At 41.5% G+C, this 231,899-nt stretch overlaps 8 protein-coding genes across 28 annotated transcripts; 3 read left to right on the forward strand and 5 right to left on the reverse strand.

Moving 5' to 3' along the window:
* Nucleotides 1–7,083: 7,083 nt before the first annotated feature.
* On the reverse strand, nt 7,084–13,492 carry gcdhb (glutaryl-CoA dehydrogenase b). The gene is made up of 12 exons (XM_071474559.1): nt 13,355–13,492; nt 12,617–12,732; nt 12,088–12,120; nt 11,827–11,967; nt 11,537–11,599; nt 11,148–11,318; nt 10,714–10,843; nt 9,383–9,599; nt 9,065–9,168; nt 8,697–8,822; nt 8,102–8,262; nt 7,084–7,813 (listed from the first exon to the last, which is right to left on the reverse strand). Exons 2-12 carry the CDS (start codon nt 12,717–12,719, stop codon nt 7,740–7,742), a joined length of 1,323 nt encoding a protein of 440 aa, XP_071330660.1. The 5' UTR covers nt 12,720–12,732; nt 13,355–13,492; the 3' UTR covers nt 7,084–7,739.
* A 3,090-nt stretch (nt 13,493–16,582) lies between these two features.
* Nucleotides 16,583–36,290, forward strand: LOC139618556 (choline transporter-like protein 2). 4 transcript variants are annotated; one of them, XM_071474563.1, is made up of 22 exons: nt 16,583–16,756; nt 23,977–24,025; nt 24,120–24,193; nt 24,321–24,405; nt 25,171–25,255; nt 25,768–25,881; nt 26,011–26,071; nt 26,231–26,354; nt 26,513–26,596; nt 26,705–26,817; nt 28,198–28,329; nt 28,432–28,531; nt 28,783–28,875; nt 29,359–29,443; nt 29,602–29,864; nt 30,022–30,116; nt 30,488–30,591; nt 30,696–30,769; nt 30,871–30,941; nt 31,939–32,027; nt 32,141–32,225; nt 35,400–36,290. In XM_071474563.1, exons 1-22 carry the CDS (start codon nt 16,729–16,731, stop codon nt 35,504–35,506), a joined length of 2,115 nt encoding a protein of 704 aa, XP_071330664.1. In that variant the 5' UTR covers nt 16,583–16,728; the 3' UTR covers nt 35,507–36,290. The 4 variants fall into 4 exon arrangements, with proteins under 4 accessions (XP_071330664.1, XP_071330662.1, XP_071330663.1 ...); XM_071474561.1 differs by lacking the exon at nt 35,400–36,290 and adding an exon at nt 32,748–35,180; XM_071474562.1 differs by lacking the exon at nt 16,583–16,756 and adding an exon at nt 22,178–22,334.
* Nucleotides 36,291–45,024: 8,734 nt separating this feature from the next.
* On the forward strand, nt 45,025–60,939 carry LOC139618557 (ral guanine nucleotide dissociation stimulator-like 1). Of its 2 annotated transcripts, none has more exons than XM_071474565.1 (17): nt 45,025–45,401; nt 48,258–48,547; nt 49,484–49,528; nt 49,666–49,865; nt 50,001–50,155; nt 50,251–50,499; nt 50,635–50,738; nt 51,131–51,215; nt 52,855–52,926; nt 53,597–53,683; nt 54,692–54,724; nt 55,056–55,177; nt 56,599–56,688; nt 56,959–57,088; nt 57,657–57,953; nt 58,841–58,955; nt 59,051–60,939. In XM_071474565.1, the coding sequence occupies exons 1-17, from the start codon at nt 45,378–45,380 to the stop codon at nt 59,188–59,190; spliced, it is 2,238 nt and encodes a 745-aa protein (XP_071330666.1). In that variant the 5' UTR covers nt 45,025–45,377; the 3' UTR covers nt 59,191–60,939. The 2 variants fall into 2 exon arrangements, with proteins under 2 accessions (XP_071330666.1, XP_071330667.1); XM_071474566.1 differs by having other exon boundaries at nt 45,027–45,401; nt 50,034–50,155.
* A 1,214-nt stretch (nt 60,940–62,153) lies between these two features.
* plppr2a (phospholipid phosphatase related 2a) lies at nt 62,154–229,661 on the forward strand. 13 transcript variants are annotated; one of them, XR_011689743.1, is made up of 11 exons: nt 62,155–62,513; nt 70,195–70,305; nt 144,923–145,068; nt 182,731–182,852; nt 208,427–208,615; nt 224,468–224,588; nt 225,186–225,436; nt 226,506–226,682; nt 226,852–226,979; nt 228,019–228,210; nt 229,075–229,661. XR_011689743.1 is itself a non-coding variant. In XM_071474585.1 (10 exons), the coding sequence occupies exons 4-10, from the start codon at nt 182,784–182,786 to the stop codon at nt 229,120–229,122; spliced, it is 999 nt and encodes a 332-aa protein (XP_071330686.1). In that variant the 5' UTR covers nt 62,154–62,513; nt 70,195–70,305; nt 144,923–145,068; nt 182,731–182,783; the 3' UTR covers nt 229,123–229,661. The 13 variants fall into 13 exon arrangements, 12 of the variants coding, with proteins under 12 accessions (XP_071330686.1, XP_071330677.1, XP_071330685.1 ...); XM_071474585.1 differs by lacking the exon at nt 228,019–228,210 and having other exon boundaries at nt 62,154–62,513; nt 226,852–226,995; XM_071474576.1 differs by having other exon boundaries at nt 228,019–229,661.
* On the reverse strand, nt 85,937–97,404 carry nfil3-2 (nuclear factor, interleukin 3 regulated, member 2). The gene is made up of 2 exons (XM_071474567.1): nt 97,044–97,404; nt 85,937–90,449 (listed from the first exon to the last, which is right to left on the reverse strand). The coding sequence occupies exon 2, from the start codon at nt 89,913–89,915 to the stop codon at nt 88,044–88,046; it is 1,872 nt and encodes a 623-aa protein (XP_071330668.1). The 5' UTR covers nt 89,916–90,449; nt 97,044–97,404; the 3' UTR covers nt 85,937–88,043.
* On the reverse strand, nt 101,484–104,883 carry nfil3-6 (nuclear factor, interleukin 3 regulated, member 6). Its single transcript, XM_071474568.1, has 2 exons — nt 104,615–104,883; nt 101,484–103,670 (listed from the first exon to the last, which is right to left on the reverse strand). The coding sequence occupies exon 2, from the start codon at nt 103,543–103,545 to the stop codon at nt 102,316–102,318; it is 1,230 nt and encodes a 409-aa protein (XP_071330669.1). The 5' UTR covers nt 103,546–103,670; nt 104,615–104,883; the 3' UTR covers nt 101,484–102,315.
* On the reverse strand, nt 125,502–133,095 carry LOC139618560 (uncharacterized). Of its 4 annotated transcripts, XM_071474572.1 has the most exons (6): nt 132,913–133,095; nt 129,787–131,079; nt 128,551–129,498; nt 127,121–127,203; nt 126,498–126,557; nt 125,502–125,841 (listed from the first exon to the last, which is right to left on the reverse strand). In XM_071474572.1, exons 2-6 carry the CDS (start codon nt 131,018–131,020, stop codon nt 125,740–125,742), a joined length of 2,427 nt encoding a protein of 808 aa, XP_071330673.1. In that variant the 5' UTR covers nt 131,021–131,079; nt 132,913–133,095; the 3' UTR covers nt 125,502–125,739. The 4 variants fall into 4 exon arrangements, with proteins under 4 accessions (XP_071330673.1, XP_071330670.1, XP_071330672.1 ...); XM_071474569.1 differs by having other exon boundaries at nt 128,551–131,079; nt 132,913–133,091; XM_071474571.1 differs by lacking the exon at nt 126,498–126,557 and having other exon boundaries at nt 125,502–125,838; nt 128,551–131,079; nt 132,913–133,090.
* Nucleotides 134,529–169,227, reverse strand: LOC139618561 (paralemmin-1-like). Of its 2 annotated transcripts, XM_071474574.1 has the most exons (8): nt 169,085–169,227; nt 146,205–146,256; nt 144,875–144,955; nt 141,204–141,322; nt 140,217–140,358; nt 139,219–139,243; nt 137,960–138,040; nt 134,529–137,240 (listed from the first exon to the last, which is right to left on the reverse strand). In XM_071474574.1, the coding sequence occupies exons 2-8, from the start codon at nt 146,247–146,249 to the stop codon at nt 136,363–136,365; spliced, it is 1,371 nt and encodes a 456-aa protein (XP_071330675.1). In that variant the 5' UTR covers nt 146,250–146,256; nt 169,085–169,227; the 3' UTR covers nt 134,529–136,362. The 2 variants fall into 2 exon arrangements, with proteins under 2 accessions (XP_071330675.1, XP_071330676.1); XM_071474575.1 differs by lacking the exon at nt 169,085–169,227 and having other exon boundaries at nt 146,205–146,714.
* Nucleotides 229,662–231,899: the final 2,238 nt, after the last annotated feature.

Here is a 231,899-nt window from a genome sequence, read left to right on the forward strand (position 1 = left end):
TTGTGATCTGTTGCCGCTCGGCTCCTGTTGCACAGGTGGATTATATTGGTACAACAGATGGACAATCTTTCATTCTCATCCTGCCGGCACTAACATAAGTCACTCACACTGAACACACAGTAGCTCCAGCTCCACTCTTACAGTGCGTCATGCTTTGTTTAGAAAAACCTTTATTTCATCCACACAGAAGTAAGACAGTGGGTTTGCTGTACTGAACCCAGGACACATGTAGTAGCTGCTAAACTTCATCTAACATGTCTAACAGCTTCTCAGTGAAGCGCAGGCACACAGAGACAATGTCCAGTGATCTTCAGTAATCCTTTTTGTCTTTGGGATGTCCTTCAGGGTGTTTGCTCTGACTTTTCTATTGATATGACAGGTGTGAGACACTTTCTCATTTACAGCGTGGACACAGTGTAGTTATTGCATTTGATTTCCCAGAGTTACTGTATGTCTGCTGGCAGAGGAGGGGAACATGAGAGGGGTTTCTACACACTGCATATATGACAACGACCTCCTCACAGCCACATATCTCAAGTATTTACTCTCACTGATCGTATCTCACAGTCATATCAGCATGGGTTTTACATGTGCTGGGGTTCCCGCACTTTGATACTAGGGGTCAAAGGCTGTTCATGATCATAGTCCTTGTTAAGATCAGATCTCCCTCGGGATGCTGGTCTCTGTGGTTGGTCCTGGGCTGCCAGAGAAAGCCAGAGGGCTGTGACCGGTCGGGCTGTGGGAGTGTGGGAAGAAAGAGGGGATGTAGGGAATGGCAGCCAGCAGCAGTGGGCTGTTCTGGGGGCTTTCGTCATGGGTCAGGGGGATGACGACGTCATCCTGGTCCCACACGTGGAAGGCATTGTGGGCAAATGGATGTGCAGAGGGAGGATGACTGGAGGCCATGCGGTGCGGGTTGTTGTCTTTGTCCACATCTTCATCGCCAGGAGGACCCAACATGCAATCTAAACACGGGAGGCATGGATCAGAGATTTAATCCAATAAAACCCCCAATAACAAAAGGATGTGAGGTAAGTGGCTACTGAGGTGTGGTAAGACAACGCTCGAGATCAGTGATCTCCTACCACAGGTACATGTACCTCTGTCTGCAGTAACTCATGAAAAAAGTCTGCAGTAATGAAAAATGAAAAAAAAAAAAAAAAATTATGATCTTAATAAAACACATGAACTCGACATGTTGAGAGAAAATGATTAGCAGTTACCTAAACGAATGGATAAAGGGTAAAAAAAAATAGACGACATCAGTTAAAAGTCATCAATGATTGGTTTAAAAGTGGATAAATGGTGAGATAACGTCAGCTAAAATTAATGGGTGAACAAAGTTAAATAGCCAAAAGCCATGAAACTCAGCTAAAGGTGACGGATAAATGGCTGAACCCATTTTACAGTGTTAGATAACATCCAGTTTAAAATCTGAACACAGCTGGAACCTGTTGATGAAGGGATACAGAGCTGTGGGGACACATCTGACAAACAAAGGCTAAACACTGCTAATGTGCAACTACTGCATGTGACCACACTTAACCTGAAATAGAGCATGACTACTCCTTTGGCATTATTAACATGCAGCCAGATGTGCTATGTCTCATATGGGCACCAACAGCCCTGTGTGAGAAATGAGAATGATGTCATATAAAAGTGTAAATGTGTCTGAAATTTTAATTTTACCTGCTATGTCAATGGCCAGGTCCTTGATGAGATGTCCAATTATAGCGTAGGCAACTCCAACTACCACCAGGGCAGCCATGAGCAGGTACAGCACTGCCTTTGGCAAAGGGATGAGGTCCTTCACTGGGGGCTTGTATTGCCTGTACAGGGGGTCTTCTATTGACGCTGAGTACGGGTAGGCTTGTGCTTCACCCGTGAAGTTCAGACCGGTGAAATTATAGCCATTCATGTTTAGGGATGTTTATTATTCCAAATGAGAAGAACCCCTGTGGACTCAGAACCGGACCATCCTCCAAAGACCACAGTGATGTTCCTCACATGGAGCAAAAATAAAGTAGATCAATTCTGCAAAGGAAACGAGAGAAACGTGTCAAAAATGAAATGAAACCAACAGGAGTAAAAGCATTTTGATTACTTTGCATTTCACCTCCAAGCTTGTTTATCAGCTCCAAGCCCATCCAAGTGTTGAGGTGGATGATTGCTCCCGGCTCAGTGAGTCCCACAGGTGTAGCAGCTGCAGGGTGGAGGGCGCTCGGAGCTGCTCCCTCCGGCTCTGTCCTCGGTGCTGAAGTGAGGCTCTGCTGTCTGCCTGCAGGTTGTCGTGTGCCGGGTCCGCCCCCTGACCGCTGCGCCGCGGCTCCCTCCACATGCCTCTGACACAGGAGCAGCTTATATGCCGCTGCCGCGCTGCCCTTAATTCCCCCGAGTTACCGATAAGTCTCCTCGTAGGAAACAAACCAAGACCTTTCCGATGGGCAGGGAGCTATTTGCGCTGATCCGAGAGTTTCCCTGATGTAAGGTGTGCCGGGGTGTGGAGGAGGAGGAGGAGGGCAGAAGACCTGGAACCAACACAGTTGCTCCATGTTGCAGCCCATTACGCCCTCCCCGCAGGGTGGCCTCACTGCAGCAGCTACAACACAGAAATACAGCCAGAGTCACTGCTTCCACAGGCACCACTTTACCTGAGAATGACACATGTTGTTTTAAAGGTGCGGGGTTTAAAAAGTTAAAGGTAGGCCTACACTATTCTGTACATAAACAAAAGTGAGGATTAGATTCAGACTTATTCACCAATACACATGGTGCCTATCCTTGAGGCCCTTCATCTATCTGTCTATCTATCTATCTATCTATCTATCTATCTATCTGTCTGTCTATATCCAGAAAGAAGTTAAAACAGCAAACTGCTGCTTACACACTGATGCATCAGTATTAATCTTATGTCACATATAATAATATATCAAACATTTAAATGCAGAACAGTCTTTACTTTTCCTTTTGGTGGCTTGAGTATATTTTGCTTATAACACTTGTGTATTTTCACTGAAGTAGGTTTTTGAGAGCAGTACTCATACAGTATCCATAGCCTTTTCTAAATCCTGCACTGTTTACATCTAGCAGACACGGTCTTCTTCCTTGTCTGTTGGAACAGCATGAGGCTAACAGCAGGAGGTGCAGCAGCTCGCTTTTAAAAACATCTCTATAGTGCCACTGGTGGTCAAAGACTCCGCAGGGCACCTTTAAGTTTCCAGCTCGAAGCAGTGATGTCACAGTGTACTCCATTGTGTGATGAGTACATCGTGACATCACTGTTGGGGGTGATTATAGAGGTGCAACAGACCTTGCATCTGACCACACTCAAATAGTCGTGATGTGATGGACTTGAAACTTTAAACCAAAGAGGGCAGTGTAACAGTTTCTCGTACACCCCAGCCCCTGGTCAGGAGCTTTGTTGATGAGCATGATGTGAGATGTGCTAAACATCTTTCCAGATGAGGACATATTAGTCAAAAACCTTCATAATCGATACATATCACATATCACATATCACATAGAATATATCCCACTAAAGACAGGTTTCCCAATGTTTTCTAAAATATCAAATTCCAGGCCCAATTCCCTCAAATTCAAGGACCCAACACTGCATATTTTGAGACACAGATCCAGGTTAATTACTGTTACATTAAGTATCTGGTGATACTCTTATAACCTAGCTAACCTGCACATTTTCAGACTGTAGCATCATCTGAGTCATATCTCATTTAAAATCAAAGATGTGCATTTAATCTATCCCACAAAGGTTGCACCACAAATCCCAAATAAATCATAATCTTGTTTTTAGGCGCAGTCGGAGGATCAGCTTCAAAGGTTTATCATTTGACAGCGCTTCTAACTCACTGAGGTTATAATCCAGATGATTATTCTAAATGAAAAAGCATCCTAATTATCTGAGTATTAGACTGTCATGGCTGCTGCTAATGTGTGGATGAGAGGATATGAGAGAGCGAGAGCGAATCCAGGGGACAGCAGCCCTCTTTCTTTCAACAGTTCATTTCATCTCATATCACAAGTGAACCTCCACGCCAGCCTCCATCATCCCTGACAGAAAGGACACAGAGCACACAGACCATTTGGGGTGCAATTTGTCACAGTGAGTCACATCTACACATGCCCAATAGATGAAAGGCCATTGGTCAAAAAAAAAATGGAAAAGCAATTTCCTTATGTAAGCACCATGTAGAACACGCCTGGGCATCATGTACGGCCAGGGATTTGCCGGTTCTTTAATTCCCTCCACTTCAAAGTGGCAGCGGCAGACATGCAATGAAGCTGGAGAGGATGGAGGTCTTTATCTGTCCCGCAGCACTGCCCACCCCCACATCCCTCAGGCCCTGATGGATTTAAAGAGAGAGAGAGAGAAAAAAAAACAGAGATTATCTGCTCAGCACTGAGAACATTTTGTGGGGTTCACGTCTCCTTAACTGTCCTGGACATGAAGTGAGGTGAAGACGGAGAGAGAAAGTCTTTAAGTGAGGGATGAAAGGAAAGAGTGTGTCTGGATATCTGTGAGGGAACATTTATTCCTGGGTTTTGTTGCATCACAACTTAACTTGGAACCAGTTTCATAATAAACATCACTGATGGAGGAGATATTTCTTAAAGGAACAGCTTAACATTTTGAGAATTAGGCTTTTCAGCTCCCTGGTGGAGACTTAGATGACCTTCCCTGAAACCAAACTTTTTCTACAGCTTAAACAATGTGTATGATGTGGTATCATATGAGCGTTAAAGGACCAGTGCGTAGGATTTAGTGGCATCTAGTGGAGAGGTTGCAGAGTGCAACAAGGTGGGCTCCATGAAGGAGATATGTGTATATGTAGATATGAAGGGCTCAACCTAAGCTAATGAAAAAACTCTCCTTATACACTAAAACTTCTGCCAATAGATCCCTCTAAATCCTGCACACCGGCTCTTTAAGGGTGCTAGTTGGTGCACTTTGTTTCTTTGGACAGAACCATGGTGGCCATGGAGGGCGATAGCCTCATATTTACCATACAGAATCTTGAATAGTACGTAAAGCAAACATGCACGTTTCCCAAAATGTCGAACTTTTCCTTTAAGTAAAACTATCAATATCACAGTGTAAAATGCCCCATCACAAGTAAAAGTCCTGAGAAATGTTACTCAAGAAAAAATAGACATATCAATTGTAAAATGCCCTTAAAGTGTCAGAGGTGCTGTTACTTTTTATTCCTGTCCCATTTCCTGTGATCTTTCCCAACACATTTCTTACTTTACTACTTTACAACTTTTTGCTACATTTCTTTGACAGATATATTTACTACTCACTTTATAGATTAAGATTATATCTTAAAAAACATGATAATCTTATAAAATAAATCACCAAGTAAAGCAGTGGTTTCCAGCCTTCTGGGCTTGTGCCTCTTGGTCATGATGATTCAGATTTCTGAATCAGAGTTGTCGACAGTTCAACCAAAGAGAGATTTCATCTCCTAACCTCGTAAAGAGCTTCATTTGAATAACAGAGGTAAATTAGGTAAAAGTGCTTAAAAATTGAAACAGTTTATGTAGCACAACTTTGGTTTTTTTTCTTTCATACAACATTAATCATCTCATGAACCTTCAGATTTATCTTTGTCCTTGGGATGGATGGGGTGGAAACCACTGGACTGCTATCACAGAGAAGTTAAAAATAGCTTCACCTTGAGCGGCTAAAACAGGAAAATGCTGCTTACACACTGATGCATCAGTATTAGTCTAATGTCATATATAATATCAGTCAAACATTGAAAAATGCAGACGTCTTTATTTTTCCTTTTGATACCCTAAGTATATTATGCTAATAATACTTATGGATTTTCACTGAAGTAGATTTTTGAGAGCAGCACTTTTACTTGTGATGGATTATTTTATATTGTTGTATTCCACTTTTACTAAAAGAATCTGAATACTTCTTCCACCACTGTTCGTTTAACACTTCTGACTCTTTGCTTTTAGATTCCTTCAGCTTGAGGGAAAATTGAGCTCTGTGACAGTTTTGTTCAAAATCCCTAAATCCAGTGCTTTTCTCCACAGCAGCACCTGTGTTAAGACATTCAGGCTCCACATGTTTATTGTAGTAAGAGAGAACAGGGGGCCCCCGAGCTCCTGCAGATGACTCTGTCCTCACTGTTTCTGATGGTTATTATAACACATCATCACTGTCACACAGGTGTGACCCTGACACTGCGACAAAGTCACTGAAGATGATAACTGCAGTGACACGTAGCTCAAACGATGGATAATGTGGTTTTGCAGACTGTTTCTGTCCAAACACTCTTCAATCAAATCACAGCAAAAGCTGCTGATTCAAAGAAGCTACAAATCTCCCTTTAGTTCAGAGTTGATCTCATTTTGCACCGAAGCTGTGTTGCGTCACTGCCCTCTGCATCCTGCTGAAGGGCAGGATGCTATGAACCTGAGCATCCCGGGGGAGGACACTTTGACACTTGTGACCCCTGATGGCAGCACAGGTGCAAAGTTACGTGATGTCAAAGTAAAGTGCAGCCATCTGCTCTATACGCTCCTCACATCAACCCCATGTGTTGTGCTGCTTCTGCCCAAGTGGGATGATTTTGCCAGTTTTGTACAATTCATACTGCAGGTTTCTTACCAAATACTTTATTTATATAAATCCCTCAACTAGCTGAACTTTCTTCACCACTAGCAACATTATTGTGTCAAATACTCTACATACTATGTATCTTAGCCTGATTATTACCCACTGACATCTCATCTGCTCACTCCTGGTTTGACAGTTTGCAGATCTTCAAACCTTGTTCACAAATGTTTCTCCCTCTCTTTTCTCATCAACAACAAAATGCCTCGTCAACATCATCTTTTGTGCTTTTTCAGTAACTAAAGCCTTGATTCTAGTCTTCTCTCTGACCTCATGATAATTACATGAGTTCAAAGACATGCATTTTGATGAAGGAGAAGAAATGTTGACACCTCAACAGTCATGATTTCTTTCACTGTGATGTGCAACAGCTGGCTAGAAATGTGTGACTCACCTTATCTAACTTGCTTTTCATTCTTCATTCAGACAGTTGAAACACTTCAATTACTTTTATTTATTTAAATCTTTGACCTCTGGAAAACCATGCAAACTTATGACATCTTAGTGTTCGAGCTAGTAAAGTGCTACAAGTAATCACCAAACAATAGTAACTGTAGAATTCACCAATTACACGGTGACAGCAGCTGCATAATTGGATCAAATTAAAAACACAAAAGCTTCACAGGTGGTTCCAAATCATTTGTGGGAATTTATGCTTTGTTGCTTTATAATTACAGGATTGACTTTGCGTACATCTGTGACCGGCAGCAAATCTGGATCGTGACCTCGTTCAATCTGTTCATTCTTTGCTACAGTGAATGACAATGAAAGTCTATACAAGTAATTTGACTTTTTCTATACAAGTGGGAATAGGGAGCTGAAAAAGAAACGGCTGCCACACTGCTGTGACTGAGAGTAGAAAAATAGCCCTCTTTAATTTGAAAATCAACGTCTGAATTAATTATACTTCACAAGTTTGGGGACAGACTTGACTTGTTCTTTCTCTCAAAATAAAACACTCTATATATATATTCTACAAACCTGAGAGAAAACAAACATTGCCATAATGCAGATGACACTTCATCCAAACTATATGAAAACTACTTCTTGACCGAGTCCTGTTGGCCGGGTATCTGCTGAGAGGTCGGATCTATTTGCCCACAGTGAAGGACTGCAGTCCTGTGATGGCCCTGCCCAGGATCAGGGCGTGGATGTCATGAGTACCTGGTAGAGGAGACAGCAGATATCAAACAGGCTGAACAGCTGGAACACATGTGCAGCTGGACGGCTATTAATAGTTGGTATATTCCCCATCATAAATGTGTGTTGTTACATGATCTGTTCAGTCCTCGTCTAACTTCATAATGCATTCAAACCTTCTGGCATCATTCCACCTAATGTGTACTACTGTATATGCATTCAAGCCTCTTGTGGAACTAAAGCAAATGTTAAACTCAAACAGGCCTACAGGACAGGTTACTGCTCCCTCCTCCTCCTCCGACTCCTCCTCACCTTCATATGTGTTGACAGCTTCCAGGTTCATGACGTGGCGGATGATGTGGTACTCGTCGGCGATGCCGTTTCCTCCCAGCATGTCTCTGGCCTGCCTGGCGATGTCTAGGGCTTTACCGCAGCTGTTCCTCTTGAGCATGGATATCATCTCTGGGGCAGCTCTGTTGAGGAAACACTACATTTGTTTCTGCAACTGTTTTTAATTAGAGAGTGTACAGGGCCTTCTGTGTGAGATGTGGTAGATTGTTGGCTGTTGGTTTTCATATTTTAGACAGTAGAGCTGACCATAATAGATAAATCTCACAGTTCTTTAAACACATTAAAATCTCTGATCATACAGTGTTGGTTCAGTGTCAGTTTTATCTTTGTATTTAATTCAATGCACTCAGTGGCCACTCTCTAATGTCACATTCTTAAATACTGTGTCTGATACTGTTCTTTCTGACTGTCTGCAACAATCAGTAATTATAACCCTGCTCTGGTCTGGTTCAGCCCAATCACACGACAGCTTGATTTTGTAAGAGTGACCACGGGGTTTGATGCATGAGCCCTAGTACCATGTGACATCCCATCTCTAGTTTGAGGATTAAGTTACTTTTTCTCATCGATGAGTCGTCCCAGCTGCACACACGACTGTAGGCCGATGGTGATCTCCGTCAGCATGTCGGCCATTTTCTTCTGCATCAGCTGATTCCTTGCCAGTGGCACGCCGAACTGGATTCTGGTTTAGAGAACAACAACACTGTGTTATCCTCAGGGTTATCAATAAATAATTAAATCCACTAAGTGTCATGAAGATATCTGTTCTAATTAAATAAGTCAATTCAACAACAGACATTGTTTAGTGGTTTATTCGGTAACATATTGCAACAAGTAAATATTTTAAATTAACTGACTCTTCAAATTTTTTTAATGGCGCTCAAGACACTTGTGTAAAGAGAACTGTCATCTGTGACATCTGACCTGTCGAGTGTGTACTGACGAGCTGCATGGAAACAGAACTCTGCAGCACCCAGAGCTCCCCATGCGATACCATAACGGGCGTTGTTCAAGCAGCCAAAAGGACCCTGGAAGCAGCAAAGGAGAGTGACAAGTGATCACTTCTGTATGTAGTGAACGATTTTAACTGAGTGTAATGTGTAATTTCACATTAAGCTAAAACACCCATTAGTAACTGTGCAACTGTATTTCACAGGTATCTTCTGAATGTAATAGAACAAAGATGAATCATCCATAAACAGGATGCTGCATCAATATTATTCATCGTTTCACTCCACTCACCCCAAGGCCGGAGACTTTGGGCAACAGGTTCTCCTCTGGAACCTCCACATCGTCCATGAGGATCATACCGGTGGCGGAGGCTCTCAGGGAGAACTTCCCCTCGATCTTGGGCGTGGACAGGCCCTTCATGCCGCGCTCCAGGATGAAGCCACGCACCTTCCCATCATCACACTTGGCCCAGACTACAGCGATGTCTGCCACTGGAGAGTTGGTGATCCTGAAGGTGGAAGTAAAGAGAGACGGCTTATTGTGTGCACAGTGAAGAACATTGATACTGAAAGGCTGCAGTATGATGGTGGGTACTTGCTAACGTGTTGACAGAAAACCAAACAGAATCAGTCAGACCTGGATTAGAAAGTGTACTGTAATCTGTTTTCATATTTCCTCACTTACAAAAACATTTTAAAGTCATTATAGGGCAACTTTTGTCTTCGATGTACAGCATATGAAGACTCATTTATTTTCATGAAGTTATGAAACTGATCAAAAATAGAATAAATATGCTCCTAACATCATCGAATGTGACCTTAGTAAGCCCTGGTATGTGTGTGAGTTTTACACAGTAGTTTATCTGTGAAGATCTCCACCTTGTGGACAAGTGATGACATATCGGGTCCTGTACGACAATATAAACCTTGAATTTGTGAAACAGGAAATGTTATACAAAATTCTTAAAGAATAAATTAGGTGAAAGAAAGAAACACAACATATAACTGAGCTAAAAATGGTTGTGGTGTTGCATGCAGTTCAGATCATTTATTCTTTGTGACCAGATACAGTCAAAACAGTTGAAAACTGACCTTAGAATCAGACACTTTATGTAACCATGTTATTACTTTTAAGGTGATTACAGACGTGCTGGTACTTGATTTGACTGAATTATGATTAAAATGGACTCTCACTGTTAATCTTCCCCCTGTGCTCTCTATTGTTGATGCTCTGAATCTGCACTCGTTCACACATCTCTGCTCTTGCAGTGATGTGTAATAAAAAACCTAATTTATAATCCTATGTGCCTTTTTTAAAAAAAAGAAAAAGCTTTTTGTGCAGAGTGAGTTAACAGACAAACCACAAATATCACATTAGCATAATATATACACAGTTGCTAGTTTATGAAGTACACCTAGCTTAAACTAATGCAGTTCAATAATAATTCCTGCCTTCATCAAGGTTTTAATGGTCCATTTTTGTGAAACTGCAGAGAGGTGTTTTTTTTTTTAATGGGTGAAATTTGAATTCCACATCAGTTCCTCTTCCAATGAGAATCTACTGACAGACATTTTCTCAAAAAGCCTCTCTGACATTTTCCACATATACAGCAAACTACTCACCATGTCTTTGAGCCAGTGAGAGTGTAGGTGCGACTGGACGGATTGTATTTGGCTCTGGTTTCCATGCCGCTGGGGTCACTACCGTGGTTTGGCTCCGTCAAGCCGAAGCAACCCAGGATCTCTCCACGAGCTGGGAGTGGCAGAGAGACAGAGGGGTGATTACAGACCAATAGTTAACCAAGACCTCAAGTCACAGTCAGCTTTATTGTCAGTTATGCTACACATACAGGACATACAGCACAATTGAAAATACTGTCCTCTCTGACCCACGGTGCAAATAAAAATATAAAATATAAAAATATAAAATATAATGTAAAGTGACTCATCAGAACAGAATCAAAAATGTTATTACCATGAACCATTTCAGTTTTCTTCAATCTATTGTTGACTGATAATAAACTGTTGAAAGATTAATGTTGTTGTTCTCATCTTACCCAGCTTGGGGAGGTACTTCTCCTTCTGCTCCTCTGTGCCATAGGCATTAATGGGGTGCATGACCAGTGACGACTGCACACTCATAACTGAGCGATAGCCGCTGTCCACTCTCTCTACTTCTCTGGCAATCAAACCATAGGCCACATAGCTTGTCCCTGCACAGCCGTAACCTGTAAACGCAGGAAGAGGAGTTACACACTTCTCAAAAACAAACAACAAACACAGATGACAAGTGCACAGATGATCAGAGTCCATTTATGAGAGAGAAATCTGGCATATGTATTATTTATTATCTATATGTATATTATTGCCACTGTAACATGCATGCAGTGAGTAGTGAACAGTGTGAATGGTGTGTGTCAAATCACGTGGACTCGTTCAGACTCACCTTTAATGGTTGGGCCCAACACACCCATCTCTCCCATCTCTGACACAATTTCTCTGTGAAACACTGAAAGAAAATGACACACAGACGTCACATGTGGGCAAGTTACAGGAGCTGCATGTCTTTATTTCAACAAACAGGATGTTAACAAACTGACAAAGTCATGATATTGTTGCACTAATATCAGGATTTCATTAAGAAACTGTAATTACAATAAACACTCAGACTCACAGACATAATGCATGAGCAAAGCAAATTAAGAAATAAATGAAGGACTGCATTTAATTTGTCACCTTCATTCCTGTTTGCCATCAGGATGCGAGGCATGAGTTTCTCTTGGCAGTAGGTCCGGAAGGAATCCCTGATCATAATCTCGTCCTCAGTCAGCTGGCCCTCCAGGTCCAGGGCATCACGCCAGTCAAACTGGACCTTAGCTATCAGACATTTAGTAAAGAAACAATTCAAAACCCTTAAAACCAGAGTTGGAAATATGTTCTGGATAAAGCTTCAATTTCAAAATGTTATCTAGAATTAACTATTTTATCAAGACCTACGCGCTTTAGACTTCTGCTCAGTCTTCTCTGCATCTGTGAAAATATAAACCAAAAAAAATCAAAAATATTATGTTATATATAATATATTATAAAAGACATGTAAGTAGTATTTCATTTGTTACTAAGTTTTCTAGTAATAAATGTGATAGAATGTGTGTATTTGTGATAAAAAAAAAAAGCAGGAAGATAAAACACTGTTTAAAAATCTAAATTATAAAGGACATACAGATGGTACTTTGAGTTAAAATACTTTAGTGTCAATAGCATCAGATATAAAACAGCTGGTGGACATAATTCAGCCAAAAACAGCAGTCACATCTGTGCACTGCAATGATGAACTTCCTCATTATATTTAAGACTGCTTTTAAATGTAAGTTTTTTTTGTATGATCTGACCACCAAATACCAATGTTAACAACTGTATTCCTTGAGGCTGCAGCTCAATGGTCCCAACCTGAAATTATGTGGATGGTGAACTCGCCCTTTAAACAACGTTATCTCTGTGGGTGGCGTAGTGTCACTGTACTCACCCCATCTGGCAGGTGCCGCAGTTCCCTGTGCTCGGGAAGCTGAGATGATGGCACATCTCTGAGGGTTGACCAAGAGACGGCACACAGCGCTTCTCAATGCCATGGTGAAAATGAGTCTGTAAAATAAAGACACTGTTACTGATTAAAGTGGTGTCTTACAATTAATAAACACAGCCAGTCAAGTAGCAGCTTGCAGTGGACAATAACACAACTCAATCCCTAAACTGGAAAGAGCTTCAAGAATGAAACTGGTGATACCATCGGCAGGATGTGGGCCATTAATGTTGAACCAGTGCCCGGTCCCTTGACCAACAGACTTTGAGTGACTTTTTCATGTATGAATGTAGGGCTTAAGAATGAGAAAATGTTATTGCTACCTGCAGTGGCTGTCAGAAACAACAGTATAATGCTGTTAACTGCTGATAGGTCGGTTTCATTCTCACTGACTCATGCCAAATACTGTAATATCTAATGAGGCAATGTGTCACAGCAAACAGATCTTACCCCACACAGAGGCAACCAGGTTTGGTATGTAGCCAAGCTAGGCTAGCTGAGCTAACCTTTGTGGCGTTAAGTAACTTCACTGTAGCTACAAGCTAATAGCGCTAGCCCACGATAGTTAGCAGTTGTGTTAACAACATAATTTCCAGATAATTATAATAGAAATGTGCTATATGAGTAATATGTGTTGAGAAAAGCAATTAAAACCACGGTGGCAGATAACGAAGGAGCATTTACCCGTGTTAAGTGGGACAGCAACCCTTGTCCTGATTTCCCTTTTCTGCCTCTCAGGTTGACGGTGCAGCGACACACAACGTCAAAACACAAGCTGACGTCATCACGTAAAGCACGCAACGCTGCATGCAGAGCCATGCTGAGTGAGGCGTTATCATTAAACAATTTCCCATTGATTAAATGGTGGTCATCTAATGTTGTGATAAATGAAACCTTTTATTCATGTGAAGGTAGTATATGTAAGATCTGAGACGAAGACATAAAAATAGGGATAAACTCTTTGTTTGCGGCCAGTCATCATCACTGAAGATGGCTGCCTTTTGGGGATACTTCAGCTGCTACGAGGGATCCTGATTGGCTCATGAAAAGGGGAGTGAATGATGGAGGAGTGGCCACCTTCAAGTCTGAGTTCCCAGAATGACAGCACTCCACATTTATGGAAGGATAACAGTACGTGCCAAGTTCCTACTAGGTCATCCTCTTAAATCCAGATAGTAGAATACTATAATATACTATATACTATAAGGATTGAGCACTCCAGTTGTTTGTTTTTTTTAAGTTGATCTTTCCACTGAATATTGCTTGGAGGAGGCTTCAAAGATTTTCTATCTTATTGTAACTAGTTGTGCCACTGGGTTTTTGAATGAAGTTGCTTTCAAATGGATGTTAAATTAATCATAGGCCTATAATTAAAAACTGGTAAATAAAAGAGACCTGAGACTTGTTTGTATCAGTGGTGGAAAGTAGAAGTACATATTTACTCATATTCTGCACAATATATTCTGAGGCACTTGTAGAGTGCTTTGATGCAATTTCTACTGCACTACACTTCAGAGGGAAATATTGTACCTTTTACTCTGCTTCATTTATCTGACACAGTTCCTATGAACTACAATTTAAAAACCTAGAATGAGCAAATAAAATAGGATGCACTGCTACACAGTGAATTAAACCACCCAACAACTCTTTGTCTGGATGCTACATTAAATTATTAATATTATAACTATTTACCTGCAAAATAGGTGCTTTTATTTTTATACTTTATTTCTTTTTAGAATACATTTATAAGATACATTTCTCTCAGATGTGCTGGGATGCATCCTCAGTGATATTCCTAAGGTCATGGGGGGTTTCAGGTGTTTGAACATCAGACCCCCTCGCCCAGGTGACCCAGCTGGAGTTAATCAGGTCTGGACTTGCATCCCAGCAGCAAGAAGCCATGGGCTTGCCCTCTTTATCCAGAGCCACCTGGTGGCCCTCTTTGCAGCTTCAGTGATGGCTCATATGGCCCCCTTCTTTGCTGCTGCAGAGATCTCTTACCCAGTCAGAGCTTTGCAGAGTGAGCGCCCCGCGAAGCCTCGGCAGCCCGGGGTGCAGCGAGCCCACCAGCCTTATTCTCTGCACTGCTCCACCTGCTGCTTGTATTTTGCAAGTTTCCTCTCTTGGGCCTCCTCCATGCACTCCCCCCAGGGCACTATCAGCTCCCACCTGATCACCTGTTTGTTGGCATCTGAAAAAAATGACCGGGTCTAGCCTGCTGTTGTTAAAGCAATGTGGCCAGGCAACTTCAGTTGTCTCCCCAGGTCCACTCTCTGCTGCCAGTCCGGGGCTGTAGACAGTGATCCTGCTGATCCTGTTGTTGGGTGTGAGTGGGGCTTCTCTCCAGCTTCGAGGAATGTGATGGACCTCTTCCTCTTGCAGTGTTTGCTGGACTGAATTGCTTTGGTGACTGCTTCTTCGACTACCTTGAGCACCTGGTCATGGCGCCAGCGGTAGTGTCCATCTGCTAGGGCTTTGGGGCAGCTGCTGAAGAGGCGTTGAAGGGATCCTCTCCCAGTGCACCGGGGGCAGGAAGGTGTCTCAGCCTTGCCCCATGTGTGGAGATTTGTTGGGCTTGGCAGGATGTCATAGAATGTCTGGATCAGGAAAAATGCTTTAACTGAAGAAAGATTTTGAATTTGAAACCTTTAGTAGTAATGGAGTGGTATTGGTACTTATTCTTAAGTAAAAGATCTAAATACTTCCACCACTGGTTTGTATTATGTAGCCTGTTTTTCTTGTCTAAACATTCACAACTGATGTCATGGAAATTTCTTTTTGATCATGTCTGGACCTTTTTTTTTTTTTTAAATATTATGAATCATGTTATGAAAGAGCATCCTAACAGCCTATTTAAGCTGACAAATTCAGATGCAGCTACAGGACACATTTCACAGAGATAATAAAATACATTTGATTCTACTACATTTATTAGATTTACTTATTTATTAGATTTATTAGCTACATCTCCAAGGGGCACTGCAGCGATTTAGTGATTTTGTATTGCACTTCCATGAAGTTGGTATACACCAACAAGAGACAGAATCGTTAAAATCAAAGCAGAGGAGCCTGCATCTAGTGTGCAAGCCCAAGCCGAGAACTCCCTCCAGAGCCATGGAGTACAATTTACAGCTGCTTTTTACATGTTGATTATTACTCTCTGTGCTAACACAAATAGATGTTTAATTTTGGAGGAATGTTTTATTGCTAGTTAAAGAAAACAATTCATACACTACAATGGTATAGTAATAATACTGTGAAAGCACCATTCTGCATACTGGCTGATTTTACTTTAAAAAAACGTATGTACAATTTGCTGATAATATTTATGTATTTTTACCCGAGCACAGTTATGAACGCAGTTTTTTTTTAATCAGCACTGGAGCATTTTTAAATCGTGGTTGGTATTTTTATTTTTACTGGAGTGAGATGAGACGTTACACCTCCTCTCTAGCCCACAAGCGGCTGTCGTGACTCACAGAGTGCAGAGTCAGATCAGGCAATGTTTAGTCTCTAAGTTGAATTATGAATGAATAGATTGCGTTTATAATTAATGTTGTCTTGCATTTCATCAGGGTGATAAAAGATTTGCCATTCCTTTGCTTTGCGGCACTCTTGGCTGATGAAGACAAATTTTCACTGCAAATGACTAATGATGGACACCCTCAAATAATCTAGATCGCGTTATATTTCACTAATTACTGAGATTATTCATATTAGGTCCATTGTCGTGAGAGGGTCATAACTTACATGTAGAGTAACGCTGTCAGTTAACGGTACTTGAAACGAACCCAGTCGCCTGGAATATAAACTCCCGCCTTCTCTCAATGATTCGTTGAGCGACTTGTCAATCATCGCGTCCTGCGTTTTGATTGGTCCGCTCTCTCCTCTAAGGAGTCTCCCTTTAAACGTTAGCTGGGCAGTCAAGATTTTGGAGGGGACTTACACGAAGTGTTCAAACTGTCAGAGGCTCCGCACGGTAACGTCCGCCGAGGCTGAAAATATGCTGTAGTCGTCGCTTGTGAGCAGCTTTGGTCCAGAAGAAACAGCCCGTTATCATGGAACTGGAGGAGAACACGAAATATGGTAATTATTTAAAGCCCAAAACGGGCATGCTTCACTTTATTAGTCCCGGGATCACCACTCAACGACCGTAAGTTAACGTTAGCTTGTTTTGTTTTGGTGCAAATCGAAAACGTTACTAACTGATATCGCAGATAGTTCTGAGATGAGTCGTTAATGACTTAACCACCCTTGTTGTTGCTGTTGTTGTTTTATTTTGTCTCACGTTAGCTGGTACCGGTGAACCACTTTCTCTCTGACTTGTACTCATGCTTTTAATTATTAACCATGTACTTAAAATAGCGAGTTTACTTCTTCTCACGCAGTTACAGTGAAGACATGGGAAGTTTTTTTTTTGTTGTTTTTTTTTGGCATGTTTTTGTTTTGTTTTAAAAAAATGACCGTGCTTGTAAGTAAGGCTGCTGGTCCTCACTGCCTCGTATATTGTCAGAGTGTATAATGTCCCTGTTTGCCTGCTGCTTGACCAGTTGCTGCCACATTCCTCAGACTGGTATGGCAGGCAACAGGAGCTTAGCGGACTCCCAGCTATGTATAGAGCTTAGCTTATTAGAAAATACCTCAAACATGTGAAGAGGGTCTTCATTTGTCTCTTGGTAGTGTCTCATTAGACATGTGTTCAGTTTCATATACAGTCTGCATTTTGTTTACAGTCTAATCTCAGTGGATTGTATCTGTATCTTTCAGTACAGTATCTCTGGTTCCTTTGATTGTGGCTCTGGAGTTCCTTGTTTGTGGTTGCCCTCCTCACGTCCAGTGCCCCTTATAAATGTGTTATATAGTGACACACCCTGTTGTATGCAGGTTCAGCTCTTTCTTAAGCAGGCCTTTTACATGAGAAGTGCAATAAATGATTCACAGTAAAGACGTGGCCTGTTTAAGGAGCATGCTCACTCCTGGAAAGCTTAGTTTAGAGTTAATAACATCATCTTTTGTATACAAAAATGAAGTGTTTTCTGCAGCAATGTGCTGAACATATTTAGCTTTTTGTAGGTTTTTCACATTAGCTATACTGCTTATCCTTTCGAGGATCATGGGGGGTCTGGAGGGGCTGGAGTCCAGCCCAACTGACATTGGTCAAAAGGTGTGGTATACCCTGGACAGGTTGCCAGTTTATCACTGGTTTAGGATGTTTTTCCACAAGTAGAAATGGAAAACAATACAAGGCACGTCCTCTGTCTGCTGGCTTTCATGATGGGGCTTTAACACAGTGTTTTCCTCCTCTTTTTTGCACACACCCTTTTCCACTCTGCCTGCCACATGATGGCTAATTGACTACCATTACCAACCCTTCACGAAAGGCAGGATTCAGACAGTTTGACACTGAGTAAGACGACAAATAGGTAGCATCAGAAGAGAAAGATAATTGCTTTAGACTCATGGGAGGTGATGGTAGTGAACGGCTGCACATTCACTTAAGAAATCACAGTGGTATGAGGTAAGAGGCCCTGGAAACATTAGTGCAGCAAACACATTAATATATCTCAGTGCATGTCAAGACTCTTGACAAACCAGCTAAAAGGGGACAAGGACAAAAGTCTTATTATGCCACAGGGAGAGTATTTCAGAGTAAAGTGTAGGATTGGCCACAGTTTCACATGTTGGAGTAATTTCAGGTTGAGCTATATGAAGAAACCTCAATGACAGGATCTGCAGCAGCCATGCAGCCATGCAGCCATGCCCTGGTGGAGATTAGGTGTAATTATAAGACAAATTTAGGAGGGCAGTTTGAAACCTGATCCTGAGCCTGTCTGACCGTTCTTTCATGTTTGTTAAAGCTTGTTTCAGTTACATGTACAGATTTACTTCTTGGCCTTTCAGTTCAGTCACTGCACTTTACAGTTTTTCCTACTTACTACTAACAAAGAGCCAAAAACATGTCTCTCATTACAGCCATCCGTTTCCACTTAAATGTGCTTCATCATACCCTAAAAACCCAAGCAGGATCATGTGACTCTGCTAACTGTCTACTGGTCCTGCCAACTTGCCTACAGTCTGAAATACAAAGGCATGTTCAGAGCGGTGCGAGACTGATTGGTTATTAAGGTCAGGGAAAATGAGTTTGGGCAGAGAAAGAGATACAAATACAGAGTAATTTAGATGTGGAAGCAGGACCATCCCAGAGATCTATCCTCTGTATTTATCTGCTGTGTTAGTCACTGTCCTCTACCAGTCAGCAGCTGCGTCTGTTGATCTTGGCTAATCCCACTGACTCTTCACTGATGAGGAACATTTCTCTACAGGAAAACAGCACATTATTTTGAAACTTTTAACTGCTACTGTTACTTTTCTAAATGTCCATTGAAATGTCTCTTGGAACATTTAGCATTGTTGTCATTTATGTCTGTTTACCGAGGTCATATAAAGAGAATATCAGAATATCTAATCTAGAAAATCTCACTGTGCGTGCGTCCTGTTTGCCATTGTCAGTGAATAGGCTTTGCAAATTCTTTCTAATTCATGTAGTTTCCATGTTTGAATTAGATCGAGAGAGAGATATGTGGTGAGTTTGTCAGAAGTGGAAGCAGTAGTAGAGGTCACTGTTGTGAGGTCACTAGTTTATCAAGAGATCACACATTTAAAAGGTTAAATTTGTAACAGGATTATGTGGGAGAGACAGTTTAGATAAACTTCCTTTATCCTGGAGAAAATATGGTTCAATATTCCTGCTGTTGTGTGAAATTATTGCATGTCCAAATTTTTTAGAAACTGCCAGACATTATGGGATAGATGTCCCAAGTTTTGTAACCAAATTTCTGTGGATTCTGAAGATAACTGGTCTGTTTTCTCATAGGCTTCCTTTGTGATGCCGTAAATAGATCTGAACGCTCCACACCCTCTTACTGTAATGAAAGACATGGGGAGACAGGCAGGGGGGCAGCAGCTGTAACTTCTAGATGATATTAAAGTGGCTATGAAATCACAGTACCTTTAGTTATAGTCTTGTATTTCTAAAAGTTTGGGATTTTTTTTACTTACCATACTGCACTTTCTTACTTAAGTTTTTTTTGTTTTTGTTTCTTTTACTTTTCAGGACCTGTGAGAAAAACTTTGGGTCATGATCTTTCTTAACATGATGCATAACAGGATGTCAAAACCCCCAAAACAGCCAGAGATTTTTTCCCTTCACATAGTGGGCCAACAATCCATGATTAAAAAATGCATTTCAAAGGTTTTTACAGTACATGACAGTAACAGCTGGTTGGCAAAGTGCTCCACACCCAGGCCAGTTTGTGAAGACCAGAAACGTGATGTAAAACTTTAAGTTAGTGTTTTTCACAGCAGAAGTTTTGACCTGTCAAACACGGTGTCACAAATGAATCCATGACTGCTGTGACACTGTGCTCGATGGCAAACATTTGCGCTGCTGGATTTGAACAGTCCTTTTTCACAGCAGATGTTTTGACTTGTCACAGATGGAAAAGCACTGATGTTACTAATTAAATTAACAATAGCTACGGTGTATTCAGGAGTCCCAGTAAGCCATGATAGTGTGACAGTGAGCCAGCATGAACAATACCAGGATCCTGAAACAGAGACAGCTCATTGGAATTCAGCCATCATGCATTTTATTATTTACACCTGTACTGTTTAGTTTTACCATTACATGCCAAAATGTCTTCTGTGAAAAGGGTCAACCAGGTTTCTTTTAGATCAGGGATAGGAAGGGTGGTGGTTGGAAAATAAAGCAGGGAAACTCAGGAATGTCTGGACACAAGAGACAATGTACTAAGTTAATGCTGTCCCTAAAGAAGAAACACTGGTGGGAAACAACGCAAGACATCAACTTTGGTCTCACTTTCAATTTAGACTTTATTTCGCTGAAACCAGAAACTTCAACACAACATTTACTGATGATAATAGTCTCAGGTATTATTTGACAGTTTCTGTGTTTCCATTTACCATCTCTCCCTTTCTAGCAGTTGTTTATTCAATGATAACACAATAAATAAATGCATCAATACTGTACTTACAATCAAAACACACACAGACGCACATATGGATGCAGATATTAGATGTAACTTGTACCCTTATAAGCCCTCATTAGAAAAATTTCATAATTAAATCAAAGTACTTTCACATGTAGCAAATGTCATTTGTATTGCTAATGATTTCAGTGAATGCTCAGTGGCTGTCTGGTTACACAGTGGTGGTTCATTTAAATTAGATTAAATCACATGGGGAGCTTTTAACAGATTAAAACTGTTGCTCACTGCCACCAAAGAAAAGAAATGATTGAATGATTCATTTAGTCTGTTTAAAAATCGGAGCTGTAGGTTTTACTTCACCTGGGGTCGCTAGCTGTTCAGCCAGTCCAGGAAAACCAAATTAAAGGTTAATTGCACATGATTGTTTTTAACGTTCAGCATCAGTGAAAAGACAATAGATGGAAGTTAAGAGCTATTGTTGTTGTCACATGTTGTTGTTGTTGTTGTTGTGTGTCATGTCATGCTCATCCAACAAATCTAATTCCCCAGAAACGTCCAGTCTGTTTCACTGTGTCACTTGGTGAAAAAGCTTCTTGTTTAGGACATTCACAGCAACAGCAGGGCTCTTAACGGGAATCCCTGTGTGCAGTAACATTGGCCATGAGACAAGACTAAAATGAATGGAAACGTTCAGTCATTCCAGATGAATTTTCTGTCTCTGTCAGCATCTGTATAACACATTTTTGGCATTTAGTCCTTCTGAGGACTCTTTGTTGAAACTGTGAACACACTCTGATTGCCTTTGGCCGTTGAGTACTGAACAGTCTGATCAACAAACGGGAGCTAGAAGGATTTTTGGTTTTATCGTTTTCCGTTTCAGTGCAATACTGCCATGTCCCCACAAGATGGGAGAAAACACTCTGAGACTGGATCTTATTTGCTGCAGCAGTCGGTTTAACTTTATTCAACATCATGAAATTCTTGACTTTTTTTTTAACTCAATATGTTGAGATTTCACTTCAAGCAGGTGATGGTATTTGTAGCCAAAGATATCCTGCACACCTGAATATTATCATCCCTCCTCCACAGCAGTGACACAAAACTCCACTGGAGGCAGAATTCCTCCTTGTTTTCTCCAAACACATGTTTTTGATAACATCTTCATTGCTTTTCCTCCTCATCCGCAACAGCAGTCCCCACCCTCTTTTTCCGATGCTCACGCCGCTTCTCTTTCCCTTCTTGCAGATGAGTTCTTGGTTGTTTGGATAGATGGCTGGTTTGATACAGAAACAAAGTGGAATCCCAGATAGAAAGTGGTCTTTTGGAGGTGGGAGGGGATAGAGGGAAATGCACAGGTGGAGCACAGATTGGAAAAGAGGGAGTTGTTTCAGGATAAACACAGGGGGGAAGTGTGAGGTGGAGCGTTTGCTGGCTGCCCAGCGCTCACAGCTATTCAGGGACAGGTTGGACTGGTTTCTCCTCCACAATACCTGTGTCTCCGCCGCTCTCGCTCATTGAAACCAGCAGAGAGAGGGAGGAAGAAGTGAACAGATAGGTGCTGTGAAAAGGCTAAAAGGGTTCTCTGTACATTTCAACATTTGACCCAGAAAGGAAATTCAAGATGGCTGAGGATGAGGAATATTATGGAAAGCATGGTAACTGCTCTTTTTGCTTTAGTTTTACATTAATTTGCATCATTTTTCATCCGCTATTCATCCAAGGAATTTCAAATGACTTGAGGGTTACTGGTTAATCTTGAATGTCTCTTTTTTACTGCTTAAAAATGAATCAGCGTGTAAATAGTTTTGAGTGAAACTGGAGCGGCAGTATCAGCATGTCAGCACTCTGAAGAGTGAAAGGGTGTGTGTGTTTGTGCGGAACCTGCTGCTGCTGGTAGTGTTTGATTGAACAGGTGCGTGAGAGCGGGGATCTTTTTTTTTTTTTTTTTTATCAGCGTACAAATGTTACTGCGCTTTGTATAGATAATCACTTAGCAAGTTATTTCTTTTAACGGATTAAATCCTACATTAAGCCTGTCACTGGTTGGTACAGCTACACTGAAGTGAACTCACTTTACTTTGTTGAGTCTTGTCAAAAGTAGCACCTCAGACTGACAATACTGACATCACACCATGTATTTGAAATACAACGCCCATGCTCTAACAGGAAGTTGTGACCTCTCTCAGAGCTCTTCTGGTAAATGCCTGCTGCAGCATTATCCCCTCTGACCACATACATAATTAATATGCAAAGACGCCACAGAGAATATCATGCACTTGTCTAGACTTGAAGGTGTCAGGATCCAATGCTAAATGGTACACGTGCACATGTGGATGCTGCAGTAGTAGTGTGAAGACTGATGTTAATGATTTGAGAGACTTAAAGCCCCAACAAGGCAGCACTAGTGTCAAAATGTTGGTTATTTTGAATATAAAAACTTGGAATTAATTATTTCTGTGTTGAAGCAGTGGGTGTGTAGCCTGTTAATCTTTGACTTTTAATCAGGGTGTTTTTGTTTGCTCCTGAACTATACTTTATGTGGCATGTTGCTTTTAGAGCTGCAAGATGAATTTGCTTAGATAACACGCGGCCTCCTGCTTCTGACCTCAGATAACCTGCAGCAAACTTAACTGTACACCTGAGCCTGCAATAATGATCAGGACTCAGAGAACTTCAGGTAACAGACCAGACACTGATTTTAATTTCTCAGAAAAGTCACACTGGCATTAAGGAGCGTCAGTCCTGATACTGCCAGCTTACAGCAATGCTGTATGAATTTTAAAGAAATCTTATCACAACCAAAATAATTCTTTACAGACAAGCAAACAATAAAAAAAGACATTTTACCTCTCTAAACATATGCACATTTAACACTTCTTGGTTTTGGCATGAATCAGCATCAACAGGACATTGGCTTGTCAAATTAAATCTACTGCAGCAAATTTATAGATTTACACCCCCTCTAGTGGCTGTGCAAGTTAAGTTGGCTTTGTCTTTGAAATAGGTTTTCTTTTCTTAGTCACTAGGGAGGAATTTGTTGGATTGCCAGGCGTGTCCGTCTGCTGGGAAAAGTCATCTGACAGAAGAATGGGAGGAAAAGAGTCCAGGGGCTTATTGTTTCTTTACCTTAAATCCACTCTCCCTTTTAAAAGCTGAGTCTGGGTTCAAGGTGCATCTCTGCTTTTAACATGTTATGTTTTATGTACAGTTCATAGGACCTCTCACCAAGCTGTGTTTTCAGTTGTCATAATGCTAAGAGCTCACTGAGTGATAAATGCACTTCTTTATTTAACGTAGGTGAGCCAAGGAAGTATGACCCAACCTTCAAGGGCCCGATCCAGAACAGGTGAGACAGAGATGTGATTTCTAACCCTGGCTTTTACAGCGTGTAAATGACTATAAAGAGTTTCTTTCAACCTTCCATGCTCTCTCCATTCTAGGGGCTGCACTGACATTGTGTGCTGCATCCTCTTCGCTCTTGCCTTACTGGGTTATATTGCAGTGGGAATACTCGGTAAAGAAACAACACAGCTGTTCGGTTTACCTTTTTAAAAACTCAAACTGAAACCTACCTGTAAAAAAAAAAAAAAAAATACAAAAATACAAAAAAAGCTTTTAACCCTCCGCTTTTGTTCCCCCAGCCTGGTCCCAGGGTGACCCCAGAAAGGTGATCTATCCCACAGACAGTCGAGGCCAGTTCTGTGGGCAGGCAGGCACCCCACTTGAGTGAGTTGCTTTCCAAGTACAGATGTAATTATTCCTGTTGCTCTGATGGACATTTTCTTTGAGACCTTGAGAGTGAACACACAGAGTTATAGTACAACTCCAGGTCACCATGTTTTAGTCACCTCATGTTTTCAACCATCTCGGCTTCATCAGGGAAGTACAAAACATTATCATCACCTTTCTCCTAGAAAATACCAGTTTTCTTAGTTGATAGAAAAAGTCAGAGGAAAAACAAATTACCATGAAGAAAAAACATTTTTTACAACCATCTTTTTTGAATATTCACTACCAAATGCAATCTTTCATCTCTGAACTAATTTCATCAGTCTGTGGTTCACCTCAACACATCCATTAACTAAACTTATTGCTGTTCTCTTTACAAATCCAGATTACTCAAAATCTCTCCCTGTCTTTGACAAATGTACCATCTCAGTTCTCATTTATTTAATAGAAGAGACTGGATCAATCATTTCCTTTAAATGTGCTGCAGCTGGATGGATCTTGATGTCTGTAAGGTTTTTCCTACAAGCCTGTTTCCACATGGACATGTGAACAAGATAATGATAAAAGTCCTTTGTGTTTAATGAAACCACTGTGCTCACTTTTATTATAAGAATCTAGATCTTTAAATATCTAAATATCTAGAAACCAGAAATGGCCACAAACACCACCCTGATGAAGGCAAGATAGTAAAAATAGATATTGTTTAAAGCTTGTATGTTTTTTTGTTTTTCCTCTGACTGTTTTGTATGTGTGTTTTCACAGGAAGAAGCCCCTGCTGTTCTACTTCAACATCATGAAGTGTGCCAGCCCCATGGTGCTGCTGGAGTTCCAGTGTCCAACCACACAGGTGTGAACTCCACCCATCTGTCATCATGCATTCTTCCTGCTGATGCAAAACTGTGTCCCACTTCCATGCAAAACTGTACACACACACTCACACGCACACACACTAAACACACTAACATGAAATGATACAATATGTATACCAGGCTAAAACGCAAACAGACATCAATCATCATTTTTGTGACCACGGCCCACCAGTAGCTGTAATGTTTGGTAGCTGTGAATGGCTCCATTTCCTGTGTACATTGCACTGTGGGAAAATGGTGTCCATCAACAGCAGAAACAGGACCGTTGTTTACTTTTCCAGTTTGAATACACTACATGCTCATACTGCAGTATGGAGTCGGGACATAGCTATTGCTTTTGTTTTCTTCTTCTTTGACCATGACCAGATTGTTGGTGATGGCATTCGCTGTCTTTTCTGTGCTGTGTTTTGTATCTAAAATTAGGACCACTGAGTTCTTCTCCTGCACTTGATGTAACTGTATCCTGCTGTTAATGTTGCGCCCTCTTTAGATGTGTGTGGAGAAGTGCCCTGAAAAGTTCATGACATTGGTCAAAGCCTACACCAACAAAAAGGACTTTGACTACTACAAGAACTTCTGCAAGGAAGGTGTGACTAATACAATGGTGAGTTTAAAGCCATGTTGTTGAGACGCCTGCTTGGATGCTTCTGTCCAATGTCAATGTGCATTACCTCAAAAATTTTGATTGTCCAAAGCTTTTTACTCACCTTATATTGGACATGCTGTGTTTCAGGGTATACCAGAAATCCTTAAATTAGGTCTGTGCCCTGCCATGCTGACGCCCAGCAAGCCCTGTGAGTTGGATCTCCCAAAATAGATCATCCAAGACATTATTAATACATTATATATCACATCTTGTATACATCCAGAGTACCTGAACAGATCTGGTATATTCTGGTATATAAAAATAGAATGAACCAGTCTCTTTAAGTTGTTGGGATTTTCTTCTCCAGTCACACGCAGGTGTTTCCCAGCTTTGGGCCTGAAAGGAGGGATGATAACTGTGGGAAACACCTCTCACTTTGATGATGGGACAGGAAACATGAGAGATGCTAAGGATCTCATTGATGGAGTCAAGTGAGTACATTGCTGGAATTATTGTGACAGGAATACTAGTGTCACAGCTTGAAATGAGCTTTGGCCTGTCTCAACCTGCCACATTGGATTTTACAAATACTATCTAAGAGGAATTCAGTGGTGCTAAGACAGATAAACACACAGACGTCTCTCCACAGGAATGCCACTGTGGTTATTGAGGCTCGTCAGGTGGTCATGAAAATCTTTGAGGATTACACACAGTCCTGGTACTGGATTCTCATGTAAGACACTAACTTTTCATTTGTAAATCTGCTTCCTGTTCACTTTGATCCAGTTTGTCTGTGCAGGATGAGCATCAACTGGTTTCTCTGTCTGTGCTCTCTCTGCAGAGGGTTGGTTATTGCCATGCTCACCAGCCTGCTCTTCATCGTCCTCCTGCGCTTCCTGGCTGGGATCATGGTGTGGATCATGATTGTCCTGGTGATACTGGTCATAGGATACGGTAAGGGGTGAAAGCACCCAAGACTTCTTTGTGTTTGTCACCTCAAAATAGTTCAGCAGTAGAGAGGCCTGTTCCAGAAAGCAGGTTTAACAAACCTTGAACTCTGAGTTGAGTGACGGTTGACCCTTGAGCCTGAGTTTCCAGTTACAGAAAAGGTGATCACAGTTAGTTTGATCAAATCTGAGGACATTAACTCTGGTGCTGTGCCCCACCACCATACTAAATACTAATTCTGTACTATACTACTGTATACTAAACTTTTGTAGGGGCATCCCCATAGTTTAGAGCTTAAGATGCCGATGATGAACAGGAGAGTCACAGTTTTGAATCCCTCACTTCATGTCATCTTTCCACTGTCAGTATAGTTTTTATTCAACTGTACTTGCTGCCAAAACAGTTGGTGTAGTTGAGTGATATCAACATTCTGATACAGTACTTTCACCATCAGGCTAAAGGCAAACTGTGACTTTATAATGCCATTGCTAACTAAACTACAAACAGATAGTGGAATGTTTTTCTAAAGATTTAGTTGCTATTTTCTGATTCCTGAGATGTTCCTGAAGCTGCTTTTTTTTTTTTTTTTTTTTTTTTTTTTTTTTTTTTTACAACCACACAATAAATTTGTTTTTTTGTGTTGCATTGTTGGAGAAAAGTGTGACTGTACTTTATTTTGTCACATTTCCAGAGTGAACACACTACATACTTAAAACCTGCTTAGTTTGGTCAGTATGAATTTAGGACACAGCTTAAGTGCATGGTGAAATAAGAAGGGCCATCATCAATGGAGCTTAGATTCACATTAGGAACAGCTAAATAAAGGATAGAGCCTTCATTATAATCTAGTGGAGCTAGAGATATTAATGCATGTATATGTGGACTATTGGCATCTATTATTAAAATAACAACACAGCAGCAGCTGCTGAAGAACCTTTTCCATCAGAGACAATAAAGTAGTGGAATCTCAAAAGTTAAGTGCAGGGGAACTGTTTTGACAACAATACAACCTGACAGTTGCTTTATCAGTGTTTTGTAAAGAGAACTTCCGTTTGCAAAAATCCACCATCTGATGCTATCATGTTATCAATAAGTAAATGAGACTTCCTGCAGCAGCCTGCAGAGAGAAACTGTTTGTTGTAGAAAACCTGCCAGCGAGCAGGTTATTGTTCATGGGTTAAGTTGCAGCAGTAACTTAACCAGAGGTGAAGTGATCCCCTTTTCTAAAATGGAAAATCCACAACTTTTCCTCATCTCACCATTAACTGAGTAGAGTTTCCTGCCTTTTTATTATCAAACTTTGTTTTTGCTTTGTTGCACACTGATTCAGTTTTTCTTTAAAAATACATTTGTTTCCATTTGCCATTTTCTTTTGTGATGTGTCAGGTATCTTCCACTGCTACATGGAGTATGCTTCCCTGAAGGGAGAGCCAGGATCTAATGTGACTCTACAGCAGCTGGGCTTCCAGACAGACTTCTCAGTCTACCTGCAGATCAGACAGACCTGGCTGGCCTTCAGTCAGTACACAGCACATCGTCCACATGCTCATAGACTGTAACATGTTGCTGTAAAACGAGGACACCCATATGATCTCTCCCTCTGTCACCCTTCTCCTTTAGTGATTATCCTGGCCATTGTGGATGTCATCATCATCCTGCTGCTCATCTTCCTCAGGAAAAGAATTCTCATTGCCGTTGCTCTCATCAAAGAAGCCAGCAGGTCAGACTTCTCATTATAGCTGGAGACACTTTTAGAGGAGAGGATGGGGAGAGTGAAAAACAGATCAATGAAAGTTGAGGTGTTGAATTGTTCTGACTCTTAAATTGTTTTAGTAATGGATCAAAGTGTCAGATTAATGGCGCAGACACAGATGAAGTAATCGAAATTTAACCTAAAGTGAAGATAGATTGTTTTTCTCTTTTTGCCTTGGATGTGTGTAACCACCAGTGATGCTCTTGTTGTGTTTACAGAGCCATTGGACACGTGATGTGCTCCCTTTTCTTCCCACTGTTCACCTTCCTCCTCCTGGCTGTAGTTATTGCCTTCTGGGCAGTTACTGCTGTGTATCCTTTCAAGTTACAGTCAGTCATTGTTATTATTTTAGGTGGACTGTAGTCAGAAACCCAACAACAACAGGTAGAGAAAATGAGAACTCAGCAACAGTTGTGGAACTGCCCATGAGCCATTTAACCACCACCTGGTAAAATGAAGAGATTGGATACTGTTGTATTTCTCTGGAAGTAATGAGAGGCAAGTGACGAAAAAAATTCTGGTGATCCATTTTCTAAGTCTGATCTAAATTATATTGTCTCCTGATTATGAAGAAGAAAAAAAGAAAAAGATTATTCCAGGATAATCTTTATACATTTTGAAATGGATGGAAATTTCTTTTTAATAATTTTTGTAAACAGCTTTTTTTTTTTTTTTTTTTTTTTTTTTAAACAATGGAAACTTCTTGTGGCCAAAATGAGTATTACAGCAACAAACAAACATCCTGACAAATTATTGAAGTCCTAATGATTCTAATCCTTGACAGAGCTGATCAGTTTCTTGTCTACCTCGAATGAGCCTGTCTACAAAGTTTTCAATGAGACGGTGTGTGAACACTCAAGGAAAGTTTGTGACCCAGCCGTAAGTTTTCTCATTTCTCAGGAGTTAATGTTGGAACATCCAGGCAACTTTTTAAAAAATCTTACTACATCTTACTGACTCATCCCTTAGGCCTATGTTTACACCATCATATTAAATCTTCTGGATTTCTCTCCATTTCACCTGTATTCTGTGCTCAGAACTACACGACCAGTCCTATGAAAACGCAGTGCCCTGACTCCGATTGCCTTTTTGCCTTCTACGGAGGAGAGACGGTGTACCACAAATACCTGATCGGCCTGCAGTTCTACAACGTCTTCCTCTTCTTCTGGTGTGCCAACTTTGTCATTGGTCTGGGACAGATGACTCTGGCCGGGGCCTTTGCCTCATACTACTGGGCCTTTGTCAAGCCAGATGACATGCCTGCCTTCCCAGTGTTTTCTTCCCTAGGGAGATCTCTCAGGTGCGTGGGGACAAAGTTTTAGTATATTTAACATTTATTGATTTTCATCTGTCCTGTCTCCCTGGCAATTGTCTTGTGATTTTTTTTTTTTTTTTTTTTTTTTTTTTTTTTTAACAACGTAAAATTATATTTTGACCTCTTTTGTGTCTTGGTTCAGGTATCACACAGGAAGTCTGGCGTTTGGCTCCCTCATTCTCTCCATAGTTCAGATCATCAGGGTTCTGCTGGAGTATCTAGATCACAAGCTGAAAGGTTTGTTACTTCACAATATTATGCAGATGTCTATTCAAGACCACAATCCATAGTTTGTATAACATACAGACCAGAATCAAGCAATAACCTTTCATCCAGCCGGCCTGCAGTACACATAGGTGTGGTTTACTCTTATCTGGACATTTCAAATAGTAGCGATAAAGGTGTTGGTGATAGAGGAGAACATAAGTTTGATGGAACAGTATTTCCCTCTGTTTAATCATTGAAGTGCAACAATAACAAAGGTGAAACATAAATTTGTGTTATTTTTTTAAAATTTATTTCTAACGCATATTTGGGATAATCTGGAAAACTTGTCTCCACTGTTTGTTAAATGTTAATTTATCTGTCAATCCTGGACTCATTCACAGGAGCCCAAAATAAGTTTGCAAAGTTCCTGCTGTGCTGTCTGAAGTGCTGCTTCTGGTGTCTGGAGAAATTCATCAAGTTCCTAAACAGAAACGCCTACATTATGGTTTGTGATTTATTCATTTGTTTCACTGAACTCAGCTCTGGCATCAATAACACTGAGGCGCACTGTGGGAGTATTTGAATGTAATGAGTCAATTTGGCCTCTAGGTGGCGATTTATGGCAAAAACTTTTGCACCTCAGCCAGAGATGCCTTCTTCCTCCTCATGAGGAACATGATCAGGTGAGTTTAAATATTGTGTAACTTTGCACAAAATAATTCAAATTACTTTTTTGTGTGTTGTATTTTTTGCAAAAGGTAAATGATAGTTTTTAATCCCACAGGGTGGCTGTCTTGGACAAAGTGACAGATTTCCTCTTGTTTTTGGGCAAACTGCTCATCGTTGGGCTTGTGGGTGAGTCTGTTTATTTCACGCTTGTTCTTCAGGCTGAGTGTGTGAAGCTAATTGGCATGATTTTTGGGTAATATTATATTGAAAGCTCATTAATCTTAATACATTTAGTTAGTGATGCAATGGGTTTGCAGTCTTTAAAGGAGCTATTTGTAAGTTAACTTTAGCTAACGTTAGCATTAACAGCTGTTTACTTACCAGTCTAGAAGAAATGTTGCGAGTTCTGTATCAAATTTAATTCCTTTACTCACCAAGAGCTGTATCCAGAGGTGAAGAGCAACGCCAATGTTAACTCTTGTCTCTATCTTGTCACATCTTTTCTTCTACTGAAGTTAGCATGCTAACCAGCTAGCCCTGGCCCATCTTGTAGCGCTGCTTATAACCTCTTGTATTATAAAGACAAAGATGACTGAAGCTGCTCCCGACAAAAAAAACACGCTCAGCAGCAGAGAAAACTCACTAACAGCCCTTTTAAAGCACATCAAGCATTAGAGTATCTCATAATCTGTAGAGATCACCATAATTAAGTTATTCATTGTCAGTGTGTATCGTCATAGAGCCTTTTCTACAATATATAGATGCTGTTTCATAAATACAAAATGATTGAATAGGTCTCCACAGGTTTTAATGTACTTTGTTTACTTGTGTATGGTTGACCAGTGCACAAAGGGGCACTAAATACGTCTCCATAGACCTATAATGTATTTTATAACTCAAACCTGAAAGACATCAGTACTCAATACTGACCATTTGATTTAAATAACATTTGTACTGTATATAGTTGCTGTTTGTTTTTTGTTTTTTTTAAACAACATTGCTGAATGGGGATCCATAGACATTTATTGCAATATATAACTCATAATCATTCAATATAATGGGCTGGTATACATATGGATATCTGTTGGGATGGTATTTACGTAAGAGTTGCAGATAAAAAAGTCATAGCAGCTGTCTAAGAATTATACACATTTATAAGTTTTCTTTGGTCTTGCTTCTACAGGCGTCTTTGCCTTCTTCTTCTTCTCTGGGAGAGTGAAGGCCTTTGAGAATACAGCTCCCAATCTCCACTACTACTGGGTACCCATCCTGGTGAGTCCAATGATCCGATGGTAATTCTGTTTTCCCTGCTTTATTTGGTTTTGATTATTGAGTGAAATATACAGTATATATCTGCTTTATATGCGTCTGGTTTTCCTCACCAGACTGTGGTGATCGGCTCGTACCTCATCGCCCATGGATTCTTCAGTGTGTACGCCATGTGTGTGGACACATTGTTCCTCTGTTTCTGTAAGTGGCACCTCCTCAGCTTTTTTCACATCCATATAAGACTTGCAGATTGTCTACTTGAGTGTCAGATGGACTTTACACATAAGAAACAAGCATTAAAAACATGTTGCATTGAAGAAAGGACTTTGGCAAAGATTAATCATTCACAGCTTGATGTAAAATGTGAAGCCTGATAATGAAAACTTTTCTCACCTTGTGAATTCTTACCATGCTTCTGGTGCTGGGCTGTCACTAATTCTAAATTGCATGAAGATGGTGTGCTAAACTTTCACCACTATTTTGAAATAACAGTCTGTGGCTTACAGTATGTTAACCTAAAAGTTGCTGCTGCTTGGTGTTAAACTATAACAAAATCTGAAATGCTTGTGGGTGCCTTTGCTTGCTTGCTATTTGACTTTCTTTCTCTTTTTTTTGTCTTCCTTTTCTCACTTCCCACAATTCACCACCTCCCCTTTCTCTTCTATACTAATTTTCTGTTCCATCCATTACCCAATACAAATATACACACACAAACACACAAAGGTGAAGACCTGGAGCGCAATGATGGTTCAGCTGCAAGGCCTTATTACATGTCGTCAGCTCTTCATGAGATTCTGTTGAAGAACAAGGCTGAGGATCCGTCTTCGCCTTCTGCTCAGCAACAAGACGATGAAGACCTCCAGTCAAAACAACAGCAGACTAAAGAGGAGGATGCATCTTAGAGAGGAGGCGTTTTGTAGGAAGGACACTCAAGATTTTTCACTGAATTGTGGGCAGTTGCCTGCTATAGTTGAAGATTGTCTTAAAATATGAGACTAACGAGCTGGTACTTTGTTGTTGCACACTGGGAAATTCTCTTTTGCACTTGACCTGCTCTTCTCAGAGGCAGATTGTGGTGCAACTTTAATACACAATGCCTTAAAGTGGCAGGGGTTCTGTGTTTTGCTTCACTACACTTAGATGATACAACCTACTGGGTTGCAGACTGAATGAGAGACTGTCTCCTTTATTCACAGCTGACTAGTGCATAATATTTCCTTTAACTTAACCTTCAACACAAGGAAACATAGGAAATAAGATGTTAAGGATTTGTTTTTTTTAATTTACCATTTAATAAGTCCCTCCTCCTGACAGTGATTATCCAAGCATAGTTAAACAACCATAAAAAGACACTGCAGGCCTGTCACGCTTTGGGTTTCCACACATGTTGAAATGCTGTGTGGCTGCAGTAGAAGCCAAAGTGGGCTTTTAAAGAATTTGGACTGTGCTGTCTTTTGTATGAGCTTTCAAAATTTAAAAACATAAGAGCAAAGCTTTAAGAAATGGACGAAGCAGTGTGTTTATCTGCTCTAACAAGATGCAGTCATTAGCATGTCCAGCTAACTAGCTTACTGCCTTCAGTAGTAACCCACTTTTAAGGCCAAGGGGTAGCATATCATTATCAAACTCCATTTTGTGGACTAACAGGTTACATAGAAGAAAAAGGTAATTCATGACCAGCACATTCACTGTGTGGTATTTCCTCCCTGTGTGGAAGCTGAGCCTTGAAGCTATCAGAGGTTAGGCTAACGTTAGCAGCTCTGTCCTCCTCTTTATTAGAGTTAGGAGAGTTGTCAATCCAGCAACACCCACCACATTCGTTATCAGAGGTAGGGTTCTGGTCGTCAAACAAATTCATTTTGGTCCCCTTTCTTTTCTCAGCCTTTTCTCCTGTAATGTTAAAAGTAAAACATACTGCTTTAATCCAAATTGTATTATTGCTAGTAATGAAGCATAAATGTAACATTTGAATCGTAGAAGTATGTTAGCCAAGCCGCCATCAGGGATATGTTGAATGAAATAAGTCTGATCCATAAAATGCATATTTAAGATTCCTTTACAGGGTTTTCATTTTGAAAATAAGACCCAACAGGAAGCTAATTTTTAACAACTGAAGGTGCTAACATTAGCTTAATCAGTTAGGTACCTACTGCTAAAAAAAACAAAAAAAAAACCATTTTGGGACTTCTGTCATTTCAGCTGGAAAACTCAACGATTGCCAGCTACAAATGAGAAATTGCTTTTGTCTTCCTTTTTCTGAAGTGAAAGACTTGTCGTTTCAAAACTGACAGCTAATTTTTTAGAGATATCTCCCATCGTTTGTCACTGCACGCTGCTAATGTGCTGTGCTAGAATGGAAAGCCTGTAGCAACAGGAGGCCTGGGGCTTTGCGAATGATCAATTGAAAATCAAGCATGTTTTTAGGAATGAGCGCTTTAAAATGTGCACAGGAATGTTACATGTTCATAATTTGCTGCATGATTAATATGTTGGAGGTGATAAGATTTAATTAGTTTAGAAACCTTTTGTTGACAGCCAGGTCTTTGTTAATCTTTTAATGACATGGTGCTTGGATTGACTAGTTGATTTATACAAGGAGATTGAAAAACTGCTTCACTCAATATCTTGATTATTTTATTGGATTAATCTGAGGTATACCGACATTTCTTTTTAATAGTTCTCCCACTGCCACTGGCCAGTTGAAACTTGAAGCCGTTCATGTGCCTCATTTACAGTGTTAATGTTGGTCTGTTTGCACCTTAGGGTTCCTAATTGTTTACAGTTTATGCAATCAGAACCACATGATCATCAGTGCTACTTCTTTACTATGTTGTACTATTGATGCACTTTAATTTCTGTTCACACAAAGCCATAGCAGATTTGTATCTGTGTGAATGAATACTGAGGATTTTCTTGATGCTAGTGGTTTTGTAGTTTCTTGTGTTGAAGTTTTTACTGTAAAGCAGTGTTAAGTTTGCATTCACTACCCTTTTTACAAAGGATTGTGTTCCTGGCAGCGCAGCTGCTTAAATAAACAGTATTTGAAGTGACAAGTTTTCACTGTGTAAAACAACAGGATGTAAACTCTTTAAATTGATGCATGTTGTTGGCGATTGAACTACTGATTAAAGCTATTTGCTTTTTTTTCCTACAAAACTGGAAACAAGCCAAATTTATTTTGTCTGTCAGATTTATTGCTATATTGAATATTGATTATGAAGCTTGAGCCTCATTTAAAAGTCCTTGGCTCTGTTTAGGCGCAGAATGTCTGTGCTGTAGATTTAAAAAAGTAAAAACTCTGCTTCAGGGTTTGACATAAATACTGTAGCTCCAATGACTTTAGTTTAATCCCATTTTTATTTAATCTCATTCCAGTGGAGGATCTTGAGAGGAACGATGGCAGCCCAGAGAGGCCATACCTGATGCCTGAGAGCCTCCGCAAAATCCTGAATAAGAAGAACAAGAACCAGCCGGCTCAGTAGAGCACGTCCTCTGACAGTGTAAGCCTTAGTGAGGCGGGACTGTGGGTTAAAACTGACTGTGGTTTGATTCAGAGGGAACTGGTCCGGACCAGAGCCTAATGCCATCAGTCACCAGGAGCCTACAGGTGACAATCAGAAGTGTCATCGATTGTATTTTGTTTCTACCAAATGTGTCAAAACTTAAGTCCAACGTGTCGTCCCATCAGGGTCTAAAAGGGGTTCACATTCCCTCCCCTTGTCTCCATTTCTTACGAGAGAGACACTTAGGTAGGTAGGTATTAGGTAGTCAGTGCAGATCATTGAGGATTGTAATATCCAAAAATATTTTTTAATAAGTTGTAAGTTATTTTTAATCAAATGAACAGCCTCATTTGAGCATGTTTTTATTTTTTAATATTTGAGTGTTACATGAAGGTACACATAAAAGTAAGGTAAGCATAGTCTATTAAAGTTCTTTTACATGTTCTTTAATCACAGGTTTTGTTTGTTTTTTTTTCTTTGTTTGTTATGTGTAATCTTACATAATATTTGAATAAATAATTAACCTTATTGTTACCAAAGCCATTACACTGCCAGTCAGGCATATTGTAATCAAGGCCTTTTTGACTTTCATACTCTTATATAAAAGTATCTGATGCTGCGGTGCAATATTTATCAGCAGCCCTGTGGAAAGATATATAAATAGGAACAAAGGCAAAGTTTATATTGTTATTGATGTATAGGGTTATACTTATGTTTGTGGAGTTGAATTTGAGTTTTTTGAAATAAAACATAGTTTTGTACATATTTGTGTGACCGTTTCTCTTTTAACTCCTTAGTCATTTCCTTGCTCTCGGAGTTGTCCCTGCCTGTTTCTAGTGTTGATGTTACTCTGTGCACCATAAGCTTTGCAGATGAGGCTGCACAAATATGCAAAGTCATCTACATCCTCCACTGGTTCAGCACGTGATTGGTTGCTCTGTGGTGGCGTGATGTGCATAACTTCAGTCTTTCAAGTGTAGAAGATGAAAGACTTGTTACCTCTGATAACATCTCTGAACATAGTATTTTTTTGCATCATAAGTGTCTCAAGCCCTCCAGTATAAAGCCCTGGTCTACAGGTATCTGGTGGTAGGAATTTGTCCTGTAATACTGACCCCCTCTGAGTTATACTTCTATTTACTTACCTGGACAATAACTGAAAATAGCTGTGTAAATCTCTGGCCTTGTCCAAACCTTTACAACTATATGATAAGTGTTTTATTTTTAAAGAGACTGAGAAACATCTTAAAAGTCTTTGCAAATCCACAACTGCCATGTCTGACAGTTTGAAAACGAAGCTGATATTGTCAAAATTAATTTTGGCTGTACATTCAGTAAAATGTCTTCCTACCTGATTCAGCTGACTGCACTTTTCCAACAAATAGTATGGTTCATTTCCAAGAGTTTGGTGGATGGATGCATCTATTTTTCAGGAGCAAGTTTTCCTAAAAGGAATAATTTCAACAATAAAATATGATAAAAATGAAAATGTATATTCTTATGATATATTTGGTGGTTTTGTGCTGTTTGTTCAGAGTTTAGATAAAATGAATGACAGGCCCACATGAGAACAAAGGCTTGAAACTGCTGTAAAAACAAACTACCTGTATGTCATTCTTGTATGAGAGAAGGGCAGAGAATCGGTGCTGAATAGTGATGATTGTGTGCTGTAAGAGGTTGGGATTCGCCATGCTTAGAGTTGTTAAGATTGTCGTCCTTGAGAGAGTGGATCAGTTTTTTCAACCTCAATTGAACCTACCTACAAAGTTTTCAATGAGAAAACAGAAAAAAAAAACTTCCACAGACTCAAGTTGAAGTTGAAGTCATCCCCCACAGGGGGCACCAGTGGTTTGGGGAAACCTCCTTCCTACAGAGAGCACAGACGCCTGGTCAGTGTTTGCATGATGGAGTTCATGTCTTCTCCAGGTAAATCATCATAAATGGTATCGTGTGTCATGAAGTCAGATGACATGCCTGCCCTCTCGGCCGAGAACTGAGGCTTTTTTGTGGTTTTCCAAGTTCAACAGACAGTTGTGCACGTTCATTTGTTGCCTTTCACCTGACGGACATGATATAAAACACATGCTGCTTTAATGCTTGCTTGAACATGTGCAGTATTTGTTCTTGCTCAGAGTTAAAGCACCTCACTGGAAACCAGCACAATACTGTTTACAGATACATTTGCATGTTGAACTGTTGAACACGTTCATCTTCACATTTCTAAAACTTTTTTTTCCCACAAGCTCCACCTTGATCGACACTGTCGGCTCTGGCTGTAGCTGAACATGACCATAGATTTCCAGTAATAACGATCATCCAGACTAAACAAGTTTGCTCTTGCAGGTAATGACCCAAACTGGGTCAATGAGCAGTCTGGGTTAAAAGAAGCCCACCTTCAGCTGAGTACAGTTAGCTTTAAAAAAAAAAAAAAAAAAGCAAAGTTAGCATGAAATTAGTAGTTGATCACTGAGTCTCTAACTCTACTCTTTGCAGTCAATAAGTAGTTATAATAATTGTATAATAATGTTAGCCACACATGACTTTATTTTAATTATTTCAACAAATGTTTTACTATTAATTTGAAGGATGGGGTCTCAACTGCACACCACTGTCACAGACTAACTGTTCCAACTCTACTTTTTGATGTTTACACTGAGTGAAACATTCAACCAAAATGCTGTTTTCATGACAGTTATAAATATAACTGTGATGTGTAAGGTCTTTATACAGTCTCTCCATGTGACCTGTATCTGTGCAGTGCAGTCAATTCCAGTTCATAACGTACACAGGGACACACACACGTACCTGTGACCCAGTCTCAACCATAATTTCACACCTGCTGTTCTACCTTTGACCATGAGGTGGAGTCAGTGCAGCAGAGGAGCCTCTTATCTCTGCTGCGGCTGACTCACCTGACAGGAGTGTTTTGTCACGCTTAGATTATAATCATCTTTCTGAAAAGCGTATCAGAACAGTACATGACCTGTGATGGTTCAGTGAAGCTGCTGTCACTTTGGCTCTGTGCCAGTAAATCAGGTGTACTGGACACTCTGCTTGAATTGGACACCAGATTAATCAAATTAATTGAACAGTGTTTATTCTGTATTCAGTGTCCAATAAGATCTGGATTGTAGCGAGACTCATGAAGCTGAGTCAGTGGCGAGGTTGCTACTGAGACACATATCAAGAAATAGACTGTAAATGTGTAAATGTTGTCTGATGAGGTCGTTTTGTAAAATTCCCAGCATCTTGTGGTTTAAATTGTAGTGTTAAAAAAAAAGCACTTATTGAAAAAACAATATCATTTACCATGGTGGACACGCGATGTGGCTCATCTCCCAGAAGAAGAGCAGCAGCACACCAAAGTCCTGCAGTGACACACTCCCCACTCTGAACCAACATTTGCCACCAGAAGAAGACTCGCATACGATCAGCTGCTTTTATGAGCTGATGGGGAACGCCATGATTGACATGCAGACCCTTTGTGGTCATGCTGTCGTCTCTGACTCCACTCATGCAATCAAAACTTGTGTAACCTCACTTTTACTGTTTTCCTTGTGTTTTGTTTTTTTGTTTGTTTTTTTTTGCCTGGAACTAGTTAGTTTCTGGTTTTCTTAGAGGTTGCTTCAACATGAATGGGTTGATTTTTGCTTATCACATTATACTACACTGAAAGGTTACATTCATTACATTTTTAACCTTCCCACAATAAACTCCATCAACACAATAACTTCATTAGCATCGTTACGGTTCCCAGGGAATATGATTTCATCATGTTTGCAGTCAAACAGTGAGCGGGGAGTGGAATAACAAAAGATACTGTTTTCTTAGCAGTTTTGCGTCAGAGGTCTGGGGTGGTTAACAAGGCTTGTCCCACGAGGGGTTTCTTTTATTCCAGTCTCTATGGACAAAACCTGAATAGCCTGAGTGGTCGAGTCATCAGCTGCAGAGGTGCAGTCCTTGAGAGTGACTGGTATGTACTTGATATGTGTCACTGTGGCCCTGGCAACTCCTAAAAAAATGCCAGACAGCCTTTTTGGTAATACCTCAGTATGTTTCCATTTTAAGCATTTTTGTGTTGGATAAAAGGTGATAAGGAAGGTAATGAGGTCTGAGATGTGTTCACCACTTTTCTTTCATCTGGAGACGTTTGGAGAAATCTAAAGGAGGCCCTCAACCTACAACAGCTGCTGGCCTCTGTTTTAGGTTGTATAATACAATACAATACAATACAATTTAAACAGGACAGAAATTGTTATGAATGCAAAGGCTGGCCCTGTTCTTTCTAAGGATTTTTCTATTATTTTGGTCCAATTTTTGTCCTATATATGGGATGCGAGCTAAGATACAATAGGATGTTATTCTCAACTTAGGTGCATCACTGAGGCTGGGTTGTAATATCAGTTCCTGGATACTGATCAGTGACCAAAAGTGTTTCCATAAAGGCTGATAAGGTGAACATGTTAGTCAACAAGTTGCTTATTTACACATCCAGCAGACAAGGAGCAAAATTACTTCATTCAAAGTTTTGTTTCTGTGAATGTAGGTCCTGTCTCCTTTTAGCTCTGGTTTTGGTCTCTTGAGACTCACACTATCTGGCTGTTTGCAGCAAATCCAGATATGCTGAAGTGGTGAATACACTGTCAATGACACACCTTTATGTTTATGGTTTGCCATAAAGTCCAGCCACAGTCATGAGGCTCATGAACGCTGTGAGCTTTTAAAGGTATGTGGCTGTGGTGCTGTGCTGATAAAGAACCGTCTGTCTGCATTCCTCACCACCGCTGCTGTGCGTCAGCCTTTCTCTGAAGTCTTTGAATTCCTGAATCCAGAAACCAAATGAATTCCATGAATTGTGTTTCATTTTTAGTTTGTAATTCTCTCTGATGGGAGCAGGGACTCCTTAGCCAACACTTTTGTTCATTGCCAATATGTGATATTAAATACCACAAACCTGTTCGCCTGTATTGTGGTTCAAACTGGGGCTGCCAGAGTAATAAGTTCTTCTCTGTGGCTCAATCACTTCAAACATCATAAGAGGAGATTGTAATCCCTGACAAGCACAAAGCAGACTTGAAAATATTCAGTGCTCAGCTGCTCGAGAGCCTTACACGATTTAAAGAGCTCTCAGAGGTGGACTGAGTGTGTTCAGCAGTGACATACTGTACCTGCTCATTGTGTGGTATGTAGCCTGTTCTGTCGTCATGCTAGTGTTCTGAGTTCAGTCCACTAGTTTGGTCCAGACTGAAATATCTGAAGAACTATTTTATGTATTACCATAGATCTGCAACAGACATTCATGTTCCTCTCAGAATGAATTATGAATATATATATATATATATATATATATATATATATATATATATATATATATATATACACACATACATACATACATACATGCATAGTATATATGAAGCGTATGGACATATAAAATAAAACCTATTAAAAAATGAAACAATTTCCAAATCTTGACATATATGTCTAGCTCATACAAAATGTATGTTAATATATGTTGTTTTAATACACTTGTATGTACATTATACAGTAAAATATATATTGTATTATATGAATATTTTTTATTATATGTAGATTTTACTATTTGTATTTCATATTTGTTATGAACTTCTATCTTCATGTATTCAGAGGATGTATATATGTGATAACAATATATCCCCCTTATAATATATCCCCATAAGTCATATGTTACATTTCTGGGTGGGTCAACACGTTAGCATGCTGGTGTTAGCATTTACATACAGAGCTGCTAGCATGGCTATAGACTCTTAGGCTTGTGCATATGAAGCCAAAGTTGCTCCTGGACTCAACTGAAAAATGTTTAACATCACAGGAAAATCTGAGCTGACAGCTTCTTAAAAACTAGAATCAGAACGGGCAGTATCTGCTCAAACCGTCATAAAATGCCCTTCAATTGAACTTATGCAATATATAAAAACAGATAACATATTGAAAGCAGGTGTAGGTGGGGCTCATACTGCTTGGTGTCACATTTGCCTTTACGGGCCAGGATAAAATATGATGCCATCACTATCAACAATGAGAGGCACTCAGGGGAAGAACCACACCTAAAGGCGTCAGAGGGTTCAGCGCAGTGGTGGAACTGTTCTGATAAAAAATGGAAAATAAACCTGGCAAAGAGGAAATGTGAACGTCACTTGTGTCGGCTGTTTCAGTGCTGTTGTGACAACAAAAGATTTATATATGATATTTATGGTGTATGATGCATGAATATTTAATACATTACTTGTAACCCGAGGTCCAAACACTTGGTGTTATCTATATATATGTCTTGAATAAATAGGAGCATGTAATGTTTTTGTTATCTGTTACAGTTGGAGGGAAGAGGAGGACAATACATCAGCTGTGAGGATGACGCAGAGCAAAATGTCAGACACAGGAAAGGACAGCAATGTTTCATAGAAAAGCAGGTTTGAACATTTCTGGAAAAGTCAGCACCATGTAGGTCAGATTGTGAAGTTGTTGCCTGAAACATAAACGAACACAAACACTTGGCCACGCACAGGTGACCTGGTGTTACGGCACCATGTTATTCCTGGTGCCTTTTTGTCTCTTCTTTGTCCTGTCTCTCCTTTAGCTCCGCCCAGGCTGTTCACAGGTCAGCCCTGAGATGCACCTGGCCAGTGGATGAAGGTTTAAAAGCTCTGGGGCCAGCATCAGGAGCCGGGGGTCTTGCGTGGAGTCTGCTGTTTCTGCTGCCTCTCAGCCTGAGCTTCATTTGTTTTTGGTTGATGTGTCTTTACTTTGTTTTCTGTAGTCTTGATTTTGGTATTCTGGTTATTTTTATATATTTGTGTTAAATAAACTCTGTAGTTTTTGTTTTAGAAGTGTTTTGTTGGTCTGATGTGGGTCACTAGTGGTATGTTGTGCACCCCTTAGGGCCACCCAAGGGTGGGGCATAACACCTGGGTCAGGATCTTATCGAACTGTAATTTTTTATTAGTTTGAGTAAAGATAAAATAATAAAATAGGACTATAAGCGAGGACCACAAGTCATCATAAAGTTTAATAAAAAAACAACTGTGTGGTCAAATTACAGACACACAGACAGGCATGCCATTAAAATCCATAATATTGATCAGTTGGTGGAACATTGTGGCTTTTGTGGTGTATCTCTCTTTGAGGTTGTGCTAAGGACAAAAATGTTGTGTTCTGCCTCCATGCCAGTAACATCATCATGTTTTCACCTTGCCCGTCCACATGTATCCGTCCCATTCTCATGAATGCTATATATCAGTAACATCTTGAGGGAACTTCTTCAAATTTCGACGAAAACATTAAAACATTAATATTTGCACTCAAGGACGAAATGAGTAGTTTTTGGTGGTCAAAGGTCAAAGTTCAAGGTCACTGTGACCTCACAAATGTAATGTAATATCTCAAGTTTGGATTTGGCACAAAAATCATTTGGACTCAAAAAGGAACTGATTAGGTTTGGTGGTGAAAGGTCAAAGGTCAAAGATCAAGTTCACTGTCACATCATAATTTTCTGCAAAAACACCTCTGGCCATTATTCAATGCTGTAACTCAGGAGGGGGAGATTTTGACCATATCTCCTACATCTTGGGTGATTGGTGGGGGAATACAACCACAAGGCCATAAGTCAAGTTTATCTGATGTCATTCAGAAATATCCTAAATATATTTTAGGACACTCTAAATGTATTATCAATGTATTATGTATTATGAAATAATCTACAAGGCTAAAACACTTTGGTACTTTTTGTTCTTTTGGAAATATTTGAAACATTTGAACATTGAGATGTTTACCAAAATACAAATAGAATATCAGTAATAATATTTATTTATGCAACCTACCTTCCATAAAAAAGCATGAGTGAGAGATAGAAATCTGCAGTTCCCATGATCTCACTCATAAGCCACTGTCATCTTATCAGTGTCACAGATCAGTAGAGGGGAGCGCCATGTGATCCTGGTGACAGATGATTCTTGGCTTGTGTTCTTGTATTTTAAGAAACTGTACAACCGACCCAAGGGACAACTGGTGAAAAAGGGTTAGGGTTTAAACTGAAGCCTTCACCTAAAACAGCTTGAAACAAGCAGACATGTTCTCCAGGAAAGATGCATAAACACTGGACCCAGTCCCCCTCCACTCAAAGGTCGTTTATTATTGCTACTTCATTTATTTGTTTGAGCGTCACTGCACAGAATGGTGCTTGTGTTACAGAGGTTGACACTAGAAGGAGGAAAGTTTCTCTGTGCTCGTCTTAATTCTGAATTTAAGATGTGTCAGAGTGTGAGTTTGAGTCATAAATTTGTGACATCAGATTTCAGCTTACTTGTACTGAGATTCAGTCCAGTGAAGTAGAGGACGTCTTGTTTTTTTGACAATGGTGAACAAAGTACTCAGATAATTTACTAGGGTAAAAAAATCAATACTATACTATAAAATACTCCATGAAATTCATTCATTTCATTCAGATGTTTACGTAAGAGAAGTTACATAAGTACTGGCAACGATTACTTAAATCATTAAAAGTCCTCATGCAGATCGCTCCCTGTCATTGTTGGATCATCATTACTGACTATTAATGTAGTTGGCTCAGACTGAGTCAATTTAACGGGTTTATAAAGGCTACTTCTGGGTACTTTAATCAAAATGAGAGCTGGAAGATTTTCTGCGTGCGCGCCAGAATTGGTCCAGATATGGAAATCATCATGTTGTGTACGGGCCAGATTCGGGCCATGGAGCCAGACATGAACTGGGCCAGGAGAAAACAAGCAAGTGGCCCAAGTAAGGCCCAGATTTATTTTGCTTTCTTAAATGATATAATATGAAATATTACCTCGCAGGTATCACACAGCAAGCTACTCCCTGTTAGAGGAAAATCTGACTGTTAACTAATTAAGGGAAAAATCAAGGAATTTCAAACTGACAGTTAAAATCTTGAAGACAATAAATCTTGAAGATAATGTTCGACATTTTGAGAAATACTTGTTTGCTTTCTAACTGAGAGTTACATGAGAAGATTAATATCACTCTCGAGTTCCAACAGTAAATATGAATCAACAGCTAGCAGCTTGTTAGCTTCTAGTTTAGCAGGAAGTTTATCTCCAGCAAGTCATTGGTTGCTTGTAAAACCACAAAGTGTTGTTTTTACACTTTCTACAGATGAAACAAACACATTGTTAAGTTATCCAGTGAGCTTCTTAGGTGCTGGTTGCAGATTTCGCTTTGAAACCGAAAGGCTAGCAGTTCCCCCTGTTGCCAGTCTTTATGCTAAGCTAAGCTAAGCTAGCTGCTGCTGCTTTCATATACAGAGGTGACAGAATAAACTCCCAGGTGGGTTACAGGTATTCTTCCCAAAAGGCCGAGCTACTCCTTTAAAGTGTGAGACAGGCATTGTGCAGACACACCTCCTCTCACTCCTCCTGCAGTCAGCACCTCCAGCAGAGAGCCTCCTCCCACTATTAAGCCCAGGGAGTTTCAGCCGGGCCGGACACTGTGGGAGGAGAGCCAGCGGCGGGCACCGGCGGGTCGGAGTCGCTTCCCCGCTCACAGAGAGGAGACAGGCCGCAGCAGCTCGGGTCCTGTCCCTGCTCGCCCCGACAGGGACCGACGCATCTGTATGAGGGCGTGAAAAATGTAGCGAAGAGTCTGCGGGGAAAATCGTCTTTGTGTAATTATAATGCAGGCGCGTTAATGTAGTTCTCAGTAAGATCAGTAAAATCCCGTTTTTATTATACCAAGATGCAGCCTTAGGCTTTCTGCTCCTCAGGGTGGAAGTTGAATTTCAGTCCAACATTTCCCGTCCAGATGGAAAGCAGCACTCCTTAGCCGAGCAGACGAGATGGGAAAATGGGAGTTAACAATGGTAAGTCTGCTATGATCCATGATCAATAACTCAACAAACCTTAGTTTGCAGTGTAATTTATGTCCCCAGGACTATTCAGTCCTCTCTGTAATGTGGCAGATGCAAATGATTTGTGCTTTTATTGTGAAGACATCCCTGTCCTACTTAGCTGGCTGCTGCAGTTTACCCTGTGTACATAAATAAACACCCCTCTTAATAATCTGTGTGAACTAAAATCTACCCCACAGCAAATCTGTAGTTACCTGTGGGAGTCTGCAGTCCACAGGCTGTTTGTGCTGAAGCTGCAGGAGGTCTGGCACCAGTTTGTGCCTCTCATTTATTACCATCACATTCAAGTCACACGGCTAAGCATCATATTTTCTCAAAAATAAATACCAGGCAGTCCATGAAAAAGTCAGAGGGTCAATGCCTTATACTTAAACCATCTCAGTTAATTTGATTTTAAACTCAAACAGGAAAATACATTATGTCCTTGCTCTTTTTGTAAAACCCAATCAAATGATTGATGTGCCGTTTTCCAATATCACTGACAGGGAATGTTTAAATTTAGTTTCCTTATTTTATTTGTATTATGTAAGACCTTTTCTTAGTGTGCAAGTGACAGAATATTGTGAGAAGACGTCCTGCTGGATTCTGGAAATTCCTTCAGACCAGTGGTAAGAGTTGTGAAATGACGATAGATTGGTATTTGTTTTTCAGAAAACATGCTGCTTAACCCTGTGACTCGACTGTAATGTTAAAACTTGAGAGGCACGAACTGATGTTGCGGAAGGTCAAGACTGTGACTGTGTTTACATCCCTCTGTTAATGAGTCTCTCTTGCTGCTCCATCATCTGCTTCTTCAGTCATATGTATTATTGTAGAGACCAACTAACCCTGTGGCTAACAGTTAATGCAACAACAATGTTTTGTTTTTTTGTTTTTTTTTAATGTGGATTAGAGTCAGTTGTGCTTTGCACCACCGCCACATCACTGACACAGAGTAGGACACAATGCACAGGTTCCCATCTGTGTAGTTACCAAACGATTCTAGTTTCTGTTGGGGACAATGGGGTTTGTGTGATACTGGTGAACACTAGGGGACGTCTTCAGATAAAGACATTTTAATAATCATTTGCATAAGGAGATGCAAGCCCGCTCATGAAGATAGTTGATTTTAAACAGTTTCTTTCATCCCCTCTGCAGTATGGAGCTGCCTGCTGTGTGCCCCCTACGCTGTGTGTCCAGACATGATTCAGACGCAAAATACTTATTTTTAAGATGGAGGATCATGTGTTGTTGTACAGAATGACTCAGCACTAAAAGCTTATGAGACACATTATTCTCTGTGCTGAATAGAGCTTAGAGAAAGATATTGAATATCTGCTTGTTTGACTCCAGGGAGGCTGTGTAGATTTGTAAAAACATTTGCATAAAAACCAGATGGATTAGACATTAGTCACGCAAGAGCTGTTATTGACGCCCAGGGTTATGTAACACATAAGGCAATTAAAGGGGGCACTGAAATGATTTTGCACATGGAGTTTAGTTTATTTGTCTTGAGCTCCACTCCGTGTGTGAAAGCAGATGTCTTCTGTTGCTCTGAAGGAGCTTTGTCAAGTCTGAGAGTGATGTCATTGTGACGTTATCAGGGTTATCACAGCTGGGGCTTTTAGAATAAAAAAAAACGACGGCCTGTATTACAAACTGGGGCACTGAGTTTGAAAGTTACTTAAGGAAAGTCCAATAAAAGAGGCATTATGGGAAATACAGGATCCAGCATTTCTGAGGTTTCACTCATTCTAGGAACGAATATCTTGACCCTAATTTTTTTGATTTGTAAATGTGTCTCTCACAAGATTCCCAACTTCCAGGCATTAAAATACCAAAACACTGGAGAGCTGCTTTAATGGAGGGTAAATCAAATGGCTGTCCTCAGGCTTCCTGCATGCTGTTAAAAACACAGACAACATATTGTTCAGTGGTTCCCTTTGACCAGCCTTTTTAAATTGTGTGGTGAAGCTGCTGTCTCATTATGCTACTATAATAATCTTGATCTGAAACAGCAAATGCTGAACAAGGAGCTCAGTATTCACATTGGATAAACCCTGTTCCTCTGTGTATCTTGCATTGAGTGCTGTTGAGCTTTCTGGAGGAGCTGTTGCTAAAACACTGACCGAACGCTCTCACTGAGATCAAACGAGGTCTTGTCTGAATATGTAAAGGAGCCCGCATGTTTTAAATCACGACACTTGGTGCCGAGCTTGCCTACAGTCCTCCAAGGCTCTTTTCATTGGTTATTGGAGGATGAGTGATAGTGAAGGAAACAGCTGACATTTTGCATTTGTTCTGGTATTCTGCTTTGATGCTCTAACCTTTTGATAATCCTGTATTTATCCATAAACATTCTTGTGTATGTCCAAAATTCTTGGAAATTTCAGCTCACAGGGTTGCAGGGAAATTGTGAAAATGAAAACTAAGCACAGGCTATAAACCAGCATGTAAAGTCTGATAATTACTATCATTACACGCGAACATGTTGGTGCAGTCAATGATGGTTATGAGTATCATCCAATATTACGTAGTTGTTGTGGTTCAGATGGGATCATTGTGTGATGGTGGTGGTGGTGTTGTGTCACTTGTTTGTGTGTGGGTACAGCTGACAGTTTGACCATGGAGGCTTGCAGCTATTTTTACCTCCTCTTGGCTCAACCTCTGACCCTAATGTTTTGAGCAGTAACACTACTATATATTTGTGTATCTGACCCGTATCTTTATATTTTCAAGACACAAGCAGGGCACTGGGTGGTATCCGCTCTCTCTGTCTGAGTGCTTATGTAAAACTCTAATAACTTTATCCACTTCTACCATCACCAGAACCCAGTGCAGGAGTGGGGCGAGGAGTTTGAGGATGGTGCAGTTTACGGGGTCACGCTGCGTCGGGAGCCCGTCCCTTCTGCCCCGAACCCCAGTGAGACAAATCCATGCTGCGCTTTTGTCCAGTACCGGACCTGCAAGGTGCGGCGTCTGAAGGCCGCTACCCTGGACCTGCTCGTGAATCATCTCCTCGACCCCGGCTGCCAGGAGCAGGATTACGGCAAGATCCTGCTTTCCACATACAGAACCTTTACCAGTTCCTCAAAGCTCATAGAGCTGCTCTTTCAGAGGTACTTTTCTGTGCCACTGTTTGTCCGGTTTTGTCTGTTTTTTTTTTTTTTCTTAAAGGAACTTATTTGTGTTATTCACTTCCTTTTGATACCACTCTCACGTCTGTACGGTAAATATGAAGCTACAGCCAGCAGGCAGTTAGCTAAGATCAACATACAGACCAGAAACAGGTGGAAACGGCTAGCCTGGCTCTGTCCAAAGGTAAAAAAAAATCTGCCTGCTAGCACCTCTAAAGTTTGCTTAATACCTTATATCTCATTTATTTATCAGTGCAAAGGTGTGAAAGGCTGGCAGCCATGATAGCTGTAACCAGTATTTCCAGTATTTGTGCCAAGTTAAGTTAACAAGCCTACTGGAAGTAGCCATGTCAAAATGAAATGTGGTTTTATCACCGTGTCTGGCCGAGAAATCGCCTGGCACAGAAGCCCCTGTAAAAACACAATGTTTTTTTTTAGCATAAAGACATGACAGTGGTAACTCTTGACAGAAGAGCAAATAAGCATAATTCATCATATTGACCTGTTCCTATATTTGATAGCTGAGTAAGATATTTCATTTCGTCCTAACCTTAATAAGAAAGGACAGTGTCCTTTAAACATCATGAAGAGCAACAGGTGTAAAACTCTTTTCTGCTGGATTCTGGGAAAATGACTTGTACATGCAAAGTCACCATGTTGTGTCAGGGTGTTTTTATACTTTGTTTCCCTGACAAAGCAATGCTTTCCTCTCAGCTTTGATGTAATAATAAGTACCTAGCAGGTGCTCATTATCTAGAGGCCAGCGACAACAACAATTGTGCACAGAGCGGTTTTAGGCTGTGGCTAGCATGACTTGAGGTCAGGGTAAGGACGGCTGCAGGGCAGGGACAATTAATAATTAAAAAAGTGCACTGTGACTTTTTTTATTCTGTCTTGACCCTGTTTTCATTCTTATAGAGACAGCGCCGCCTCAGATCTGGACAACGGTGACTGCTACAGGAGGTTGGTAGATGACTTTTGCCTTGGACTTCATTTAAAACACCTTTTTAGACTTTTCCGGTTAATTTCTGCCGTGCTGCCCTGGTTTACACTGTTGTTCAGATAGTTAAAATGTAATGACTCCTCCACTGCCTCCTCAGCCCTCTGTTGGCCTTTGTCCAGACGTGGTTGGATGAGTACAGCGAGGACTTCAGGGATCCTCCAGTGCACCTGGCACTCAGGCTGTTGTTGGATCACCTGAGGATCAGCTCTGCGGTGCATGACAATATGCGCAGCCAACCCAACTTCTGCTCATTGGCTGGGCAAGCTGAGGCGCTGCTCAAGAGGTTCCAGAGAGAAGGTGATCCTCCCACACATAGCATGATCCAAAGTGATAAGGCCTTTGTTGACATGCCATCATAGCTGTCAACAATGTGAAAATCATCCTGCAAAAAGCCATGCTCACTTTTTCTTGATGCTCTGTGTGTTTGTTCAGAAGCTGAGACAAATGTCGGTTCTGCCCCGACAGGTCTGGAACAAGAGGAGGGATCTGGTGATGAGGATTCAGGATGTGAAAACTCCGTGGATCAAGCTGGTATCATGGATTTCTCCGCCTCAGCCGTCGCTGAACAGCTCACCCGAATGGATTCTGTACGTGAGAGGATATTTTATGTTCCACATTTACCCGTGTCAGTTGTTTTACATGTTTGATTTAAATACTGATCATTGGTTTCCATTGCTTTCAGGCTCTATTTGTCAAAGTGGTGCCATACCAGTGTCTGGGCTGTGTGTGGTCTCAAAGAGACAAGAAGGAAAACATGTCACCCACCATCCGGGCCACCATTGCGCAGTTCAATACCATCACCAACCAGGTCATCATGTCCCTGCTCTGCCAGCCTACAGACCCCACCTCCAGTCCCACTTCCTCCTGCCGGCCTCCCACTACTCCAGTGCAAAGGGCCCGCATCATAGAGAAGTGGATTAGAGTAGCACAGGTCAGTCAAAAAGCCAGAGTGGCTGAATATAAGGCCGCATTCAGAGGCTGACTCTGTTGTCAACGCAAAACATAATTACTGGAGTGTTTGATTTGGAATTAAGTGAATCCTGAGTGCAAATTGTTTCTTCTACAGGAGTGTCGTCAGTTGAAGAACTTCTCCTCTCTCAGGGCGATCCTTTCGGCCCTTCAGTCTAATGCAGTTTACAGGCTGAGAAAGACCTGGGCTGCCGTTAGCAGGTAAAGTTGGGTCACAGCCGTTTCTATGGTCCATCTCTATGGTTGCGTTTATATCGTGTTTTACATAATTGTTTTTTAACGAGGGCATTGAACCCTCATCCAGTGCAATTCAGTGTCTTTGAAAAAGCAAGTCAGCAAATGTCTTGTTTTTGTGTGACCCATATTCTGTGTCAAGTCATGAACATTGAAGTAAGTTATTATAATGTCAAGGACAAGTGAAGCATAACTTCATGTTTGTCTTCTTTTATGGTTTAAACATCTAGTCATCAACCAAGAAGTGGAATGTAAAATTTTAACACCAGTTATTGTGAATTATGGTTAATTATTAATGTATCTGATATTGGATTAAATAGCTGTGTATTTACTAACTATGGTTTCTGTTCTTTTTGTAGAGATAGCATGGCTACGTTTAATAATCTCTGTGAAACCTTCCCTGATGAGAACTGTGTTCTAACCAGCAGAGAGCTCCTGGGGGAGGTGAGAACAAAACACAGACAACACAAAAAACAGCCTACATTTACTTCATTGTTTACAGCGTTATCCCTGAGATGCATAGGCTGTGAACCTACACGCTTATGTAAGTGAGTCAAAACCAGCTGGATTAGAATCAGTGTTTTTGGTTCATAACAAATATACTGTATGCTGTCTTCATAATTTAGCTAAAAATACTTATGTTTGTTCCACACTAGCACAAATAATAGTGTATTTATAATTTTAATCATCAAATTGTCAAATTTGCAAATGTTAGTCTAAGTTATGCTATTATGAGCTAAGCTGCTAAGTTACAACAATAGTCCATCCACAAATGCAGTATTGTTAGTTAGCAAGCTAATGTTTGTTAGCTATAAAGTACTTTGATTTCTATAGCAAAACATATTTGTCATTATGTTATGCTACTTAGCTACTAAGCTAGCCAAGCTATTAAGCTACTTGGTTATGGGAACAGTTCATACAGAACTACAGTTATGTTAGCTAGTAAGTTATTGTTAGCAGCTCTAAACAGTTGTTAGTTTAATGATATAAATCTGTGAATTGTCAGTGTAAAATAATGTTAAGTGGTGATGCCAGTCACAGTTTAGGTAAATATTTAAATACTGTGTACCTGACAAAAGTGACTGATAGGAGGAAAGATTTCTATAAATTTCCATAAGAAAGTCACACGGTTCATGTTTGACACATCTATGCATGTAAGAGTTCATGTTTACCTGTTTCATCTGCTACAGACTTTTAAGTCCCAGCATAAAAACAAAAAACAAACAAAAAAAAATAATTACAATAAATAATAATAATATATTATTATATATTAGTGAACAGAACAGGGTATGAACTGCAGAGAACATAGTACATGTTTGGAAATGATTATCTTTCCGTTCATGGATTTTCTCCTTTAATTATTGAAAAGATTCATTTTTCAGTTAATATTTACAGTGTGTTAATGGGAAACTAGATGCCTCAAGCACATTGTGTTCTCTTTTTTCTTGTATGTAGCCTCCTTCAGGCATCTGCGTCAGAGGCGTCTTGTGTCTAGTTACCGTGAAAGGACTCTAAAGTCAATAGATTACTCTCTGTACACAACAACCAAGCAGGTGGCACTAGAATTTGCTGCTTTACAAAAAAAGTTTAAAGAGATTCTTTACTTGGAAATAATTTTAATCTTGTTGTTCTCTTCCTTTTCACTTTCCATTGTAGCTTAGTTCAGGCTCTGCCTTTTATGAAGGAAACTTTTATCTATGTAAACACAATCAGTCATACAAATGCTATTTGCTGTTTCCAAAGACAGATAATTACATAATAATAATACAAAGACTTAAGAGGGTTGGAGTTGCCTCCCTCCCTTTCACAAGAAAACTATTAAACAGGATGTTCAAGTTAATGTGTAATAAAACCTATTCATGCATTAAAGAATTTGTTCATAAGCCACTTTAAATGTTGCTCATATGCGCATGTACATGATGTGCATTCATATAATTGACTTAAAAATAAATGCACATGCATGCAGATGTAAAAACAAAACAAACATGTTAGATTATTTTAATCACCTATTTTTAAATAATGGGTCAATGTATGTGCCTCTAACCTTAAACTGAATATAGCTCTGTCTGACCCTCTCTGCCAGGACGGAGGCCAAGCGACGGTGGATAACATTTCTCCAAAGATAACCAAGCGGTGTCGGGTCCTCAGACAGATGGTAAGCCATACCTCCAGATGAGAAAAACGCTGAGATGTTTTGAAGACAGGACATTAGGCCCAGTCCCACATATCACTAAGGTCTAGTTCAACCGAAACACTGTCAGCAGCAAACTTTCTTTTCGTGCCACAGAAAATGTGCTATTTTAGACTTATAATGTTTCAAAATATCATCCTTTTATCATGTGCTATTGTCTCGGGGTCATTTTACCCAAAGCAGGGTTAATTTCAGATTTTTAAAAAGAAACATGCAAAATCCCTCCCATATTATACAACTCTAAAAGCCACAAGAGAGCCAATTTCCCACAGTGTGGGTGGAGTATCTCTGGCATGGCAGAGGCCCAAACCTATCTTTAGCTGTGGTCGGTGCTGAACAAGTTTCAAATGGCTTCAGATCACCAGGATTATAGGATAGTAATAATAGACTTAACTGGGGTCTTTTATAAGTCATATGCACATTCTCCAGGGCTGTAACATGACCCCACAGTGCTGCTAAATGGGACATGCCCTGGGTGAATGTCGTCCAGTCTCAACCCATTCAAAACAGTTAAAAAGAAAAAAAAAACAAAAAACTAATGACTGGATTTGAGAGACACAATTGAACAGATACAGCAGCGCTGGAAACTACCACTGTAAGCCTAGTGAGCAGTGTGCTTCATGTTTCTTTGCAGAGTACCTCCAGCGGGGTGGTTCCTTACCTGGGTACCTATCTGACTGTCCTCACCATGCTGGACACTGCTCTGCCGGACACTTTGGAGGTACATAATGTAGCTTGAACAATTCCTCTGTATAATACTTGTCTTTCAATGGTTAAGTATATACTGTGCAGTAAAACGCCTTTTTACTGCAGTACGTAGTAGTGGGTAGTGGTGTAACGATTCTGAAACTGAGACTGAAACCACGATACAAACATCCATGATACCATCTTCTGGTATCACAGTATGTGATAGCAATACATGAAATAAACAAATTTATTTTAAATCCATCATTGCTTAGTTCCATTTACAGAAGGAAAAATCCATGAATAAATAGAGTTTTAGCTTGAGCGAAGGCTAGCTGTGGCTATCTCATCAGCTAATCAGTTACTTAGTTTTTTTGTTGTTGTTGTTGTTGTTGTTGTTGTTGTTGTTGTTGTTGTTGTTGTTTTTTTTTTGTTTTTTTTTTGTTTTTTTTTTTAATCTTTATATCTTCATTTTTCATTTTAGTTTTGATGGTACTGCAAGTTTTAAAAGCAGTTTTCACTGAAATAACAGGTTTATAAAACAGATGTTAAAAAGTCTGATTCAGATTCTCACCTAATTTGATCAAATATATAGCTTTGCCTTTGTAGAGCTGTATAACCTCTCCATCAGCATCCGTAACTGGTGGATGAATAGTTAATGATTGATAACACAGTACAACATAGAAGTTATCATATTTTATAACACGATGACATGTACAGTATGTACACATGTTCCAAAGACTCAGGTTTAAAACTGATACCAGATGTGTTTGAGGAAGGTTTATTCTTGACCTAGTAGTTTTCACTAGTATTGTGAATTTATTATTCATGAATAAATAGACACTTTAAGAATTCTACATATATAATAGAATAAAAAATACATAAATAAATACTCTATTTCATGTTTATGTAAAATATAAAAGTCGTGAAAAAACATTTTTTTGTTAAATAAACACTCATGTTTTTGTTCATTTTTTTTTGCAGTTAATCTTGCAGTTAATCACTGATAAATGCAATAAATACTGTATAATCTATCTTTTGACAGGGTGGGCTCATAAACCTTGAGAAGAGGAGGAGGGTAAGTGGTTCCTCTTTGTCATCTTTTATGCATTTCCTTTTATTTATTCTTTTTTTTCACAATAGTCAAAAACAAAGTACAAAGGTGTCCACATAACACAGAGGTAAACAGAGCGGGTTGGACATTTTCAGACACTTTTTAACATATTTTTGGTGATGCTTTTTAAACATTTATCTTCACCACAGCTTTGTAAAGCTTAAAAGTCAAAGGTATTGTGCTGTATCACCCTGTCGCTCCAAGCGGCTTATGAAACCACATAGATGACAGGAAGCAGAGCACCTTGCAGCATCTGTCACTCTGTTTATCGACTGACATTTATCTCTCCCTACAGGAGTTTGAGGTTCTGTCACAGATCCGTGTGCTGCAGGCGTCCTGTTCTCAGTACAACCTGCCCCATCACCCCAGAATTGCTGCCTGGCTGCAGGGTTACAAGCTGCTCACTGACCAGGAGAGGTGAGAGGGAAACTGTGTTTCATTTCCTCAGTCAAGGAAAGCTTGATAAAAGCCCCATAAAAATTTGGTAGTTACATAATCTTTATTACACAGTAAGAATGTCATGTTCAACTGTTATATGGCATCTGAACAATTAATCAGCTCTTGTTATCAGTTGAATCATGGAAGTAATGCTGCCACAGTTTGAGCGTTGTCGTAAAGAAACCACTGGTTTGACATTTATAATGCAAACATTCACATGACTAAACTCTGGTAGTGCTGCAACTTACAGTCCAAACAGTTCATGAAGTCTTTGTCTTATGTTTTAAACCTGAGATGGTGGGAAGTATGGAGCCTCCTAAGGGTCCAATATTAACTGTATGGCATAAATAATCAAATAAATATTTTTTGCATTTCTGAAATGATTTAAGAAATGAATAGATTGTAGTGTATTATTATCGAATGTTATTCCTCTTTTCTTATTTTCATGTTAAATAAGTTGTTTATTATTAGACATATTAGACATAGTATTAGACATCATTTTTATTTTTTATTGTGTACATTTTTAGTTCAAAAGTCTGTTTAAAGGAGACAATTGTAAATGTTCCTATTGCTACATAGCCAACCTTACCATTAACAGTTTTTTACTTAGCAGTCTAGAAGAAACATTGCAAGTTCAGCTTCAAACTTTATTACTTACTCACCAAGAGCTGTATCCAGATGTGGAAAATGTCAATTTTAACTCTTTTCTCTATCACATCTTTCCTTCGACTGAAGTTAGCACGCTAACCAGGTAGCCCCCACCCATCAGCCTGAAACCTGCCCTGAAGATGTAGCGCTGCTCAGAGGGTTTATTATAACCTCTTGTATTGTAAATGCAACGCTGGCAGAAGCTCTTGCTCAGCGACGATCACCACCACCCACTACTAGCAAGAAACCACGATCAGCGGCGGATAGCAGTTTTAATTTACATGTAATAAATTACATAATGGTATTTTCCTCACGACACTTAATGTCACTATTTATTTCACAATGTCATAAGAGTGGTGGGTTCACTCTCATCTTTCAATCACACATCTCTTAAGATAGTTAAGCTCTTAAGCTAGCTTCAGATAGCACAACAAGATTCAAAGTTATTTTGAATCAACCTACTATTGACCATCTATTTAATATTACTAATATAACTGTTTGGGGCGTCATATTGGAGATGTCAGTAAAATAAAAAAATAAAAAACATGCACAAAACTGTTGTAATAAATTTGAATTGACTGAAGAAAAAATTAGTAGCTAGCATGAACACTGTTGGCTAGTTGATGCTAAGATGGCAGTTACTGTTAGTTAGCTAGTTAAAATATGATAAAAGACATATGTCCATTAGCTCTTTAGGTACCTCTAGACGGGACAGTTTTTGATTGTTAGTGTTCATGTTTGATATGTTTCAGCTATGAACTGTCGAGACAGCTGGAGCCTCCAGTCGACCTCTGTTCACCAACTCTCTGGAGCCACCGCACACTTACAAAGAAACTCTCCAGGTGAGTGTTGTGCTCTGGTCTGATTTGAATATTCAAACACACAGAACATGCACATTTCACTATGCACACAGACCTGCACACAACACTTAACACTGAAGTCGCAGTTGGTACAAACAGTATTTGCTGATCACTTGTGCCACAATATATATTGTGTTGTATGCACAAAATAGATTCTACAGTCTTATAAAATTATAATAACAGCTTTATTATCACAGAAAGAGTTTTGTCTGGTTTTTTTGGTACAAGCTCAAGTTAGATGTCTGTCCTCAGTCTCCTGACAGCGAGCGATGGCTCTAAGAAACTCCCTGCTGACCAGATCAGCGTTTCATCTTCTGGATCCAGTGGATCTGAGATGGAGGATCTCTCCTCCCCAAACTCAGCCTGCTCCATCAGACTGCAGGTAAACAGCTGTGTGTGTGTGTGTGTGTGTGTGTGTGTGTGTGTGTGTGTGTGTGTGTGTGTCTGCTGCATTGTCTCATAACCTTGTTTTCTGTCCATCCTTTGTCCTTTATTGTGCGAACAGTGGTGTCTTTGTGGAAAGCTTTGTCATGCTCTGCCTTCATCAAATGGGTCCCTGTGTTCAGCACAACATCCACTATTTACACTGTACAAACAATCGTCCTGTTTTAAGTGGCCAAACCAACCCTCAAGCATTTCTAATGAGAAGTAAAAGGCTTTTAAAACTGGGAAACTTACATAAGCTCCCTTCACAAAAGATCCTCTTTTAAGGGTTGTAGAAACTAGCGTGAGCCCTCAACAAGTGGAATTTCAATTGAGCAGCTCCTTGGCTGAGCTGGAGTCGGGTGTGTTTAATGGTGCTCAGTTCTCACTGCTGCACAGTGGCTCAGTAGCTTAGTTGTTCCTTGTACAACAATTTCTAAAACACTACAGATGCTTTGACAATATTCCCTGTAGCACTCATTAATATTCCTTCTCTTCTTTCGTTCTCCCTCTCTTCTTCTCTTCAGTCCTTTCACAGCTCATGCAACAATGTGTCTGAGGCCTTCTCTTCCTCGTTGCCCTTCTCTTCCTCACCCTCTCCCTGCTCCTCCACGACTTCCTCTCCAGACTCCCCTACTCCCTGCAGCTCCCCATCCTCGTCATGCGGCGGTGCACGGCCGAAGCCTGCTCAGGCCTCTCACCACAAACGCTCCGTGTCCATGACCTCCCTGCCTGTGTACAACCGTCAGGTGGCTGACTCCTGCATAGTCAGGGTGAGCGTGGACCTGGCCCAGAACAATGGCAACATGTACAAAAGCATCATGGTGAGTTTATTCTCAAGTCCTGATTTCAAAATAATAGGTCTTAACCACAAATTATTTGAGTGTTGCAAACATTTGGCTGCCCAAGTGCATTACTACTTAATTTTAAGTTTGAGGAAGGCTACTGGGAGTATTTCCATTTCCGTCTATTAAAACTTCCGTCTATAGTGCTTACTACTTACATACAAACATATGATGAGCTTATAAAATGTAATGCATCGTTTTAGATTAAACCTCATAATAAAGTAGTTAAAATAAGCTTCAACTCAACCAACTTCTATATTTACTGAAGGTTTATGCTTTTTTCAGTAGCATTCCTGCTTTTATTTAAAGACAAGAAATGTTTTAAGGCCTCCTCTGCTTGGAATAATAATTTGTTTCTAATATTTTTTTTTTACAAAAAAGTTCAATTACCTCATTAAAAAAGGATAAAAAATTGCATGTTCTGCTTCTCTCGTGTTGAAAAGAACAGAACATACTGTATCAACATGCAAATATTTTTCGTCTAAAATGTTCTGGACAAAAAAAATCTACTTCACTCAAATTCCTGCATCACAGTCCTGTAACTTGTTATATTGACTTTTAAACTAGTTGTGCTGTCACAAAATCATGCTCGCACATGCACGTGCACAGTGAAACTTTCCTCTTCCAGCAGATGAATGTGAAAACAAACTTTGCATAAACATCATTCTTAACAGTGAAGGTAAAAAGATCAATAAGCAGAATGCATTCCTACGTGGCAGCAGACTGTAATATAAGAATATAAACACTTCCTCCACTACTGAGCTACTTTTTCAACATTTGAATGAAGCAGCTGGTTAATGCACCTTAGTTAAGCACAATGTTGTAGCTGATTTTCTCAAACAAAAACTTCCTTCTGTCTTTTATAGTTAACCAGCCAGGACAAAACTGCTCAGGTGATTCAGAGGGCACTGGAAAAGCATCACCTTGAGCACATGGACTGGCAGGAGTTCACCCTGACGCAGGTCATCTCTCAGGAGAGAGGTCAGAACAGAATGACTTCAAAAGAGTCCTTGTTAAAGTGCAGAAAAAAAATCAAACACCTCTTATGACCCTTTCTCTTGTTTTTCTGTTTTCAGAGTTGCTCATACCAGACAAAGCAAACGTCTTCTACGCCATGTCCACAATGGCAAACTTTGACTTTGTTCTGCGGCAATTCCCCAAAGGCCAGAAGAAACCACTGAGGGCCACATCCAGCCTCGGACGATACACAAAGTAGCACCTCTAGTCTCCTGGGACGTTTCTGGAAAGTGGGCTTTATTTTTCTTAATAGTTGTTTTACGAGAAAAGTACCCTCTAAGAGATCAGCTCTCCTTTTACATATTCACCAACGAGGTGAAAATGTGACTTTTTTAATGTGACTGACAAAATGATGCAGAAGCACTTTATGAAGAAGACGCAGCAGAAACTGATGAAGCTTAAAAAACACCAGGATGGGACATTTATTGCCTTTATTTCCTGTTGAAATAAACTGCATATGAATCCAACCATTAAACCAAAAAAGAAAAAAAAACAACCCATTCCTTGACATTGTCATGAGGTGTGTTGGGAAAAGATTTTCTCTCTGAGTCTGTTGCTGATGTCACTGCCACTATGAGGATGGACACAGAAACACGCTCCCCCAGAGAGCAACACGTGCCAACATCAGTGACCTATTAATGCATGTACATTGAGAAAGGACAGGCCGTGTCCCCACACAGCTGGGTGCCATTAATAACCTGTGTGTCATCAAGGGAATGTGGGTCAGATGCTGCATGAAGGGAAATGAACTCCTGGGGCCCCGCGGCATGTTGTCAGCCACTTGAGATGAGATAGCCCAGCGTCCTTATGTGTCGCTGTGCCTGTGCCATCTGAGGAGTGGGTGGGGACATTCTCACCAGGGATCGCTGTGTTCCCTTGGAGTTTCAGCACGGCTTCTGTGATACTTATCGTGTGCGGCTGGCAGCCCCGACTGGAAGGATGACATTCCTGAACTGGCGTAACCATGGCAGCAGAGACTTTGATGGATGGGGATGTAAATGGCAAATGGCTGCTGTATCTAGATTAGACAACAATAAGGGTGAAATGTTAATGTTTGTGCTATGACTAAGCAAGTTGACTTCTAGATTTTAGATTTTGTATTGTTTTCATATTTATTTTCACCTTGTTCCACTGTGGTTCACTTTGAATGCACCTTTACTTGATTGACACGTGATGACTCACTTGGAGACTTTAACTTGTCACCTGATTGGCTGGAAAATGCTTTTCAAAATTGAATTTTCAGATATTTTTATTTTGCAACATGTTTGATTAGTGTGGTTGAAATTTAAAAATGTCTTATTTTCTGATGAATACTGAGAATATCTAAAATATTAATGTTTTATTTTTTACTTAATTGTGTTTAACAAGTTGGTTCAGACATGTGAAGCCTGGATGTATCTGGTGCTTAAATGGCTTCACCTAAAGCCTAATGAGGAGTCTTGATGTGATCATTTCACTGACATCAACTGACGCCAACACTGTAACGAGATAGTTGATAATGCTCATATTTTCTTACAGTTAAAGTTTCAGGGTGTATTTGCAAAGAAGAGTTATACAAAGAACAGACAAAAAAAGTTTTGACTCCCGGATGCGGCAGAGGAACTTGGAGCATCTGGGAATCCAGAGCTTTGCTCAGGGGCGTACATTGCTGTCGAAGAAAGAAACGGGCGTCTCATTGAACTCTTCAACCCACATTTTTCCTCTTCACTTTCTCAACAGCTTCCTTCTCCTGACACTGTGCAATATCCCTTCTCTTATCAACTGAAACTTGAATAGATAGTATTTCTTGGTTTTTTAAAAAAACTGCATTGTTCAGTCTTTTTTTAATGAAGATAATGTCACAGTAGTAAAACAAAAAGGAATAAACTGTTTAAAAAGAAAATCCAAGATTGGAAAGGCTTTTCCACCCTGTACTGACATCTTTCTAATAAAGGAATTTTTCAATTTCCTATTTGTCTGCTTTCTAGTATTAAACCTGATGTAGCCAATCATGAACAAAGTGTTAACTTAATGAATTTGTTTATGTTTCCGAGCTTAAAAAGTTTAAATGAATGTCAATGTTATCTTGGGAAATTTGGGGGCAAAAACATGTTTTTTTTTTTCTTCCTCCATCTGTTTTTTTTGTTTACTCATTGTCAAGTGGATTTGTTTCAGTCAGAAGAGCTTAAGACATTTTTGTCTTCCAAATTAAAGCCAACATCCTGTAAATTGTAACAGCGCTTATACCCAAATAGAGGGTTTTCTTTATTGAACCTCAAATACAATGCATTATAGGCAATATAGAACATGATATGAATTCATTATACATCAAAGGTAGGTTCCAATAAATATAAAATTTAAGTAAAAGTAAAAATAAATAAATAGAAATATAACATATATCATAAAAATGAAATAAATTGATAATTGGTGCAGGGTACATGGTTTACATACAGAGAACTCTGGGTTTATATACATAGGCAATTATTAATGCATTAAAAATGCATGTTTTGTAGTAAAATATATATATATTATATTATATATACAATATTATATATTATATTAAAGAACAGCAGCTTTGAGAATTTAAAAAGGCCACTAAGGGACAACAGTGTTCTCTACCTTAAATAACACACTATATCACAAGTTGAAAATTATATTCAAACTACCATACATTTTGTCAAAATGGCTTAATTAATTCCACAAAAGATAGCCAATGCTGTGTTTAAAAAAGGTTTCTTAAGTAGTGCTAAATTTAGTAAATTTAATCTAGTAAATTTAATGGGCATGAGAATTGAAAGTGAATTGTTTAACCTTGTTCCAATATCAACTACAACTTTCCCCAGGCCACATGAGAAACTGCAAAAGAAAAAAATGTTTTTTTTCCCTGAATGGTCTATTCAGTGAAGAATCTATTTTGAGAGTGAAGTGCCTCTTTTGTGTTTATTCTTATTTACAAAACAGACTTACACTTGCCAAGGATAACTCTCATGAAGTTTTTTCCCACTTCTACAAATGACATTTTTACTTTATTAACTGAATAATTCCACTAGGATTAAAAAAAAAAAAAATTCTTTTTTCTGGCAAGTCAACTAGACAAATAAAAACAAGGCATATCTGTCAAATTAAAAGAGAAAAATAGATTAAAAGATAGATTAAAAACAAATAAATAAAAAGTCAATGAATATTCTGAGAGGAAAAGACAGTTTGTTACTTAAGAACTGGAAGAGGTGCTCTTTCAATCTCTGTAATGCATCATTTAAATTTTAAAACAATAAACAAATGTTTTTTTTACTTTATTTTTTTTATTTGTTAATAAAACTTTGTCGCCGTGCGTGACGTCACTGACCTCTGCCGGCACTGCTGCGCCACAGTCCAGTAGCTGCTGAGCTCCTCACGGTTTCACACAGACTAAACTACAACAAAGCCTGTTTTATTCCGGTTTGTTACATTTCCCTCAGAAAATAAACGTAGGTACAATTTGTTGCTGAGCATTAACGACCAACTCCGTGAGCCGGACACGGAAGAAAGACTACAAAACCACAGGTAAGACGAGGAGTAAGCACCTCTGAAAGGCTAGAAATGGTTCGCCTCATGTTTGCAGGACCCACCACAGTGAAAGACGACTTGTCGCCGGTAGATAGCGGCAGAGGGCTGCGTGCTCAGCCGCAGGTGAGCTCCTCACCAGCGGCCTGTACAGACCCGGAGGCGCCACTCGGGTGCGCTCGGGTCTCAGCGGTAACAGGCTCCGAGCACATTTCTGTTCCACATGAAAGTGTCGGAGCGGCTTTAAACAGTGCAGAGTATTTTGTGTATGGATGTTTTGATAGGGGACCGCATAATATTGTCACATAACTTAAAACCCACATTTTCTCCACCTCTGGATCCATTACCCTGAATGTGAAGGTGACATTGAATGGAGGTGACCTTAGAGAAAACATAACGTTGCAGCTGCTCAGTGGTTCACCTGATCAGGGGATCAGAGCAGAACAGGATTTCTGTCAGGACCAACCTAAAAAGAGTCTGTCCTCTTATTGAGTGCTGCTGGCCCATCTACCCACTCAATGCTCTTGGCTGCAGAAGACGCACACTCAGCAGAGGTGCAGGGGTTTGGATTCATTAGATGAGGCTTTGCCTGACGATGTGTGTGTGTGTGTGTGTGTGTGTGCTGGCAGAGATGCGTAGATCAGCAGTTCTGGAGGAGAAACAGGACACTGCCTCTCATCTTATACTTTCTCATGTATTATGTATACTTATGATGTCCGGCCATGAGCTTGGCTGTCTTGTGTGTGTGTGTGTTTGAGAGCTGCATGTCGCCACGGAAGTACAGATTGTATCAATGCTGCCCGTAGCCCTGCAAGAACCAAAATGCTATTTATCTGCATCGCTGCCAGTGCTCTGCAGGCCAGAGGAGACATTCAAGGTCTAATGTGGATTTGTCCAGGAAATCAGTATAGCAGGTCTCTAATGAGGATTGATGAGACACGGAGTTAAGTTGTCAATAAAATTGATGATTTTCACCTCTGTTGACCCAAGAGTGTTTGAGGAAGTCAGGGACATTTCGGTTCATGGCTGCTTGCAATCTTCAAGTCAGGTGTGTAACTTGTGGTGAAGCCAGAGGTCATTTCCACACAGGCTCAGGCCTGTTGAGCTGTTGTTTTCCTCCTAAATGTAATATTAAGATCTTTATATGATCATGAAATGTGATGTCATCAGTTTGCCTTGTCTTGATCTTAAGGCTAAGTCTGTTCCCTTTAGCTTTTACACCCAGCTGTAACATCCAAGGCTTCTGCATTGCTTACACAAGGCACGATGACATCAGATAATGTGTATTGAGTAAGAAGGAAGTGTAGCATATACATAGTAAAAAGAAGCTTCTAACATTGTAAGCTCTACTTACATTGTTAGTAGCTTTTCTGTTCGAGCTCCTGAAGCTCAGTTTTTACTTACACCAGGATAAAGTTCAGTATGTGAAAGCTGACGAATTGTCCTCACCTTTTGAAAACGTCCCTGTTGTTTTGGTTGTTTCATAACCACAGAAACTGGGGCTACATGTGACAGTGTGGAACCTATAAAAATGTTTGGCAACACTTTGCTCTGATCTCTGCTGATGACAGACAGCTGCCCCCTGCATCACCTGAATGACCCACCCCCCCTGTGGAGGAGAAAGACATTCAGCTGTTTTTACAGCTTACAGTCAGAGGAAAAGAGGCATGTGTTGACAGTTTGTGTGTGTGTGTCTGCGTGCGTGTGTGTGTGTGCATGTGTGAGATATTGCAGAGCTCAGAGAGTGACTGCCATCTTTTCACCCTTTACATAGAAGTTACGTGTCTGCCTGTGACTGTAAAAGCTGTGACAAAGTCAGCTTGAAGCCCTGCCAGCTCTGCACACTTTGGATAAACACAACCTTCTTCCCCATTCTCATAAGAGGAAGCTGGGGGTATGTATATATACATATATACATACATGCTCAGAAAGAAAAAAATTCACAGAGACCCGCCTTATATACAAACATTGACTCACTGTGAGTGACAGTCGAGCCTGTTTGCACTAATGCACCCTGAGATATTCTTGGCAGGGTGCAGATTGGTTGTGCCATATGTGCGCACGCTCATGCATATGCATGAAGGGCTAAATATGACTCCATACTTTAATGCAGACATTTATGCGATTGCATGCACATTTAAACTCACATACAGATGCTTTACACCCACATGAGTTATTCATGGCTCTCCACCTTCACCTCTGAAATGAGTGTAGGATGGTGATCAGGATTGTTAACCTTTTCCTTGCTGTGGCTCGTGCTGCCACAAGGAAACACACACACATGCACACTGTTAGACACTGGAATCTCACGTGTGGAGCTGGCACAGCTATATTGCTCTATTTTGAGAAGAGTTAATCACATGATTTATATCACTCTAACAAGCTTCTGGCACCGTTTTTATGACGTCTTTGAATTCTAAGCTTCACCCATGTAAAACATGATCATCAAAGCCTCAAGCTATTGGATTTTTGTGTTGATGGGAAATTTTATAAAGCTCTCTATCGAGTCCTAGTTGTATGTGTGTTAATTAACATAACTAATTCTGTCGATGTAGATTTTGTTGTTGTGCTAGCAGAGGCTGAATATGATCTTCAGAGTGGGTTGAATATTGTACATTGATGGTGCAGTAAATGTCGACTGAAAATAGAAACAGATAAAATCCAGATCATGCATTTTAGAAAAGAGAATACCCAAAGTAAGTTTGTTCATAATGCTTCAGTTCTCTTGTTATGTCACACTCTGAGAGCTACAAATAATGAGCCTTTACCTTGGATGATGATCTTACTTTTAAAACAGGAGAAAAATTCCCATCAGAATTGTCCGCAGGGCTCTGGGAGCTGCTCTGAATAACGTTAAGCTTTGTAAAACACCTTCATTACAGTATTGAGACACAACAGTTTAAATTCTGGATCATGCCTCAGCGACCTGCTGTTGTTATAGACAAGCAAAAGTTATAAAGTACCTTGTAGTGACAGTTACTTCAAGTCTCTTCTTTATGACAGTAAATGGTCAGAAGAAATATGAAGCAAACCAAAACTGAGAACATGTTTTGTTATTCAGTGCACTTACCATCCCGAGCCATACATCACCTTTCACCTGACCAGAGCTCAGACGTCTGTTTGTGCTCAGTTAAGATCTGGTGTCCTGCCCTTTGCTGTGGGAACTGGACACTTCCATCCTGTCCCAGAGGAGGAGAGAAATGAAAATGAAGCCTGTAAAATACATTTTCTATTTCACCTGAAAATGTCTGCCGTACATCTCATCCTGTTTGGTATGACAAATCAGTGTAGATTATAGTAAATGTTTACATCTATATATGTTTACATAAATGACATGGCTCAGTTATTGTTATACATAACAATTAGTTGAAATATTATTGAAATTACAATATGGCAAAGTGCAATATCCGAATTTCAGGAGCTGCAATATGTTTGATAAAGGTAAAATGTGTCACAACACACCATAAATGAAGCATTGTGGTGCTACAGAGATGCCCTGGCCCCCAAATCATATTCTCCAGAGGTAAGGCAACATGCTTGTTTGGAACCAGACCCAACAAACATCATCATTTTTATATATTTTTTTTCCAGTGAATATGAAATGCAAAAATTGCCATTCCCACTTTTTATCATTCAGTCCTTCTATCAAAGTATAAGAGCTTTGCATGTTTAATTTATTACATTTACACATATTAAATGATTTATTTTCTCTTGTCCCTGTAGATAAGGTAAGCTGTATTTCTCTTGTAAGCCCATGTAGGATAGGCATCTTTAGGGCGATGACACTTAAAAAAAAAAAATACATCCATTCATGTACCACGTGGCACTGTATATTGCTGCTGTAAAACCCACATTGATCCTTTTTGAGTCATCCTATGACTTATGAGCAAAGGAACTTTCAGTTCCGGGTAGAAGAGCGTCAGGAGCGAAGGAGTGCCAGTTTTCAGCTCAGGAAACTCTGTGTTGACCTGTTTTACTTGTCTCTGACATGTGTCTTCATACTTATTCATATTCTGGCCAATCAGAATGGACTTCATCACGCTTCCTACCGTTATTTCCTCATTCACTTGTCTCTCCCCTACTTTCCTGGTTTGTGGTATCGAGTGGTTAAGTGTTTGAAAGTGCTTCTTGTGCGTATTGTATGTTTTGCACCTGTGCGAGCGTCTCTATTTTTAGACAGTAACTATATGTGTACATTTACATGTGTGTTTGTGTGTGTATGAAGGGAGATGTGTGGAGCGTTAGCCCCCTTCAGTGTGAGTCATACGGTGACGTAAATGCCCTCAGTCACTCACACGCCTGGCCCAAGCACATGGCTCTCAGACAACACACTCCCTGCCTTCACGTGCTGTCCTTCCCCCTTCCTCTGCCTCTCTCTCACTCTTTCTATGAGCCTTGCTTTTTTATGGTTTTACCAAGAACCCACCCATTTCCTCAGCTCTGCCTGTTGCTTCACAGACAATGGCAACCATTATTATTCTCTGATTTAAGTACATGTCAGTAACCTAGTTACTGTTGAAAAACAACAAGCTGAACAAGAAAGAGAGCTTTTCTTCCCATGTTTACATTTCACATTATTCATCCCCCCACCCCCACCCCCTTTATTAAAAAAAAAAAAAAATCATATTTTCCATTCATGCAGTTTTATTCTTTGCTTCTTTCTGTCCTGATGAAGTATAGTTTACCCTGTTGCTGGAGCATGTTTCATCGCCTCTGTTGCAACTCATGGCAGAGTCCTGCTTGAGCTGAATGTAAACATGCCCCAGCTGCTCACGCTGTAGCTGCCAGTAAGAAAAAGCTGTCTGTGCAGGAGTTGCTTAAGAGCTGGAAAAAAAAAACCTTTGCCACGAATCCCAGTGGGTTATTTGGAAGCAGGAGGGCTTCTCAGAAAGTGGGTGTGTGAGAATGGGATCGGAGGTCACATCAAATTTGGGGAGCGTATCACCCAGCTCACATGTCATTAGTGGCTATTTTCCCAATGTAAAACACTAAATGTTGAACAGCTACTGAGTTCCCAGGCTGTAACAAAGACTCCTCTGGTTTTGCTTTTGTATCGTTTATTTGCTCATGGCTGAGATCGAAGGTCACTCTGCAGTGGAGTGTTTGAACTAACACGGCTGTATTGTTAATTGTCATCACCAGCGTTATGAGACGGTCTGAAAAACCTGGTGTTACAGGTTCAGTGACCCACATACTCTGAGTGAAATCCCAGCTTAACCTGTGTTTCTAACTTGCAGAAGCCTTATAGAAACACAGCCTGTCGTCTGGTCTCTTTCCTCTCTGAAATAAAATCCTCACAAAAGTTATTTTCTAAAATTACATCTCAGTCCTTGTGCGCTCCGCTAAATTTATATTTGTGTTAGATTCTTGTGATCATACTCTATGATTTGTCACATCCTTTGCTCACCTCACACTTCCACTAAATCTGTTGAATGTAATCTACTCACACATTATGTTACCTTGGCAGCGTACTTGGTGTGTTAACAATGATGGAGCTTATGGGGGCACACTTGAACGCAGCATGTAAGCAGTGAAACGGCAAACACAAACAACAGCTGATACTGTAAATCCCCCTCCTTCCAATTCTCTGCCATACCCACCTGCTAACCCCACAACCCAATCTCATTCCATGCCCTTGGCACAGTGCGGTTGTATATGTGTGTGTGTGTGTGTGTGTGTCTCTCTCTGTGTGTGGCTGGCTTTACGTAACCGCCCGCCTTGGCCCCAGTAAAGGTGTTACTGTAACACGTTGCGAGCCGACTGCATGTGAGCAACCACTCACATGGGACCTGCTGTTCGCCCTGCTCCCTCCCCCCTCCAGGTGTTTGGATTAGAGGAGGAAGCATTGAGTGGCGGGGAGGAGCAGGGAGGCCCTTAGTGTAAACTGACTCCCTCGCTGTCACTGTGTACACTTGTGACCCACTTCTGCCTCTGTACCTCCTTCTTCCCCTCAGTGTATCAGTCTCAAGGCGCAGTGGCTTTTACGTGCACTTGTTGCGAGATTGCGGTGACTTTATTTTTTCTGCTATCTGGTGCCTTATCTCATATTATCATATTTTGCTCAGAGAGCATTCTCAAGGTTTTTCCTGGCAACCAGTGAGACCCAGTGCTGCTTAATGCAACATTGCATAAACATCTTCACAGCAGCTCACAGTGCCTTAGCAATCGATTCTGAACATGAGGTTACATCTGTTCATTAGAAACCTGAATCTTTTATGCAAGTTATGTAATCGCTGGGGTGTGTTTCTGTTATTAAAGCATCAAGACAACGAACTCACTATTTAGAATTATACATTTTAGCTTATTAACTTTGTGAATGATTAATATTTCATGAAATGTCGTGAAGGTCTAAGGATCAGTTCAAGCACAGATTTAGGATTATCTTTTTTAATTTGTCAATAATAATGTATATTAATAAATATTAATAATAATATTAAAGATTTTAATAGATAGATTTTGATGTTTTGGTTTGTGATTAGTTAACCAAAGAAATTCTTCACCACCTGGTAACCAAAAAATGCTTATAACAGCTTATAACTGATTTATAAAGCTTTAATAAATCATTTCTTAACTTTTTTTTCAATTAAAGAAAAATGAATTTGACAAGGGGAATGTTGTTAACATATTTTTTAGTATAGTTTCATGATATAGATGTCTTGAGCAAGGCCTCAAGAGGGTGTTGGGACTTTTCACAGCAAAGCAATGAAGTTTTCAAATTTCTCAAATCCATCACACTTCCTCTTAGCTTTACTGAGTTTTAGAGCATTTAACTCGTTGTCTTGGTTTTCTAGCCAAACTGTTTTGGTTCATTCTTACGGCTTCATCCGTGTTTTCAGCTGCAGCAGGAGAAATCTCCTCTAACCCACCACACGCTACCTGTACAGACACACATAGCAACTAGCTGGTGAACACAGTGGCGCATTTAGCAGATACAGAGCCAGATATTTCCCTTCAGGCGTTGATAGAGACCAAAAATGGAGCTAAAAGAGAGTGAATATTCAACTTCACCTGTGTGTCATCAGGTGGACAGAAACACAAGGTTATGGTTATTCTGTTCTGTATGTGCCTAATGTGTAAACACAACTTTATCATATAAACTTCAAAGGTAAATATTTGCTGGTGCTGTGTTAATAGCTCATTTGTTATGCTCTTAAGTGGTCAAAAATAGGTTTAAATAGTACAGTTATCTGACGATTATCCAGGTGTAGTGAAACCTGAACGGTGGTGTCTTTCCGCCAATCAATTTTGAAGTTATGAAAATGAAGGTAGACCCATTTAAACTAGAGCGGTTCCTCATTGCAACTTTTATCATTTTAATGGCTTAATCTGAGAAGCTGCAATTAGACACTCCCTGTGTATTTATCTGCAGTTGGCCCACTCCTGAAGGGTTGTTTACAAGGTTATTGCACCAGGCAGCCCCCCTTCTTCTCTTTTTTTGTTGCCTCTCAGTTAAATTTGTCCTTTGACACCTTATACAACAAACAGGAAGTGCTCCTTTTGTCACGCTGGCTGTTCACACTAATTCAGCATTAATGGCTACAGGTGTAACCTTACTGGCCTGATTCAGTGTGCTGTATAACCTACATTCTGTGTGTGTGTGTGTGTATTCTTGTAAATGCGTAGGTGCACAGTTGTATGTGTGTGTTGTTTACAGGTTATGTGTGGTTGTGGGACTTTACAGGGCAAACAGAAGAGCAGGAACACGAGTCCCCGCTGCTCTCCTTACAGTCACTTGAACCAAGACGGCTCTAGACAGATGGATGGGCCTGTTGACACTAATCCACTGTATGAGGTAATGGAGTTAGCTTTTGTTTGTGCACTCCTTCCTTGCCACTCCTGACTTACTGACTGACCTACTTAACCAACAACTCACGTGGCACCAAAGCAAGCACACACAGATTTGGTGTTTCTTTTCCCAGAAGCTTAGACGACCATAAGACACACTGTGTGTGTGTGTGTGTGTGTGTGTGTGTGTGTGTCTGTCTGTGTGTCTGTGTGTGTGTACACCCATGCGTGTCTTCTGGTCACACCAGCACTTCTGCTGTTAGTATACATGTTTTTTGGTTTGTTGAGATAAGACCCTGATTTGATCGTTTATGCATTCTGTGTGTGCGTGTGTGTGGGGGGGGGGGGGGGGGGGGGTGGATGGGTGGATGGGTGGGTGAGTTTGTGCAGTGATTCATTTGTTCATAATTAACGAAACTCACAGAGAGCAGAAGTTAATCTCACAAATAAATAAACACATATATTTATTGAAAATCATGGGATGCTCTGATGAAACACAAATACACTTTATGTTGTTACATATTGATATGAGGAAAATAAAGTGATGATTAATCTGATAGGTTGTCCATATTGCTAAACCCAGGTTTGTAAGAGTACATCATAAATAATAATAATTATATAAGTAATTATATAAGACAGAGTCTGTGTTAGCAACTATTGTGGTCAGAGGTAACTCATAAGCAGTGCTAGTAAAATGAAACTGATAGTAAAGAGAAATGCATCAGAAAAATGTAGCAAGGTCATTGCAACATAAAGGTTGGGTGTGTGTGTGTGTGTGTGTGTGTGTGCGCTGACTCCATGGACGACTTAAAGGAATGGTTTTACAGAGACTGACGTGCACTGTTCAGGTTGTTTCGTAATGCCACGTTGTTAATGGTTGATTATAGGTCTTATCTATATTCATTTATGTTCATCACTATGGTTCAAAATGTACTGCCAGTCCAGTCGAAAGGAGTCTTCATTGTAAGTGCTGCGACTAGACAAGCTAAATACACATTAAGGAAAAGAAAAATAATAAACAACATAGATCAGAAGTTTGAAGATGAAGATATAAGAAGATGAAGGTCTTCACGTTTGTCTACACGACTTAGCGGCTTTGTGAAGCTGTACTTACGCACCAGTGCCTTTGCTAACACGCTCACAAAGACAATGCTAACATGCTGATGTTCAGCAGATATAATGATGTCATTTACACCATCTTAGTTCAGCTGTTAGCATGCTAACGTTTGCTGATGCTAACGTCATTAGTTTTGCAGGTATTTGGTCATTAACCAAAGTATTGAACAATTTATAATGTTGACCAATATTTGTGGAGACATTTCATTAAAACCCACAGACGTGCTGCCTCATGGTGGCACTAGATGTTGGGATATTTTGGAATAGTTGGGATAGTCAGGGTAGCACCATAGTCAGTAGGAGTCATCGTCTAGACACCCCCTCCAGGTGTGTTTTAGCTTATGCATTTTAATTTCAGTTTTGGATTTCTCCATGTACTGTGGCAACTTCTGTGTTGCTTGTCCAAGTAGGTTCTTACATTTTTTCTAGGTCTAACTTGCTCTACACTGCAGTATGATGGACATTACTCCAAGTCTTTTGCATTGCCTAGCACATGAAGCTTTAAATGTGGACTTTTAGCATGATTTTTGATTTGGAACTTGATGGAGCCAATCCCAGCTGACATTGGGCGAGGGCGGGGCACACCCTGGACAGGGCTGACATATAGAGACAAACAACCACACACATTCACATTCACACTTAGGGACAATTTAGAGTCACCAATTAACCCAACGTTCATGTCTTTGGACTGTGGGAGGAAGCTGGAGAACCCGGAGGGAACCCACGCAGACACAGGGAGAACATGCAAAGTCCACACAGAAAGGCCCCAGGGAGTCGCACCCAGGACCTTCTTGCTGTGAGGCGACAGTGCTAAGCACGGCACCACCGTGCTGCCCGTGTGTTAGATGTGGATGTGATTATACTTTAGTTGGTTGTCAGACAGAAAAAACTATGATAACGATGATAAGTGTTGGTTATTTAATATTGTTTTACTGTGTACTACAAATACAAAATTTTAGACACATATGACCTTTCCCCCATCACTTATGTACTTACGTAAGCTGTGAAAGCCATTTGCATAATAGATCTACTGAAAACAAAATTTCCAAAGAAGGCATTACAGGATATTTGCTTATTTCTCAAGAAGTCCTCACTCCCTCGCTCCCCTTAGTCTTTTTTTTCTCTTGCCAAAGAGTGACTTGCATCTATGCTGCAAGGTCTTGGGAATGTCTTAGAGCGTGTATCTGACAGCATGTATCTTTTTTTCAGTAGATCCCTGCAGCACACGCTTTTAAAACATACAGAACCAAATACACACAGTACACGAACCATATAAAGTAGGGACATCCCCATTTCCAATGTTTATATTTTAATCATATAAACAGCTTGATGTAATTGGAAAACACTGACATGAGATACTGTGTTGCTCAACATAGTGCCTGGAGTGTGAATGGATCTGTGAAACAGTGAAGATGACCCCCCCCCCCCCCCCCCCCCCCCACCGCCCCACTTCTGCTCGGCTGTTGGCCCTGATGACTGCAGTTACAGCTCTACTGAGTAAACTGACTGCTCTTAGAAGTGTTATTAATGTACTCCAGCTATTATTCCAATTAATTCTCCTTTAATTTCCTCTGCGAGTTTCCTCAATGGATGCCTCATTCATCATCACTGATTCACACGCTGCTGCTCCTCAGATGTGCTGCAGTGTGCGAGGGAAGGCAGGTGAGAGGGGGGAGAAGGCGAAGAAGAGCATGTGATTTAGAACGATGGTGAGCTACGGAGACATGGACTGAGACACAAGGCCTGGCATTGTCTGAGTGCTGGTGTCTGGCTGGCACAATAAACCAGATCCACATGGAGGCCTATGAGGAATCCAGGCTCATGGCCCAGCCCTTTGTCCATGGCAGGAAGCCAGCGCCACTGTGGGGAGGGATAACATATCCTGAGACATGTCAGTCAGCAGGACACTCTCTTTGCACCTGCATCCACTACTCACTTACATGGATCCCACTGTAGTTAAGGACAGAGGCCAACATCCCTGCTAGTTTACTGCTGCTGTTCTTCAACAAAAATCTCTCTGATTTCACTGTAACCCAAAAACAAAATGGATGAATGTGATGCAAACTGTAACAGGGGCTGTAAGTAGACACTGTTGTAAGTTCAGACAGCTCCTGATCTTCTCAAGTTTTATCTAATTACAATACTGAAATGCCAAATGTACGTTGAGAGACTTCTTGGTAGCTGCAGTGATTTCTCTGGTTGACACTGGCCATGGGGAAGTTCGGCTAAGGTGAAAATGAGGCTTCAGCAGTCTGAGTTAGGGAGATTAATCTTTCAAAACTATGACCTTTTTTAGGTTGAAATTCCTTATTTGTGTTTCCTTGCTGAGCCACGGTCAATAAATCTATACACTACTAACAAGTATGAAAATACTGACGTGATTTGTGTAGTGCAGACTGCTGAATCCTCATGTTCAGAAACAGTATCTCCCATTTCTTACAGTGTACTTGCAATGTAGAGAGAAGGAGCGACCACTAACTCTTTACACATACATATGCCATGTGAGCAGCATATTTAAGGAATATTTCAGCATTTTGGGAAATGCATTCTTTCTTTTTCTTTTCTTTCTTATTTTCTTTCTTTTCCAGAATTAGAAGGGAAGATTAATACCATTGTCATTCATACCTGTCCTGTGGAGCTAGCAGCTGGTTAGCTTAGCTTGACACACAGACTGGAAACAGGGGAAAACTGTTAGCCTGTCTATAACCAATGACTGTATATAAAGATGGATGACATGTCTCCACTTCCTCCCACTCAACAAAAATGAAGCCAAAATATCCTGGATACGCACGCTGCCATCTTTTGCTGGTGATGTCATTTGGAGCCAGAGTCTGCACAGTAGCGATTGGCTGGTGGAGCCACAGTATCGAGATCCCACCCGACCCAATTGTGAGTCAGTCACAGCTGTCAATCATGATGTCACACTCCCGTTTTATAGTATCAAATAACAAATACAAACTAATGAATCATACATCAGCGTGATAAAAACGACCTAAAATGACAGAAACTTTATTTGATGGGTGGGGTTTATGACCAACACTGCAGCCAACCACTAGTGGGCAATTGAGATGTTTTGACTTCACTTTTGGGGAGCTGTAATGTCACCCGTCTTTATATACAGTCATTAGATATAACATGTTAATTAAAGAGCTTCATAGTTGTTGGTAGGCGGCTCATGATTCCTTCAGACGGAACTGTGCTTCTGTTTGTTCTAAGCCAAAAAAAGTGAGTTGGGTAGTTTCACAAAATGTCGAACTACTCCTTTACGATAGACCCTCCAATATGGCTGATTAATCACAGTGTATCTGCTCACAAGCACAGACCGTGATCTCCAGATAAAAGTTATTCCATTGCAACAGAAAGTGTCTGTTTGCATTAATTTATTCCTTTTAAAAACATTTTGTGTGTAGATTGTGTTAATATTGCGTAAGACTGTGTATTTTTTGTTCATTTGGGAAAGTATTTGGCTGCGATGTCTCCCTGTGTGGCTGGAGCAGTGTTTGTCCAGTGTAGCTCTGACCTCTGACCCTGTTAGGAAATGGCAGCGTCTGTTTTTTCTTTTTTCTGACACCTGATCCCAGAAATAATCTTACACAAAGCTCTGTGGAATTTCTGCTCACGCACCTCTCAGGTCTCACTCACCTGAGGTCTGTTTGCCGCTTTGTGACAAACTGGATAGAACTGGATGAGAAACTAGGTTCACTGGCTTTGTATGTATGAGAAGAAGCATCGGTTACACCGTGACACACTCTGGAGCTGTGGGTGTCTGATTGACAACAGCGTGAGAGAAAGAAACAGACAACGTGAGCAAAAGATGAATGTCAACAGGGCTGCGGTGTCTGTGTGTGTGTCACTCGATGGTGGTCACAGTGGCATCTATGCATGATAATTGAATAAGACATTGTGAGAAACATGATGTCTGCCTGTTTGCCAAGAAATATAACCACTGTACAACCTATCGCACATAATGTAAACAACCCTCTTCAGTTCTTGTTTGTGTGCCTCATGTCTCTTTTCAATGCAAAGGCCACTGTGGATTAGATAGCACTGTTCTGTGCAGTCAGTCTAATACAAAAGGTTCTTTATGTCCTGTGTTGTGTAACAGGCCACTGAATGCAGTTAAGCTTCTCAGCTTTCAGATCATATTTTGGTTATCTCACTGGGAGACCCTTCATGGAGGTTTATCTCCTTTCCCCACCGGCCGTATCTCCTTTCCTGTATAAACTGCGGTGATGCTGACGTCCTGCTGCTGTGTGCAACACTTCTGTCACTGCTCCCGGAATGTGATTCATGCACTGGTCTGGTTTCAAGTTGCAACTGTGTTTTAAATCTTTCTGGGACAGTGCTATGCCTTATTATTAACTTGGCTCTGTTTACAAACATCTGCCTCTGTAGCGTACTGTATGTAAGAGAGGATACACGTCAAATCATGGGCCAGGAAAAACAGACTGCACCTAGATTTACCCTCACTTCCATTCTCCTCAAATATTGTTAGAGGTATTGGTTTTAAAGACCGTCAGTATCTTAGAGAATGACTCATCACTGTGACCTCAACTACTTTTACCCCCCCCCGTAATATTTTCATACTGAGCAGCTGTTGATGCATAACCTATGATTTAACTTCCCTGTTATGCTGAATTCTCAGTCATCCCGTTTATTATGGATGCAGCACTATCTGCCAGTGCCGAGATGGAGAGACCCTCTGCTTCCCTCAGTATGTGACACACTGCCCTAAACAGCAGACTCATAACGGAAGGCTGTTGTCACCCACCCACACCCGCCCAGACAGCTGCTCTTGGGGGCCCCCAAAGTGAGTCAATGCTCACATTCCTGTCCGAGGAGAAAATAAAAATGACCCATCATCCCCTCCCTCTCTCTCTCCATTTTTCTGACTCCATCCCACTCCTGTAGCAGACACCAATTGTTTTTAACTCCTTAAAAGGTGTCCTTGTGTCTGCCCCAACGACAAACAGTCGTGGCACTGTATTAACACTGGGGAAAACCAGCTGAACCTGCTGATAGATAACGGTCGCTGCGAAGAGGGGTCGCCACAGAGACACGACATTCCTGCAGTCAGCCGTTGAGGCAGAATCAAAGGCAGCTGAGACACGTGACTGCAGTTTAGTCTGCTGGTCTGTGCTGTATATGGTCAGTTTTCTTGGAGCAGAGAGGAGATTTCCTCAGAAGCCTGAGAGGAAAAAAGGGAGGAGGGGGGTCGCCAAGAGACAGAGCCATGTTAGGAGGGCCAAAACTGAATTTTTAGCTTGCCCTCCTTTGCTGGAACTTCTCTTTGCCCCTGATCGACCACTCCCACTGCACCACTGTACCCCTCTGTTACTCCACGTGCTCAGCTGCTTTGCCGTGGTGCGTGGGTTCACTCAAGGCTCCACTGTTTGAAAACTTTGGCAGGGTGAGGGCAAGGCGGGTCCGTGTTGAAGAAAGTGGGAGGGGCTGACCTACATTTTGCCCGCTGTTTCCAGAGTGCAGGCTTTGGCGCTATGTGGATATCCACAAAGGTCTGATTGACTAAAAGCTATTTTTGGTTCAAATTATGGCTTTCAGACACCGGGCGATTTCAGATCACACCAGATGGCAGCTTGTGAAAGCCTTGTAGCATTTAACAGGTTTCAGTGAAGATTCAGAGTTTCATACATTCACCTTTCACAAGCTTTTTTTTTCAGTCAGTAAGAAATGAGAGGTAGAATTCACTGGAGATGTCATGGATCATGAATCTCTTGCTATGTTTCTCACTACAGTAGCATGTTGTGATATATATTCTGACTGTTATAATGTCTCCAGAACTATGTTTCCACCACTTGTTGTCCACTGATATCAGGCAATGATTCATACCACACCAACTGAGACTTAAAGTCAAATGTCAGTTATTTGATATTAATGCATATGAAGTTTTGATTATGTTTTAGATTTAAACTGTGCATGCTGGCCCCACACCAAAAGCCGACTGCTTCATTATAGCCTGGTTCCAGACCTCTACACCGCTGCCCACATCTCAGATTTGTTTTGTAACCCATGACTGCATGTGTCTGATGAGACATTTATCCAAACCATTCATTTGATCATGGAGGTGCACTCAATGTCCTGCGCACTCTTTTGCTGCCGTGCCTGCAACCACACAGCTGTGCTGTCACTTTCCATTATGGCTTCCCATAGCATTTCAAAAACCCCAGCAACCTGAATCTACATTCCCCCGGAGGTATTATCGTCACTAACTACTTCCTGCTGTGCTGAACTTGGTGTTTCCTTATTGGGAGTAACAAGGTCAAAGATGAGATGCCAAATATCAACAGCAGACACATGCTACATTCAGATTATAATCCATTCCACCATAGTTTGCTGACTGACATTAAAGTTATAATGATGAGGCCTCTTTTATATATTTTTTGAGTAAGTGTACTTACATTATCACAAATATTTCCAGCATCTCTCAAACCTAGAGAAATACGTGATTGTAATCATGGTAGCGCTTTGTTTCATTTGATCGTCTGTCAACAATGTCATATGTCCTATGTGCATGTGTTGGTGTTGCCAGCCAGAAGCTCAAAATTGAGGTTGAAAGATGCACTTTTTACACCTTGGTCAATTTAAACAAGGTATTGTTGTCATTGGATATCTCAGTCTTTAATTATCAGAGTAAAAAGCCTGGCAATTGTTAAGCAGCTCAGCTCCCATACACTCCGAAACGTTCTGAGTCCACCGAAGAGTGTCGGCAAGTCACTGATTTTTAAATTGAAACTGCTTTATTCATTGTGTCTACCAGTTTAAATCTCTAGGTCTGTTATGGAGAGGTGGACACCAATATGGATAATTCAGCTGCTGGTAAAAACCTCCTGAAGAACTGACACCGAGGGAATCTAAACCGGGAGAAGCTGATGGCAATAGTGGTGAAGACAACAATTCCCATGATCCCACGTGATTTCATGGGATCATGTCACCCACCACTGTCTTTTGTTCTGTTTTGATTGAGAGACCCATAGCAGCAGAAGTTATATACTGTGAGTTTAAAGAAATGTGAATAGGGGATGTCTGGTGGGCTAATGCTTCAGGTGCCACATAACCGCAACATCACAGTTCTGTTCCTGGTCAGGGAACCTTTGTTGTACGTCATATCCCTCTCTCTCTTCCTTCTTTCCTGTACATTTCTAGACTGTAAACTCTCAAATAAAGGGGAAAAAGGAAAGTATTGTGAACTAGAGTGGCTCTCAGTGAAGTGCATACCTCAACCAGGGCCAAATAGTGAAATATTCAAAATGCCCTATCTCGCAATGTTGACAAAAGTGATAAAACATTACTGGATCTGCCTCCTTATTAGATCTGCACCTAAATGTAATGGGCTTGTTCCCGACCCATGCCCTTTTTGTGTAATCAATCAAACAAATAGATGTTAACATTTGGATTACTGTTATTTTGTTGGTCACTCCCCAGTCTGTGCTGTGCTGAACTTGGTGTTTTCTTGTAGGGAATGATGGTGAGAGACTTGATGCTCATTCTGTGAATATTCTACATGTACACAATGATTTGTTCCTCTTGTCATTTAGAAACAACACTGTCAAAATATTGTCAGTTGTTGGTTATTCTAATTTTATTTTTAATTTGGCTGTTATGATAGCCACCCAGTGCCACATGGTTTTAATTGTTGCTATTGTTATTAATGGGGCTATTTGTCAGTTTTCTTTGCAGCTGAATGTGGTTTCTTGCTGGGAACTGGTGCTGGTGATCGTTGCTTGACAAGAGCTTCAGCCATTGCTGTCATTATAATACAAGCTGTTATGATACGACCTCTGAGCAGTGCTGTGTCTTCAGGGCAGATTGGAGGCTACCGTGAGTCACTATATGGAAGTGGCAAGAGGGCCTGGGGCTAGCTGGTTAGCATGCTGACTTTAGTAGAAGAAAAGACATGATAGAGACAAGAGTTAACATTGATGTTGCTTTCCACCTCTGGAGACAGCTGTTGGTGAGTAAAGGAATAAAGTTTGATGCAGAACTCACAACATTTCCTCAAGATGTGAAAGTAAACAGCTGTTAATGCTAACACAGGCTATGTAGTAACAGCAAAACTTACAGATCCACTCCTTTAAATACAACACGTATTGGCTGCATTAATCAATAATAACGGTAAATTACTGTAAATGATAATTTCTTACCATGATCTTAACCATGACCTTAATAACCAGATATATTCCAAATAAGTACATAATAGTCACCTGCAGTTTGAAACCAAAATAACTATGATATAAACAATAAGCATCTGATTGAGCTTTCATGTTTTTTTTTTTTTTTTTGTGAACCTCATCCTCCAGCCAGACTGTCATCCAGCCTTCACTTTTATTTAACAAACTCTCAGTGAACTGTGACACTTACAAACAACAAACACTGTAAATATATAAATGTGTTTCTGGGGCTCCCTCCAGGAAAGGTGTCTGTTGGCAATGATCTCAAATATGCATCATTTATAAACAGTTAACCCAGCGAGTTCAGATTTTATATCCCCTCACTTAATGTTTTGCTCTTTGTTTCCTCATTCCTGCCACTCCCATTGCCTGTGCACATGCACCCAACACCTGTGATTGTGACTTTCCCCAAGGTCACTGAGACTGGAGCCCTTCCAGAGTCAACAGTAAACAACACATGGCCAACTGCCATTTCCGTGGGGGTCGGCGAAAAGAAAAGAAAAAAATGTTTTTGTTTTTGTGGAATGTCTGGCCTCAAAAAGTCCTGAAATAGCTGATGAGTTTAAACGTTACTTATAGACTCTCATCTGTTAAAGAGGTTAAGAATGTCTGCTTTCTTTTTTTCTGTCTCTTGTTGCTGCTCTGGCTGAAGCATGTCACGTGACTGCTGACCTAATTTTCAGCCATGGATGAGGATTTAAAAACAAAAACAGAGGCAAGGCAAGAGAGGGTAATTTGCCGTGAATGAACCCTCCTCTTACTTATATGCACACACACACACACACACACACACACACACACACACATACACATACACACTTCCTATGCACATTCACACTGCACCGTCCAGGGGCCCCTGACTGAGCCCTCCAAAATCAAAACAAACATTCCTCTAACTCTGCCTGGATCCCACAGTAACACAAGCAGCCGTATGTTACTCAACTATAACTACAGGGAGCAGGTTGCCTGGTATTGTGTAATACCTTCTCCAGTCCTTCCCAGCCTACACCACAACACTGATGGTTTGAGATATGCCCTCTGTGAATGCCAGAGTAAAAAAAACACAGTTTTTTCATAGTAGACAAAACACAAAACAACTAAAAATACCACAACTTAACCTGTGTCGAGGTGTTGTTTTTGATCAGTGTCACGTGTTGGAGGAAAGGCTTTGGCTCTGGCTCTTTTACTCTTGATAACACACAAACATTGTCTTATCTCTTAAACACGTAGCTCCGTGCACTTCCATGGTATTATAATATTTATTACACATTACCAGTAAAGGTTCATTGTGGTGTGTGTCGTAAAACCTTTGATAGGCATCAAGTCAATATTTAGATGAGATTAAACAGTTTCACTGACGGCTGTTGCTTTATACGTCCGGTCTCCTCTGGCAGCAACACACTCACTTCAGGCTTCATGTCAACAATGACAGTGTTTTCTTCAGCTGTTTTGCAATGATTGTATTATGGCTTTATTGTCACACTCTATAAACACATTTCTTTTCTCTTTGGACCTTATGGAAAACCATTACAACAAGATGACGGCACAATAATAAATTCCCTGTAAACATCCTCTCAGATTTAGCTGGAATCAGTGGATGTAAACTTACAATCAATTCAGTATAAGGTAAATATTAGGTCAAAAAGTTGACAGGAAACAACTCAATCTTTATCTTTATCATCACTAGAAGTCAGACTAATATATATTGCACAGTGTTGGTGCTCAGAGTTATTGCAGCTGTGTAATCTTGGTGAAACCACTGACAGGCACCATGTTTTTCATGCTTTGACTTATTGTCCTGGCCTTTGAAATGACATTTCGTAATAGCTGGTTTAGTGATGTAATTGGATTATAAATAATTTTTAAAAAATATTTCTTAAGCATAACTCTTGCACAACAGACCCATTTCAAAACATCTGACAAACTAGCAGCTTTTGCCTGTATCCCGCCATCCCTCCCTGCTGTATGAGTCCGGGCATTTCCACCTGAGAAAGTGACTTGTTGGATGTTGGCACCTGGTGTTGCAGTGTGTGTGTGAGTGTGAGTGTTTGTGTGTTTGTGTGTGTGGACGGCTCTGGAGGGCTCGGGAAGAGCTGCGGTGGGGATGTGCAGCAAAGCTGCGATGATGCACAAACAACAGAATTTGTGGTATTTGTGTCACCCCCACCTCTTACATCACTTCTGTGAGTTAACCCACTGTTTGGGCAGGGAGGTGCAGGTGGGGCTGCTGTTTGTGTGTGTGTGTGTGTGTGTGTGTGTTTGGGTGGGGCTACAGTGGGGTGGTATGCTGATTTTTCTGTTTTTTTTTCCCCTCTGGCTGCAGTTAGTCGATGGCCTTGTGGTCCTACAGGAAGGAAGCCCATGAGGCGAATGACACAGCCAACTCTTTGTTTTTTGCTCCCTGCAATGTTTTCTCACTCCCCCTCTGTGCCCTCTGGGCCTCCATCATTATTCATTCTCTGTTTCCTCGCTGACTCCACCTCGGACTGTTTCTCTCTGGTTACTGCAGGATCATGGTCATACACCTGTCTTTCTTTCTCTCTCTCTCTCATTGGACTGTTTTCTCTGACACGCTAATATGAGCTGGCAGAACCTGGTGCTGCAGATAAACCCTCGCCCCGTTCAGCAGCTGCAGGTTCACTGCTGCATTTGCATTCTGCTTTGTGACGAGGAGGACTAGTGGTGGGGATCCTGCTGCACTGCAGGTGTGGGTTGTGAGAGGTAGTTGAGTAGTTGTAGGATTTTTTTTCCCCCATCAGACATCAGGACTGGACAGGAAATGGGTCACATAGTTATAAGTGGATCACAGGTTGAGGACTAACTTACTCGTTAGATGAGTCAGGTTTAGTTCTTTTCTTTTCTCTGGCTGCTCCCATTTCTTATCACGTGGTCTCACACACACTGACTCACCTTTGGAAATAATCTGTCAACTTGTGAAGCAGCAGTAAACGTACAGATAACAAAGTCTGTGGTATTTTCATATGACATGCCTGTACTGCTTGCATCTCTTTGTAAGTCACACTTTAGAGATGATGCAGTTGAGATGGCAGCAGACCAACAAGGTCTTTTGTGTGTGTGCATGAATGACCCAGAGAGTTTGATGAAGACAGTGAAGGGGGGGGGGGGGTAAACGGGTCCAAAGCTAAATCGGGGCCAGGCCACTCCCTGTCCCAGCTCTATTCACTCCACCAGCCGCCTCAGACCAGTTTGACTGCGGCTGAGCAACTGTTCAGAGCATGTGTCATCCACCTCATTTCCACTGTTACTCTTTGATAGAACAAAAGATGCTTTTTACCATTAGAGTGTATTTCAAACCTAAGCCGCACTTCCCCTTTTCATTGTACTGTATTTACACAGCTCTAACCTTGTTTCTCACTGCATAGCTTTACCTCTGTACTGTTGCCGTCTCTCATCAGACTGACTCTGCCTGTAACCTCTTCATAACATGGCTGAGGTGTGTGCTCAGCCTCAAGCTATAGGGAAGTTATGTAAGCAGAGAATATTTTTGATCTCTTTCATTGCTTTGTTTTTGCTGGTTTCAAGTGCTCTCATACCTTTCCAGGCACACACACTTTTTTAAAGGAACCTTTCTGTTACGTTCTGTTAAATGAATGAATGATCACACTGCACCCTGTTTAGCAGACCGTGTGATAAGAACTTCCAGTGTCAGATGCTGAACTGTCGGGAACTGTGCCTGTGAACAATAGACAAGTGGGTTATGTCAACAGCAGTGTAGTGAAACTGTGCATCGTCACTTCATATACTGCACATATGTACTCTGCACTACAGCTCGTGTATGCACAGGTGTGTTTGCTTAGATGCTGTAGAATATTGTGCTCAGTTCTGCTTCCGGATGTGATTGCTGCAGGTCACTGGTTACAGCTGTACTTCACGTTACACAGGCAGGGGAATTCTTCAGCTGTGTTACCTGAGTCTGACCTGGCTCCCTGGAACCTGCCCCAGAAATGTGTTAGACGCTTCTAGGGTGTCATTTTGGAAACAAAGCAGATCTCCGCAGTCCTGGGGTCCCCCCCTGCTCCCCTCTGCTCTGCTTTCTCATCCTTCCATGACACCCCCCCCCCAATAATTCTTGCTCCACTAACCCTTTTCCTCAGGCTGTGAAGGGAGACCAGGTAATACGAGAGCCCTGTTTCTGCTCTGTTTGCCAAGACTATCTCTGCTGCCAGAGACAAACAAGAGTGACACGGATGGAGCCATAACCTTCATCGATCCATCCATCAGCACTCTCTCTCTCTCTCTCTCTCTCTCTCTCTCTCTCTCTCTCTCTCTCTCTCTCTCTCTCTCTCTCTCTCTCTCTCTCTTTTTAGTTCTCCTTTACCTCTCCTCTCTCTTCCTGCGCGCACACTGACCTACTTTCCCCCTGACCTGTTTATGCAGGCAGCAGCCGTTCAAGTCAAATCAGGAAAATAGGGGACGCAGCAAAATGCTGCTGGAGCTTTGCCGTTGCTCGCAGGGAGTGTCACCTTGGCATGATCCCATGGGTGTTAAGTAAGGTGGCTATTGTGAGGAATTCCATGTTTACAGAACAACTCCCAAAATCCTATGGGGACAGCAATCAAAGTTGTTGTTTTTTTTTTATGGCGGTGTGTGTGTGTGTGTGAGGGAATGTGCATGTGTCTGTGTGCATGCATGTATTTGCTTGTGTGTGTGTGACTGGGAGCATTGTGAAGGGCATTGATGCGTCAGCCTCAAAGAGCTGCTTTGTTTGCAAGCTTAGATCAAGTTAGAGCAGTGGGTTAACTTCCCTTCCCTCCCGTATCCTCCACCCTCTGCCTCCCCCCTTCACTGCTCCTCCCTTTGCCCTTTATGTTGTTATGAACATGACCCCATTTTGCTTTATAAGCAGGAGGGAGACTGAGGGAAACGGATATTTTAGGATTATTTTAGAGACACCGTATGTGATTACTGGATAATCAATCCCTCTCTAGGAGGAACCAGTTGTGTAATAAATTCATTACAATCATTCTGAAGCATCCTGAAATGCTCATGTACTGTCTCTCTCTAAACTCTACATCTTGCATTTAAATAAATTATTCAAAATTTAATAAAGATATTTGTTGATTATTGAATACTGACTCCATCCATCCATCCATCCATCCACCTTTCCTAAACTGTTGTACTTTATGGCCTGTGAGTCTGGGCTTGGATGTCATAACACAGCAGCCTTTTCTTTGTCAGTATAAAGAATGTGATGGGACTTGGCCAGGAGCTTGGCAGGACAGTTGAGCTGGCAGCAGCAGTCCGGGGCTCAGACTGGCTCTGCCCCGGCTTTGTCCTGCACACCACACAGCCGCTGACTCTCTCAGTTCAGATACACGCTGTTTAGTCCGGTTTGCGTTGCTCCTCTGCTATAAATATTCTGGATTTCGGTGGGGCACACCTGTTCAGGCTGATCCTCTGGCTTCGTGGGCCAGTGTGTCTCTCTGCTGAACGAGGTCGTGTTTGAGCAGAGTGGTATTTTACAGTCTCAGAGCTTTTTATTCGTTTTCAGCCTGAGTCATTTTTATGTTTACTCGAGATCATGGGAAGTGTGTCAAAATTAATGAGGTTTAAACGTGGCTCTCCAGTGCAGAGGCTGTTATCAGAAGAGTGTATACCTAAGTGAGGAGTGCGGCCTAACGTGAGCACAATGTTCGATGACATTTTCATGCATAAAGCTCGTGTCTATTAGTAGAAGTAGGCCAGTGTTACATCAGACAAGCTTGCCAGGGAGTTTGCTGGCCCCATTGGGCAAAGTGTGTCAGTGTGTCAGTGCGGAGCCCCTCTCACTGCAGATTAGCCTCCGATGCCAAATAGAAAGAGTTGCCCATGGGGAATGGAAAGCTCTATACAAGGCTGTCTCTGCACAGTGGAAACAGGGTGTGACTGTCAAGCTTCGCTGTCATCTAAATCTCAAGTTAGTGAGAAAAGTCAGAAAGGTCGACAGCGTGTCTTTATATAACAGGACATTGAGTATAAAGAAACTAAAAGAGACTAAAACCGAGAATGATTATAATTCTGCATTCTGTATCTGGATGTATAATTTATTCTGCTTGGTTGCTGACGGTGATTCATTCTCTTATGTCAATCAGTGAGTAATGTATTACCTAACTGGTGGTTCTGGAATAAGGTTTATAGATCACCACCGCAGCTGCCAGCTTTTATGTGCTGCCTTCAGGCTCATTGCTGTGACAGTCACTGCTGCTTAAAGGCAAAGAGACTTAGACAGATTGAAATGACTGCTCAGTTCAATGTCAAGTGCGTGTGCTTGTGTGTAACTTTCATTGTGCTAAACCACACAAACAGTGGCATAAGAACAGAGAAAAACAGCTCTTTTCATGATATGTTGATAGGTCAACATTCTTTTTATTTTGTTTTTCGATCTTGAAATGCTCCCATCTTCCACAATGAAAATTAGTGTCTTTACATACATATTCATGTCAAAAGGAAGTGATGGTAATGACCAACCAGACCAACCACCATCTCTAAACACCCCTCTATCTTTGCCTGTTTCTTTTTTCTTTTTATCCTCTTGTCTTTTTCATAAAACCATCAGCAAAACCACAAACATTACTGATTAATACACACTGAAAAAAGGGGGGGGGGGGAGGAGGAATGAGGCAAATACATGTCATCACAGTCAATAGGAGAAAAGACACAGTATAGAAGAAAACAGAACAACACCTTGACAAAAAAAGAGGATATAAAACCAATGAAATAAACATTACAGTGTTGTTCAAGGGTGAGGGGAACTTTACATTTATACACAAGCACCAAAAAGCCAAACATGGTACATAGACTTTTTAAAACTAGAATCCAGTGATGGCGATTCATCACTGCCCAGTAGCAGGACTGCATAACCCCTGAAATGAATAATGTAGGCACATGGGAAACAAGGGGAGTCCATTAATCCAAGCTGTGTGTATTTTTTAAATAATTTTAACAATGGCACTATTGGGGGGTTAGAAAAATTTGGTATTGCCTTAGCTTTGATTTCACAATAACTCAATTATCTGGGATACAGTGTAAACCTCAAGGGTCACACTACAAAACCTCATTTCTTGTCAGTAAATGTACAGTATCTGTGGAGGTCTTTCACACAAGAGGAACTTGTTCAGAACTCAGTGCACTGTAAAGTGATTACATGAACGTGACTTGATTCCTCCTGCTTTTGCCCCCAAGCATCCCATGCCTACATTACAGTTGAAACTCAAGGCTGCAGTATGTATCTAAAAAGGTCTGTACACATTCTCCGTCTATGTTCCTGTGGGCTTTTCTACAGTGATGGGCATGTGGAGAAGAGGGAAATAAATACATTGGGCCAGTAAATGGTAACAACAACAAGATATGGTTGATAAAGCTCAAATAAACTAAAGGCTTATAGCCTGCAGCTGGTGAATTCCACCGATTATTTAAAGGCTGGTTAAAGGTTAAGAAATCCAAACTTTTTAATGAGGCCCTTGCCTCAGGAAACAACATGTTCTCCATTCAGTGCTGTTGGCGCTCCAAACTGGACGGCCATTTCTGTGTAAACAGGGCATTAACAAATGATTAATGCTAAAGCTTAACAATCAAGAGAGAGGCATTTTACTTTGAATGGGTCCTGGAGCAACAGAAGACAATGTGGCTATACAGTGATTGTGATTCATATTAGGATGGTCACTTTCAAAATCCTCTTTTACCGTTGCAGGTTTGTCGCATTTTTGTTGAATTTGTATTCAAATTTCTTTGTAAAATATATATTTATAATAGATACATATATTCATATATCACAGTAATATACAAACCAAGTGCTTAAAAAATAAAGGTGATGGCGATCTGTTGTGAAATAATGGAGATGGTTGGGGAGAGCATGGGTTGGTAGAGGTAGGGTCTGGGAAGAGGTATGGAACTTAATATTTGTAGTGTTGGTGGTGTTGGTGCTTCTTTGGTCGAGGGAATGTCCCCAGTGTACGTTTGCATTTGATTTTAATTAAGGCAGATAAGCCATACATGTGTATGTTCGTCTACAGTCAGATATGTACCAAATCCATAGTACTGATAAAGCTTGGAACTTTTTGTTTTTCCCACATTCTTGTTTGTACGTGATCATAATGTGCTTTTGCTGATGTACTCGGCTGTGTATTGTTGGATGACAAAAGTAGAAAAGCAGGCAGTTCCATTCCTCCTCTCATCGCATAAACAAAAGTGCTTTGTAAGTATGGAGAGGGTGTAAGAAATGACAAATCTGTACAATATATACAAATATAATACAGCCCTAAAAGATGTCCAGCCTTTTTGGTGACGTTCGTGGTAGGGGAATAGAAAAGCCCAGATTTCTGTCCCATGGGCTTGAGGAGGGGATTTGATTATAGGGCAAAGGCATGATGGCAGGGTAGTTCTTAGAGGAGAAATTGTGTCTCTTGTTTAAGTTGTGACAAGTTCTAAAAGTGAATGTCACCTAATCTCGCCTCTTGTTTCGGCGTCCACCAGTCTCCTTTTTCCCACTCTCCTTCCTGGCCCCCTGCCCTGAGGCCGCCTGCTTGCAGACTCCACCCGGCCTCTCTTGCTTAATGTTCGGTGGTGGAGTGAGGGAAAAGTAGGGATGCTGGGGCAGGGGAGGTGGTGTGGCAGAGGGAGGCGTGGTTGGGGACTCCTGGCCGGAACTGTTGCTGCCACTGCTCCCGGTGCTCATGGCCCGGTGTTTGAGCCTGAGTTTGTGGGGCAAGGCTGTGCCCTTCACCTCCCCTTGGGGATCCCGGCCCTGGGCCTGAGAGCAGCCCTGGGAGGACGGCAGAGGTGAGGCAGGCTGGTGGAGGCTGGTAAGATGTTGGTTGTGGTAGCTGCCCATGTCTGAGCAGGACGAGGAGGGGGACTCATCATCATCTGTGGAGGCCTCTTTGTCGGAGCTGCGGGGATCTCCATCACTGGATGAGGTGTCCTTGCTGGAGGAGCTCGATTGGCCTCGGCAGTAAGCCTCACTCCTGGGCCCACCCTCGTAGGTAAGCACAGGTGGCTCCTCTTCTTGGGCACTGAGGTATGAATGATGAGGCTGCTGGAGATGGTGGTACAGGTGGGAGTGGCTGACCCCCTCCACTTGTTTGTGGAGGAGCTCTGCAGATGAATCACTCTCTTGCTGGTGCTGCTGGGGAAGTTGGCAAACTCTGTACATCTGTCTCTCTCCCGCCTCGTTACGGCTGTCTGAGAGCTCATACGAAGGGGAGTCTAATGTCTTCCTCTCCAGCTGTTCTGTCACCTCAGCCAGCGTCTCTGTGGAGCTCTCTGTCATGGACTGGGGCAGTCGACTGACACACGTCTGGCTGCCGCCGCCGCTCTGCTTCTGAGCCGCCTGCAGATCGATGTCCTGGGGCCTGGTCAGGGTGTCCACAGGATAGGAGGCACTACTGGAGCCGTACAGAATGACGCTCCTCTGGGCAGCAGGTGGGTGAGGGGCAGGCTGGCTGATGGTGCTGATGGTGGTAACAGGCTCCTGATGGGGTTGTTGTTGGTGGTTAAGGTGGTGTTGCTGCTGCTGTTGCTGTTGGCTGTGATATGCAGCTTCCAGGTCCTGAGAATGCTGCTGGATCTGGTGGTGAGTGGGTATGGAGGCCAGACCGCGGTGGATGTTGAACATGATCTGGGTTGTGGTGCCATTGGCAATGTCCATCTCAAGCCTGTCACCTTCCTGTTTGATCTCAAACTGCATTGGCTCAGGACTGTCCCTGGAGGAGCCGTCAGACATGTCTGAGAGGGAACCACGTGGAGAGTATTTCACCAGCTGCCTGTGGCTCTCACTGCGTCCTGACTGCTCTGTTTCTGAGGAGTCTGAGTTCATCATCACCTGAGAACCACTAGAGTAACCGCTGGAGTAGTACGGTGTGGCGGAGGATGATGATGAGCCTCCGTTTCCTGTGTTGTTGCCCCCACCGATCTGCTGGCTCTTTTCAATATATGAAGCAGTGCTTATAAGGCCAAAGCGCAGCTTCAGCTGGAGCAGCTCAGTCTTGAGCCTCACATTCTCATCATTCAGTGCAATGACACGGTTCTCCAAAACCATATCATTGAGACGTCGCTTCTCCCGGGAGCGCTTGGCAGCCTCGTTGTTCTTGCGACGTTTCTCCCAGTAGGAGGCATCCTTCTTCTCATCAGAAATGAACTCACGCTTTCGCCTGCAGGTCATATTGGGTTTGGGTTTGATGAGGCGCCCTATGCGTGCTGGACTCCCTTGGACTGAGGGAAGAGACTCTTCATAACTGCTGAAAGTGTCAAGACAGTTGAGGTTATTCCCTGAGTTCTTGTTTAATGTTTTGAGAGCTGAAGTCAGATTTTCCATTCTTGTCTTGTGGCAGCCAGTTTGAAATGTTGCTAGGGCGACTGAGGAAAGAACCAGGTCAGAGGTCAAGGGGAGGCAGCGGTGGTGATTAAACACCTTTGAAAGTTTTCTTGAAAAGTCAGTTTATTGTAGGCTCAGTCTAGTTAAGACTGGAGGGGAGTCAAGTGTCCAAGTTAGTCAAAAAAATAAAGACCAACTGGAGTTCAGCATTAGCAACCCTCATTTATCCACTTGAAGGGTTTTTAAGTGGATCAGATCAGTCTTGGAAAAAGCACAAATTTCCTTTAAAGTTGAGTGGATGAGGCCAATCTCTTTTTTCTCCTCAAGCTGTTCTGCTGTTGGCGGTTAAAGATTTAGCGTGAGAGCGGCACACTGAGCTAAGCTGGCGGAGAAGTGTCCTAGATCTCCACACAAACAGCAGGATGTAGGTCGGCCCGTCTACCTCAGCGTGTCAGTCTCTTGGGGAGCCTCGCTCTCGTTCTCCCTTTTTCTGCCTGTCTCTCTTCTCTCTGCAGTTGACTGCAAGATGAAAGGCTGCAGAGATAAAAACAGAAAGAAAGAACATGTTAATCCATGTGGACTGCTCGTGCTCCATTATGCATCTTCATATCAGACTTACTGTTTAAAAAAAAAAAAAAACGAATTTCTCCTAATGCTGTTTCTCCTTTCGCGTGGATAGTGATCAAAGACACGTCTACATCTGTGCAGCTTTCCTCTCCCGGTTTGACATGTCTGGCTTTTACTGACTGCATCGCTCCTGGCAACCAATGACCTCATTGTCTGACCTTTTGACCCCGCTATTGATCTGCTCTGTCTGCTTGCTGTGACCTCTGACCTATAGCCTGGCATGTTGATGTTGACTTTTGTGACGTAATATGGGCACTGAGTTCATTGCAAGGCTGATGACCCTGTTTCATTTTGTCACCAAGTGATTGAAAAAGGGTTTGTATAATGTTTGAAAAAATAAAAGTCTGGTAATTACAACTGGCATATATGGCAATTGAGGCGAGTGCACACATGAAATAAACAGTAACACACCACAGAAATTGCATTAGTCCGATACTTGCTGAGAGCACAAAACTAGTGTGTCTAAGGATTAGCTCTTTTGGTTTGGCTGATGAGTATTTGGAGCAGACAGAGCAAAGGGTGAGTCAGATGCAGGACTGATGGGGTTCCCTAAGTCCGTTTTAGAGCATTTCACAAAAAAAAGCCTCTATTAGGGACAGCCCGACACTTTCCTGCTGAGAAACCTCAGCTTAAACAGCGCTACCCCCACCCTCCACCCCATGCGTTCATCCGCAGAGGAATGTGGCAGCATTCCTCGCCAAAATAACTCAATGCCAAATCAATGATGCAGAGTGAGCAGATAAGGCAGACAAAGGCAGCAGCCAGTGCAGGTCAGGGATAAAGAGGCTGAGACTGGAGCGAGAGAGATTTGGAGGTGTGGGGGCAGCTGGGAGGCGGGGCATTGATAAATATAGGTCAAGGGCCCCTGGAAAGAAAGGAGGCAGGAGGCGGGACAAGGGCAGGAATAACACGGCCTGATAACATTTGGGTAAAACACAAGGGTGGTCGGACAGTCTCATAACTATGGAGATGGGTGGCTCAGAGCTGAAAAGCAGCAGGGAACGCTGTGTAATGAGCTGAACAGGTGTGCTTCCAGACAAGATGTTTGCTGTTATTAGAGCATAACACCAATGACTCAAACAAAAAAGCAGCATGGCTCTAGAGATGGCATTGTCAGTCAGACTGCCGGCTGGTGCACCACTTTGCTGAAGAGTAAAATATCTCAGCAGCTGTAGGTTGGATGAATTCTGTACAGACATTCATGGACCCAATCACAATGACTGTGGTGATGCCCAAACTTTGTCCTCTCACATTTGTAGTTGTGAGTGAAATATCTTGACAACTGCTGGATGGATCAGTACCCACAAAACTAATGACATCCCCATCAGCCGCAGTTGATTTTTTGTGTTTAGCAAATGCTAGCATGCTAACAAGCTGAACAGTTAACATTACAACATCAGCATGTTAGTATGGATGGTACCGCCATGCCTTAGTACAGCCTCACACAGCCTCAGGCATGGCTGTAGGCTCTTAGTCTTATTTAATGTAGAAATAATTAAAAGTCTGGAATGAGTTATATGTGATATTATGATGACCAGATGTTTTTATTTAAAATCTTACTTGCTTCTCATTAATATCATTGGATAGACTCTTCGTGGAAAAGTATGTAGGTCATGTGGAGTTATCGCGCTTCTACATCACATGCATTTTAAAAAAGACAACAACAAACAAATGACCCTTTCTGCACTTTGATGACCATGGACCTACACATGGTTTTAAGTATGTAAGGTCAAACATATGACAAGTTGTGACAACAGTATCCCCCCACATCTACATATCTTTGAAGAAACTGTAGATTCCATTCATTTAACCAGCATCAGTAAATGTATGTTACTCAACATCTGCACTCCAAGGTTAAACTGCACAAGCAGTATTACACTGTCTGAACCTGTAATCTCTTAATCTAGAAAGGTGTTTACACTGGTCCTACTCTGCTCTTCCCCAGGATCTGACACCATTACGTAACTACCGGCGTATCCTCACAATGTATATGGATTTCTGCCCATGAGAATGACTTCTCTTAGCTCTAAAATGCAGACAAAAGCAGGCAAAATAGGCAGGACCATCAGCTTTTGATTTATTTTTAATTACATTTGAAAGATGCAAATCTAATCTAAGAATCTGTTACACTGCCAACGTTTTTGTTAGGAAATAAAGACGCTGCTGTCTGGATTTTTTCCCTTTGTTTGGCTGAATGGTTTAAGGTTATCCCCGTGAGCCTTTGACATGTGGCTGCTGGGCACGAGAGAGAAAGAATTAGGGGAAAGACTTTTTCTTGCCGTGCCCCACTGACCCAGAAACTGGGGACCGACCGCACTCTGTAAACACAAGTCTAGCTGCCTCCACTCTACGGCTCAATGGAATATAGGTCAGCCGAGCTGTGAAGAGGTGAAGCAGCGAGAGAAAAGGGAGGGAGATATCGGAAAGAAAGACAAAAAGAGATGTGAGGACATAAAAGAAGAAGGAGGCGTGGAAAATTAGAGCACTGTCTAAATATAGATGGAGGTGAGAGCAAGTGGAGCGGAGACAAAGAAACGGAGGGACTCAATGAGGGAGAGTTAAAACAAAGAAAGGGATGATATGAGATTATAGTGTGGGGGGAACCCATGTGGCAATTGCGACAATGTTGGTGTTGCATCAATAGAAGGAATGTGTCACCCATAGCAACAAAAAAGGGGGAAACAGAAGGGGCAGCCAGTCATATCAGACTTTCTCTCTCTGCCTTCTCTGAAGCAGCGGCTTGACATGACCAAAGGCAGATGGTGAAAAAACAAGGTTCTGTAACAAAAGCAGGGGGATTGACGTCAGAGTGCGCATATTGCATATCTCTGCTATAGCCAGGATGAGCCAGACACATGAATGAACTCTTGTGTTTAATTAACTCACAGTGGTGGCTCTCGCTTTTTTTTTTACTGTGCATTTGTCTGTCTTCTCCCTCTGTTGCCCCCCCCCCCCTCCGATGTTCAACCACGTGAACGAACCAGAGCTCAGGCTGTAATCCATTTCATTCACCCTCTTTGTCATCAGATTTACATTTCCCCAGATGCTTAAAACCACAACAACAGAAACATGGCGAATCAATCACTGCTGACAAAAGCAGAGTTAAATTGCAGCCGTTCTATTTGCATGGATGAATTAAATTTTCCGGCTCAAGTATACAAATAGATCCCAGCCAACCTGCAGTGTGTTACAGCCCCACTCCTCTGCGCACATTCCACTGACCTCGATTACTCTTTGCAATTTATCATATATTCTTCACGTGTCATCGCCAGGTCTCTGTGGCACTTGTGGAATGATAGCAACGTAAAAGAATCCAAGTTGCACTCGCTCACACAACCACAGGGCCCACACCACAGGAGTCTAAATGTGGCAATGAGCTTTGGAAACAGTGGACTGAGTTCAAACCCCTGCACGTGTTTCTGTGGAGCGTTTCAGGAAACGGGAGCAGGTCGAAAATAAAAGGAGAGGGGGGCACATGCTTCAGAGCAAAAGGCAATGATGAAACTGTTGCGCGCCCCCCCCCCCCCTGGGAAGAATGTAATATATGGCACGTGGTGCAGGGTTGGGGGTCATGGGTGGGGTCTGCTTCAATTCCAAGTCTGGGGGCTGACTTTATCTTCCCAAGAAAAAGAGGTAAAGGGGGTGGGGGCCTAAAGAATTGGGCAGCATGCCAACAAGGCGGAGTCCTATCCATGCTAGATCCTTGTTCCACGAACACACAGCCATATCACCCCCCTCTCTGGAAAAGGGAAAAAAGCAGAGTGACTCAGTCCATGTGTTGCACCAGTCACATGTGCTCCCTTGGCCTACTAAATGCTGTAATTCGCCTCTGTGCTGCCTCCAAACCACTGCGCAATAACAAAGCACGGCCCTCATCTTTTATCATCTCACATGTGCCAGGAAACCCCGAGAAAGTCAAGAGGCCACAAAGTGGGACAGGATGGAAACAGCTCCATGCTTCTGCCCATGAACTCCCCTCCCAGGTTTTTATTTAGCAAAGCTGGACGCAGACAGGGCTTCAATCAGACCTAAATAACCACAGAGCAGTTGTCTCAGCAGTTCAGAGCAGTGATGCAATATGTTTGAAATTACTTTGAAAAAAAAAGGTTATGTCTTTTTTTTCCCTCCAAAAAATGTGTAAGTTTTGAGAAGTGATATTTATTTGGGTCATGCGGAGCTGCTGTCGCTGTGTAGCCGAGCTCCCTTTTCTGCATGCCTGCCTCGCTTCTTTGTTATGGCGGGGCGACCATTTGTTTTGGTGGGGTTTTGATTCTGCCTTTCTAGTCAGCGGCGGTTGTGCGCCTCACCCCCCCCCCCCCCCCCCCCCCCTCCCACAGGGCTTATGTGACCTACATTCAGCTGGCATAGAGACCCACTGTGCGCGCCAACCAATTGGCAGCGGCCGCTCCGCAGCGGTAAAGCGCAGCGCTGCATAGCCACAGACTATGGGTTTCCGCCTATTGCATAATCTGCCCCATTCTTTAATCCATTTTAATTATTTAATTCATTTATTATGCAACCTTCATAACCTCTTCAGTGATTCCTGCGCGCCAGGCTGTGTACAATGCGCCATGCAAAATTCACGATGCGTAAAAAGCTCAGAGTCATGCTCCACTGTGGAGAGACAGGCTGTCCGGGCACTCTCACAGCATTATTGCAATAAATATTAGTTTTAAATCTAGAGAATCGCCTGTTCGCACTGGCCTTTATGTGTGAATATAAACTGTTATTGCATGTGCTGCCTTCAGGCTGAGAGGAGAGCCGCAAGGGGGGTGGCGGGGGGGCGACCATGCCCACGTGTAGCGGAGAAACCACAAAGCCGGTGTGTAAAATAAAGGCAGCAGGAGTTTCCTATTTCAAAAATAAAATTAAAAACCTCACAAAGAAGTCATAAAGTTGCAGTGAGTCTTTGTAATGTGTGAGTTGTGACAACATTTCCACCGCTGCTGGCCTGCAGCCATGCAGGCGGAGTTGTTTCAGCCGCTTAAGTTCAATTAAAGGCCATAATGCGCGCTATTGTTTGATTCCGTCCTCGGACCATTTAAGCACAAAGCGGGAAAAAAGGCAATTAGTTAAAATTCACGAAGCAGCACATTGTGAGAAACGTGTTTCCCCACATGCCTCCTTTGTTGCGCTGTCTGACAAATCGTCTTCATGCATATTTAATCGGACCCCCAGTCATCCGAGGCGACTGTATGAATCCGACTGTGCTACCAAATTCTCCCACTGTCTCAAAAACTAGAGCCACCCCGTCAAACAACACGTTTACACGTCTACGCGCTTTCCCCTGCTGCGATAACAGACCAGTTGTGTTGTAGCTGAGAACAGAGCCGATCGGGAATCTACAGTAAAACATCTGACCCACATCTGATCCAGATGTTCAGATCCACACCTCACCTCGCAGCGGCCGCCCTCAGCAGCAGAGCCCGTGAACTTCACCGTTCTCCATCCTTTTCTATTTCCGGCTCCCAGCGGTCGGAGCCCAGGGGGTAAACAGAGCTGACGGTCCACATGTGTCCGAGCACGCAGGGATCATGCCTCGATCATGCCTGCCGCTGCGCCCCGCTCCGTGCTGCGCTCCCGCAGACTGCCGCCCACTGAAGGGTTAACCCGGAGGGCTGCACAGCCGCGTTAACCTTTACAAAGAGCTGCTACACGTGACACGGAGAAGCGTGTGCTCGGAGTTTGCGTGGGATTTTTCCAGTTGTCTGCACGGACTAGCCTACTAACCCAAAAGAAGCAGAGTATAAATAAGTCGCTGTTCACAGACTCTGCAACACACATAGGTATAAACCTGACACTGAACTTTAGGCTAGCATGGAAACACAGACTGAATAATACTAATACTAATATTATTAATAATAATTAATAATATGAATTAATGAATGAATAATAGGCCTAATGATAGTAACAGCACATTTAAGTGGACACTTGATGTAACATTACGTATCTGTGCCACGTCTGTTACGAAAGCAGGTGTATTACTAAACCGACACTGGGATAAACAGGCAAGTGAAGGCACCACAACAGCGACTGAGGTCTGCACCGCAACACTTCAGCGCGGATGTGTTGACCCAGCCTCATTACAACCATGGCCCCGCTCCAAAATATCCACATTCGCCTCCGTGTGTTTCCACCTTCTTCTTTTTTTTTTTTTTCCTCAAGGAATCCCATAACCTCTGGCTAACACCCCCAACCCCGACCCCACCACCACCCCTTCTTTCCCCCTCTCTCACACATGCACAAACACACAGAGTCCCCACATAGCTCCACCAGGCTTTGCTGAGGGGGAGAGCAGCCTCGCCTTGACATTGAGGAAACGCGCCCAGGCACCAAAACAAACACTCATGGAGGGAGAGCGGCGACCACAATGCAACGATATTCATGTAGTTATTTAGAAAAGCTCATGTGTTACACCCAACATCACATATAACTGTGACGATGCAGTCGTTAAAATTAATAATAATAATAACAATAATAATAATACCAACACAAACTCACCCTTCTCCTTGAAAAATGACAGAATCCACAGAGGGTCCGGGTAGTTCCTGTGCAACAGTCCGCTTTGCGCACCGGGGGCAGGTCTGCTGCCCTCACACACCGAGCGTCACTTTCAAAACACAGCTCCGATTAGTGCAGGTAACTGCGAGAGTGAGCACAGTGCCGCTTGTTTTCAGTACGCTCCTCATGTCATGTTTGTCCCAATCTCTCACTCCTTCCTCTCTCTCTCTCGCTCTCTCTATTTCCTTCTCTCTGTCTCTCTCTCTCCTTCTCTCTGAGTCTCTAAATGTATGTTAGTAGGTCAGTTGTTGCATAACAGGACGCTTTGGGTGCCTAGTCACGTTTTTTGTTTCTCTCTTGGCTCTGCCCCCTCCCTCTCTCCTCGCCTTCAAATCCTGTTGCAGGAGAGGAGACGCAGGGGGGTGGAGAGGGAGGAGAAAGGCCTGACGGGGGAGGGACTAGGCTCTGTGCCAGACTCAATCAGTTTAAGGCCAATGATACCCATAATAAGGTTAATATATTTAAAAAATGCATCGTGCAGTGCAAACACGTAGAAATAAAGCCAGTGGTCGGTGGAAACGGGTTCTCTTCCTTTGTTCTGGTTATATGTCATCTACAACAAGCCCATGTGACTTTTTGTGTAACTGTGACCTGTTTCCTGTTTGTTTCCTCTTCAAGTAAAAGGAATAGTTTGACTTGTTGATAAATGATAGTGGAGTAGAAGGTGCAATATTTCCCACAGAAGTGTGGTGGAGTAGAAGTACGAAGTATCATGGAATACCTTAAGTACACCAAAAACTGTACTAAAGTGCAATACTTGAGGAAATGTACGTAGTTACTTTAAACTACTGGATTTTCAGATAATATGGATTCACATTCTACCTGCTTGATATAAAAATAGTTACTGATGAAATAATACAGCAGCGCAGCTCAATAATCTCTGCTCCATCACATTCAGCTCAGACTGAACGTGGTCGCTCCACGCCCTCTCTCAGTATTCATCCACACGTGTGTGTGAGTGGGAGGGTTTTCTGTGGTGCCATGGGCCTTACTCATGGCACTAATGGACTAACTTCATGTTTCTGTGCAACCACCACAGGAAAAGACTTGTTATATAAAGTCATTGTGTTTTCAATCAAGGCATTGACACTTGGTTCTCACAGAAGCTTGGCTCTTCACTCATAGTATCTGCTATTGTACTGCTGCAATAAGCTGAAGCCACTTTTGTCACACAGTGTTGAATAAGCTTGTTAAACTGGACTGAATGCAACCATATTGTGTAACCGAGGTGCGTGTTTTGATTCATCATGATCACAAGCATGAATGTGCGTCAGCCATGCTGGCAGGCACAAAGCATGGAAGAGATTTACACAAAGATCAGGGCAGTTTTGATAATGTCACCCCTCTGGTTTAAACACTATCTTTTGGGCAGTTGAAGCGCGGGCTTTTGAATGAGCTCAAACAGCTGAGTGGATATCTGTCAGGCTGGCACGCAGGGGACTGTATCAGAGAGATACTCACCCTAGGTGAGTGTAACCGATGTATTTAGATGAAACCTATCTGCTTGGTGATTATTTCAAAACGTTTACAGGGTGCTCCCATTTAGTTGTGGAGAGGTAAGCAGTACATAAATTGCACACAGCAGTTGACAATGTAGGCAATAGAAACTGTTCAGTTTGGACAATCATTGAAGCGACTCCATGTGTCAGATGCCATCTCCCTGCATCCTGCTCCAGGCACAGCAGTGGTTAAGGTCTGCTCAGTGTCTCAGTAAATGTACGGCACAGTACATTATCCACAGAGCAATTTGAACAGGAGAAAACGTGCCTGAGTGAATGCCTTGAAGGCTGACTTCTGCTGCGGATGTGTTCATTATCTCCTTTTATCTTGAGGGCTGCTCTATCTTTTTGTATGGTAGTGAAAAAGGGTGTGTGTAAGTGTGACTGGATGTTCAGAAATCTTGCCCTTGGTTTCTCATAATTGTCCTTTCCCATAAAACTATAGGGATGTTCCACATTTCAGCACATTATAGGAACATTGGTATTCGTGCTGCATATGATTGCAACAATTATTCTGCATAATTGTGTCCTTGAAGGATGTTGAGGACTTTTCACCTTTGATGCTATGGTAATTATTTGTTCTTGTGTTTGTACATGCTCTAGTTTGTTAAATACCCTTCATAATTGTCTGTCTCAATTATGCTGCTCAATTAAGTGACATTTTTTTTGTTCTACATTTTATTCTGTGTTTTTCTTTTATACACATTAGTCCAGATTTGTGCAGTTGCTAAAGCTGTCTTTTTTGTTTTGTTTGTTTTGTTTTGCCTTTTTGCAATTCATTCAGAATCCACTTCACACCTACATCCTGTGACACCGCATCATCACAGGGTAACCCCGAATGTGGAGCCTCAAATTTGAAGTAAATATGGACCATTCCTTTACATCTCTTTGTTTCCTTCTTTAGCCAGAGGAGACAAACAGCACTGAAGGAGCAGAGGCTTTGGCCGTGAACTTGGATCCCCCTCCCCCCATAAACACACACACATACACACACACACACACACACACACACACACACACACACACACACACACACACTTACTCTCACTCTGTCTCCGCATCACTCCCTCTCCTTTTGCACCCCATCCTTATCCCCACCCTGCCCAACGTTTTCCCCCCTTCCAGCTATGTCTGCAAGCGTTCCCATGGCAACTGTCGCACTGCCTGCCTAGCAACAGGCTTTATCCTTTCACTGAAAGAAAAAAGGGGGAACAGAATGGGGAGGAAGAGGGGGATGTGGGGTTTGCGTTTTTTTAAGGGTGCATGGATGTGGGTGAGGACGGTGGTGTAACAGCAGCGTGTTGCAGTAGATTCATTAAATCAGACTCTTCTTCTCTCCGCTCTACACCTGCAGCGTCTGCCTCGCCTCAACCTTATTACCTTTCCATTTTACCACTGGCTTCTCCACTTTACTCAGGATATTTATGCTTGCAAAATGTTGTTAATCTGTTTTGTGAAGAATTATAGGCAAAATCAGTGTGTAAATTTTAAAGGTCATGTAATTACATATCTGTTCTTGTCCCAGCTTCCTCTGCAGAGCTACAATGAATACTTTTTACGCATATGAGATGAGAGCATCATAATAAAATGATGATGACACAAGCCAAGCTGAATAAACTATTGGAGAATTTTCTCATAACAAAATAATGAGTTGAAATAACGACATCTTTATTGCATCGAATATTTATTTTCTCTAAATTCAATTGACCTTTTGGTACTTGAGCATCAACCCCTGCATGTTTCTCCCACATACACCCGCATAGAAGCACAAATTCAAAAAACGTGCACGGTTGCTGAATGTAAGTATCACTCATTTCCAGGCCAACTAACTTGCTAATCTACAGGAACAATAAAATTTGCTGTGATCCATTGCATGATTTATATCTTGTGGTAGACAGTGAAACACAGGCCCCTGGGCTCCATGGCCATGCTGAAGGCATTGTCTTTGCTGCCCCCTGCTGACCCCAAAGTAGCACTATTTAAAGTGGTCACAGATTTTAGTGCAGACAAAATTGTACTGAAATTCTGGCACCATGACACTAATGACATATAGTCACATTAGAGAAGAACCACAAGAATCTTTATTGAGACTGAACTTGACTATATTGCCTATTTCAGTTCATGCAACCCATTCTTCTGTGACTGTGAATTCCCCTCCAGCTGTTATATTTAAAGCTCTCTTGTATTGAAGGTCTCTAATAGGTTGTGTAATAGCCGGCACATTGTCTCTGTCTCTGTCTGCCTGGCTGTGAGACTCTCAAGCCTCCTGCAGGGACTGCGGGAGAGAAACCTGCCAAGTGCATAACAGCACTTCTCCCCGCCTGCATTTGTCAGCACTTGTCAGTCAAACCTCACCCTTCTCTTGTTTTTTCTTATTCTATGACGCATTATCTGTTATTAGGGAAATCACATCTAGGCTCAAAAGAGCCTTGGTGTATTCACTTTCCAATGTTTAGTTTGGCTGCTGGATGCTATTTACAGTAATTAATGCTAGGCATTGTTCTGTTGGTGTTTAAAGGGACATTCCACAGTTTTAATATTGCACTTTCAAAAAGTTTAGGGACTCACATGAAACATATTAAAAAAGCAAAATGCTGAAATATCCTGACTTCTAATTTCCAAAACACTACAGTTCCCATAATGCAACTCTGTGCCAGTTTGCATTAGACCCTCCTGCCTCCTAAACGTTAACACCTTTCAAGTTGGCAGCAGAGGCTTAGTGTTAAAAATTTTATGTCTCAAGCCTGAGCTGAAATAACCCTGATGACATCACTATGACATCATCATGGTTATGTTTTTTTATAACTATAAAATCTTGTCCTTGTCGTGGCCCTTTAAGGTTTTCCCCGAGTATTGATCAACTCACCACCATGACGCTGAATCTGTCAAATTTATTTATTTTTAATATGAAAAAGTACAGCGACACAGCAGATGTTTAATTGTTGTCAACACCTCAGTACAGATAACACTTATAAAATATGTTGAATCTGACTCATGAACACAGACTACCAGGGGATGTGAAACACCAAAACAGTACGTGTTGCAGTTTGTGCTCCTGAAATGAAAATCAGACATGACATGATACAGTTTTGCAAGCGACAATAAACAAGCCCGGCAAACCTTTCTTCTAGCCTGTGTGTGTTTACGGGGGTTTAACAGACTTGTCTCAGCAGTTACAGTCATACCACTCTAATTACAAAACTGCAAACACATCCTCCACGGTGCTGTTAACAACCTGCTGGTTGATTTCCAGCTGTATTTAATGGAGCTTCTGAACCCCCAGAACATGTTTCTCAATGGAGTGAGGCTGTTTTAGTTAAACTTACATTGTAATGATATGTTGTAAACAGTTTTATGTTGTGTGTTTTTAGTTGTCACAGTGTATGGAATCAAAAAACTAATATACACATAACAGTATTACAAATAAGACCTTCTGAGCAACATTGATTGGAGATGAGATTAAGTAGTTGTTAAACAGCAGGTTATGAGATGAATGATTATAGACATTTATTACAATATAATACAATGTATGAAATAAAAACAACACATTGTTAGACTTTAAAGTTGAGTTTTATCAGTTCATGTGAATATCTGTATGATCCAGCACTACTGTTTATGTGCTGAATTTCAATAGGCTCACTTACAGTAAAACTTTGTTTTGTCCTTGAAAGTCACGACAGGGACAGACACTGACTGAGTCACAGCACCGGTCCTCAGTTGACTTTGGCCATGAGCTGTTCTGTGAAAAGCTTCTTCAGCTGAGCCACCTCCTCGCTGAGAGAGCTGAGCTGAGACTTCAGGTAAGTGTTCTCATGCCGATACTGGACTTCAGTTTGTCCTTGTGTGGGAGGAGGCTGGAGGCTGTAGCTGGCGGCTGAGGCGTTGTATTGAGGGGACTGTCTCCCCCTCCTGCTCTCCTCCCCCTCCAGCTGCTGGAGCCAGGGCCCAGCACAGTGCCCTGCCCTTGTTTCACCTCCACCAAGTCCTTTGACGGCCTCTCTTGGACCTTCCCGTCCTGCCGTGGATAGTGTGGGGCTGCGTCTGGCACTGCTGTTGTCCCCTGCAGCATCAGCCCCGTCGCTACTTCCAGGCGTCTTGAAACGCAACTTGTGAGGCAGGTTTTTCATCGCCTCGGCTTGGTCCAGCCTCCCTCCGGTGAGTTCTGCAGTGTGGTGGAGCTCAGCAGGGGAGTGGTGGAGGTCATAGCCCAGCTCCTCTGCCCTGTGTGGTGATAATTTCCCATGATCACTCAGCCGGTCCTCGAAGAAGATCGGACTGCCCACACTGGACCCACCTGGTGTAGAGAATCCAGAGTCCTCCGACATATTACCAGCATCCCTGGAGCCCTGAGTGCTCAACTGGCCTGTCTGGTTGTTGGGATGTGAGGCTGAGGAGCTGGGGAGGCCTCCGTCAGCACTTTGAAGATAATAGTGAGGAGTCAAGGTTTGAGTGTTGTGCTGAGGGGCAGTAGTAAGGGGTAAGATAGGAGCATTGGAGGGGTCTTTGACCAGACCAAAGCGGAACTTCAGAGCCAGTAGCTCTGCCCTGAGACGAGCGTTTTCCTCCAGCAGAGCCAGAACACGACTCTCCAGGACCATATCGTTCATACGCCGCTTTTCCCGCGAGCGCTTCGCCGCCTCGTTGTTCTTCCTCCTCTTGTCCCAGTAGCCCTCATCCTTTTTATCATGGGGGATAAACTCACGCTTGCGCCGATTGCTGGAAGAAGGACTCTCTTTGCGTTTGATTGCAGAGGTGCGACCGAGGAGGGAGCGGGCCAGCAGGCTGCTAGAGGTGAGGATGGACACAGCTTCATCTGTGAAGGACAGAGGCCCTGCCCCCCCTCCTCCACCTGCACCTGGAGACACTGCTGCAGGTGACTCCAGCGTCTGGAGCACAGCCACATCCTGCTGCCCCCTCATCTGCTGGGACTCCTCCTCAAACATCTCGCCTGTCAGGGGTTGAATGAGCTGCTCCTCGCTGCTGAGGGTGGAGAGTACCGCTGTGTGGTGCTGAGTGCTGGGTAGACTCTCAGGGTCTCTGGGAGGAGAAGATGCAGCAATAGTGCCACCTAGTGACCAAAGTGATTGAAGGAAAGGAGAAGAGGGATTTAGCGGTTACGCAAGAGCCATTACAACACGATATTATGTAACCTCATTACATCTCTCCAATAAACGGGAGCGACTTGTACCATAACCTTGGCAGCCTCATGATAACACCAATATGGAACAATGTACATTGTGAATACAAACCTAATCCGCCATACAAGACTTTTGGCTTTACTCTTACACACAGCAGCCTTCTTAAATAGGAGAAGAAATAAATGTCTTTTGCAATGTGCCATTAACCTGTTAAGCTCTTAACCTACATTTGTACTTTGTCTGAGACCTAAACAAACATTTATGGTTTCATCTTTCTGAGCCCAATTAAGTGATGGGTTACCGGTCTGGCTGTTTTACTTACTTCACCAGAACTGACCCTTCTGTCTGACAGGGACACGCTGATCTCCGGACGGCTGCCGTCAGGACCTGACCTGACTTACACTCAGCATCACCCGCATTTGAGAGCCAAATTCAGATTGACTGCCAATTTAGTTATTTTTTTTTTTTTTTTTCGAAAAAGTTGAAACTTCTGTCTTGTTGCAGCCGACTTTATTTATACCAAAGTAAACACGATCTTTTTTATTTGCAGTATAAGCGATACAATTTCCGAGTAAATTATTTTAAGAACACATGAGAATGCTGGAACTTATTCCCACATCAGCTTGAACCAGTCTAAAAAGCTATTGGAGTTTCGTTTATCAGTCATTTTAAATGTTTAATGTGATGTTAAATAGACTGTTTAGTTACAAGAGAATTCATCACTTTAATCAGCGCATCAGTAGCCTTTTTCATTGTACCCTCTATAATAATAATAATAATAATAATAATAATAGTAAAAAAACAAAAAAAAAAACAAAAAAAAACATTAAAACATTTCTAATAGGAGGAAACCACCAACTGAAAGTAATGTTACCTCTGAAGACTGCTCAGTTTTCTCGGCCGGTGCGCATGACTCATCCGCGGCTCAGGAAGAAGCGCTGCTCTCCGTCTTCCTCTCTGGGTTAATGCCGCGGATCCGCTCGGCGCTGTTACTTAATATTATCATCGGTGTGGCGCACCTCCACTCTGCTCCACTTGGAATGCCGCAGCTCCTATTTGTAACGTTGAGTTCAGCTCAGGACGGTCCCTATCCTCACTTGAACCAGCGGGGCCCTGTTTGTGTGTGTGTTTCTGAGACCGCCTCCCTGTGTGACCCCCGCCCCCACCCTTCCCTCCTCCCCCACCCGCTTTCCAAAGGAAAGCTCCTATCGGCTTTCACATAACATAGCTGTTCCATCATCATCATCATCATCATCATCTGACCTCCCTCGCCCCGCCCCCTCTCACAGGATAATCTCCCCTTAACAATTAGGTAATGTTGCGCTTCTGTGTCTCTCCCGGGCATAAAGAGACAGTTGCTGTGAGTCAGTCGATGCAATGAAAGCGTAAAGCTCACGGAGGATACACACTATTTTAGTACTTTTTATATTTTCTTTACGCTAATGTTTAGGTCTGGAGTTTTATATAACCCAAAATCACAAAACACTGATTTGCCTGAAGGGGATTTACAGTCTGAACAGCGTGAAACCCTCTGACTCGATTTGCTTAACAGCTCTAAATACATCCTTAACATTCTTTCATCAGCTTGACATTTAACAAGCAGTTGTTTTTGAACGTGATTTTGAAGGATGTTGTGTTTCAGAAAATGTCACATTAACCTCAGTTACCTCTGACTGGGGTCTGAGAAAACAGTTAAAATACAGTGGATTTTCCTGTGCTGTGTATTTGTGATTGCTGCTGACAGTATGCAGCACTACCCTTCCCAAATATGTCTGTTTGGATTTCTGCTAACAGTTTGTTGATAAGTATAATATGCAAAACATGACATATTCCCTTATTTGGTGCAATGACCATGTATCATTTCTTCAGGACCTAATGAGAACTTGTAGGCGAAGGGTGCAACAACATTGTACAGAAAGCAGACGGGTGGAGCCGAAAAGCAAATTTCTGCCATGGGGTCCCCAAACAGGTTAATCTGGTTATGTATGTCACAAACAAGTTTTAGAATATTTTTTTCCTAGGAAATGAAGGTATGAGAGTGTCTCTTTTTTCTGAAAGTCAAGTAATTTCCCAGAACCTTCCTAAGAATGTGGAAGGTTAAATGTTCCTTTCGAGGAAACTGTTAGGAAACTTCAGGATGCGTAAATAGTGCATAAAGATTCAATGAGACCAGGCAGACAGTTGCTGCCTGTGGCGCTGTTGCAGCAGTGTCAAACCCAGCAAAATTATGAAATGTGTCACACTTAGAGATACATGCTATACATATATACTTCACAGCACATAATAATGCATAATGAATGGAAGTGTTTAGACAGCTCTTTCATGGGTGCAGATGTCCTCATTTTTTTATCCTGTGTGTTACACAACATCTGACTCATTGTTACCCCAAAGAGTGATTGGTCCTCTGCAGTGCCTTAGATTCAGGAGGACAGCACTAGACTGTATGTGTGTGTTTGGGTTTGTATTTGTATCCTGGTGATACCTACACCTTTATGTTGGGCAGCGAGCAACACGTGGCTTTGTGTGCCATGTATGAGATTAGCATGAGGTCTTTGGTGGAAAGCCTCGACTGACCTCTGTTTTTACAGTGAACATTTGTGCGTGTGTGTGTGCGTACAGGAGACAATGACCTGCATGTACTACATCGTATCACATATGTAAACCTCCTGAGCAAATGTGCTCAGGTTGACAGTGAGATACACTCCGAGCCCCTTGACCCTCACTGTTTGGCCACCTTTGGTTTCTGATAGAGAAAGAGGCCAGTGGCTGTACAGTCAGTACAGTAGCTGCTCTAAACAAGACTTTGTTAAAATGAACTTTCCACATAAGCGTTGCACCACAGAAAACATGCTTTCTGTCCTTTGGCTAAATGATATGACTTGTAAGGAGGTTGTCAGTAGTAACAGCAATGACAGTGTTTTTCAGTTTTATGAAAAGTTGGTGAAGATTAAAGAAATAGGCAGAAATGATAGGAAATACACTTCAAATCGCATTCTTGCATGAAGTTAGATGAGAAAATCAATATATTCTCATCTCTGTAGGGTACAGTAAACATGATGTTATAAATGTGACCTTTGCAGCTGGTTAGCTTATCTTAGTACAAAACATAGACATGGGGAAATGTGATGCTTGGCTCTGTCCAAACATAACAAAATCTGGTCATAAGAGCATTAATTAACACACTATACCTCATTTGTATAATTCAAATGAATACTGCAGTAGAGTTTGTTACCTTTGGACAGAGCGAAGCTGTTTCACCTTGTTTCCAGTCTTTATGCTAAGCTAAGCTAACCAGCTACTGGTGTTAGCTTCCGTCGACATGAGAGCAGTGTTGATCCTCTCGACTAACTCTCAGCAAGAAAATGTTGACTTTCCCGAAATGTCAAACTATTCCCTTAAAGTGATAGCTCTGAGGTTGTGTAAGGCGCTTATCTATGGACCCCTTCCTTTTGAACTACATTTTTTTCAACAGTTGAACTATGGGTATTACTACACACAAGTGCAACTAGAGCGCACACTGTAATACGCCGAGGTCGTCTGTTCGAGTCAGACAGGGATAAGCGTACGTGTGCTTATGCGTAGGTATACTGTAGTTCAGTGGTTGAGAAAATGTAGTTCCAAAGGAAAGAGCTGTTTGACATCAACACAAAGTGGTGGCAATATTCCAGGTAAAGCATACACTTCAACTGGTATTGGGTTTTTTTCTGTGGGCTTTTTTTTTAAGTGGCTAAAACATGTTTTTTTGGATGGCCCTGTCCAGGTCCCAACCTGGTGCTCTCTGCCACGTCTCTAAAGTGGCAGCGCACCGATCTGAATCTAGTGCCGATAACACATTGATTATAGAAAAGTACCTCACACAACACCATGTCAAAAAGGCTGTACTATCACTTTCATATTCATCAACTGTCAATAGCATTTAAAGCAGCCTTGTATTGTTGTTGATTTGAGTAGATCCGAATGAGTGGTGCTTCTTAAAAATGTTTATCATGAGTAAAATCATGTGAAAGACCATCCCAAGATAACAGCCATTTTTTTGTGCCTGCACATATATTGTGTTTTCGCAAATTTCACTTTTTTCCCCACTACGTGCTCCAAAGATGAGAATGCAACATTGCCATGTGAGTCTGGCTTGTGCCATTTACTGGTCACAATAGACTGATACTCATCTGATCCCGAGAGGCCCTGGTTGGAGGCTAACAGCAGAGTGCATATGATAGCAGCTTAGCAACATCACTGAGTGCAGAGGAGGACTGGCATTAACTGGACTGCATCACATTGTCCATGTGCTGTACAGTAGATCCCCTGCACCCACAACATCACATCACAACGATAGAAAGCTGCTTAGGCTACATGACATGATGTGTGATTCAGGCTTTATGAACTTCCCAGCTCAATAAAATAGATCGCTGGCAAACGCAGCAAACAAACCGTGTGCTGATAGTTGTGTTTAATGGATTAGGTCAATCTGCCTTCAGGCACACAGAAATGATTGATCGGTAAATTACATTAGTAGTGAGTTGGGTCTGTAAGCCATGGGCAACTGTCGGTTGTAACAGTGCCAGGTCTCTTTGTATAAAAAGACACAAATCTGAGAGAGAGAAAACCTGGATAAAACTGAAACTGCAGATTTAATCAACTTAAGAAAAGACTGGTTATGTTGGTTAAATATTTCATATAACTAGAATTACACTCCTACTGTGTATCCACAAGTGAACAGTTTAATATTGAGATTATGTAGGCTCTTCTTCATTTCTCCACCAACTCTGGAGTAGCCTCTTTTCACTTAAAATCATCAAAAACGTCTCTGTGACTGAGTTTTTGGGAGACATGTTTTAGGTGAGATGATTGTTCTCTGGTATTAAACGGAGAGATTAAAGTCGTTTAATACACAACAATTTCCACAAAATCACAATGTCCGTTTGATTTATGCAAGAGGAAGTGAGTTACACCATACATCTGCTTAACAGTTCAGCTTTTGAAATATGTGTAACACGTCTACTTGAGAAAGCAGTTTTACTTTAGACTTCTTTGGAACTGAACAAAAAAAAAAAAAGTATTTAAAAGAGGATCTTAGCACTGCCTTGTATCAACACGTCTCTAAGATGAAGAAAAAAAACCAAAACAAGATTTGTTTAGAAAGGTGTACACAAAACAGATAAGACATAACTCCAGATAAAGTAGATGTTGGGTTTAGTAGATTCTTTTATCTGTAGACTGTCTGTCACGCTTACACTTATATCATTGCATTGACTGTTTTGTTTTCCCTCAAAGCGCTCTTACCCAATGCAAGTATTAGTGAGGGAGGATTGTGTTGCAGTCAAGTGACCGAGTGGGAAAACAACATAAAGAGAGGAGGGTCCATATGAGTTCAACAGGTTCGAGCTGAATTCCTGACATTCTAGCAGAGGCTCTTATTATGGAACAGCTCACCTTGTAGCTTTGACCTGCAGGGAAAAAAAGGGCACATAACCCTGTAAACAGCATGTAGTCTCCACTGAAAAACATCTCACGTCTCAGGGGAGCTTGCAAATGTTTACAGGACTTTTAGTCACAAAACCTGTAAACTGAAAACTATACGCAAAATAAAAGGCGGCGTTTAAAGGGCAATCGTTAAAAGATGATGATTAAAGATGACAACTCAAAGTTAAGAGTCAGATTCAGCTTGTAGCTCAAGACAGTGAGTGAGTGCCATAAGCTTAAGTAGAAGGCTGGTTTTCCTGGGTTTGTCTCAAGGTAGGACGATGAATTTTGGAGGCTCTAATATCTGATGTTAGTTTTCCTCTTGAGGCTTTGTGTAGCATGCAGTGATCAGAGGATTAGCTTTCACTATAGACAGACAGCAGTAATAGACTGGAACTGACCAATGGCTCCTGTTTTTTAGTCAAAGACTTAATCTTTCTATAAAAGAGGAAAAGCTTGACATTAAGTGTCTTAGTTCTTGAATGTGAACCTCTTCATCTAACTTGTCAAAGTTGTGCACTTAGTTCTTTCTTTTTTAAGATTTGTGGTTTAAATTGAATCTGTTGGAAATGATCAAAAGACAACCGAAGATCAACCCGTGAAGCTAATGTTAGCGTAGTTCTTCAGCTAGCAGCTGGTAAAATCTGCCAAGAGCAGTTGTTATTTCAGCTGAGAGGTTCAACAGCAAACGTCGCTTTTTATCGACCCCTCCTGAAATCAAGGACACGTTTTTAAAAATCTCAAAGAATTTCAAATGGAAATTAGTTAAATGTGCTGTGTGAGAACAGCATAACAACAAAGCTAAAAGTAGCACTGCTAGCATAACCTGGAGAGTCTTTTAGTCTGTGCACAGCACATCAGCTGAACATACAATATCAAATCTAGTAATAAATAAATTGTATCTTACAATATCTAAATTATAAAGCTAAAGTGATCAGTGGAGTTGAATCTAATTGTCATTTGACAGAAAATTAATCTGTGACAATTTTGATAGTCATTAAATATGACATCTTAAGTGTGAGGATTTGCTGCTTTTTTGATTATATGATAATAAAATGAACAGTGTTACTGTGGGTCTGACAAAACAAGACATTTATTCACCTAAAACTTACTTTTGGCCCACATTTTTTTCATGGACATGTACTAAACAATACAAAAAAACAATCATTAGTTGGAGCCCTTAATGAAACTTTAAATTAGTTTAAATGGATCTGTGTCTGTTTTTCCTATCAGTCCATTCTAGATTAACAAACCAAACTTATACGATGACCTTTAACTGTATTTTTCCCTGTAATTAGTATAAAATTACGTAGCTCCTTCCAGGAAACGTCTTAGGTAATTATTGGGAAATTACAGCACATGTACGTTGCCCCTGTGCAATGTCAGCAGCAATAGATCTCTTCATCTGTTTTGGAAGCAGTAAATGGATGATGGGAAGAGTCTATAAAACCAGAGGAGAGCTCTGCTAGCAAACGCAACTGTTTCTAACATGAACATTTAAAATGGCTTTCGATGTGATATTTCACAGCCCCAGACAGTGTCATTTGTGCATCCTGGCTTTCTTTATAATTCATCAGCTCTGGGGTAGATTATATCTGCAGCAGCAGTGGGCAGCAGGCTGGATGGATATAAATATCTGTGCTCTGTTCTTGCCAAGTAGGTGGCACAGACAAGACTCACAGCAAGACTGTTTACACCAGCTGACCGGCTTCACAAAAACAGCCACTGGGAGTCAGACAGATGAGCTGGGAGGTGTTAGCCAAAGTTGACGGGCAAAGACATGTTATGTAAAGTTCCCTGCAGGACGAGCTTAAAATACACTCTGAACCAGGCCACAGGGGAAGTCCAGAGAGGAGGATGGGGATGGGAGGAGGCCGTCAGTCCGGTGACACAGTTAGCTGCTGCCGGAAGAAGGTCACGTAGATGGCGGTCGATCGCCTTCAGCTCAGTGTCACCTGTTGGAACGACACTTTCTCTGGTCCTTTCTCCAGCTGCTGTGTTTCATTTTGTTTCTACACACATTTTGTGCTTCCGTCTGTGCTGCCCCCCCCCCAACCCCCGCTGCCTGTGAGCTTTAATTGCAGTATGATGTTGTCATAAAAAAACCTTTTTGTTCATGTTTGCTTCATTATGGCTTTAGCAGAAAATCCCACAGCAGTGACACAGTGTGCTGCCGCAGCACAGTATCATCCAGCCACATGCCAGCCTGGCCTCATTTCACCTGCCACGTAATGTTATCTAATGTGATAACACTCAGCCCTGGTTGACCGATATAATGAAAGATAAGAGGAGCTGTTGGCTTCACTGTCAGTCACATTAGATATTAACAAATGGAGCTTCATTATTAACACACAGTATTTTTCCTGTACGTGTTTACTACACTAAATTAAGTTCAGCTTTGCTCCCCCCCCCCCCCCCCCCCCCCCCCCCCCCCCCCCCCTTCTTCTCTTGTGTTTTGGCTCAGTTCCAGTCTCTATTGCTTTATATACACGCACTGCTTCTGTGGAATAGTTTGTTTCTGTTTTTGACTCGACTGCCACTGATAACACCTGTAGTCTATCCCTGAAAAAAGCAGCTTTCTTCCTAAGTTAGATGAGAAGATTGATGCCACTCTTGCTTCTGTGTGTCACTTTGTTTAATATGAAGTTGTGTCCAGCAGCTAGTTAACACCTGGTAAATGGACTACACTTCTATAGCACTTTTCTAGTCTTATCAACCACTCAAAGCACTAAACTAAACTACAAGGCACAGACACACACACACATTCATAGAGCACTTTTTTCAACCATACACATACCTTCATACACTGTGTCACTGAAGGAAATTTCGGGTTCAGTATCTTGCTTCCACGTGCAGACAGGAGGAGTCGAACCACTGACTTTATGATAAGAGGATGACCCTGCTGTACCTCCTGACCCACAGAGCTTCTGGAAACAGAGGGAACAGGCTAATCTGGCTCTGTCCAAAGGTAACCAATTCCTCAGACCAGCACCTCTTAAGCTTACTAATTAACACATTATGTCTCATTTGTTTGATCTGCTCACAAGTGGAAATGTAAAAACATGTCTGACAAGCTCACCGTGACTCTGCCTGACCCCATAAAACCACACTGTGTCATGTTTTTCCTTTAGTGCTTGTATGGATTTAACAAACAACAAGTAATGTGATAATTTGTCAATTTTGTGACATCTATACAGTAAATATGAAGGTATCACACCAGCAGCTTCCTTATAGCCAGTACAATCAGCAGAAACAGCCCCACCACGTGTCTTTTCCTTTTTTTTTTTGTTGCTTAATTTCTTGGAAACATCTAAGAAATGAAGTGGTTATTTATGAGCTGGGAGTTGCTTCTTAGAAGGGCATCGACCCTTTCATTGAACTCTCAGAGAGAAAGCGAATAAGCTTCTTTTATTTTGCCAAAATCTGCCCTACATGCTTTCACATTTATACCTGGAAAAATTAGTAAAAACAATTTCACATACAACCAAATTTAGCTGTCTTGGTCATTATATATTTTCTTTGGCTGGTGACTAAGAAAAATGCAGTTAAAAAGAGACTATTCTCATGTTCTGAATCACAGCTCTCCTGAGACGTGTATTTATGTAACAGCTTGTCTATACCACAGACGCACAGCGCCTCTCCAAGGCTCATACACATGAGAGATACATTGCGGTGTCTATAAATAGCCTGTGACTCAGTTTGTTTTTGGCTTGGGGGGGTTTGTTTCATAACAAGCAGAGCGCGTGCGTGTGTCTGTGTGCATGTGGGTATATGTTTATTGATAATTTGTTGTCAGCGCATATATATTCTCCCCTACCAAGCGTTTCAGCCATTCCTCAGCTCACTGCATCAACTGTGACCTCAGTCTGCTCCCGACTCTACCAGCCAGGTGATTTCTTTTTTTTTCTTTTAATCTGGGAAACCACAAGCAGGTAACCTCTCCAACATCATCAACGCAGACCCTGCTGTCTGCGCCGTAATCAGACAGAAATGTCAGCATCGTTTGAGCGCTGGCCTCCGACACACATTAGAGGGAAAACATTTGGAAAGCTCTCAGCTTGTGAAGCAGAAGCCAAGAGCCACAGACCCGCTTCCCTCCTCATGCTTCTATTCTTAGGCTCTGAAATACGTCACACTGTTTCCAAAGCAACCACTTCTGATCGTTTGGGGATGATGGTGGGGTGGGGGCTGGCTTATGAAATGCTCATAAAAGAAATTACATATATTAGAGGGGATGTGTCTCTGGAGAATGTGGAAGGATTAATAGAAATCACAGGGAAATCTGCACAACATGCAACACAACTGTAGAAACAGAAACGTAGTTGTTAAGATACCTTTTTCACATTGTAATGAAGCAGGTATAAAGTTACCATTGAGTTTCTTTCCAGCTACCAAATGTCCTCTCACATCTGTCATAATAACTGGCACCAGGAGAGGGTCAAGATGTCCTGAAGTGGTCTGGAGGCGCAAGAGAAAGACTCCATGTGACATGATGATGAGAAGTTTGTTTTGCTGTCTCCTGTTTACCCAGAATTGAGAGCAACAACAACACTGTTCAGTCTAATGCTCTCCCTGTTCTTCTTCCTTATGTTTATTAGAGTCATTATGCAAATAAACAAGAAGGAGAATATTGTATTTTATTTTCCAATAGTTTGGCTCAGTGTTTGTTTTCAATTAAAGAATAATGCAAAACATTCACAGCAAAAAGGAAGAAAGAATAAATAAAAAATAAAGGAAAATGATTGAGGTCGAGCTGAACTGAATCAAATATTAAATTTTATAAATACTGATATATAAAAGAAGATCCTTCACATTGTTATAAATATTTTCTTTGGTCGCTACCCTTGACTTAGACAAAACACAGTAGTTTTGTTCAGCAAGATAATCTTCACAAATGAAGACCATCTTTATGATTTTTGAAGCCTAAATACAATCACCAGAAGATGCTAATGTTAGGCTATAAACATACTGCACCACAGTCACATGACTTCAGTATCACCACCACTAAAGTTCATACCTGTAGTTTGATTTAGCTCTTACTTTTAGCCTCTCCTCTTACAAAGTTATTGTTAATAGTTTGTAAAAGTGCGTTTAATTACGTTTAATGTCCCCAACAACCTATGTTGTTTCATTTATCCACCTGTTAGCAACTGCCCTTTTTTAAGATAAAAGCTTAAAGAAACCACAACTGGGGTATTTAAAAATTATGACACAACATCACCATAAAATTCTGATTAGCCTACCACATGCATTTCAAAGACCAACCAACAGGCCTGCAAAACAACAACAGCCAGGTAAATAATAGGCTACTATATACTATTATATACTATATTGAATAACCTAGAGAAAAGTGCAGTAAAAGTCGGCATTAAGCAGGCAGTGGATTACCTCATTTAGCTAAATAAACCAACAAAATCATAAAAATAAAGTACGCAGCGTGTGTACAGGAGTATGGCTGCCACACCACTGGACTTTGGGACCTGCAACACTCTATACTGTCCTCCATAATATCTTAAAATAATGTATCCATTAAAAATATAAGAAAATGGTAAAGATTCAAGCTGCTCTTTATTTTTGAATCAAGAGCAGCTATTAATCAGTTGTTACAGCCACAGAATGCGTGAACTAGGGGAACAATAGGGATGTTTTTCACCCAAACCATATACCACGTAATGAAAGTATGTGAAATAGATGCAATGATTAGGCTGTAGCCTGCTAAGTATGAGAGCAGCCGTCTGTTACATGAGGATTTCTTCCAGACAGCTCACAAAAAAAGCACATGGTCAAATATCAAAACAAAAACCATCCTTGTGATGTAACTATTTGACCATTTATTTATTTTTTTAATTTATTTTTTCCTTTTTACAATAAATGTGAAAAGGTTGGAATCAATCTGGATTGAGAAAACGTTCTACCAAAACATTCAGCAAAAAGAAAGAAAGAAAAAAAAAACCTCCACTTTCTTCGACCTCTGTCTCCTTAATCATTTTCAAAAAATCCTTCAGATGTAAAACTGAGTGCAGCAAATATAACAAAAGCAAATTTATTAGTTTAATTTGAACAAGGATTCAAAGAGAGGTCTGGAAAGTCAAACAGCTCTTTCTTAGACAGAGCATTTGCTTGTCCATGTAACTGAAAATCTACCATGAGTGTTCGATCTTATCAGCTCCATCAGCCGTTGAAGATAACTCAGTGTGCACCCACTGAGCAGCATTCATCCTAGAAGCTGCTGTTTTATACATGTAAATCCACATCTATCTCATCCAGACACTGATTTACATCCTCATCATAATGTGGCTGAAAGTCAACAGGGGCGTGAACTTCGTCTCATTACAACAACAGATATCGATCTCGGTGCGAGGAGGAGTTTAGGTGTCAGAGGTACTTAACATATTTGATTTGGTGCCAGGCAGATAGAGGGGAGTTGGGGGCAATTAAATTATTTAATTTGGGAACAAAGGGTTTATACAGAAGGGGAGTGCATGGATGTTATGTAAAGCTGGTTATGTAAAGCATGCTGTGCGGTTGCATAATCTGTTCATAATCAGAGGGTAGTACAGATATAGATGGCCCAGTTTCCACCTTGTTCATTGCAGCATGACAGTGGCACAGTGTCCTGAGTGCTCAGGTTCACCCGAGGCAGCCTTGGCAGAGGGTTTGATATTGTTGAACCTCAGCCATTACAAGAGTGCCTAACAGTCATTTCCTATGCATGTTTTATTTCACTGCATGAACACGAGCAGATGTTGAAGTTGTTTCTGGCGTGAGTCATAATTTGTTTGTTCGATAATCTCGCCGTGCCCTGAAATCCTTTGACATGACATTACACAGTATACGCAGCGTAGTACGCCTCTAAGGCATGTCACACAGATGACATTATAAGTAGACAATCAACATTAGAAACAATGTTGTTACATCTCCTTATACTGCCCAGGCTCTTATGTGGATAATCCTCCAGTGTGCCACCTACAAATCACATGGGATGCTAGTGTTTTCAATTTGTTTGCCTTTGTTTTTTAATAGCATGTAAACAAATACAAATACATTATACAGTGGTAGTGAACAGATGATGTGATCTGTACAGAAAAATGAGCAGCAGCTGAATTTCTTTGGTAATCTTCACCCACCTCACCCTCGCTTTTGACCTATTGTCAGTCAAGGATGAGTGTTCATAAATCCCTTTCAAAATCAGCAAAAAGAGCAGCAGCTCTCTGTGTCTTCAGAGCTCATAATCATCAATTCAGACCTCTTCAGTATCAAAATTATTCCAGGTGATTGTTTTTTCTGTACAGTGTGAACAAGAACGGATGGCTAGTAGAAATACCATGCAATGTAAACAAACAGGCGAGAACTGCTGAGCTGAAGATAGTTTTAACATTGATAATTCAGACTTCCGGACAACAGGGGTTCATCCTGATTTATTTGGAAAACAATTAACTAAAATTTGGGGACCATCTCACCAAGTGTATGCAAGATTGCTAGGAAAATGTCTTGAAAATGATAATGCATTGCAATGTGGACCTAGTTATTCCTAAAGGAGAAGGAGCAATATAAGACCAGACTTTTATTTTATTCTAACATTTTTTGTGTGTGTGTCCTGTCCCAGTACTATAGGCAAGCAGTGTGAGTGGTCTGGATGCCTTGTGTTGTTGGGTCAGAACATAACCCTACGTGTGGAACACAGTCACTCGCGTTGTCCTAAACTCTGATGCCTTCCAGGACCGGCTCACAGTGGGGAAATGTGTTGTGTTAGTGGTGAACAGGGCTTTTATTTGTAATATAGTTAATTATGAAACAAACCTTGTGGCATGTTAAAAAAAGAAGAGCATTGAGTAAGAGTACCCAGTTATTATGATGAAACTCTTGCATAATAAAATACTCTGAATATGAAGTCAAACACCACAATTACAGCAGCATCTTCTGAATCTTCTGTAGTATCTTTTGTGCTTTGACAAAATGAAGAGAAATGAATTTGGATTTGAATTTGAGAGTACATGGTTGTATCTTTATTTTACATTTTACTCATAAAAGTCCTCCAGTACTTTCAGTTGCTACATCAAGCTGCTGCAGTCATAAAAGAAGAAGCTAAATATGTTATGAGGCAAGCCCCAACCTTTCATAACATAAAGTGGATCTTGTTACATGAGTGTTCTTGCTCCTCTGACCAACTAAGGTCATGTTTCCTGAAGTCTCTCTTGCATGCAGCCGACAGTATCTCGTTTTCAAATCCACACTGAAAACATTGTGAACACAGTAGAGCACAGATGAGGGAGGTTTCTGTAAACCAGTGTGGTAGCATTATCAGGTCATTTATGAGCAGTTAATTATGATTCTACATGAAGAAGGACTCATTTCTAAATAACATAAAGCTCAGTACATTATCATTAAACAGATGTTAACTTGCCTGACAGCAGGTTAGATTAGTCCTAGAAACCAAATTAAACCCTCCACCATGTACTTGCAGCATTTTATTCTTTAATAAGTCCTAGCTATTTTCTAAGTCATGTAACTTGCTATATATAAGACTTAATCGCATTTAATAAGAAACATTTTCATTGATCTGTGATTCCCAACAAAGACATTAGTAATTCATTATGTTTGTTTCATTCTATTTCATAAAAGCAAAGGAGAAACCTGATCGATTGTCTACAGTTTGTATGTATCTAACCACCATTCTGCTGACAAAGCCTCTAATAAAGTATTTCAGTCATAGGCGTAATTCCCACCACAACCCCCACCACACTGAAAGCTCTGAGAGTGGTTTTTGTTGTTCTCATGAGAGGCTTCCTTTTTTGGTTTAACGTTCAGCAAGGATGTGATCCTCACTTTTATGTAATGTAGACTGCATCCTAATCCCAGCGGTCCTCCATACAGTGGATTGAAAGGATTTTCTTGAGAGTCAAGCGAGAATACTGTCGTTCCTTTAAACCCTGAAATAGAATGGGAGGCAGTTCAGCAGCAGCCACCAGAGAGGCAAACCATGCAAAAAGAGCTTTGAACAGTTGGCTGAAAGAGCTTAATTCAGACCGAACGGCTCCCCTGATGCTCAGAGCCAACCGCCCAGGCCAGCGGCCAAGAGATGGAAGAGAAACGTAAAAGATTAAAATCTTGTTTGGCAAAAGGATTTTGTTCCAGGGTGATCACTGAAGTCTCTGCGGCCTGAGACCACCCTGCTCAACCACTGATCTAAATAACGATACATAAATGGTAACTTCATATTTTCCTGCACAATTATGTAAATATTGTGTTTTCAATCTCTTACGAGCTGTAATTCAGGCAGCTTTTGGTCTGTGATAGTGAAGAAAGTTGTTTGACCTAGCCCATGTCTTTCTCACACTCTGCCACCTTCATTACAAAAGCAGGAATGCAAAGTATCTAATTACATGTAATGTTATTCTCATAACTAACTAAGAACTTTCTAAAATCAACACCCCAATTACACCCCATCTAAGTTGATTTTGGTTTAAGCACCAGCTGCTTTTGGAAAGACAAGAATTACAGAGTAGCCTGTGGTTATGTAGTCCTGCCCCTGTCAGGAGGACAGTCCACCCCATGCTTTGAAGCTCTTTTTTCTCTTCCTTGTAGCTTTAAGAGAAATGATGGTCACTGCGTTGGTGAAGTGGTGAATGACAGGTTTGTAAAGTGTGTTTTTAATCATGCTTTCATATCAAATAGTTTCAGTTTCAAAATAGTGTCATCAGTTCACTGCAACTATTTCACAACTACTGCTCAGATTAGTTTTGATTTACTGGCCACATAAGAAATCTTAAGTGATATTTACCCTTATTAGTGCCAGTGTGAAGGACTGAGACTAATAAGGAAAAAGGGAACAGTTCAACATTTTGGGTATAAAATGTTAATTTGTGGGCTTTAGAGGTGCTGGTAGGTGGACCGTTTTAATTCAGACAGAGGAGGAGGCTTGCAGCAATATGCACTGAAATGACAGCTGACAGCAGAAGAGGGGAGAACAGATTTATATTTTAACAGCAACGACATGATTGGCTGATTGAGATTGTGGTGAAATCTGATTAGTTTTCCAAAAACGCCAGTAGTCGGGTGAGTAGAAGTGGGGAGAGAGAGCGAGAGAGTGACAGTCTTCCTGGTTGAACCTACCCCAGCCAGAAAAACCTGGGTGTCAGTGTTTCATGACCAGCCACCCGACTCTCGGTCCAGGTCGTGGTTATATTTTGCCTCAACTACTGCAATGCCCCTCTGGTGGACCTCCCTCCATGCACAGTGAAACCCTTACAGATGGTCCAGGTCTGTGATCAGCCCAAGAGGGCACATGTCACTCCACTGCTCAGAGTGACTTCTGGGTCTGCACCCATCTGCTTGAACTCAATCATGCCCCTAATTACGCCCCTTCTTGTCCACTGTGGAATGTCGTCTGGCATCGCCGTCCCAGACTGTTCTGTGTGTTGGAACAAGCTACCGAATGCTATCAGAGCAGGGGCGTCCCTCTCTATTTTCTAGAATCTCTTGAAGACTCATCTTTTCCAAGGGCACCTCCTCTCATAACACCTCTAACACCCTAACATGCCAACTAGCACTTACTATGCACTTTCGGTGCACTTCCTTGCTTGATCTCCCTGTGCCTACTAAATAGATGTTGTGCTTAGTAAGGTCTCCTACTGAAGCTTTAGTGTTGTCCCTCACTTGTAAGTTGCTTTGGATGAAAGCATCTGTCAAATGAGGGAATGTAATGTAAAATGTAATGAACTTACACTGGGCATTATGAAAGTGAGAAAGCTGTAGATCCACGGTGAGTAGGGAATATTAATGACATGGTTTGCCTGGGGTTAAAAAGTTCAAAGGTTATTTTGAGTGAAATTTTTTGTTGCACATTATTTGTGCCCACGTCTCTGCTTTGAATTACACCAAAGACCTTACAGATTTCACTGATTACTGTTCTGTAATAAACTATTGTTGACACCATCAGAATAAGTATGATGTTTTGAACTCTGTCACGGCCACACTGCATACCTAATGTGAAATGGACATAATGTTGGGCTAAATATACAATTAAAAAATGCAGTAAGAAATGCTTAGTTTCCAAGAAAAAAAAATCATGAGAAAATCATTGTGCTTTCCAGAAAGTAAGAAAGGACAACAGTTTAACACAGAAGCACTGAAAATAGAAAACCCCATTCAAAGGGTGACATCTGATTGTGCATGACTGCTTTATATTATTGTTGACTGTTGTAATGTGGGATCATGGAATTAGACAATTGAGTTTTCAGTGTGCAAAAAGAAAGAGCGGGAGGGAAGAGGAGGAGGAGGAGGAGAGAGTGAAAACGAATAGAAGGGTTTGTTGAGGACAATGGTTCAACTTAGCAGGGCAATCTGAGGTCTGTTTATTCAGTCCTTACCTCATGCTCCCGCTACCCAATGTTTATTCATTCATTTCACATCACTAAGTGAAGAAGAAACACGGGCAAGTGAACCAGCCACAACACGTCCTTCTGTGAAATGAGAAAATGTGATGAAATATGTACACTTTATGTAAACACACACTGGGGAGTGTAACGCACATGTTCGATGAACTCAAATACCCCTTCATTAACACCACTATGTGCCAAATGTGTTTATAAACTGGATATTCCAGGCTCTGTTAATTATATAAACATTCATTTGATATTGCTACAATTCTTTTTTTTAACACAACTGAACTGTCATGCACTTTTAACATCTATGTCTATCACAACTGTTGATCAACCGCTTCTCTATTACTTTAGCTATTTCACCCTTTTAACCATTTATCCATTACTAACTTTTTGTTACTTTAAACTAACAATTTTAACAGCTAATCCATTTCACCCTTAGCCAGATATTTCAGCCTTTTATCCTGTACTTAAGGCTATTCCATGAGTTAAGCTATAACATTTAGCTAACTATTTCAACCATTCATTTATTAGTTAATATAACTATTTCAACCACACCCATTAGCTATTTAAACTATTTAGCCATTCAATTCAACAGCTTATTCTTAAGCTATTTCACCAGTTTATCCACCAGTTTTAGCTAACTATGCCAAACACTTGTCCATTAGCTACTCCCTTAGCTACAAGATAACCATCCCCCATGGGGGATGCTTGATATATTATTCAAGGGGTTGTGCAATTAACACATTTATCCTATACTATTGTACCAAACTATTTCAACCCATTATGCATTGTATTTTAAGATGACTACTGTTGCAACCTTTAATCCACTACTTTTAAGTTTTCCAACCCTGTGTTCTTTTAGCACTTTCTAACTATGCACCCTCAGCTGAAACACCTGATGTTCAGGTATTTCTCCCCTGTTTTAGGAATCACTACTGTAACTTTCCTTTTTTCTTTAGTATTGAAGCTACATGTCTAATCTTCCCCTGAGAAAGACTTCAGTACAGTATGGATTATGTAGACAAGTTTAATGTGGAGCCAAGTGAGAGTTCCTTGGTGATGAATCCTGACGAAGGGAAGCTGTGTGGGTGGAAAGAATGAGTCATCCCTCATCTGTCCATAGCGTTAGGTTGCTGCCGCTGGTGCAGAACCGAGTCAAGCCCCATCTCACAGCAGTTAAGGAGCGATGATGTCAGAGCTGTCACTGCTCTACCCTCTCATCAGCACCCACTCAAAAAGCTCTTGGTATTTGTGCACTCAGGGCAGGGTGGGATACAATAATAGCACTGAGTGGAATGGACTGTCTTCATTTAACCCCTTGTCTCTGTATTGTAAGTGATAGCCCCATTTTAATATTTCTTCCTTAATTTTCAACCTTTTTATAGCTGCATATTATTACTGCTAAAAGTTGAACTGAAAAAAAGTGGGCGTTTCCAATGAATTAGGGAACATTATCCTTGAATATCTATACTCAGGAAATCTGCTTGTTCCTCAAACCTTCTCCTTAATACTCAGAAAGTTTACTTCACTTCTGTTTTGCCCCAATCTATTTCTCAGAAATAATTCTTATCCTGGTGATTCAAGTGTGTTTTGAGGACAATAACATTATTATGACATCCATCCCAACAGAGTTAGCAACAGAGTTTTTTTGGAAGAACACAGCCTTAATGCGCTCTGTACATGACAGCCCTCATGAATGACTCAGTTAGCGCGTTAGTGTTAGCCAAGCATCTGAAGAAATTACCACCCCCATGTTGTTGCAGAAAGTGACACAGACATGCTCTTAAGCAACTTTTTCTTTATCTTAGAGTCCATGGAATCGATAATGCATTTGGTTGGCGGTTCTTGTTCTGTGAAATAAGTGACTCATCATTGGATAAATTACAGAGGTTACATAACTATGATACTTTCTCAGCATATGTTTACCCTTCCGGTGAAATGACTTCATGGTATTGTAAGAGCAATTCTCAACATGAATATGTGCAAACCTAAACACATATATGTCTGGGTAAACTTGTGTTATGTTACAGATTTACTACTGTTTTACTGTCTGTTACTGTTGTTAAAGATATGTATGTTTTGTTTTTGCAACTTCAAGTCTACTTGAAAATAATCACTGCTTTTTACCATAGAGCAATACTTGCATTGATTGAACAAACAATTTAATGCCCATAATCATGTCTACAAGGATTTGGTTGCTCATTGTCGTCCTGAAATACATTCTCTTGGTTATTAAGGCTATGCTGCCCTCTGCTGGTGAATGATGCAAAATTACATTCATACTAGATGGAAATATAGTTTTAATAAATATCCTTATTTTTAGAGGAGGAGGAATTTAACAAAGCATTGACTTTGTTTATATGAACCCAAATCAAGAATCAAATGTAGATTTATTTATCATTACTACAGACAAAAGCCTATTTGATAACATTAATCCTGTAATATAATAAAAGTTTACACTTGACATAACATAATCCACTGTGAACATTGTAAACATTTCCTTTAGACACATTTTTAATTGATTCTTTCTAGTTTTTGCATATTTCCTCTTTTCCCATATTCAAATGCAGTAGCACAGAAGTTACCTTAAATATACTGCATACACATTTGTTGAATGACTGTTTTACATAATGCTGTAGATACAAGTCATGAATCAGTCATGGAATACATCAACATTTTGGGAGATATATCTATTTGCTATGTTTCCAAGAATTACACTCTCATGCCTGTATTGTAAATCTGAAGCGATGTTGGAAAAGAGCATCAGGCCCAGCAGTGACTCCCAGATGTCTTCTCTGGTTCCCATTTTCATCACTTGTAGCGTCATCCCGCCTCGCCACATGTGCCGCCATCTGCAGATGTCTGATGGTTACAGAAAGCCTGACTGTGCTCACCTTTCATCAAGACGGATGAGGCTGGTGTCTCTTAACAGGACACACTGGGAGGCGCTGATGATTAAGACGTATGTCCTACAAAAGCTCAAACTGAGAGGTGCCATCAGTCTGTCAGTGCTGATCCACAGCACAGATAAGAAGAAGAGCAGCCTGGCCTTGATTGCTCAGGGATCCTTGACACCGTGTGCGTCAGTCATCCGTTCCAGTCATGAAGAGACTCAGCTATATAAGTTTGAGGATGGTCAAATAAAGCAAGACATGGACTTCACGTACAGTACGTGACCTTGTAAGAATTCCCATCAGAGCAATTACAAACTCAAGGCAAACACTGGCATCTGGCATTTTGGATCTGTAGTCAGGATGTTTGGGGAAGCAACCATAAAATGTCAGAACTGAAACCTAGGTCTTGGCCCTCGGTGCTGTTTGTGGGTTGGTGAGAACTGCAGCCAATTAACACTATGGGTTTCCGATCCAGGAAGGGCAGTGTGAAAGTCCTTCCTCCCTTGGCAGAGTCACTGGGGCTGACAGATGGTACTTAGACGGGCTAAGCTGTGCACTTCTGACTGTGGAGATTACAAACTGAACTCTCTCTAGTGGACATGACAGTTTTCCTGAAGGTTTTCTGATGGCTTAATTTGCCATGGACTTCCTTCTTCATATATGTCAGTGGTTCGCAACCTTTACCAACATATGGCCCACATGAAAATCTCAAAAATGTTGGTGGCCCACATCTGACCCCATAACAATATGGAGGCCAAATAATGCATTTTCAATATTTTAATAATGACGATCAAACATTCAGGACTTTGTTTGAGAGATCATTTGTCAATTCACCATCTGTCTCTTGACTCTGTTTCCTTTTAATTCTTTCTGTTGCTAACCATCGGTTCATCATTGACAGACACTAATACGGGGATAAAATAATGAAAATAGTTTTAAAACATTTGTAATATTTTTAAAAACCCACAGGTTGGAAACCACTGATTTAGGTATTACAGTCTGGTCTTGAGTAATCAAAACAGACTTTTCTGCGACTGGATGGAATTATATTTTTCATGCAGCATGAAAAAGTACAGTAGCCTAGGCTAGTGTAAGATGTTGTAAGATTCTGCCTTTTATCCTGAGATGCTTTAGGTTGATTAGACCATGTGCTAATCTGGATAGGCATTCAGACAGAATTTACAATCACTATAAGCTTCTCTGGGTGGCCTCAGAGGTGAATCAGCTTTTGAAATTCCCTTATTAAGCCAACTATTGGTACATTCAACTTTTAAAAAGAGCTAGTGCAACCAGTCTCTGTTGAGATTTGCATACTTCCAATGAAAGACGCTGTTTTATGATTGTGCAGATGTACTTTTAACTGTTTTGCCAACTTTGTTAATGTTAAAAGCCATTCAGGATGGCCCTTTATGGCCATAATGACTGGACCACAGTGGTGTTCTGCTACAGCAAATAAAGAAAGAGGTTTTTTTTCAACTATGTAAATGATTTAAAGAGAGTCTGTAAAACGAGCCCATAGGTTGTTTGTGCAGTCTATTGTGACTCATATTTATGTTTTGTTGTTAGGCAACATCTAGGGCCTGAAGTAATTATGACAGGAGCAAAAGGAAGACAGGTGGTGACATAGAATATAGAGCAACCAAGTCCATGCCCAGAGGAGGTTGGGGTCAAAAAAACACAGGAGTATGACACAGGAGAGCGGCGTTTGATTCCCATGTGAAAGTAGCAGTTTGTGTTGTTTCTATTATCCATGACTGTTCAACAAAGTTAACCACGTTGTTGTTATTGTAACCATGACAACAAGCCAAAACATAAACTTAATTGGAAATCTGCAGTGGGATCTCATGGAGGAAGAAACTCACAAAAAGACATCATTATAACATTGTATACTAGTTTGTTGGGCTGTGTGTTGAAATTTTGCATCCCCTCAAAAATCCAGTGGGACTACAGTATAGGGGCTGTGTTGTTGCTCACATAACTAATTTAACAGAGATTAAAAGATAAAAATGATGGAGAGACCAACTGAGGTGATACTTTTGCTTTAATTATCCGCTGAATAAAACTAGTGTTTAAGATATCAAAAAAGCATGTTTGACACAGATACAAAGCAGAATTAGAGGAGCCAGAGAGAATTTAAGCTGGAACTACCATAAGGATATTGGTTATACTGATTTATCTCTGCTTAGATTTGTGCAGCTCTCTAGCATTGCAGATCATACATATTTTATGTGTAGTGTTGAAGACATGCAGGGTGGCCAATATCAGTTCTTTTCCTGTGATGGCTGCCCGTTGATCAGGCCGGACTCCCACCGTTGCCACAGAGGAGCCTTCTGACCTCCTGCTCTGTGAACCTTTGGCTCCTGCTGTGGGACAGGACAGAAGGAAGAGCAGGATTTAGAGAGGGGGGGTTAGTATCACAATATACTGTATATGTTGTACAATATAGTGAAATGTTCACTTGTTTCACACTTGCACAAGCAGAGCAAGTGTGAAACTGTGAAACAGTGAAACTCCCTTTTTATACCATTCAAGAGAACAAAGAAACCCCTGTTTAGCTGATAGTAACCCATGACAGATATAAGCAATATTTGGAAGCACTTGGCCTCACATATATCAGAATAGTAATAATGTGAACACAATACAAACACATTACAAAGTGCAAAACATGGTCACCATCTCCCCTTCTGTTCCTGAGGTACAGCATCAAATAATGGCCAGAAGTGTTTTAGCCATAGACTGTACATAAAAAGGTTTTGGCAGAACATGGAGGATGTCACAATAAAGTTGACCTTTGACCATTTGAATAGAACATGTTATCAATTAATCATTTTATCCTAGTAGACATTTTTATCAAATTGTGTTATAATTATGTATGTATGAATTATTGGGTTATGGCCAAAAACATGTTTTGTGAGGTCACAGTGACCTTGACCTTTGACCTCTGTCGACAAAATTCTAATTAGTTCATCCTTGACACCAAGTAAAAGTTTGTGCCAAAATTGAAGAAATTCTCTTTTACTGTGATTCCTGAGATATTGTGTTCAGGAGAATGGGACGAGTCAATGAATGGATGGCCAACCTGAAAACATATCACACTTTTATATTGCTGCCATATCGTTTTCATATATCATAAACAACAATCATGTAAAGATAATATGTAAGGATGTTATATAAGGATGATTTCACGGTCTCATGCAAGACATTTTCACCAGATCAATGTCAGAACCACTTGTACTAATCCAAGAATTCATAAAACAAACAGCATTTCTGAATACTTGTTCAACTATTTTAGGTGCCAACCATGCAGGTTGATAGGATTCAGAAAGCTGTGATATAGCAACATATTTAAAATTCTGTTTGAATTGAAGCTTTATTTTTTATGGGGTAAACTTAACCATTAGTAGGTCGTGCTTTCTTAGGCTTTTCAAAACAATACATAACACTGATAAGGTTCTGAGAAGATGCCAAGAACAGAAACCTTTTGATGATACTCCATCCTTTCCCTGAGCTGGAGAGAGTATAACATGATACCACCCTGTGTTTCTGCCAGCGCTGTGCAAAAAACAAATGCACAGATCTTACAGAAAGATGATGAAAACAAAAAGAAGCTGTTTACAGTAAATAGACCTGACGCAGCATCACCTGTGTCTGCTCAGATTTCTGGTCTTTCTTGGGGGGCGGTGGCCAGACCCGTTCCAGTTTCCCCCTGGACTGTTTTCTGACATCTAAATGACAGGAAGAAGAAATGTGAGTTAATATGAAGGGGAGAAAACTCCAGGAAGTAATTTTACTTTAATTAATTGAGCATTTTTATAAATTTAATGAATCTCTTTTGTTTGTCTTCTCTAAGGTGAGTTGCAATTGTTAGCATATCTGGCTAACTAGCTTATTACCCGCAGTAGTAACCTGAGCCTTATATATCCAAGGCCATCTGCATTTTATACTATATTATTCTGTTATTATTCTATTATTATTATGTTTTAAAAAACCTCTGTTTACAACCAGCACATCCACTGTGTAGAATCTGTGTAGATGAAGCAGCTCCAAGGAGCATGAAACTCCTCACTGTGCTGAACTGCCCTGTGTGAAGACACCACCGTAGCCTCATCTTCCTCACCTTGAGTCAACCCACATATCATTATTCAGCCACTGAAAATACTAACACGGTGCTACATAATGACACACTCCCTGGTTGGTTTGCACTGTTTACTCAGGTCCTCAAGCTCTCCTGCTGGGTGTATAGGCAACAACAGCACACATGAAAAAATGCAGACAAACTGGGCATACAGATTCCTTTCATCAAGACGTATCAACCGTCTTAAGTCATTCCTGTTTACACAACACTATAATCGAACCAGAGCTGCCCCTGGCTCAAGCTGGAGCACAGAGAGCAGCCTTCATGTTGTCACATAGCCCGCTGGCATCTGCTGAGTCAGATCAGGCTGCAGCAAGAGTGATGTGTCCTTAACCGCCAGTGACAGGGTTGACACTAAGTTGTCGATAAGACTCCTCGGATAAGGCTATGTGATGCTAATGTAGAGAGGCATTCATTGAAGTGCTAAGACTGAGTGTCAGAAGGCTGGGATGTGCAATGAATGTAGATCTAAGTGACTCTTATCAGACATACTAGTATTTACATGATGCTTCTCTGCAACCTGATGGAAGTGTTTCATTTTAATATTTTCCACTTAAATTTTATTAACACTGTCTGTAATGTTTACCCACATGGTCAAATGAGGTTTCATTAAAATATTATTAATTTGGAAATTGTTTAATTTAACCAAATTAAGCTCCGCAGTGCTCACAGTTACACAGAGAATCAAACAGTGATGAAGCGAGTGCTGACATCTTCCACTTCAGTAAAATTAGCAATACAGCATTATACATACCACTGGATTCTAATCTATAGCAATACATCCTACTTTATAAGCTGATCATATGATTCAGTGTGTAAACCTACTGGTAACCAGTGAGTAGTAGAAATATAAAGGAATAAAATGCAAGTACATGTACTTCACAATTGTACTGATGTATGAGTGAATGTAAATGTTAAATGTCTCATGTAGACTGACCTGGTATGAGCGTCTCTGAGAAGCGTGACTTTTCTTCCTCTTGACTGTTTTGCCTATTCTCTCCATACAGAGTGCATCTCTGTCTGCGCAGCTCCTCCTCTCTTTCTTTGGCCTCCCGGATGTCCTTCTCTACCTCCGGCTGCAGAGCCAGGGCCGGACGCAACTTGAAGAAGGGGTTGTGTTTGAGGATGGGAGATTCTTGTCTTGAGTTTCCCTCCCTTGTTTTGCTCCTAATATCCACAGCTGATGTGGAGACATCAGTGCTTATGGAGTCCATGCTCCTGCACAGGCGTGGCTGTTTGTCTTGTTTTGGGTAAGGAGATAAGCGTGTTTTGTCTCGTGCACCCCCAGTTGGGCTCTTCGATCTAAGACTTTCAGAACTTTTCTCCCTCTCAGAGGTGGTAGATTCGTACAGCCTGAGGGAATGTGCTCTGGAAACAGGGCAACTTTTGACGGAAAACATCTCCAGGCTACGTGTGCGCTCCAGCACAGAAGGATAAACATGACCTTTTGTCAGTGTGGTAGGAAGTTTCCTGTGCCTTGTTGGACCCTCTGTGTTATCCTGCTGGAAAGCCTCAAACAGCAGTTTTGTCTCTTTTAACTGGCGGACCTCTCCTTTGCTGTACTCTCCTGGGATCTTCCCCTGGTTGACCAGCACCAGTTCTCTCTGAATCTCCTGACTTATCTCCATCTGCATCTTCTGCTCAGAGAACTGCCAGTCGCTGCGCTGGCCTTGGTCAACCTGGGGAGGGAGTGGCTCAAGCGAGATGTTTGTCTTAAAGGGAATCTCCAGTACATCTGGATTATCTGCAAGATTTAGGATACCTCCAGCCCTCTGCAGGTTTTGCCTCTCCTGCCTCTCCATGGAGCTTTCAGCTGCTGAGATTTGGTGTCCAGCAGATAGACTGGGGATTTCAGTGGCTTCATGGGGGTTGATTGGAGACAAATCTGCAGACAAACAACTGTCATTTTGATCATCATCAGAGATATCTGCCTCTGTTCTGACAATCCTCTGGCCCAGTGGCTGTTCAGGCATTGTGGACAAAGACATCCCTGCTTTTTCCCTGTCTTTACTCTCATTCTCCTCATTCTTCTCCTTTTCCATCAGTTTCGTCCTTGCTCCCTCATTCATAAAAGTGTGAAGCCTACTCTCTTCCCTCTCATCTCCACCTGTCAGATTCACTTCTCTTGCTTTCAAATCATCTGCTTCTGTCTCAAATGCATCCTTTTCCTCACCTCTCATTTCTTGGGCAACTTGCTGGGAGGTAGAAGGGCTCTCTGACTTATGTACGTCGTGTCTTTGCTGCACCAGTTGCAGACGTTGAAGCAGGTCCTCTCCTTGTTGGATATCAGTAGCTATTCTCTTGCTTCCATCTCCCTGTTCTCCCTTTGTCATCGTGTCTTCAGAGCCTTCAGAGATGGAGAATCGTGGCACTTGTGTTTTGCTGGTGCTGCTCTCCCAGTCATTCTTTGTGAGGCTGTGGTCCAAAGATCTGGTTTCAACATGCTCTTGGTCATCATTGGTCACTTTTGCAGGAGTCTCTGGTACTTGTGGCTGATTGGTTGCTGAATCTGTCTTGCTTTGGCTGCATTTGAAGAGCTCCGGTGGCCCACGGGACTCTAAATCATCATCTTTCACACTAAGACCAGGCAGTGTTGGTATGCTTGCCCCCACACTGTCACAGTCGACATTTTCTGTCACTAGTTTTGAGTGTGTCTCAGTAAGACCACAAATATCCTCGGATTTTGTTTTGTCTCCCTGTTTATCAAAACATGTCACATTTTCGGAGTTTTCATCCAAGTTAGAAGGAATTTCCTTTGAATATTTGTCTTTCTCTGCATCAGTTTCTCTCCAAATATCCCCAGGTTCCTCATTTGATTCTCTGTCTTTAGTGGTGTTATCCTGATGGTGCCTTCCTGGTGGATCATGGCATGTTTCCATAAGACAACCCGTTCCCTCCATGGATATTCGGTCTGGATCTGTTGGTGGAGTGCGGTGCTTGTCGTTGGACAGAGAAAGGGTGTTCGTGGCCTCCTTAGCAGTCTGTGTTGTGCTTGCTACCGCTTCATCCACCTTGTTATGTGCTGCCATTAACTGCTTCTCCCCATGATGCCAGTCTAAGCCGCTGGGATTAGCTTTAGCCTCTCTGGCCTCAGCTGCCCCATTTGAAAGGGTCACACTGGAATTATTGTCCACTGTGCCTGTGCTGTCCTCTGCTGGCAGCAAATGAGCCACGGAGGATCGAGGAGGTGGTGGGATGAAGACATCATCTACGCCCTCATCATCCATCACGCTGTAGCACCTCCTGATCACTGCCCGGGCAGGGGGAATGATTTTGGTTTCATCTTTGGGAATCTCACCAGAGGTTATCGATTGGGTCTCAGGGCTGGAGTCCATCTTCATCCACAGACCACCATCGTCTTGGGAGACCTGAACTCGAAGGCTGGGTCTGGGATCTCTTGTTTCCATAGTGACAAGACTTTGAAGCACTTATGGGTGTTTCCTCTTTATTCCCCTTTAATTCTTCCCTGCTTGGGTGTAAATTTTGGTCACATGAGGAAGGGATACTGAGGTTAATAATGGAATCCATATTAATAATAACAGTAATGATAAACTATAGGTGATGAACACAGGAAAACATGCTCTTGCAGAACACATCTTAACTTAGGTAAAACCAAATTCTAATCTTTGTTGGCTTAAGTCCCTTCCTCTTTTAAAATGTGTTTTAGTTATTGTTCCTTCACTTTGACATCTCATCAGCAGAAGGGGGAAAGTTTCTCTGTGCTCACTTTATATCTCTGCTGTGTATTTTCTAGCATGATGATTTGTGATGTCATGGTCCAATTTTTGCACATTGACAATGGACATTTCATGAAATTTTAGGTCTTTTTAATGAAGTCACGGATTTTTTTCATTAAAGAACCACAACAAACACAAATTATTTTTCCATTTGGACTCTCAAAACTTGTTTAAATGATGTCCTTAGTTGGAGAGATCATATTTCACATTTCATATAATTTTGTGCTATGACTGATACTGTTTTGAGGACCTGAACTCGGCCAGATTAACAAGGAAGCCCCAAGGGAAAAATGAACTGATGAGCCCCATTATTCCCTCTGTTTATCTCAATGCATGCAGAGGGTTTCTATATTTAGATCAAAATTAATTTAGGAACATGCAATCTAACCACAAAACTGTAAAAAAAAAAAAAAAAAAAAAAAAAAGGAAAGAAAAAAGATGCACGTTATCAAATCAAAATTCTCACTAAATTAGCACAAACCAGTCGACACAGTAATCTTGGACCTTTCAGGGAATCTAGAATTCTGCTTTGCCCAGTTGGTTATTCAGCCAGCCTTGCTACAGGCACTGGGAGAGCCAGCAGTTTTATTTTCCTCTCTAGCAGGGCATACAGCCACTGTGTTGTTTTGGTGACTTTTCTCCCCCACTGTGACCTAGCGCAGCCAATTCTGCTGACAAAGGGGAAGAGTAATCGGCTTTCCTGTCTGTTTTGGCACGCACACTACGTACAATATCTGCCTGCCCGGCTGGACACCAACACTCTCATCATCATCATCATCGCCAGTATGCCTGTTAAAAACGATGTTTTTCCATCATTCTGTCTGGTATAACAGCCTTTACTCATCTGGTTAATGCCTGTTATCTGTTAGGTCAGTGCCCTGCCTTGTAACAACAATTCATCTTTACCAAAGTTGTAACCAGACATGTATTTTGTGTTTACACTGGTGAGTCATAGAAAGCATGGGTACACTCTGCAACATCACTGCACACAAATATAAAATTGTACCTGCACAATCTGGTTCCCTGAGCAGCAGGTTTAAATGAATAAGTCTATATTTACACCTGCACTGAGGGGCTTAATACCAGCCACACTGCAGTTCAGGATTATCAACAGCAGCAGCACCACAGTACTGAATGTAAAGCTCAAGCAACAGGACATATCAACGTGCCCTAATGAGCTTAACCTGTTTATTCCGCCTTCTTTTCTAGGAATGTTTTGTCATAAAGAAGGTTCTTATAGATTATTTTAAATACTATTCAAAAATATTCAAATACTGCATTTAAGTGGCATTATACATGCACTTTCATGATTCTATTATCCATAATGGCTGTTGGGTGTGTACTGTTAACACACACACACTGTATTATTCTTACAAATATTTAAAAAACACATCAATCTTTTGATGATTATGACATGATCGTCACCTGTGCTCAGGCATTTTTTCTTGCTATCACCAGACAAAGCTCTATTAAAAGCTGCCATTCAGTCTGAGAGAGAAAAGTGTGACAGAAAAGCAAACAGGTAGACACATAATGTAGAAATGCTGAAGGAAGAGACCCACCTGATTGCAGTACTGCAGTCATCTTAAGTGCGTGATAGTACTAACCTCGATGGAAATATGAATGATCCAGCTGATCTACTTAGCACCTGTACCTTCCTGTCCTCTGTGTCATGTGAACACGCAAAATCCTCTTGTGTGAAAAGCAGTGCACAGTTCAAATGACCCACAGCAACAGCGTAGTAACACAGAGTTGAATGGGCCATTGCGAAGTCTTAATGCCTCAGCAGTCGACAGATAAGAATTTAATGTTATAAGTATTCCATAATTAGCTATAGAAGAGGTCTGAATTTAGAAAAATACTCTTTTTTTGTATGCATGGATATCAGAGCATTGTAACTGTGGGTTGTTAAACCTGAATTGAGATCAAACAAGTATGTAAATGGAAGTAAGTAATATAGTCCACTGTATTATATGTGAGATTAGGGTAACAGTAGCAGTATCATGTTGTATATCCCATAGTTGGGGTTATGAGAGGTTTTCCACTCAGAAAAGTGTTTACCCTTTAGAAGTAAGTTTTTCAGGAGTGCAGATAAATAATCTTGAAAAGTTGACCGAGCCTTCAGGAACAGCTCATCTTTTCCTTTTAAGACAGTCTGTGATCTCTCATGAGGGAGGGTATTAAAAATCTCTCAGTACCAGAGGGGAACACTTGGCAGGAAGTCTTTGATCCAGTTGTGGAAGGTGCAATTTTGAGCAAATAAAAGAAACTTTTCAAGAAGTTTGTAGTGTGATGCAGGAAGATGCAGTTCCCTGGAGGGATGGTGTTTTTTTTTTTCATTTTCATTTAAAATATCCCACTAATTACCCTGGAAATAAGTGCCCAGAATTTGGAAATTAGTTTACACTTCTAGAAGCAATGGAAATTTGTCCCCCTATCAGAATGGCGCTTCATGCATAGAGGAGAAAAGGAATGATTTAATTTGTGCAAGGTACAGGGGTGATGTGAAGCCTGTAAAGTCTTGTACTGAGTTGTACATGTAAATGTGGATCTGATCAAGTCTAAAGCTGCATGCCAATCATCTTCAGTATGTACAGTTCACAAGGATTGATTTTGACATTGATGTGGACATAAAAACAGTCCACAGCGGAAACCCCTGGAAGCTGTGGCTTTTTGCGTTTATGATAGATTTCGTACTACAATTTTCATATCACAATTTTCATATTGCTTCTTTATGTGGAGCCTTTAATTATGGGGGGGGGGGTGACCAGGGGAAAAATATGGAGTGACAGTAGGTTGAATGAATATGATTTATGCTGAGAAAATAAAGAATCAAGAGTTTGATACTATAATGCCGACTTTTATTCCCCTAAAATTCAACATGGATCCTTTATTATTAGTTGCTTCTCTCATTGTTAAGGATTGATTTAAAATTGTTGGGTGGGGGGAGTGTAAATTGTCTTGGCACCTGAAGGGGACCAGTTGAGAACCACTGATCTACATGCACATCTATCTGATGGATCTTTGATGCATCTTTACACCCAGATGTAGCTATAGCCTCTCACACATTAACAAGAAAGGGCAAAACCACTCCTATTAGTGATATTGGGATTAGGGAGGTGAGATATTTATTAACTGTTTGTGTACCAAATACATTGACTAGACACTGACGAACAACAGTAGTTATATTTGAATTTTTTGATTACAATTATTGCAAAGGACAATTCAGAAATCACTGGATATCGGTCGGGCATGTTCCCACCTTCCCTACCAAACTCAATCTACACCCTAAATCTTTCCCTGTTACAAGAAATATATGGCAACCCATATGTGTCTGAGTGACCGAGAAGTGAATAAAGCGATGATATAAAGTGTTTATCATTTCTGGTGCTCCAAGATACAGCTGTCAATGTCATTACGAGGCAGGTTAGAACCTGAGACGATATATAATGCCTCATTTGCAAATATCCAAAGAAACATTCCCTGGGAGTATCAACTCTCTCTTGTAATTGCTGGAAGTAGTAGAGCATTATCATGAATCCCATTGTCCTGCCAAGAAGAGACCATAGATGAGCCAGTGCAAGGATTTTGGACAATAGGAGACATTGAGGATTTCATATTTTCCTGTCCCAGATATTTAGTTGTATCATCACTGACTCACCAGCATCTAGTTAGCTTAGTGTAGGTTAGCATAAATACTGGAAACAGGTGGAAAAAGTTATCCTGGCTCTGTTCAAAAGTTACAAAGTACGAATACTTGCACCTCTAAAGCTCACGCACTATTTCTGTCTACTAAGCTAAAGCTAACCAGCTGGTGGCTGCAGCTTCACAGTAACTGTACAGACGTGAATCCATATTAATCTTCTTGTCTAAATCTCAACAAGAAAATAATTGAGGGAGCTATTTGTAAATTTTGCTATTGCTACGTAGCCAACATTGTCATTAACAGCTGTTTACTCACCAGTCTAGAAGAAACGAATGAAGCATCAAACTTTATTCCTTTACTCACTGAGAGCTGTCTCTTAACCCTTGTCTTGAAGTCTTTTCTTCCACTGAAGTGAGCATGCTAACCAGCTAGCCCTGGCCCATCTCGTTACTTTCCGATAGCAACCCATTGTAGCCTCCAAACTTCCCTGAAGACGTAGAGCTGCCTGGAGGGCGTTTTATTACCTCTTGTATTACAGACAACCATGGATGAAGCTCCTGTCCAGTGACAATCAACACCACCACCTCCTGGCAAAAAACAACGTTCACTGGTAGAGAAAACGCACAAATAGCCCCTTTAAGCGTATTACCCAAAATGTTGAACCATTAGTTTAAGGATTTTGACACTAAAATACATCCAAGTCAGGCTTAAGAAAGTTAACATGCAAAATTTTTGTTAAATTGTAGACTACAAACTCTTCTTCAGGACATTAAAACAGTCAAAATTGATTCTGCAGCAGCCACAGCCCTGAGTAATTATGGGTAAAAGTAAACTTTTTTATCAAACAATGATACAAAAAGCCCATTAGTCTTAGAAATGTTGTGCCACAAACTACAAACAATACTGTTGCTCTTTGGCTTTTTCCATTCCTGGAGGAAACAGCTAAACATATGGAATATTTTTCGCTGATAAAGCATAGGACAAGTCCCAAGGCAGACAAAAAGAGGAGTCATTTGAGATAAGAAGTATCTGCATATCTGCAGGAGTGCATGTTGAAATTCTCAGCTTTGTCCACCAGGGGGAGGAAGTGGATTTTAATAGTCCCTCAGAGTTGCTGACAGTCCACAGCTGCTGCAAAGGCTTACAAAATACTAGATGTCTTTTTCTCTGGCAAGGTGGAGTGAAGTGGTGGGTGGTCAGAGCCAAAACCATTGTAAGACCATACCAGGTAGTGGTATATGCTCCCATATCAGTCATCAAGGCAGCAGTGTAGCATATGATGTGTAATAGAACTCAAAGGGATATAAAAACATAGGAAATGTTATGATTAGGCTGGATGAGAGAGTCTCTCTCTTCAGTCATTTTCTTACATGACAGAGCAACACTGACAGGTCTTGCGCTTGGAAGTGCCCTCTCCCACTGCTGTACCAGGTGACGATGAATTGTGGAGCTTCTTGTCACCTTCCTGACCCTGGACTTTAACTCCAGCTCCATTTCCATCCAGGGGAATGTCCTGAAATACTTCATCTTGAGACTCTTTCCCTGCCTCTTGCTCTGCTACCTCGTCTGATGTTGGTGGAGGTAAAGCTGATGTTTCAGGTCCTACGACATGTTCTTCTCCATCTTCAGTGATAATCACTCGTTCCACGGTGAGCATGCCTTCATCGCTCTCTTGGGACGTTGTAGCATCAGCGTATCCCAGGAACAAGAGAGTGACTGGGCCTTCCTCCAACCTTAGATCCTCCACATTCTGTACTTCTCCTGCTATGTCTGTAACTGCCGTGATGCTTCTGCCTTCTTGTTTATCGTCCTCGTTCCCTAAACTCACAGCACAGTCCTCTGTGCTCAGCTCAGCCTGCAAGTCATAGCTTCTGGTGCTGTCCAACTGCATATCGTTCTCTTTTGACATAGCATGATGGGTAGAAAAAGACACAACTTTTTCCTCTGGAGTTCTGCTGGCTTCTGCATGTTCAGTCTTCATCTCTGCCTCTTTCGGCGTGACTGTGACTTCATCCAGCAGCGCTTTCATCCCAACCCCATCGATCACACTCAATATCTGCCCAAGCTCTTCAGTTGAGGGTTGACATCCTGTCCCACCGACAGCGTGGATACTCTTCCTGCCATCGTCGAAGACTGTGGTAGCCGTCGGAGCATCAGCTGGTGTGGACATGGGGGCCACTGACTTGACGACGGTGGTGCCTGTCTTGGGGTCTCTCTCCACCTGCACCGCCAACATTCCCAGGACTAAAATACAAGAGATAGAGCAGAGTTCAAATTATGATAAAACGCCAGAGGCAAGACAACTCTCAAATTACAAATAATTATTTAACTCATTTGTTGTCCAGGACAGGTCCTCATTTTGTCTAATCAAACTCTCCCTTAATGTGTCATAGGCCAGAGTTTATTTCAAAGGTCAGAAGTACAAAGGTTAACGCTGGGTCTGCAACAGAGCTTTGTGTGAGAACATAGTGACACAATGAGCAAAATGCAACCGGCATTAAAAATTAATGAACAGGGAAAAAAAACCCCAAAGTGGCTAAATATAACATTGTTCTCTGGCAGTTCACCTCAGCCCCATTGTTAAGTCATAGCCTGAAGGCTGAACTTGGACAGAGCGACATTATATAAATGAGTCATCATTGCAAGAGTAGAATGGAGAGACTAAACAGCTGAGGATATTCTTTTGCCTAAATTCATGTTCATTAAGTCTCATATTTATCCTTTCAAATGGTGAATATTTTAGGTACAGTCCAGCCCTGCCAAGCCACATAAGTATGAGGGCTGCAGTCAGACAGAGAGAAGTGGCAGTTATAAGTAGGTAAACTGCACATCAGGAGACTGAAACCACCACATCTAGAGCCAGAAATACTGAATGCATGAGCTCACCACTACAACCCTCTAATTACACATACATTTTATAGATGTTCAGTATAAATTATGTTGCATTACAATACAGACTTTACCTGATCGGCCATCTTGCCCACTTTCATGAAACATCCTTTGTGCCATTAATATGGAGAAGTGATTCTCAGCCTCTTTATTCACTGAAAAAAAAGAGAACATATACATTGCACTGTATGTGTTAAAGTCAAATTGAAATTCTAATATATTTTTCCTAAGAAATAGGTTCATCTCTCTCTCTCTTCATACTTTTGTTATGACTTTTGTGCCTTTTTGGTCCAACCTGTATGCTAATGAAACTTGCGTTCTTGCCGTGTTGTGATTTGGATTATAGGGTGTTGTGCTTAGGAGGGGGGACTACCTGTTGCTGTGAGTTCGAATCGTCTGATCATTTGCCATCACCACAGCTAGACCAATGAAAGATACAGCCAGCGCTAGTTAAGACAAACCCAGCACTGGGCTGTGCAGGAGCAGCCATTGACTCAACAGGTCTTGAAATAACATGAGCAAAAAGTAACATGTGGTGGGAATCAGGGCTAATGTTAGCAAGCTACGCTAACTAGTGTCAACTTTCCCTGTGGAGTACAAACTTAACCCTACAATGGGTCCGTCTGGTCAATGTTATGAAGAAGCTTAAATCACTAATTATATGTTGGCGATTGAAACTAAATAACACCTTGTATCAACTTTCATAGTTTTTACAGAGCTATGAGACTTAACAGCGCACCACGTACCGCTGTACAAAAAGTGGGTTGAATTCAAATTTCAGCTTGACTGTAAAGATCAAAACAAATCCATGTCATGGATCCTAATTTTAATCTTAACATTTTTTGAAAGAAATCTGGGGCAAACTAATTCTTGCTATTCTGTCTGTTTACTGAATTTCCCAACTCTGCCAAATGTCTGTACTTTAGTGTCAAATGCTTTCTGCCTTTTGTCAGAATTGTCTGTTCTGTTATACTCTCACGCCCTTTCCGCTTTTCTCTGCCCTATCTCTACCAGCTGCAGAAAGAGATAGGACAGAAAGGAGTTTGGTAAACTTTTGCCCTCGTGGTGTTCTTGCACAACAGAGAGAGTCAGATGCAGGCAGAATGTAAGTCGTTCTCTTTCAGTCAAAGCAGAGCTGTTTCTCAGCCGTGGCTTCATTCTGTCACCCTGATTTAAATGACTATTCTTCATGCTAAGATTTAGTTATGGTAAATTAACATCTGTCAAGACAGAATAGATTCTAGGAAGGCGCAGTCATGTTAGAGACAGAGAGGAGATGGAAGCTGATAGTAGGCTAATGATGACTGCAGTTCAGCTGACTCGGACTTCTTACCTTGTGCGTCCTCGTCAGCGGCAGCCTGCGGGTAAAGAAAAGAGACAATTTTAAGTGCTCTCCACGGTTAGACACCTGAAACAGTGCGTCACAACTGAGTCTGCAACTTTCACCACATACCTCCCGCCCCTTTCTGGAGCCCACCCCAACTCGTGCCCTGCCATAAATATTTTACAGTCTTCATCAGAGAAGTGTTGAACTAAGAGGCGCTGAGATTATTTTGCCCAACAACCATGTCTGTCCTGCTGTTGGCTGCTAATGTTAGACTGAGTCACACATTTGGTTAAAGTTCATTAGCTATGATGCATTTGCTTGATGTAAGAAAAAAAAAGATGGACTGCAGTATATAATAAATGTAAGTTAATAGTAATGTATTAAATGATACGTTCAGGTTACAGTGGAAAAAATCTAACTGCAAAACACAGAAATTTGTGTTTGATATTATTCATCAACACAAACAGGCCATTTGTTTCAGTATTCAGCAAATTCAGGGAAAAGTTCTGGTTTGATTTACTCCTGCTGTGAAATCATGTGGTGGCACAGTTGTGAATCTTTTATTCATGATATGTAATTGGAGGTATTTACATCCCAGTTGTACAGGCTGGTAAAATATTTCCTGTTTGTTGCAGTGTTTATTTATTTAACATTTATTTAACCACTGCCAATGCACTGTGGCGTGGCAAGAGGCCAAGCCGAGCACCATTTGACCCTTATTTTATATTCATTAATGGTTTAGTTCAGATTTTTAAAAAGTTCAGGCTTGGAGGAGAATTTAGCTGCTGGGGATGGGGGGTGTTGTGTTTACTGCCCATCTTAAACCTTCACAGCATCTGAATTCACAAAATACTTTGGGGCTATTTATGTCTCTAAATTCTCAAAGCTTATTTTGCTAGACAGCATGGGTATTTTTCTGCCGTATATGATGAAATCTCCCAGAATTTGCGATACATCCGAGCTCCTTTTATCTGTGTGTGCATTTCTGTCTGTACTGTACTCACCTGATAGTGGCTGTGTGTTCCTGCTGCAGCTGTACAGTTGACAGACTCTTTGTTTTCTTCTTGGGAAGCTTGTTCCTCTTTTCTGGCATCAGCTGCCTCTTCCTCCTCGTCCTCAGGCGTCTTTTGACTTTTGGTTTGTTCCCTGACGCACCAACACACACACACACACACACACACACACACACACACACACAGATTGGCGCAGACATAAAATGTGTCAACACAAAAAGATGCACATTAGAGCTCATAACATAAACGATTCAGAGCAGTGGACCAAGAAAAAAGAGACATTGTGTGTGTGTGTGTGTGTGTGTGTACATGTGTTCATATCCTAGGCTATAACATGGCAGCCTTCTGTTTGATCTCGTCATGGTCAGTATAGGAGTGTATCTGTGAGGCCAACACTGTACTCTCTGTTTCATGGCAAATATCTCCATGTTTAGAAATAAACATGTGAACCTCACATATCTTTTCTGTGTGCCAGCAGAATGAATATTAAATAGACCCTAAAACCCTAAAAAGCCAAATTCTTGATTGTGCAAATGTGACCTTTATTGTCTCATAAGATATTCAGTTTGTTAACTTCATTTTGCTTTTGATCAATAAAGGGGTTTATTGATATATTTTGGTGTAGAAATACAATATGGAGGCTACGCCCCTTTACCCATGGGGGTATTCAGAGTCCAGGTAGAGCAGTACCATAATGTTTTTAACCACACGTAATTGCCAGTTTTTCCTTATTTGAAGGCTTATAGAACCTTTATTGTCTTTTTTCTAGTTATAGCAAACAATCAGCTACATAAATATATATTGTTTATTTTATACTGTAAATATCCTTGGATCCCTTAGTCTTCTTGGTTGGACTAGAATTCTGCACTCATCACACCTGGAGCCTCAAGGCAAGCTCAGATCACAGGATTTCCTCTGTCATCTCTAATGTTTGTCAGAGGCAGTTTATGTGAACGAAGGTGGTAAAATGTGGCTCACTCTGCTGTGTGCTCGTCCGCCTCGTCCTGTAGCGGAGGACCGGTCCTAAAGCTGTCAAGTGTCAGAAGGACAGGAGGTGGAGATGTTTCACTGAGCCACTGGTCCCTCAGGTACTTTCTCTGTGTGAGAATGTGAGAAAAAGTCAAGAGAAGTGCAAAGATTGAGTAAATGAGACGGGGACAGATGAGCACGAGAGAGAAAACATGGAAGGGTCAAAGCTTTCCCTTTTCACACAGTTTGCAGTGATGATGGCGGCAGATTTACCATCAAAGTCTTAATAATTGTTCAAACAACAGAGGTAGACAGACACACGTTTCTCTTTTTGAGCCAGCGACCATAGATTTTGGCACCGCTGTCACTAGCAGTTGGATTTCATCAGCTGTAGCTTAGTAGCTAATGATGCAACCCTTAGCTGCATGAGTTCATTGTTAAGTTGAAAACGCCACTGGCCATGTGGCTGACTGTTTCCAGATGACTCATTTTAAAATAAGAACCTTGTAAATGGATCTTAATTGTGTATTTGGTGGCTGAATAATATTATGCCAAATGTCTGAGGCTAAAGCTATGTGTACAAAAATGTCACCATCCTCACAAGCTGATGATCGGTGTGACAGAGCTGGTATTGTGAGGAAAAATGATCAGTTATTTGATTGTAGAATAACTCAGTTTGGCTGCTTAGCTTACACACTAGTTTGTATTTTGAAATGCATATTTTCATTTTTAACTATACAAGAGATAAAGCAGCTGCTGGGGCCTCGGACAGTCAGTGGTTTGATCCCTGGCTCCTCCAGTCTGCAAAACAAACACGCTACACACCAAAATCGTCTGCCTGTGTGAAGGTAGAACAGAAGTGGTCATTCAGGGGATCAAGATACACAGCCAACCACCTGGCAGCAGTCCCCTGCTATTTTGGCCCCTCTACAGACCGAGCCAGGCCTGTGGTGCTGCCATTTGGGATCTAGCTGAGGATGAGTAAGGCCAGCAGACCGCTGTTGTCTGAGAGTGATAGTGAAAAGGTTTCACAGCTCTGTGCCACTGCCCCGAGACCCAGACATCCCGCTCCTTGAGTGAAGATGCAATCTGTCATTCACGCCAGGCTGTGGCGTTAACGAAAGTGACAACCTGAAACCTGACAATGCCTTTTTTCAACAAAGCTGTCTTATCTGAAATACCAGAGTGGCTCCTCTGTAGGGGTTACTTTAAAGGAACATTTTGGGGAAAATCCCTCTTCACTCTTTTACCCAGATTATATGAGAAGACTGACACCACCCTATTGTCTGTAGGGTTATTATGAAGCTACCACCAGCAGCCAGTTAGCTTAGCGTACCATGAAAACAGAAACCAGGGGAAATCTACTAGCTTGTCGTAGCAAAGTCCAGCAACCAGATCTACAGCTACAGATCTGCGTCCCTGTCTTGGTGGATCAGGCCAGTAAAAAAAAAAAAGAAAAAAAAAAAAAAGCAGGCAGTAGTTGGAGTTGAGATGCTGAGAATACCATCATCTCCTTTGGGTTTAAGTTGGAGAAACAGACAAATTCTGCCTCACATTTGGTGGCTACAAAGATGAAGGAGGCGTTGTTGTATCTCTGGGCTAAACTCATTCAGCTGCAGCAGGGATGGCGTGTCCCTGCCGCTAGCGATGCACATGCCCTGAGGCAACGCGTGGTTGGAGAAACAGAAATGTTTTGTGTACTGTTTGTGTGGGAGGCTGTTACAGTGTGCATGAGGCAGCACTGGGCTACCGGCGGCATAGATAATGTAGGTTGTTATGTTTTGTTCATTTTCAAAAGAGCATGTCCTGTAGGGAACAGGGAAGCAGTTAATGGGATGCATAAAAGCTCAGTGCGAGGAATCCCTAACGGACATCTTTCTGTCATCACCACTTCCTCTCTTGCAGTGTTTCTCACTTATTACTTTCAACAAAGGAACAGAACAGTCAGCATTTTAATGAAATGTATTTTCTGCTGTAGTTCTAGGTTTGACCTACAGTAGTAATAAGGAATCTCTGGTTCAGGAGCCTTCAACACATGCAGCTGAACTGAAAGCTACTCGCTCTCTTGTTACCGGGTGTAAAGTCCAAGTGACCCCACCCTGAACACTTGAGCTGAGACGTCAGCCAGTGAGCAGCTCCTCTTGGCAACAGTCAGAAGACATGACATGAGGGTGGGACACAGCAGTGGTCAGTTTTTAACATGAAGCAGCTGGAGAGGAGTGTAAACAATGAAACAAGCCGGGTCGGTCCCAGCCCTCATTTTCCACTGCAGTTACAAAAAAGGTTCTTATCTATTAAAGGAATAGTTCGGCATTTGGGAGACACACATCTGCTGTCTTACAGAGTGTATGATGAGAAGATTAATATCATTCCTGTGTGTTTATGGTAAAGTAGCGCCCAGCAGCTGGTTTAGCTTAGCTTAGCATGAATCCTGCAAACAAGGGGAAATGTTAGCCTGGCTCTAGTAACACTGTTAGCTTTATATTTTATCAAAATATCACAAATTTTTCCACAATTAAAATCACAGTGTGTCATTTTAAAATCTTGGTTTTGTAAAGATGAAAAAAACAAGATATTGTTTTACTTAGTGAGCTTTAGCTTTATCAATCTTGTCACCTAACTGTCATCAAGGAAGCAAATTTATTTCCCAAGTCAAACTATTCTTATAATACAGAAGAATCTGTTTTCTAAATTGTTAGCTAGTGAAGCTAACTACCACATGTCCTGTCTTTCTAAGCAAAGAAAGCTTAAAAAGTGAGCTATAAAATGTGATTTGTATTTAGCTTTAGAGGTGTTGGTAGGTGGATTTTGTAGACTCAGGGATTCTGTCTGAAAAGATGTAGTTATTCAGTAACTGTCTGTACTGCAGATGGAGCTATTTGTAAGTTTTGTTATTATTACATAGCCAAAGTTAGCATTAACAGCTGCTTACTTACCAGTTTTGTCAAGAAGTGCAACTAGAAGGAGACGGCCTCTGAGCAGCGCTACCTTTTCAGAACAGACTAGACACTTAAATGAACTGGTATCAGTAAGTGGTGGAAAGGCCGGCTGGACAGGGGCTAGCTGGTTAGCATGCGAAATCCAGCAGAAGCAAAGAAGTGATACAAATAGAAGCAAAAACATTGGTGTTGCTTTCCACCACTGGAGACAGCTGTTGTTGAAATTTGATTCTGGTAACTGGTAAGTAAACAGCTCTTAATGCTAACGATGGCTGTATATCAAAACTTACAAATATCGTCTTTGACAGTGAAGAGCAAATATAATATTGAAATAACAGTGAAATTAAAATATTCCTCATTTTTCTGTGGACCCCACTGATGGTGCACATGCACATAGTGTGTGTCTGTGTGTGTCATTTTCATCTTAGTGTGTGTACGTGCTGTTCTGGAGTCAATTTAGTAGGATTTGGATGTGAATAAATAATTGCATTTTTTTAGGGATTTTTATTTATTCATATTATTAAAGTAATTTGCATGCAAGTAGACAAAAAATTAAACTCATGGCAACACTTCAAAAGTAGCTGATTTCCACAGGAAAACCAGACCTGGCAACCCTGCCTCCACTCCATAGCCTTTTGCAGCAAACACTGATGTAACATCTGTATGTGACACAGGCAGATTAAGAGAAGCCACTGGCAGTGTTATCACACCCTGTTTGAACCAGGTGTGATAGATGCCGACCTTTTCCTGGGCCGTCTTCAACCACTCCTCCTCTGTCTCCCTCCTCAGCTTCTCCTCTTCTTCCTGCTGTCGACGCCTCTCCTGGTGACAAGAGAAAAAGTGATAGCCTTTGAAAGAAAGAAGATGGTGAAGACTTTTGGAGCAACTCGGTCTTTCCTGTGTCAGCTGTTGGGGTGTGTCACCGAAAATAGCAGGTAATAACTAGGCAGCTGAAGCACAGTCCTATGATGTGATAATGAATTTTTGGAGTTTAGTGAGACCGTGACACCAAATCTCATACCACAGCAGATAAAGCAGGATGGCAAAATTCACCGTTTCACAGTGTTTACTTCATGACTCACTCCAGTTAGTGCTCCACTTGCACCCAACTCTCCCCACATTCCTGCTAAAGCTGCAGAAAGTGACAGACTGTCTGTGCTGCCTACAAACATTTTATTCATCATGTGAGAATAACATATCCAGCAAGTCAAGGTCTGTTTTCTAAAGCACACATAAAGACCATTTATTAAATTTTCTAGGAATGTTCTCACTACTTACCCCTCACATACTCTGTCAAGAGTCTTCTTGGAAATTACGTTTTAACAGCCAAAAATTTCCTTGAACTTGAATTAGTCCAAAAAAAGCAGATTATTGTGAACTGAAACAACTGCAACTGCTGTATTTTCTTCTACTAACAGCAGACAGAACTTAATCCGAGAGCACTGTCCTTATGGTGGTGGGTTACACCCGCTTTTTAATATAATTCTGTGGTAACTCCCCTCTGCAGTCATGGTCCCTGAAGACAAGGACTTCTTCTGTGTGAAAGCAGAGAACTGAGGCAGACACAGGGTGGGGTGGGGGTGGATGGGGTATTTTTAGGGGACGTGACCGTCAGATTAAAGCAGGGTGATACAGCTGGCAGAGAGCAGGGATGCCGAGAGAAATAGTTCAGTGACACAGCACATTGTATGCATGCTGACGCCCTATCTGTACTGTTAATGTAAGCTGTAAACATGCTGAGGTCCACTCCAGGCCTGTGCTGTCTACGGTGAAGTGGGTCACTTGTGTTTGGGCTGATTTTACATCGCAGAGAGGTCAAGCAGGCTACACTCAGGCCCTCAAACCTTACATTTCACAGACCAGTGATTATTGGCCAGAAAGCTAACTGGGGAATGTTCTTTGCATGCTCACTTCAGGCTGTGCAGATCAAGTGAGACCGTTCCACTGAAGTGACATTATACAATGCTGTTGCGGTTATATTATTTTGACATGAGGTGAAAGTTCCAGTTGGATTAACTCAGGCTGAAGTGGACAGGAAAAGAACCAAAGTAAAGAAAAAAGACATTCTCACCGCTATGGCTAGCAGCCTCTGTTGGTACGTGTCCGCCTCATTCATGCTTCACCTAAAACATACAAAACAGAAATTAGTGAAATTGAGAAAGTAGAGAAAACATTAGACAGAAAAACAGTTGAGCTGTATTATGGAGAGTTGTCAGACAAGAAGACGAGTCAATAAAATGTGCTTTGAGATGGGATTTAAAGCTAAGACAGTGTGAGCAGACCAAACACTAACTGCTCCAAAGTCGAGGAGCCAGTACAGCAAAAGCCCGATCACCCTTTGACCTTAACTCGGACTCTGTACTAACAGCTAACAGCAGATCCCACCTAACCCAACAGACCCAAGAGGCCTTTTGGGACAATGAGGGGTTAGAAGTTCAAAGTGTTACTCTGATGTTCTGCACAGAGGCTAAAACTGGGGTGAGGTGAGGAGTCTGTTGGGTCTTTGTTGGGAGCCTGGCTGCAGAGCTCTGCAGTCTGAAGCTGAGCCACAGTTCGAGCATTAAAGTGGATAAACAAAGCCTCACAATAATCCAGGAGTGAAGATATAAAAGAACTGATCATTTTCTCAGTATTTTTGTGTTGTACAGTAGGTGTCTGGATTTGTGTACAGAGGTGTCCAGGGCAATGGATGAAGACCTCAGTTTTGTTAGAGTTTAACTGTGAAATATTTCCTGTAACCAGTCTCTCACATCAACCAAGCAGCTCTGTATGGCCAGCTTGTTGAACTCTGTAACTGTGTGTCGTCTTCATAACATCAAAATCAGATGATATGGTGCCGGATGATGTGACCTGATGGCAGCACACCGTGAGAACAGAACTAGTTTGAGAATTGATGCTTGAGATGTGAAAGAATCAATTGAAACACTAGAATGACACTCCATGGAGCACAAACATCCACCAAGGCCAAACAATCCAAAACATGTCTGTCAGATCCAGATTATTATCTGAATATTCACCAAATTGTACAAAGTCTTAGACTTCAACACTGTAAATATGTCAGATTTTACATCAAGATCCAAACATTATTTCCTGAGAAACTGCCAAGAAATGTTGAAAAATACCCCATCCCTCAATGTTAAGGAAACTGATAAAACAATTCCTGGATTTATTAATTAGCAAAACCTGATCAACAGTCTCAAATGCAGCATGTGATGGAACTCCTATGATATCGATGAGGGAGTTTTCACGTGACATTGATGTTGTAAGCGGAAATATTTGTTGCAGCTTGATGTGCATCAACAGGTTAACTAGTGTAATGCCATCCCAAATCTGAAGCTGTCCCCATATAAACCATAGACTGTATATAAAGATGGACGTAGCCTGGGTGATGTCACCCATAGGTTTCTGAGGAGTGATTTTGAGGCTCAGAGTGGGCTGCTCCACTGTCACCATCTTGGCAGTTCTTGATTCCACCTAACTCCTGACTAATCCAAAAACTAGCAAAGAGGCAGAGCGTGTGTGGAGCCGAGACTTCGGTGGATGCTGGTTTGTGGCAAGGATGCTCTCACACATCTGTCACTCAAAGTGGCCACACCCTCAATTATTAAGTCTTAATAAAATTTCAACAGGTGTTATATAAAAATTCACCCCTGTACAGTTGTCATTCAAGGAACTGCAGTTTTGGTACTTCTGTGCCTCAGACCTGGAGGTTGCTGCTCGATATAAACCTCACAGGCACATACACCAATCCTAAACAATGACTTCTGTCACATTGTCACATTGTCATGTTGTCATGTTGTATAAGGAATCTCAAGAGAAGACGTTTGTCTCTGAGCTGAAGGGCTCGTGGGTATGACTGAACCCTCCTTTGCCTGGATTCCATGATATCATTACGACCTTGATTACTATGGCAGCTGCCACTGGGGACTGGGATAATGTGACATAATCAGTGTTTTCATATCTATCCTACAAACAGTGAACTATTGTTTTTTCATTGTCTAATTTATATATTTTTATTTATTTTATAACCCTAATACTATCTAAATATCTAAAGAAGGAAAAATTACTTCACAGATGCACTAAGGTCAGTCAACATTAATACAGAACTATATCCAGATTCATGCATCCCTCAATAAGTCACCTGTAACTCTTATGTGAGCTGTTTCTGTGCTGCGTAGCCTGAGAATGCTGTCGTTATCAAGCATAGAGGTAATTCTGACACTGAGAGGCTCTCTTCTGATTGGCTGACTGTTTTCTGAAAAATCTAATAAAAATATATCAGATTTCAGGTAAACACTCAGAGAAACCAAACCCTGAAAGGTTGGATGATGGGTCCAGGTGGGCAGGGCTTGAGGCATGGCTGAGGGTGGTGACTGCTTTGTTGTGACATCACAAAGTTATAGAAATTATTACAGCTTGTTTTAAGGCTCAGTTTCTGAATACAGGCTGTGTGCATTTCTCTGTGGACTGAGGCTTTGATATTTTCACAGTATTAATATAGAACCTGGACCTGCTTTGAAATCAAAATCTCACTTTATACAATATGGGACCTTTAAAACTGATAGTTTACAATATGGAAGAAAACTGCACCTCACTTCTCGGATCAGTTTAGCTGCAATGATATCAACATGACTGGATGACAGTAAAGCAAGCTTTTGTCTTGTTCCTGTCATTGAATCCCGTGAAGAGTCAGTCATCGGTTAATCTCTCTAAATAGTAGTTTCCAACTTCAGGCTGTCACAATCATGTCAAAACCTTTTCTTTCATTACCACTGAAGATATAAATCTCAGATACTGGTCACAACTTCAAGGTTTCCTTTTTCGAAAAGACAAAGACAAACAGCAGAGCACTTTTAACAGCCATGACTCATACACAAGTATGAGCATATTCAGCTGCAGATTAAAACACAGTTGGCTCACTGCATGAGTGTTAACAGCAGCAGGACAGTCAAAAGAAACAACAGTGCCCAAGTGTAACAGTGCTACTCATTCAGGTGATCCTAGAATCTGAGGGGCCCGAGCAAAGAAGCCCTTTCAAGAATGCCACAATTCACAGATGTTCCCTGAATGCCTCATATGCAGACATGATTAGATGCTAGCTACAGCACCGATCATCAGGAGCACCACTCAGGGGGTTTTGGGGCAACAGCAATGTGCTGGATAGTGTCTTTATGGGAGGTTAAAGGGGGTTTATAGTTGTCATTGCAAAATGTGTGTTTACGTCTCCTGACAGTGGATCTCTGTATCTCCACCACACTGAGATGAGATGAAAGGTGTGTTTACTGCAGCTGATTTCACTGATAAGCCCTGACAGAGCTCACTGAAAGAAAAGGGTGACAAGGGGCCACAAACTTTGCCAACGTTCAGTCTCTCAGAGCTGGCCTCTGCTCCATGTTAATGAGGACGCAAATCCAAAGAGGTATCGATTGATGCTTCCATCAATCTCTCAGACTCTCTCAGTGAGGCAGAGAGGAGGGGGAAGAGTAATGAAGGGACTGTACTGTACTACACAGATATCGATCAGCTCACACCCCGACTCACAGATCAAACATTTAAGCCCTTGCCAAGACCAGTCTCACACAGTCTCAGCTTAGTCAGGCAGAGTGGGAGTGTGAGGCTGTAGATAGCTCCAGCTCCACATTCCTCGCACATTTAACTTGCACTCTGAACTTTCCAGTGAAGCGGTGAAGGCAGTAAAGTGCACTGCAGCTCCACCTGTTGAAAGCATGCACCACCTGTGGCCCCGACTTTGTTTAGTGATTTCATGGATTCACTGTTTTCACTCTTAAATTATTGAAAAGGGAAAAGAGGAACAAGGGAACTAGATTAAAAGCAGATGATTACATTATACTGTGAACTGTGACAAACATGATGTTATCTATTTAATTTGACTTTCTCCATAGATGCTCAGATATGCACAGAGGCTTAATAAGGTAATGCTCCCTGCTTCATAATCCTGTGACAGACTTCAGACTTCCTGCACACACGTTACATCAAAGCCTCTCACTGCAAAGGACTGTCTCTTTGAAGTCGATGAGCTTCAAACCCCTTTGAGATGTGTAATAATTTACCGTTAATGACTGTTTGTTAGTTCACCACAGATAAGGGAATATCTGCTTCAGGCCCCAGAGTGCTGCCTGATGAGTCAGTGTGTCGTCCAGCTGCAGAGCGTTAGCTTCAGATGTCCTCTTCATGTTTGAAAATGAGGCGATGGAGCTCTGGTGTGTTAAGTAAAATTCCCTCTGTGCTTTTTTCTGACCTGACATGATAACTGGATATCACTGTGACCTCTGTACTTATCCCCAGTGGGAACCAGTGTCACACTATCAGTATCATGCAGAGGGCGACTGCAATAACAGGAATAACAGTACAGTACAGTGAGGTAGTTGTCCACGTTTACAGTGCAAGTGCCTCCTTTTCATAGGTAGGTAGACAAATAATGGAGAGACAAAATATAAAGAGTAATAGAAACATATAAAAATAAACATTATTTGCTGTAAGAGATTTTTTTTTTATAACTTGCCATCATTAATCATCTCAGGACATACAATTTATTTTGTGTTTGCTTTGGTTGGCGCTAATACACCACCGTGTCACCCAATCTAATCTAATCTTAACGCGATACTAATTAATTTCTAACAGATGAAACATCCTACAATTTAACATATGATATTCTTCCTTTTACAAATGATAAATTGAATTCATAAGCCAATAACACACTGCATCAGTTCAATAACTTTATGACTCCTCTCTACGTGTGCTATTGTTGCAATGCATGCATGCAATGTTAAGCACTACATAACAATGCTTAAGTGGTATTTATTATCCCATAAATATCCAATGGGCGAATCCTTTCTGGCCCAACCTATCCCAAGATTCATTGTGAACTGGTAATGAAAATACTATAGGAGCACACAACACTGACAGAGGATTACAGCTCAGTTCAACAGCTAACAGTACAAGTGTTAAAACCAAGGGCCTTAAAATCTCAAGTTTTGTAAAAGTTACATGTTGTCAATGCTGCTAGGCGACAGGAACGGTGTTTTATTATGCAATGGTAAGGGTGGGCACAGCTAGCGACGCAAAACAGAAATCCTCCGTAGGCCGGTCTCATTTCAGTTCGAGCTTTACGCCCCATGACTAAGGAAGGATGCAGCCCCTGAGTTGGGACACACCTCTGGTGTGGGACAGCTGCCTTCCTCACTCCATGAAAAGCTGTAAGTCGTGTTGTAGTGTATGACCTTAGTTCTTTTGGTTGGTTCAGGTTTGGTCATCTCAAACTGCCCATGCCCAGTTCTCAGATCCATTCATACTGTTACACACCATACTGGCTTATTTTTCATTCCATGTACATCTTTAAAAATCATGCATTCATATCCATGTATTTATGTATATTCACTTTTTTTGAGTTTACAACTTCAAATTAGTTGACTGTGAAAGTTCAAATCCAACAAATCCGGGCTAAAAAATTTCTTGGAAAACCTGTTTAGAAAGAGTGGAGGGAGATAAATGCCCTTGGTTTTAGAGTGAAATGTTTGGCACACATAAATATGTGAGGGAACATAAAAGGTAGAAGTTCTAAGTCAAAGTGGAGATGAACACAGTAGGAGAAGCAGCAGTAGGAAGATGAGTTGTGGCAGTGGTGACAGTTGTACTGTTGTGTTACTTTATCATCTCTCTGACAGAACTTTGTCACTGAAAGCCAAGTGATTTGATAGAAAGAACAAAGTACGGCAGCGATCACAGGAAACACAAAGATCAAGACAAATTAGATCCGTGACACACAACAACCTCCACCTGGGCCACAGGTGGGAAGTGTGCTGCGTCTGTGAGACATATGAAGGAAGAATAATGAGGAGCTGTGCCTGTTTGTGAAGGAGGAGCGCTGCTGAGACTTTCTGCTCTGCGTGGATATGTGAAAGAATCTCATTGAGAAGCACAAGGTCACTGACAACCCCAGAGGGACTGCTATCTCCTCATGACAGCAGCCTCAGATGATACATGTGTGCACACACGCAAGTAACGACACAAACACACACCGCCTCAGAGTGAGCGGATATGAATGTGATACTATACGTATGTGCAGTGGATGTATGTGTGTGTGTTTAGATGTTAATATGATGAGAAATGGGTGACAGGGGTGGTTGATGTTTCACTGGCAGTGTGTTCCAGAGACACCATTATTCTCATGGTTGCCCTGTGGAAACACGCCTATATGATGGATGTTAATCATTTGAGATTATACATATCACTTCCTCTGGACACAGAGCGAGAGTGAGACAATCCGAAAGCCAAACAGCCTGATGACATAAAGGCTGCTGACTAATAGCACAAGGATGAAGAGGTTTGGAGTTTTGAGTGAGAAAAACAAACAGATGTGGACTGAATTCCATGGAGGTTTACAACCCAGGAGAAATCCCCACGGTCAGGAGAACAGAACAGAAAGTCTCTGTGCATCAGGCACATGGCTCAGACTGAGGACTGAAGACCTTCAGTGTTTTTATCAAGGAAAATGACTTAATGAGCCAAGGAAGAGACAGAGGAGAATTAATGACAGCATTTTCAGAGGAATTGTTGTGTTTTAAACGTAGCAGGATTAAAGTTGAACAAGAATGAAAATGAATTTTGGCAAAGAAATCAGTGGATACACTATCTGGTGACCTGCGGGTGATATTTTTGCCAAAAGCACAAGGAATTTCTTTAAAAGATTTTTGCAGCAATGGTTGTCTCTATATGTCAGCGCTGTGATTGACTGGCGATTATTTGTTGTCACCACAACTGGAACCTGTGGAATCAGTGCCAACGTTAGCAAGCTAGGCTAACTAGTCTCCACTGAGCGGAGCAGTCAGGCTAGCTTGCTAGATTCCACGTTTCGAGTGAAATACAAACTGAACAGTCTGACGTTTCGTCTCAGATTGCTAACAGTACTCAATCAGTGCTGTGCGTGCCTGTTGGCAGGGGAAAAACCTCAACTATCAGTGGCTGATGGGCTCAAAGGTCTGTGACATGCCCCAGCTAGTAGAGCACCACACATCGTTGCATTGCGACAATTTGTTGTGAGGAACGTGAATTTGCTATTGCTTACCTGCATTATACAGTAAGGAACACTAATACTACTACTACACTAATAAACTGCACATTTTCAATGTTTGCATGCAAGTGGCCGTCTACTTCTTCCCTTTACTGATACAGTCATGGAAACCCCGTTTCTATTTTGTTACACTGGTGTTTACTTCAAGGAAACGTCGTGGTGTATAAAAGTATGCAAAACTGCTGGACCGCAGAACAAGGTATTGATGCAGCCAGTGTTGTTGTGGGTGCTATGTTGTGCTCTGTTGTCACCAAAAGGTGGGGCTAAGATGTTTTGGGTTCACTGTATGCACGGCGATGCATAAAATGTTTCCTCTGGCTCTAATGAAACAGCCATCGTAGTTCGTCAGCTTCTTTCTCTGTCGTTTTTTTCGTCTGAGACATAATCCACACAATATTCTGTGAGTTACAACAAACATCTCACAGTGATGGAAGCTGTGTGTGCAGCCAACAAGACACACAGCTAGAAAAAGCAGAACTGAGATTTCTGGACCTTTGTAATTTGGACTATTTCTGGGCTGTAATAACAGATTGCAGAAAACTTCTTCTACATCAGCAGAACCTGACAGCGTTATATTTGATTCCTGCTCCTGCTTGTCTGTTGTTGTGTTTCCGTGCAGGAGACACTGGACAACATGGAAACGCCCTTCATCAACCTCATACAAATAAAAGCTCCTTGCTTGTTTTACTAGAAGTTCTGATAACACTGGCAGCACTGTAACATGCAGACGCAGGTAAGAAATGCATTTCAAGCTCTTGCTCAGGCAGCTTTTGATGTTGCCTAACAACTGAAATTAAAATGTGTCTCTGGTTATTTTACTGTCCAGTAATACTCCTCTGGCTTCTCGCTGGCTGGGTAGGAGAGGTATTTTCTGCAGGAACAGGGAGGAGAGAGAGAAGGAAAAGCAGACACATGGATTTCAAAGAGTGTATTGCTAACAGGAGAGGTGGCATCTTATCTTCTCCTTCCGTATCTTCTCCTAGGGGGTTCAAAATGGCCTTTTGCCGCTGTCACTTCCTTTTAACACACGACTCGCTGTCCATGTCTGGTGTGAAGTGACAGCACGATGGTGCAAGTGCTGTGAAGGAGTGCATGTGAACCGTTCAAGAATAAGTCCTGTATGCTTCTAGTTTTAAAAAGTACAATTATAACAGAAGTACCTACTTTTCTTCTCAAGAGGGAACGAAATAAAATGTCGTCACCTTCTTAACAATCTTTAGAGCAACATCGAATTCACACAGCCGTCGTCCAGGATTGTGTAGGGGAGGGAGTAAACAGAAACTTCTCTCTCCCTTTTTTCACTCTTCACACAACTACTTGTGTTACAACTGAGAGCTGCACTATGAGATCTATTTCTGTGTGTTGCCTAGATAGGTGTGTGTCTGCTGCTGTGTATTGTGTATCCTCTAATAAAAGCATATTGACCCCTTTTCCATGGCCATTTGAGTTTGTCTGTCTGTTCAGACTGGGGACAGACATGCAGTTACAGCGCACACACGCGGAGACAGTGGAGAGAGAGTGAGCTGTTAGCCGCTGGGCAAACTGAGAAAACGGTTCTGTCACATCTCTCATCCCCGCACTGTTGCTCCTGTAAAAGAGTTGGAGCCTCCGTGTGAGACGCTTCGATTGGTGATTGTGTGTTTTTAAAACTTATATTGAGGCTCCAGCTCGCTCTCTCATCCCAGAGTGCAGCAGAGCTGCAGTCTTTCTAGTTTAACAGCTCTGTGCTGGACAGGCGACAGGCCTGTGTCTGTGAGAGAGGTCGAAAACTACAGTAGCAGGCTCGCCCGGGTGTTGTGTTTACATCAATGCTGATCAGAGCCGGAGCAGCATTTTGCCTATTCCTGCCCAAATGTTGCCCAGCTACTTACATCAGTAGCTTATTTTATAACTGATGACTGTACATTGGGATTGTATGGATCCAGTAGACCGAGTGAATACATGTTGATCAGTTCATCATATTGTAACCACTTGCTGTCGTGAGATTAGGCAGGATTCAGCAGGGGGATGAAGAGATGAAACAATGCCACCTGTGGATGTGGAGCAAGAAGCACTAGATCTTACACATTTTAACTTTAAAGTGTATTTTGGTTATTTCATGAGTCTGGAGCACAAATTCTAAAATCTAGCTCTCCAGCTTCGGAGTTGACTAGAGGAACATACAGTGTGATCCGGTCCTGAGAGCAGGTTTAATAAGCACCCACATTGAGGTCTATTAGTGAGGTAAGGTAATTTGGTCATTTATTTAAGAGTGTTTTGTAAATGAATATATACCAGTGTTGATCTCATCTCACAGAGAGATGAAAATAGATCAACAATGACTTTGAGCAGCCAAGCATGTCCAGTGTATTGTCAGTTACTTTCACATCTGCAAACTCAGAGTAGTGAACAGGTAGCAGATCTGTTCCTCGACCACCATCATACAGGAACCACCATGACAGTCAGTAATGAGTCAGTGCTGACCAGTGAGGGCAGACGTTTAGCATCATGTCCTCACATTGTGCAGGTGTGAGTCTGAGTGTATGTATATGTTGATCTGCAGATTTACATCACATCCCTCTCATGCAGGTATTAGTGCTTCCTGTCTTGTTGAATGTGAATGTTCTGTTTGTATCTCAGCCTTCGAGGTCCTCCTCTACTGTCAGATGGGTTTATTTCTGTGGAGTTGTCATCTTGCGGCACAGATTGTGAGCTATCGTGTGTGTCTGCTCCCTTCAAAGGCCCGCGTGCAGCCTGATGTCAGTGTGACTTACTTCATCATTGGCTCAAATCAGCATCAAAGCCCCGGCAGACGAGGCTGCTGCAGATGGCTGCTGTGTGCTCCGCTGCCTTGTTTGTCTGAGCAGCTCTGTCAAGTACTTGTTAATTAGAGAGAAGGGACGCCTGCGTTTCCCAGTAGGGTGATTGCTGCCCTGTACAGCCTTCAGTATTTAACCCCTCCCTTCTCCTCAAATAACAAATCAGTGAAATATGATGTTGCACACTGTGCTGAGGACATCTCTCGCTCTCTCTGTTGTCACTTGCTCCCTTGTGCGCACTCAAACTTTCTCAAAGCGCTCCTCAGTGAACATGCTTTGATGCTCTGATGCTCTCGCTGTCTTCCTGGAGAGAAAAATGATGTATTGTGTAGAATGTGTCTCAAATCCTATTAGAGTCAATACTGAACTGTGGGGGTGGTGAGGGAAGTGATCAGTCTTTCCAGGGGCCAGATTTAAAGGATTTACATGCACACAAACCATGCATATGCATGCACTTCCCACACATAAACAAGTATTTATAATAGAGGAATGTGTGGTGAATGTTTACTTTAGACCAGATGTAAACATGGTCTACAATATACCAGTCTTTTAAAATGAATCATAATAATAATTAATTGGTTATAGTTTTTCTATCTACATTGTCCCCATAGACTCTTATGTTAAAATGTCCAACTTTACAGCAGAAATAAACATGTTTACAGCCTGTCACAGAAAACTGTTTTGCTCTCTATAGCTAATTTCCCCTTCATGACAACTGTACAGGGACGAGTTATATTATATATATTATTATATTATATTATATAACTCATCTGTCTAAATTTTATTAAGGCTTAGAGTTCTGTATAATTGAGGGCGTGGCTGCTTTTGAGTGACAGGTGAGCGTCTGCTTGCCACAAAGCGACATGCGCTAAAGTCTCGCCTCCACACATGCCCCACCTCTTTGCCCATTTTTGGATTAGCCAGGAGTTTGGCGGAGTCAGGCCCTGCCAAGATGACGACGGTGGAGCAGCTCCCTTTGAGCTTCAAAAATCGCTCCTCAGAAACCTATTGGTGACGTCACGGAGGCTACATCCTTCTTTATTTACAGTCTATGGTTTTACATCAAATGGCAGGTTTGCCAGACAGTTTGAGGGGAGCAGCTGTAGCGATGCAGACACAGGTTACAGCAACTAGAAGTATGGTGGGATGACCTAGGAAGTGTGAAAGAAAGGCTTCTGATGCTCCAGATAAAAATTACCCTGCCTTCAGAGGAATGATTTCAATCTAAACTGAGGACTGTGGGTGGATGTCGTTTTATTGTTCTTGGACAGGTTGGTCGGTGTGAAACATTTGGAGTAGACTATGTAACTGTTACTCTACCTAAATAATGAATTATTTTTGTGCATTGGTTAAACAAACACAATATAAAGTGTTAAGTACTGAGCTGGTATTAGGTGGATTTTGTGACCTTGGGACAGAGCCAGGCTAGACATTTTCTTGTTTGCAAAGCTTCATGCATATAAACAAAAATTGTGCTTATGCATATTTCTGTCTTTGAGCATGTGACCCTGGGATTCAACATGTGGGGTTTAGACACAGCGTCTTCACTGTGCTCTGGTTTATTATCGTTTACATTTAAATTAAGAACACAGCTACTTCAGAGCAGCATGACGAGAGACACTTTGTGTTATTTAGGGTCTGAAGAGAAAGGTACGTGAGGATGCCAGAGGTCAATTCGTAGCAGTCCTGTGCTTGTGTTTTTATTGAGCTAGTCACCTTTTTCAGGTGAAATAAGATCTACATAAACACATTTTAGAAATGTGTTCACAGACCTCAGTGTGTTAAAGTGGTTGTGTCATATTGATGCTGGGATTGCCACGTTCACTCTGTCTCGCTGTGTCTCCACAGCCAGGCCGTTATTTAAATGTTGCCACAGTTGCAGTTCCTGCTCAGTCTCATCCTCTACAGTGACATGTCGACCACAGCAAATTAAACATGATCCAACAAGTGAACCAATCCAAAGATAATGAGCATGAACTTATGAAGTTATAATAGATTCATTCAATGCTATCCAGTGATCACACAGCTCATATAAGCGGCCTACTTTATAGGAGGAGTTCTTCAGTATTGCTCCCTGGGAGGCAGAAATGCCCTATATTTCCAGCAAAGTAGATTAAAAAGTCTAAATGACTTTTCGGGCATTTTTTTTCTTGCCATAGACACTTTTTATACATACTAGGGCTGTCATGATGTTGAAATTATCTCTGTTATGTGACATGGGGTTGTGTGACGTACTTATACGTAGTCAGTGTGTTACCTGCAGTAGATTCACGCTCACAGTTTGGAAAAGGAGACTCAAGTACCAGGACAGAAGCTGTGGATGGGGTCAGCAGAAAACACGTGTTTTAGCCACGTATGAATGACCACCGAAAAAGTCTGAAGTTTTAGTTGAAGTTTATGCTTAATTTTGATTTTTTTTTACTGCTTTATCTCAACGTGAAACAGGCCTTTCCTTTGGCATTACACTCAACAGTTGATCCACTGTATTCCTTCACACAAACACACTTAAGCTTAGATCTGATTGAACAAATGATCTGCAGTGTAGTACAGCTCTATGCATCTTGATGTGGCTTCCGTCAAAAATAGACCAGGTGTGTAGTTTTAGTGGAGCACAGTGGAGAGCTGCATCTGGTGAAATCACAAGCTTTGTCTAGAGTGGCTGCGATCAGGTCCTGCAGCCGCGTTGAAGTTCGCCAGAGTCGCGCAATCCGACGCAGCCTCCCCTGTTGGAATCCGGGGGTTAATCTCCTAAAACAAACATGGTTTTGCTTTGATCAGCACAAACTGACCTCTGCAGAACTGGACAAATGTCATATGCTGGCCCTGTACTTACAAGCCTGCTAATCTCTCTGCTCCCTCTGCTCCTTGTTTTGGATTCAGCTGAACTCTCATAACGTATGGCTCCAGCTGGTTGGACTTGGCATTCCACGCCTAGCTGTTGCATTATTAATCACACAACAGCCTGTTAATTTCGTTTCGGTTGATCTCTAAATTGACAATCAATACACTCTGTTGCAGAAAATGAATGCTGATGGAGCTCATTATTTATATAGCACCTGCAATATAGCAGTCCTTCTAACAAGATTAAAACCACACTGCCTTCCAATCAAGATATAATAACATGTGCAATCAATATTTTCTGTTAAGGGTTCAATGCAATTGGTGACATAAAAACTTGTGTCGTAATATATTCATTTATAAGTACAAACAGCACAGCAGTGACTGTAATGAGCATTAATTTATTATCACATTAACACTCACACTGAACTTTTCCAGGCCTCCGTCTCCACAATCAAGTTACAAGTTGCGTATATGATAAGCTGATTGTGTAAAATATACAAAGGTTACAAAAGCTAATTAAAGCAAATGTAATCAGGCATCTGCTGCATGTTTGTGTGAGAAACACGCTGCCACTCGGCGAGGACCTCGGACAAGCTATTTTGGCACCTAGCTGACATCTGTACTGAACTCTGACCCCTCTTTTTTATAGCTGCCTACTAAGGCACAAAGAAACATGGGCAGACTTTACCATTGGACAAGGAAGGAAACTGCTCAGGTCCCCAGCTTTGTTGTTTAGGTATAAAACATATAAAATTATGTTTGTATTCCAACATATATCAATATACTCTTGAGTGGCAAACAAAATGCCATCAGAGTGTGTCTTTTATCAGGGTTACTACATGTAACTGACTCACTTGTCAGATTATTGGACCAGTGACACTTTTCTCCCACCAGCAACATGCTGGTCCCAGTGTGGAAGAAGATTTAGATCCTTTATTTGAGTAAAAGCAGCAATATTTCAAGATATTGTTAGAAAGACTCTTACAAATAAACATCCTGAGGTGTACAGGAAATAAATCTACTTAATGGAGCTATTTGTAAGTTTTGCTCTTGCTCCATAGCTAGCATTAGCATTAACAGCTGTTTACTCACCAGGCTATAGGACACGTTGTGAGTTCTGCATCAAAGTTCGTTCCTTTACTCACTACGAGCTGTCTTCAGTGGTGGAAAACAACACCGATGTTAACTCATGCTTCTATTGCTCTTTTTCTTCTACTGAAGTTCGCATGTTAACCAGCTAGCCCCGGCCTATCTCAACACTCTGTTCTAACTCACTGTAGCCTCCAATCTGCCCTGAAGATGTATCGCTGCTGAATGGACATATTATAACCTCTTGTATATTAAAGACAACTATGGCTGAAGCTCTTGTCAAGTGACAATCACCACCACCCGCTCCTGGCAAGAAACCACGTGCTGCGGCAGAGAAAACTTACAAATAGGCTCTTTAATGTATTAAAAGTAGCTGAGTCATTATGCAGGAAGAAATTAATTAATATTAGGTGATTACTGACAAAATGGGTGTAGGAGTAGCATTTTAATGTTGCAGTTGAGCCTTTTTGGACTGCTAAGAATTGTTTATTACATGACATGGCATCATGTGAACTGATCACATGATTTATCAGTAAAATCAAAATTACACTTAAATACAGTGTGACAGAAATCTGTTATCTCCTTATACCAATAATATTCTCAGGTAAAGGGTGAGAATAAAGTACAATTCAGGCCCAATGCCTGAATTTAACCTTGGCCCCTGAATCACTTAAATTGCCCCTGCAATGAACACACACAGTGGAAAGAGTCAACTGTATACAACATAATCCTCTGTTTACAGTCCACAGCTTTGTTGTCATGTCAATGTGTCTTTCCTCGCACAGAACTAGAGCTTTCAAAGTCATCACGGCTTTAATCATCCATGTTGCTTTAGCTTGATGCTGAACAAAGCTCATTTTTGTGCTAAGACGCTATGAGCCTGCTATACCTCTCAATGGGATGCTTCCCTCCTGCTGGAGGAAATCAAAGAGCTGCTGCAGCCTACACATTATGATCACACACACAGATTCACCCACATTCTCCAAAGGAAACATATGATTTCACCAAATGTGCACACATTGATCCGCCCACAACATAGCCAGAAGGACATGGCATGCTGGCGTTAACCAGCCTAGAGCAAGAACATGCAGCATGCACTGAAGCTGATAGAGAAGACACACATGAGGAGCAATTATGCAGCATTGTCTCTCTGTCCTCCCACTCTAGCTGCAGATTGAGCTGTGTCTTACTCTGTCTGGCAGCACTGCTTGATTCTTGTTTATTCAACATGGGATAAGGAGTGCTAGGGGCACACACAGAAATCTGATCTGGGAAGGAGTACGCATGCATGTATTCTAGCAATTGCTGCTGGCTGTGAGCTAAATCCACATACAGCATCATCGCTCCGGGTAGAGAGACAAACACGAGGTCCTTCTTAAGCTCAACAACACTCTTCTGTTTCACATCTTCTTCATGCCATGTTCAAGACTGCCCTTCGCCTCTCCCTCTGCCCTTCATACAGTATCTCTCTCCTCCCCTGAGAGAAGGAGGAGAAGGGAGGCAGGGATCAGCGATGTTATGATATAATGGGTTCACACTGCATGAAAAAGGATTACCCTTACTGAAGGTCAATGTATGGTGCTAATTGCACTTTAAAGCTTAAAGGAATGAGCATGTTAGTACATCAAATTGCATATGTTACACATTACTGATGACCATTTTCTCACACGTACCATAGATTTATGTTCTATTCCACCTTCAAGTCATTTCACCGTGATATAAAACTGTAACTTTAGAGACTTTAAGCTTGTTTTGTATAGATAATCAATCAAAGTTGCACTACAGTGTGAGAATGGCAGCACTCTGTTCGTCAGTCTACTAGCATTTCCTATGCAAACCTTAGGTGGAAATCAAAATGTTATTTCTTTACTTGCAGCAGTGGGTCGCATCTTCAAAGGTGTGTTCGAGAACCTGCAGGTGTCTGCTGTCTGCAGTGATAAAATGTTTATCCAGGATGAAACTAAAGCTTAAATGCAGCATTTAAATAGTCAGAAGTACTCTGCTCTTCTGCTCTGCTGTGCCAGCTCTGGCAGGTTTAAACAGTGACCAAAGCAGTACGAGGAAATACTGGATTTTCATGTTGGTTTTGCCCCATACAAAAATGTAATTGTTCCAAGTGGACATCTGTGTGATCACCAAATGCCTTTGAAAATATAACCCCCTGCTGGACAACAGGTTAGCTAAAAAAGCAACTTTGAAAGCGTGATGTTTTAAAATGAAAAGATTTCAGTCTTGGTTGATTGTTGCTGATTCAGGTTTGGGAGTTCAGTTTAAAATGACATGTTTGTTGACCACTGGGGGGCAGTAGGTAAACCTTGAGCAGCCACTCTGACAGAGGGGCAACAGGAGAAAAGACGTTGCCTGCTCCGACTCTTCATGTCCAACATGTGTCATGAATCTTGAGCAGGAAAGGTGGATTCTGCCAGTTCCAATTGAGGCAGTTACAAATACATTAAAGGGCTGTTGCTGATGCCAGCTGTGATGTAAATCGATGTTATTACAATCGTAGGGATTAAAACTTCAATGCTAAACCTTGATAAAAGTGCTGCCTGTCTCAGACAGATTTTAAGGATCTGTAATTCAGTACGGCATGAACTGAAACCAATGGCAATCTGCAAACTAGAAAATCAATCTAAAACCACACGGTCCACTTCAAGCATAGAGCTCTGAACATCATGTGGATTTCCCACCCATCAGTTATAGCAGATTAAAATGACAAAACAAGTTGAGGTTCCGTTCAGAAAAATATTTCCTTATAGATCCATTTTTAGAGTAAAATTAAAACACTAGGCTGATAAAATACTTTTACATGGTTTAGTAGCAACTAGTTTCCCTTCACTCTGTAAATATTATAATCTCTCAAAGTATGATTTTTTTTTCCTCTTATAGATTGTTATAAATCCTTAACCCATCAAGCATCAGCTGATGAAAAGTTTTAAGGGAAAGAGGGAAAACTATTTTTGACAATAGCAAAGAATATCTGCCCTCTGCAGATGCACTTTCTTTAAATAGCTGCCTGCATCTGTGCTTCTCAGATCACTCCATATTTCTACTTCATTTATATTTCCACTTCACTTAATCTGCCTTGCTGTCTGTTTTAAGATGTAAAACAAACTACCATTGAGCATGTTATTAGAGCCTTAACTCTATCATGCTCCTGACGCACACAGACTCTTAACCTCAAGAAACCTGGGATTTATTTGAGAAAGTCATCTCACTCCTTGGCCCTGAGCTCATTAAAACGTACAAATAGATGGCAACAGGCCTGTGACCTATTTCTTTGATCCAGACTTGGTTGAAACACTGATCTAGAGGGACACAGGGTGTTGCAGAGGGGTTATCCAGCTAAAGGTTCAATTAGGTTAATTAAATGTTGGAAGAAAGAGAAAACTATCATAATTCAGTCACTTTACAAATGCAAATTATCTCTGTGGCCATTATATTTTTTGTTCTATCAGTAATGACTGAGATGATCAACTTTTGACATAAGTGGTCACAACATCCTTTCAAGCAGGATGGTGATTTTCTGAGTCTACTGGGAATTTTATATCTGGGTAAGCTATGTGGAGTCCCTCAGGGTTCATTGCTGGGTCCTCTGCTGTTCAATTACTTGAAAGACACAGCTTATGTTATCATAATTACGCTGATGACACACAGCTACACCCATCCTTGTCCCCTGGAGACTGGAAACCATGTTAAATCACTGGGTGGATGTCAGCAGCTCAACAAGAAGTTTTTTCTCGTTGATGTTAAAACTCTGCAGCGAGAAACATGTTCTCATATAACCTCTATCTGTCCCAGGAAAGTACAACACATGCAGAAATATGTATGTTATTCTGGATTCCGTCCTTTATTTCTGCCATTCTTCATTGTAAGAATATATCCACAGTGAGAAGCTTCTCATCTCACACTGATCACTAATCTGTTTGTTTTATTTATTGTGTCTTAACCTTGATTTCTAGACAGTGCATTCCAGTATGAATACGCTATCTTATATCTGACAATAACACAGGGAGCTTGGCTACAGTGTCAACACCAGACGAGCTTTATCACTGAGCTGGAGTGTGCTCTGATTGCACATTCAACATCTGAACGAATGGACAATGTTTCCATAAATGATGATTTATGAGGCCCACACTGACCATATCTGTGGTGCCGGCTTCCCTCTCATAACTGGATGACCTGATGAGAGAGTAACGGGTCTGTGGGACAGAGGGACTCATAAATTATGCAGAGGAAGGAAGAAACAAAAAAACACAAAGACAGAGGTGGATGTATGGCTGTGACAAGCAGCTGGGAGAGAGAGAGAGTAAGTATCTGAGGCAGTGAACCGTGTTCTTTGTTGGTCTGTAATGAGTCTAAAAACGATGGCTTTGTTATCTGCAAATAAACCAAACAACAAAATCAGGGCAGGGGTTTTGTGTCCCGGTGGTGCCCATCCATCATGTTGCAAAGCTGATTCACCGTCGCAGGCTGACAGCTCATTGTGTGCTGCAGGGCCCTGCAATACTTGGCTCTTTTTTCTAGCTTGTCAGCCTGTGTCTCCTTGCACCGCTTTAGGCCACATGATGGACATCAACAACCTGGGAGTGCAAGCCGGGACAAAACAGAAATAGTGCAGGGGAGCGTTTCAGGTTAGTGTTCAATGCAAAACAGGATGATCCATCAGTGTAATTGTGTGAGAAACTGTCAGCTTCCTCAGCCCAGGAAAGAAAACATCAGAGCCGAGCAGGGTGGAGAAGAGAGGTGATAATTGAGTTGATGCCTGAGTATCACCATCGTGGGCAGAACCTCACCTCCATGGGTTGAAATTAAATTAGAAGTGTTTCTGAAGCTTGTTGAGCAAGACATATTCAGAGTAAATGAACACAGTGAAAGTGAACCGCTCTGAACTGAACACGCTACGACCAACAAGGAACGCATATCTCCCAGAAGAGTAAGACTCAATTTGACGTTTCTGCTGTTTGACCCATTTGGCTCTAACTAACATAACATTTAAACTAAGGCCATTGCAATTACCACAACACATCCCATACATTACCCCATGCTAGCAGCATAGCTCAAATGTCTGTTGCTCTACCATTTTGGTCCTGACTGAAAAATCGCATTAACTATTTGACGCTAATAAGTGACTAAGATGGTGAAAATGGTCAGCAGTTGTATCGTTCAGTCTGTTGATAGTCCAAGTTGTCACGTTCACGTTTCAGTGCAAAACTAACCCACACTTTAATAGCTCAGCAGCGTATTATTAATGATTATCAGACTGTGATTGTTGTTAATACAGCTTTCACTGTCTTTTCATAAACTTTTACATAGGAAGCAGTGTACAAATGTACAGTGTAAAACAACTGCTGCTGATTCACTCAGTGATAATGGTTTAATTGAACCTTGAATTCACTGATAAAGTCTGGTTTGTGCACATACTCAACCCGTCTACTAAACACAGCCTTACAGAGCCACTGTTGATCTTTCCCTAAACCTAACCAAGTAGTTTTTGCCTGGTGCGCTCTGCATTTATTATTGTAACTATGAAGCTGAAAATCTGGCACATGATAACAGCATCCTGAGCCAACTAGGATGTGGTTTAAGGCCATTCTGATCCACATCTATGCTCCGGATGACAACTTATAAGAGCAATTTAATGGGATGATAACATGCAAAGCAGATGCGTACTGTACATGTGTGCATGATGACAATCCTACAAGCACACATACTATAAAGAACCATAGACTGTGTATAAAAACTGATGTAAACTCCAGGTCTGAAAAGTGAAGCCAATGCATAAGAGCCTTAAACCTGCATTCCATCTAATGACCATCAGGGGGTGACTCCACTGGTTGCAAAAAGAAGTCCGATTGTATTGAAGTCTGTGGGAAAATGTCTCTACTTCTCACTTGATTTATTACCTCAGTAAATGTTTTCCTGACGTGTTTATGGTCTCAATCACTAGTTTCAGGTCATATTCAATACAACAAGATGTTCATTATTTAAATTATGGTCCATTTAGAAGAATATAGATGATAAAGCAGGGTATGCATTAAGGCGGGGCCATATTTGGACCTTCTCGTCCAAATATGGTTAGAACCACCAAATCACAAACTCGAGGCTTCAGAGGGGCAGTTCACAAACCAATGGGAGATGTCACGATGGGTTGCAACTTGTAAACAATGCAGGCAATGTGAACAAGACGCTTTTCTATATGTACATTAGTGCAAAAGCAAATATACTGAGAGGCTTACTGAGATACTTTATGACTGTTATCAGTATAAGTGTGATGTAAGATTTATGGACAGGAAAGCATGTGGAAATTTTCTGGTGAATGTGAAGAAATCCACTGAGGATAAAACACTGACAAGAGCCTGGTTGAATTTGCTGCTCCTACCACCTCTTTACCACTCTGCTACTCACTGCACTTGACATTTTAGCCTCAGAACCCCATTATGCACTTGAGTGTGCTTGGCCAGCTATAACTAATCGTCATTACACATTTAAGAGCTGTGGGCAAGTCAAGCCTGATAGCTCAGATCTTGCATCATTTTCAGTAAGATGCCTGCTCAGAGGATTTCACGGTGACCTACAAGCCTCCACCCCACCTCTGTGTCACCAGCACTTTGAACCGTCCGTGTAAAGTCTCGACACTGCAGGAGCGTTTTCAAAGATTCTGTCCAGATGGAGCACGAAGAACTATTCCCTTCATCTCACTCCGTCTCCCACCCATCCTCGCTCCGTCCTCCGCCCCCCCCGCTGCGTGTTCTACCTAATGAGGCGCTCCGCTTCAGCATGTGGGTGTCTTACAGCGAGTCTCAGCAGCCTGGGGCGCCAATCTGGATGGTTGTAACACTGTCAGACCCTCAGCATGATGCAGATTTCCTCTCTCTCTCGGTTGCTCCAACATGAAGACACATACAAACAATTACAGCCAAATGCATCAGCACACACACCTCCAGTGTCTAGACTACTGCTCCTTTAGAAAATAAACTTGGTTTCCTTATGTTACATTCCCATACAGGCACATATTTTTGTGCATTTCCTGATTAAACAGTGATACTGTCATCTTTAATTGGTGAGGAGTTTGATGTGAGGATTTAGCAAGTCTTATGTCTCTTTCTTCACCTGATAGTGAAAGGTTGATCTTCTGAGCCAAAACAGAACTGTTGTAGTCTTACACAGAACTGACCCATCATCTTTATGTGATTTGTGCTGCTCCTACTATGACAAGTCCAAATTTCTGACTGCCTGTCACCATTCAGTTGTAAGTTTAATACAAAAACTAATGCAATCTAACATAACAGCAATGCATTGATGTTCAATTTCTGCTGAAGGTGTTCAGGTTTTTGTCATTTCAGGCTTTGTTTTGATCTTGAATTGTATTGCATTACACATAGAGGTGTAATTAAATAGCATTAGCTATACCGGTCCAACAAATAATGGCCATGCTTCATCCAGATATCAGATTTATTTTCTCTCTCTCTCATTAGACAATATCAGAAGACTCTGAAAACTACAAAAAAATAAAAGTACAAAAGGTCAAAACATACATCTCTCCACCATTTTAATGTCTCACAAGTGTCCATTGATGAGCAGGCTCAAACATGTGAAGCTAGTGTCCATCAATAAACAGGCCCAACAACGTTAGCACAACAGAACTGTGATAAAATCAATGAAAACGTGGAAAACATATCACATTGTCCACGTTCACATGTTAACCACATTATACACAAATACAAACAAATCAAAGACAATTACCGTTTGCGCCTCTTAAACCATGTGCAGAATAATGTCATTTTGTATCTTTCCTCTGCACCCATGGTGATTCTGACCCACAACGCTAGAGTAATACCATTAACTGAACTCGGGTCATGTGACTCGTTACTCTCCAAGTTAAAACAAAGCCTTACATAAAGGGCGCTTTATATTTTGACCAAATATTATTTTAGACTGGAATAGTTGACCCAAAACTTTTGTTAACTTTAACATCCTTGTCACATTTTTTATCCTTTTTAATCAGTGTGAACTCAAATCATTAATTTATGACAGAACCATATGAAATAAACAGCTTAATAAAACCTGTTTTAAACACTGGCTTTAATATTTCTAAAATTATTGACATTTTGGCGGATATCAGGTAATTTTCTTGGTCATTTTGGCTGAAAATTGTCACTCTGAAAAAATTCCACCCTGCAGACATTTCTGTCTTGTGTAGCTTGTAGCGCCACATCTTTTTTCTGTCGTGGCCTGCCTTTGCTGTCGGCGCATATTTAATATGTCTTTGTGTGACTGAAAATTTGAAAAGGATCCTGTGTCTGAAGCGTCTCAACCTCTATTTCCCCAATAATCCCAGCCACAACAGATGGATTATTTCACAGACATCAGAGGAGAAAAGAGTCAAACAGACAACTGACGGCAGCAGGTACAGCCCATATCCAGAGCCAGAGAGAGGACGGGGACTAACTGGTGGCAGCAGTGATGAAGATGATGACAGTGATGCTGATAGGTGGTGGTGGTGGTGTGTCTGGATCGCAGCCACCACGTTTAATAAAAGCTACTAGACTAAATGGGCTTCTTGTGCCTCAGGTGATGGACAGACAGAGTGTCCCACAGCAATCTGTCTCCTTAACAGTTGGGTCAAATTAACTGTGTCTGCTGCCATGGACTGAGGTCTTTGCTGTTAGCTCAGTGTCCACTGGTGGGGATGCATTGTAAGTCACCCATGAATGACTTGTTTACTGTCTGCATATAAAACAGCTATTTTGGATGCAGACTGTAGTTTTGTTTGCACCGCCAGGCTTGCATTGCTTGTTTAGCATTTTTGTACTATGTTTTCATCTTTCGCAGAACATCCGTGCTTCCCCTCTCCATTTAAAAAAATATGTTTGCTTTTTAAAAATGTGACTTTTTATTGAAGCTGTTTGTATGTTTGTATAAATATCACAGTAGTAACTTAGCTGCTTCATTTTCCTCCAGCCTCATATTAGTTGAAAACTTCTCCTAAGGTTTGACAGGCTGTGCAGTTCCCTGTTTCTGAGCTCATTTGTGTGTTTGTGGAGGAGATGTAGTTCATAACATCACAGTCACAGAGTTCACAAAATAAGTCAGCAGGCATGAGCAAGAATGAATAAAGCGCCTTCTTACCTTTCACAACTTGCAGGTGGTAGAGTTCACAGCAGCTAAATATAAGAAACTATTTTAGCAAATGAATGAGATTACAAACAGACTGCACGAGCTCGGGCACTGGTCTCAGATGTTGCTGTTTCCTGTGTGGCTCGGAGGCCTTTTGTAATCACTTTTGGGAGAACAAAGTGAGCAAGTTCACATCTTGAGTGAGGTGGGAGTGACTTAACCCTGGTATGTGATGTGTGTGTGTGTGTGTGTGTAAGTGGGGCAGACCAGAGCGTGGTGCTGCACACTCCTGCAATTAAAGGACCAGTGTGTAGGATTAAGTGGCATCTAGCAGTGAGGTTGCAAACTGCAACCAACTGAATACCCCTCACTCCTCCCGTCCAAACATGTAGAGGATCTACTTTGGCACTCAGGTAAAGTAAAAACATGAAAGGCCTTCTTTACAGCCAGTGTTTGGTTTGTCTGCTCTTGGCTACTGTAGAAACATGGTGGCACAACATGGTGGGCTCTGTGGAAAAGGACTCACTGCACTTGACAAGGACTCATGTAGATATGAAGGGCTCTTTCTAATCTAATGAAAACACAATTCTCAGTTTATGAATATTTTATTCCACTTCTGCCAATGAATCCCTCTAGACAGATCTTGAAATAAGACCTGGTTCACTACTTGGGAGGTAGTGACAGCAGCTAATAAATACCACACCACACACCAGATGTAAAAGTTTTGCACTTGTGCGCTGCAGCGTCTTTTTTCGGCTACAGGATAGGATTACTGTCAGTCATTTAAAGAACAGCAACACGCTCTTATATAGGATTATATGACAATATATTATCAGCAAAATGTACTTAAAGTATCAAAACTTTAGAGTCTTAATTGTGGAGAATGGTACCTTTACAGTGTTAACTATATATTTTCTGTAATATTTTATGAGATTATAACATGTGAGCAGCATTTTAATGTTGGAGGTGGTTGAGCTATAGATAATTCTAAATACTTGGCACATTGTGTAGTTAAGTCTATAACTTAATAAGCTCACCATATGTTTTGTATGTAAAATCTATGGACTGTATGGAAATGGAGAATTAAAATGGCAACAGTTACCTCTGAAATATATTATTGAATATAAGCATAAAGTCACATAAGATGTACCTCAAGACTTTACTGAATCAAAGAATCATACTTACCCACTACTTAGCCTGTCTGTTGTTCGGTCCTGGGCAGGCAGTGCACAGTGTCTTTATCATTGTTATAATATTTTTATTTGGAAGCAGCCTCCAGTTGTGGCTAAAAATGATGCTGTGAGAGCAGTGAGACTGAACCAAAGCAATTCACCGGTCAGAAACAGAATCAATGTACTTTAAAGTGCTGTAGAGATGAGTGGAAGAATACGGTCAGGTGATAATTTGAGGGTTCATCATTTAGAGCGACTCATTTCACATCACACACAGTCATTGGACCCACTGTTATTGTAAAAATATTTATTATAGCTGCTTTAATGTTGCTTGGTGGTTTCTAATAATGAGTCCCTGTCTGAGAAGGGTTACGTCTTCACTCTAATGTACAAATGTGATTTATTTTCTTGCAGGTTTACTACCTGTCACTTACATTACTTTGCACTGTCATCCACTGAAATGAGCCCCCCCGTCACCCTCCGCAGCCTGGAGTCGCCTCCATTTACATCTCATTATGAGACGATTGCTGCTCTACCTCCATGTTCTCTGCTTCAGGACCCCATCTGGTGTGTTCACAATAACATGCATCATTTCCCTCTGCGCCTGAGGGGTTTATAGCAAGCCTACATGAACAAGGGACCACTCCTCTGGATCCTGCGTAAAAGAGGTGGGGTGGGGGGGGGGGGGGGGGGGGGGGGGGGGGGGGGGGTGTTAATAGCCAACCACAGCTCAGGAAATCAAATCACATGAGATGGAATTTATTTTCCAATCACCGTGAAAGAGGGGAACACCTGCTGTAGGCGCCCCTTGATATTTACAGAACCTTGCCCACATGCTGTTATGTTGATGGTTTGTCTGTAATGGCATTTTTTCAGACAGCAAGAAATTCCTTATGACTGGCATGAAGCAGCATAGCTCCACAGTAAAATATGGACCTGGGACTAAACAAATTCCTGAAGAGTGATAGTTAGCCTCTATTAAATAAGACACCAGAGAAACCCTGCACTCAAGGTATTCTAAGAAAAGTCAGATACATTGTGTGTGATACTGACTAGGTCCATTTAATGCCTGTGGATGCTTTTACTTTTACTGCTACTGTCGCTTACTGGTGTTTTTTTTTTTTTTTTTTTTGGGTTTGCTTTTGAGGTTAGGTATTCATACGTAACAATATATGTGTATTACAGATTGTGAAAGTGTTGTATAGACAATAATAAGTAATAAAACAAATAGATGTGATGTAATAGTGATGATCTGGTTTAAGAATAACCAAAATAAGACTTTTTTGTTGGGTGTTTAAGTGGCAGAGTTAGCACAGGATGCAGTGGGAGGAACAGACAAAGGAGAAAGGATTGTGTAGGAATGTGGCCCTTTGTTGTCGAGCTGATTAATGAACTGCCCCTGTAGACCACAGCTGAAGCCCTTGGCGTAATGATACAGGGGCGTGTGTGTGTGTGTGTGTGTGCCGGGGGGTTGTGTTTGGAGAGCTGTGCGGGAATTATGTGATTTGGTAATAGGGGGGTTAATGTGTGAATCTGTGCAAGGTGTGTTTATATGATAGGCTTGAAATGGGATATTAAGGTTGTGTGCTCATGCAGTCTGGACCGTTCATGTATGACGTGTGTGGCTGTGTGTTTTAGAGGAGGGTTTTCTAAGGTCTTATTTAAAGCAATAGTTACATCAGTAGACAGATACCACTCATGTTTATACAGTAAATAGAAGATGTAGCTGGAGTCAGCTTTAAGTGTAGAAACAAGGGAAAACTACCAGCCTGTCTTTGTCTGATGGTAATAAAATCTATCCACCAGCTGCAATTGTCATTTTAACACATTGTTTTTGTACAGATTAAACAAATGGGATATAACCAAGTGGCAACCTCTGGGGCTGAAAAATGTAGCCTACATGGCAGTAACAGAACCTGCAGTTCCTCGAATGACCACTTTAGGCTGGATCTGAAAGTGAGTTAATCCCCACAGACTCTCATGTTAAAATGCTCAACTTTACAGCAGGATAATTTCCTTCTTCATGAAAACTGTGAAATTCTATATAACTCACCTGTTTAAATTGTATTAAGGCTTAAAGTTATGCATAATTGAAAGTGTGGCTGCTTTGAGTGACAGGTTGGTGAGCGTATATTTGCCAAAAACCAAAGTCTCTGCTCCACACACCCCGGGCCACTTTGCCCATTTTAGGATTAGCCAGGACTTAACTGGAATCAGGCAGTGCCAAGATGGTGATGGTGGAGCAGCCCACTCTGAGCTTCAAAACCGCTCCTCAGAAACATGCAGGTGACGTCATCGAGGCTACGTCCATCTTTATATACAGTCTATGAGCATGCAGTAAATGTATCAGATAAATGGTTGCGGTAGCTAAAAGTATGTAACAGATGTAAAGGTTAGCTAAATGTAATGGATAAATGGTTGAAACATCTGCTAATAGAAGTGGCAGTTGTACCAATGCTTGACCCAAATTAACCTTAACAACTCTATGAAAACATTATAGCTTTATACAAGTAGTCGTTTAATAACATCCAATTTAAATTAAAATGACACAGTTGATGGGTGGTGTAGATGAAGAGGTAGCCTCCTGTCATCAGTACTTTTACGCTGCTTTAAAGCTTTTTATACATTTGTATACATTCGTTTCCAGCTCTTGTCTCAACTGTATGACCGCCCATCAGATGTTGACACTGAATTGATCATCTGAATTATTTAGATGAGGCATGTACAGAGCCTGGATGCAGTGGAGGTAAAGGAAGGCACCCAGCTGTACCGAGGCTCCTGTGGATGCTTGTGTTCATGCATGGATGCAGATGCAGTGCACACAACCTTTATACAAGCATTAGTGGATTTATGGTTCTGCATTGTGCATGATTGAGTAAATGTGTTAATGCATACATACAACTTATGTCCCATTGACTCAATGTTTTTTCCTGTGGAGTCTTCTGTTTGCAAAGGCAAGTTTTCCGTGGTAACAACAAATTCACTCAGCACAAGCACAGCTCAGCAAGATCTCTTTCAGATCTGAATCTCTTTCCTTTTTGCTCTTTTCTACGCTTTCGTTTGCCCCACTATCTCCTTCATCCTCTGTCCCTCGCACTCTGTTTTCTCTTGCCATCAGTCACGAGCAGAGTTTGGAGGGTTTCCATTGTAGGATTGAGTATGGTGTGAGTAGTCCGGGGGGGTGGGAGGGGGGGGTGGACAAAGAGATGGAGCAGGCTATATGGCCGGGAGGAGACTAGACCCATGGGACAGGCATCCACTGCGCTGTAAACCATAACGGCCCCATAACAGGCAGATTTCTCATTTCCACGATGCTCGGGCCATATCTCATCTACCACCATGACAATCCCACTGAGACCCATATGAGGCAGGACAGCACACTCAGCAATGGAGGAGGGGAAATGGGAGGCAGTGAAATGTTGATTTGGAAGGAATGACAGAGAATGGCGATGAATTTCATCGACCGATTTATTTAGAGGCAGAACCAAAAAAATTCTGAGATTAATAATGGATAAAAGATTGTGATACAGGGAGGTTACTGGGTGTCATTTACATTAAAGCTCATTTCGGTTTTTTCCTTCTTGAGACTTTTCACCATGACAACCATTTCATCACTCCAAAAAAGAAAAAGAAGAAGTCACCAGCAGTTTTTAGTGTTCTTTGCCTCTTTCTTGATGCATTATCGCTCATAAAATATAGGTCAGAGGCTTTGTGCACATAAAAAGGCCAGTAGCTATTAATGTGTCTGAGGTAATGCTATATTAATGAAGAGTGGGCAAGGCAGTAGCCACCAGCAGCTGGGCTAACAGAAAACTTGAGGTCAACCTCTTGATTCATTTAACACCGTTGAGTCTCTCTGAGCTGCAGGACTCCACCTGTCCTCCTGTGAATGTCTACATTATAAAAAAAGAAGGCAGTACAGTGTAGTGATGATGAGGTAGATCATTGTTTGTTTTTTTCATGTACCTAACTCATCCTGTGCCTTAAGGTCACATGTGATCTCAGTCAAATGGTCAGGTTTGTAGATCAGCGTTCAGTGTCCATCCCTGTGTAGTGAACAAACAGAAAGGTCAGATAAATGAATGAGTTAGTTAGATGTTTGTATTCTGAAATATATTTATTTGCTTTGTTGCCAAGAGGTAGATAAGAAGATCAATACCACTCTCATGTCTGTGCCACCGCCAACTAAATCCACCTATCACACCCTCATATAATTATTTTATACCTTGTTAATTTAAACCTACTGAAATGTAAAAATAAGATTTCATTGGTAATTACATCTGTAACTATTCCTGCAAGGGCAGTGAATATGCCTACATCCAAAAATGTCAAACTATTCCTTTAATGTTTTTGTACATAATCCAGTCCTCCAACCTGAACAATAACACATATAGTGTTTTTATTTCCACTTTCTGATACGAGTCATTGGAGTGTCTTCTGAAATAGAGCCCCCTACGGCGGAAGGTGTATCAGACCTTGGTTGTCATGGTTACAATAGTAAACACACAGGCTGTACCGCTAGTGATGTACCTACCTTTGTTGCAAACGGTCACTATAATCAAGGTCATGGCTTGGCTAGTTTTAGGAAAAGATTATGATTTGGGTTAAAATAAGTACAAGTCCAAACAATAGACAATCTTTGTTGTCATCGTTACAACAATAACAATAATGCCTGACTTTGCTGAACAGTCATGGATAATGGAAACAGCGTGAACTACTATTTTCACATAGGAATCAAACATTGCTCTCCTGTGTCATATATAACATATATGAGTTTTGTTGACCCATCCATCCACCCCAACCGCCTCCTGACGTGGACTCCGTTGCTCTGTAAACTACGTCACTGCACTTTTCCCTTTGCTCCTGTCACAATTACTACGGCCTCTAGATGTCACCTAACAACAACACGTACCTATGGGTCATAATAACCTGCTGCACGTTTTTTCCAGGAGGATACTTTCACATATTTCTATTAAAAACCAAACAAACAAACTTAAGAGTTTACAGCCACACCAAATGCTAACATGCTGAAGTTAGATAATGCTAACATACTGATGTTTTGCACCATGCCTGTTGTCTTACCTTAGAGTGTTGCTAACGTTTTGATAATAACCAGTAAGCATGGAGTACAGTAGAGGCTGATGGGAATTTCATCAGCTTTGCAGGTATTTGGTCATAAACCAAATTACTGGACAAATCCAAATTTAGGTGCGAGATGAAGAGGAACAGGTGATTACAATTCATCCTCAGGGGAACATGAATGTAGCAAATTTCAATGCAATTCATCCAAGTTGTTGAGATCTCAAAAGATGTCATCCTCATAGTTGCACTTCTGTAGAGGAAAATTCAGGGGATCATCAAAGTCATTAGGATCCATCCTCTGGGCACCATGAACAAAATCTTACCAGTCAGTCCTGCAGATGTTGAGATGGACAGACCAACCAGCTGACACTGCCATCCCCAGACTCACATCACTAGCGTGGATAAAAGCTTCCATCCAGTAAAGATTCTTTGCCTCGTCTCTAGAGAGAAGAAGTGCGTCAGAACTGGCGCTGTTGTTAATAGCAGGGTGTGCCCTCAGCAGTTTCGCAGTGTAAGGCGATATATTGTTTTAATAGCTAATTCTGTCTCCTCTATATCTCATCATGACCTGATTGTCAGAGATGTTTTGACAGACTGTCATAATGTTTTCACAGCTCTCAGCTACATCTTCTTTCTGCATAACTCCCAACTTTCATTCACCTCTCACACACTGACATAACCATGTAGGGACGAGCACACACAGGAATACACACATGCACTACTATCCAGCCAGTCTAGCCGGCCCCTTTCTCTGCTACCAGCTCTGACCTGTGATGTTACATGTGCTCCAGGAAGGCCAGATCAATAGTCACGTACCATTAACCTACATCCAGAGTGTTCTGAGCTGCAGGCAGGCAGCTGAGCAGCTGTACACATGTGCAGCCCTCTGAGTCCGCAGCATCCCTCCATCCCTCTTTCCTCTAACGCTTGGGTCAGGTTCATGTCCTCTATGTCCATTCAGGAAGAGGAGGACAGAAACGAGGGAAGAGAGGAGGGAGGGAGGCATGGAGGGTGGGATGGAGGGAGATAAGGGGAGAGGTGGACAGAGGGAGAGAAGGGGAGGGATGGAGAGGGAAAACAAGCTTAGAATACAAATGAGCTGACACACATAATGCATGCCCTCCCTTCCTCTCTCTCTCCCTCCCTCTCTCTCTCCCTCGATCACTGTCTCTCTCACACACACACGCGCGGATACACTCTTACTCCCTCACACACATGTTCTTGCACTCTCTCCCTCTCCTCTGTGTCTCCTCATTGGACTGAAGGCTGCACAGGAGGTAATTTCAGCCACTTCATTTATAAGTCATCGCTGGTTGTTGGAACAAGCTAATTAAAAGAAGGGTGAGTGTGTGTGTCTGTGTGAGTGAGTGAGTGAGTGTGTGTGTGTGTGTGAGTGGAAGATTTGAAGAGAGAGAGACGCTGCTGCTGCTGCTGCTGCTGCTGCTGCTGCCGCCGTCTCCTCGTCTACTCTCTCACGCTTCACTGTGGACCAGGAGGCAGCAGGGGAGAGGAGAGAGAAGCAGAAGAAGAGGAGAGGAGAAGCTGGGTGGAAGGAGATTTTCACACCACTTTCCCATCATCTGATCTGACATGGCCACCGCATAGGAATCTGGTGCCACGGCAACCGGCAGCTCGGCAACGAGGTGAGGAGGGAAGGATGGATGGATGGATGGACAGATGGCAGGTTTCCTCTCCTGGTGATTTCAACAGCCAGAACACAACAGTCATGATGTGGAAGTCACTGTTTTGCATGTTTTGCACTTTAAATGTCAGAGGACATGTTGTTACGTGCTTCTTCCCCAGGTCCTTGAGTGTGTCTGTGGGTGTGTGTGTTGTGGTGGGGGGAGTGTCTCTCTGTGGTTTTCTGTGTTTTGTGGTGGTATTCCCCAAACAGAAGCCCTAATTATCCAGCGCTGGGTAAATCCTATTATGGTTTTACTCTCCTCCTTCACTTTGTTCTATTAATAGTGGGGAGGGATTGCCGTATAGTCAGAGGAGTGGGATGTTTGTTGTTTGTTTGACTCAACTCAGGTGTCAGGATTGGTGTATTGTTCATGTCTGTAGCCTGTGTGTTTGTCTGTGTGTGAACATGAAGTATGACTGGTGTGACTTGTGGTAAAGCATGGGCTCTGAGTTGAAAGAGATTGCTGTGACAATGGCTGGGCAAAAAAATGGCCACACTGCGCACACACACACACACACACACACACACACACACACACACACACACACACACACACAAAAGCAATGTGAGAACTGAGGGATTTGCTCAGATCGACAGTGATATCTAGGCTGCAGGTAAATGGTAAAATAAAATCCATCAGTGCTCCACTCTGAAAAATCATCTGCAGTAAAATGAATAATATTCAGATGGTTGGTAGAGTTATCTCTGGATGTGGCACACAGAAACAGAGTGACTGACTGACAGTTGGCATTTTAACGCTGCATTGCTGCTGCACCTTCTCTCATGTTACTGCTGCACCAATGTGGATTAATGCATAAAAGAAAATGTGATATGTAAGAGTACTGTTTGACTGAAGCAATCAGCATGAAGCATGAAGCATGATCCAGACTGCTGTGCCCAATTAGCCTTTGTGTGTGTGTGTGTGTGTGTGTGTGTGTGTGTGTGTGTGTGTGTGTGTGTTCATGCACAGGCGTGTGTACTGTATGTCCTGGGGCAGGGTGGTGGACTGCAGAGGCAAGAGAGAGGACATATGGCTGCCTGGGTCTCTACCCTTTGACTGAAGCAGCAGGGGATTCAAATGTCCTGCTCTCTACGATGTGTGTGTGGATTGTGTGTGTCTGTGTGTGTGTGTGTGTGTTATGGTGCTAATTCAACTTTCCCTTCTGCAGCTCGCTTTGCTTCTCATCTCCACCATTTTGATTTCAGTTCCCTCACGTTTTTGTTCTGATCGGTGTGTTGTGGGTGCATGTCGTTGGGTAATTACGTCTCAAAGTCTTTCTTTGTTTCCCTCCTTAACCTGCACTCGCCTGTCTGTCCAGCCATCTCTGTCTCAGCTGACAGGTTGGTTTGATTTTCTCTGACTGATAGATAAACTATCAGATTAACTCCCTTTTCAACTGGACCCCTCTAATCAGATCAAAACCATCTGGACTGCCTCTTCCTTCCACACAATTACTCACACACACACACACGCACAAATCTGTGCAGTTTAACCAGCATTGCCCAGAAACACATTACCATTGTGTGGTGATTTTTTTCAGTCAGTAGTGGAGTAATGGATTACAATTTGAAATTCAGTATTTATTATAGATTAAAATGACTGATCCCAGTAACGCGCTGTTACTTCAACAATTTAAAGGTTTTTTCTTTACCAAACTGGAGAAGCTCCATTAGCTCCAATATTGTCTGAATTACACATTGTTCTGTGTCTATTTTTCTTGAAAACCACTTGTTTTTCAGCAACAACTAGTGCTACAGATTAGCATTTGAAATTTGGTTCTTACATATACATCAGATCAGTCTCTCTGTGTTCAGTGGACAGACTGAGATGGGATTATTTTAGGTGTGAAGCATTCAGCCTCAGCCAAAAATGAAAGAAATGCAACATCCAGTTGCGTCATCATTTTTAAAATCTGCTGATAAGCCTAGGTCTAAGTCTAGGATGACTCCTAGATTCAGTGCCTGAACCACTGAGCTTGTGGAGCGCTGCTTGGCATCGCTGTGGCTAATGTTGAGCTAGCTGCTTTTTAATATAAAACCTACAATAACTGGCCACTTGGGGGCAGCAGAAACGAGATGTGAACACAACACAATGCTAACATAATTTTACTTTTTGATGGGGCAAAAGCGTTCTTAAATAGTTTGCATTGCCTATTATTGTTTGTCTCCACCTGACGAATGTACAGCCAGTATTCCAGTATTAACACTAAATGTGGCTCTGATCTGCTAAATGCTTCATTATGTTCCCCAGTTAGTTGCTAACTGTGTCTGTTTGCTGTTTGGAGCTGAGCAGGTTTTTGCATTTTTAGAGCTTTTTTCTCTGAAAACAGCCGAAAGCGACAGAAGAGTGAACCAAAACAGTTAATCCATGAGCCGAAACTCACTACGGAGCTCTGTAAAGCTGCAGATTCAGGTGATAGTTCTCTGCAGGTGCATCACTATAGGTGAACCTCTCTTGTGATGTTTGGGTGTGGAGACTTTGGTATTGTTGAAATGCATTTTTGACGGAGCTGTACTGAGTGACAAAACCAAAGTGTAATGTAAGTAGTTGCTTTTGCTGTTGAGAAATGCATTTACTTCTTTAACGAATAAATGATTGGTTTCATTTTAACTTGTCCATCAGTCATTTAATCACTTGTGAACTGATACAAGGACAGTAGCATTAAGAAGATATGTGTTAGCCTCTAGTTTGGCCCTACATGCAGAGCAGTGGACAGATTTTCTCGTACTAATTAAGCTGCAAACTTGTCACCCAAACATCAGCATTCAGAGAGCGTTTCTGAGAAAACCTCGCTTAAATCAAATGTGTGTGGGACAGCTCAGAAGTCTCCATGCACCTCTGGGGAATGTAACCCAAGCTTTTGTAATTCCAGTTCTTTTGGTGTCCCACTTAACAGATATTAATCATCAAAAGCCTCCTTGCCTCATCTCTGGCCACCCGAGTGGTTTCTCCCAAAACACAGTTTCATCTTCAGGAGATCTGCCACCACCAACTCACAACTACATGTACTTTCTCAGCTGGTGGCCCAAACTGTGGGAGAGAGCCTCTTTGTGCCGCCTCCCACTGAGGGGATGAAACACTTCCCATCAGCCTCTAGAGGAAAAGAAACAGGAACGATTCCTCCCTCTGTCTCTTTTTCTCTTTCTCTCACTGTTGGTTTCCGTTACCTGGGGCTTCTGCTTGTTCACACTGACAGCTACACACACACACACACACAGCTGTACACATGCACACACAGAGTCCAACCAACCCTCTCTAAAAGAAGTCTTGGTTGGCACATTGTGTTGTACTGAGGGCTGCTAAGAGCTTGGCTTCATGCCTTATTCATCCCTCAGGCCTATTCCTTCCACCAGCGTAGAAAGAATTAGGAGCAGGAAAGTTCCCCAGCACATAACACACCACTCACCAGCAGAATAGAGGTCAACCTCTCAACTACTGAGAACCAAAAAAAAATGTTTTTCTTCCTATCGTCCCCTCTCCTCTCCTCCCCTCTCCTCCCCTCTCTTAAAATTTATTTAACTTGACAACAGGTGATTGAGGGTCCATATTAAGCCACTGAAAAGAAAATGTGTGATCTAAGTTCAGGAGTGTCAGAGATGAAAACCTGAAAACATCACTAAATGTAGCTCAGCACTCCTACTCAGTTCTGACAGTGTTTGTGTGGCAACAGAGATCACGCAGCACATACTGCCCGCAGTTCACTGTGAGAGATCTTGCTTCTTCTGTAGTACAATTCTTTGTCCTTTCTCTGTGGGTTTTATGTGTATTAATCTTCTTCCCTCTGCTTGTTTTTCTTTGCGTTTGAACTGAAACACAGCGAGGCCTACTGCTGACAAAGGCAGAAAGCAGTAATTAAAAAAACAGTGAAGCTGAGAAAAACAGATTTGAAGTTCAAAGGCTACATGACTGATGATATGTAAAACCTTAATTCAATACCAGACTTCACAAAAAAAAAACATCTAGATACTTCACTGTGTGTTTTTCTTTTTCTACTTTCTTGTCCATCTGATCCAGTGAGCTTTTGAATAATTTAATTTTAATTAAATACGTGTCATTTTACAGAAACACAACCCCATCAAATAATGGGAATTCCTGTAGAGCCAGAGGCTGAGAGACACTGTTACTCTAACTCTGCTGAGCTAGGCTGGTTAGTTAGCAAGGCTGTTTTCTAGTGCTTGGAAATCTCCAAAATGCTTTGTTTTAATGGCAAAATCAGTTTTATATATTTTTAACAGATGTCATTAAGATGTCTCTCATCCATTTAGACATCCAGCAGCTTAAAGGAATAGTTTGATATCTTGGAAAATGCATGCATTTGTTTTCTGGTGCAGAGATGAGATGAGTAAAACCACTCTCAAGTCTGTCTATTGAATATGAAGTTACAGCTAGCAGCCACTTAGCTTAGCTTAGCAAAGACTGAAAATGGGAGCAGCTAGGCTCCGTACAAAGGTAACAAAATCCACCGACTAATACCGGTAAAGCTCATTAGCCAGCACATTATCATATTAGGTGTGGCCGCAATATCCAATTTTAGTGTAAACTGCTTCACAAAAGAGAAGTGGTTTCATGTCAGTAGTTACATCAGGAGCTGAGGGTGCAAACATCTCTCATGTTGTGAGTGTTGTGTGGTTAGTGACTGAGCTTGCCAGTTAGCTTAGCGGGCTAATGTAGCTGCAAGTACCAGCAGTACTGTTGGCTAATCTGTTAGCATATTTGTGTCTGGCTGACCACTGTCGGCTATGTGAGCTATTACGATTTTACTCAAGAGACCACACAAGCTGTGGGTTAAACAATGTTGTTTTGTGAGTTTCTATCAAAGAAATGTTACAATGGTCATATGAAATTTAGTTTCACTGGGTTATGATTATGTGCTCCTTCACTAATCATCTTCTTACAGTAAGCTAGCAAGGCTATTGAAAATTAGCTCACTGACGCCTTCAGTCATCTCTGTCGCGTGGCAGGTTGTAGTAGCAGCCTCTGATTGTGGTTGGCTAGCACTAGCATGTCCCTGGCTTGCTAGCATATGACCAGTTTCTAGGCTTGCTAGCATATTATCTGTTAGCTTGCCAACTAGATCTGCAAATTGTCTTTGCTTAGCTTCCAGCACCAACTAATCTGTGAGGGAAAGTAAGTGAACTGAGCCACTTTATGGAGTGATTTCACCCATGAAATATTAACTGTAATATAATGCAATGTAATTACATATGCCAGACATAAACTGTGTTTCATTATGTGGTTGTTAAAGTATCAGTTTTTCCTGGGTTGTGAGTCGAGACTACAGTGCAACAGTTATCATTAATGCACAGCCCAGAGAGGTAGCTTGTGACACAGCATGCAGGATTTATTCCTTTGTTTTGTTGTGACTCTTCAGGGCGCTGGAGAATGATGCATTAAAATCCAACAAAAGTATATCAGTGATACCAACAGTAAACTGAAGAATGCACACAGCCCACAGTGCTAAGAAGTGAGTTCACTTGTCGTGCATGTCTTAAATATTCATGGATATAGCATATAAATAAACAATAAAAAGGTATCGCAGAAACAATATCCTAAAATAAAAACAGCACTGTGATCGTGCTGAAAGAAACATAAGACTTCAACGAAAACCCCAGATCCTGCCAAAGCTTATTTGTCCTGATTGGATTCCACTTAATCTCATACTCTGGACTTGACCTCAGGTTGGCAAGCGGACTAACCTAACCTTCCCCCTTTTCCTCAGGATAAGGAGTCAGAGAGCTGGACAGAGGGACGTTCAGAGAAACAGAAAGAGGGATGGCAGTGGAGGAGAAGCCGGGTGTGAAGAGCAGCAGCTCCATCGTCCCCTGCTTCCTGTTTGTGGAGGTAAGAACCATGAATGATAACATATCATTATTATTATTATTATTATAAACAAAACCCAGAAATTTCAACATGAGTATCAAAATTTGAAAGAATTAATTGTTTTTTCCAAGGATATATAATTTAACAAATATTAGAATTGATGGAACCTTGACAAAATTGAGAGCAGAAAACAACTCACGCCTACTGAGGGTAAAAAATATAGTGATTTAAGAAGGGAGGATTTTCTGGAATATTTCTCTGTCATATCTCTGCTGGCTATTTCCTTTTTCTCTGGGTTTTCACACTGACTTATGATTTATCTCTGTGATCGCCGGTGCTGTCAGTGCTGGGAAACCTTTGTGGCTCTGAGATTTGACTCTATCTAAACCCACAGTTTCATGCACTTTCCTCTCCTCACATCTCTAAAATCTCAGCCTCACTGGTAAATATTTCAGGCTGAACTGTACAGTTTGGGACAGCTCAGCAAACACGCTCTCCATCGCTGACATTCCCACTTGGTGTCACACATCCTGCCCCGTTCCAGCACCAGGGGCAGCCGAGGCTTTGTAGAGTGGCTACAGTTGTTCTGTGGTGTGTTGACCATTTTCCAGCATATTTGTCAACTGCATGATTCATCGAGGTGGTTGTGGATGTCACAGCACAGATAGAGTGGATTTTCAGCAGCTCTGCTGTGGGCTTTTGAGCTGATCATGCTAAAGGTCATTGTCTGTGGCAGATAGAGAACACACTGCAGACAAAAAAGCATACAGCTTCATCCACTGTGGAGAGCGTGCTCCACGTTGTTCGTGAGAGCAGTCAGACAGATGACTCAGAGGGCAATGGAAGTCCCACAGCCTTCACAAAATTGTAACTGAGGTGGAGAAAAGCATGAACTGGTGAGGTAATTAGACTGTCTGTAATCTAATTAGACCAACCAAGCAGTCCAGAAGCTCATCGGCTTCAATGAAGCCAACCATCAGCTCTTCAGGTGGAGTACCCCATGCACTCAGAGCAGTGTTCTGTAACAGATTTAGATAAGCAAAGCTGTTTGTGTTGCACCATTGCATTGTAGGTGCATCGTGATATGATGCACATGTTACAGGTTGGGTTTACATGTTTGGATTCACTTTTGTACTGACAATGTATGTCAGTGGGGAGGGGGGTTGATTTGCAGCAGTAGCCAAGACCCATGTGGAGGCGATATACAAGGACTAGTGCTTAAAAACCTGGGATGGTGCAGTTGTCTAAACTTTAGTGATCAAGAGATCTGCCTTCACCTTGAATTTCAGTGAGTGCTGCATGAATGCTTTTGTAGTTGACTGCAGAGTTTACTACGCATGATTTTATTTTACCGGCTTTTAGCTGGAGTCATGTGGAGTTGTCTGTTAGATGAAATTATCAACAGCCAAAATGTGGAAAATATGCCAAATAAATTCAGTAATATTAAATGGTCCAATATTGTGCAACATATGAAATGGGCGGCATGTGGAGTTCTCCCCCTGTCTGTGTGGGTTCGCTCCAGGTTCTCCGGCTCCCTCCCACAGTCCACAGACATGCACATTAGGTTAATTGGTGACTCTAAATTGTCCATAGGTGTGAATGTGAGCATGAATGGTTGTTTGTCTCTATATGTCAGCTCTATGATGGACTGGCGACCTGTCCAGGGTGTACCCCGCCCTCGCCCAGTGTCAGCTGGGATTGGCTCCAGCCCAAAGGTTTGGTTTTGCCTCTGCTGTTACAACAATGAGAGATTCACTGAGTGTCATGTGACTAAGTGTTTGGTCATGTGATAAGCATGGCATGATGGGACTGAGCGCTCATGTGACTAGGTTTGACTGCAAAGAGTTGCAAAGAGGTCAGTCATGTTGACAACTTTCAGTTAAATATATTTGTTGGACCATAACGTTTATGTTTCATTGCTGTTCAAATGTAGGCTATTACATGTCTGGTAGCTGTTCGATATGGCCAGAATTTAGAATAACATAAACTGAGAGGGATGTAGGTGTATTTTAGCTGCTCTTTACCTGAACACATCAGCAGGTCTTCCCTGTCCACCTACTGTACTGCACCTCTGTGTCTGCCTGTCCCCAAAAGGGACCAGGAAACAATAGTTACACTAGCCCTCCCTGCTCATGTGGACCTGTCTGTAAAACACTGGTCCCTTTGGTTATAATATACTGTAAAAGCTCTCCATTAGGCCACTCCGCCATATGCCTCCCACACATCAGCTCCCATCCCTCAGGTCTTAGTCAATTCCCTCGCTAGCCCTACATCTGCGAGTGTGTGTGTGTCTGTGTGTGTGTGTTTGAGAGAGAGGGAGAGTATTACTGTCTATTTGAACTGGGATAGAGAAGCAGTCAGGGCCAGAGAAAAGAGGCCAGCAGCTGTTACCTGTAATGGAGGGCAGTGAACAAGGTTTTCTTCTGCTTGAAGAGTTACACCATGAATGTGAGTATGGGACCTAGACAAAGGGTATAGCTAACAATTTAATACCCCTGCAAATATTATTTATATTACTATTAGTATATGTGCATATGTTAACTGAAATAATTTATTACAGGTGACTGATTTGAATCTTGTAAGATAGAGAAAGTGTGTAATTATGAAGTGTCAGTATGCAATTTGCACACAAATGATAACACTGGAGGTGCGCCAATTTTTAAGGAGCCAGTTAGGACAGAGCCGATTGTTTCTGAAGCCCCGCCCACTATATAGTGATAACAGCAGCAGGCTCAGCATTGAAATTCTTTTAAAACAATGAGTCCTTGATTTCACACAGAGGTAGACAAAAGCATAATGAAATGACAACTGTCACAAGCTAATCAAGCTAACGTTATCTTCATGAGTGGGTAAAAACCATAGACTGTATATAAAGATGGATGTAGCCTCTATGACGTCACCCATAGGTTTCTGAGGAGCGGTTTTGAAGAGTGGGCTGCTCTGCTGACACCATCTTGGCAGTGCCTGACTGCACTTAACTCCCAGCAAATCCCAAAATGGGCAACAAGGTTGGGCGTGTGTGAACCCGTCTGCTGGTTTGTGGCAAGCATACACTCACTGACACTTAAAGTTAAATTATTATTATTAAATTATTATGTAAATTATGCATAACTTTAAGACATAATACAATTCTAACAGGTGAGTTATATAAAAATCCACCCCCTGTACTTTTGCCAGGAATGGGCAGACCAAAACTGTCTTTTGTATCAGGCTGTAAACATGTTTATCTCTGCAATAAAGTTGGACATTGTAACATGGGACTCTATGGGGATCGACTCCCTTTTGGAGCCAGTCTCAGGTGGTTATTTGAGGAACTGCAGTTTTTTTGTCACTTTTGTGTTGGCTTCAGTTTTCAGCCACGCTCTTGATGACTAAAGGACCGTCGGCCTCATGTGTGTCAGATGGAACAGATAAGCTCATATTTTAATTCTTAAAACTTGCGGTTTACTCTCAATATACGCCTGTGAACATGACACAAAGTCATGTAGAATATTTTTACACTGTACATCTATTTTCCAGTGTTTAACATGTGCTCTGAGCACTTCCAAAACATGGATGACCTGTTACTCAGTCCTGTGTCTGAGAGCAGCGTGTGCAGACACACACAGAGCACTGAAGCTCCTGCTGCTGCTCTGCCAATGTGCTGCTCACATTATGCTCTCTGTGTAGACATAGTAGTGGGCAATAAAAGTAGACTGAGCACACTCTCAAAAATAATGTCATGAATAGTAAATGAATATCATACAATCCCTGGTGATATTGCACGATAGATAAGAATTTAAATGTGTAAAGTGCCTAAAACTTTTGCACAGTGCTGGATATGATCGATATATCGTGCTGGAAGACTGGAAGAGTTAATGCTACATGTCAGAAAGTTAGCATCCTTACAAGTTTGTGATCTAAGAAGACATGGAAATAGAGTAGAAGAGACCTGCCATGCCTAGTTACGGTTGCTAAGGTATGATTGGACAGTCATTGTTTGGGGGAGGGGTTAAGGGAGCAGTCAACTGATTTTCCTTAAAGGAGCTATTTGTTAGCATTAGCATTAACAGATGACTCACCAGTCTAGAAGAAATGTTGTGAATTCAGCATCAACTTCTTTCCTTTTCTCACAAAGAGCTGTCTCCAGGTGTGGAGAGCAACGCCACTGTTAACTCTTTTCTCTATCATGTCTTTTCTTCCACTGAAGTTAGCATGCTAACCAGCTAGCCCCAGCTCATCTTGTCATTTTCCGATAGCGACTCACTGTTATTATTGCTCATCTTGTAAACTCAAGCTCCCTGGCAGCTCCTGGTAAGAAAACACATTTCGTGGCAGAGAAAACTTAACAATAGCCCCTTAAAGATAGATTTTCATTTTGTTTGATGGTAGCTTTATGTAAAATGTTATTGGGCGCATTTTATCGGATAATTCAACAGTCAGGCTACATGCAGGAATGGGGATGTAAGGCTACTTATCATGCCACAGTATAATCATGCCACTGACTATAATTATGTTGTAGTGTTATTTGCCATACGTTTCTGCAGATGGAAAATATTAAAAGAGGGACACTCAGCAGGGAGGGCAACCTAATTTACTGTGTTGGTGTTGATGTGTTTGAAAGCCAGTTTTGACGTATTATTCTCCATTTAGATATAAACTGGCAACTAGCCTCATGTTGATGCAAGTTGGAAACCAGGGCACCGAGTCACAGTATGAACTGGGTTTGGAGGAGTCGATCTGATTACTGATGCTGTTGCTAAGCAGAGAGCAACATCACACACTGTTCTCTCTCTCTCTCTCTCTCTCTCTCTCTCTCTCTCTCTCTCTCTTTCTGCTTTGTAAGTCTGTGATTTCCATTCAGGCATCAAAGTTTTTGCAGAACAATGGTTTTCTAACTCTTAAAAATGGAATGAGATAACATACAATACCTTTGTAGTGGAATGATACAGAGTCACTGTTGTGCAGTATTATTTCCATAAATTGTCTTTTTGTACATCATGACCTGACTTTAAATTACCTCATATTCAGTCAGGTACCATGATGAGAATTAGAATATAGTTTGTCATGTTACTTTGAGGAACAGGCAGGAGTGAATCTCCATTCACACCAAACACTTCTCAGTGTTTTTGTACATTTGGTTCCTTTCAGTTCTTGGTACTGTTTTACTGAGCATTCACTCATCAACACCCTGTTTCACACACTCGCTTCCACAGTCAGTCATCCACAGTCCCCACATGCATCCTCAGTCACACCCCCAGTGGCAGTCCAGAGAATCCACATCACATGCACAGTGTTACCTGCATGTATCCAAGATTAAAACCCCGGAGCTTCTCACTGCGAATCAACAGTGCTTACCACTGAGCCACTACACTGCCTCAAAAAAGATGACGTTGTTGACTGAGAGGCGCTTTAGTGGTTGGTGCTGTCTCCACTACAGCGAGAAGGATTCAGGTTTGATTCCTGGGTCTTTCGGCATATTCTGAGTTTATGCAGCCCAGTTTCTGCGAGCTTCCCACAGTCATGATTGTGAGTGAGAGAGATGGGTCAGTCTATCCTCTGATGGATACGTCAGAGCAGCCTTTATGTTTGTGTGTGTGCTAGGTCAGGGTCTGTTCCATGCTAACAGCCAAACTAAATTTAAAACAAATAAATAATTTGCTTAAAAATAATGAATAATGATGATTAACTGTCTGCAACACTGTGAGTAACCACAGCTCTTGTGCTGTGAACTGTGCAGAGCAATGTCACTGAACTATTAATAAATTAATATTAGAGAAATGGGCTTGTGGCCGGGAGGCATTCTGGAGTGTGCTGCAAAAACTACAGCAGGAAATCTGTGAGTAGCTGCTCACTGACAAACAATAGAGAGAAAAGTGAAGGGAATAGTTTGACATTTTGGGAATAATCTTTCCTTATGATCTTGCCTGGAGTTGAGAAGGACGATTTTTTTATGTCACATGTGCACTAATATTTAGCTACAGCTGGTTAGCATAGCTTAGCATAAAGACTGGAAACAAGGGGAAAAAGCTAGCCTGTCACTCACAACAAAGCGAAAATGCATGTTTGCCAAAATGTCAAACAATTCTGTTAAATATAGGTAAATAAATAGTGGTGATTCACTCTCGTCCTGTGATGAGGAAAGGTGTGGTACTGATGTGGTATCAGCCACCCCCCTCCACACCCTCAGCTCTGTGTGTATGTGTGTGTGTGTGTGTGTGTGTGTGTGTGTGTGTGTGTGTGACGTGACAGTGATCCATACCAAGCCAGAAGGACCTGCTCTTTTATTTAGCCCCACACCTCATCAGCAGTTACCATGGAAACCAATCAGCCAGACTCATTCTCCGTCTCTGCTCTTTTTCTTCTGACTCCTTTCATCCTCCCTGCCCTAATCACAAGTCACAACCTTTTCTATCAGTGCTACCCACTCAGCCTGCGCGTCTCATCCATCCGCTCACATTTCCCTCTGTCATTTCCCATTCCTCTGTGTGATTCCCCTGCCACTGCTCATCTTTCCTCTCTGATTTTGGCGAGACTTCTTCCGGCCATTCACAGCTGCACAGATCATTGACACCACCTCTCATTAATGTCTGTTTAATCCTGTTTTACTGTGTGCAAATCTATGTCATCATCTCCTCTCTGCATCTAATCCAATTCTGTAAAGACTGATGATATAATGTAATGAATTCTGTAACCTTTTTCACCCGGGCAACAAAAACAAGTGAGTCAGTCTCGCTCCAGCACATTTTATTTACATGTTGTTGATATTTTTCTCGTTGCTGTTTCCTTCAGCCTTAAAAGTGCATTTGTTCTCTGCCATCTGGGGACGCGTTGGCAAATTTGCAGCTGAAAAGTAATTTCTGTTTAAAGCTAATCTACCATGTGCTTCAGTGAAGAGTTGTAATGGAGAAAGCAGCTTTCGGTTGTGATTAGACACTTATCCAGACCAGTGGAGGGGCGAACATAAAGCCCCATTCCTCCACTGTAAACACTTTTTGCAGCTCCTCTCATTGCTCTGCATACAGGCTGCTGCCATGGTCACATGACACACTGGGGGCTGTTTAAAGTGACCTTTTGACCTCCATTACAATTTGGCACACCATTCAGGCTGCAGCTTAAGCTCCTGGCATTTAGACCAGTTACATTTAAGACATCAGGGATTTTTATCAGTATAAGTTTGGAATTTGTGCCTTTATTATAATAACATATAAGGGACTGTATGAAATGATCAGGCAGTGAGAGACATATTTATAAAATCCTTGTGTTTGTATTTAAAGACCAATAAACTGAAACAAGTCCATATGACGAAGAATAAAAAAAAAAGATGCTGTACAGCATCAAGAAAAATACAATTAACACAGAATATTCAGTTCTTTTGTAAGTCAGGGTGAGAGTCTATGGGAAATATCAATATCTGTTTCCTTTTCTGAAATTAAAAATTTGATTCAGGCTACCCCCTACCCGCCCATCCCAATAATTTGCATACAATTTACATACTTCAGCCTGAGTGTTTAAAAGCTTTACTGTGAGGTGGGGGAGTGGTCAGGTTAAATACCTTTTGTTTTTTGGTTTTTCAACACAAATCTGCAATGAGCTTAAAGATGTCCCAAATACTCACTTCATCATGTGCTCTCAGTTGGGTTAGTGCTGGTGTGTTCTTTTCCATGGCCATTAGCTAAATGAAAACACATATGAGCAGCCAATATCTTAATCCTCCTGTTCCCTGAGGTACATCTTGAAAACATAAAATGATCTTACATTAATCTTACTGATGGGAACATGGGAATATTTTTATAATTTTTATTGTGAAAAATGATGAAAATCTGTTGGCTTCTGTTTTCTTTTCCAAAGCGGTCCAGTGTCATTTGTGAAGAAGTGAACATGGATTTGTACGGCATTAATTTGGTGTCCTCATTACCTGATATAATTTAGGAATTAAAGCATAATCACAGAGATGAATTGTTGTAATGTCTCCACCAGAGGGCACTGCTGTCACACAGCTGAAGCTCCCTCAGCAGAAACACTCCTGCTGTTCCCAACTTGTTTGGAGCTCTTGAGTGTTTCATGTACTTTTGAACTTCATCTATCAATAGGAGTTTTAACACTGCATCATTTCTTATTTTCTCACCTAATTCCCAAAGTAGAACGTCTCTCATGAGTGTTTGATTCATGCATCTACACACAGACTCGCAGGTCTCATTAACACCTGAACCAAATGCAGGGATTAGACAGCGAGTCTTTAGGTGCCTCCTCTGTCTCTATAAATAGGCCCGGGTGTTTAATGGTGGTAACACTCTGGTAGCTTCACACCTGTCACAGGAAGTCCTTCCAGTATGACAAAGACCACTCCCCACACAGTCAGTCAGATGCTGAGGTAGATACACAAACGATGATCTCAAAACGATGTCGGGGTAAATGCACATCCACTGAAAAACAGACAAACATCAAAACCCAGAACACATGCACATGCAGCCTCTCTGAGGTGTGATCAAGCAGTTTAAATTAGATGTGACAAGATTTTTCTTTGGTTTCCAGCTGGCAAACATCATAAGGACTGACTGTATGATGCTGTGTGGCAGCTTCAAATTGACGCTGTGATGCATAACAAGTCTAAGAAACTATCAGACCTGCACGCTGTTGAATAATAAGTGTCCTTCTCCTCCCTGAATATAATCTCCTCTATCAACAGAACACTTTGTTTTTCATTCTTTTTTTTTTTCAACACATATCGTGTCACCTGGAAATACCTTTTCTTCTCCTAACTTAGCTTTTAACTTAACTATGCTGTGGGTGGATAATTTCACAACTTTATTTTGAGAGTTTAGTCTTTTTACTGCAATTGAACGACAAAGTGTAAATCTATACTGTGTGAAAAATATTCTTCTTCTTCTTCTTCTTCTTCTTCTTCTTCTTCTTCTTCTTCTTCTTCTTCTTCTTTTAAAATAAACCACTGGAAGGTTTTTTGTTGAGAAGGAAGTTTTAATGGTTTTATTTCCTTACATATTGTATATTATCTGTAGTGCTACCACCCCATACAAAGAGCAGATGATGGTGTTTGGGCACTTGAAACTTTTAAAAGGATGTTGAGCAGCCTTTTCACACATTCTTTTACAATAAGTTGGCTTATGAGTTTGCTTACTTTGCTTTTCTTATGTCAACACACCATGAAAAGACCAGAGCAAACAGAACTAAAGTATCTTACTTTATTACTTTCTGACTTCTCCACCCTGTCTGTGGCACTCCGCCACAAGTCCAAGTTTGTTGTGCAGTAGTGAAGCTTTAAAGCTGCACTAATCCATATTTTCTGTATTGACAGAGGGTCAAATAACACTGTGATGTGAGGACGTCCCATGTAGTTACCAGCCCACACAAGCTTGACTAAATAATAGATGTGGTGGGGACTATATTCAGCTGTGGATTAATACATGTTTGGAGAGTGAATGGGTGGTTAAGGCAACAGGATGGTTTATGTGGGAGTCAAAATAAACTGCAGCGTATATGTGTGTGTGTGTTCTTGGTAATGAAGGGACACGTCGCCCAGTGCAGCGGTGTGGCTTATTCATGTGTTTTTGGACAATAGAGCTCCATGACTCAGAGCAGGCTTTGACCACACACACAATACTTGTTAGCAGGATCGATTCATTGGTGTTTTTCTTGTTTTTCATGTTTCTCATGGAATTTATCGACAGTAAAAAACACAGAATATCAACAGATTCATCCTTTAGGGCGTCTCTGTGTTGCTACATCCATTCACAGGGGTCTTCAGCTCAAAAAAAAAATCATTCAGACAATTCATCATCAACAAAAACATCAGCCAAACCCTGCTCTTTCAACCGCTGTTCTGTGCTCTGGCTACTTCTCTTGACATTACTTATTCATGGGGAGTGAGTAATACACAGATTGCACACTGTATGACTTGGCAGACAAAGGAGTTTGGAGCTCGGGGCAGGTAGTGGGCCAGTAATAGCTGTTTTGCTGCAGTGTAATCTCTGTAATGTGCATGCACAGGGTTTCCCCATGGTGCTGTGTGCACTGCAGGGGTGTGTATCTGGCCGCATTGAAGCATGCAGAGAGGTGGATCCCCAACAGTGTTTTTGCTTGTATTATTATTATTATTATACTGTATTATCTACTGAAAGACCATTGTGTGGCAGCATACATGATGTCTGGCAGGAAATGAAATGAGAGCAACATGAGAGGTGTTTTTAGAAGGACGGAGAAGGGATCTGGACTGGAGGATGATTAAAGCAATGTTCCTCTCATCTCTTTTCTCCAGTTCCCACTGGACACTCCTTTCCCTTCAGACCCTTTTTTTCAAATAAATACAGCACAAAAGCTCCCACTCTGCTTTTCTCTCCTGCATGTCTGTTTTCACCTCACCTGCCCATGAACACATACTCGCTCTGAGAAATCCAGGCCAAAACTCTTGCAGCAACCCTCTCCACTGCCAGTCCTCCTCCTCTTTCTTCCCTTTCATTCACTCACCCCATCTCACCCTGCTCCCATCATCCTCCCACCCTCTCATTCGCTCCCTGAATACCTCTTCTTCTCCCTCCTCTTTCTTCTCTTTCTCCTGCTGCTGGGACTCCAACAGCTCTGTGAATGCACCATTGGCTCTGCCACCTTCTTATTCCAGCTCCCATTCCTTCACATTTTTCACTCTTAAGTACTTCATCTAAACTTTTATAGTCTATAAAATACTCTTCTAAAATTCAAATTTTCATTCTCTTGCAAACAACTGACAAACCTTTCAGGGTCATTTTCATGTGGAAACCATTTACTCAGCTTCCCAAGACTATTTATCATGCTCTGCTCTGTCAGAGAACTTGTATAGATTGGCTGCGCAAGCCAGCTCCAAACATTATTGTTTTAATGTAGCTGTTTGTCATCATTTGAGCAAGATATCAATATAGAGAGTGATGGTGCACGCTAAAAGAGTTGTAGAGAAGAAATGTATAAAGACACAGCAGTTTTGAAAGAGTAATAGGCAATATGTTTGTTTTCCTTATACACCACTGTAAAAATCAAGAATCAAATATCCCCTTACAGATTCATATGAGTCCAAAAACCTGAACAGGATGGATGGTGAAAATCACATTGTTGCCAACATGCAATGAATCTCTGTTAAGTTATATAAAAAGGTTAATTACACCAACATAAGGAGTCATGTGCTGTTATCTGAGACAAAACAAAAACATTAAATTGCATCAGCATGAATCAAATATTGATTAACCACTGGCCTTCTGGGGAGCCACACTGGGCAGATCACATGCATTAAGACAAAATCAATGAGAATCTAGTGTGTACAGATCGATAGAAGCTGCTCAATCATAAGCTCTCAGAACAGCCTTGAAGTCAATTCCTCATACACTGCTCCCTCCACTACTGTCAAGTGATTACATAGGTTTTAAACATTGATTTGATGAAGGGTCTCAACACAGCTGCACAGGAATTTTTTAATTTTTAATTTTTAATCCGCATCTGGATTCAGATCTGTATTGAAATGCACAATCATGGGACACAAGTGTCAGATTTGGTTCATTTAAGTGTAGTATTTTAAAATAGGCGAAAAAAAAAAATCATTCAAATTCTCTGTCCATCAGTTTTTTCTAAATCCTACAAAACATTCTGCAAGACTCTGCATTTGGAGCAGCGTTTCTGACCACCTGCTGGATACTGGTCAAATATTCACTCTCTGTTTAGCTCTTTTTCATCTCCATCCAGTCCTGAGGCAAATATCTGGCTCCTTAGCTTCTAAATGCTCCACTATGTTCACTGGCTCGCTGCTAACTTTGCTCCTCTGCTCTTTGGTGCTGGGTGTGTAGCAAACAGTTAGTTTATCATTATCACCTAACTCTGCTCAGCTCTGCAGATGTCACTTCTCTGTGGTTTCATCATTTCAAGTGACCCCGTCCACATTATATGTTGTCATTTCATTCGGTATTCATCGAAAATATTGACAAGTGCTGCTTTAACAAATTAAAGGTATCCTGGCAACTACTAACCAAAACAAACAAGCCAGAAACAAGCCAGAGGTCGGAGGCCATAGGACGTGGCCTTAGACCGAGCAGGAGGACTGCCAACTGAAGGAGGAGTCTCAACAGGGAGCCTCTGCTGTATTTAGAATGACAGATTAGAGATCAGTACAGACCAGTGAGCTATTCCAGCTCCTGCTGCGAAGCTGTAATTAGCACTCACTGCCTGTCAGTTTCCAGTTCACACAAAATAACCCACATTAGGATGAACATTTGTTTTGTTTTAAAGTCCCACGTTTTACACTTTTCCTGTGTTTTATTTGAAGTTTTCATATCTATAAGAAGATATGTTTGTGGTTACCAAAAACCGTATCAGTATAATTTTACATCTCCTCTCTCATGCTTGGTAAAACTCACTGGTAAATGCAAATGGCAATGGTCAGTCAGTGCTGAAATGAGTCAAACAGACTCAAATTCAGACTATAATGCTCTGGTGTTTTCCGAAAAAATAAACTTTGGTGTAAGTTATCTCCAGTTTTTGACACTAGCAATTTTGCACCATTTCCTTGATATATATCTGTCTGGTAGCTTACTAGCTCAGGAATGACTGATGGAACAAATCTCGTGCTGTTAATGAAGTTAAAAAACAAATAAAGAAAATAAAAAGATTGCTGTAGCCAAACAGGTTGGTGGGTCACCACCCTCAGCTTGGAAAGCAGAGACTGCTTTGTTGTGACATCACAAAGTTGTAGAAGTCCTGACGGCTCATTTTAAAAGCACTGTTTCTGAATATGGGCTGTGTGCATCTCTCTGAGGATTGAGCACTTTGATACATTCACAGTATTTCTATAGCATCTTGACTTTGCTTTCAAAAGGAAATGGAAATCTCACTTTACACAATATGGGACCTTTAATAAAGGCTATGCAGGAGACAAAGGAAATGGAACATGACAGTGGGAGTACAATGTGTGGGTGGTTGATGGTGGTTGAACTGGCAATGTGTTGGCAGGTAGGAGGTTTTTGGCTTTAAACCCAGTTGAGGAAACGGACTCCAACTCACTATAAAACAAGGTCACAGTTTTTAAAGATCAAACATGTTTTTCTGGAATATGTAACAGAGGAAACCAGATACACCAGCGGTTCAATAATTCATTGTGCTTTCGCACTGTGCAGTTTGTCATGGCATGTAGTGTCTCTCCACTTTAACACTGAATAACTTTATTGTAGAGGGTTGTTGACATGTTTTGTAGTGTTCACTGCAGAATAGGGAAAAGCAGAGGAGCTGCAGTGACTCTGCCACAAACAGGCACACAAGGCATACATGTGTACCTTCATACACAACACACCATCATATATATACCAACAAGTCCTCCAAAACAAAAACTAAAAAACAAAATTGGTTGTCAGTACATGCAAAATAACCCATACATTTATATGATCTGGTGCAAATCTGTTTGTCATGATCCTCAAAAATGCTTATGACCATTACGAAAATGTAAATATATTTTTGTTTAACTGTAGAGCAATATACTTATTTGCTGTCTTATCAAGAGTTACTTGAAACAGTTGATACCACATAGCAACAGCCAGCAGTTGGTTAACTGTTGGTTAGGGGGAAACGGCTAACCCGTTTTTTTTGAAAGGTAACAAAATCCCTCTACCAACACCTGTAATGTTGCTTAACTCATTATATTATGTTGGTTTAATTTGTGCACAAACTAAAGTCTAAAAACAACACATTGTCGTTTTACATGGGGGTTAGTCTTCTGCTCATCTTACTGTTCTGGGCCCGAACTTAATCCTTCTGTAAAACCACAACCTGTCATTTTTACACTTTAGCTTTAGGAATAAACAAGCTAATTAATGATGACCAAGTTAGCAAACAGTTGTGCATTTATACATAAATAACCAGCAGTTACATAGTAACATTAGCATTCATTTTGACTCACGGTTTTCACTACCTGGTGAATGCAAGTCCAGCACTGTGGTCTCCACCAACTCCTGAGCAAAACATCTGGCTCATTAGCTGCTAAATGACTGTTACTGTGTCTGTCTGCTGTTTGGAGCTGAGCAGGCAGTGTACAGTGGATTTTTAGAGCCTGCTGAAAAAATTTGCTGAAAATATCTGCCTGCTGTGGCGGTAAACAACACTGAGAGCGGTGAGAGTGAAACAGAACAGTGAGGTTACCGACTGGACAGCCAAACAATGAGCTGTAGCTCACTTTAAAGCGGGAGCTGAAGGTTCAGGTTATAATTGTTCATAGTTTCATTACCCTTAGTGACACTTTTCAAATTGTCATTGTTAGTGTAAAATATTTTATAGCCTCTTTAAAGTGACTTAACTGATGAAAATCAGCAAAAATGTGGGATCAAATCTAGTTCTGTCAAAGCCTTTGCTGCTCCAAAAACATTGAATGCAGAGAACGTCTGCTAATGTACATGCACACAGTTCAGATCACCAGACAACAGGGTCAGTCAACATTACAGAACATTAGATAACCACTGTACAGTGAGTCTGAGAAATGTGGTGAGCCACCTAACAGGTTCTGTAAACCATCGTCACTGCCACTGGGTGTTGCACTAGACCACCAGCATCTCAGATCAAAACAAATGCTTTGTCAGCCATACCTCAGGTCCCTGTTTGGCCACTCCCCACACTCCCCCTAACTCCCTCCTCCCTTCATATTCTCAGTCAGCAAGGTGTCCCGGAGCCGAGTGAAAGCGACCACTAAACACACAAGAAGAGGCACAGCTGAATAACGTTACCCGTGTACAGGAGAGCCAACAAAAAACAGTCTAACCACAACCATTAGCCAACACTAGAATTGCAGTGATATGCTCCACAGCGATGCTGACAGTTAGCCAGCTAGCAATAGCAACGTTATCATGCTACTGTGGCCGGTCACTAATAAAAACAAACATGTAGCATCAAGTTACACATAGAGGAGAAGAAAACCAGCTCTGAATCAAGCTGGAGCCCTTTAGCAGCTGTAGGGTTTTCCATCTCTGTAAAGACAGAGCAGTATTGACTTCACGGTCAGACTGGGACAGAAATTCAGCCTTGGATTTATCCGTGTTGGCACAAATAACACTGAAGGAGCTGGTAAAGACACTGATGGAGTCAGCATAAACTTAAAAAACATTCTGGATGTTTTAACGGTCCAACAGCGGAACAGGATCTGACTGCCTGTCCGTATCTTTATATAGAAAATAGTTGTTTACTGCTATATCATTGTTTAAACTCTTGTTAATCTCATTTACGGAACCTTTAACATTTCAGCAAGCTGAATCACAGTCATTACAGTCACGGTCGGACGCTGTCAACACTGACTCTCTGAGATGGAGAGAAGCAGAAGCCTTTGTAGAAATAACAGGCAACAAAAGAGGACATGAGGACGAAGAAAATGGGGCAGAGAAGGAGGTGGTAAAGATTTTTGGACACCACCCTGAGCTTTGCACCTGTTCCCCAGCACCCCCCCGCCCCACACCACCTTTTCTTTTACCTACCACAATGACCCTCCACTCTCTTCACTCCTTGCATTTCCTCTTCTTCACCAGCTCCCTTTATTTTCCCCTTCCCTTTGTCATCTCTTCCTCACTCCCTCAACCTTCCTCCCTTCTCCACTGTTCAACCCCCTGCCTTCTTCCATTCTTTCATTCTTTTTCAATCCCCTCTTGCCTCCTTCCCTCCTCTGGGCTCCCTGTCCTCCTGCAGGACTCCTGTCATGCAGGCCAGGTGCAGTGTAGCGTGTGTTGATGGCAGGCCTCTTAATGGACAGCATGTGTCTGACGGTGGACCCCTGTGCCTCATCGCCCTTCTGCTCTAAATCCTCCATCCGTAAAACACAAAACTGCTCTTTCAGACAACACAGCTTTAACAGCATCTGGGGATACGAGTGGAACCTCCAGAGAAAGCGAGAGAGAAAGAGAACAAGACAGACATTGCAACCCTTGTTAGAGCTTTGTGGGTTGTAAAGGTGCAAAATGTTACATCTTAGTATGAATAAAACTTTAAAAAAAATATGATCAGAGGGGGTTAACAATGGGGAAGACTACTGCTACAGTGCTGCATTTTGTAGTAAATTCATTTGATTGATGATAGCAGCACACAGGAAGAGGGCAGTGTACCTCCAGCACAAACTGAGCTTACCCTCTAAATGGCAGTAGCATTGAAAGGCTGATGTAAAAATCTTCTTCCACTGTGTTTTTTCTCTTCAATAAAAAACAAAACAAAAATCACAGATCAACGCCAAGATGAGCAACAGAATCCTTTTTGCAGCAGACAGATGTCTGGGTGCTGTACTCTTTAATTTTGAGAGACACCAATTTTAATAATATTTCTGGTGTAAGACCATGTCTACCAGCATATTTGTATGCTGTTTATACTGATACATCATAATCAGTATGATCACTTTTTACTTGTTAAGTGCCATTAGTCTGTCAGTGATGTGTCAGCTTGGCCATAGAGACCTGGAGGAATTTTGTAATATACCTGTGTTAGTACCTGTGGTGTAGAGTTTGAAAGACATGGGCAGCAGGCACATGGAGTTGCATTATGGGAAGACAGTTGTTGGAGCTCAAATCAGGATATTTTGGCCTTGTTTTTTTTCATCCCTAGATGACATTGTCATTTTGCCGGTCTGTTGTTGGATCCATCACTTTCTTCCAGAACTGAAATGTTTTAACAGTTATTTGTTGGATTGGTTCCCCTGGTGATCCCCTGACTTTTTTAAGTGGATATTTCTGGCTTTAAGTGAACTGCCTTGATGTTTGTCAGATGGATTCTCATGTAATTTGGTTCAGATATTGATGGTGCCCAGAGGATGAATCCCAGTGACTTGGATGAAGAGCTGACTTTTTATCTAACGCCACATGCAGATCGAAGTTTTCCCTCATCTTTTGAAATATCTCAACATGTAATGGATGGATTGGCCCAAATTTTGCAAAGACATTCAGTGTTTCCAGATGATGACTTTGGAGATCCTCTGACTTTTCCTCTAGCAGGTTGATTTTAATCACAGTGAAATATCTCAGCATCCATGGGATGCACTGGCATGAGATTCAGTAGAGAAATTCAATGATACTCACAGGGTGATAACTTCAGTTATCCACTGATTTCTCATCTAGAGCCATCATCAGGTCAACATTTGGCCAGTGTTTATACTGTTTATACAATACTGTACAATACTGCAAAACTGTTTTGTGTTTAGTGTTGTTTGTGTGTAAAAATAACCACTAAAAATAAAACCATATAAACACGTTGCCATGCTGCCTCATAGACCAGCTAATGTGGCTGCAGACTCTTAGTCTTGTTAATTTGTCTCTTACAAGTCCTACAAGGGTATGGAGCTAAAATACTGTATCACTAGGATACTGATCACAGTACTGAGTACCATTCTTTTAATATTTTGTAAAGTCATACTGTACTTAATAGTAAAAGTGGAATTCAAAAGTCACACTTAAGAAAACTGTGTCCAGACTTTTAACTGGTACTGTACGTGTCAGGATTAGGACTTCTGGACTAAAATGCAGGCAACAGGGGCAGAGCTGGTACTGTTCACAGATCTATTTGACAAAGAAAACTTAAGACTCTCACTTTGCATCTGAAACAAAATCTGATCTGAGGCAGCAAGGAATCAAAAACCCACAAACATAAAAGAGGAAACCAAACAGAAGCACAAGTATTGAAACTGGACAGATACTCCATGCTGGAACACAACAGATGAACTGACAAAGACAGAGGGCACGACTTAGACTTCAATACACAGGGGAGGCAAGGGTAATTGACACAGGTAAACATGTCAGGACATTAGACAAAGACAGGACATAAAACAAACAGTAGACACACAGGGTAAGCTATTTCAAAAAAAAAAAAGGAAACAAGTACAAACATAAAAAAAATATATACAAATATACAAATAATCCTTTCAGAGTCAGATCATGACACTATGGTTCTCTAAATTCCATAAATGAGTGTCTGAACATGCCCTAAGGGAGATTATAAAGTCTGTTACATTGTTTTGTTGTCAGAATCAACTCACCAATGTTGCCACAGGGACAATCAAGTTGTTGTCACACCCAGACATTTTCTGTATGTGTAGATTTAAAACTGAATCTTACTGTAAGGAGCCAAAAACTGCACAAAGCAATATCTCAACCTCTCAGCTGCACAAGTGCAATTATACCACCATTATAATAGACACAGCTCTGTGTTTAGATATATGTTCATCATGACAGAACCTTGCTGTCACATTAACAAAGTATTATGCAGTTGATATGACTAATGCTGTAAAGCTGTCAGTCCCTGTTTGTGAAGAGAATTAGATTATGATCTGAGCTTGTGCCAGGATAGCATGTTTTTTATCCTGGCTACAGGAGGAAAGGGGGGGAGGGAAGGGGGGGAGCTACTCTGAGCTCACTGTGGTGGGTCCTTCACATGCCGTCGGCTGTTGCTGTTCCCTGGACTCGTTCCCAAAGTGTTCCCAAAATGCTCTCTGTCTATCTGTGGCGTGTTTTCAGTCGTCTTGATGTCACTGCTGCTGTAAACTCTCGCTGCCTCCCGGCATCACAGTCATTACAACTGGGGCTGATGTGTCAGCTCTGCGGCTGATGTTGAAATTCAGAGGTACAGATGTGAAATTTTCAGCAAAGTAAAAATAAAAAAAATATGCGTGTGATGGAAGGCGGGGAGGAGAGGTGGAAGAAATGTTAGAGGGATGAGTGAGAAATGAAGAAAGACAGGGCCAGCTGGGACATTTCTGAGAGGTTAAATTATAATGGAGGGAGAGGAAGAAGAGACGAAGCTGGGTCCTTGAGCGATGCTGTCTTTAAAGGCAGGGGAGGGGAACGGGGGGGGGGGGGGGGGCAGAGCAGTTAAAAGAGAGGCGGACACTGACATTTCTATTGTCATACATACAGATATCAGGTAAAACAAGATAGTCATCTGAGGAAAGGGCAGAATCTGATGCTGGAGTGCTGTTGGGATGTGATGGTACTCAGAGGGTGAGTACCAGCTGAATGCTGTGCCCTTTCACAGAAACAAAATGTGCAAGTTGAGGTGAATTTGTCTGTTGCGAGGTCCCACATGAGACAAGCTTTGGATCACAGATGTTTTTCATCTATGCTCATACTGAACTAAATGAGGCATTGGAGACTCAGTAATAAGTAATCAGGCACATTAACAAGAATACACAACAAATTGTGATGTTCCCCTTGCATCAGTAATTCAGCATTTCAACTGCTGTTTGACTTTGATCATGTGTTGCTGCCTTTGGCCACTGTTGGTTTTTAACACCAAGACTTTGTATTTGGGAGGTGATTGGTTGTTGTAAATGTCCTGTATCTCATGACGTGGACCAGTAACATCACCCAGTGCAGCACTTGAACATTCCTATGAAGCACATGATGTTCATCCTTACAGGTAGGCTGTTACACCATTTTATGATCGGGGAAACTCATTCCTCCAGGGATGGCAATGTCAGTCAGTCAGTCTGTTGGTGGGTCAATTCATTAGTCCACCACTTTGCTTCTAACTGAGATATCTCAAAAAATATTGGATGGATTGACATGAAGTTTGGTGCAGGCGTTCATGGTTCCCAGAGGATGAATCCCTCTGATTTTAGTTTCATATAGTGTCACCATGAGGTTGACATTTGTGATTCAGAGTGAAATGTCTTCATTCAACAAGATCACTTCTAATGACTTTGGTAATCCCCTGACTTTTTATCTTGTGTCATCATCAGGTCAGACATTTAGATAGATAGATTTTATTGTCCCCAGATTGGCACAAAATCTTGTACAGACAGTTTATGATGTGACAGCAACTATAGGCTGGATGCACATGACATTTGCTACAGATATTCAAGGTTGCTTGATGATATCCTCTATATGTTTCACAACTCTGGTATCATGTAACTACAGCTGGCAAATATATTTATGACTCGATCTGCTTTTTAAGTGCAACTTTCTGTTGCTAAAACTCTGAATTTTGAGTTGACAAGCATCACTCAAATTCACCATAATCATTTCAGAAGCCTGTTTCTTCTCACAAACTCAAGTTTTGACTCCAAGATATTGTCTGGAAATCATCCACCAAGTCTGTTTGGTCACTGTGATGACGAAAATGAAGTTTTGTTGCTCCAAATAAAGTTAGATTCATAGGCAGCTCTGTGTTATACATCTAGACCCACTGACAAAAGCCCCAACTCAAAAAATGCATTTTTATCTTGCCACAGTGCAGTGAACATGGTGATATCTGTGGGGCTCGCTTTGTAAATCATATATTCAGAGCAGTGGATATGGAGAACTTTATTGAATAAGCAATTGTAACTTGACATATTGTAGCAGAATAAAATGTTTCTCTCTGCAATACAATAAAGTATCTTAAATGAAACAACCCAACTGAAGGTAATTCAGTTTGAGGTAGATGCATGTAATTAATATCCATTGTCTTTTCTTTCATAATACATCACTCATGAAGACCAGATAAGCTCTCCTCTTGTCTCTGATGAGCACTTTTCATACTGCCCTCAGAAATCAATGAGAGGCTAATTTCCTCTCTGACTTGTTCCACTTACCCACAGCATGTGGAAGGAACCAAGGCTTGTTCAAAATATCCTGATACCTGGAGTAAGGGAGGCAGTTTTATGTCAGCCCATAATGAGGCAAAGTGTGGTAATGGCTCCATAATCTGACAGGAATAAAGTATATTTTCAAAGCGGCGATGTGAAGGCAGACTGGGAGGGAGATGATGACATCCTTAGGAGGTTGAGAATCGAGGAAGACACTCCTCAGTCTTCACACGCTCGTAACAAGCAGCCTCATGTCTCCCTGTGACAGCTCCCAACATGACCTGTCTTAATGTGACCTTTCATCTTCACAAGCAGCGGCTCTTCTTTGCTATTGATCTGCCCTTCCATCTGCACGCCAAAACAGGTCAGATGCCTGTCCCCTTCTCTGTTATTGGCAGCTTTTTTTTGATGAGAGGGAGAGAAAGAACAAAGGAGAGTGAAGAATGTGCAGCCTCTAAGTGCGAGTGGGAAGAAGAGCGCTATGGAGGAGCGCTAAAGGGAGAGCAGGGAAGTTGTCAGGGTGTGAATAAGCTGCTGTCACCCTCATCACAGGTTCAGCAAAGCAACATGCCAACAGCTGGATCATCTGCACGATCACCACTGTTTAGCTGTGAGTTTGTGAATCTCTATACATGGTAGGCGTGGTGAAAGTAACTCAACACTGTCTTATTGTAACATTTGACTTCGTGCTTCTTTGTTGTAGTTTTTTTTTTTTTTTTTTTTTTTTAGCATAGTTTGATATAAAATAAGGTGATGAGGAAAAGCCAAAATCACAAAAGATGAGTCACTCGAAAAGCAAAGTTTGTATCAACTGGACATGTGGATTTGCTGGTTAAAGTTCAACCATATAAACCCTGACCTGCGAATGTGCAGGAGCTCGAGGCGAAATCTGCACCAGAAACACATGCTTGAATTGTCCTTGTCCTTTTCATGGTTCTCAGTGCAAATTAAGGAGGCATGTAAACAGCTGAGCTATAAGTACGCTGCAGATTTTTAAGGTGGCCTCGTGAATTAGCAGTGTTCCTTCAGTTCAGCAATCACAAGCATGAGTCAGAGCCAGTCACAATACGCTGGGTAAATGCAGCGGAGGAGCGCCACGTTATCAAACACAGAACAAGGGAAGGCTTCATGAGTCACACATATCAAACACCCCCTCTCGCCCCAAGCAAACCCACCAAAGAGCTCCCATCAGGTGTGTGTGTGTTCCAAACCTCTCCCCCCTCCGACATTCAGAGCCACAAAAACTGCACATACAAACACAGTTAGAGGCATTAATTGTTAACATGATTTCTGGTCAGAATGTGTAATATTAACACTTCCCTTACATAAAGACTGGTCTTTAGAAACACAGTTTGATGTGGAAGCACTAAAAATACAGAATATTAAAGGCCAGATTTCTTTGCCATTTCTTCACCATGACAACCAGAGATAGTAAAAACACATCTCCCCCAGGGGAGGCACAGATGAAGGCTGATTTCATACAAATAAAGAAACAAAGAGAGTGTTTATGAATACACCAGCCCATGTCTGTGCGTGCATGCACATGGACTATGTATAGATGTTTCTTTGTGTATGTGTTCGTGGGTGTTTGTTCACACTTTTACACACATACAGTACATTTACTGTATGTTTTAATGCATTCCATATGTATATGTATAAAGCGTTGGTCCTACCGATGTGGGTGGAGCTATGTCTCTGGTCAGAGTGATGTGACTGTGCACAGATCGTCCCACAGGGCTTCAAACTGCAACACTCAGCCTCTCCTCTCTGTCCTTAAGTTCAGCTCCATTTCACACTGTCTCATTCAATTCTTAAAGCTTCCAGGAGCACATTTGTTTGCAAATACTAATTAGTGTTGCAACATGTAAAATCCATTCAAGAGTCAGCGTATGTGACAGGAAGAGAGAAAGAATATCTTAATGACAAATCCTTACCGAAGCAACTTATTAATCATATTAACCCTCAACATTAAAGCTGCATCAATCACGTTGTTCTTATGAACAATCGATGAAAAAATTGAGTGTAAAGAGTTGCTTGTAATGAATTCACTGAGGCTTTTATTCTTTTTCCTGGCTGGACCACCACACTGAGGCCAGCCCTACAGCTGCAAATATCCGACTGAGTGACCGACTTACTGAGTGATCATATTTCCACCATTGGTGAATCAGATGCCATCTGACTGAGTTGGAGTTCCCCTGTTGGCCGTTACTCTTTCAAAATGATTTGGTGCAAACAGTTTCTAAGCAGAGTTGCCAACTTAGCTCTTTTGTTGCTTCTGTTACTTTTTCAAACAAGACAAGGTATAAAGCGAGCAAATAGCTGGACCGTGTATGGATGTCCAGTGTGGGTGTACGGCATGTTAACAACAAAAACACTAGCAACGTGAAATTAGTTAATATACTTATTGCAGCACGTCAAAACAGCAATAAAAGCCTTGTAAAGAAAGCCTTGTTTCTGTCCCTATAGAAAGCTTCTAATTTGAAACAGTGACAGGACGTGTTGAGTTTGTTTTAACATGAAATACAGTAACTTTAACACAGCAAATGAGCAACTAAAAATGAGGCTTCATACTAAATTAGATGTAGGATCAATTAAAAAAGTGTCAAACAAGGAGTTAGAGATAAAGGCCTGCCTTTGATAAAAGTCTGTTACCCTGTGAAGTTGAGGTAAACGAAATCACTTTTTGAGGAGATACAGTATTTGAAAACTTTTGTGGATCCCAGATGGAGGTTGTGTTCTGTGTGAGAGACAAAATAAAAAAAGACATTCTGTCGCTTCTAACTTTCTCTCTGTGTGATCATCTTATAAATAAATCCAGCATAAATCACGGCACAGTCTGTCTTTAATTTCTGTGTTATTTTGTCAGATAAAATCTGAATTTTAGCAGCAGCTTGTCAATTAATGTGTAGTCGGCTACATTTAAGCCACTATTTCATACTTATTCCATTGTCTGACAACAGAAACAGAAAAACATTTAAATGAAAACAGCTTTATTGGAAATTCGGCTGTATTAAAATACTGTACATGTGAGGACAGAGAGAAGAAGCGAAGTAAACAGATAAAGGGCTGAAACCGACTGATACTAGAGAGAAGGCAAATAGTACGCGATGATGTCAGTTACAGTGGTTCCACAATAGTGGATCCTTAATTTTGCACATTGAACATATGTGTCCAGCCATACACTAGGTTTTGACTGAGTCCAGTTTAATTCAGTTTTTCCTCCATGTTTTAGAGCCTTTCAGCTCGTTGTTTTGGTTTCAAAGGTCACACCTCACTGTTTTCAATCAGCAGTAAAAAGGATCTGAAACACCCACTGTTGTCTGCTTAATGTGTGTATAAGAAACAGATTCTTGTCACCCAGTCACCAGACTCTAAGACGCTTGTGGTGGATCTTTAGTTTTAATGGGTTTGTCAAGTGTTTTTTGTCATGTCATCATCTGTTTGTCAGTGTGAAAAGTGTGTTTTCGTGTTTGTATGTGTTATCTGGGAGTCTGCCACCTACAGATTCAGTCCAACCCAGATAGTAGCAGGAGAAGATCTGATTGGCTTGAGCTTGACTCCCACCAACAATAAACACTGGTCAGTGAGAGTTTTTGTTACTGCTCTTGTTGAGCACTTTCAACGTGAAGCAGTTTAAGTGAGAAATGTTGGATTTGCTTTATAAATAACTGAATGCAAACAGTGGTGATCCTAGACTCTGGGGGGTCCCAGACAAAGAAGCCCAGCCCAACCCCCTCATGTAGACTGTCGAAATACATTACAATTTACAGATGTTCCCTGAAAGCCTCACTTGCAGGTAATGGGTAGAAGTTGACTGCAGCAAACATCATCAGGGGCCCCACTCAGGGGGTGTTGGAGCAACAGCAGCACACTATTGTGTCTTTATGGGAGGTTTAAGGGGGTTTATAGTTGTCATTGCAAAATGTGCCAGTATGAAAGGCCATCAGGGGCCCCTTTTCCTCTTGGGGGCCCCAAGCATTTGCCTGGTTTGCCTCTCCTGACAGTGCCTCTCTGAATGTGAGTGTTAGAAGAGGGAAGAGTAAACAGAGGCTGATATCAGTCAGATAAAGTTGAACACAGTAAAGCTTGATTACACTGATTGCCATGAACCTCTCATGTGAGTCTGATTTTACAAGAATCTTAAGATATTTTATTTAAAAGCAGGATATTAAAGATGAACCACAAAGATGCTTTTAAAAAAATTGTTTGAGATTCCACTTTAAAATTTAACTACTGACTTATCAATTAGAGACTGAAAGTTATTATTATTATTATTATTATCAGCATCTGACATTTTTTAATTGATCGGTTTATTGAATTTTTTCTATGTAAAAACTATTATTGTGGTGGCATATTCCAGACGCCATGTTTGACCACTTATCACAAAGTCACTGTCAAGTAACTTTTTCTCTGAGACGTCAGCTGATGGTGAGCACCACGTGTTTGCAGAAACACCTGCTCTTACCACACACATTCATGTATTATACACACACACACACATACACAGTATCCACAAATACACCCACAGCTCAACTGTAGTAGATTTCATGAGTGCCAGCAGCATAAAGGCTGCTCCCCCTTTCTCTCCCTCCCACCCTCCCACCTCCCTCGCTCCCTTCCTCTCTCTCTCTCTCTCTCTCTCTCTCTCTTGCTCTATTGCTCTCTCGTTCTCAATCTCGCTCTCTAAGCAATTCTTTGTTTTTGCTGCTTGTGGTGCCGCGGAGCTCTCTTTTATTCTGTTTTTGTTCCTCTCTTGAAGAGAAAATCCTCCTCTTACAGATTACCTTTTCCCTTTCTTGTCTTGTTATCGCTCTCTCTCTCTCTCTCTCTCTCCCTCTCCCTCTCTCTCACTGTCTCTCTCCCTCTGTCTTGTTCCAAACACTGAACCTCTCACTCTGTCTCTCTCTTGATCCGTAATTCCTATGTATCTCCCCGTGGCTGAGGGGAACAGGGACTTGATTCTCCCCTCTTCCTCTCCTCCTCCTCCTCCTCTACCACCTCCGCCTCTCTCTCCTCTGCTTCACCTCTCGTCCTCTGGCTTCCTAACGGAGGGATAATGTTCTATTTCCAGCTGGTGATCATGGCTGGGACGGTGCTGCTGGCTTACTACTTCGAGTACACGGACACCTTCCCCGTGCACATCCAGGGCTTCTTCTGCTACGACAAGACCTTCTCGAAGCCCTACCCCGGTCCGGATGACACCAGCAAGATCCCCCCGGTGCTCATCTACTCGCTTGTCACAGCCATCCCCACGCTCACGGTAAGAGTTGTGTGTATTTATAAATGTAGAAGTAAAGGTCAAGAGATAGAGGGAGGTACTTTTGAGGTGCATGAAAAAAGCATGTGAGGGGACATGTGTCTGTGCTAAAAAAAGGAGAGTGAGAAAAACAAAAGAGCTTTAATAGAAAGTAAGTTGTTAAAGTTGAGGTGGCGTGTTTATCTGAGGTTGTTGTTCCATCTTCTTCTGATTTATTAGTTTGTACAGTCTTATGATGAATCATCTCTGGTGTGTGTGACTGCACCACTGACATAGTGAGCAGATTGGCAAGCTGCATGGAGGTAACCCCCTCCTTTCTTGACAGGCAGGTGTCTCTGTGTGTGTGTGTGTGTGTGTGTGTGTGTGTGTGTGTGTGTGTGTGGTGAAAGGAAACAGGCTAACATAAAGTCGGACCACGTAGAGATGTAATGGGGAATGGGCAGACAGGTCATTAGAGAAAGAAAAAAGAGAAGCAAAGAAAGAGGAACAGTCAAAGAGACAAACGAGAGAGAGAAAGCAACAGAAAGAGACAGAGCAGGAGTTTGAGTCGAGACAGAGCGATAATGGCAGGCAGCAGATGCTGTCGGAGAAGAAAAACTTGAGATGATAGGTGAGAAAAAGAGACAATGAGCACAAGGCCGGGCATTTTGAAAGGGGGCATGTATTGTGATTTTTTTTTTTTTTTTTTTTGCATGTGTGTTCATGTGTGTGTGTGTGTGTGTGTGTGTGTGTGTGTGTGTGTGTGTGAGGTTAGCTGTTGAGCCCCAAGTGAGACGGAAGGCGGTGACCGTGAAATGCATAACACCTGGCACTGACTCTGAGCACAGACACAAACCTGAACAGCTCACATCCCAAACAGACTACTAAACACACACACACACACACACACACATACACACAGAACTCCACAGACAGATCTCCACAGACAGAACCAGCCTACAGCCACTATACAAAGCAGACAAATAACCGGACCAGATTACATGCACAGGAAAAAAAACACAGCAGAGTCGAGACTTATCTTACAGTAGCACAAACAGACACGAATCCGGTTGCATGCAGCAGCTGATGGAGGGCGGAGGTTGCAGGTTGTGGCAATGTGGATCCACAGTGAACATTATGTTAGGGATTGTCTGTGTTTGCATCCTGAAATGGACCAAAACAAAGTGCATGAGTAGTAATTTAATAGATGCAAATCACTAAAAGTAGAAAGTTATGAAGTTTCTCCATTTGGGTCTGCATAATTGGAAGTGTATTGATTTAGGGACTGTATGAAAATTATTAGAGAGGAGAGGGGAGTCAGAAAAGGAGGAGGCTTCATATTTTTTCGTTTAGGTGAAGGGAGAGCAGGGAAGTTTAACATTTTTTAAAATTGTATTCTTGCATTGTGAGGTTTACTGTTAAAGCTACCAGCATCAGTTGTTTGGGTGAAGGCCCCAAAACAACATGTGACATGAGCAAAGGAGGAAGTCAGATGACTTTAGGTGAAAAGTCTGTGCTAGAAGGGGTAACATGTAAGAACATCATTAGGGATTTGGAATAATTTTGGAAGGTGATGTCACATTGGCAATACGACCGTCAGATCAGTCAGATGTGTCTGTATCGTTTCAGCCATCCATTATATATACAGCATATCTGTACAGGGTCGCGGGGGGTTGCAGCCAATCACAGCTGACACTGGGCGAGGGCGGGGTACACCCTGAACAAGACGCTAGTCTATCACAGGGCTGACATATAGAGACAAACAACGAGTCATGCTCACATTCACACCTACGGGCAATTTAGAGTCTCCAATTAACCTAATGTGCATGTCTGTGGACTGTGGGAGGAAGCCGGAGTACCTGGAGGGAACCCACACAGACACTGCGTTTCAGCCATGTCTGCCATGAATATATCGTCTTGAGGTGAGAGGGCCTTGCTTTTTAATGAAATGAAATATTTACCCTTTTCACACCAATACTGTAGGTATATATGTGGTTTCCTGCAGTTACATTAAAAAACCTGCACCATCACTTTATTATACTTTAATGTTGCTGATATATGCAGCAGTTGCACCTCTTAGCACCTAGCTATGCTCACAAGACCAAAGCAAGCAGACCTTTAAAGCTGCTCTGGCTGAGGATAAATTACTCTGGGATACTTTGATCTGGGTCAGAGCACATTACTTACACCAGCTAGTCTGCTCTAACCTGTGCTGACAGAGGCCTCGGTGTGTGTAACAAGCAGTAAGGTAAATCACAGCAGTAACTCCCTGTGACAGAACCAGTCTGGTGCGAATGTGCTTTGCCATTTGCCGCTTGGTTTTCACAGGAGCTTTATCTCTTTTTGTCCAGTGAGCAGCAAATCAGACTGTGTGGTGTTAGTGTTTGGTGATGAAATGGCTGCGAACGAAAGCCAGGTCATGTTGAATACAAAAAGAAATTGTGACCTTTTATATGGTTTTAGATCAGCCTTCAGATCTGTTGTAGCATTTTTGTTGCCGAGCAACCATGATTGTACCATTGTGTTTTGAACAATTTGGCTGTCTTTTAATTTTAAACACCTCTTAGTGGCACTGAATCCAAAAGGAAAGGGCATTGTATTATTGCTATTGTACGGCCAGGACTTGATTATATGAACTGACACTATAAATAAGGAGACCCTGCCTGGCTGAGTCATTGCAGGTAATCAGCCACCAGAGTGTTTGGGTCAGTGCCAGAGTCCTCCAAGCCCAACAGAGGGCACTCTAGCTCTCTGTCAGCTCCCAGTAGGGGTCCGAACATCTAATTAGAATCATCAATCAATTTTACAAGCTATAGCACAAGAAGCCAATTCTCTGCTTGGAAACTGAAACAGGAGACAAGGGACCTGACATCCTCCCACCTCAGTCTGTTAGTTATATTTAGTATAGTATGTTTCTATATGAGTCTTTGTAAAACTTATACTTCACTGAATATAATCTGCCCTGCTGGTTGACATTCATGCGATTTTGTGACACTAAGCATTTTGAATAAATAATAACCCAACATTTGAAGGATATGGGAAGATACTTTTACACCTTACAGTACATGTTATATTTGAAGTGTTGCTATCCGTAGGAAGATACAGTATATTTGTAGTTTTAAGAACCAAAAACCAACTCATTGTAGTTTTACATCTCCTCTCTCAGGCTTCCCTCTGGAGCCACAGGTCAGTGAACCAATTAGAAGTGAGGTTCTGAGCCTTTCTTCAGATTGGCTGACTGTTTTCTAGTGATCTAATATAAATATAGTAGATTTCAGGTAAACACTCAGAGAAACCAAATCCTGAAAGGTTGGATGGTGGGTCCAGACGGGCCTGGCTTCGGGCATGGCTGAGAGCAGTGACTGCTTTGTTGTGACATCACAAAGTTACAGAAAAACTGACAGCTTGTTTTAAGGCTCAGTTTCTGAATACAGGCTGTGTGCATTTCTCTGTGGACTGAGGCTCTGATACTTTCAAAGTATTAATATAGAACCTAGACCTGCTTTATAATCAAAATACGTGGAAATATCACTTAAACTCAAATATACAATATGGGACCTTTAAATACATGCATGTAAAATGTAAGTTGTGTCTAGTTTAGATTCACCTTTTTAGCAAACGCGAAATCAGGAAATGTCAGTTTTATTTAAAAAAGCCAAAAATAACAAATTAAACTGTCACGAACTGTCATTTCATGAAGACTGAGAGTACTGAATAATTAGTAATTACTCACATGATCCCACACTGGCTTCCCACCTAGCTTTCCATTTATAGTAATAATTATAGCATATTTACCTCCTGTAATTACTTGTCATTGTAAAAGGGTCTTTTACAATGTGAGGGTGAGAAGCAGGAAGAAATTAAGTTTGCCTTAAATTGCAGAAATCATTTGAATTTTATTACTTGCAGAAACATCAGAGGGAGTGAACAAAATTTAAAGCTTTTGCAAACAATGAATTTGTACTGGATTTGGTCTCATTCTTGCCATCACAAGACTGTAAATTCACTGTAGCAGCTGTACTGAGTTACACATTTCATAAAATCCTACTGCATAATCATATTTTTATTTAGAGAGGAAAACAAGTGAACTTTAAAATCCATCTGCCTTGTTATTAATAGATTCATGCTGGTAGAATACTGTGGGATTTTACCTTAAGGCAACTGCTGTATCTGCAGTAGCACTGAAAATTCTCCAAAAAACACACTTGAGTTTGGTTCATTTTGAGGGCATCTTGAAAGTTTGCCTAATGGAGCCTGTAAGCCAGTTAAATCTAGGATGAATTAACTTATCTAGCACAGATTCAATCTGACAGTGTGTGTGCAAGTGTGTGTTCATGCACCCCTGTAAATCCTTCCTTTGATCCAGTTTAGTTTTTTTTTGGTCTTTCTCTCTCTCTCTTAACCTCTGTAGCTTGTCCTTTCTCCTCAACCTCCCCCATTCCTCGCACCGCTGCATTTCAACCACGGTTACCTTTTTGCCTTCATGTTCTATTCATCACTACTCCTCTCTCCCTAGATTGCCTCCGCTCTCATTGACACCTCCTCTACCTTTTCAAACTTTTTTATACCTTGCCCTTTCTGACCTCTCCTCACACCTGTGCGTGTCTCACCTCCTAGTTAACATGTTATCTGTGAACTGTGGCTTCTCAGCTTGTCTGCTCCACAATCTGTAGCTAGATTGAGAATCAAAAAGCCTCTTCCTGCTCCTTACCTCAGATGAAGAGGAGGAAAAGTCTTTCATGTGACTGAAGTCATACTGAGATAAAAGGCTCATGCAGTGAGAGATGAATACTTAGCTTAATAAATAGGGGAAAAAAGTCAGCCCTCAGCTTTGTTCTGACTCATCAAGTTGAACTCCAGGTGAAGTGTGTGCAACATTCAAGGGCAGGTCATATCCAGGTAGCTAAGACACTATTGTGAAAAAGACTATGCAAGCTCCGTTTATTTATACTGCTATTGACCATCAAGGTGAAACCAATACCTGATTAGTATTTATAAATAATTAAGTCATGCTTAATAAATACAGATCTGTCATTCATAAGAATAACCTGAAACTTGGGTGAACAGAGGTTAGCACTGTCGCCTCATAGCAAGAAGATTCTGGGTTCTGGGTTTGAACCTGCCTTTTCCTAAAAAAAAGAACTAAACTGTCCAGAGGGAATCAGGTGATTCCTAACTTGATCCTGATTGGAGAATTTGGTGTGTGTGTTACAACTGACCCGTGTTACAACCATCCCTGGTCTCCCCTAAGTGTTTTTTGTGTGGGTCCCATCTGTACCCTGAGAGCTGCAGCATATTTCAGATGGTCTGTACATGTTCGGCTGACTGTCACAGAGGTGTCCTGTCCTCACGTCCTCAGCCATGATGTCACACTGACATTAAACTGAACTTCGCCTCACTCACCCAGAAGACCCACGACCTCACACCAGCCCCAAAAAGAGAACTCTCACATTCACGCACAGTTGCACAGACATGGATCAATGCCTTTGTATGTCTCTCTCTCTCTTTCTCACTCTGTCTCCTCCCTCCTAAGTTTTTGCCTTTTGGTCTTCTGTGCTGTCCATCTCTTCTTTACATTATTTCATATCCACATCTCCTCGTTGTTTTCACATACAGACCTACACACACAATCTAGGCCAGTGTGCTGCTAACCCAGGTTAATGAGACAGATGGTGGGGTGGGCGCCATGGTGGAAGAGGGGGGCATCGGTTGCTGTGACACTGGCTGTCATGGGAGCATATGTGTCTGGGTGACGACCCCTCGACTTCTGCTCCTCAGTCTGCAATGGCGAAGGGCAGGGAAACTGAGAAAATGAGGAAAACATCTGATAGATAAAAAAAAACAAGAGAAGAGATGAAATCACAGCTCAGAGAGAGAGAAAACCCTTAGAGAGACTGATAGGGATTCTATTCATGGAAGGAGAGGTACGAGTTGTTTTCTTCTCCGTACACCAGAGATGCTGTATTTGCTCCACCTATCTGTGCTGCTGATATCCATACAGAAGTATAATTTACCGCAGTCTGCACTGTTCCCATGCTGCCTGGAACACAATCACAGTTCTCATCTAACTGCTCATGATGATAATCCTACCAAAGCCAGCACAGGATTGCATCACCATACCATTTTGATCATTTGCATCATGAAACAGTCTCCTCCTTCCATTTGTCACCTTTTCTTTTCCCTGTCACCTTAACCGCTTCCTCTCTTTTACGCTCTCTGTAGTTCGCTTTGCAGTTGAGCTGCCTGCTCCATGTGCCGCTTTCCTGGCGGGCCCGAGGCGGTTGTTGCATCAACCTGATTGGTTATGCACTGAATGGAGCGAGAGATATAGAAAGAGACAGAGAGAGAGAGTGTTTATGCCCTCCTGTTGCCTATGTAGTGGTTTTGGCAGGAGTCACCCATTCCTGTGAAATGAGATTAGGGTGAACAGCGGTTGTCATTTCTGCTTCTTAGCTTTGATCCATTTTTCAGTCAGGCAGAGAGTAGAGACACCTGAGGGGTCCTGCGTAGCTGGTGGACTGCCATGCTACGCTCAGCCCCTCAGAGATCTCTGATGAATGCCAATGCCCAATCTGCGTTCACAACAGGGGTGTGTCCCCGCTCGCCGCCCTCCGTTCTTACATCTCTGCATGTGGTCACTGGACCAAATCTGTCCTTTTCTGTGTGTCACTGTGAGCAACTGAGCCACAGTCCCCCTGAGCCCTCTGCAGAAAATGATCAAGAGGCAACAACACGGGAGGAGGCACGAGTTCAGTAATGAATGAAGATGGTTAAACAGATGAATGAAGAGGTGTGTCACCTGAAGGTTTCCCCATGATTTTGAAATTTTTACTCTATGAAAATATATTGCTAATATTCCAGGAAAACCAGGACTTCTCCTTAAAAATTAAGTTTAGTTTTAAACACAGACTTGCAGTTAATTAATCGTAACATGTTTATCATAATTTCCTGACGTTATTCTTCCATGTTCATTAGATTATGTGGGAATTTTGAAGCAGGATGGAGGTTGTGATGCATCCCCACAGGGGAGAGAGAGATTTACTGTGTGAGGTGAAGGGAACAGGTGCATGCAGGTGTAGCACAAACAACAGGAAGTGGTTTTCTTTGCCCTGAGGATCTGTCCTGCTCAACAACACGGTCGGAGCTGCAGCTGTGATGAGCACGGAGGCAGGAAAGGTACTTTAAGGCCCTCATCACCAAATTGCTGCAATTGGCATAGAAATTCACTCTCCTCCTCAGAGTCATAACATGATACACGTACTTGACTGTCATTATCTCCAGTGTCCATCGTGACGAAACATCCATAAATCTGCTTAGTCTTCCTCAGTGTCAAGATAATGCAGTGATAAAATTGATATTTCCATTAATTCCTCCACCAGCTACAGTACTGGGTTGTCCTTAACCTAATGTAATACATTTGTAATCTGTTTTTATCACAGCATGTGGCCACACTTATAGCCCTGACCTGTCGTTACTGTGTGCAGCAGGGGTGAAATAATAAGTGCTGCATATGGCTGCTTCAGTCTGTTGTTTCTGTAGTTTGAAGCATGAGAGCAGTGTTTGTGGATGTAAAGTTACATCAGGACAAACTTCTGTTGAATGCTGCTTGGCACTCTGATTCGGGGACGGCGGCCTTCATGTCTAATTACAGCAATAACTAATACCTATTTATTTTCTTCTTTTCGCTGGGAGCAAGGTGAGAAGATTGATACGACTCTCATTTCCGTACAGTCAACCGGCAGCTTGCTTTACACTGCATAACAACAGGAAACAGAGGTAAAAGTTTCCCTGTGTCTAACTAAGTTCACACATACCACATAGACTTACACTTTATGTCCTGTGTTTAATCTGTGCAGCCATGGAAGAGAAGAGAGGCTACATATATTTCTAGGCCATGCACAACAGTGAGTCTGATACCAATGTGATACAATGATAATATCACTGGATTACATGCTGCAGCATTTCCTGTGAATCCCTCATGCATATGAAGGCGAGTTGAGTCCTGTGCCACGAACACTGACTCCGCCACTGACAATGAGAAGTACCATAGAGGGAGCTAATTACAGGATGTCTGCTGCAGAAATAATGCAGATTATTAATAGAATCAAAGACTGGGTTTGATTTCATCAAGGATTCAAGGATTATAATAACTTTAATGACCTTTGCAGAAGGTGTCTGTGATCTGTACATGTGATCTTCAGTCACCAACAAAAAGGTGAACACAGACCCAGCAGACACAGGCTAAAACCTGTGTCTGATTCATGTTATTGGGAAAAGAGAAAAGAGATTGTGGAAAGATTGTTGGTACATCCTTCAGGTGACCCTGTGGTAAGTAGGATGGGACAAAATCGATCATGGCGTGCAAATGATGTAACAGGACAAAGAGGGAGGTAAGAGAAGGAAAAACAGATACACAGTGAGACATAAAACAGCTCACAGTCCCACTGATGCTGCTTTTTGAGGAATGTAACAGAGCAGATTTGGAAAACGGGGGCATGAAATTGAACTGGATAAAAATGGAAGGGGAAAGACAAAGAATATATAACCTACTTTTCCTTCCAGTGGGAAAAACACAATGAAAGGTGAAAGAGAAAAAGAGAGATAGGAAAGAAAGGGTGGGGGGTGGGGGGGGGGGGGGGTGGCATTAGTGATGCTGCAGCACAATGATTAAGAGGTTTTGTTTCTGTAAGATGGAATAAATCTACGCTCTTTAGTGCATACAGTAACAATATCACACTACAAACAAGTGTTTGGGCTCCTGATCCTCAGCAGGCTAACAATGGTTATGATGTGCAATCACACTGTGATGTGTATGCATGAGCGGATGAAGGAGTAAGGATTGTGTGAATCGCCCTGTGTTCTTGTGAATGCATTTGTGTTTGCATTTAAGTGCCGTGTGCTCGTCCATCCATGAACGCGATCATGTTCTTCCCTTGGTCGACGTTCTTCATCATGTCAGTGGATTGAAGTGGATGCTGCTGCCTGTCTTCTGTCTGTGCTCTCACCTGCTCCACACAGTCAAAACCCTGGTGTGACGGTGATGCTCTCAGACAGGTGCAGCATCTTTCGTATCATCCATTAGCCCGGATCTCACATGTACACAGCATTGCAGAGATTGAGGTTGCAGCAGATGATGACAGATAATGGGACGCCAGTGACAGCTAGGCATCTCTTTGTACTTTCCACATGAATAACTTCCCTGGTCTTGTCAGAAACATTAGGTCTTATGGCTGCAGAGCTGCGTTTCACAGAAAAGAGTCGGCACTTGGTCCGTACAATACAAGACCTGCAGCGCACTTTCATTAGGCTAGATGTGAGAGAATCTCACTACAAAGGGTTTCTGCTAAATAATTCATTTATGAGTGATCATCTTTCGTGCCTTTTAAAGTTTAGCAGTCATTACGTAAGACTGCTGAGAGACAGGAGGGATTTCACACAAAAGCTCTGATGGTGGAAACCAAGAACTCCTTTTTTCTTTAATGGGATATTAAAATCACTTCACCTCCATCTGGCTCTCCTCTTTGTGATCAAACTAACAACTGCAAATGTAACAGGCTAAAAGGTTTTGAGGCCTTCGACGTACAGGGTCATATGTGTAGCTGCTCTCACATGAGCTCCACTCTGAAGACTTTCCCTCTTTTCTCACAGCAGCGCTCAGCTGGAAAACGGTGATGATCATGACATTTGGGTAAAAATCTATTGACAGTTGTAGAGTTGTTTGTTTATTTTGCCAGCCAACTCTTTATATATATATATATATATATATATATATATATATATATATATATATATATATATATATATATATTTTTTTTTTTTTAATTTTTTCCTCCAGCCTTTAGCTTATTTAGTCTTCAATATTTAATGTTAGAAATACTTAATATTTTAAACTGTGTTTTTAGAGGCTATAAGACTTTGAATCTCCACAGTTGCCAATAAACTATGAAGGACACTGTAAACTTTTAAAAGATGTGGGTTAACTTTAAGGATTAGGATTTATATAAGAACCTACAGTAGTCTAAGTGCTTCTTGCAGCATTAGTCCATTTTATGTAATGGCTCAGAGTGGAGCAAACGTTGCATTCCCCTCTGTTTCCATCTGTTGCCTTCTGTTTGTTTTGTTTTTTCATCACTAACACGGGCTGAACAGTGTCAGTTGCTATTTGCAGAAGGGAATACTAATGGAGACAATCTGCGTCTCGCTGCTCTGCTGCAGTGCCATCGCTCAGGCAGATTCCGAGATGCTTGATTTGTCCCTCACAGCGTTATTGACATCATTACCACATGAGGATCACACGACAGCTTGTTTGTCTCCTGCATCCTCCCCTGTCTCTTGAATAACTCGCTGCTTCAGACGGTCTTCCAAATATAGGAAAGCTGCTTGTACACAGTAATAATTCTTTTCTCCAGCATCTCAGTGTGCACATCCACTGTGGAATGAATTATTTATAAAATTTTAATATAATAATGAATAATAAATGTATTTATTTATTGAAAATTTTTAATTCCTCCTCTTCTTCCTCTTTAATAGTGCTCCTCTAATCGCTCCTGCTCCCTTCGTTCCCCCACTCCCACCCTCCTTTGTCATCTCCACGATCCTCTTCATTCATCTCATTGCTCTGAGTAAAACATCCCTGCTTATTGTCTTCCGATGGACCTGCACTCATAAAAAGGGCCAGTCTGAATGCACACTCACATTTGACTAATACTTGCTGACACAAATGGAGATCTCATTACTTACACACACAGAGCAGAATCCTTGTGCGGACAAAAAGAGGAAGAGTTAATCATATCTTGTGTCTGTATTAATGTTTCATTCCTTCACTCGTCCCTTGTTCTGCACTGAAATCATGCATGTAAGTATGCATGTAATACACTGTCCTTGTCCACATTCACTTTTTTTTTCCGCCAATCTTGAAGCTCACCCTGCAGTGACACAGCATTATAGCTGAAATCATTGTCTGACCTGGAATGACATGTCTCTGGATGCATCTGCATCGTCAGTGTGTGTAGACTGGACGAGCAGTTTAATTTCGAGGAATCATAATCCGCTCGTCCCTAAACTGCAGTGACAGCGCCGTCATATTTCACTGTGAATCCTTGAGGGGGCAGCCGGGGCAGAGGCATGGAGCCCGAGCACATCCCACTGCAGTGGAGAGAGATCATTTAGAAATGCTGGTTCAAATAATGCGCTACATTATTCACACGCACGCCATTCGCGCATGAATAATTAATTCCTGCAGTATTACCCTAACCATATCACCTTTCTACCTTCCCCACACTGTTCTTCTCTTGGTTCCTTACTCTGAGTTTTCCTGCTGTGTCCTCCTGCTCTCACCTTTTTTAATCCTTCATAAACCCTCCTACTCTTATCACCTAGGGCAGAAGAATGGGGGTCCATGGAGCTCTAAGTTTGTGTAGTTTTCAGCAGAGTGGCGTCTGCAGGTCTTTTGTCCCAGCACCAAGCGGAGGGTTAGAGCACGCTGTAAAAATGGAAACTTCATCAGGATTACAAGTGGATACAGCTGAATTAATGATCAGCATTTAAAGACAAGACTCAGTGAACAAACAAAGCCGTTTCTCTTGCTTCAATACAAGTGAGTGAGCTCTAGTAGTTAATCATCTTTATGCAATTTAATACAAAGGAACACAGTTCTGTTTACTTGTAAAATGTGGGAAGACCAACTTTCAGACTTCACTGTATGTCTATTTAATACTCTTTTACACTGTAAATCTTTATCATCAATCAAATTAAATTTACTAATTTTTTATCATCAAATCAGTGTAGATGAATCGTTTTGTTAGTGTCAAATCAGATCTAGTTATATTGGACAAATGTAATTTGAACTCATGAGAAACATTATTATCGTTATCATCATTACGTTCCACCATGTGTTGTATTTGTTTCAGAAAATTCAGATTTTTTTCTTATTTCAGGTATGTTTCATTTTTATGTTTGATGTATCTGTTTATGAGTCATGTGATCTTCTCTCTAAAGGAGCTGTTTATAAGTTTTGCTAAGGCTACATAGCTAACATTAGCATTAACAGCTGTTTACTTGCCAGTCTAGTAGAAACATTGTGAGTGGAAAGTGGTGCCAGTGTTATGTTTTCTTCTTCTTAAGCATGCTAACCAGCTAGCCCCAGCCCTTCTCATCACCTCCCAATAGCGGCTCACTGTAGCCTCCAATCTACCCTGAGGATGTAGCGCTACTCAGACCTCTTGACCTCTTGTATTATAAAAACAATGATGTCGTGAAGATCTTATCAAGCTACAATCACCAACACCTGCTCCTGACAAAAAAAACACGTCCGGCACCAGAGAAAACTTACAAATAGCCCCTTTAAACAAAATAAGAACTATGTGAACCATAAGGAAGATACGTTTTCTAATCCATATGTAGTGTTACAGACAGCACTGACTCTGAGTTGAATGTATAATTAGCAAAATATGAATCAGTTAAATCAAGTTAAAGAAATAACCAGAAAGTTTTTTTGTAATCATTATTACTTCCTTTCTTGCCAACTGTTGGAAAAAAGGATTGATACCACTGATGTGTCTCTACAGTAAATATGAAGCTGTTGCCTGTAGCTGGTTAGCTTAGCTTAGCACAAAGACTGTAAACACAGGGAAACAGCTAGCCTGGCTCTGCCTGAAGGCAACAAAATCCACAACTGAAAGCAACCTATACGAGCAACTAAATTTGATCAACTGCCAGCTTCTCAGTCACGTTGATTGTGGTGGTTGGACAATAGGAAGGCACTGTTTTTAGAGAGTAAATCAAACTGAAACTGTAATAGTGGAGGTGGGGTAGTTGATTTTGAAAGGTTTAGGGGACTTTATTTCTGACTCTCTAAAGAGTCCTTTTACAGATGCACATATAAAGCATTCACTGTGAATAACAGTAGTCTACAAAAAGGACTCGTGGGGCAGTAGTGTATGCTTCCAAAAAGGCCTACCACCCACTGCTTTACAGCTTAGCCCAAGGCAAAGTGTTGAAGAGCACTTGTCCATGAATGACAGCACACTACCATTATCTCACATTTTGTGGTATACACATGTTCAGACCCTCCACACACCAGCAGTCCCCATAGAAACAGCTACCGTGTGTCTTTTAATTGCTCCATAAATGGTTGTCCACAGTGTGACTGTGCCCCTAACGTCTCTGATTTGAAGCTACTGATTAAACCCCCTCTGCTTTGATTTCATGCTCGTATTAGTGTTTAGAGGGTTGCCATGGCACACCCACCAGTGTCCTGTTTCACTAATGGAAGAAAGCCCTCGGCTGGGCACGCACTTCACAGCACTGCTGCACCGACTGGGCCCATGCATGTTATTAACTCATTTGACTTGGCTGGACCCACTTGGAAGTGCTTAGAAGCACAAGACTTAACTGAAACATGATCACGATCATTTTTCATCTCTCTTTGTCTCTCTCCTGCTCTGTCTTTCTTTCACACTGTAGTTCTTTCATTTCACTCTTCAGACAGCAGTGCTTCTGACATTGTCGCTGTACGGGATAAATAGGGGGATTATGTTAAATGTGGAAGGAGGAACAATGAGGTTGATGGGTTTGTGGAACGCGGTCAGTGTTAAAGTGGGTTCCACTTCTGTCAGAGCAGAGCATGGAAATTGTCAGGGCGATTTAAGTTAAGCTGATCTCTGTCATAGATGGATATTCAATGAGAGAGCTAAGTTTTAGTCGGTGCCAGCATCTGAGTGCTGAGTGCTGTAGGCTCTCATACAGATGAGTCTCACAGTTGCAGTCCATTAAGGGATCATCAGGCTGGAGAGGCGCTGCTGTTCAGACTCACAGGGACTGAACTGAGCACAACAACCTGACTGAAACGCCTGCCACAGGCCTGATGCTCCTCACAAAGAAAACAATAAAACTGTGAGCACCCAGGAACAATTGCTGCTATTTTTGATCACAGAAACCTGCAGACTGTATTGAGTATACATCTCTATCCTTCCACAGCCAGGGAGTCCATACTTACAGATGATTAAGGTGTCTAATTAGATCCATTTTCACCATGAGCTCTGAAATAATTTGTCATGTTAAGAGCTATGAGATGGACAGAGTCAGTCATGGTCACCTTCATATTTGTAGTTGTAGTCAGAGTCTGTGTACAGCTGCATACTATTAGAAGTTAAAAATAAAACATTTATTGTTCTCCCCCTAATGTGAGCAATGTGTGGACCATACCTGATGGTCTCTAATCAGTATTTTGAGTTATTTTTATGTGACACCAGCCTCATTTCAGTACTGTTCATTCCTACCTGTAGCATTAATATTAATTGCAGCCATAAACTTAAAAGATCTTGAATGTATTATTATTATTATTATGTTTTTTAATAAATGTACCATTAATAATTAGCATTAAGAGAAGAACCACCTGCTACAGACGTTCATTTCCTAGGTAGCAGTGTTTGTGGGAAGCCAGTGAGGGATCACTTGTGATTTCCTGGCTAATCAGAGTAGCTGAACAGAGGAGGGTGGGATCTGATGTGATAGTATGAACCAGAAGCCTTTATTCACTTTGGTTATAATGACATTTTACACATGAATTTAATTGGTAATTTCTGGGAATGTGGTAAATTTTCAAACTCTCCTTTTAATTATTTTAATGTGGAAATTTGCAAATGTTAAAATTATAACACAGGTGAAGTTCGTCATCCAACTTTGACCCACCATATATATGATGCATGTGTGCAAAAGGTTTTTCTATGCACTGATTATCATGAACAATATGGATGTGCTCACTTTTGGTTTTGCCTCTTATTACATGGATTAGATGTTGTGGAAAACCAGGGGAGATGTTTGCAACCTGTCTGATTGTTCATGTATCTTACCTTGTTCGACCCTGTAGACACTCATCACCATGACAATGCTAACATGCTGATATTTAGCAGTTTTAATATTAAAGGAGCTAATTGTAAGTTTTGCTATTGCTACATAGCTAACGTTGGCATTAACATATGTTTTGCTTTGCATCTTCTTCCATCACGTCTTATCCTCTCCTTCAGTTAGCATGCTAACCATCTAGCCGCAGCCTGGTCAGACTTTCCAATACAGAGTTACTGTAGTATCCAGTCTGCCCTGACAAAGTAGCTAATCACAGGACATATTATAACCTCTTATATTGTAAACATAACAAGGGGTGATGGACTTAGCAAGACTGTTAATGCTAACATTAGCTATGTAGCAGTTGCGAAACATACAAGTAGCTCTTTTCACCTTATTCACCATTTTATTTTAACATGTTAGCATGCTAACATTTGGTAATTAGCACTACACATAAAGCACAGCACAAAGTAAGCAATCAAAAAATCTGTGACAGTGGCATTACAGTTCACCCTCACGGCTAAATTGCGGTGGTGGTGATGGTGGTGCTGATAAGAGGTTAGGGGATCAGCAAAGTCAGCAGGAGTCATCTTCAGAGGACCAAGAATGTCTGTAAAAATTTAATGTCAATCCATCCACTACTTGTTGAGATAATTCAGTCTTGACGGCAGTGGTGGGCCGCAAAACCAACATTGCAATCCCTCAAGCCACGCTGCTAACATGGCTAAGAATGCAAAAAAAAACAACAGGTTGATAAAAACTGTCCTGTGGCAATAAGGTGAGCAACTGGGATCTTCAACTCGTTTCTACTAGTGTATCACCTTGTTGCTGCAGTTACATCTGTCATTAATTGAGCGGCTGAATATCTAACAGCTTTATTTATTGCTGTATTGAGGCTGAGTATGACCTTCGACATCTCTTTGCTAGGGTGTGGCTAAGTGTTTTTGCAGTGGTGAGACCATAACCCCAATACAGCCATGAAATGGTACTGTACGTATGTATAAAATGAATGTGTTTGCTCTGTGTGCACAGATTCTTGTCGGAGAGCTGTGTGCCTTCTTCACCAAGGCAGAGGGGACCCAGGAGAAGACTATTGTCACTGCAGACTGCTGCTACTTCAACCCCCTACTGAGACGCATAATACGCTTCCTCGGTGAGCATGCCGGTTTATATTACACAGCCTCTCTGCTCTTTACAGGCCTGTGAAAGGGCATTTTTGTGTCTCTGTTGTCAGGAAGAGTGAAAGACAAAATGAAAAAGATCAAAACAACATGAAAGAAAAGGTCGACTTGTAAGAACGTGACCTGCTACACTTCAGCGTTTATACATGCAGCTGTTAATTGGATAATAAACTGCGATATAATCCTTGAGGTAAGATATTCAGGATCATGGCGGGAAGATACTTATGAATATTAAACAGTCTGCAAATTAGCATCTTAAGCTGAATCAGCTGAGGTGAAGGCTTCTTTGGCGATTTCAAACCTCAGGTGATAATAATGTGTTGAAGCTATTTTAAGAGGAAAAGCTCATTATCACCTGTTTAATATCATGGTGCTGTTACGTGTTTTGATATCACTCTCTGTGATAAGTGTGATATGCTTTTCTTCATCTTCTGACATATGTTTGAAATTTTCTCTCCCATTTTACTCTGCTTTTTATTATTTATTTATTTTACGCAATGTATCTGTCACCTTTCCCATAATTTTCCCACCCACTAACCATCTCCCCTTCATACTTGTATCCAACCCAGGTGTCTATGCCTTCGGCCTGTTCACCACCACCATCTTCGCAAATGCCGGCCAGGTAGTTACAGGAAACCAGACGCCTCACTTCCTGTCCGCCTGCCGACCGAACTACACAGCGTTAGGCTGCCAGTCCACCATGCAGTACATCACAGAGCGCCGCGCCTGCACAGGCAACCCACTGATCGTCATGTCTGCGCGCAAATCCTTCCCGTCCAAGGATGCAGCGCTCAGCGTCTACTCTGCAGTGTACACAGTGGTAGGCTGGAGCATGCTGGACCAGATACTTTGTGATTCTGTAAACACAACCAACTGAAACACTGCTTACTTCTCCTCTAGTGATTATTTGTTTTTATTTTTACTTTATTCCATGGGACTTGCTGAGAATCCACAAATTTAAAGGGGTATTTTAGGATTTTGAGAAATATGTTAATTTGGTCATTTCTTACTAAAAGTTAGATAAAAAGTTTAATACCACTGTCGTGTGAGTACAGTAATGTGAAACTACCACCAGCTTAGTTTAGCACCAAAACTGGAAACATGAGGAAGATGCTAACAGGTCACAAAATCTAAGCTAAGGCTCACTAATTAACATGTCCTATCTTTTTTTATTAAATTCACACAAAAAATGAATGAACTGAACAAATGTGTTAAACAGGGTGGTGTAACACATTCAGACTGCAGTAGGATTTTCTCATTAAACTTAAGGCAAACTTCCCAAAATGTTTTTTTTTTTTTTCTTTTAAAGTGAACAAAAGTGTTGATTTTGCTCAAGTGGACTGAAAGATTTTGAAAAATGAAGCAGTGTCACACAGCCAATATTTGAGCCCCACATATTGTCTCTGCTTATTCAAATTACCTTAAATAACACTAGCTAGGTGTGCATGGTCACTGGGTGGGAAATATTCTCAGTGCAGTGGAATTAATGATTCATAAAGAATTGAAAATTCTTAAGATGTGTTCAGACTGAACGCAAACCAGATTTTCACTTTGCATTATTCACTGCTGAAGTGTTTTTGCAGCCTGTGTTTATTTGCCCCAAACATGTTGTATGCTGTTTCACCCTCTCTAAAGTTTATGTTCAGTCTGAACACACCTTAAAAGAACTCATCCTAGCAGTTGTAAACCTACTGTCCTTTAATGAGGTAATTTTCAGTCTTGTTAATCTCTAACCAGCCAGTAAAGGAATAAATTCTGTTTTCTACACTTCATTACCTGTTCATGAAAAACCTAGTCCGGTTGTAATGACACATACATGCTTGTGTGTCCTGCGTGGCTTCCTGTGTTTGTTGTACCCTACTGTGCGTGCCTTCTACACCTCTCTGCAGATGTACGTGACACTGGTGTTCAAGACCAAAGGCACGCGGCTGACCAAGCCCACCATCAGCCTCACCCTGCTCTGTCTGGCCATACTGGTGGGCGTGGTCAGGGTGGCTGAATACCGCAACCACTGGGCTGACGTCCTGGCTGGGTTCTTCACCGGGGGAGCCATCGCGGTGTTTTTGGTGAGAACAGACAAGCTCTCTAAAGTCTGGAAAAAATAACCCTGAGTGTTAGCCTTAACTCTGCTAGCTTAATGGCTCCCACAGGGGGGATGTTCTGTGAGCCCACACATTAATACAGCCAGCTAGTTTCAGCTCCTCTCTAACTCTACCTCCTGCTCTCTATCTCCAGGTGACTTGTGTGATTAACAGCTTCCAGCAGCTGCAGCCCAGTCTTCCTCCGCCGCGATCCCAACGTCCCGAGTCTGTGCTGGGCATGCCCATGGTGACGCTTCCCTGTGTGGAGAGTCCACTCGAAAAGTTAAGTGGTCCTCAGGTAAGGGGCGGGGGTGGGCATGAGGCACGGCTGCGCTCACAAAAGAGGGGCAGAGATACACACCCCTTGTCTCTTACCTGAGTCCGTTGTCCTCCTCCTTTTTCCCCCAAAAAGAACAAATCCCCAGACATGCATGCTCCAACCCCCACCTGCACCCCCCAGTCCCAACAAAAACACCCAAGTGAATCCTTTAAATCTCAGCGCACGCAGGCCTTGTTATAGGCCGATAAGAACGCAGCTGAGATCCGTTGTACTTGTGTGAAATGAGCTGTGGTTATATCCAACCAGAGGATTGAACGAAGACTAGTGCGAGTGTTTGCTTTAGAATGAGGCGCAACCCTACTCTACTAAACACTACACTGTTACTCTTTTCCTTGTTATCGGGGATTCAGAGAGTCACTTAATCTCTTTGAGGTGAGTCAGCAGTTTGGCTGACACACTTGAGGTGTAATTTACTATTTGGATATGAGGCAAAGCAGATGGCTGGAGGAAAACTATGAATTCAGCTGCGGCTTAAAAGAAATAATAGGAAGACTGTGGAGGTCCCCTCAAGTAATGTCTTCTCTTCAACAGTGCTGCATTTAAAAGAGGTTATCTCAGCAGCTGGGTAGCATGAGTCCACGTCCAAGTATTTAGGAAGATGTCTTGCGTTGCGCCCTCTGTGATCTGTCACTGTCACTAACCCTCACCTGACTGCCTCTTTTCCTCTGTCTCCCACCTTGCCTCTCTCCTCTCAATCTGCTCCCTTGTCCCTCACTCTCCTCCAGCACCCTGCACTCACCTCCTCCTCCCCACTTTACAACACCTACGTCCAGCCATTCTGAACAACTTTAAACCCTTCCTGCCCGCCATTGTCACTCCTCACTACCTCTGTCATCCGTTGCCTTATTTCTGTTTCCTCCTCCTTCTCGCCTCCTCATCCCGTGCATTGCTCTTGATTATTCTTTTCTTCACTTTTCTCTTTTCCTTCGCCTTCTCTCTGCCCCGTCCTCTCTCTTTCTCACTCCTCTCTTTCCCCTGCAGACTCCGCGGGGATCTCCGTTCACCGAGATCACATGACCATCAGCCCTATCGGTTCCCCGCCACCCCCGATGTCCTCATACCGTCTCGCTCCATTTCCAGCGAAGTCTAGACCAGTCGGAGCAGCACTCGCCGCACTGTGCCGCCCATCCGGCTGGGCGGTACACAACGCTGCACCGCTCCTATTCCACACAGGTCTAGACCTCTCCTAACACACAAAATACAACACACAGGCACACACACACACACTCACACACACACACACCAACCATCCTGTTGCCCTCTCAAACCCTGGGGAACCGATAGGCAAACTCTACAAAGACTTTCTCTTTGCTGGACACCCAGTAAAGTAAAACGCTGAACATTCAGTACAGAGTCAGGTACATATTTTTTTTTCCATGTCGAATATTTAAATTGAAGACTTTTTTTTTTTAATAAACTATCGTGTGAAGTTCACTTTCATCTTCAGTGGCGTGCTCTATGAGGACAAACGCATCAAACTGTGACCACTGAGAATGTCCACCAGTTTTTAGTTTTTTTTTTCCACAACTGTATGAATGAGTTTTCACCCATTTGAAGGAGGCACATGTTGAAAGTTAAACGTGATGGCGGACCCCCTGTCCGACCCCCTGGACAGAGCTTTGATGTGTGCTGCCGGGAGGTCGCCACGTTGGACCAAAGAAACCTGCTGAAGGATATGTGTGCTGCTGAGATTTACCTGTAAAAACATCCTTTTAGCAAGCCATACACACACACACACACACACACATACACACACACTCTCTACGTCTCGTCTCTATCTCTCACCCTCTCTCCTTATCTTGTCCCATTCATGCACACACAACCTCACACACACACACACACACACACACACACACATACACACACACACATACACACTGTAGTCTGAGTAGCAGTGCCCCAGTCAGCTCCGCATGAGGTTTACTCAGATCAAAGGATTCATTTCATATCTCTCAGCAGAAGCACCAGACAAAAGCAAACAGGATGAAAGTGCAGACATCTTCACTTGGCTATCTTCTTTATGTTTTTTTCTCTCAGATGGTTGCAACTTCGCCAAAACCTGATGTGAAAGACAAACACATTTGATAAGACAAAAGCCAAGGTCCCAACTGCAGGTGGCACAACAGTGAGCCAAATAAAGTGCATCACATTCAGGAGCAAATATTTGTTTGTTGTATTCTTTTGAGCCTTCATACAAAACACTGTCTGTGACGCCGACAGACTCACTCTGGAACGGCCTCATTTATCCTGAACTGGAATTTGGAAAAGATTTACTATAGTTATGTAATTATTGTGATTCATTTCTTAGATTTTATTCATAGATTTATCTATTGACATGTACATACGATGTGGTTGCCATAAGCGCTACACATGGCGTAACAGTTTTGCTGATTTTGATTTGCACACTCCCTCCAATCCATGTTTTTACTCACCCTACCTCCTTCTTTGTCTCCAAACACATCTTTTTACAACTTCTGTTTCGCTGTCTTTCTCTCTCTGTGGCGTTGGTATCTTGACTATCACTGTGCTGTGAAATGTTTCCCTCTGCTGGACCACACACACATACATGCACACACACACACACACACACACATATACGCACACATGCGCACACAAAAACACACGCAAGAATAAAGACCTGTTTTAAAGAGCACATGCATAGTTAAACATGTTCAAAAGCACACACATGCACAATCACACTTATGTCCCTGACCTAGTTGTTACTGTACATCCCTTCCCCTCCACTTTCTAACAATGAAACTTGTTTGTATGATAATGTACATAGCTCTTTTTTGTATTGAGAGTGTGATTTTTACACAAGCATCACCAACACTTGAGTGTAGAGACTGGAGAAAATCTTGTATTTATTATGATGAAAGAGAACAGTGTGTATGAAGGTGCTGACCCGCTCTGAACAACACTGGACCGGCTGGAAAACGTCCACATGACTCGATCTTTGTATCAAACCACTGTAGTTGCTCACTGGACCAAGGTTAAACTGGGGGAGCTGTTTACTCCCAGTTCAGATACTGTGTGTTCAAGACTTTGCGAACTTGAAAAACACTTTCTGTCTCAAATTCGCATAAACAGTGGACATAGTGGAATTTTCCCGATGTTTTGTTGTCAAATCTACAGACGTGTATGGTTTTATGTCTGGACAGAGTTAAACATGAAAGTCAATAAAGCTAGCATGAGGCGAGCTAACACAATATCAACATATATGTTAATGCAGCATGAAGTGATTCTTTGTGACTACAACTACAACAATGACATATTAATTCATTTTGTGTTTATCTTGTGTTAATCATGCCTGTGTTACATCTGTTCCACCTTAGATCTGATGCCTGTGTGGTTTGGTTGGAAATCTTTGGGTTTCCAAATATCTAGAAAGAAATTTCTTTGTAGGATAGTCTACTGTATGCATGCGTAATTGTTAGCCAACACATTCGCTATGTATGGCTAATGTGTTAGCTAAAAGGTGCCTATTGTCACACCCAGCAGATTACACCTTAGATCTGGCACCTGTGTGGTTTGGTTGGAAATCTATAGAGTTACAAATATCTGGAAAGATGATTTCTTTGTAATAGTCTACTGTATGTGCAACTGTTAGCTTGACCATTAGCCATGACAACTCAAAATTGTAAAAGTTGTCATGGCCAATGTTACTAATGGTTAATGTTACCTTACAGATTAGCCAACTGTTAGAAAATGTTAGTTGACGGTTGTGCATACAGTAGACTGTCTTACAAAGAAATCATCTTTGTTTTGTTTGTGTTCAAGGTAATACGTAATTGTCATGTTTATGGTTTGTTCGCTGACCAAAACAAATCACTTTGTGCTGCTTTAATGTCCATGTTTTGTATTTTTGTTAGCTTGCCCAATGTTAGCTTTGCTGATCATTACAATTTGCTGTGTGAGCTAATGTAAGGCCATGTCTGCAGATTTGACAACAAAAAAAGGAGGACATTATATTCACGTTCACTATTTCTTGAAAAACTTGTGCACACAAGATAGAAAAGTATCATCTTGTGGGACTCCGTAGAAATCCATGAACCAGGAAGCTGTTGACCTTTTTTAATATAGCTTCTTCTAAACCACAACCATGTGGTTACACTTTATGTGCAGGATAGCCATTAAGGGTATGTACTGTGTTACCCTGACATATTACCCAGTGGATGCAGCAAGTTATGTAGTGTGAGAAAGAAGAAGTAGAGATTTACTGAGCATTTTGTACTTGTGAGAAGTTTGATTTCACTGTTTGAGGGAAAAAGATAAAAACTGATATTCTGAGAGCGAGAGCCAGGGCACACATACTGTACCACATACCTACAAAGTTGTGAATTCGACTCAGACTCATGACTTTTACTGCATGACATCTCTTTGCTCCCTCATTGCTTTGTAGTCTTTAATGTCCCAGAGAAGCAGCAGAAATGCCTTAAAATAATCTTAATGGGAAAATGTAATAAACGTACCTTCAAAACAGTGACAGCCTGTAACTCTAGGTACAAGTGCAAGTTTCTCATTTGTGCAAAACCTCAGTAACTCTTCACCAATGCAGTCAGTCAGCATCTGAGTCAGTGTTCACTGTGTGAGCGCTGCCGTAGTACAAGAAATTCATGAATGGGATACAAACAAATAACCACCAACAGCAAAACAGCCTCCAGAAAGAGCCAGATTCTCCTCAGATCAGAGTATGCTCTCCTTCGGTTCAGCTGTCAACACCATAGCTTTACTTTCCTGTAAAGTCTAGTAACTCATGTTTTAAATCAAAGAACAAACACGCCGCAGATGACTGACAAGCCAATGAAAAGCACCGATCTCCTTCAGATCTGCAACTCTGAGAGAGAAAACACAATTCCTTT

This window comes from Trachinotus anak, unplaced genomic scaffold (genome assembly GCF_046630095.1).
Source record: "Trachinotus anak isolate AG129_WGS33_773 ecotype Australia unplaced genomic scaffold, CSIRO_AGI_Tana_v1 ptg000003l, whole genome shotgun sequence".
NCBI classification, from domain to species: domain Eukaryota; kingdom Metazoa; phylum Chordata; class Actinopteri; order Carangiformes; family Carangidae; genus Trachinotus; species Trachinotus anak.

What these genes read in the sequence shown, in the direction of transcription:
- gcdhb (XM_071474559.1), bottom strand. Translation starts at nt 12,719, where the DNA reads ATGGCATTGAGAAGCGCTGTGTGCCGTCTCTTGGTCAACCCTCAGAGA. An exon ending in TGCGGCACCTGCCAGATGGG is followed by an intron (nt 12,121 to 12,616) that starts GTGAGTACAGTG and finishes ATATTTTCACAG; the next exon opens with ATGCAGAGAAGACTGAGCAG. An exon ending in GAAGTACCTCCCCAAGCTGG is followed by an intron (nt 10,844 to 11,147) that starts GTAAGATGAGAA and finishes TGCCACTCCCAG; the next exon opens with CTCGTGGAGAGATCCTGGGT.
- plppr2a (XM_071474576.1), top strand. Translation starts at nt 182,784, where the DNA reads ATGGCAGTGGAGGAGAAGCCGGGTGTGAAGAGCAGCAGCTCCATCGTC. An exon ending in CCTGCTTCCTGTTTGTGGAG is followed by an intron (nt 182,853 to 208,426) that starts GTAAGAACCATG and finishes TTCTATTTCCAG; the next exon opens with CTGGTGATCATGGCTGGGAC. An exon ending in GTGGAGAGTCCACTCGAAAA is followed by an intron (nt 226,980 to 228,018) that starts GTTAAGTGGTCC and finishes TTTCCCCTGCAG; the next exon opens with ACTCCGCGGGGATCTCCGTT.
- LOC139618557 (XM_071474565.1), top strand. Translation starts at nt 45,378, where the DNA reads ATGGGAAAATGGGAGTTAACAATG. An exon ending in AGTGGATTAGAGTAGCACAG is followed by an intron (nt 50,500 to 50,634) that starts GTCAGTCAAAAA and finishes TTTCTTCTACAG; the next exon opens with GAGTGTCGTCAGTTGAAGAA. An exon ending in ACATGTACAAAAGCATCATG is followed by an intron (nt 57,954 to 58,840) that starts GTGAGTTTATTC and finishes TGTCTTTTATAG; the next exon opens with TTAACCAGCCAGGACAAAAC.
- nfil3-6 (XM_071474568.1), bottom strand. Translation starts at nt 103,545, where the DNA reads ATGTTTGAGGAGGAGTCCCAGCAGATGAGGGGGCAGCAGGATGTGGCT.
- LOC139618556 (XM_071474560.1), top strand. Translation starts at nt 22,301, where the DNA reads ATGGCTGAGGATGAGGAATATTATGGAAAGCATG. An exon ending in GGAATATTATGGAAAGCATG is followed by an intron (nt 22,335 to 23,976) that starts GTAACTGCTCTT and finishes TATTTAACGTAG; the next exon opens with GTGAGCCAAGGAAGTATGAC. An exon ending in AAGGGCCCGATCCAGAACAG is followed by an intron (nt 24,026 to 24,119) that starts GTGAGACAGAGA and finishes TCTCCATTCTAG; the next exon opens with GGGCTGCACTGACATTGTGT.
- LOC139618561 (XM_071474574.1), bottom strand. Translation starts at nt 146,249, where the DNA reads ATGAATGAGGCGGACACGTACCAACAGAGGCTGCTAGCCATAGCG. An exon ending in GAACACACAGCCACTATCAG is followed by an intron (nt 139,244 to 140,216) that starts GTGAGTACAGTA and finishes CTTTACCCGCAG; the next exon opens with GCTGCCGCTGACGAGGACGC. An exon ending in CGCTGACGAGGACGCACAAG is followed by an intron (nt 138,041 to 139,218) that starts GTAAGAAGTCCG and finishes CTTTTTTTTCAG; the next exon opens with TGAATAAAGAGGCTGAGAAT.
- LOC139618560 (XM_071474569.1), bottom strand. Translation starts at nt 131,020, where the DNA reads ATGGAAACAAGAGATCCCAGACCCAGCCTTCGAGTTCAGGTCTCCCAA. An exon ending in AGAAATCTGAGCAGACACAG is followed by an intron (nt 126,558 to 127,120) that starts GTGATGCTGCGT and finishes ATATGTTTTCAG; the next exon opens with GTTGGCCATCCATTCATTGA. An exon ending in ACAATATCTCAGGAATCACA is followed by an intron (nt 125,842 to 126,497) that starts GTAAAAGAGAAT and finishes CCTGTCCCACAG; the next exon opens with CAGGAGCCAAAGGTTCACAG.
- nfil3-2 (XM_071474567.1), bottom strand. Translation starts at nt 89,915, where the DNA reads ATGGAAAATCTGACTTCAGCTCTCAAAACATTAAACAAGAACTCAGGG.